The sequence below is a fragment of the Copidosoma floridanum genome, unplaced genomic scaffold (genome assembly GCF_036245765.1).
Source record: "Copidosoma floridanum isolate Cflo_tuat_1 unplaced genomic scaffold, Cflo_Japanese_pri ptg000034l, whole genome shotgun sequence".
Lineage (NCBI taxonomy): Eukaryota > Metazoa > Arthropoda > Insecta > Hymenoptera > Encyrtidae > Copidosoma > Copidosoma floridanum.
This window is the reverse complement of record NW_028321911.1, coordinates 1337725-1626082: the sequence shown is the minus strand read 5'-3', so window position 1 is coordinate 1626082 and position 288358 is coordinate 1337725. Positions and strand designations below refer to the sequence as shown.

Here is a 288358-nt window from a genome sequence, read left to right as displayed (position 1 = left end):
TACCTGGAAAGCAAAGGCGCAAGCGCAAGAAAAACGAGACACAACGAAAAGAGTCGCTTACTCGTTCACCTGAAAATTTTCTTGATGGTTTATTTGTGGCAGCTCTTTGCGTTGGATATGTTTCATCCATCAGTATTTCAACTTCTACTAAATCGGGTTGACTGTCAATTGCTTATCTGAATAGAATCAGTCTTTTATCTTCTTGGGTCTCGCTAGTCTTCGTATCAGGCAGTAAAGGTGCATAATTGACACATCCGTATTTGTCTTCTTGGTTTTTGCGATGTTTTTCTTTGGCTTTTTCGCTTTCTGTCTGTTTGTTGGAATCTGGATCGAGAACTCGTTTGGCTGATTCAGATTTATTTTGTTCATACTTAATGTAATTGTACATCGATGTCCAAAATGATGCCGATCCATCGTCCAATATGATTCCAGTAACTTTAGAGACAAAAGATTCTGGATATTTTGCACAAATAGACTCGCTGATTTTTTTCACCGATCTATAACGAGTATCTTTCACGATGTTTATCAAATAATCGGAAACAAAATGGATAAACTTAGTTTTCTTTGACGAGATCATCCATTGTCCATTTAGAAAAAACGACGAAATGTCTGTCGGAATCGTTTGCCAAAAATTGTCCAAGCAAAGATCGCCTACGAAAATTAATTGCAAGTTATATTTTTACATGTACATAATTTGTGTAAGATTTTACCTGCATTTTGATGTGTACCAGAGATCTCTTGCACTGGAGACATTGTGTTTTCTTCATAATTGTTTAGGGTTTGATTTTTTCGTATGACGTACAATAGTAAAGGTGGCTGCTTTTGTAGGAGTCTCTTATCTGCGTATGCCACAAGAACTTCATCTTCATCTATTTCAACGTTATCATCTTTTAAAAATCTAACATGAAAATTATACAAAAATCAATGATTAACTAATATAATATAAACTAATAAAATAAGTAACATTAGATATATGCAAAAATGCCAATTTACAGATAAAATGTTTTGATAAATTATATTTTTAAAAGACTTTCTACTTAAACAATTACTACAATTTTAACAGTTTCCTTACCTTATAGGCACCTTCTGCCAAATTAAATTTGGATATAGCACAATTTATTACTTCTGTTACTGGGTTACATTGGACAAGCTTCACTGTCCTATTTTTTTCTGGTAGTGTAACCTTGAACAGCGGCATCTTGGATACTACGATGTTAATTTTACATAGATAATAATGCACTTTTTCGTTTATAGTTTAATTGAATAATTTTTATACAGCTGTATGTAGAATGTGTAATATTCATTATACCGTATTTTTGTAAACGAATATTTTTTATGATAAGAAAATTTTTATAAGTCCATTAAAATGTAAAACATGCTTTATAGGACTCATATTACAATAAACTGTACATAAACGTATTCATATACTTTTGACGTGTAGATGGAATATTTACAAAATTTTGTGGAGAAACTATAATGTGGTAACGGTAAACTTATGGTGAGGTCTTACATATCTATACTGTCCTACCGTATATTCTATCATAAGCTTATAGTACAACAAACTATCCAAAGGGATACATTCATACAATTTAGATTTTTCGATTCGGTAGCTTCTCAAGTATGGAATAAAAGTACTGATGAAATTCTCGCAAATAAAATACAGCCTTTCATTTCTGTCCATAAGTATAAGTGAAATTTTGCCAACACTAATACCATATTGATATATCTCTCGAGACAAAACTATGAAACATTTTTTGGTGTACTCCCTGTACTGTTACTCTACTACATTCATATAAATCAATTGACTTTATAGTTTTTTCAATTACTTTTTAGATACCTGCAGCGTACATTGATAGAGAAAAATCGCTCAAACTTTGTACATTCAAATGACACCGTGAACCTGCTCCTAGACGCACATAACTTTAGTAAAGTTCATGCTTCGTCACCAAGGACTTCGTAACATTTACAAAATTTCTTATGAATCGTATGACGCGCTTAAAAAACGTCCCTATCAAAAACTTCAGTGCTAAATCGATGCTGAATCAACGATGATTTGAGCGTTGATTTAGCGTTGATTAAATCGTTAAAATTGAATTTTAAAAAATAATAAAGTAGTGTAATAACATTTGGAGCAGATATATTGACGTCTATGGAGGTACTATCCGTATGGTAACACGAAAACAGGGGGGTTCAGTTATTTTATGTGAAACTGTATTAAATACGCATTATATTTTTCTAATCTTAAATTAACGTTTAAATCAACACTCATTCAACGATGATTCAACGTTGAATCAGTGTTCATTTAACGTTGAATCATTGTTGAATCAACAATGTAAATTACGACTGATTTCAGTGTTCCATCATTCATAGAATCAATGTTGATTCAACGTTGGTTCAGCGTTAATTTATCGCTGAAATCAACGTTGATTCAGCATTGATTCAGCATTGAAGTTTTTGATTGGGGTATGCTTAGACTCAAACCTTTAAGTCCCCACTTTAACAACGGGTCCACATTCTAACATAAGTTCGGCGTTATGACATAAATAATGGTGTTATGGTCGTAACTCGATTTCAGGGAACAATTTTTTCCTTTTAGACAAACAATTAAGTATTTAGTGGTGCAAGTATGGAATCACGCTAACATGGATTTCAGGCGATAATATTATTTCAGTGATTTCAGACAGTAAAATTATACATTTCCATACATTATCATGAACATCTTTGATTTTATCACTTATAATCAGGGGAAATAATCTCAAAAAATTCCATAACTGCCATGCTCCTCCTGATAATTTTTTCGATGTTTTTGAAAATATACACGGTTTGTCTTGTCGGTCTTCAGACGTATAACTGAACATATCTATACGCTTGTTTAACTGCTTCTCTGAAAACCACTTCAAATCTACAAGTTTATCTATCAAAAGTTGAAGATCGTATGCTACCACCCCTTCCAGTAAATCATGAGCAATACAAGGTGGCAGGCCAGATGAGCAAACATGGTAATGTCTTAGTCGATTGAAAACTAAGTCGAATTTAATGCCCATGTGTTCATTTTTGTCCTCTTTTGCGGCCAGCGCTTTTTTATAAGAATCAGCACTTCTTCGTTCATGTACTGTACTAAATCAGTCGTCAGAGTAAAAGTTTTCTCTACTTTTAGTACAGTATCTACAAAAATACTTTGAAGAGCTAAAATTCTCTGTGAATCCTCCTAAACTATGGCTACCTAAATTGTTTCCAGTGATAAGCACTACTGATCTTTTTGTCATTACTCCAGCTATATTGATCCCTATCTCTTCTAGTACTAGCAAGTCGTCTACTATTTTTCCGTACATCTTTTTGTTTTCACTTTGTTTTTCAGAAAGAACTACCACCTGGGGTTCAATGTAATGAAAATTTTTTGTATAAAATTGTTTTCTTTTATACTTAGAACTTGAAGCACCGTTACCCTTAACAAATGGATCATTTTCAAATGAAGCTTTGAGTATCTCTTCGAGAGTTTGTTCTGAAAGATACTGGCATAAGTTGCATTTTAAATTTTGTTCTACAGTGTTTCGTTCTAATATGTACCCAATCAAAAATATCCAGGTGGATTTCCACTTGAAAATCCAGCTGGAATTTCAGGTGAATCCTGCATTTCCAGCTGGAAATCCATCCATTTCCAGGTCGATCCAGATCCATCCAGGTAAATATCCAGATCGATATCCAGGTCAATCTACGTAAATTTTCCAGCCGATTTAGTTGGATTTTCAGGTCAATCCACGTGGATCGACCTGGATATCCACCCAGATCAGCTGGAATAACCACGTCGAGTGACCTGGATATTCACCTGAATTGGCTGAAAAATCCACGCGGGTCGACCTGGAAATCCACATGGATAGGCTGAAAAATCCATGTGGATCGACCTGGATGTTTAACTGGATCGGCTGGAAAATCCACGGGCATCGACCTGGATATCCACCTGGATGGGCTGGAAAATCCACGTGGATCGACCTGGAAATGGCTGGATTTTTAAGTGAAAATCCAGGTGGATAAACTTTGTATTTAATGATGTAGTACTTTTTTGGAGTAATAACAAATTCATAAGTGTAATAAGTTATTCATTTAAATGATTATCAATTTTTGGTGAGTGGTTTTAGCAAGTGTAACTTAAATCAAGATTAAATCACAGTTTCATCATTAAATAACCTTTAAGTCGAAAAAGTGTCGCAGAAAACTTGAGTATGATTTATAATAAATCCTAAATTTTTTTAAATTATAAAGTTTTATCATGTCACATAATTGCACTCAATAAAAATATTTTTTCAATCCTGATGATGTTATAGTTCAACCGTGATTCAAATCAACGGAACAGTGATTTAAGTCACTTAAATCACGTGAACAGCCCTTCGTTAAGAATGGATGAATATGGCTTATAAATGTCCTTTTTGACGAGACAGTCACAATCCAGATTGAATTTCTTTTTTGTTGTCAGTTAACAGAAGCTGAAATAGAGTGTTTTTTTTACTATTACATTTTGTAACCAACCTATTTAAACATTATAGACCAGTTTTCTGATAATTGGAAATTTTATTTTGTGATTTATGACGGATCTAAAAGAAAGAGGCTTAGTCGGTGATCGTGCATATTAATTTTTCAATATTTTTCCACACATATTTTCGAAAAAAAAATAATTTGATTCCACAATGTAATATAGACTTTTCTACTGGTCAGTCATCGAGTTTAATTCAAACTACCAATTATATAAATCAAAACTTTTTTTTTATTTTCTCTTAGTTAAAAATCAGTTAACTAAAAATAAGCTGTTTAAAAAAAAAAAAAAAATAAGCAAGTACAAAAAAGAGTCACACGAAACATCTAACATCACATTTAATAAAATTAAATTAGTGACCGCCATGGTAAATCGTTGAATCAAATAATTTTTGCTCTCTAAAATACGTCTGGAAATAAATGTTTAAAAAATTCATACGCTCATATTATGGTCTCAAAAAAAACGTTATCTCAATTTCAGTACAGAAAATAATTAAGAAAGCAAATATATATTTTGAACGGGCATTTTTTTTAGTGAAAAAAATTTTAATTTCATAACTCCAATAAATTCGATCAGATTAAAATTTTAACTAACATTACCAAATCAAGGAGTAATGCTTGTAGTTTCTCTATTTGAGAAGTGTAAAAGGTCAAACTGTCTTGTATACATATTTAGAAAATTAATGACTTAAAATATTGTATACAAATGATTTTAAAAAACTGTCTAATTTGTAACAACGTGTATAAGTAACATAAAGAACTAAAATTTTATTTAATGTAAATTATTGCACTTGAACGTGAAATAAATAAATTTTTAATAAGTGTAGCATCAGAAAATATTATTTAATTAAAAAAAATTAATATTCATCGATTCAAAAATAAGTTCTATATGCTAGAAAGAATGACAAAAAAAAATAAATAAATGCATGTCTTATTAAATCCAACAATTTTTAATGTTCGGTTCTCTGAATACAGCCTAATTTGATACTGTTTGAAAAATTAATTTTTAAATAAAATAAAATAAACTGAAGCCAATATCCACAGGTTTAAAAGTGTAACTTACTTATGGAAACGTAAAAATGTAGGTTAGGAAGAAAGCAACCACGTCATAAATTACAGTAATGACGTGTCATAATTTAGGATACAAAAGACACAAATAACTAAAATAACACATATAAATGACGCGTATAAAATGTATTAATAACACTATGTAAAATACTTACCTATCCCTTGCTCTAACAATGGCCAATAAGCTGAGGAGGATACAGTTCTAGAACTTGTATCCTCCTCAATCCAAACTCCTTAATCTCAAGGATCTTGTCCATCTAATATTTAAATTAGTCAGTTATAAGATGTAATGATAAAAAAGCATCCGAATTCAACTTCAGTCAGCTGACAGTAAGAAAAAAATTCAATCTGGACTCTGACTGTCTCTTCGAACAAGGCATTTATAAGCCATATCAACCTATACTTGATATCACAGCTTCTGCAACATTTAGAAAGCTGACATTTTAAATATCATTTTAGTTTTATGGAACAATACACTAACCCTAAAATTTGAGCTTATTTGCCATCGTTGGAGCTGAGATACATAAGGTTGGTGAAAATCACCGACTAAGCCATTTTCATTTAGATCTGTCATATATCCTACATTTAAATTTCTAATTATCAAGAAACTGGTCTATAATGTTTAAACAGGTTAGTTATAAAATGTAATGGTATAAAAAAAAAACCCTATTTCAGCTTCTGTCAACTGACAAAAACAAAAAATTCAATCTGAACTCTGACTGTCTCTTCGAACAAACTAAAATTAAACTATACTGCTGCAGTTCCTGAGACGATGCTGTAAGTTTCTTGTTAGAACAACATCCAGTTATAGCTGAATTTTAGCTTTGAATAATTTTAATTATCAAGGTAGTAACCCTGGTTGATGCTTTAAGGTTAAAATCCTTATGCTTTCAAGAAAGCCGTCTCTAATACTTTGATTATTAGACATTTTCAACGATAATAGCCACACTACGAAGCACAAACCGAATCTGGTGAAGCATCAAAGTAACAACCAAAATCCTAGGAAGTCGGTCTACGTGGAATTTAGATATTTCGTCAAATTGGTTCGCGGCGTTTAGCTGCAGCGTTCAACAATGCTAAGTAGTTAAGTCACGCTGAGTAAAGAACACGTGTTTACGATGATTTTTTCTCACTTGTTACTAAACACTGTCAAACGCTGTGAAGCACCATAAAATGCCGTTAAACGTTTATAAGTACAGTCGCGTTTTTAATGAAAAATTCAAACGGCCCGTAACAAAATTCTGCGCAAAATCGTACAAGATATTCTACACGATATCTTATATAGTATATCGTGTAAGACTGCTTGCACGATAGTCTACATGATATCCTACACGATATTAAACAAGATTTTCGGCAAAAAAAAAATAAATAAGAAAGTATAAATTGTAACTCATGTAATTTAAAATTTTTTCTGCTCAAAAGCTGTTAGAAAAGCTAATATAAGTAGTAAAAAAAAAAAAAAAACATCGCTTTAATCTAGTTAGCCGAATAACTCGTAATCGAGTGTCTTACCCACTTGGCCAGAGTGAATTAGACACTGGATTAATAATTTACGTCCTTATGAGGTACACATCTAAAACTTATATTTATAATTTCATCATTTCGTGAATAATATTTACCACCTTGGTTACCTAATTGATAATTAACATCTTATAAATGTACATTTTATATTGATTCGTGTCTCTTAACACGTTTGTCAACAATAAATCTAGTCATTGATTTTACAACTACTTTTCGTTCACGGATTTTACTTATACTTTACATATACTTTTCATTTCACGGGAAAATTAGTCCATATTCAAAAGGGTGCTGACGGAAAAAAATAATGTAAGAAAACTTAACAATACCGTAACTTTCTGTGATGTAATGTAAGGTTTGGTTAGATTTGGATCCTGTACATTTCTCCCAAACAAAAAATCTCCCACCAATGAGGAGCCAGCGTTTAGAATATCTCCCACCAATTAGAGTGAGGTGTGAAAACCCACGAAATTTCAGGAGAGTCTAATTTGTCGGTAACGTAGGCCTTTATTGATAAAAGGATTTCTTTTAAATGTATTTATGGATAAATTTTTAATGGTAGATAACAGAATAACGTAAATCCAGTAAAAATTGAGAAACGATTGTATCAACAATGCAAAAATTATTAAAATTCATTGATTGACATTTCTAATGATAATATACATTGCCACGTTTCAAGTCAACAAACGAAAAAGTGAACAAATTTCTTTCGTTTTATGATGCATAAAAAAATTCACTCTATAATTTTATTTACATCATTCTTCCTTACCAGAAAGTATTTAATAAAATTTTACGTAAATTACCTTTAACTTGACAAACAGTACGGAAAGCACGCACAACTTTAGTTCTGCATTCACAAAAATTTTGGTGGCATCTTTAAGATTCTCTCGTAGAATATTCCCAATTTCAGTGTACTTTATATTGCCTGAATTCCAGGCTAGTCCATGATAGTTACGTTTAAGATATGAATTTTGATCTTTATATTTCTGTGATAATTTACGCCAAGCAAAGGGTGCTTTAAGAAAATACATTTGTACTTCAGCATCGTTCGGATGGAGTGGTAGAATAGCTAATTCTTTAAGCACGTAATCATTGACAGGCTTTTTAAAGCCTTGGATGTCTACGATATATTCCATTTTATCTTTTTTTCTACATAAACACCTTAAATTATTGTTTGAATCGTTCGTAATTTTCACATTTAGGAAATGATGATTTTTAAGTTGAGAACTTTTCTGTTAAATTTTTCAGCCAAGATTTTTTATTTCTGTCATCATCATTATCCTTGGTTGAAAGTTTTTGATATTTAACATCAGTACTGAATTTGCTAATAGTTGGCTTATGAGACATGTTGATCAATAAATATCTTTTTTAGCAAGTTGATTTTTTTTATTTTAAAGGATTTTACAACATTTAAGATCTTTTGATTTTTGCCTAACTTCTTTTTCTTTCCATTCCTCAGCTTGTCTCTTCTCAAATTTTTTCCACTCTTCTTGCCTTCGCCTATTCTCTTCTTTTTCTCTAGTCCAACTGCTCTGACCTTTTTCCATGGCGGTTAACAGATTAATGAAGTTTGTAGTGTCATGCATCGGGTTTTATAGCCTCACATAAGTTTTGTGACATCCCCACTCATGGGACTGTACTGAACGATATGACATGTCAAATTAAGCAGTATGTAAGCTGATGTATTATTAGGAAAATTGTCGTGAGATTCGAATTCTAATCGCACATCTACAGGAGCATTCTTTAACGACTCATTTTGTTTAGAACAGTCAAGGACAATCAAAGATACAGCATGTTGAAATTGATATTTGCTTAACAAAGGTGCACGATCTTTACCATAATATGAATTATGAAAGTTTGCATACATGTCATATAACAATGCAAAATAATTGTTTGTTATATTGATATTGAAATCCCCATAAGGATAATATTGTGAATTTCAATACAGTTTTACATCTCTTATATTACAATGATCAAACTGGCTAGCATCCATACCTCTCTGATTTTTACGATTTGTCTGAAAGGCTAGTATAACATAGCGCGGCTTTTCCAACTGATTGGACGTCTTGACCGCCCATATATGTTTCAATGTAGTAGGTAAAAGTGGATATTCATAAAGTTCCCAAGTTCGATAGCTCATAAGATACAAATTTATTTTTTTGCAAATAATTAAGTAGACGAATTTTGTGTGCATCTGACATTACAACGTAAGGCATGAGCCATTCTGGTTTTCACATTAATATCTTGAAGTCTTTCCAAATTGCCACTCCATTAGGTTCTGCAGCAGGAATTTAACTTTGTAAAACTGCATTCAAATCATTTCTAGATCTTGTGAGCATAAGTTCATGCTTTACATTAACAACTATTTTACGATAATCTTCAGCAAAACCAAAAATCATACTAAGAGGAATCAAAAGATCAAAGTAGCCATTATTATTTGTTAAATTATGTTCATTTGAAGCACCAAGCCAACCAGCATTTTCAGTTAATACGTCTTGATCAGGATTGAGCGTTAGCTAGTTTTTAATGATAGTTGTCGAACCTACATTTTTACACTTATCTATCTCTATAGCGTTAATCTCATATCTTATTTCTTCAAATAGATGAAGGATGGCATTGTTTACTAATTTAATATTTGCAGCAGTCGTAGTACCATCTGCTTTGACTACCCTTCCATGAATATGTAAGGAACTGCGGGATGGTAGCAGGCATAGGTCTTAATGTTGAATTGATATACGAATTTCATCACTATTATTATATGTTGATGATGCATATGGTTGATGAGTATGAATTTCATAGTGTGCGATAGACTTATCAAACGCAATGGGGGACCGAATGCTTAAAATGTCATCCATCTTTAAGGTAACAATTTAAACGTTAGTTTACACCTTTTGTTTTTAAGCCAAGACTTTTAAGTAACTGTATGTTTTGATTGGTCAATTTTTTAAGATTCAGTTGTCCTTTCTGACGTCTCGACGATTTAAAAGCTTGCCATTAACTGAGCGCAGAAGTACATGTCAAGCTGTTTATATACTTTTTGTGATTATAAATGATACCCATTACGATGAAGGTTTAATGTGTAATCTTATCGTGATTACTTCTTCACGAAAATTGATTAAATTACCATCTTGATCAACTACGCGTAGTTGTAATTGATCTATGACTCGTCCAATGACAGGTAAGTAGATTATTTGTGATGGAACCTCAATAACTTTATATCCTGGTGGTACCGCAGGAAAAAATTCATGAATTGTATGAACTTTTTTTCCGTTTATATAAGCTCCACTAGTGATGCTGCACTTAACTCGTAATGCGTTAATCTTGAGAATGGATACAGGTAAATCGGAGTCATGAGTTAAGTTATCTTGTAGTAATCGTTCAGTAAAACCTAGTAGTTGCCCTATAAAATCTTTTGATCTAAAATCAATAGTATGACTACACCTAACGACACTACGAAGCGTATTATTATTTGGCTTGATACTGATACTTATATCTTTCGGTTGTAACACATTAATTGAAAATGACTGAATATCTTCAATTTCATAACTGATAGTTGGAATAACTACCACTTGATCATCCACGTAAAATTTATTGTTATTTACGTCAATATTAGGAATTGAATTGAACGTTAGGAGTTCTACAAAACCAAGAACATAGTTGTGTTTTGGTGATAATTCAATAGGTGGAAAATATTGCGCCTCTAGGATAGAAGAAGTACCAGACAGAATAAGTGTTAATGTTTCTTCCATGACCGTCAATGTAAAACTGAGATTTTTTTTACTATTTTAAGTGCTTGTATGTGTTTTGACAAAAACTTTAAGCACAAATGACCGCAGTTGTAAGAGTTAAATTTTTTATATCGTTTGTGATTATACTGAACTGTATCAACACCCCAATACAACAATAAATCAATAGGTGGCTGCAAATTTCCAAAACTGTCATAATAATCAACATTCTGGCCATATTTTCGATACGCTACCCAGTGAGTTCCAGGTCCGTTCTTGTCGTCAAGATTTACCATAGCAGTTTCACGATACCATGGCCCATCGCTGGGTAAGTCATTTCGCATACATACTCCATGAAAAAAAGAAATTTTTAATCTCTTAGAGAATTTTATTAAATCTACATTTGTTAAAGCTCTTAAAGGTAATTTTACTTTTTTTTTTTTTTTTTTTTTTTTTTTTTTTTTTTTTTTTTTTCAGACCATTACCAAATGGTTTTAAATATACTCCCAATCCAGTTTTATGAGGCTTTAGATAGAGATCTTTTCCTAACGCAATAGCTTCCATAGTTTTATTATGTCTTTGATTTTCTTCTAGTTTTTTTTTTGCAGACTTAGCCGCGTTAACGCTCTTCATAATTCCTGCAATACCATTTGTCAAAGCGCCAGTTGCACTCAAGCCAGCAAATAAAGGAATCAGAGGTAGAGCTTCACCAATTCGAGCAGGAACGCGTAAAATACGAGGAATTTTAATACTTGTTTTACCACCACACATTTTGCGAGCACCTTTTAAAGCACTACTGATTACTTTACAAGCATTTTTGTTCTTAGTATTCATTTGATGCGAGGCAGCCTTAATATAGTAGTTTTTAGTTTCTTTTTTATACTGCATTTCTTTTTTGAACCTCTTTTCTTTTTCTTTTTCTGTTCCAACCCATACCTAATTTACTCTTAAGCTTCATTGCACCTGTTACCAGAACAGCAGCTGTTTTTTCACCAATACTCGAATCTGAAGCCTTAACTCTTTGCCAAGCTCGCTCAGCTAAAATTTTATCTGCTTTGTTTCTAGTCTGAAGATCGTATCGATTTTTCGGATAAGCTATATCATGCTCTTTGCATGCCGCATTCAGAGGATTTACTCCAAGATCACCTCTAGCGAGGCGTTCCGTAAGTTTAGTACCTGGACCACAGTACTGATAACCTGGTAAATGAATTTCTACAGGTAAAGAATTTATGATTTTATTTACAAGATCATATCCTCGCTTACAATGTATGATCATTTCACTTTGAAGGTTGGGTTGTGACTAAGTATTGCGAAAAAAATATGTATACTTATACTCATCAGATCAGTTGCAATGTAGCCATAGTATAATATAAAAATGTAAGAGTATAAAGGGCAGTATCATTTTATTTCACAGTTCAGTTGTAACTATTACGTTATACAGCACAGACATGAAATTTAAAGAACAGTCTGTAACATTGCAAGTTCCAAATTTTGATGCTATTGTAAAACAAGAAAAGCGTGTAAATCGACATGGGGAGCTCTTTCCAGATAGTATTCGTGCTGTATTTTGTGGTCCATCCAACTGTGGTGAAACTAATAGCTTATTAGCATTAATAGTACATCATAACGGACTGAAATTCGAAACGATATACGTATATTCAAAGTCATTGAATCAACCCAAATACAAATGTTTAAAAGAGCTATTAGAACCTATAGATGGTGTGAAGTACTTACCTTTCAGTGAACGCGAAGCAGTAGTCTCACCAGATGATGCCTTACCAAATTCTATTATTATTTTCGATGATATAGCTTGTGAAAAACAAGATAATGTGAAAGCCTTTTTCTGCATGGGAAGACATAAAAATGTAGACTGTTTCTATCTTTGTCAGTCATATGCTCAAGTACCAAAACATCTTGTGAGAGACAACGTAAATTTTTTGGCTTTATTTCGTCAGGATGAAGTTAGTTTGAGACATGTGTATGATGATCATGCTAATTCAGTTATGCCATATACTAAATTTAAAGAGTTATGTTCTAGCTGTTGGAATGATGATCGGTATGGATTTGTTGTTATAAACAAGGATGTACAGATAAAAAATGGTCGATATAGAAAAGGTTTTGACGATTTTGCTTTAAATATAAGAGATACATAGCAAAAATTTGTAGTCCAACGAAAGCCATTAAAGCATCAACATGTATGAAGGAGAAAAAGACGTACTTAATCAATTAGTAAAGGCAAGAGAGGCCGTGAAAAAAAAGTACAGACAGTTAAAGTTTGGAAAAGATGAAGTTGAAAAAGTCCTAAGCGAAACTTTTAAACCAATAACAGATCCTTTACAGGAAATTGTTACTACAACCAAGAAAAATGAAAGAAATTTATCTGTAATCTATAACTACTTAAATAACGATAAAAATGAAGATGTTACGAAAGCAAAAACTAAAGAACCACCCAATGATAATAATAGCACGGTGTTCGAGTCTGCTGCCAGTGAAAGTGATGATAATATGAATGAAGATACTGATGAAATGAATAAAACTATTCAATATATGTCTAATAATGTTGAAATCAATGAAAACTAATCGAGGAACTCAAATTTGCAAATGCTTGATAATGATCAAAAAAAGTTATTGGATTTGATGTATGGGGTACGAAAAGAAAAAAGAACATATAAACTTGGGAATTTACCAATTTATTTTGATAATAATAAAATTACAATGGACAAACTTAAATTTCCAATGACTGACGGATTAATGGAGCTACTCATAAAAAAACACCCGAATACAAATCTTACAACGGAAGTGTTGGTATGTACGACTTTTCAATAGGCAGTATATATAGTGTGTAAGACAGTGCCACAGGCAAGGTGATACTCGCGGACCCTATAGTCAGTACAGTGTAAGCCACCGTGCCTTCTACACCTCTCGTCGGCTCTAGCTTTATTATCTTTGTCCGTTTTGTCAGTAATAAGTCTGTAAACTGTATCAAGTCAGTTGTATTTTACGTCGGTCGGCAGTCAAATTAAATAAACTTTTTGTCTTAATTTAAAATACTCGTTTTTGTTTCGCACACCCCCTTTACTCACACCTCTTTAGGTTACGGGACCCAGACTCGCATCACCGTGCGTGATCTCTTCTTTATTTTTTTGTGTGGGTGAGTGTGACAAAAGGGAGGATGGCGGAAAGGGCTGAGACAGCAAAGGATGGACAAGAGAGTCCGATCGAGGAAGCGGCCGAGAGCGTGACCCCTGGTGACTAGGTCGAGCCCGTTGTCGACCAGGCGTTGTCGACTCCGGTCGAGGATAGGGGAGCAACTTTGGACGCCGGAACCGAGATCAGCGACGAGCAAACTATCGATGCTCTGTCGATAATATGTCGGGGAATTTCATCCCAAGTCAAGTCAGAGGGGCAACAACAAGCTGCCATCTTGTTGGTGGATAAAAGGGGAATAATGGCATGTGTCGGGCAAAGGAATATTCCCGCCAAAGATTACCTGATCGGTGACGATTATAAATACATCGTTGAATTTCTTTGTAAAAAGGGAGGCAAAGTGACGTTGCCAGAAAATCTATTCAGGGAAGACGGGGAAAGCGAGGAACCTGCTCGTGATAAATCCGGGTTATTTGAAAAGTCGGTCGATGTGTTTAAAATGTCAGATGAGAATAAGTCCGAAATGTCAGAAGTCCGAAACTTTGATGAGATATATGTAGACAGTGAAAATCTTTGGCAGAAATTAGGTGGAAATGAGTCTGTACACGAAGCAGCCCCCTCTTCCTCGTTGCGCACACCGGAAAATACCCAACTTAAAGTAAAGAAAGTGCAAACTATTGAAAACAAACATAAATGGATAAATGTCAGCAAAACGAAGTTGCATATAGCAGATAAACAGAAAAATTAAAATTTTTCAGAAAACGTCATGCTGGCCAGGTTTGACTCGATGATGGCCGCAATTAGTCAGATGATCGAAAGGCAGGAGAAAGCAAACGAGGAGGCAAGGAAGGCAGAGGAAAAAAGGCAGGAGGCTGAGAGAACAAGGGAGGAGATAATTTGGTCATGCGCAATTTTGACCAGAGATTGTCCCGGTTGGGCGAGCGGGTGAACAGGGTCGAGTCATCCGAGGCCCAATCGTCAACCGGGGCACCCCTGCAGTCATCAACTCCTTGCAACGACAGAACACGGGTGAGTCTGCAAGACAAATTGAAAACGTTCTTGAATGACACAAAAAATGAAAATTTGTCAACAGGCAGCGCAGAACTTCTCGTGACAACCATCAGTCAAATACATAAATTCGGCCATGATACTCAACACATACACAATTTTCATCTGTCTAAAGATATGAAGTTCGAAGTTTTCCTCGATAAATTTAAGTCTGAAGTCCGGTCTAAAGGATTACTATATGTCATTGATTCTTCCATTAAAAATACGGAATTTATTAACGAAGACATGATCAAAGAAGACAAATTAAAAGTCAAAGATATTTTATTAAGTAGAGTAACGGAAAAATATCATTTAAGAACTTTTCGTCTGCAAGATTCGGTTGTAATATTAGAAAGTCTGAAAGAACTTAAGAAGGGGGAGACGCCCCTTACAACGGCCGCGATTCGTAAAAAATTGCATGAAATTAAATTTTACAAAGGGAAAGAATCGGTTGCCGCATTCAAAGAAAAATTTGAGGAACTGGTCAGAAATTATGAGACTATAAGTACGTCTGGTCCCTTTTCTGAAGAAGAAAAGCGAGATGCCTCTAATACTGCCGTAATCGGAGCGGTACCTAGCGTGCAGGTGACAGACTTCACGCTTAAAATGCAAAGCAGAGATGGAAAGGGTATGACATATGAAAACCTCATGTCGTACATGTTAAATGTCGAGTCAGAAGGCCTAGCAGAAGCCTCTGGAGGTCGCCCCACGAGGGCAGCTTTGACTGCCTCTTGGCCCCAGGACCGCCTCCGCTGCTTTAACTGTGATGACTGGGACCATATGGCTGACAAGTGTCCAAAGGCAGGTACCGGACTCAGGAAGTGTTACACGTGTGGCACTTTCGTGCATGACATCACAGTTCACAAGAGATGCAGCCCGAGATGTGGTGAGCAAAATAAGTCTGATTCATGGGATTTTAAAAGGCAGGGCCGTGGAAGTCGAGGGAATCGAGGTGGCTGCGGCGGTGGCCATGGCAGTGGCCGAGGCCTCTCCAATTCCCGAAACTTTGGGCAGAAAAGGGACTCTAGCAACGTCAGGGACGAAAAAGATCCCAAAAGGCAGAAAGTTTCTGACCAGGGCCGGGAGACAAAGGGAAAACGAGATGCTTCAGGGTCAAATAAAGGTGAGTCTCTGACGTTAATCGAGCCCCCCAATACTCTGTTTTCAAACTTTGTAGGTTGGGTAAATAATTCAGAATCGGATGGAGAAAATAAGATTAAATTTGTCGCTGATTCGGGAGCGACTGATCACTTTGCAAAGTCAAAAAAATTATTTACAAATATTGACAGAAACAAAATTGGTAAAAGAAAATGTGGAAACTCAGACTCATCCGCAGACTTGAAAACGGAGGGAGTGGGAAATTTGCTGCTTAAAAATTGCAATAACGACGTTAAGTTGGAGGGAGTGGTGTGTGCTCGCGACTTGATCGGGAATTTATTGTCGCTGCGGAAATTTGCTGATATGGGCTTGTCGATCTATTTAGATGACAAGGAGATTAGTATTTTCGATCCTAATACTGGAAATGTATGGATATCGGGAATATATGAAAAACCCTATTGGATGGTTGAATTTGTTAAGTTGGACAACAAAGAATGAAAGTCTTGACGGCTGAGTCAAAAGCACACACTATTCCTGAAAATTCAACCGCAGATATAAAATTAAATAATAAGTCGGAAAATTCAGTGAGCTTGGTCGGTAAGTTAAATAATGACAGTTTTGAAGATGTATTTTTAATAAACGACAGAAAATTTCATGAAGTCGGAAAAGTCCTGAACGAAGAAATAAAAGACATACAAAGTCCGTTTAGCGAAAATTATAAAAAATTTAAAGATAACAACGGGGCCATGCTGTGGCATGTCAGACTGGGCCATGCTTCGTTAGGGTATCTAAGGGAACTGCAGAAAAACTATCCGGAAGTAAAAAGTCTGAAAGAAGCCGTATTTGATGATGTGATTAAGACTTGTGATGTGTGTTTAAGAACAAAATCCCAAAAACTGCCTTTCCCTTCGGTACGCGAACGAGGATCCCAACCTCTGCAAATAATTCATTCAGATACAATGGGAATTATTAGTTTACCCTCTTACCCAAAAAGATACAGATTTATTTCGGTATTTATTGATGATTATTCCAAATTTGCAATTGCTTACCCGATGAAAAACAAAAGTTATACGAGTGAATGTTTAGATAATTTTGTTAAAGGCTATAGAAATCTTCTCGGGTTTGAAGCTAAAGTGTGTTATCTAAGGTCTGATCAGGGTACCGAGTACACGAGAGGCTCCGTGCGAAAAATATTAAATGACCTTGGAGCTGAACTCCAACTGAGTTGTCCGGATACCCCTGAACATAATGGTACATCAGAAAGGCTGAACAAAACAATTCAAATGAATGTCTGAGCTCTGATATGTGATTCGGGACTCCCGGAAAACACGTAGGACTTGGCACTAAACGCACCTGTATTTACGTACAATCGTACTCCGCATCGCTCAAATAACATGGAAATCCCTTTAATGAAGCTGGCTCCAAATAAAAGGACAGACCTAAGTCAGATGAAAAGATTCGGCTGCATCTTGTATTTGAGAGTTCAGAGAAACACTGAAATTAAATTCCATGCAAAAGGGAAACGAGCAGTTATGGTAGGATACACGCCGACAGGGTATCGTCTGCTTTGTCTGGACGAAGGAAAGTTTTATGAAAGTCGGGACGTCAGATTTAACGAGCGTTTTGTGTATGAAGACGTTTTTGGTAAAAACTCAATTAAAAACTGGGAAAATGTGACTGTAGATATTAAACTAGACGAGTGGTTTTTAAAATTTGAAAAGGAAAGAGAAGAGACAGTGTCATCGGAGGAAGCGCCCCTGGTGGTACAACGGATAAGAGGAAGGCCGAAAAGACTGATAGAAACAATGGAGGCCAATTTGGTCCAAGAAAGTTGTGTAAAAGACGTCAACTTTGCGGGCTTAGCTCTCGGGGAAGAAGTAACAAAAGACCTAATTTTTAAGAATGGTGATACTGAAACGTCAGGAGATAATACCGTTTATACGGAAGATCTCGTTTACCACTCTTTGCTGGCAGAAATAAATAAAGATCCAGCTTCATATAACGAAGCAATGAAGGCTGTGGATAAAGAAGGCTGGAATCAAGCCATCCAAGAAGAGCTTGACTCAATGGCAAAGAATCAAGTCTGAAAGTTGGTAAACAGACCTGCAGGACTGGTAAATGGTATCCGTCCGAATATCATCGATTCCCGATGGGTTCTTAAGAAAAAGGTTGATGCTTAAGGATGTGAGAAACACAAAGCACGGCTGGTAATACGGGGTTTTAAAGATAAAAATGAGTATGATTGTTTGGGATTGAATGTCTTGGAGAGGTAGGCCACTAGGTACTAGTGGGCAGTGCACAAAGGAAATCTTGATGTGTGTATAAACTTATAAAACGTATTTATTTAATCAGGTCAATATTGAGCACACTACTTTACAAAGAACGTGAAGAGGGGCATTAAACACTTTAGGTATCTTCCTCATATTGAAAATCACACACACAAACACACTGTCGTCGACAAGATGCACGCGCATTTTCATTTCACGAACGTGCTAACAGCTCAACGGGTCTGCGCGAAAAGAATCAGCGAGCTCATCTCGTGCGAACAAAGCGTCAAAGTACAGACGCAGGAGAGAGAGAGAAAAAAGGACGCTATCAACCGCCGCGAGCAGACAAACAAAAACGCACGCACACATGCATAAAATGAGCATCAGCGCAGACTACTCGATCTATAGGTATACCCTTTCCTTACACCCGATCCCCAACATACCGACAGTAGTTAGAGGCGCATGCTGCCATCTGTAGGCTGGCATGAACACGTAGTACATACACACACTTTGAAACAAGCCGCCCGCCTTGAAATATTGGATTTCAACAAATGTTTTTGATCGCGAGTTAGCCTAAGTAGTGTGCTTGAAATTTTCTTAAATCTACGCTCTTTGGCAAACATTGAAACAATTTTAATTATAGTTACATTGAAATCAACGGTAGAGCAATTGGAACATTTTTACTTTGCGCTTACCTTATTCTAATGTCGTAGTTACATTTGGATCATCGAGATCGATTGGAAGCAAAGCAATTTCTGTTATCGGAGGAGTATAATCAGACGTAGCAGTTTTTAGTTTAACGACGCGCACATGGCCATCAGGGCCTGGATAGCATTCAATTACTCGCGCTAGATTCCATTTGGCCGGAGGCAAGTTAGGCTTCCTGAGCAAGACCATATGCCCTACCTTTATCTTAATTTGGGGGAGACGCCATTTGGTGCGATGTTGTAAGGACTGGAGATAGTCTTGGGACCAATGTTTCCAAAAGGTTTCGACAAACTGTTGCTGGCGTTGCCATTGAGACAGTCGATTTTGGCTTATGTCAGTTAAGGAACACTGAGGTACCGCATTTAACGGACCACCTATTAAGAAGTGTCTGGGAGTAAGAGGGTGGAGATCATCTATGTTGTCGTTCAAAGGTTCGAGAGGTCTGGAGTTAAGAATCGCTTTGATTTAACACAAGATAGTAGTTAGACCTTCGTATGTAGGGGTTTGGTCTAGAAGTATACGTTTGAGATGATTTTTTACACTTTTGACCCCGGCTTCCCACAGCCCGCCAAAATGAGGAGCAGCAGGTGGGATAAACTGCCATGTTACGTTATCATGACTGAGAAGTGATTGAAAAAAAGAGCCAGAAGTGACTTTAAGAAACTCCTCTTTCAGAATTTGATCGGCTCCTTGAAAATTTGTGCCACGATCACTGTGCATAACCCGAGGAATGCCACGCCGTACGACGAAGCGTTTGTATGCAACAATGAACGCCGCAGAGGAATAATCTGATACAACTTCTAAATAAATAGCTTTAACGAATAAGCAAATGAACACTGCTATATAGCACGGATGAGATTTGTGACCTCGACCACCCGTCATGTGAACCTGAAGAGGACCTGCATAATCGACACCGCACTGAATAAACGCACGATCAGGAGGATTTACTCGAGATTTGGGCAAGTCTGACATCAATTGTATTGAAAGTTTAGCTTTAACTTTACTGCATATCAGGCAATTGTATAGAATCGATTTAATCAGTGGACGTGGGTTCACAATCCAGACAGTTTGACGGAGGGTACTTAGAGTCAATTTCATACCTCCATGCAGACAGCGAATATGCGTGGATCGAATCAAGGCAGATACCAGAGGATGTGCCAAAAGAATGATTGGATGTTGAGAGTCATATGGCAACTGAGACTGACTCAATCGTCCCCCAACACGGAGCAATCCGGTATTATTATCACAGAACGGATTTAATGAACAGACCTTGCTTTTAGAAGACACACACTGTCCACCTTTTACGTTATGAATTTCAGAGGCTAACGTTTCTTCTTGCACATGTCTAAATAACGCCACCTTTGCATTGAATAACTCTTGTGCGGTAAGATTTAACTCGATAGAAAAATTTTGATTGATAACTGACTGATTATGAGTCAATCTAGACTTCAAGTTTTTGATGTACCGTAGTAGATAAGCAGTAACTCGAACCGCCTTTTCCCATGAAGAGAATTTTGAGGCAATTCGTTCTAATGGCAATTCTTGATGCCGAGTTGCATGATGAGTCACAGCCTTTGCTTCACTATTTGCTTCCGTCGAAAGGTCACGAAAAGTGTTGGGCCAAGCATCAGAGGTTAGGCTAAGCCAATTAGGACCAGTCCACCACAAATCACATCCCACCAAAGTTGCAGCTTCGACTCCTCGTGAAGCTAGATCGGCTGGGTTGCTGTCAGTTGGTACATGCCTTCATTTATGATTAGGGAGCAGCTCGTGAACTTCTGCTACCCGATTCGAGACGAACAGTTTCCATGTAGAAGCATGTTTACTCAGCCAAGACAACGTGATGCTTGAGTCAGTCCAACATTGAACTGGGACGTCCTGGAAGATACGGACCTCTCTTAGAGCCTTGATAAGCTGAGCAAGCAACAGTGCAGCTTGGAGTCCCAAGCGATGGATGTTAAGCTGCTTAAGAGGCGCAACTTTGGTTTTTCCCATGATCAAGGAGACAGTTGTACGACCTTTTGAATCTACAGTTCGGAGATACACCACGGCACCATAGGCGTGATTTGATGCATCACAAAATCCATGAAGTTGCGAGCTTGAATTCATGGGGTCGTAGTGATTCCATCGAGGAAGACGAACTTGGGATAGGTCATTTAAAGAATGAAAATAACCTCGCCACTCGGAGGTTAGATCAGAGGGTAAATCATCATCCCAGTGATAATCTCCGAGCCAAAGCTTTTGCATCATGATCTTCCCCTTTATTATGACTGGGGAGATCCAACCTAACGGATCGAACAATTGCGAAAGAAAAGATAACGCTACCCGTTTAGATAACGAATTAGGAGTGCCGAGATGAACATCAAACCGAAAAGTATCCTGATCCGGATCCCATTGAATCCCTAGAACCTTGACGCCCGAGTCATCGTGTGATAGAGAATCCCACACAAGGCTATGATTTGTTGGATCAATGTCACTGATTAAATTAGGCTGGTTACTCGCCCATTTCCTTAACTCAAGTTGCGCGCGACTTAAGAGCTCAATTACCTTATCCCGAATTCGAAGTGCAGAAGAATCGTCATGAGCGTCAAAGAGCATATCATCAACGAACGTGTCACGACTAAGTACTGTTGACGCATCAGGAAATTCCGAGCCTTCATCCTGAACTAACTGTTTGATTACTCTAAGAGCGAGATAGGGAGCTGAACGAGTTCCGTATGTAACTGTATTTAATTGGTAGTCTTGTACCGGCTGATCCGTGTTTGAGCGCCACAGAATATGTTGAAAATGTCTATCACGAGAATCGACGAGAATCTGACGATACATTCTTGTTGTATCTGCTGTGAAGACTATAGGATATGAACGCCATTGTGAGATGACGACATAAAGATCTGATTGAAGCTTAGGTCCCTTTAGAGTATGATCATTTAATGAAGTACCATTAGAAGTCTTACAAGAAGCATTAAAAACTACTCTTAACTTTGTCGTCTGACTCTGATCTCGGAACACTGAGTGGTGAGGAAGATATACAATGGGAGTAATTTGTAAGTCATTTTGCTTTGCCACACTCATATGGCCTAACGATTCATACTCTTGCATAAATTCAGAGTACATTTGTTTGTGGACTGAATTTTTGTTCAGCTTGGACTCACTCCTGATAAGAAGACGCTCTGCGATATAACGAGACTCCCCTATTTGAATAGGGGGTTGTGAGCGAAAAGGAATACAAACAACGTACCTACCATCTCGATGTCGTGAGTGGATTTCAACGAAATCAGACTCGCAAAGCTCGTCCTCTGGAGACATAATCGATTTCAAGGGTACACTCTCGGATTCCCAAAACTGCCGAATAGAAGTATTCAAGTTTTCGAGCACCGCTGAGTGCATCACCTGCATAGTCTGCTTATGAAAATTGTTCGAGGGATTTGTCTTACCAAAGACCACCCAACCTAAAACAGTCTCTTGAGCAACCGGCTCATTTAATTTTCCTTTTTTAATATTATTAAATAAGATAGAACCATAAAAATCGACACCTATGAGAAAATGAATGTCGCTACCATCATTGGGATCGTCAGCGAGAGGGAGGTTAGTCAAGTGAGCATAATTTGAAAGAGATATACGTTTATCCGGTACATAAGCAGAAATTTTAGGAATGATCAGCGCTTGAGTTTTGAAGGCAGCAGTGCTTGTTTGATTACAAAGAGTCAGGTTCATGGCGCTACGTGAAGACCCTGTCGAGACACCACCCAGCTCCTCCAAACTCACAGTCACCTTAAGCCGTTTTGCACTGAGAAGTGATGCAGCCTTTTCTGAGACGAAGGAACACGTTGAACCTTGCTCGAGTAAAGTGCGAACTTGAATTTTCCGACCGGTGTCAGCAGTAAGCCACACCTTTGCAGTAGCAAGAAGAGTTTTACTAAACCTTAACGGCGGAAGAGAAAGCATAGAGGTTTGAACAAAGTTAGAAAAGACCTGGGTACCTGACTCTTGCTCATTCTGCCCCTTACCATCGACCGTGGAATCACGATGAAGCATTGTGTGGTGGTTTTTATTGCACTTTCTACACAATACTTTGCTCCCACATTCCTTATTTTTATGTCCTTTCGCTAGACAATTCGAACAGAGTTGGAGGGATCGCACATAGTCATAACGTTCAGTCACAGGCACTTCTTTGAATTTTGGACATTGATAAATTTTATGATCTTGACTACAAACATGGCATTGACCATTCGGTTCTGATACAAGATAAGAATTTGCAGCTAGTGTCTTTTGCTTATTGTTTTTGAATTTGGCCTGTGACTGCACGCTGCCTGGGCTTGATTGAGAGTTCATTGATTTGTTCGATGACTCAGATTGATTGAGAGATTCTAATACCCGCATTCTTTCAACTAAAAATTCATCAAATATATCATATGTAGGGTTGTCTGAGGTAGAAGCAATTCTCACCTCCCAATCTCGCTGAGTTTTCGAATCAAGCTTTTCGGTTAATAAATGAATGAGAATGGCGCTATAATGTTCTGTGGGACAACCTAAATTTTGAAGCGCGGATAAGTTACGTTTAACAACATTTCGTAAATTAAGGAGATTTAACGCAGATTCCTTTTTTAGAGGTTCGAATTTAAAGATTTCAGAAAGATGCGCATTTGTCGTGGCACGCTTATTTGAATAGCGATTCTCAAGCAAATCCCATGCATTATTAAAATTCCCATCCAAAAGTTGAACATTACATATCATTTCATTCGCTTCCCCCTTTACGCATGCTTTAAGATAATGCAATTTTTCAATATCCCTTAAAACTGAATTAGATTTCACCAGAGCTTCAAAAGAGTCTCGAAATGCAGCCCATTCCGTGAATTTACCAGAAAAATTAGGAATGCTCAGCTGCGGTAGTCGAACGTTGACATCTGCTGAAGGTGACCCTCTGTTGGCGATCTGATGGTGGTTGGCAGGAATCATCGGCTGGGCTGATGCAGCATGCCACCAGATAGCCAGCTGGTCCTTGATGTTGAGATATTCGACTTCGATGGATTCGAACTTGCGTTCCTTGAAATAACTTCTCTGCTGTTGATCAACTCGAGAAGCTAGTGCTTAAATTTCTTTGTTGAGAGCAGTGCATTCGTCCCAGCTTTTGCTAACATGTTCTGCTCGATTATGTAGAATCGGCACAATTCAATGGTCTGGATCCAGCATACGAGCGTAAGCGATCGCACGCTGTAACGTTGCTATAGCGACGTCTTGGTCTCTATATAAAGCTTCAAGCCGCACTTGCACTTTTTGGACTTCTTGTTCAGTCATTATGAATAAGACTCAAAACTCACGAATTTGCACACAACAACTTTCGCGTTTTCGAAAAGCACTAACTGAGCCAGTGAACGGACAATTGCCGCACACGCAATTGGAAATAGTCGATGTTAACAAAGCACAATGAAAAAAACTACGCACGCACGTGTTTTAATATGTATATATGTATACTGCTTTATCGATGAAAGTTCTCGAACTATCTTGCGATTTTATACACGGCGGCTGGACAAGATGGCGACGTGAAACAAAGGAATGTTCTGGAAGCGTTCACCTACAGCAAAAACGGACATCTATGGGTGTATACACTCCCGAGAGAGAGAGTGTGAGAGAGAAACGATGAGAAAGGCGAGTTATTTTGACTAACTCCGCCCTTTGACCTTGAATGCCTCAACGTCGGCAATGCACCGACCTCTGAGAAGACGAGACGACAATGTAGCTCCCTTTAACCACTGTCTCTGGGAGGCGGCTGACACTTGCTTACTCTGATACCTACAAGTTAGTCCTTGAAGCCTTATGCACTGCAATCCTGGCAGGATCGCCACTTGTTTGGGATTGAATGTCTTGGAGAGGTAGGCCACTAGGTACTAGTGGGCAGTGCACAAAGGAAATCTTGATGTGTGTATAAACTTATAAAACGTATTTATTTAATCAGGTCAATATTGAGCACACTACTTTACAAAGAACGTGAAGAGGGGCATTAAACACTTTAGGTATCTACCTCATATTGAGAATCACACACACAAACACACTGTCGTCGACAAGATGCACGTGCGTTTTCATTTCACGAACGTGCGAACAGCTCAACAGGTCTGAGCGAAGAGAATCAGCGAGCTCATCTCGTGCGAACAAAGCGTCAAAGTACAGACGCAGGAGAGAGAGAGAAAAAAGGACGCTATCAACCGCCGCGAGCAGACAAACAAAAACGCACGCACACATGCATAAAACGAGCATCAGCGCAGACTACTCGATCTATAGGTATATCCTTTCCTTACACCCGATCCCCAACATACCGACAGTAGTTAGAGGCGCATGCTGCCATCTGTAGTACATACACACACTTTGAAACAATGATCTTACGGAGACTTACGCCCCGGTGTCAAGACTGACTTTAATAAGAACTGGTTTGGCTGTAATCAATAAATTAAATTTGGATACATGTCAGCTTGACGTTAAAACGGCATTTTTAAATGGTACTCTTGACGATGAGATATATATGGAGTTACCAGAAGGTTTGGTCTGCTCCGATCTGGAAAAACAGAGCAAGGTATGCAAGCTTCAGAGAGCCCTATACGGCCTTAAAGTCAGTACGAAAAAATGGCATGAAAGATTCTCGGAGGCAGCAACGAAAATAGGTCTAAGATCTCACATCTTGAAACCTTGCCTGTTTACTTGTCATGAGGCAGATAAAATTCTGATGTTGGTTTTCTTTGTTGATGACATGCTTATAGCAAGTAATGATACTGGCAAATTGAAGTCTGTAAAAGAAAGACTGCAAAGTGACTTTGAAATGACTGACCTAGGAGAAGTTTAATCGTTTTTAGGCATTGAAGTCAGAAGAGACAGAGAAAACCAAGTTCTAACTTTAACTCAGACCAATTACATAAATAAGATACTTAAAAAGTTTGGGTTTGATGATTCTAAGCCAGTGAAAACTCCTATGGTCACAGGTCACGTGTTAAATCAACAAAGAAAACAAAGAGAGCAATCAGAAAGGCAGATTAACTTGAATGAGTCCAGATCAACTGAAAGCGTTCCCTACCGGGAGGCTGTTGGGAGCTTATTATATGCTGCCAATACTGTACGTCTGGATATAAGCTATGCAGTTAATGTGCTGAGCAGGCATCAAATCAGTCCAACTAACGAAGACTGGAATATGGTTAAAAGAGTGTTTTGGTATCTGGCAGGGACCAAATCTTATGGCCTAAGATATTGTGGAAGGCAGTAAGGGCTGGAAGCATTCTCCGATGCCAGTTTTGGCGACTGTAAAGGGTTTCTAACCACAAGTGGTTACGTGATTAAAATCTTTGGAGACTCAGTGGCATGGAGAACTCACAAACAAACGTATGTGTCTTTGTCAACATGTCAGGCAGAGTATGTGTCACTGAGTGAAGCATATAGAGAACTGATGGCAGTTGATAATTCGATTAAAATCATACTGAATAATATTTTGTGTCCGGCAGATGTATGGTGCGACAATAAAGCAGCTGAGCAAAATGCTAAAATTATAGGCAGTGGTAAATTAAGACATATGACAGAATTTCATGAGCATTATGTTAAAGAATGTGTAAATTATGGTAGAGTAAACGTCAGATGTCTGAATACTAAAGAACAGATGGCCGATATATTCACAAAACCTCTACGGATCGAGCTTCATGAAAAATTTGCTAGCAGAATCGCGAACAGCTTCTGCGACTCTGACTGGTAACTAATAAGTTGTCTCTGTTTCAGATAGGCGATAAAGGAGTCATGGACCGACTCATGGACTACTTGGGTGCATTCTCAGAGCCGTGGAGCCGAGTCAAGAACACACATTTATTTATCTATTTAAAAAAAAAAAAAAAAAAAAACAATTGTTCTTTGTATCTATTTTAAATTATAATTTTTGTTTAATATACTTAGCTATCTTAAGTCGGGAGGAAGTGTTGGCATGTACGACTTTTTAATAGGCAGTATATATAGTGTGTAAGACAGCGCCTCAGGCAAGGTGATACTTGCGGACCCTATAGTCAGTACAGTGTAAACCACCGTGCCTTCTACACCTCTCGTCGGCTCTAGCTTTATTATCTTTGTCCATTTTGTCAGTAATAAGTCTGTAAACTGTATCAAGTCAGTTGTGTTTTACGTCGGTTGGCAGTCAAATTAAATAAACTTTTTGTCTTAATTTAAAGTACTCGTTTTTGTTTCGCACACCCCCTTTACTCACACCTCTTCAGGAAGAGGATATGCAAAATATTATATGCTTTTAAAAATTTCGAGTGTTCATAGAATACAATTTGATAAAAATGAACCTATTAGGCAACATAATAGTCATAAATTTAATTAAATTATTGCTCCTATGTTCGATGGCGTTCCAAGTAAAACTGGAGGATGATTATTACCACAATACAAAATCGCCCGAAAAACACATCATGTAGATTACGTGCACTGGGACAATCCCAACGAGCTTGTGGATCGTTTACGATTACTCACAGCTGAAAGATCGGCAGGAAATCCAAGTCATGACAATGAAATAATATCAATTATTGAAGAGCTACGTGAGGCAGGGTATATATATTAAGGTGAGCAGTAATTTTATTTCAGTATCACAATGAGTGTTGATGTATTTGGTCGTAAACTAGGTAGGAGTAAAGGCGGTATGTCATGTTTAATTAATTGTTTTCTAACTCGAGTCAAAAATCATGTGTATCTTAAGTGGAAAAAAATCTCTTTGTGTATAAAACAACCTAACCTCGATCTCTGTTTTAACAGACTTTTTTTATTTTTTGTACTAACCTTGGAGAAGACTTATGACTTAATCACTTAGGCCACGGTTAGATGGGGTGGAAATTGCCAGTAGAACGTCACAGCGAAACTATTTGAGCCCACAAAAGTGAGAGAGAGGTTTGGGACGTTTCGCTGGCTATAGACCTCTCTCTCACATTCAGGGGCTCAAATGATTCCGCTGTGACGTTCCACTGGCAATTTCCGCTCCATATAACCGTGGCTTCTAACACGCACCATGGGACTGCCCAAAAAGGACGCTCGTCACAAATTTTAAGTTGGTTGTCGGACGGTCATTTTACGGCCTGGGGACCAAAATCGGTCCGTCAGAATAACGGCTTTACAACACTAATTCAAGCAAAACAGACTGCCAGAGCTGAAGGCAATATTAAGTTTGCTTACCTGAACCAAGCCATCAGTTCAGGTTATTCGGGTCAGGGTACCTGTACATAGACGTCTGAGGGCAGTTGTAAGTACTTTCAACTTTATGTGAGCTCATTTTTAAAAATATTAAGACTCTTAGTCATAGTATCGGTGGGAGATTGATTTAAAACTAATGAAGAATAGGCCTGATCACATAATGCCTTCGCTCGCAAACGCTACGCTCTTGCATGGCGTTGTCGTAGGTCGTAGGACTACTTAACTAGTATTTTAAAGTGTATGTATCTCGGTATTCGTAACACTCCGGAAATTTGTCATTTGTGTTGTGTTAATCCAACTGGTGGAGCTGCACTGGTGTATCTTACTATCTTATCAATACTGAAACCTATGTAAAAGTATAGGTCTAAACGAGTCACTGTAGAGTAGGCACATTAATAACGTTTTCAAAATTTTGTTGAAGAAACAATGTAACAAGGGAAATGCATTTGATGGATGCACTTTCCCTTATACTACAAGAATCGTATTTTTTTATATCGTTTGAAAAATGTTGTACACACATTACGTCTACTTTACCGCGACTCGTTTAAACTAAAATTGATGTGATCTGCTCCCTTACAGCTACATATAGTAGAGTATACGAGCGCATTCCACGGTCTTCGCGTGCATGATGAGACTTAAGCAATACACCAGGATGTTCTGAGATTTATTTCCGAATAGATTATCCATGAACAGGCCGGGTGCAAAATGCATTTTCCCCCTTTCTAGTTCAAAAGTATCAAATTCTCCTTTGTATATATAATTCCATTTTTCTCAAAGGGGCCCATTTATATTCTTTCCCGTAGGTCAAAAATTTGATGTAGCGGGCTTGCATATTCGATAAATTTATTGCGCACTATGAGATTAATCATTCATGCTCATCAGCCGTATGCATCGTCAACATATGGTAACAGCGAATAAATTCGTATTTCAATTCAATATCAAGATTTGTGTCTTTTACCATCCAGAAATTCTTTACATGTTTATGGAAGACTGGTCAAAGCAGATGGAAATATATCAGTAAAAAGTTTTTATTGGTACCGTAATATATACATAAAGCCGTAATGTATACATGCATCAGTCATTAGTTACAAAGTAAGGCTCTTAGTCCTCGTAAATAAAAGATATTACGTAGATTATGTTAAATAATTAATCGTAATTATTTAACTTTATCATCCGGTAAATACTGGATGTTTGTGGATTTCGGTCTCACGCTCCCTGACAGGCTGCGGGACTAGAAGACTGTCCAACTATTGATTTATACATCGGGAAAAGAAAAAAAAAGAGTATTAGGCTTTCTAAAATATGTGTCAATGTACCCCAGCGGAAATTTGAAAACGTAACAAAATGTAAGAAAAAGTAAACATGTGTCATAATATACCGTGACACGCAAGAACACGTAAGAAAATGTAAGGAACTGTGATATTCTCATGGATTTCTGACGTTTCTTACATTTTATTATGTTATGTTAACCTTAGAAGTAGAAATTTATTGGCAATAATCTTTAATATACGTATTAGGATAATAAAAAAAAAGTATTACAATAAATTTATATGTTCATGGGTTCTTCTTCCGTTTTTTTTTTTTTGGAAATAAGATTCGTATTGGATTGATGGTTTAGACATTAAATGATGAAATGATTGTCGTACGTTTGATGATAGTTATGTGAGTTAAAGTATCTTCATACTTTCATACGAAGGAAGGTTCGATTTTTTTTTTTTTTCTACCTTTGTCATTTTTTTTTTTTCCCCTGATGTGTTCTTATTTGCGTTACTTCTCAAGGTTAATTCGCGTAAACGTTCGAGATTAGTGTTGTGCCCTATTCTACAACACAGGTTGTGGTGCCAGTCATATTCGACGAGGTGGACATTCTTATTATAAGTATTGTATTCCATTTCCATGTTAATTTGGATTGTGTTCAATATACTATGCATTGTAAATCACATTTACATACATGATTTCCGCATGGTGTATGTATTGCTGTGCTTCGTTCTTGGTTACGTGTCCGTTCACTGTTAGCATACCGAACTCTTTGATTTTGAAGTTCGTTACACACTCTGATGGCTTTGAGTTTATCCCTCATGGCTTGGAGTTTCATATAGCTAATATTATTGAGTGGGCCAAAAGTCATCAGATATTTGGTACACTCGTCAGTCGTAATTATGACCGGTACTTTCATCATCAGCCTTGGTGGTAATTTTCCAGTCGTACTGCTTGAAGTGTCTACAACTTGTGGAGTATTCGCTGTAGTTGTGGTTGTTGTTGTGTTGGCGATGGCGTTAGGCTCCTTTTGTTGGGTTGTAATTCAAGGTATAATTATTTTTTGCATTGCCTCAGCTTCATCTGCTGTATCATATTTGAAATGAACAGGTACAATACTTTTCCCGTCTTGAGGTTTGTTGGAAAAATAAATATCTTATATACCGTACGTAAATTCGAAGAACTCCGTCAGATATTTAGTAATATAATGTTTCTCAATTAGGACACGAATTTTTCTATTTGTACGTTTTACTCGTACAAGAGTATAGTGGTGTAGATTTAGGTGGCTGTCGCTTAATTGACGTTTGTTCTGTCGTAGGTACATTGCAAAGTGTTTCATTCGCAAACGTTTTAACACATACTAATATTGGCATCTCTTCTCTTGTGGTATCAATCGGTATCAATTGGGGACCCATCATCAATGATGTAGCTGCATTAGTGACCTCTGATGGTGTACAGTATACGGCCTCGTAGCTTGTGTCTGGAGCAACACAAGGCTGCTCTTGTAAAGCTTGAACTGTGCCGTATCGTTGTTGGAACTGTTTTAGTTCTAGTTTGTTTATAGGGCCCTTTATCATAAGGTTTAGGGAACGTCCACTGGCAAAGGTATCCATTATCTTGGCTATTTTATGTAATCTGTAAATGTAAGTATGATAGGTGTTATGATGATTATTGATTGATACCGTACATGTATGAGTACTGTCGTAGTTTATTTAGTGCTGTTAATAACTGTAATTCGTAGGTCATATGTGGAATGTAAATATGAAAAAGAAATATTGTTTACGAAACTGTTAAATGATGGGCAGGGAATATATCGATGAATACAATCAGTACTTATCATGCTATGTCAAAATATTTGCGGATTCATAATACAATGGAATAAGTTATTTTATTACATGCTGAGGCTTAGAATTAAAAAAATTTTACAATAGAGTAACATGCAACTGTGATAAAAGTTGAATAATAGGGTTTAATTATTGGGCTCATTTTCTGCTACTGTTGATTTTACGTCGTAAATCAACGATTTTGGCAAAGGTTGGCTTTGTTTCTTAAGTTTGTGTACATCGTTGTCTTCTGCATGTAGTGACATGGTTTTGATATGTCATTAAATCAACTTTTTGTTGACATAAAAGAAGAGTCAATTTCTTGTTCATTTTGTGTTTTGTACTCCTTTTAATTGGTTTGGGGTATCTCGTGCAATACTTGGGTTCATCGTTCTTCAACGCTAGAATAGCGCTTTCAGGATCGATGTATTTCATATATCCTTTGGATAATATAATCTTCTCCGCCAATTTCTAACGGGAGAACAATATTCTAAGGTACCAAGTTGAGAGAAATAATGAAAGAAATCTCTTTCCCTTTTCGATTCTGTCATACCCCATGGTAGAAGAAACATAAGTCTTTTTAGATCAATGTTTGGTATATTTATGAGTCTATTTCTAACTTTTACGGTATATGGAGTGGAAGTATCCAACTCCGTATCTTCATTATAGGTCTAGTTTTAGATGATTTAGGTGGTTTTTGTTTTTCGTGAATTATGACATAAAGTTCAGTTGGTTCGTGTTCTTTCGCTTCTTGTTTTATGGTTACTCGGGGTTCTGCGTTCAGTGGATTGATGGTGCGTTTTACAAATTTTTCCGAGATACTTCCTTTCATAGTGTTCTGGCAACAGCTTCTTGCTTTGCTAATGAGTATTGCTATTATAATTAAAGTAATATTAGCTTCAATGACGTTACGTATTAAAATAAAAAGAGAAGTTTTTTCTCCTCCAACTTTCGGGTTCGCATTTTCTCCATCTGATTTATTTTATTTTGTACATTTAATTCTTCACCTGTTTATGCTTGTTCATTAAAGTTTGGTTCTCGAATCGACCTTATAGTGTCATGGAAGGTATTAGTGTCCTTTAAAGGTTTGTGTTATACAGTTAAGTTCATGTTCACTTCTACTTGATAGGTATATTGTATCTGAGTGATGATCTTATGTTCACTTGTTAAGGTTAGTTTGTGTGTTTTCTCGTACACCCATCATTCATTCGTAAAAGACTTATACCTTTTACTCTTTCTTGTCAATCTATTTTATAAGGGCAGATAATGCTTAATTATTCTTCATAAAGGTGTTAAGAAAAACCATAAATTATGAGCTGATAAGTAAATTCATTGACTTTCTGTTTTTGGTGTAAATATAACTTTGCAGTATTAAAATGCTTCTGCTCCAAGTCGTAATAGCATAATAATTTCACGTTTGTTCAGAGAAAAGGGTTCTTTTAACGGTTCCATAACTGAGCATATATAACCATGTACCATTTTATCACATTGGTTGAATGCAACTTCGTTTAATCGTAAATTCGAATTATGGTCTGCTGCTGCTGCTGCTGCTAAATAAGGGTACAATGATTTTATGTAGGCAGATCCATTTTGACCAGGTTGGGGTATCATGACTGGATGTAGTCTTTAAAGATTATAAGGAGTTCGATCTACGAGTGCCAAATGTAATATTACCATGGTTCTATTTTCTTGATGCACAAAATCTAATTTGCTTAGAGTGCTTATTTTTCCAGCATAAAGAACTTTGATTGGTGCTACACATTGTAGATTTTCTGCTAGTTTCTTTACGTCCTGGACTATAGTTCTAAATATAATTGGAGAAAATAGCTTTGGATGTGCTTAATCTCTTGTAATATACCTCATGTAAATTATGCAAGATGTCAATCAGGTCTTCGTGGGAACAAATTAAATGATCTAAGGTAGCCTTAGTTCTTCTTAGGTAAGTTGATAAAGTAAAGTACAAGAGTAAAATCTTGTCCTGAAGTCAATATATTAACAACTTATTTTAAAATATACTCATGGCGTTTCATAGCACTATATATTTCTTTCAATGCAGCTGCAAAAATATGGCTATTTTGTTCATACAATTTAATATATATATGTTGATCGGTATGTATATTATTGATTTTAGTATTCATGACGTTGAAATCGTCCTCTGTGACTAAGCTGAAAAGTCCTTTAGTAATGCTTTCAATAATTCTGAAAGGCGTCAGTTTTTTTGTTCGTATGCTGGGAGGTGAAATAATGTTATTTCCCGCATAGGTTCCCACAGTATTTATTATGTTCAAGAGCTTTGCTTTAACATTTTTTAATCACATTATCTTTAAATTCAAAAGGTCCATTTCTATATAGTTAGTAAAATTACGATAACCAAACTATGCAATACAATATCGAAAGGTTTCATTTAATCCTTGAGTAGGCGTGTGCTCCAATATGAATCTATTAATATCAAACCATATCACTATTTTTCAGTCAGCTCTTTTAGTTTTTAGAATACCAATTTGTTTATAGTACATGCCAGGGTTCATTTCCAGTGGTTCTATGTTACAGTTGCCATGATTAGAATGGTTTGAATCTCCGAAACCTTTAAGCACTATTGTCATTGGGATAGCCAATATAATACGCATTGTTGTTGTTTTTTTTTCTCTAGAAGACATGTAGAATATAATTCTTATAATGATATTATTATTCGGGAACTAGTTTCAATTTATCTGTGTACTTCTGTATGATTCCACCATCGTTTTTTCCAAGTCATACATTATTTATCTCTAAAATCGTTTCTACTTTGAGGGGCTCATTATAGTAGCGAACAAATTTATGGAAACGTACATCTTTTTTTACCCAAACGTAATCTCCTGGTTTTATGTTTAGAGGCTTTAATTTTTTAATGTACTTTGTTTTTGCTTGTATTTTCGTTTTTATTTGTCGATTTCCTGCTGCAGTTTGCATTTCTTGAAGTCGTTTAATAGAATTTTGTAAGTATAATGAATAGGTTCGTAACCTTTTGCCTTAGGTATCTTCAAGGTCAACCTTGGTACTCTCCCAAATACTAGTTCATGGGGTGTAAAATTCGTGGCTGCAGGTATACTTGAGTTATACGTAAAAGCTGCAAATTTCTGTATGCGTATCACTGGCGTGTGATGTGTATCCTGCTAGTCCTAAGAACTGTCTAATATTTTTTATAGTTTTTTGTTTGGGAAATTCTCTAACAGCTTGTATCTTTTTAGGCTCTGGTTTAATTCCTCGTTGACTTACTGTATGCCTAAGAAACATTACTTCTTTTCGCAAAAATTCAACTTTATCTGGCTGGAGTACCATATGTGTTGATCTGAACCGGTCGAAAAGTAACCTAACTTTGCAATCATGGTCTACTAGATTTTTTGCATCAATAATAATATCATCTAAATACACTAACATTTTAACATTTAATAATCCTCTTAACATGAGGTCCATTAGTCTTTTGAATGTGGGAGGTGCATTTTCCAAGTCTTCGGGCACTCATCTGTATAGATAATGTCCATGGGGTATTGTAAATACTGTCTTATACTTATCATGTTCAGCCATAAGAATTTGTTGAAATTCACTTGCTGAAACAAAAACTGAAAAATATACGGATCCTACCGACTGGTCTATAATATCTGCGACGTTAGGCAACGGATATGCATCAACAGTAATTTTTTTATTAAGTTCTCGGAAATCAATTACTTCCGTTCATCGTGGATTTCCATAGCTATCAGGTTTTTTTGGAACAATCCAGAGAGATGAATTATACGGTGATGACGAGGGCTCAATTATTCCATCGTTCAGTTTTTTGCTACGTGCTCTTCTAAAATGTTTCTATGTACCGGTGGGTGACGATATTGTTTAGTGTTAATGGGGATCTTACTTCCCATCAGGATTTCATGTGCAACAAGATTAGTCAGGGTAAAGGGTCCCTTGGTAACAAAAAGATTTTTGGAAATTGGGAAAACAATCAATAAATTCAGTTTTGTTCTTCCAGGTTTAAGTGACTGGTACGCATAAGTCCTTTTAGGTATTTTATTCTATCTTGTTTGTTTAAGATAACTGATCTCTTATATTCGTTACTAGTATCAGGGTCAAACTCAGATGCAATGTATTCGAAGGGTAGAATTTCTCTTGGATCTATTTCAATTATAACATTATCCTCATTGGTATTTATCGCCATAATGTTACATTGACCGTTCTCATTTCTTACTATTCCTTCTCCTGAATACACGTCATCACGTCCTAAGTCAACTTGTAGTACGTATCCTTTAGTTAAATTGGTATTAATTAAACTAATTCTTACTATTAGATAATTCTGAAAATTTTGCCTCTGATGATTAGAATAAAAATTTTGTTGGTAACGCTTGTTGTAATTATCACGATTATTATTTCGGGGGTATCTATGATAATTATTTGTCCAGCCTTGATTACCAGATTGGTTATTTCTAGAATTGAAATTCGAATTTTGTTGTGCATAATAAGTTTTAGGATTCTCATTGGTATGTGGATCAAAATCGTTTTGCCTATAGTTTTGTTTTATATTATTATTTTGTTGATTTCTATGATATTGACTTGAGTGTTTCCATGATAGCTGCCTCGAGGTTTTCGAAGTCTTGGCCGCTTATGCTTATACGTGCGGCACTTCGCAGATTTTGCAATACTGCTTTCTTATATAAATTATTTTGATCATCTCTGATCCAACTTTCTCCGTTCCTAATATCTTGAATATTGTAAATGACGGGAGGAGGATCGACAACAAAGAAAGAGGTTGCCACAATTTATATTTTACTAAGTATTTTATTCGACTCTAATAACAAGAAAAAACTTTCGCATCAGTACTTACCTCTACCGTGTTCAAAAATGTACTAAGCTCTTATTCTACACGCACACTCGGTCTTTGCGCCACTCGCTTTCCCCTCGTGAACCCTCCCACCTATCTGATGCAATGGTGCGAAGTTTGTATTATACTACATTTTATATATTAACATATTAATATTTGCGGTTGAATGGTTGGAGACGATAAAAATGCAGATAAATACGGAATTTAGTCGTGTTGCAAAAAATTATAAAATAATATTATTAATATGGTAATAAATAAGACTGAATTTTGCGGGGAAATTCACCTGTCGTCTGACGGCAAAGACTCTCCAGGGATAGACCTACTTGTGTTTGACCCTCATCAACAAACCCGAAGGCACAGAGTCTAATGGCAACAATGGCGTGGTGGCAAACGAGGCATCTACGCGTCGTCCCAGTGTCAGTACGTCTCCTCCACATAGTGAATTAGTACGTTAGCCGGCCTTTGGCCCTTAGCTTCAACCATCCGCTTACATTCTTAGAGATTCCTTAAATACTAGTTTTCGCATCAAGGCGAGGGAATGTATTCAGGCCATGATGCTCACGCTTCTACCGTTGATTTGGTTGCCTACAAATATATTCCTTAAGCGGAATATTTTTTCCATCAAATATAGGAATGGATTTGATTGCATGTTAAAACGAGAAATTGGCGTTAAAAGACTCCATAAGCTCTTTCGTGACTGTTATATCGACATTAGCTGGATGATTGTTTTCGTTGACAATTTTCACCGTTTCACTATTATCTTTGTGCGTGTTTTTTTCTTTTTATTTATTTTTATACTGTATTTTTTCTAATTTTCTTTCTTTAGTTGGATTTGATTACGTTAGAGAGAAAAATTTATTATTATATTTTTTATTTTATTTTGCGTATTTATTTCAGAAACTTTTTTTATTAGATCCGTGCCATGCAGTATAAGAGACACAAGGAATAAAGAAATAACTAAATACATACATATATGAATAAAGTCAATACTCATGAATTTGACGTGCTACACACAATGAGTTATGGATCATAGAGAAAAAAAAATTTTTTTTTTACTTGGTGCGTATGTAAAACAAATATATATTTCAAGTGTAGATGTTTGTTTGGCGCATGCACATATAATAAAATTGCGGTTTCACATTTTTATAGGTGTAAGCCTGCCAACGGAACGATCATTATACTATGTGTAATGTCCAGAAACTAAAGTAAGAGAGTGCAATCAAGCGTGCATATATGGTATCCTTTGCTTTAAGCTAAGAAAAGAGTACACGGCGCAAGAATTTTGAACATAGCATGTGCAGCTATATACTTAATTGCTACGCGAGTATCATCCAGTGAGCGATATATAATTAGAGGCTCTTTCCGCAGCTAAGAGAGAGTATTGACATATACCTTGGCACTTTTTCCTCTTTAGAATAGGAGGGAGCACAATATTTAACGCTTGAACACTGTATTATTAATTTTTATATATTTGTGTATGTTGTGAGTGATCTTCTACTTATGCGTTTATACGTTCTGAAGAGAATTTAAGAAACTCTTTCTCCACAAAAACAGTTTATCAAATCGTGTATTTAATTAAATTTTAAAATTATTTCGTTGAACGTTGATTTCTATTTTTTCTGAAGCGTACATACTACTTGTGTTCTGAATTTGTTCTCTTCTGTTCAATAAGTGTTTAGTTTATGAGAATTGTAGTAATGTTGTTATTGGTTATTAATAAAATCTAATTTTTTTTCTAAAAAAATTTTCTCAGCTAGTAGTTTTTGTAAGTAAAGTTTTTTGCCGCGTCTTTTGTTTTTCTTTTTACCCGTCCACATTAGACAATTCATGTGCTGGTATTGTAAATATAAGGTGACATGCTTCAGATTGGCAACAAATTGTAAGTTGAGTAAACAATAATACCATAGCAGAAATATGGCATTAAAGTAATTTGAAGATGCTCTTTTCAATGGAATGAATGAAAATTATGTGAGGATCGTTATTCTGTACGAATATTAAAATAAAAGATATCACTTCTCACAATAAAATTTATTTATTTCACTATTTCTCTTACAAGACGATGTTCTCGCTCTAAAAATTCGTAGCGATCTGATAGTGCGCTTGCTAACTTTTTTGTCAATTCCCCTTTCGCTAGTAACCAAAACAAACAAAAAAACAAAAAAACAAATTACGCTCGCCCATAGTAACATATTTAGAAATAATAGAAAATCAATATTGACTATTGTTACTAAGACGATGATATTTTCTCCTCAAAAAACTGCCTCTCGGCCAGACGTCCATGGGAAAACCGCTTGCTTTCCCACCCCGTGGTCCCCCTCTTTTATCGAACGCCTGAAATGCGCTCGGTGAGAGGGAATAGGTGTCCCCGATCCGACCCTTAATCGACCGGTCGTGACACAGCCTAGCACGGCTTCTATCTTCGTAAAGAGAAGCTTTTCGAGGTAGAAATCAATACTAAAATCGACAAGACATATAGGTGAGTGCTAATAAAATGATACCGCAACATTCTCCCTCCATACAAAATTTAATTTTGTAAATTAACAAAACGAATTAACTTTCTTGTTGGTTGCTTAAAAATTCTTGTAGCAGTTTTAATCTCTGCTACTCGAACTTGTTCATGGGAGTTAGGAAAAACCTGCGTAATCAGACTTTTTTTCCACTAATTCCTTTCGATGTTTTCATCGTCAATTAAGACGACGTCTCCTTCTTTTATGGGATCATCTTTCTCATGCCACGTAGTTCTTGGTAACAAGGAAGGCAGATATTTATGAAGCCATCTTTTCCAGAAAAGATTGGTCACGAACTCGCAAATCTTCCATTGCTTTCGTGAAAAAGGTATCGGGCTACCGTTTTTACAAAATTGTATTTCTCTGGACGAGGAACCCAATAAAAAATGATTCGGCGTTAGAGCCTCTTTATCTCGTGGATCTAATGATACATGAGTTAATAGACGGGAATTCACTGTATGTTCGACTTCAGAAAAAATTGTGAGAATCGTTTCCTCGTTTGGAGATTGCTCTTTTAATGACGCGTGAATACTAATCTTTACAGCCCTAATTAATCTTTCCGATGCTCCCCCCATATGAGGAGCAAAGGGAGAATTAAATTTCCAGTAATATCCCTGACGTACTAAAAATTCTTTAAAATTTTTCTTTGACTTATGTAATTCTATAACTGAATCTTTTAACTCACTACACATGCCCTTGAAGTTCGTTCCATTATGTGAATAAATAACAATAGGAACTCCTCGACGTGCAATAAATCTTTTAAAAGCCAAAATGTCCGAGTCAGAGTTTAAACTGTGTACTAGTTCCAAATGAATGGCTCGTGTTGTCATGCAAGTGAACAGAGCCCCCCATCTTTTTTCGCGCTTTCGACCGAACTTGACAAAAAAAGTACCAAAAAAATCTAACCCACAATGAGAAAACGGTATCTCTTTGTATGCTAACCTTGCGTATGGCAACGCAGCCATTTTTGGATCCGTTGGTTTTTCACGCTGCATCTTACGTTATCATGTTACGTTTACATGTTATCTTGTCCTATCAACATTTCTGGAATCGAATTATATGGGAGTATGTAAACTCCTGACTTTTTTAAGTATATATGAGAAATTTGCTCATTAATATCTTACGAGTAGAGCGAAAGTTCTTTAACAACTAAAACATTTTTGAACAAAAATTCATTCTCATTTTTTATCAGAGTAATTTATGTTTTTTCATATGCTACAGTTAGTCCCCGTTAACTGTTTAAAGCTATATTGAAAGTTGAGCTTTGTGCTTCAATTTGTTTTATTACATCGGCTCGTATTATTGTTGATGTGGAGCCTTCGTCCAGATAAACACTAATTTTTTTGGAATTTTTTTCTCCTTTTACTATTAAAGTGACTATTCTGGCGAAAATTTTCGAATTTAATTGTGATTTTGATTTATTCATTAAATTGCTAGAACTTTGTTAAAAAACTTTTCCTGTACTTGACGACGACTGCAGATTTGAGCTTGCAAACTTTTGCAAGCTCAAATCTGCAGTTTTGGTACTTCTTTACCCGTTTTATCATGATCTCGATGAAAAAGCTCATGATGATTTTTGCTACACTTCTGACAATTTTTGTCTTTACATTCTTGACGAGTGTGGTCTCGTTTGAGACAATTGAAACATAAGTTTTTTCTTTTGACCAATTTCCATCGTTCGATTAAGGAAACTTTTTTAAATTCTCTACAATCGTCTAACGTATGGTTTGTCCTTTTACAGTATGCGCATATTTTTTTTTTGTTATCTTTCAACTTTAATTCGTCTTTAGCGTTCTCAGAAATTAAAAAAGTACTTTTTTCATGACAACTATTTTGACGTGTGCGTTCCGATGGTTTTGCGTTTGATTCGCGAGACATAAAAACTCCTGCTGATAAAACAATCTCAGCTTCTTTAAAAAGAAAGTTTGATAGTCTTTCTAGCTCAGGCTTTTCTTGGTCTTTGAAGGTGGCATACCGAATATAACCACTCATCATTGAGTCTGGCAATTTCTTTATTATTTCGTTTGATAATCCAGAGCTGTGCAAAAATCCCATCTTTCCCAAAGACTTTATCGCTGATACAGAATTTCTCATATGTGTTGCAACCTCAATCAAATTTTGCTTGCGTGAATCAGTTTTTGGTGTTTAGTTCTTTTAGATCGTTTATTGTTTTTTCTAAAATTAATCTCGAATTACCGAATCTCATTTCCAAAGTTTTTAAAATTTCTTCTGCTTTTCCTCTGGCCACAAAAAGTGATTTAGTTGCATGTCTAGCTTTACCCTTTAAAGCCTCGGAAAGCCTGAGCACATTTTGTGCATCGGAATAATCGTTTTGCACACTTGAGTGGTTATACGCTTGTTTGAATTTCACCCAATCAAGCGGATCTCCGGAGAAGACTGGTAACGGTTTTACTGTCATTCTATTAACCAAAGTAGGGTTATTTAAAAGTAAACTAGCATCTTTCATTTGTCATAAGTGTGTTTTCTATAGCTCTGGCCAATCTTTCTTTCATTTCACCGCTTGACTGAGAGGGGTTGGCTGTACTGTGTCATTGATTATTTAATTGACGCTCATTAAAACATTCGCGCGTATCAGTTTCATCATAATCCGAGATTTCTGAATATTCGTTTTCAAAATTATCCACGTCATTTTGGCTTAAGGGCAAATTAGAATTCGTTTTGAAAAAATCTTGTTCTGCTATCTCCATTGCGAGATGATGTCTTTGACGGAATCGATTGCGAGCTGCTGCTACCGCTAGGTGTTGCACTTCAATCTTGACGTCCTCTGCTACGAGGTTAGGATGACGACGTAATTTTCTATTACGAAGTGTCATTGTTGATGATTGATGTGGCAGTTGAGCGCTAGCTGCCACTAGTTCAGGAAGTGGTGGGGCTGCAAGCTTAACTGCCTTGGCTGCTGGACGACGGCACAGCGCTCGATTACGAGCTGCCACTGCTGCAGGAGGTGGAGGGGCTGCAATCTAAACTACCTCCACTGCTGGACGACGGCGCAGAGCTTGATTGCGAGCTGCCACTGGTTCAGCAGGTGGTGGAGCTGCAAGCTCAACTGCCTCCACTGCTGAACGGCGGCCTGACGCTCGATTGTGAACCGCCGCTGTTGCAGGAGATGGCGGAACCACCAGCTCGATGGCCTCCACTGCTAGACGGCGACGTGATGTTAGATTGCAAGCTATCACTGCTACTGAAGGTAGTGGGACCGCAAGCTCGGCTTCTAGATTTGCCGCTTCGAGCGCACGAAATTGGTGTGCTGCTTGGAGGTTATCTCTACCTCCGGCCTCCAAATCTTCCGACCATTGCATCTCCGGTGGTAAATTAAGACGATAAGGTACAGGGGCATTTTGTGGATCCATGAATCCCCCCCTACTGGGATGTTTTGTTGAAGAAAGTGGTCGACATTATTTTTACCTTCTAAAGATGCAAATCTCAGAAACGGTCTTGGTCCAAATCTGTTCAGGTTGATGAAAAAGCTATGCTTGGCGTCTGAGTCTGAAGAATGGTTTTCTCTCAATCCTAAACATAGACGTCTTTCCGCTGGTCCGTTTGAAGGCGATTCTAATCTTATTCCTATGGTACACACAACGCGCAGACACGCAAAAAAAAGATTCCCGGCCGATGCACCAAAAATATTCTGTACGAATATTAAAATAAAAGATATCACTTCTTAGAATAAAATATACTTATTTCACTATTTTATTTTACAAGACGATGTTCTCGATCTAAGAATTCGCACCGATCTGACAGTGCACTTGCTAACTTTTTTGTCGATTCCCCTTTCGCTAGTAACCAAAACAAACTTAAAAATAAAGTACGCTCGCCCATAGTAACATCATTGGACGAAATAGAAAGTCAATATTGACTATCATTGCTAAGACGATGATATTTTTTCCTCAAAAAACTGGCTCTCAGCCAAATGTTCGTGGAAAAACCGCTTGCTTTCCCACCCTGTGGTCCCTCTCTTTGATTCAACGCTTGAAATGCGCTTGGTGGGAGGGAATAGGTGTCCCCATTACAGCTCTTAATTAACCTGTCGTGACACGGCATAGCATGGCTTCTACCTTCGTAAAGAGAAGCTTTTCGAGGTAGAAATACGAACTAAAATTGACTAGAACTATAGGCGAGTGTTTATAAAAAGATACTGCAACAATCGTAGTAAAAAAAAAAAAAAAAATGATTTTCACGAAAACTTATCGAATATTGAATTGGTTGTGTTTTTCGTGTTTTAAGTTGAATTTAAACGTGGGATTCACTTTATTATAACTATTTAAATCAGTAGGCTTTTGCAAGTAATTAATTTCAAAAATCCATAATACACCAAACATCGAATCATAATGACAGACCAGCTGCAGTCGTACCATAACCAAATCATCGATCAACAAGGTAAGCTGTACCTACGCCGTATTTCGTCATACTTTGTTATAAGGCAATGCCGTTTTATAGGATACAGTAATTTACATTTATCAGTTTTAAAGATGATCTTAAAGCAAAAAGCCATGACAATACAAATCAATGAATAATCAAGCAAATGAGGTGATTGTCGTTTTTCGAAAGTTCATAAGGTTGGTAATCACGAATACAACGTTAGCAAGTGTCTCCAAGCTGCCTAGAAGCCTTGGTAGATAGTATCTACGTCATCTACTGGAGTTGCAAAACAATGACAGATATAGGTAATTTCTTGGGGGTTTTGGGGAATGCCGATCACAAATACCTCGTCATTGAATGTTTCCAAGTCACCTAGAACCCATACCAGGGCATACAGTATCTACGTCATCTCCTGGAGTTGCAGAACAATTCCAAATATAGATAATTTCTTCTGGGGTTTTTAGGGTAGCTTATTACAAATACCACGGCACCGAGTGTCTTCGGAGTATCTGGAGCCCAGAGTAGACAATATATATGCCATCTCCTACAGCTGCAGGACAATGCTAGATGTGCGTACTTTCGTGTATGGTTTTAAGTTTACTGATCACGAATACCACACCAGCTAGTGTCTCTAATGTCAAATTTATATATCTCTGTTATGTCACGTACGTTCGTCATGTGACCATTTGGAGTAACAGCCTGATTTTTTTTATACGCTGACAATGACGTCTAGGAGTTACTATAAAAATAAGGAAGCATTTTACGGATATAGTTTATCGCACACATTACATAGGTGTTTATTTATTACGTGTATAATCAGTAACACCTGAAACAGGTATCACTCCGAATAATTAGAAAACGCCTAAAATAATCATAGTTTAATATTTATATATCTGGTTTAAGTCTTGTGCCACTTAAAAGTATATCATACTGCAATTTTTTTGTTAACTTTGTTAAGTAGCAGAACTTTAGTAGTAGTTTGGCAGTGGTACCGTGATTGCACTTGGGCGTTAGCTTGGCAGGATTTTCTGGGCACTCGTGTGGTAGTACTTGGGAGACACTTGGACGGTATGGAGCTGTACTTGGGCGAAATGCCGCTCAAGAAATGGCGACTAAGTACCGCTTAAAAGCACCGATGTACCACTGCTTAAGTGCCGCCGAAGTACTGCCAATATGCCATCCAAGTACTGCCTGAATACTGATAAAGTACCTTCGAAGTGCAGCTGCGTAAGTGCTGCACAAGTGCCACCCAAAAGCCGCCAAAATACCGTGCTTAACTACTGCCAAAGTAACGCCCAAGTGCCGCTCAAGTACTACTGGGTAAGTGCCGTTAAGGTACCGCCTAAGTGCCACCGAAGAACCAATGCACAAATGCCACTAGAGTACTACCCAAGTGCCACTCAAGAACTGGTGGAGTATAACTCAAGTTCTGCCTTTTTAGTACTACTGAAGTGCCGCTACTGAAGTGCTGCCCAAGTGCTGCTACTTAAATGTTGCCCAAGGGCCCCCTTAGCACCACTGTTTAAGTGCAACCGAAGTTTAGTTGCTCAAGTACCATCCAAGTGCTGCCAAAGTACCACTGCTTAAGTCATACCCCAAGTACCACCCAAATGCCGCTTAAATACCGCCCAAGTGTTGCCGAAGTACCACCCAAGTGCCACTGCTTTAGTGGCGCCAAAGTACCACCCAAGTGCCCCTAAAATACCACTCAACAATTGCCACTAAAGTTCCATCCAAGTGCCACCCTAGATCCAGCGGAGGACCACTTGAGTGTTGTTACTTTAGTGCTGCCCAAGTACTACCCAAGTGCCACTGCTTAAGTGCAACTAAAGTTCCACTGCTCAAGTGCCCACCAATTACTGCCAAAGTACCACTGCTTAAGTCTTACTTAAATAAAACCTAAGTACCCCAAGAATCGCCAAAGTGCTACTGAAGTACCACTGCTTACCACTGAAGTGCCACTTAAGTGCTGCCAAAATCTTGCTAAAGTGCAGCCCAAGTGCCGTTGAAGTACCACTTCTTAAGTGCCAATGCGCTACCCAAGTACGACCCAAGTGCCGCCAAAGTACTACCCAAGTACCACTGAAGTACCACCCAAGTGCCACTGCTTAAGTGCCGCTCAATTACCGAAAAAGTACCACCACTTGAACACCGCCTAAGTCTCGTTGAAGTACCATTCAAGTGACATACAAGTACTGCATAAGTTCCGACTATCCAGCCCTAAAGTCACGCAATACAAGTTCCACTGAAATGCTGCCCAAGTGCCACCAAAGTCCTGCCACCCTAATCCCGTCTACGTAGCACTCACGCGCTGCCCAAGGATCGCCCAAGTACCTCTGAAATCCCACATCCTAAGTACCACCTTAGTACTGTTGCTTAAGTGCCGACCAGGTACCACCGAGGTACCGCTGCTCAAATTCCTACAAATTTCCACTTAAGAGCCGTTATTCAAGTACCACTAAATACCGCAAAAGTACCACCCTAATGCCGACGAACTACTGCCAACGTCGCGTGACTCGAGTACCACCCAAGTACCGTCAATAAACTGCTGCTTAAGCGCCACTCACGTGCCGCTTCTTCAGTGCCTCCAAAGTTCTGCCCAAGTGCCGCTGCTGAAGTGCCACCAAAGTACCAAGAAAGTACGACTGCTTAAGTGCCTTCCAAATACCACCAAAGTTCCACTTTCCAAGTAACGCTATAGTACTGCAATTTAAGTACCACTCAAGTACACACCGTGATTTAGCAGTATTGTAAATTTGTTTACATATTAAATAATCACTAAAAATTATTCTGCCAACGGATTTCTACTAAAAATGAGCTGCTTTACACACTGGTTCTCGCTTCTCAAGTAGTTCTCAATACCCTAAGTCCTAGGTAAATTCCAGATAAGTCCTACTTAAATTATAAGTAAGCCCCAGTATAGTCCTACTTTAATTTCAAACAAGTTTCGGTTAAGGTGCAATCAAATGTTAAATTAGTTTCATATTGCTCCTGAGCAGCACTGAAGCGGTCCTCTAGCAGGTAGTGTTGTGCTTTTATTACTTGATACTCATTATGAGAGTAAAACATAGGGATCTTACGAATAATCTTTAATATAATACCGTAAACACAAAAACAGATAGTGAACAACTAAAATAAAATAATATTTAAACACTATAAAGCTCTGAAAGTCAATATCATTAACGATTTAATTTATTCGTGTCAGTTCAGGTACGTATTCCTTTTTCGGAATCCATAAATATTAAACTATGATTATTTTAGGCGTTTTCTAATTATTCGAAGTAATACCTGTTTCAGGTGTTACTGATTATACACGGATACATTTTCAAATGTCTTGACATTTCATTGCACTAACGCAGATGTGCTGTCAATGATGGACAACAGTAATATTTGGGAATAGATGAGAAAAAAATCAACGTAATTATGTGACAAAATAAGGTTTACCAAAAAAATTGCAGTATGATATACTTTAAAGTGGCACAAGACTTGAATTAGATCGGACGATTTGGATAGGAAGGAAGGACTTCAAATTGAAGTGTCGAAAGTTACAACAAAACTACTTGAAGAAACACCATCCTGTAAAAGAAATTTGAAAAAATAATATAATACAAGAAAGTGTTTGAAACAGGTGTGTGAAACTTTTACTCTTAAACAACAAGCAGAATAAAAAATTTTAAGGTTTGCTAGCTTCTACCATAATAACATACGTCTCTTGCGGTAAATGCATCGGACTAGACAGTAATTAGGAAATTAAATTATAAGTACAGTAATGTACAACAAGCTAGACTTTAATAACAAAAAAATCTTATCACTTAATAATCACACGTAATAATTAAAAGTCCAAAACGACTAAATACCACGTGGAAATACACGTAAATATAATGTTGTGGGTAAATAAACACCTATGTAATGTGTGCGATAAACTATATCCGTAAAATGCTTCCTTATTTTTATAGTAACTCCTAGACGTCATTGTCAGCGTATAAAAAAAATCAGGCTGTTACTCCAAATGGTCACATGACGAACGTACGTGACATAACAGAGATATATAAATTTGACATTAGAGACACTAGCTGGTGTGGTATTCGTGATCAGTAAACTTAAAACCATACACGAAAGTACGCACATCTAGCATTGTCCTGCAGCTGTAGGAGATGGCATATATATTGTCTACTCTGGGCTCCAGATACTCCGAAGACACTCGGTGCCGTGGTATTTGTAATAAGCTACCCTAAAAACCCCAGAAGAAATTATCTATATTTGGAATTGTTCTGCAACTCCAGGAGATGACGTAGATACTGTATGCCCTGGTATGGGTTCTAGGTGACTTGGAAACATTCAATGACGAGGTATTTGTGATCGGCATTCCCCAAAACCCCCAAGAAATTACCTATATCTGTCATTGTTTTGCAACTCCAGTAGATGACGTAGATACTATCTACCAAGGCTTCTAGGCAGCTTGGAGACACTTGCTAACGTTGTATTCGTGATTACCAACCTTATGAACTTTCGAAAAACGACAATCACCTCATTTGCTTGATTATTCATTGATTTGTATTGTCATGGCTTTTTGCTTTAAGATCATCTTTAAAACTGATAAATGTAAATTACTGTATCCTATAAAACGGCATTGCCTTATAACAAAGTATGACGAAATACGGCGTAGGTACAGCTTACCTTGTTGATCGATGATTTGGTTATGGTACGACTGCAGCTGGTCTGTCATTATGATTCGATGTTTGGTGTATTATGGATTTTTGAAATTAATTACTTGCAAAAGCCTACTGATTTAAATAGTTATAATAAAGTGAATCCCACGTTTAAATTCAACTTAAAACACGAAAAACACAACCAATTCAATATTCGATAAGTTTTCGTGAAAATCATTTTTTTTTTTTTTTTTACTACGATTGTTGCAGTATCTTTTTATAAACACTCGCCTATAGTTCTAGTCAATTTTAGTTCGTATTTCTACCTCGAAAAGCTTCTCTTTACGAAGGTAGAAGCCATGCTATGCCGTGTCACGACAGGTTAATTAAGAGCTGTAATGGGGACACCTATTCCCTCCCACCAAGCGCATTTCAAGCGTTGAATCAAAGAGAGGGACCACAGGGTGGGAAAGCAAGCGGTTTTTCCACGAACATTTGGCTGAGAGCCAGTTTTTTGAGGAAAAAATATCATCGTCTTAGCAATGATAGTCAATATTGACTTTCTATTTCGTCCAATGATGTTACTATGGGCGAGCGTACTTTATTTTTAAGTTTGTTTTGGTTACTAGCGAAAGGGGAATCGACAAAAAAGTTAGCAAGTGCACTGTCAGATCGGTGCGAATTCTTAGATGGAGAACATCGTCTTGTAAAAGAAATAGTGAAATAAGTATATTTTATTCTGAGAAGTGATATCTTTTATTTCAATATTCGTACAGAATATTTTTGGTGCATCGGCCGGGAATCTATTTTTTTGCGTGTCTGCGCGTTGTGTGTACCATAAGAATAAGATTAGAATCGCCTTCAAACGGACCAGTGGAAAGACGTCTATGTTTAGGATTGAGAGAAAACCATTCTTCAGACTCGGACGCCAAGCATAGCTTTTTCATCAACCTGAACAGATTCGGACCAAGACCGTTTCTGAGATTTGCATCTTTAGAAGGTGAAAATAATGTCGACCACTTTCTTCAACAAAACATCCCAGTAGGGGGGGATTCATGGATCCACAAAATGCCCCTGTACCTTATCGTCTTAATTTACCACCGGAGATGCAATGGTCGGAAGATTCGGAGGCCGGAGGTAGAGATAACCTCCAAGCAGCACACCAATTTCGTGCGCTCAAAGCGGCAAATGTAGAAGCCGAGCTTGCGGTCCCACTACCTTTAGTAGCAGTGATAGCTTGCAATCTAACATAACGTCGCCGTCTAGCAGTGGAGGCCATCGAGCTGGTGGTTCCGCCATCTCCTGCAGCAGCGGCGGTTCACAATCGAGCGTCAGGCCGCCGCTCAGCTGGTCTGTCATTATGATTCGATGTTTGGTGCATTATGAATTTTTGAAATTCATTGCTTTCAAAAGCCTACTGATTTAAATAGTTATAATAAAGTGTATTCCACGTTTAAATTTAACTTAAAACACGAGAAACACAACTAATTCAATATTTGATAAATTTTCGTGAAAATTATTTTTTTAATTTTTTTTTTTACGTCGATCCTCACATTATTTTCATTAATTTCATTGAAAAGAGTTTTCTTGAATTACTTTAAAGCCACATTTTTCTATGGTATCATTGCTTACTTAACTTACAATAGGTTGTCCAACCGAAACATGTCACTTAGGGCTTATTTATATTCCATACTAATCTATTTACTGTTGTGGTGTTTTTAAAAATTGGGAAAAGATCGCTCTTATAAGCAGATCCTGGATTAAGAATGTCTGCTATCGAAAAAGGACTAAGGAAATAAATCGCAGTGACTAGCAGATTCAGGGTAGAAATAGATAGATCGCTTAATTTAACAGATCAGATGTTAAGGTGTATATCTGTGTTTGCTGTGTAAGAGATTACTATATTTAATTCTTTTTATTATTAGTTAATACACAATGTTATCTTATTTTTAACTTTTTAAATGTTATAACGGTAAACTTTTTTTTTTATGGTTTATTTATTAATGTATTATTATTTGTTCCTTTCCTTTTTTTTTTTTCTAAACGAAAAACTGCACATATTATGCTCTCCACAATGTTACAGCATATACACATCCGTGCACACTGCACTATATGTGGTGTTACATGTCATTTATTTATATTTTCTTTTGAATGGTGTTTATTATTTAAAAAAAAAAAAAAAGAATTAATAAAGAACATGTAAACTACGCTTTGCTACTATTTTTTGTTAAATAATTAATCGTAATTATTCAACTGTATTATCTGGTAAGAACTGGCTGTTTGTGGATTTCGGTCTTATGCTCCCTGACGGGCTGTGGGACTAGCAGACTGTCCAACTCTTTATTTGTACATCGGGAAAAGGAAAAAAGAGAGTGTTAGGCTTTGTAAAATTTACGTGTCAACAACCCTTTTTCTCAGGGTAAATTCTATACGATTTTTTAGTACCACTTCCTTTGATATTATTAATTTTATTTGGTTTTAACTCATGAAATATTCTGCACTATCTGGTATACTTGTTCTTTTTATTTTGTTTTACAATGAATTACACTGAATTTACCAAACAATTATAATAACTTGGATTGGAAAAATGAACTAATTAAAAAAATGGAATAATAAAAATAATAATTAAGAACCGTGCTCGATGAGTCGTGGAAAGCTTCTAACTAAAACGCTGCGTAAAGAAATGCACCTTGCACGGAGCTTAAATTAAAACTTTCATGTCTTACATGCTATGGGGCCGGTTCTGGCTGACTTAACGTGCTTAGACTTAGCGGCTTGCTTCGGTTGTCACTTTACACTTTCGAGAGCCATGAAGTACATAGTCAGCTTTGTTAGGTGACGACTTTCGTTGAGTGTGGCTCTTTTAAGAGTCTTAAAATTTTATCATTGAGGTAATAAATATAATATAATATAGAATAAAATAAGTTTTTTCATGCAAGTCGTCACTTAACAGGTTATATATACATGTAGCGTACGAAACGTGTACATAAGGTCGTAAACACGATAAGCTATACTTATAACCTATAGCGTAAGTTCTACGCTACTCATGAATTATTTAGGTGTATAAATATAATCAATACAAATTATCATCTTTTCAATGAGTTTTTATTCAATCTTTCGCAATACATTTTCTATATTCCTTCAGATTGATATTAGAATCATAGATAAATGCATTATTTATGATGGGTATTGAGGGTTTATCTAGTAAAAAATATGTACTATAAGGTCCAAACAATTTAAGCTTATATAGATTGCGGGGTATTTTTCTTATATGGGATACGGGATACGATGGAACCAGGAGTACAATGTATTAAATAATAAAAATACGAATGATTATAATTCAATTCCAAAATATATTCAAAGCTCTTGTCTTATAAAATAGTTACAAACTTTAATCTCAACGCAAAGACTAATTTATCTAATTAATGAAAAAAGAAATGAGAACACAATAAAACATAACGCAGTTATCAAACACCATTCAAACCCAATTAATCGTTGATTTAAAATAAACTAAATAATGTGCTTTTCTTGATTCGCACAACTCACTTTTTAGTGTCTTAAGATTAGATAAATTTTGAATAAACTCGCTTCGTAGCACATCAACGCTAATTCTTCTATCACAATGATTTAATATTTAACTAACGAGGAAACGCCTTTTTTTTATATGAGTCTTACACAATATTCACAATCGACGTGGCTTTAATATCAATAAATCATAATTTTAATTAGTTCAATGACGAACTTCAGACTTTCGTTTTTATTTTTGGGTTAATCACCATTGAACGCAAAATAATAGTTGTAACTAATAATCAAAATCCCTTACACTCTATACTCGATTGGACTCAATAATATCTTGGATGTAATATAATAAAAACATAAGGAGTACAATCATGGGCTCCTCGTAGAATCAACGGGATATATCGGCTAGCAACACGGTAGCACGGTATATAAAAACAACAGAAGGAATGAACTTCAAAAAGAAGGAGGTAGGCTAGTTAGTCAGCAAAGAGAGATGAGTACGTCTACGAAGCCACCGCAAGGGATTTATTGCTTCTGCGGTGAGGAATTATCGTAATGATAATTCGCGAACTCCTTTCAATTGCCTATTAAACATCCCCCTTTTACTCACGCAAACCGGGAATAGAAGACAGGCAGAGGCGAGGGGCTTGGGATGAAGAAGGCCTTGTCCCCAGAAAGGACCCAGAGAAGAAAGCCTGCGGTTGCTGAGCACCTTTCAACCGCTCGACCGATTAGGTCCGGTTCATGAGGAACTCTTCCTCTGAATGCCACTCCCGTTTTTTCTCTCTAGCCTCTCCCTGCTTTTCCCTTTCCCTGTGGCAAGCCGCCGAAACCGATGTCTGTATTCGGACATTTTCGCGTTTCCTTGCCCCCAGTCGGGGCCCCACACGTCTAGTCCCTGCAAGATCATTATACATTTTTTCTATATGTAAAGAATATAACATACATTCAAAAAATACAAGGTCAGCTGTTTCAGCCTTCTTACCACATTTACATATATCTGAATTAATAATTTCAAATCTGTAAAGAGAGCTTTTTTGAGAGTTATGATTACACCTCAGTCAATTTATACTTGTTATTATTTTTTTCGTCAATTTTAGTTTTTTAATTAAAGGCTTTGTATTATCGGAGTGATAATTATTGAAATAAAATAAATCTTCAGTTTCTTTATAAAACAAATCCTTTACTTCCTGCAAATTTTTTTTCTTACATACTTGTTATAATTTAAAAAGAGATCGGAGTAGAGGATTTCCGTTCTTGCTAAGGAACCTGAAACATCTGCATTTTTTGCTAATACGTCTACTTGTTCAGTACCTTGAATTTCAACGTGTGCTGGAATCCAGTAGATTTCAACTTTAACATGCATGTTATTTAGAATAAACAGTTTATGTCTGATTCGAACCATCAGAGGAGATTCATAGTTCATACCCTGTAACTGAGATAGAGGTTTTGTAATACTTTGGGAGTCAGTAAAGATCCTATACTCCTTATTTTCCAAGTATTCATTTTCGGCCTCATTTAAAATTTTTTTCAAAGCCACCAACACAGCATATCATTCCACCGAGAAAGCAAATGATAAGTCAGGCAGATTTTTCCCTATTTGAAAGTATTCCAATTCTGACCGAACTGCAACTCCAACTCTTACCTGACCATTACTCTTAATTTTCGACCTATCAGGAACATGTTGACTGCACTTCGGCCTTTAAATTTATCCTGTAACTCACAATTCGAGATTGGGAATTTCTGTAAAAGTACCCCGTAACTTAGATTTATCTCTGGTTTAAAGATCAGTGATTCATATGTTATGTTATATTTATAGAGTCCATCTGACTCAAATATTAATCCTTCTCTGAAACATATAGTATCATAATAACAATGTAAGGTCAAAGATTTCTTTGAATTAGCACTATAGATTGTGTTTCCAGAGGTCTCATAGTGTTGTTCAATTGTCTTAAGTACTGAGTCTAAATTTTCTGAAGTTCTATAAAATGTTTGCCACTACATTGAGATACTGAAAATCCACCATATTCTAGTTTTGATCGGACTAAAGAGTTGTATAGGATTATAAGCATGCTAGGATCCGTAACCCACCACACTCTTTTAAGACATCTAAGTATTGATACTGGAAAGTTACACTCATTCTTAATGTATTTAATGTGAGGAAGCCGAGTAAGTTTACTATCTAATGCCATTCCTAAGAATTTCACTGTTTTTGCAGGGTCAATGATCAAACTGTTCACCTTAATTGACAGGTTGTTTGTTTTAATTTTGTTCTTACTGAATAATAATATCCTACATTTATCTGGTGCTAGGATAAGATTTCTCTTATTATACGGTAGTTTGCAAGGGTTTTTGATTGCTGTTTTCAAGAATATGAATTGCTTTCTACATTCAAATGCATTGTGTATATTACAACATCGTCCGCAAACATAAGAATTTTTACTCCATTATTTTCAAGGTCAGCCATAAATCTCGTGTAAATTGAGAAGAGAGTGGGACTAAATGCAACCCATAGAGGCTTGAGGTAGTCCTACTTTAGTTAAGTGCGCTCAGGTTTTATTAGTTTTAATACTGACTGGAATCAGATTCTTATATCACTAACGAGACTTACCAAATTATCCATACAGTATTTATTTTTACGAAACCTCAACTGTTTGTCAGGTAATATTTTGTTACGTTCAATAAACTAGTTTAGTCTTAGGCATACTATTTTCTTAAGAAGTTTTAATATACATGATGCTAAGGCAATAGGTTGGGCTTTGCAACTACTCTGATTAGAAAGAAAGACAACTAAGTTATTATTCCATGAGTTGGGGAACAGCCCGGTAGTCATTAAATCATTATATATATATTTATATCTAAAGGAACCCGTTTGTAGCATTCTGACATTGCTTGTAAAATCTGACAATCAAGTTTGTTTTCACCGGTTGCAGACCCTATCGTCGATGATTCTAGAGCACATTCTAACTCACTAAACAAGAAAGGGATGTTGAAAAAGTCTTCGAATTCATTTGAATAAACATCTATTTCTTAATTATCTAACTGTTTTCCATACTAGAGAATTAGAAGTGGAAGGTCCTATAGTATCCATAAAGAATTAAAAAGCTTTTTATTTGGTTTGTTTTAATAGTAAAGTAGGTTCTACAAAAATTTTTTGCATTCAATCAGGGCTTCGATACTAACTTTGTATTTCAAGGATTTTAAGGCAGCTTTCCTTCGTCTTACATCTCTGGTGCACTCGTCATTCCACCAAGTTTTTCCTTTTTTCTTACGCTTATTACACTTACTGACATTGTTTGTTTTTATCCGTTTTTCTATAGGGCAGGATTCTAGGATGCATCTATCCATTACATTAACTAGTAACTCGTATCTTGAGATAATGTTGGAGTTGATAAATTCCAACTTCTTCAGCTCTTCCATATGCTCCATAAGACCATCTTTAAATCCATTTCAATAAATTTTATTATTTCTATACCTGTAAACTCCTTTATAAATTTTTTCAACTGAAGTGTTGATTTCTATAGTAATTGGAAAGTGGTTGCTTCCCCATGAATCCTCCCCTACAGTCCAATTTCTAACTAGTGCTATATTTATAGATGCATATGTGATATCTATATTCGAGTATTTTCTTTGCCAGATTCTTATGGTAGCCGTAATAAAAGTGAGTTGAGTCTCTATTATTTAAGATAAAAATTTGTCTGGGTCCAATCCTTCAACTAGAGATTCTCCATTTTTGCACGTTTTCTTACCATCCCAAAATGGATGATGACTATCAAAGTCTCCTTCAAATAAAAACTTATTATAGCGGCTGATCTTACCCAAGATAAGTCCAAGTTTTCTCAAGGTCATGTCATTGCCTTGTGTTGGCGGTCTATAGCATGCAACAATACATATTTTTCCTCCTACTGCTCGAGCAGACACCACTTCCGTTTCCAGACAATTTAATGACAGAATCCCATCAATAATATCAAATATTATATGAATCCTAATCAGGATGGACATTTCTCCTTCTCTCTCCTTTGCATCTCTGTAAAACTGAACAATGTTAAAACCTTTAATATTAAATTTACCTTTAGGTAAAAGCCAAGTTTCGACAGTTATAATAATACTATACTCTTCGCTATTTTTGTGTATGTCACTTCTACTTCTTAAACTGCTTACGTTCTATTGCAAGATTCTCAGATTTGACTAGTTTTATTGCAAGTTATCTATGATTTAGTAGGAAAAAGTAATTGTTATTTTTTTTTTTTTTTTTTTCATCTAATTTTTACGGATTCAAAGAATATAATATTTCATGTACTTATTTTATTATTATTTTTCTTGATTATTTTAATTCCTTATTAGTCTCATAACTTTTTACATTCTTACTTATATTGTTATCTACTTTGTTAATCATTTTGTTATAACTATTTATCTTTTTCATTTTATTGGTACCACAGCCTACTTTACTATACTCATCTGTTAATACTTCATCTGTGTTTGGTAACTCCCTGACCACCTTTGCTGCAATCATCTCTTTGATGGAAAACTGTTGTGACGAAAGGTTTTTCTTACCGACACTTGAATATTGTTTATCTATCTTCAGTTTGTTATGTTGCTGCGCTGCTTGTATTTGCTTCTGCATTTTTTTTCGTTGATTGTATTACTTGCTTCTGTTCATCCTATTTATTTCATGCATGTTACCATTAGTAAGGGGAATTTGTTCTCGTACTACTTGGCTACATTTTTTCATTAAGTTGTTTTTCCTTTTTCCTTTAAATTTGGGAGCATTTTCTTTGGTTTTTAATGGAACGTCCTTTACTTTTTCTCCAAAACTCACACTCCTTCAAATATGAGCAGTACTGTTTCGCTGGAGATGCACTTCTCTTGTTCACTTATTGGGTATCTATTTTTCATTTTGAGTCTCTGTACATTGGTTATTTGTATCTCTGATTTGACTACTTCTATGATTTATTGTTCAGAGTATCTTCACTAGTATCCTTTTAATCAATCCTTTACGTATTTGCCTGAAAACTGGGATAGCTACTTTTAGGTTGTGTTCAGCTAACGACTTGTCCTGGATGATTTTGTTGACGTCTTCGGCTATTTTGCATTTGACTTCAACAAAAAGCATGAGTTTATAGAAGTTAAAAACAAAGGCCTTTGCTTTTAAGTTCCATAAACTCACGTTTCTTGTCCAGTAAGATACCTTCAACTCTAATATAATTCATGCTACTGCCATTCGGTTTGTTGTTCGATATCAAAGCTACGTATGGGGTTTAGTGGCCTTCACTGTATGTAAATAAATTATTTATCATTTGTCTTCTTGATTTTTTATCTTCTTTTTTATCTGTTGCTGTATCATTAGAAGGGTGAAAGAGAGAATCTCAAGCAGTTCTTTATTTTGCCTCCCTCGCTCTGCCTCTTGGCGATCTAATTTTCGTGCTCTCTTCATTTCTTTTTTACATATTGTCGCACTATTACTTATGTCCTGATCTTGCAAACTATCCTTTTTCAAGAATTCTCTATTCCTTTTGCTGCTGATTCCAGCCACTTCCATTTTTTTATCTTCTAATTCCTGAGTCCTTTCCCTTAGTCCTCGTATCAGTCATTTTGTCTCTGGCAACCCGCACGCGTGTGCAGAGACTAACATATACACGTCTTTTTCCTTACAAAAAAGGTGGCTAATTTACTTACTAGTTTACGATACTCATTATCACTTTACTTCTCATGCAAAAAATACTAACTCAATTACTTATATCTTACTAGCCGCTCCCCATCACGGCTTCACCCGAGACTTACTAAATAGAACACCGTAGTATGTTGACATGTAAGGTGAAATGTTTTTAGTTAAAAATTTTACACATATTCCTGACACTTATCAGAAAAAAAATCTTCTTATTAAAAACATATTTGTTCGGAATGTATAGTTTCTTTAGTCAAATATTAAGCTGTAAAAATTAAAAAACATCTAATTATGCTGAAAAGTACCGTACGTTCCTTATGCCATAAAATTATCGTTGGCCATAAGGAGCCGTTGATTTGCAGTTTTTCCCGTATAGTTTACGAAAAGGGTGATTTTTTAAAGCCGTTAAAATTTTAAATTCCCAAAAATTATATATTAAAAAAAACCTTTTTTCCTCTTATCTCACAACTTTATTACCAGAGCAACGAAGTCCTGAAACTTAAATTCTACATTTTTTATTGCCTCAAAAACACAAATACATTTTCTACTTATTTAAAAATCTGAATTTTAATCTTTTAAGATTTGAGAGATTACTGTGAGGGTACAATGAAAAGCTGATCTCTCACGTAATGGATTCTTTATTTGTCGATTTTGACGCTGTTGTTTCAATCTCGATAAATTTTCTGCGTCACTTTCTTGACGCCTGAAATTGTATTTATTGGATACATTTGAAATTTATCTTCCAATTGACCCTATTGTGACTTTTGGCATGCTTAAGACTTTTGTGACCCTTAAAGGCTGTGTTCTGTTAATTTGTTGACAAGGTAGTTCGACGTCCGATGTCCCTAAAAAAGACCGGTGAGCTACTTAAGTAAACTCTTTCTTGACTGAAGTTAATAGCAATTGTGACTGTCTGGATACCTCAGGGTGATTTTTTCTGGCCTGCTGTTGAAGCCATAGACTAATCGGGAGAAAAATTACAAAGTCCGAAGCTTTGGAGCTAGTTGTAGAGATCTTTCCCAACGTCTCCCGGTAAGACGTTGGTGTCTTAAGCACCTTTTCTTGCAGACTCAGTTGTTTTGGTAATCTAAGGCGAGGAGATTGGTTCGTGATGCTTGCCCGATGGAGACTGTCCCGTTGGCTCAAGTTTTTTTTCCCTTCATGGCTGTTAGGTTTACCCAGTGCAGACTCTGTAGAGGATCGATGATTCCTGGTTGAATGCTTAGAGTCGAGAGGGTAATATAGGGTCGTTGGTCACTGGGGTATCCAGCCTTGCGAAGAATAGATTCGCTCGTAAATGCTCGTTGACTGCCAGTAAATAACTGACTTGGTTTAATAGTGTCCGTCTTTATTTAAACATAGTCTTTTAGTCGACGAATCGCTTCCGGAAATGGTAGTAAAAACGTGTTTGCTTGCAAGGTAGTTTAAACTTAGTCGGCCGTTAAAAATATCGATGAGATCGGTGGTTAAGTAGGGAACGTAAATACTTGTAATGGTCCTAAAAAGGGCTAGTGGTAAAACTTCCAGCTATTCCTTATTATTATTCCTGATGATAAAGAGCTGGCTGCGGGTAGCTTGACTCTAACCCTCAAAGTCTCTATGTACGGAGACTGTGATGGAGGGAGGTACGCCGCTGACCAAAGAATATTTCGTCCTCGGGTAGTTCCCTGGATAACCAACCCCTTATCATTAGTCGGGAAAATGTGGGTATACCGTTGGGGACAGGACCACTGAGAAGGTAGCCGTTGTGGCTGCCCGTACCCCTCAGGGCTATCTTCCTGGGCTTAGATTTGTAGCCAAAAATTATCTGATTGCACCAGGCGGGATGGTGGAACGGCCACAGAACTCTGAAGTGTTGGAGTAGGTTGTGCTCCAGGCTAGATACATCTTCTGGTATTCCTCTGGAGACGTTATCGGTTAGAACAATTTTTTGTTGGTGGCACTTGTCAACCTTGGAGATGCAGGGTGGATGTAGACCTAGGTCACTTTCCCATTAGAGAAGAGTGTCGTTGGTAACCGGGTAACCCAGCTTCACGACTATTATAAACATTCTTGATGCAGCTCGATGAACTGCCGGTAGACGACTGCATAAATTTTTGAGCCTCTCCAGCGTATAATAATCACACTTATTTAATTTTGTTGCAGGTAGCCTCGATTTATTATCGATGCCACCTAGCGGATTCTACTAAACTAAAGAGAAAAGCTGGCGTATTTTTGCAAAACTTTGAGCTTATTTATTGCTATTGTTATTAAATTTCTCAAGATGAAAACTATACTTAAACCATCTAGGAAGTGTCAAAAATCAGTGTGCAAAATTTCAGCAAAATCGGCTTAGTAGTTTTCACAATTAGAGATTACAACGGTTTTAGCAACTTTGCTTTATATTTAAGTAAGAAAAGGTCACTCAGGTTGTTATTTTTTTAGGATTATGCTTAAAAATCATTGTCAATCTAGCAACAATAAACTGTGCATCGATAAACAACTTCATATGCCATTTTTTTAAAGGAATAAGATATGAGACAGTTGCCATAGAGACGGACAAGTGCAAAAATGTTGGATTTACAACCCTTGTGAAAAACTGGTTATCACTTTATTCTGATCGAAAATCTATGATAAATGCAGGTTGGCTTTGTGTTGGAGCAGAAGACAACGATCTTACTTATGATAACAGATACTTTGATATCATGATTCACTGAATACGTTTTTTGCTGAAGACTATCGTAGTATAGTTGTTAATGCACAAAATGAGCTTATACTTTCAAGAGCAAGAAACGATATAAATGCCATGCTGCAAACTCCAGTTAATGACAATGCTGCTGATCCCGTGGCCATAGCAACTTGGGAAGACTTTAGAATAGTAATATTAAAGTTTGAGTAGCTTATGCCCTACGTGGTTATGTCATATTCTCATAAAATTCGTTTATTAAATTATCTGCAAAAAAATAAGTTTATATCTATGAGTTTTTGAGCTGGAGCATTATATGAGTATCCCCTCTTACCTAGCATATCCAAACATATATAGACAGTTATAACATTTTCTTAGTTGGAAAAGCCCCGTTACGTTATTTTAATCCTCCAAACAAGATGTAACAATCAGAAAGATGTAAGCGTTAGTATGTTTGATTACTGCATCAAAAGAATTCGGAAACTCTATTAATATTCATAATTTTATCCTTATGGTGATCTAAATCTTGATATAACACGTAATCAGTATGCATTGCTATATTAAATGTATGTTCATTTGCAAAATTCATACTATGGCAAAGATTGTGCACCTTTACTAAGCAAACATCACTTTTTCATTCGAACACCTTCAATCTTCCTCGATTGTTCAAAACAAAACGAGTCATTCAAAAATGCTCTAGTAGATGTGAGGATAGAATTTAAGTTGCATACAAATTTTCCTGCCAATACGTCAGCTCATTGCTTAATTTTGTATGACCGTATCGTTTAGTACAGTCCAATGAGTGGGAATGTCAAGAAACTCGTGTAAAGATGTATATAGTCGATTCAGAGCTTTGCTAGCATCAGTTCATTTCAACCAACATGCATAAAGGTCAGAGAAATAGCTGGAGTAAAGAAGAAGCAGAAAATAAATGACGGCAAGAGGAGTGGAAAAAATTTATGAAAAGAAATGAGATGAAAGACTTAAGGGTTTAAAAAACAAAATCTGAGGAGGAATCAAAAGATAAAGACTGTACAATTGTTTGAAAATTAATATGTTTAATAAGCTTTACTTTAATTAATAAGTTACATAAACCGTGTACGAATAATTTTACAACTAATTTTAAGTATCAAAAAATCTCATCTTAAGATGATGATGATAGAAATAAGAAATCTGGGAAAAAAATCTTCGTGGATAAGTATTCAACCAGTAAAGAGTCTTGTCCTAAAAATGAAGGTTATGAAAAAATAAAAAAAAACAATAAAATTAAATATTATAGTAGCGAAAGATGAAACATTTTGTGGTCTTGCAAGGTTTCAAAATACAGGGTAATAATTATGTGCTCAAAGAATTGGCTATCCTTACGCTCAATACTAACGATACAGAAGTACAAGTATTTCTTTTTTAAAGCACCCTTCACTTAGCAAAAATTACCATAAAAGTATGAACATGAATATTTATAGCTTGAACTTTGCTATCACGGACAAACCTGGGACTCAGGAACCATTGAGTACACGAATATAGGAAATATTTTACGAGAGAATCTCGACAACAATACAAAGATACTTATTATAGAAGAATCAAGGAGGTTCAATCCCTTACTGTAATCCATGGGACGCTCTCTATAGTTTGTTATGTCGTCTGTCTTTCTCGCTCTCCTGTGACAACTTAACCTTTTGTAGTTTTTACCTCTGTTATTAATTGAATTCTTCTGTCACTAGTACCCTCGAGATATTTAATAAAATAAAATACGATCATTAGAAATTTTTTTATTAATGATAAAATTTTGAACTCCGATGATCACAGTCATATTATGAAGCATCAAGAAAAAAATTCCAGTCTCAATGATAAAATTAAGAATTTTTCCTACCCAAACTTACAACCTTAATCTCAAGAATCCCAGCCCCTGCCAAAACTTAATCATTTTCCTGCAGAAATTTACAGCCCTTTCAAGATTATTATTCAACCTATCCAAAATGTCAACGATACAAAAGAAGCTAGTAAAACAGAATCCATCCTTTGATTTTAGCAAAAATCGCTACCCCCTTACTACTGGATAAATCTATTTAAGGAATCAAAGCCTCAGGTAGAAATAGAGTTTTTATTATCACTTATCTAAGAATATTTGCAAATTAGATCTTCTCCATAAGACAGTATATAAGAATGCGTTCTTAGAGGTATTCCACAAGACACAACCATAGACGAAATTAAAGATCATCTAGAACTATCATCCTTATTTTACAAATATAACGTAATACAGGACATGAGACTCAATAGAAGAATCATAGAAGCAAATGACACTGCCTCCTATCTTGGAACTAATAATATTCTCATCACTTATATTGGATAACAAACTCCCAGAGAAGTATTCCTATACAAGGCTAAACAAAGAATCGACCATTACTTCCCCAAAGTGAGACATTGAACTAAATGCATGAAACATGGACATGTTATCTCTTTATGCAGATGTTAAGCAAGCTGTATGAAATGCAGCAGCCTGGAACACAACAAAACGAGTGCCAGACCCCCGACCAAGACACTACTTGTATAAATTTCAACGAAAAAGGACACCTCCCAACTGATAAAAGTCGTTACACCAAAAGACTTGAACATAATATATAAGACTATTCAGTAAAAAAATATAACAACTCAAGAAGTCAGATAAGAATTTAATAATATCAATAAAGCCAAAAAAAAATTGAGATTCACAGACTTCCCCGAACTAAACAAAGAAGACCTTAGAGACACATATGACTATAAAAAACCAACATAGCACAAACAAAAACCGACGGTTCTCTGAAATGATGAAAGCCCTACAAAAACGCATCTACTCTTCGCAATTTGAAAACACTACAACTAAGGCAACAGGAAGTTGACACCCACCCTCAGGATACTCCCAAGAGCACGAATAGTTACTAACCTCTCCCAATGGAAATATTCATTCAAACCCTGCTATCACAAAAAGTTACGACAACGCCATCTCTGAGTCTCCTAAACTGCAGTCAAAAGTATATACCACGAAAGATAACGTCACTATAATAGCATTCTACGATGGCGTAAGAGTTAACGATATTCACATAGATATAGATGCTATCATTAAATATTTTCTTAACTTCTTGATTATTACAAAAATTAATAAAGAGAATCTGTGAATAATAATAAATACTTGTCGAAACACAACTAGTCAATGCATTCCAAACAAAAGAAATGGAGCTGAACCAGCTGAAAGTTCTATAACAGAATAGCCAAAGTAGCTGCAACAAAATCCATCTCTTAAAAATTTCATAGATGAATGTGATATGGTTTTTATATCAGAAACCTGGTGACGCAAATCTTAAACTAATACCTTTCAAAATGACAATACCATAAAAAAAGATAAAATTACTAAGGAACATGGAGATCTCGCCATAATAATAAAAAATATCTCATATAAAATAGAAAATAATGTTTACCACAAGGAATATAAGTTAGAGACCTTAGCCATTAGTATACTGCTGACTAAAGATTACTCTGACATCTCAAACTCAGTCTTTATCATCTCACTTTACAGAGTTCCTTCTTCCATGACATCGATAAACGACTGGAACTCACTCTTCGAATCTACGAACCCATTTAAATACACATGAATAGGTGGAGACTTAAACTGCCATCATCCTGGGGCTCAATGCGTATGTGTCCCACAGCCGATAAACTAGTAAACTCTCATCAATTACAATTTTTTTATATTAAATGATGGTACACACATGCATAGAGTACAATCTCTAAATCCGTCAATAAAGAATAAAAATGTCAACAACACCAACACTCCCACTCAAACTCAAACATCTGCTATGGATCTAGCCATTCTACCAACCAGCCTAATATATGATTACAATTGGACGGTCCTTGATGACAACTTGTTTAGCCATCATTTTCCTATTAAACTTAACATAGGTATAAACATTCCAAACATTCCATACTCCAGTACTCATGAATTAACAATAAATACGTAGACTGGAAAATTTACCACAAAATCATTGATGATTTCATTCAAAAACATAAAGCCTACATTTTGAATCTAAATAACGATGGAAAATATGTACTCTTTATCAATCTCTTAAACATTTCTATAAATCACTTAAATAAAACCTTAAAACCAGAAAAACACAATGACACAAAAATTTCCAAATCAGTTCCCTCTTCATAAGAAGATATTCAAAACATAAAATCTAAACAAATCAACACACAAGTACAACAAAACTTCAAATCTCGCCCATCCAAAGCATCCTGGTGGAATAACGAATGCTCCAAAATCTGATGAGACAAAAATAAAGCAGCCAAAAACCTACTAAGCAACCCTTCTAACAATGATCTTACAATTCTTGAACAAAAAGAAACATACACAGAAAACAGATTGAGAAATATTAAAAAAGGCAAATTTAAAAATATGTAGAAGAAAAACTTTCACCTGAATCCGATGTCTCCGAGATCGGAAACACCATAAAATGCTTCAAAAATATTGTGAAAAAAATGCATTCCAAATAAACGATATTGAAATCATATAAAACTCTCAAGTTCATTACTGAGTTTTGTCCAATCCAGTAAGATTCAAACTCAAATCCAGCCCAATCAAGTTTACGCCCATGGGGCTTCAACAGCAAGCCAGAGAAAATCACCCTGAGGTATCCAGACAGTCACAATTGCTGTTAACTTCAGTCAAGAAAGAGTTAGTTAAGTAGCTCACCGATCTTTTTTAGGGACATCGGACGTCCAACTACCTTGCCAACAAATATATTAGAACTTAAAAAAGTTGACAGAACACAGCCTTTAGGGGTCTTAAGCATGCCAATAGTTGCAAGAGGGCGAATTGGAAAGAAAACTTCAAATGTATCTAATGAATACAATTTCAGGCGTCAAGAAACTGACGCAGACAATTTATCGAGATTGGAACAGCAGCGTTAAAATCGACAAATAAAGAATCCATTACGTGAGGGATCAGCTTCCCATTGTACCCTTACAGTAATCTCTTAAATCTTTCAGATTTTTTCGATAAATGAAAAATGTATTTGTATTTTCGTGGGTACAAAAAATGTAGAGATTAAGCTCTAGAACTTTGTTGCTCTGGTAATAAAGTTGTGAGATAAGAGAAAAAAAATTTGTTTTAAGTATGTATTTTTTGGGAGTTTTAAATCCTAACAGCTTTAAAAAATAGCCCTTTTCGTAAATGATACGGGAGGAACTGCAAATTAATGGTCCCAATGAAGCCTAAAGCTGGTAGTCGTGCAGCTGGATATCCTGGCTACGGACAACACTGTTTTCTAATGGACAAGTGACTTACGTTGAACTATATCCTGAGCCACCGTGTTTGACGAGTAGCCACCAATACTATAACGTCATGAACGCTAACGTCTCTGGCGGAATACATCGAAACGTCTAGCTAGAGCATACTCTGCTCTAGCAATTTGGGGTTTTATAGCCATGTTAATTTTAAAAATACACAATATAAAATGTTTACTAATCCATACAAATTTTAAAAAACGTACCATTTGACAGTTAAATCTAGGTATACTTATTTTTACTAACAAAATACTTTAATTACTAATTTAAAACATAACAAGTTAACTAGCTTCATTAAACGTCCCTGACACTCGCAGCATTTTTTTTCACAATTTTTCTTGTCACAATTCACGTCTTGTACAAAACCATTCCAAAGGCGGATGTAACGACTCATTTTCTTTAAACAAAGCTCCCATGTTTGATGTCCTACGTCACACTGTGTTATACTGTACTCACAATCATATTGCTTTTGCAGCAACAGCTTAAAAAATGCTACCATAGCCATGTGTTCCGCAGGTACTCCAGTTTCTTCAGCTTTTCCTATGCGGTGGTATGCTGCACATGAAGACTTTCTCATCTCTTTATGTTTGAACACATACCCACGCGTTCATATGTCAAGTTGGTGCTATGTTGTCCTTGATGTAGAGATATCATATTAACTTTGCACATATATAACTTCTGGAGCTGGAGTTTGCTTGAAACAAAATTATTTCGATCCCTTTTCTTCTTGAATTTTTCATCTGACATACTCAGACGTAAGCCGTAGTCGTTTACGTCATTATACATCAAATACTTATCTAATTTTTCATTACAATACGTCATTACTTTTATTAGAAACAATTTAAATTCATAACGTAGGGGATAGGTATCAAAACCCAATTTTTCGTAACAATATCTCACGATATTTGTCAAAAATTGTTTAAAATCATGGTTTATGAAGTAGGTATCGAAACCTTTTATTTCATAAAAATATATCATTATCTTTGCCAAAAAATTATTCAAGTAAGAACGTACGATATTGAAAAATGTTTTGACCGCTTGACCGACCACTGGCTGATAGTTTTGAAAATACACTAAAACTAAATGTAGAGCAAGCAGGGTTAGAGAAACCAAAAAGCGATAGAATAACTATACATTTCAAGCAAAGACATATTACTCATAAGTCTTCAGGGATTGGAAAAATGTATCAGCTTAAAGTCGAACGTCGGTTAAAGTTAAGGAGGTGTACCTTATGCTTACGTTTCACATTAACATTTTGTTAAATTTGAGGTAGTGTGAAAATTTTGAAAACTAAAAATATATTTTTAAGTTATTCTTTTTCATTTATGTACATCGTAAAAAAATTAGTAGGAATGGATGGTGTACGAGATTTTAAATAAAAAAATTCAAAATTTATTTAATACATATATTGTATAAAAACACACACTATAAGTTAACATGTGAGTGCATATAAATTTAAAAATGTGCTATTCTACGGTTACACTTAGGCTAACTAGTTTGAGTACATATAATACTTACAATACAATTATTTCTAGAATTCTTACGCTTAGTGATACGATTAAAAAAGGTTTCAGCGATGTTATTATTGCTGAGAGTATCTGATAAAAAAAACGAACAGAACATGTCTAAAGAATAGTTGTTGCACATGAAGAATAGAAAATTATTACAATAGTTGCCGCAAATGCTAGACTTAGTATTTTGAAGCTATTACACATTCCAATGGTAAGTAACACAATTTCTTTTGAGTCTATCGATATGATGTGATACCACGGGGGCAGACCATAGCTGTCAGAGTACACTCCATGACCTTCAATATCAACGTATATAGCTATACAATACGAACCTAGCTTTGAACTTTCATCCGTATCAACTATGAGAGTGCACGGTCCCGCCCAAATAAAAGGTAACTGGATTCATGGAGAATACGCCGGTCGTATCTGCAGGCATATTGCAAGGAGCTCTACGCAGTTGCAGTGAGTCCATAATAACAATTGTGCAAATTTTTATGAATAGAAACCTACAACTACTTGTCGATTTGAGTCTGTTTCCAATGTGTTTTCAAATCCAGCATACAAAACGCAATTTATAGTTTTAGTGAGAGCTGTCTCTAAGCATATTTCTATTTGTACTGTACCATTCTTTAATAAATTCCAATGACCTGCAAAATGCGACAAAAAATCGGACGTAAGATCAAATGCAAACAGACAATACCAATTGGGATAGTCTTTTCTGTGAATACTATTTGCCTCATTCATGTAGTAGATCCCGGTGCCCAAAAATAACGTATGATATGCTTCCACGTACATAGGTGTGCTTCCTGTAAAAATCGGTTGTAGTGGTTTACTAGGAACTTGTACACCGTCAACGTATATCGACAAAAAATGTATAGAATAATTTTGAAAGTCGAAAGGACTCATCTTTCGATCCCCATTGAAGGCTTTATTGTCAACAAAACCTAAAATAATTATTTTCGGAAGTTGTCCAAGGATAACATTATCTAAGAAGTCACCGCTTATACCGCTATGTAGGGTAAAAGATTTGACTTCGACGTACGTAATTAGATATTTTGCCATAGTATTTACCAGAGTTTTTGCGTGAGCGATCAAAACTATAGGGCTAACTTTTACTTGCCGAACGAGAAGCGTAGCCTCGGTAATGGTGACAGAATAATTTTTCGCTGAAGCATCCATGAGACAAAAAGTATCTTTTGAGCGTACTAGACGTAAACGAACTTCGACGCAATTTAATAATAATTCATCCTGATTGAAAACGTCTCAGTGTAAATGGCTGATATCGAGTTCAGTCCCATAACGCATAAAAGTATCGAATTGGGTCCTGGTCTTTAAATATCATACTCGAATTCAGTCCCGGTCAAGAAGTATAATACTTAAGTTGAGTCCCATACATATATAGTAATTTCGACGTATCAGTGGCTTTTGTTGTAGCTACGTGGTTGTTGATTTTATTGCTCATTTTCATTCTAAGCTGCGTATTGTGTTATCGTCGTCGTCATTTCGCCAGGTACATCCTTATCGTCTATCGTTCAAGGTATTTGGTAATTTTTAATTTATTACGTGACAGCCTCCTGACGACGCGATCTTTTTTTTAGCATAATCGTAGTCAACAATGGAATTTTGTACCAGTGAAAAGGGGAAAACGCTGATTTTTTCAAACGGGTACTTTTTTAGATTCCATAAGTCTCTTAGCAACAGCTTAGGGTATGCACGATTGGAACTTGCAAAAGATATTTGAAAATAGATTCAAAAAACGAAATTTTTAAACATCCAAAACAACATAATCATGTTCAACTTGATGACAGTATAAGCTATAGGCGAATGCTTAGTAATAAACTCAAACGTAAGGCAGTCGATGACATTTCTATTCATCCATCGAAACTTTTGTGTGATGAGTTAAGACAACGCGATATCCCAACGTTAAATATGCAGGATGCAGATCAGATTTAACAAAATGTTGGTGCAGCCAGACGTAGAAAATTCTCGGATTTACTGAAAACTATCGATAAAATACAAGAAGTCGGTTTCACCCAGGAGTACAAAGATGTTAATTTAGAAATCGGCAACTTTCTTAAGTATTTTTTCGGCTTACCTTTTTTGAAGCCCAATGATGTAGAAGACTGTTTTGTTAACGAATTAATCTCTATAATGCATCAAGATAAAAGGGTTGAAGTCTTTTGTGATTATGTCTTAGAAAATTACATTGTAGTTGATACTCTTTTTTCTCCCACGATAATACAATTTCAACAGACAATACAAGAATTTCTAAGTGGCGCAATATCTCAATTCCAGTACGGAAAGAAAGTATCCAAGAAATTTTTACCTAATATTAAGTAAATACTTTATTGTATGATGACTAATGTTAAATATATATTTTAAACATTATAAAAAAACAAATGTTTGAGCTCGCCAGTACGTGTTTGTGGTGCCATTCCAAAGCCTGGATAAAGAGTGATGGAATAATTTGTTCAATTAAAGGGAAAGTTTATTATCTATGTGTATGGGACTCAACTCAAGTACTAGATTTAATGACCAGGACTGAACTCGAGTATACTACTGATAAGATAAATCGTCCGAGACTCAACTTGAGTTTTCCGGTGTAAATGACCCATTAAGTCTATGGTCTTTTAAATATTCTTGACGCTTAGTAAGAGCTAAATTTTCACCTGAGCCGGGTTATTCATCTATTTTACCAGCGACATCTGTTTTCCAAAGATTTGTTGACAAATGCGATGATTTTGCTGCAGGACTGTAATTTAAAAGTGTTTTAATGTATGCTTGGTAAGGGTAAGCATTATTTAGGGGAGTCAAGAGTTTTTTATTAAAATATACGTCAACCTGGTTGAATATCGAGTGCAAAAATTTGTTCACTGGAGCTACAAGCGCATCCCCATCCTTGTCATAAGGTGTCAAGGTTTGACATTCACTCTGGGCATCGTATGGGCCAAGTCGATGTAATCCTCGTTTTGAGAACTGATAACGAATTCTATAGGACTCTCGTCGCTTAACGACAAAATAGCTTTGTAATGCACCCATCGGTTAGTTTCTAATGCTGTCTGCGTGAGAGGAACGGAAAATATATCCAACTTGCTCTTCAGGCAAAGGTTCGTGTGACTACGTAGGAAAGACATGATTATCCAAAAATATCTACAGGTCTTGATTTTTTATTTTTTGCCACCTTTTTATTTGTTTGATGATCAACGTTTTTAAAGTGAAACTCCTTATGTTGGGCCATGAACAGCCACGTGAGAGGAAATGTGTTACCAAACAACGTAGACACCCACCTTAGGGCCCAAGCCCTCTCCTCAATCTCCTCTCTTATACACTCCCTCCCACTCCGTCTCTCTCTTTCGCAGCGTGCACCACTCTACTGTATACCGTTTCGTCTCTCTTTCTCTCACATGTATGCCACTTGCTCTCTTCCCCTCACACTGGTACTATACCCATTCATGTCTACATATATTATAGATTTGTTAGTACGTATTTTTCTAAGTTGACACTAAGCCGATGCGCTTGCTCAAGCTAAAGTATAGGAATGGAGAAAAAAGAAAAGAAGAAAAAAAAAAAAACTGTACCTATACTAGAGGCAAAGTATGCGTATGTATTTCGTATACCCATATTATACGTGTTGCACGTCCCGGTCATTACGTTCATGTTTATACGTATACATGTATGTAAAAAAACGTCGATAAAGTATTAAATATGTACAATACAACAATCTTACCTTTAAGAACAATCAGATAGTGTAGATTATATTACTTTTATGGTAACCAAAATAAAAATAAAACTTTTGTTTGTCGGATACAATGATTTATACAAGAATCAACTGTACATATATGGTGTCATATCGAATGCACGAATAGTGATTTTAGATAAAATGAATTTTTGTCCCTCGTAACTGAACAAAAGTACTTTTTTTCGGGGCGTTATAGAAAAAATTTTTGTTTCGTTCTGCATTACATGACCAACAATTCGTACATACACTAATACATAAACCATGGAGTGCACAGTGGCTCAGTCGGCTGGTTTGTGGGACGGCACGGGAAAGACTGCGGGTTCGATTTCCAGCCTGTGCGACTCTCCCGAGCAAGTACCTCTGTGAATTTCCACATGTGCTTTCTCACTACGTGATGCTCCTCGTAAAGGGGTGACCTTCTCGCAGTAAAATGGCCTACCACATAGATCCTTTGCTCTTGAGATGGTATATGTGGCATAATCACCGTACCAATAAACTACAAAGTGTATCCAATAATGTATAATGTGTAACCAATAATGTAACATGAAATCAATACTGTAATATTGTGACTAATATAATGTAAAATGTGCCTTACTGTACCCAGGCTATAATATGTACTCGATTGCAATAAAGCCTAAAGAATAAATATACTACGATAGTAGGTATTTATTTGAAAAAAAAAATATCTGTACGGAACGATCCACGTCAACCGGACACCCCCCCCGTGTCCATAATTGGTTAAAGAATTTTGAAAACTGGAAATTCAAAGTGATCAGTGATCCGTTGGGGGCGAAATGTAAGAAAATAAATAAATACAAGTAAAGTGTATTTAAATTTTCCTGCGTTGATTTATTGATGCGCAACGTTTCGCTGACAATATGCGTCAGCCTCATCAGGCGCAGGTACGCGAAAATTCGTAAGTTTGGTTGACTTACTCGTCACCTGTCGTGCTGTCGACTGACGACAGGTGACGAGTAAGTCAACCAAACTTACGAATTTTCGCGTACCTGCGCCTGATGAGGCTGACGCATATTGTCAGCGAAACGTTGCGCATCAATAAATCAACGCAGGAAAATTTAAATACACTTTACTTGTATTTATTTATTTTCTTACATTTCGCCCCCAACGGATCACTGATCACTTTGAATTTCCAAATTCACCGGAGGGCACTGATATATACTAACAAATCAATTTTGAAAACTGTTTTGACGTAAAATAAAACTTATACTTGTTAGTTTCAAATAGAGTGTGGCCTTTTTCATTTATTTAAAATGGCAGACCAATATAGTGGCTAAAAGTGATCTATCTGCCCCAAAATCAACAATTTTTTGTTTTGTTATATGAGGTTTGCTTATGGCTATGTAGTAGAATTTGTGTACTTTTCAATATCTTTGATTTCTAGATACTATATGAGTGCTGTACTTGTATTTAAGGCTATACGTGATTTATAACCTAGAAAAATTGTACAAAATCAGTTTTTTATGGTTTCGGACCACTTTAGTTGTAATTCAATGTAATAATTATGAGAGATAACTGTATTTTCGACATGCAATTGTCAATCTATGATTCTAGATACATTAAACTACAAAACTGAGCCCCTAACCTCCAAATATTTGTCAAAAAGCAGAAGTGCATGGTTTTTAATCTCAAATATTCTTTAATATGGCATTTAATCATCGTAGTATTTTTTTTCAATTGATAATTGTACATTCTTGCTGTTTATCAAGTTATGTAGTGGCATAACGTCCCTAACCTTAAAAAAAAGTATTACAATATTTTTTCCAATCTAACTGTCATTTTAATCAGTCTTTTCATCCATTATTCAAGAACATAAGGAATATAATAATAGGAGATACTGAATTTTTTGATATAAAGAACGAGTTACTGCAGTTAAAACTAAAATATACTCTAAAAGTATGTTTGGTGATCTGAATAACAGAAAAATCAGCTTTTTTACACTAAATGAGATTATGAGTATTTGGGAAACATGAGAAAATATTGTAATACTTTTTTGTATGGTTAGGGACGTTATGCTACTACATAACTTCATAAACAGCATAAATGTACAATTATCAATTAAAAAAAATACTATGATAATTAAATGCCATATTAAAAAATATTCGCGATTAAAAACCATGCACTTCTGCTTTTTGACGAATATTTGGAGGTCAGGGGCTCAGTTTTGGAGTTTGATGTATCTAGAATTATAGGTTGACAGTTGCATATCAAAAATACAGTTATCTCTCATAATTATCACATTGAATTACAACTAAAGTGGTCCGAAACCATAAGAAACTGATTTTGTACAATTTTTTTAGGTTATAAATCACATATAGCCTTAAATACAAGTACAGCACTCATATAGTATCTAGAAATCAAAGATATCGGAAAGTACACAAATTCTACTACATAGCCATAAGCAAACCTCATACAACAAAAAAAATGGGTCGTGGGACCCACAATAGAAGTGAAACTTAAAGTATCAAATATTGAACTCATTTTATCCAGAAAATTATATGAGAAGCAATCATATGTGTTATTGCTACAAGTTAAGATAGACCTACAATTTCATAAAGATAGACCGCAAATACGAATTTGAGGTTATGTAATCATAACAAATGACACCTCAATTTGTGCGTCTCAATATTTTATTTCTCTTTTAGAATACCCGTAAGAAATCGGTATTTTTAGCCTATTTTGCTTTTTCATCGAGATATGACGATTTTTCTTATTTTATGAGGTTATGTTGTCATGAAAACACTTTAAATTTTTTTGCGCACAAAAGTATTATTAATGTTTAAAGTATACTGTAATTTATTTGCAATTTATAACTCCAATTTCATAAAGATAGAGCGAAAATACAAATTTGAGGTTATGTAATCACAACAAACAACACCTCTATTTATGCGTCTCCATATTTTATTTTCCTTTTAGGATACCCGTAACAAATCGGTATTTTTAGCCTATTTTGCTTCTCCGTCGAGATATGACGATTTTTCTTATTTTATGAGGTAATGTTGTCATAAAAACACTTTAAATTTTTTCGCGCACATCTGTATTATTAATGTTTAAAGTATACTGTAATTTATTCGCAATTTATAACTCCAGTTTTATAAAGATGGAGCGAAAATACAAATTTGAGGTTATGTAATCACAACAAATAACACCTCTATTTGTGCGTCTCGATATTTTATTTCCCCTTTAGGATACCCGTAAAAAATCGGTATTTTTGGCCTCTTTTGCTTCTCCGTCGAGATATGACGATTTTTCTTATTTTATGAGTTTATATTGTTATAAAAATACATTAGATTAATTTGTGAACATTTCTATTCATTTTCAAGGTATACTATAATTTTTTCGCAGTTTATAACTCATATGTCAGAAAAGTACAACTAAAATACTAATTTGAGGTTATTTAATAACAAATAATACCTCATTGCACACACACACACACACACATATATATATATATATATATTTATTTATTTATATACATACGTAAAAATTTGAGCATGTAGTAGCAAGGGGAGCGAGGCAGAGAGAAAGGCCGTCCCACGTCCCATTCTACGCATATATGCACTGCTCTGGTGGCAAGGGGGACAAGGCAGAGAGAGAGAGAGAGAGAGAGCGGCTGGAGTTGGAGTAGTAGGGATGCCTTTTAGTACAGCATGTGGCGGCAAGGGGGACGCGGCAGAGAGAGAGAGCGGCTGGAGTGGTAGGGATGCACTGGTAGTATAGCATGTGTTGGCAAGGGGGACGCAGAGAGAGAGAGAGAGAGAGCGGCTGGAGTGGTGGGGGGCTCAGAAATTTCGTGTCACTCGAAAAAATTGACAACGTGCCATAAGAAGTTTCACTTCGAAAAATTGTTAATTTTGGGGCAGATAGACTACTTTTAGCCACCATATTGGTCCGCCATTTTAAATAAATGAAAAAGGCCACACGCTATTTGAAACTAACAAATAAGTTACATTTTACGCCAAAACAGTTTTCAAAATTCTTTAACCAATTATGGACACGGGGGGGGGGTGTCCGGTTGACGTGGATCGTCCCGTATAGATAAATTTTTTTTCAAATAAATACCTACTATCGTAGTATATTTATTCTTTAGGCTTTATTGCAATCGAGTACATATTGTAGCCTTGGTACAGTAAGGCACATTTTACATTATATTAGTCACAGTATTACAGTATTGATTTCATGTTACATTATTGGTTACACACTATACATTATTGGAGACACTTTGTAGTTTGTTGGTACGGTGATTATGCCACATATACCATCTCAAGAGCAAAGGATCTATGTGGTAGGCCATTTTACTGCGAGAAGGTTACCCAATCCCTTTACGAGGAGCATTACGTAGTGAAAAAGCACATGTGGTAATTCACAGAGGTACTTGCTCGGGAGAGTCGCACAGGCTGGGAATCGAACCCACAGTCTTCCCCGTGCCGTCCCACAAACCAGCGGACTGAGCCACCGCGTGCTCTATGATATATGTATTAATATATGTACGAATTGTTGTTCATGTAATGCAGAACAGAACAAAAATTTTTCCCATAATGCCCCGAAAAAAGGTACTTTTGGCCAGTTACGTGGGACAAAAATTCTGTGCGCGGGACAGACGCTTATGATTTGTCTTAATAGTTTAGACCAATAATAAAGTTTTGCTCAGAAGCTCTTATTTATAGCTGTACGCAAGAAAAGAGCTTCAACTACTAAAAGAAAAAAATCACTTTCGATCTATAAGATCTGTTTTTTATTACTGTTCAGATTTTTGTTGATTAATTTTTAAAGGTATTAAATTTTGATATCTACGTACGCTAATTAAGACTTTGGTCTACAATCAACATTATGTAATGAAAATTGAAATTATGTATTATTCAATACAATGAGTATAGTTGCTATACCTACAAATTTTTTATAACAAAAGACGGAAAATAAATGTTTAGGGAGTTTTGTGTAAGTTTTCTTGTACCTTCGGTTCTTTTCTCTTACGTTGAATGTTAATAATTCCTTGAGGGTTTTTAAATGTCAGAATTGTATTTATATGCTAAGAAATTATTTTATTATTATGAAATTATGAAATGACCTTGCTAATGGATAAGTATCAGCTTACCAAATTACTTAATAGAATTAGTATTAAAAATATACTTTTTCCGACGAATTGGAAAAAAAGGGTTTGTAATATTATATATGTATAAATTTAAATAAAACATATAAATAAAAAGAAAATAAACCAGAATGATGAATCGCATTAAAAAAAAAAAACCAGTGGACAGTGGCTGCTTGGGTATCTAAGTAAGAAGTCCTACTTATATAAAATTATATGGTAGATAATATAATTATAAAAATAAATATACATTCCATGACAAGAAATTTTATGAAACATTATAAAGAATATGTTATGGCACAATACAATATAAACAATGTCTCTTTAGGAGGTTTATCACACATAGGTTTTTTTGACACATTATTCAAGCATCAAAAGTATAGTAAAAATACCATAAGAAATATCCAAAAAAAGTTGCAGGTTATTTAACTGTACCCTCTTTCACGTGTTTAATTTTGAATATTTGCAATTTAACATGTGACCTTATGGAAAAATCCATTAAAATTACATTTATAAAATCTGTATAAACTTCCAATTTTTTTTTATATACAAGATTACTTTTAGATAAACCTGTTTTATTTTCAAATAGATCTATATTTTTTTTTGTCTAGTAACACAAGAAAGAAGGGATCAAGTTTGCGTAAAAGCGTGTATGTAAGCTGATCCATACAAAAAAAATAATTTCCAGGGTTGTTGCATACATTTGCGCTCCTCCAACCTCTTTGAATTTTGTTCTCAATCATAAAGGAAATTTTGTAAAACAAGAAAACGCAATAAAAATAAATTATTGTATTTATACAGTACTGTAACGTACGATATGCAAGGCATATCATACTGACTCTCCCTGGTAACAACAAGGCTATTTTAGCATATCGTACGTTACAGTACCGAAATTTTTTTTTTTTTCAATATGAAAATCATGAAAAAATGTGAAAAATTGTATAAACAATTATTTACTTATTTTAAAAGAAATAAATTAACGATAAGTGAATAAAAGTTTATTAATGCATATGAAAGCTGCACTGCTAATATATACTGATTTCTAAGTTTTTGAAAAAACGTGTACCAAAATATATATTTTATTAAATAAATTATTTATTAATGTAGTGTATAATTAAACCAAAAGTAAAAAAAAATTCATATTAGAAATATGTTACGAACTGTAAGATTAAGTGACGTAATCGGTTTTTCATTGTCAGGCTTGCTCATAGCAGAGTGAGTAAGGAGCTTGCTCAGTGACCAAGAGGACGGGGATTTGAATCTCTTTTAAAACTGTTTGGTCTGGTGTGGTGGGATAATGTTATGTGGTGTGGTGATATGACGTTGTGTGGTGTAGTACTGGGGACTGGAAGTATATCAAGAGGGGCGGGGTGAAGGGGGAGAATCAAAGCAAAACTCACTTCCGTTACACTTTTTCTCAAGGTTACCAATCTGAAATTGTTGATTTACTCCGTAGGGCAGAAAGTGCCTCTAGAAGTATAACTTCAAAAATCTGCCGATAGTTGGAATCGATCCTCAGATAGCAAAAAAAAAGAGCAGTGGCATAAGCCCTAACCATGTTAGCTACCGGTAGTTTGGGTGAGAGAGATCTTGAAGTTGCATATATTCATTGACAATCTCTGGAGCTTGTCCGACAGTTTATAACAATTGTGACGAGGAAAAATAATAAATTAGTGGTTATAGCTGAACTGCCATCCTTTAAAGATTGCTGAATATTTTTTCAAAATAATACTGGATTTAAAAATAAGTATTAACGTATGGGAAAAATAAAAAAAAAGTGTTTTGAAATCAAATTTTGTGAATATATTTATGAGCATTTAGTTCCACGATTTAATTGAATCAGACTGATAAGACAACATTGATGCAAAAACGGGATAACAAGAGTCAGTTAAATATATGTAGCATATACTCGGTTGCAGTCAAAAGAGAAAAACTCGTGTCGTCGCTTGCTTTGACTGTGCGCTCAGTTATATATAAGCTATAGTTGACGTTTTCGCTCCTCTACTCGTAGGCACACATTCGGTATACCTTTTCCACGTGTCTCCAAAATGTGTGTTTATATACTCAATTCCACGCGAATCCACTCCTCTTTTCGTAGGCACACGCTGTTCAATACGAGTCTCGCACTTTCGTAAAATTCGCGCCTGGTTCGACAGCTGGCAACGGTGGGTCGCCCCGATCAGTGCCAAAAAGTCATCTCACCTCGTAGCATAGTTTTTGTGTCCTTTTAAATATTTTACAAGCAACGTAGATTTTTGTTGGTACACTTTAGGTACAGTACCGACAATCGTCACATCATTCATTCCATAATCATCTGTAGTAGTTATATTTTCAACCTCGTTTTTTGCAATACGTATTGGCTCACGCTTTGCATCGATAAAATATAAATATCTGTGGGAAACTCCAAATATTCCTTTAATTTATCGTATTTATTACTGTAGGAATTTGGAGCTAGAATTTTTTTTCATCGAATCATCTAATCGACGCAACGTATCTCCAACCGTCTGCGAGGTTTGTTAAACAGGTTGTGTAAAGAAATTATTTGCTGCTGTAGGGGTAGAAGGACCGTCGTTTGCACTCATACTTGTGCTTTCTTTTTTTATTCTTTTGAGATGGTCTTTAGAGAGTAAAAACTTTGCTTCCTCTTTCCATTTTATTATTTTTTACAATATTCTTGATAATGTTTTACTTAAAATAGGTTGCAATATTAACGGTAAAAAACCGTTGCCTTTTTGAACTATATCTTTCCTCTTTTTCTCCACAAATGTTTACCTCTTCTTTTGGCAATCAATTGTGTTAAAGTACTTTTAAACAATGCAGCTCTCTGTTGTCTTGGGTAAATGGAATGAGCATACAGCGGAAAAATATTATCTGACTTGTATCTATAACAAAAATAATTTTTTTTTTTTTTATAACCAAAAGGATACAATAAAGTTCCTGTGATAAGTCGCTGCTTTTTTAAAACTATCGCACACGTTTTTTTCTCATTATGCGTTACCACTTCATGTGTGACAGACTTTCTAATCATCGTATTTTTAATTTTAATTGTCTTATTTTATTCTACATTATTTTCATTCCATCGTTTGACCACCGTTGCAATACTATTGAAATATATTTTTAATGAATTTTCGTAATTTAATTTAATATCCTTAACTTTATATACATCATGAACCCCCCCCCCCTGAAGATTTGCGCACGTGATATGCATAAAATTTAGGACATCCTGAAACAAAAGTCTCTATACACGATCCTTCACCATACACCTCTAACGCATCTGTTGACTGTCCTAATAAAGTACTGGTAGGTGGTTGATATTCACTGACATTTCTATTATTACTTGTAAATATTATTGAGTCTGTATCATACTACAAAACTTTTCTATCGAGTATTTTCAAGTATGAGTATAGTTTTAAACGTGATTGAGCTATCGTATATATGCAGCTACAGCAACGTTTGAACACGGGGAAAAAAGCGAAACTTCTCCTTTATATCACCACGTAACATACGTAACGCTATTATTCGGTGGTAAACAATTTTCTACATACTTTTTGCCATCGCGTAATACCTTCAGAAATTCTTTATAATCATTGACTATACTAATTTGAGGTAAATTTCCCCCTTGACCAAATTTTCCCCAAAACGAATTTAAACATAATTTTGCTCCAGAACACAGACCTGGATTTTTTTAAATGTTGCTGATATCTAACTTAATACCTTTTTTATGATCGTAATTATTAATGTATATCATTTATCTTCTTATGTCTTAACCATAATGGACCACCCACTCACTTCTTGTTTAATATTCAAAAAAGTGTCTATGTACTCTGTAAATAAATCACCACTTTAAGAAATATGATCGTATTGAGCAACTTTATATTTCCAAATGATATCAATTTTGAATAATTTATACCCTAGTTCTAGAGCTTTCATCATTTCGACGGATATTCATGTACCTGATAAGACCCTATCTGACAGTAATTCGTGAATACATTCTTCTTGAGAGAATGTTACTATACACATGGTGCACAATCCAAAAAGTAAACGACTATTTATTTTTGTTCGAAGTATATGGTGAAATAAATTTCGTGGTGGTAAAATTGTGCATTTTACTAAACCCTCGACTTTTTTTTTTAATTTTCAAAGTTTTTCCCTAATAATTCTAAACAGTCATTACCGGTATAAGTTTTTGGATGTCTAATGCCCCTATTTGATGAAAATCTAGACTGGGCCAAAAAGAATTTTTGGACAGATCTCAAGCCCGATAGCAAACGTAACCACTTTTGGATGAAAAAAAATGTCAGCAACAAGTAAAAAAAAATGGTAAAATAACCAAATCAGGTTTTTCGCTTCTATAGGAAAAGCTATAAGTCGGCCAAAAAAACGTTCTATATAAAAAAGATGCTAAACTTTAAGACAAACAAAATGAGCCCTGGTGACCCTAAATCGGCCTTACCATTTTTCTGTGAATTGCCAAAAAGTGCCTATTTTACCCTGTTTTTCCGTATTTCATAACTGGCGTCCTAATTAATATTTTGACTTTAAATTTTAACAGATCATGGGTCTTGTAATTCTTAAGAAACTAACTAACGCTGAATTGAGCGCACCGCCGATTTAGGCCACGCCCACTTCTTCGCAGCGCCATGCCAATCCAGCGCCTACGCTGGTACTTTGCGAAAAAACACTGTTTTCTGATATGTTTTTGGGACACTTACGAAGAAGATAGAGGTACGAAAATTTAACCAATGTTAGATTAACATCTTATAAAGAGAAAACATTTTGAAAAATGTCTCTGTGTGGTCTAATAATTTTTTTGGAGCCATTTTTTAAAAGGACCTTTTTTTAGTTTATTTTACGGTTTGCAAAAAGTTTGCATCCGATCGTCTTAAGATTTCATAGATTTTTTAAGAATCACAAAACCCATGTTGTGTTAAAATTTTAAGTCGAAATATTAATTAAAACGCTAGTTATGAAATACCGAAAAACGGGGTGAAATTGGCACTTTTAAGCAATTTGCGGATAAACGATAGGGCCCATTTGGGTTCATCGGGGCTTATTTTTTTCGTCTCGAAATTATGCATCTTTTTCATACAGAAAGTTTTGTAGGCCGAATTACAGCTTTTCCGATAGAAGCGAAAAATTTGACTTGGACATTTTTACCATTTTTTTTGGACCTTTTGCTGACATTTTTTCTTGTCCAAAAGTGATTACGTTTGTTATCGGGCTTAAGATCTATACAAAAAAATTTTTTTTGGCCCAAACGATATTCTTGCGATCTACCTGCATGGATGATCTCTACATTCCTTATTTTTCCTTTCCACAAAAGTCAGTAGATGCAATTTTTTTAAATTCTCCGTGTGTGTATACTTGGTAGCAGGATTAATCCAGATTGTATCTTTTTTTTAAATTTTTTTCGAAGTAGTACGGAACATGCACTTGCTATTGTCATGCTTTCAACAAACGGATCTACTTTTCTAACTTGCATGAAAATTTTTCGAAAAGCCGTGCAAGCTTTAATTATTATTTTAACATCTTGCACACAATATTCAACAAGCTCTTTTTTAAAGTCAAACTGTGCGTTTTCGTCTGAAGTTACTTTATCGTATCATTTCAAAATCTCTGCACGATCGCAGGTGTTCATAGAATCTGGCTCGTAGAAACGAGAATCTGGATGTGGACCTTTATAATTTTTATCACTCGTAACAAATAAATGTGTAAAATATTTTTTTTTTAATTATCCTGCAAGGCTAAACGTTTTGGGTAAATCAGACAATTTTATAGGTAAGTAGTTTAAACTATCTATGAATTTAATTTTTCCTAACGACATAATATTGCGCCCATGAAAAATAACCTCGGAGATACCCTTTTTGTCATCTACAATATATTTTAATATAAATAAATATCAAACGCCTTAGAGTTTTGTGCTATACATATAAATAAAGTGTAAGTCTTATTTTCAAATTTCACTGCAAAATCAAGAAAATTTTTCAGGCACACTTCACCCTCAAAAATAAGCTGTTTAACACCACAGAATAGACAAATCTTTCTTCAATCTCGTCTATGCATGCATTGGATCGTATTTGCACCACGCAAAGGATCGGTAATCTTTGCAATATTTTTTTCCGCAATCATGCTTATCTTGAGCTAACTTTAAAAGCTTGTCATACAAATTACAAATTTTAACTACATCGCATATGCTTCTTGTCCTTTTTTTGTGATTCTTTATACGCGCAAATAACCTTGTTATCTTATAATTATTATAATATAGATCTCCTTGAAATTCTCGTCAACAATCAGTACAAGATTATTTTAACGTATCGTTGGTGTTATTGCAATTTGGCGACCCGTGGCATATAGGGCAAACCGATTTACGAACTTGCTCACCTACGCGTTTGTAATTTTTATTGCACATTGCACGAAAATACATTGGTCTTACGGTTAATAAATTTTTAATTAAATTATAGTGCCTGGCGTCATCATAATACATGATGTTTATAAATGATGTGCAATATACTGCTCCGTCATTAGCACCATCGTATATAAGAGCTGTATCATCACCAAAAGACTCATATTCAAATATCCGAGTACATATGTTCTGTTATTTGAAATATCGCTGAAATTTAGAAAATTCTACGTACAAATACCCTTATTTATTATTTATTTCAATGTCACACTCTTGCATTAATTTAATAGCCTCTTACTTTTGTTCATTTTCGGGTTTTATTTTTTTCCATTGTTGGGACCAATCAGTCGTACAATTTTTCGTGGTCAAAACTTTACCACATACAAGAGCTCTAGCTAAACATAAATTATCTCTATTATCTATCACCAAAATGCCTTTTTACTTAAATTATTTAATACATCTCAGAATCTTCAAAACATATTTTGGTAACTAAAAAAGTATTTCGCTTGATTTATTCCCATCATGCAAAATTTTGTAAGTATAAAAATTTTTGTAAAACTAACATATTACTTACCAATTTTGTCGTATGCTTCGTACATATCTTTCAGCATCTTGTTATTCCTAGCATTAGGCGGTAGACACTCTACCACCGCTTGGGTAGCTATGGGACTACGCGTTAAGTATAGGGGGTACAGCGCGACCGCGTGCAATTCCGTCAGGTTAATGATGAAAAGCTCTTACAATTCTCCTATCAGCTCAGTAATAGAGTACACAGGTAACACGTCATTGAACAACTTTTTGGAGTAAACTTTTCGCACTTCTTCCGACACTATGGGTGCGTATCACGCACACGAACGTACGACCTCAAACAAAGCGGTTATCATTGATGCTTCAATTTTTCACTTTTTTTTTTTTTATTCATGTGTAGAAAATTAAGAAAAACGATGAAGCTATCAAAAACTAATGCAACGCAACAGTAAAATCACACTGCTACAGAATTTAACCAAGTTTAAGTAAAATGTAAAAAAATACACAAACCAAGAAAAAACGGTGTAGCGAGCAAAAAAACTTATGTAACGCAACAGTTGAAACACACTGTTACAGACTTTAAACAAGTTTAAGAAAATGTAAAAACTCACTGTATTAAACTTTTAAGTAAATTGAAAATGGAGAAGATTTTGAACGAGATATAACACGTAAAGTTATTGCAGCGTATCAGCAAGAAAATATGATTTGGCTGAGAGTGTCAGATAAACACTGATTTTCTTTTAAGTTTTCCTCTTTTCCTTACCTGTTTCTGTACTTCCATCCTTTCGTCTAAAATTTTGGCCAATGTATGATGAAAGTAAACGGTATATACAGGCAAATTACTCTACTCTTGTCACTGCATGGAAAATTCTTTAGGAAGAGTATGCCGTGAAATATTACTACTGAGGAACATCACGCATTTCAACTGCTATTTTTTATAGTTCTTCATGTTTTGAAAAAGATCAAAAAAATTGTAGCTGAGGGACAATAAAGAAATTGCAGCTAAGGAGCGATTGCATTTTTCCCAACTGTCGTCACTTACTCTTCTTCATATTTTGAAAAAAATGTAGGAAAAACCCTACATTTGATCAAGAATACTTCTTGGATAACTAAAAGAAATACAACTATAGGTATCACCTCGCATTTAAGCATGTTTTAGCAAGTTTTGTCGTAGCATTGTACGTGATAAAAATAAATGGTAAACTATCTATAGGACATCTATATGATTCATGTACCGACAAAAATTTGAGAGGGGGGTGTAGCAAATTTGAAAATTGTACCATTAGGATATCATTTCTTCATGAGACTGCCAGTCACCCTCACAGCATGGATAACGACAAACGTACAGATAACGTTTACCTTGCTTGCAAGGGCTTTTTTCTTTAAATTTTTAAATGAAGTATTGTTTGATTTAAATTTACAGCGACACATCGATTTGCAAAATGGATCCATTCATACAGAAACAAAAAAATTTTTTTACGCGTGAAAGTGATAAACTAGGATCTGATTTTGTTGAAAATACAACAGGCAGTGAAAGCGCTTTCATATCAACTACAAAAGTATTGTTCTATACGTATCCACTCAACAAGACGGCTACGAAAAAAATCGTTGTGGGGCTTCAATACAATACGCATCTTCAGTGTTTTAACCTTTCCTTGAAGTTTTCCAAGTGTCAGTTTACAGGAGGTGTAATTATAAATGCGCATGTATGGAGTGAACTTCATCGATCATTTTGCTTCTATAAATGATTACTTTAATGATAAAAACATCAGTTAAATGGAAAGCATCCAAGTGGGTAATATTGACTTGATATTTGCATTATCTTACGGAATGAAATCAGTAATCTTTGATAAAAACTAAATAAGTGACGGAGAAGAAGGTGGTAGGTAAAAAAAGAAAACGTGCGGTTTAACAATTGTCATGCAACACCGCACCTTTTTGGGACTCACTCAAGCTGTCATACGCGTGGATGAAAAACTTTGACACATCAAACGCACAGCTACGTTAGTCAATAAATGTAAGACTTTTTAGTGGATGAGTTAACTGTTCTATGTAAAAGTATGGCTCTAGTAAATAAAATCAATGTGTCGTCTTTGGAAAAGCTGATAGAGAAACACTTCTCATATCTGCGTAAAAATATCATAGGAAATCTTTACTCTACAATCGATAATTTCTTCTTAGAAAATAATTTTTGTATAGGTTTTTTAGAATTAACTACGTTCTGCTTAGAGACTTTTTGAATGATAAAAATTTTAAATTAAATAGAATTAATAATGCGGTATAAGATTGAAATATTTTGTATGCAGGCTTAAAACTTTATATTCATTGTTATGTTGTGAGTTTGTTATACAATATCTGTATGAAATATAATTAAAATTGTTTTTATTTTTAAAAAATCCCACCCACCACCTGCTTTTGCTACATTCATAACACTTTTACATTATTACTGATGGAGCAGAGTCAGTACTTGGACCATCCTCCTAAATTTTCTTCATCCAAAAAAAAAAAAAATTTTGTTTTTACTGACTTGGCAGTGTCGGTAATCGAATTAAAATTTTGCGTGAAATCTGTCGACATTATTAAAAAATTTTTGGGGTTATTGATTTGAATTCTCTGCCACTTTGGTCACTTGACGTCTGTCCAAAATAAGACCTCTGCTGGTCATGCCTCTAGGGCCAGCCGTATGTCATATATCTATGAAACTGTCTGGCAAAATAGTACCCTTGCTACTTTGGATATAAGCTGCTTAGAACTAAAAAACAGGTTATAGTTCCACCGCTGCTTATTATCCAAAAAAAATTGAAAATAATTTTCGGTGCAAATATGACATGATGTTACCACTCATCAGTCACTACAACAAACTCATTTAGAAGCTTTTACTTTATGGAGGAAAGTTTTAACAGTTAATTTTTTTTTTTTTTTTACCGGGTTACCACGACAGCCTACTGGCCTAGTCACCGGAGCCACCCACTCACCACCTACGTGTGAGGGTGTATTGCCAACACTCATTTCCAACCATTTTTTACTAATATCATACCTAAATCCATGGGCACAGTGTGAGTATCTCTGGTGGAACACCTTGCCAGTTAAGCTGACACTGCACCAATGGTGCATCGGGTCCACTCGCCACTGTGTGTAGCCTTTCCGTGGAGAGGACTCCATATTCCAGAACGTCCACTCCTCGCCGGTTAAGCCGGCACTCTCTGCCAAAGCATCGGATCCAGGCTAATTAGTATCCCCGAAGAAGCCCCATGTTTCAGGGACCACTCCTCGCTGGTAAGGCCGGTGATCCCTGCTCAACGCCTGGCCTCGGATCCACTAATCCCTACCTATAGCCCTAACACTGTTTCGTTTTCATTCAGGCCCGAAAACCTGTAGAGTAAGGAAAAAACCCTGGAATTACTCTGAAGAAAAATTCCACGGAAGAACCCGCCCCGAAACAGCCGGGGTTACATAGGAACTTTTATCGATGAAAACAGTTTTTGAAAAAAATCCGCATTCACCGGAAATCGAACCCACGACCCCTAGAACCGCGTTTTATCAGTAACAAGCACGCTTATCACTGAGCCAACGCCGCTCCTATTTTAACAGTTAATTTAGTTGTATAATAATTTATTTGGTTTCGCAGCATTTGATGCAAATGTATTGCAAAAAATTTATGATTAAAAATAACAAGTTAAAGTTTGTCTCATTAATTTGGGTCCAAATAATTGTCATGAAATTTTCATTGCGTAACAAACAACTTATCATTGGAATCATATGAATATACAGTTTCTGTTAGAGACTTTGAGAAAAGTTTATTTTCAATGGTAAATATTAATGGTTGTTTTCATCTTGTTAAAACGCTTCTCTGCCTATAAAAAAACCTGTCTCTTATTTTTCTACATTCTTCAAGATATTACAGTTTCATGAAAATTGCAGGCGGGCATCACTTTTTGAGGGTTTCTTGTCAGACCATCAATTTTTTTCTTCATGTCACGTTAGCAATTTTATTTCAAGGATTACACATGTATGAGTAGATATTACACTTTTATCGGATTTCAAAGTTAATTATTGGACTTTTTCTCATTTTAATAATGTAAAAGAAAAAATTTATGATCCAGAGTGGTTTTTCTAGATCTGTAAAAGTCTCAAAAATGACTCGATGATCTTGATTTTATTGCTGCTTTTACAGTAAAATCTCGAGAAAATATCTGTTGTTCCATGTATGTTCTGAAAAGCCACACACTTTAAAGTAAGCATTACATAAAGCTAGCTTTAAATGTCTTGCCGTATGGTAATAAAAAAAAACAATAAATAAATGAAATGCCAACGATTGTATTTTCATGCAAAAGTATTATTTCATATTAACTTTTCGAAAATCCATGTAAAAACTATTTCCTTAAAAAAAGATGATTAAATCTTTACGTAAGCTAGAAATCCAAATTTTTGTGAATTATAAAAATGACAGTTCGAAGTTAATTTCATCGAAATGATTGACGCGATTAATGCAAGCCAATGACATTTAGTTATTTTACTAAAAAAGCTTTATTGGGTGGTCTATTAATTTTCATAATGTATTTATGTTACTACAAATTTTTTATATCGGTATTGATATTTAATTACATATGTTTCATAAGGACATATTTATTATTTAAATATTAATATTGTTAGCAATAACACGCACGTTTGTTGAAATTTTATTGATAGTTTACAATATCCATCATAAAATGGCATTTATTAAGATTCTAAAAACTAAAATAAAACTTTTTTAATTGTTCTCAACATCTTTCATGACGTTCCATTATTTTATAAGGATGTAGTTCTTGTTATTCTACAGTTGCTACTCTGCACCCAATAAGGAAAAAAGGATTCCGAATTGAACTAAGAAAAACAATATTTTACAGCTTCCTGAGAAAATTAATATAATTTAGAGTTTTCTACAAAAAATATGATTCAAACATTAACAAAAAAAAGTACGCAATTAAGTTCTACGAAAGAGTGAATCTTTTTTTTTCTAGAAATAATTTGTAACAAAAATTGAACAACTATTAAACTGAATACTTTAAAAATATTCTTCTTTACTTTAACGTTGGTTAAAGGGTTTTTTTTACTGAACACTTACGAATCGTTTTCTTATTTGTAAGGGGCAAATCAAATGTTTTTCTTTTTTTTTAGAGAGATGGTTCCAATTTGTTTAAAATTTCAACGTTTTCTTGGACAAATAGTTGTACAGTATGTACATAAATGTTTGCATTAACAACTACACTTCAGAGTTGAATTAGTTGTAAAGCTTGAGTTACTTTTTAAATTCTGTTTAAGGAATGATTTTACTTGTATCAAATGACATTTTTTAAATAGGCACATCAAAAGGAACATTAATAATTTTAGTGAATTAAATAACATCGAAGCAAAATCTTTTTTTATGTTATCGTCAACTATGTTGAATCACCAGAAAAGTGTTGGAGTCATGAAAGGTATGTTTGAGTATTTCATCCAAATCCAAATCTGTTAAATTGATATTTTCCGTCATGTCTACCTGTAAAAATAAAAAAAAGTTAGAAGCTAAGTACAACTTGAAACTCATAATATCTCTAAACAGTAATTCCTTGAACATTTGCTTACCTCTCTGTTACTTGTCAGCATCAATACTTCTTCATTGTTTGTTGATGCTGTAATAAACTCACAAATGTCAGGGATGTTATTAGCAAAATGAGAAATACTTTTAGAATCTTCATAAGTGTCGGAAACATCATTTAACGATTGACAAATACTTGATAAATCACAGGATGTTTCGGAAATATTTGATTCATCGTTAGTCAATATAGAGTTATTTGAAGTAAAATTGTGAAATTGCGATAATTTGTACCATATATTGAAAAGTGCTTCATATTTGGTTTCTCCTTTCCAAATTGGATCGTCATTTGCTCTAAATAATTGTATTTGATGTTGAGATAAGAACTTCTCAAAATCAGACAGTAAACAATTTTGTGTCAATTCGGCTTTTCTGTTTGATATTTCAAGATCATAAATTAATCGGGGTTTTGATGGATTTTGTTTCTTTTTCTTGTTTTTCAGAAAGTCCACAGCATTGATATCAAAAGGATTTAATCCACATTTTCTGAATCCCTCTTGTAATATATCAGAAATGCATATCGAATTTAGAATTCTTTTCACTAGAGAAGCAACTTGATATTGGTGCATTCCAATGAAAAATTCTTCACACATTTCTATCCATTGGGATTTAAATGCTTCAAAGAAAGCTACATCCAAGGGTTGTATTATATGCAAAGCATTATTATAAAGGGGTACAAGTACTATTCCATTTGCAGAGCAGAAATCAGTTAAATAAAAGTTTAAAAATGGTGAATGGCCGTCAATGTATATAATTACTGGAAGTTGAGTGTTATTTTTTTTTAGCCATGGTTCGAAAATTTTTGTTATAAATTCATAAAAATTTGGAGCTAGTACAGTGCCATTTTCCGAAAATCCAATCACATAGTCTTTTGAGTCAGCTGCAGCTACTTTAATTGGCAGAGCTTCTCCAGCCAACAAAATTAATGTTGGAGCAAGTTTGCCTGTAGCGTTACAAGTAAACAGAACGCTGACACTTTCCTTGTCATCACTACTACTTGGTTTTTTGTTTCTTGTTTGATCTTTCACTGAATGTGGATGCAGCGGAAGCTCTACAAATTAAATGTATAGAGTTATTTATTTTATTACGCATGATAGCCATCAAATTATTTGTAATTTAATATTTAACAGAATAATATTTAACAGAAAAATGAAAATACTAAGCACAATCTTAGAGTAAGAATATTATAATTACTATGAAATAAATAACTGTAAAGCAAACTAAACAGTATTTTTATATTTATGGGGTCATTTGCTATGAAATAATTAATTTATTAAAATATTACACGTTACACATTAAAAAAATAATAAAAATGGAACAACTGTATGCAGAATTCAGCATATGATAAACTACTTTTTTATTTACCTATACTGTAGAGTTGAGCAGAGTTTTTCATATGAACTGTTAAAAAAATGTTGGAAAATTAAGAGTCTTATATTTTATTGATTGAGAGTTGTTTCAGATCAATTGAGCATATGTTTCAATGTGAAATATGTGAAAGTTTTCTGTCTTGTTTGTATAGTAAAATAAAAAAAATGCGCTCAAATGTAAACGAAGAACGTTGTCATGTTGAAAAGATGTTGATTTTGATTTCTACAGACGTTTAGTTGAAATGAACTTCGATAACTAAGAGTCATATTTTGTTTGTTGAAAATAAATTTTTGCTTGATTCGATAATTTTCTGAAAATTTTTCTTGCTCTGCTCAAAGCTGATTTTGTCAGTTACATTTTGGTGCCAAAACCCGAGACTTAATATTGTATCCAAAATTCGATCAAGAGAAAACATAGGGAAGAAAAGCAAATGGCTCTACAGAACTCTCCAACGAAACAACAGCAAAAAGCCTAGCCATATCAACAGCAGCAACGGTAGTGTCTGCAACAAGACGAGCTAGTGTGCTGTGGCCAGAAAAGATGACTCAGACATTGTCGATGACCCTAACTTCGTGGACAGCGCTGATGACAATCGCGCAGTTGATGCAGACGACAAGCTGCCATCACCGCAGCCCCTGGGCCCAGCTCCAATACGACCTCGTGCGCCAAGTGGTGTTTCCATTTCTCGGAGCCTCGTTGACTCGAATGACGAGCCGCAACTGCCAGTTACTTCTGGTCCTAATCCGTACACGATCTTGAGCGTCCCGCTGCGTTGCTGTCTCATCGTCTTCCTAGTTCTGCTAAGCGGCAGAGCATTGTCATGTCGAAAAAATATTGTTGATTTTGGTTTCTTAAGACGTTTAGTTTATGACGAACTATGATGGCTAAGAGTCACATTTTGTTTGTCAACAATAAACTTTTGCTTAATTCGATAATTTTCTGAAAGTGCTTCTTTCTCTACGTGAAGCTTATTTTGTCAGCTACAAGAGTAGTACATTTTATGAATGAAAGGGCTAATTAATTCAAGAATTTGGAGTCATTTGTAAGAAGTAATGATTGGGTTCGTTAAAGACAATATGTCAGATTCAAAAAAGTGAATGAAATTTTCAAAAATCAATGGATTTGTGCAAAACATTTTTTCAGGGAGTTTTTGTGGTCAATGATTTGTGGATCTTATGTTAGATCTAAAAAATTTAGTATGGTATAGATGTGGGTAAAAGCCACTTTAAATAAACCAATTAACATCAAATTTTGTATACAGCAATTTTTAGCTTTACAAGTTACAAATATAACCTCTAGTTATTGACTAGCGTTCTCCAAAATCCCTTAGATGATTGTCTTTATCGATCTTAATACATTTCAATGAATTGACGACTTTTGACGTTCATCTTGTATGTGCTGTCTTATAAATTTGAAAATTTAATAGAGTATGTATAATAAAAGACTACCAAAAATTTGTTTTATTTAAGTACGTAATGTTTTAATAACTTTTTATTACAATTCAATTGATTACTGGCTCACCCATCGCGCATTATTACAATGTCAGAAGAATACGAAAAAAGATATACCTTTTAGATACAGGTTTTAGTATTAAGTCACTTAAATCTTGAGTATGAGTTAAACTACCACTAAAAAGTAATAAAAATGATTGACAAATACATCTACAAAAACACTTGAATTAGCAATGCATGTTGATAACGATAGGAAGTCGCGTTTCGGAATTACAGTTGGTTGTGCATACTCCGAAAAATTCGATGAATATATATATATATATATATATATATACGCTACATTTGTGTTACGAGTCGGTGTCTATACTCGTATGACGCATTCTGTTGAAATTTATATTGAAAATCACAATGTAGGGATAAACTAAGAAACTAAATGCTTGTCAAAATTTACTTATGTTTTGCATACACACATATATATATATATACGTATACATATTTATTATAGTGCTTTACGTCTGGCTCTCTTGTAGAGGCACTACTTAGAGCACTTGATGAATTGGGGAGGAATTGGGGTGGGACTGGAAGGGGGAGGGCCCTTTCAACTGCTTTACATTCGCCCATAACGTTTGTCATGTCGATCAGGAAATCTTCCGTAGGAAAAACCTGATCCGGAACAGCCCGGTGTGTCTGCTTTATTTCTGACTCGGTGTCTAAGCTGCAGACTTAGATAACGGGGCATAAATTTGGCACACCTTCTGCTCACGATGTCAAAGGGACAGAGAAACAGTCAATCAATCCACGAAGCAAACAGCAGAGGCAAAATGGCAAGACTTGAACGGTCATCCATCCAAGTACTAACCGCCAAATGCTGCTTAACATCGGTGATGGACGGGACTGCAACTCTACCGCTTAACCATCGTGTCGGTGGATGAGTGTATGAGTGATTCTGCCGTAAGTGGCCAACTTCGTGCCCAGAGCTCATGCTACTGCAAGAAACTAAATTTGAATGTTAAAATTGCGTGAAATTATCCTAAAAGAGTTAAATTTTTTTGGAAAAAACTTTCAAGCTGATATATTTATTCCTTAATAAGATAATTAGGAAAATGTAATCAAAATGTCACTTTCGTGCCCTGTCCCAATCTCGATCTTGCACCTAAAAGCTTTTACTAGGAAAAAAAGCTTTTCTGCCATATTCTCGCATATACATGGTCAGGTATAGACATCGTATGTTACATTTGCGCCGTAATAACATTAATTTTCAATTTATAAGCAAGGGTTTTAATCAAATACTAAATGTCCCAAGATTTAAACGAAATTTTGGTGACAGTGGAAATCGCTTTGAAACCACACTATTGTATTTCATGACAGTTTTTAGAGGTCATTTTTTAAATCTCACATCGTGACAAAATAAACGGTTAAGTCAAGCTATCAAAATTTTTTATCGCTTTAATTGATACGTACTTTAATTTTTAATTTTCGTGTTTACAAAAATTTTGATTACTTTCGTCTCTCCCTCGACCCACCCCTCTGTTTTTCATACAGGTAACGAACATTTTTTCTGTTCTAATTATTGACGACAGATGTTTTGTCTGCGGAAAATTGTTTATATTAAGTCTACGAACCGCAATAGTACTCCAAAGCTCAAAATTTCGCTTTCGTACCTGTCACTTCCGTACCCCTCAATGATAAAAGTGTCTTTTTTTTCTAGCATTCGTGCACCGCAGTTTTACGAAACTTTTTTTTCAGTATTGGTGGGATAAAACATGAGACACATGTTTTGGCGTTTGATCCAACTTTTTTCGTGAGATACATCGATGAATATCGATTCCACTTCAAACACAAGTAGCGATGGAGTGCACTATTTAAGGTGGTCCAAAACAGGCTCAAATAATTACTGAAACGAGGCTTTATTGATTGCAAAAAAAAAATAATTTGTTGAATTTGGTGCCACCAATCAAAAGATGTAGGGATTTTTTTTTAAATTACGAATTTTCGGCAACAATTAACGAAATCTCATTTTTAGCAATTTTTATCGCTTCTCGTTAAACAGCTATAACTTTTGAACAGAGGCACTAAACGGAAACAAATTTTTTTTAACCGATATGGTTTAGTCCTAGCTTTTATTTTATTTGGGTTAGAATACTTTTACTACATAAGCAGCTTAGCTATAAGCATCAGAAGCGAAAGTATGGTTTTGTAAGTGAAAAATTTAATAAAATCGATGACCTTTAAGTAAATAAAAAAAATAAAAAAAAAAAAAAAAGAAAAATAAAAAAAACAAGCTTTGAACTACCCTCAAATAATTCATCATTTCAATTTGTTTCAAACAAACTTCATCTATTTTTAAAATTAAAAAAGATCAAGTCCTTTTAAAGAGTAACTTTGAAATATTTAACTGTACTAGAATCATAAGAGTTAATGCAATTATAGGTTGAATAATTTCATTTAGTCAACGCTCAACTTATTAAGGGAGGATCCCCTTTATTGACTATATTCGCTGTAGAAAACTATAGTACTGTCATAGTTTTCAATGCGGTTTATACATGTATATATGAGTTTTAACCTAGTTTTTTTGCTTGTTTTTTTATTTATTAGTAATTTTACATTACTAATACGAATAAACATTACAAACACTAATGTAATCCTTATATATATTCTTCTTCTTATAAAACAATATGATCCTTATCTTGACGTTATTTATTGAGATATCAACAAATGAAGAGGCAAAAAATGTGTTCACCCATTAGATGCCTTGTTAAATTGAAAGATACATTTTCATTAATAACTGGCTTCCAAAGCTTGAACAGTCTTGAAATTTTAACTGGAGCTTTGTCTTGCCATTATTTACCTACATTTCAAATATCATCAAAATCTTGACGTTATTAAAAATAAGGGGGATACTTCCTTAAATAGTATGGCTTAAGTCTCTTTCATGAACATCAAATATTGTGGTTTATATTTTACTGACCTTATTTTGACATAACTTCTTTATACAAAGTGTTTGTAACAATTTTGGTTTGGTGTTTAAATATTACACATGTAAATGTATAGTTATGTAAATGTGGTATTCCATTGTATGTGTACTATGGTTCAAAGAATAAAACAAACAATTATGAGCAGTTTTTAATAAAAACAGTTGAGTAAGCTTTGTTGAAATTATGCTCATTAATGACATAAACCATGCACCTAAGAATTTATGTAAACAGAAAAACGCTTCTTTAATACAAGAACTATTCTAAAAATTGCGCTAATTGCAAAAAAAAAAAAATAAGGAAAAAAAATAATGAACGGGAATCAAAAGCCAGACAGTTTGGCTTGAGCAAAAGAATTAGTTTACGTAGCTATCGTTAATAAAAGCTATAGTTTAAAAGATCATATATTTAGACCTCGCGAACTTAGCGAAAAGTGCCTGTAAATAAATTCTGAAAATGCAAAAATTTGCGGAGTGGTTAGCAACGTTTGCATTTTTAGAATTGATTTACAGGCACCTTTTCAGTTAGTTCGTAAGGCTTTATATTTGAATTGAAAAAGTAGTCGGGACTTAGGTTAAAGATCTAAGTAGAGAGACTCTTTCACTTCAGCGTGTTCTGTGGGGATGCCTTGCTGAGTGTACCAGCCAACCGTGTAAGTCGCATAGAGATATTATAGATAGAGATAATATCTCTTTGTGGTCGCTACTGATTGCCTATGCCTACATATACGTAAAACATCTGTAGCCAATCAGCAGCGAGCACAGAGAGAGATAGAAAGGTAGCTCGATGTTGCATCTTTTTTTATCGTGTTAACGCTTCCACTTACAGAAGAATCGGTGGCTTGCCTACTGTATCTATAATATTTCTATGGTAAATCGTCAAGACAGGATAGACCATTGAGATAAAGAATAGAGTACGCTAAACCCCTACAACCCTGTACTAAGCTGTGCCCCACAGTGCGAGAAAGAACACTGCAAAAATTTTTTGCGTGTTTCTATCTAACCCCTGTGATTGGAAAGAGACATACAGAGAATCTTTGCACCGGTCTCCATCGCACTAATAAAAACATCGATGGATAGGGTTATGTGGACTTAGCGCTCTCTATTCTTATACCTCTACTAGCAGCCCCCCGTTTTGGCTTCGCCCGAGACTCGCTGAATGAAACACATGTGTGTTGACAAATAATATAGGACGTTTACAGTTAAAAAACTTATTATCTATTTTTAACACTTTTTGAAACAAATAACTTTTTATTGAAAATATCGAAAAAAGGAAAAAAATGATGGTAAAAAGTATCGTGCATTCTTTACGTCATAAAATAGGTATTGGCTCTGAAAAGGGCCGTTGATTTTTACATGTTAACGTTATGATATAACAAAGGGTTATTTGTTAAAGCTGTAAAGATAAAAATATATAATTTAAAATTATTTTTTCATTCACAAAATTTCAGTATACGTAACATTTTTAGTTTTATTTCCAGAAGGAATTAAAACAATCTGATAATGTGGATCACCAGTTCTTGAAAGCCCGACATACAATTATCCATGTGAAAAGCAGTTTGAACGTAAATCTACCTCCACAAAATTAAAAGTTTGTCCTTGCGACTTGTTAATTGTCATCGCAAAAGAAACTTTGACAGGAAACTGTAATCGCTTGAACTGAAAAGGTAAATCAGTTGGTATCATCCGAATTCTTGGAATAAAAGCTATTTGTCCTGATGCTGGACCTGTCAAAATAGTAGCTTCTATAAAATTATTTCGCAGAGTTTTAATTTGCAGTCTGGTTCCATTACACAGGTTTGGGGGTTGAAGATAACGTAGTAGCATAATCGGAGCTCCAACTTTCAAACTCAACTTATGGGGTGGAAATCCTGATGGAGTTAGGGAGTTTAAAAACTCCTAAGAATAATTAACAACATCTTCAGATGCGATGAATGAAACAATAGAGAGGTACTCTCGAGAATCAGCTACAAACTTTTGAAAAATAATGTTGTTAATTTCCTTTGCTGTAGAATTTCTCGGTGAAATTATCGCTCTCTCACATAATCATTGGTATGATTTGTTTGATAAATTTTCAATGTCTGGGTAAACTTCAGAAATAAGATCATCGACAGTTGTAACCAGTTTTTCAATGGATTGATCTAGGGTGATAAAACCGTTTTTATTTTCCATCGTGCCATCGCCAATTTTTAATAGTTGTGTTGGAAATTCCGTGTTTCTTCCGCAGAGATGTGCTCTCATATTAGTATGTAAATGAAGAGACTCTACATAATGCCAGAAAAATGATGATTTTAAACAGGCATGAATAATATCAGCTCTAGTTCCTCTTGGAATTACTTGTAACGTCTGCCTAAAATCACCAGCAAAAACAAATGTAATGCCACCCATTAAATTCTGGTTTGATCTTAAATCTTGCAATGTTCTATTAATTGCTTCAATGTGAGCTCTGTGACTCATTGTGCACTTATCCCATACAAAAAATGTTGTATCTTGAAGAATTTTTGCAAGTGGACCATTTTTGCGTATCGGGCACGTGTAATGTTCTCCGGAAAAAACACATAATGGAAGTTTAAAAGTGGAGTGAGCTGTTCTACCTCCACTCAAGAGAGTGGCAGCAATGCCAGAAGATGCAACAGCAAGGGACAGTTTTCCAGCCGATCTTGCTTGGGCCAACATAAGATAAATTAGGAATATTTTTCCAGTGCCTCCAGGAGCATCTAGGAAAAAGACTTTTCCACTACTATTTAAGACACTATCAATTATACGATCAAAAGCTTGTCGTTGGTCTGGAACCAACTTAGGAAGATTTTGCTCAACGTAGTTATATAAATAGTTATGATCATAACCATGTCTGATGGAATGTTCCAAAGGATCATTAGTACAGAGTTCATCTCGAACCGGTGAGTTTAGCCCAAATGCAGTCAAATTTTTTTCTGAAAGAGAGATGATCTTGTCTTCTACTTCAATTTCACCTCTGTTGAACACTTCTGCAGAAAATTCAACTCTAAAATCGTTGAGTTAAATTAGACAAGAGTGAAGAATATCTTCACATAAATGTTGTTTAAACATATCCCACAAAATTTGAGGTTGCGATGGCTCACAAAGAACTAAAATAATAGCAAATAAGTCACGTAATTTAGATGGATTATCAGACAAAGCCGCATCTGCGAGTGTGTTTTTCCATTGATCATCATTTTCCAATAAACCAAGTGCGTAACAGGCAGCTTTGAAAGTTGCGTAAGTAACACCATCAACGGTTTTTAAGTACTCAAATGAAGTTGGGCCTCAAACATATTGAAGTAACATTCGAAGATGGAAGCATTCCGACTGGGTGGGATGAATCGTATAAACTCTACCTATAGCTGAATCTTTTTTTACTCCTGGTCAGCCTGGAAGTCTTTACCCCGTTTTCTTTTTACAAACTTATTACTGTCCCATCGATAATAGGCGGCATCTTCGGAATACAAAAGAGTTTTAGCAAAATCATCTATTACAAAAAGTTCAAAAAACGCCATCAACGTTGTTTTTCTCGGATTTTCGAGAATCTGTTGAATGTTTTGCTGATTTACGTAAACTCTTTGATAATTTTCAAGGTGAACATCTAAATGTAAGATTGGAGGATACCGTGCGTGAATCTCAAAGTCAAAAAAACGCCAAAATCCCTCAGAAGAACAAATATAGCGTCCATTGGCATAGTTTGCAATTTCGTCAATATTTCTAACTGAAAAAGTGGCACGGTCCGATCCTTTGTTGATATATTTGCAAATGTATTTAATTGCTTGCACTGAATGACAAAATTCAACGTTAATGTGTGCATTGAAACATCGTGATAAGAAGGGTGAGTACGGTACAACCCAACGGTTATCAATCTGTACTTCTTTGCCACGAATTGTAAGTACAGAACTATCACCTCCATCTACAGGGGCTCTCCTACGATAGGTTGGGTAGCCATCATCTGCAGTTAGGGTTTCTTTAAAAAAATTTCAATGAAACTTTTTTGTACATTTTCCATTATCCATACATGGTGAAGCCATGTTAAATTCGCCGCAAGGTCCATGAATCATACTTTTCGAAATTATACTGAATAGCAAGGGATCTTGTTAAGGATCTAGTAATTCAGCTGAAATGATCTTATCTATTTCATCCGGCTGAATTTTTGTTTTAAGCCATAAAAGTATGTGCACATGAGGTAGCCCTCGTTTTTGCCATTCGACACTATAGATCCAAGCATCAACTTCGCCGTATATTGCTTTCTTAGTGAGGACATCTATAAGATTCCTTAATTTCAAGTGAAGAACCTTTGAAACAATGTCATGCCTGTCTGAAGGTTTTTGATTTTTGTGTAATTCATTTTTTATTTCCGACCACTCAGGGTTACACGTGAAAGTGATAAATAAACATGGACGCCCAAACCCACGTACGTAAGCCATTGCATCTTGAGTTTTTTAATGCATATATCGCGGTGAGCCAGTGAATGAGGATGGTAATATTACAGGCTGTCCGATACTGGAGGGTTCAATGTTACGATCATTATTTATTGCATCTCGTAGATGAATGTAACTTTCAGCACGCAGTTGTTTTTGATGTGTTCGCAAGTAAAGTAAACGTTCTGTGATCATTTTTGCCATCATATCAACAACAAATTGATTAAGTTCTTATAATATAGTAGGTAATTTATACGATCATTTTTTAACATAAACCTATAACAGCAGAACTGCATGCAAGAAACAGTTTTGTTTGGAACACCGTAAAGTGGTACATCAATAGAATATCCATTTTCTCCAAAACCAAACATAAGAGGATATTGCAAGGAGTCATAGAATCGGTGGAGCTCAGAAACTCGCTCCAACCGCCCATGTCAACCTTGTAAAATAATGTCTCTAGGGCCTTTTTCCTCGTTAACTATTAATGCAGCAACTTCATTCACTCTAGTCGCATTGTATCGTCCTCGATGCTCCCCAACAGGAGTTCGATCAGCATGAATAATCAATTTTAAGTTTTCAAGTTCATCTACTGTTCGAGAGTCATAATTGGATTTAAAAGTTCTTATAAGAGGATTGCAATCATGCATCACCTTTTGTAATAATTCAATCAAAGTTTTTTTTAGGGCATTATCTGACCGAATAGAAATTTGTTCAGCTTCAGACATGAAATAGATTTGTAAGCACTGCGGACTCTTGTTCTGTTGAGGAAGTAAGCTACCTATTAAGTAGTATACTTGACCTTGGATTTTGAAAGTTGGCATAAAGTTTCCTTCTCTAATTTCTTTCCCTCCAAATGATGTCATTTGGAATTGCGTATTGTAACGTCTGACGTTATCAAGGAAATGTTTTTATAGGGGGTGTTCGTCCATTAACAGACATCTTACCAATTCAGGAGGATTTTCCAGTGGATCAAGGGCAACTTTACCACCAGAACAACAGAGCCCTGGAGCTTCATATCTCCATTTTTTAGCGCCACAATGAGTGCAAATGGAAACCATTCCGCCAATTTGAATTGATGGAAGATTTAAGTAATCAATGTCAGGATTGTAACAGAAAGTGGATCTGTCACTTAAATAGTTGATTAATCGTCGATTTTGCCGTTGCTGTTCCACTCTCTATGAATGTTCTGCATCAGTTTCTGGACTCCTAAAGTTGTAAACATTTAAAGCATTAGAAGTTCTCCTCCCGATTTGCCCTCTTACGATTCGAGGCATTGTTAAAAATTTTTGCCCTAAAAAGTGCTGTGTTTGTTATATTTTGTCAATTACAATATATACTTTGGCAGGTGTTCAACGTTTAATGGCCCTGAAAAGGGCCAATGAGATTGACCAAGTTAGCTGAACGCTAATCTTGGAGAAAAAGTAATTTCTGGCCTATGTAATTCGAGTGTAGAAAGTCGTCGGTGGCCGGGGTTCCCAGACTCACGACAAACAGCTCTGCTCTCGATGTCTCCCAGCAAAGGGCAAATCTATTTTTGGAAAAGTAGTTCAATGTTTAATGGCTCTTAAAAAGACCGATGAGATTGAAAGTTACTTTACGGTAAAATTTATTGATGGCCCTAAAAAGGGCCGATTTTTATCTTCATTTTTTTTTTTTTTTTCCTAACGATGGAGAGCTGGTGAGGGTCAATTATTTGAAACGCTTTATCAGGCGTTCGATAAACGGCAAATATTTGCCGCTTAACTCTGCTCAGTCAACGGGGATCGCGGAGCTCGGGTATCTGGACCCGAGGTTGCTTCGTCCTTGCCCTTGGGAGTCTCTGCAAAAGGTGAACGCGCCAGAGGAAGGTATGTAGATGGCCGAACAAAATCTCATTTCCGGGTCGTTCCCTGGATCACGATCTGCTGACTGTTAGTCAGGGTAGTGGGCCTGAAGAATATCTTCTTCGTAGAGTTCCTGTCGCGATCAACTTTTGAGGAGAAGGTTGGATGGAAGAAGGGCTTCCAAACCTGGTAGTGTTGGTGAAGCAGGTTGAGCTTTGGCCGGACGTCTCCTGGTATTTCGCCTGAGACGTTGATGTTTCGAACGCCTATTTTTCCGTGGCACTCGGTTATTTTGGCGATTCGGGGTAACAGCCGATGTATTTTGCTTGTCCATGAACGAAAAGTGTTAACGGTAGCCGGGATGCCCAGCTTCATGACAAACACCTTTGTTCTTAGAGGACTGCCGAAAAACGACTACGAAAATCGGCGACTTGGCGGGGCAACTTATAACCACTCTTCACTATCATTGATTGCGGGTGGCTTAAATTTTACCTCGACGCCACCTAGCGGATCCTACTGAACTAAAGTGAAAAGCAGGCGTATTTTTGCAAAACTTTGAGCTTGTTTACTGCTATTGTTATTAAATTTTTCAAGATAAAAACCATACTAAAACCATCTAGGAAGTGTCAAGAATCGGTATGCAAAATTTCAGCAAAATCGGTTCAGTAGTTTTCGTGGTCAGTGATTACAACGGTTTTAGCGCTTCTGCTTTATATATTAGTAAGATGGAATGTATTGGACCCACATGCAACGATCTCTCTACTATGATCACGCTGCCACTTATACGCCAGTATAGAACTCGAACACTTTGTTCTCATATCTCTATAGCTATAACGATCAAACGAGCTACTTTAGACGTACCTGAACTTTTGCGGGCTAAAGCTGCAATGGCAAGCCAAGCTATCTGTTCTATACAACACACATGCACATACACACACCTGGGAGTGTGCTTTTTATTAATGTGCAAAAATGTGTGCTTTTATTGTTAAAAAGTATTACTATTGTACGGGTGGGGTACGTGAAATATATAGATTCTTGACTTACATCTCCGTTCAGTTTAGATATGCATGCGTTCCTCCTATCATTTAATGTGTAATATTTGACGTCTATATATATACTACAGTAAAATTATCCCTTCACGAGGAGCATTGCGTGATGAAAGAGCACTTGTGAAAATTCACAGAGGTACTTGTTCAGGAGAGTCACACTGGCCGGGAATCAAACCCGCAGTCTTCCGCATGCCGACCCACAAACTAGCTGACCGAGCCACCATGCTATATGTATACTAGTGGGGCTTCGCCCCCCTGCACGCACTGCGCGCCAACCCCTCATTAACAAAGTCATAATATAGTATCAGCAGTGAATTGCTGTGTTAGAGGTGCTTGTGTTACCACTTTTTATTTAAAGGTTGATAAATCTATTTTAATAAGGTTAAACTAAACTGGTAAAAAAAGAAAAACTGACTTAGGGTGAGGTTAGCAGATTTAAAATCATACAACTATACTTTTTTCACCCTCCTGCACGCTTTGTGCGCTTACTCTCCATTACCAGGACATAGTTTAGTTCAAAGACATTGTATTTTATCCGCTCACCTTTCATTCACTGAAATTTCACAGTGATACGCGAATCTTAAGAGCTGAATATATTTACTTCCTTATTAAAATAATTATTTGAGATTTATAATAACTATTATCTTCGGGAAAAGAATAACCTACGATTATACTGTAGAATTTAAAAAACGTGGTTCACTATATGTACATTTTCTTGTAACACTACAACCTAACAATAAAATAGTTTTACCTGAACGTATTAATAAAATTATATCAGCTAAAATACTCTCAAATAATAAGAAACTTGTTAAATTAGTCATCAAACACATGTTTTGCGGTCCTTACACTAAAAAAAACCCATGTTCAAATACATCCAATAATAAATGTATCAAAAATCTATGTCAACTGTTTGCTAACATAACATCGTCAAACCAATGGTTATTCTGAGCATATCAGAAAAAATTAAGTTTTGAATAATTACATTTGTAAAACTTAAAATGAACATAAAATTACAGTTGACAACAGTAGTACCGTGTAAAAAAATTTTGTTAATAGAATATAGATGCCACATAAACGTTGAATATTGTGCATCTATTCAAAGCATATAATATATATATATACGACTACATTCATAAAGGTAATGATAGAGCTTTTATTAAATTTAAGATTAAGTAATTCTTATGATGAAATTCTAAATAAAATAAAAAAAACTATGTTTATGGTAGATATTTCAGTCCCATAGAAGCAGCATGAAGATTAAAGCATATCCAAATTGACAAGATATTAAAGAAATGGCAAACGCATCTAACAGCTTGGTTTGCGTTAAATAAAAGTAATAATTTTGTGAAACCTTTGAGGTATCTTAGAAAACTATATTTTTAATAATTAACTAAAAATTTGGGTGAAAGGAAAAAGAAAAAGAAAGAATACTGCAATAGGTAGATTAAATATGGTATCATCAAAAGATCATGAACTACTCTTATTTAAATCAATGTTAAATAAAAAAAATACAGCAACTTCATTTTAAGATTTTAAACCATATAAAGAAATAGAATATAAAACATTTAAAGATACTACGATTGCCATGGGTTTAATCGAGTATGATTCACAGATTGACTACATTTTCCAAGAAGCTAGTACTTGCATGCTTCCTCTTTGATAAAGAAAAGTTTTTGCATGATTTTTAATTTCAGAGAATATACCAGATGATAAAATTTGGAAAAGGTACAAAAACTTTTTTTGTGAAGATTTTATTCAAAACAAATAAAATTATATTCTTCTGCACATCAATGAAGTTTTGGAACTTGAAGATGAATCACGTATATTATTTAATTTACCCTCACCGTTTAAAATTGACCTACAAAACAATGATAACGCAGAAGAAGTTGCTTCCGGGAAACATACGTTTGATTCAATGTTTGCTCAGCTGAACAATGAACAAAAAAACATTTTTAAAATTGTATGTAAAAACGTTAAGAAGATTTATTCTATACATTGGCCTGAAGGATCAGGAAAAACTTTTTTATACAAAACATAAATTTATTAAATCATATTACAAAGAAAAAAAATTTGTCAATGGCATGAACTGGCATTGCGTCAGTACAACTACCAAAAGGTATGACCAGTCGTAGAAATTTTTGCTTAATTTTGGATATAAATAATATTGAGCCTGCATTTTTTAAATCAAATTTGAAAAAAAAAAATTACGTAAAATGAATTTGATAATTCGGGATGAGGTTTCTATGAGTCTGAAAAAAGCTTTAGAGATAGTAGATAGAACTTTGCGTGATGTATTCAATACACACATACATTTTGGAAATACATTAATAATTTGGGAGGAGATTTCCGTCAAATACTTCCCGTTATAAAAATGGTAATAGAAGTATGGTTTTATCAGAAACTATAAGTCATCATTTCTTTAAAGCTCTTTTGATATTCTAAAATAAAATACAAACATTCGTTCGGTTGATGAAAACTTTTTTAAATTGCTTTAAGAAATTGGAGAGTGAGAATTAAACTCACTGATCATTACTGAAAAATGGAAAGTCAACGATGTATATTTGAATATTTACTAAAAATTGCCAATCTTCATCAAGTTGTGTTATTCTTACTTCTCATAATGAATACACTATTTTTTCAAATCACAAAATTTTAAATCCAACGAAAGAAAATACATTTTATAGCATGGATCATGCTACGTACAAAGGTGCCAATACATGGGATGATAAAATTTTTATAAATTTCCCTTTTGAAATATTAAACATTATTCTTAAAGGTTTGCCACCGCACAAACTAAATTAAAAAGTTAGAGAAATAGTGTTAGGAGTTGGCATCACTCTGAAAAGCAGAAAAGGGGTGGGGGGCTCCCAGTAGTTAGATAAGGAGAGAAATATAGAAGGTAAAAGAAAACGTGGAGGAAGTAAGGCAGGGGAGAGAGACCCGTGGGATTTGCGTGTAAATGAGGCAGAACGCGATTAACCTCTGAAGGCGAAACTACGGTCCCTATTCGGGCGAACACAGCCATTTTGTAATGCGTGCCGAGATCCTGAAAATTTTATAAAAGGTTGCGAGTGACGCCACGTCAAGATGTAAGGGTTGAACCCAGAATATCCTCACAAGGAGCTGTTCTTCTAGGATGCTTCGCCATTTTGTGCGACTGGAGCTGTTTTCCTTCCTGCTATCTGGGAGCTGTTCTCCAACTAGCGATCTCGGCGAGTCTTGAGAACTAGGTACCTGGGATCATTCTTATTAATTCGGTACGTTTGCTGGCAGCATAATTCTTTGTATTCTCGTGTTGGAAGTCCAGTCGTTGGTTGTCGTAACCATACCTTTAAGACGTCGGCTGTTTTATCTCATGTATGCGTATTTGCGACTTCTCGTCAATCAGAGCCTCTTTCTATAAAATACTTATCGCGCAGACATTATTCAGTACGTAACTGGATACCAGTGTAACGAGCGTACCTTGTATTAAGCATATAGCGTGGTCTGGTGACGGCCAGTCAACTTATTGCGTGCCTGTTATTCACCTTATAAATTCTCGCGTATTTCTTTAACTTTATATTTAAGGTCTTGTACCTGTTGTTCACCTAGTATGTCTTGTTTAGGAATCTAATGTAACTATACAATAATAATACTGTAATTCTCTCAATAAATATTGTACTGTACGATTTATTCGCCTAACCTCCTTGACAAACCATACCTCATTCAATCCACGAAAAAAAAAAATCTTTGGACAGTATCATCGAGGAAGAAGAAATAAAAGTCATTTCAGAAGGTTATTGGAAACAGAAATCAAGATCTGAAGGTTCAAATTCTCAAAGCAAATGCTAAAGGACAGAGAATGGCGTTAGTAACCCTTAAGAAAATTGTTGCCAAGGAAGTTGAACACGCAGGCTGGTTCAAAGTTGGATTCGTTTTCTGCCGTGTTAAGAGAAGGTTTGTTGTTTCAAGAGGCTTCAAAGTAGTATGGACATGTATCCCACGACTGCAAAGACGAAGATAGATCGAAGCTGTGCATCCGATGTGAAAGCTCAAACCAACGCAAAAAAGACTGCAGTAGTACAGTACAGTGTTTCTTTTTCAAGGCAGGGGACACAAAACACGAACCCGGCAGTGGGAACTGCCCAATATTTAGACAAGTATTAGAATAGAAGAAGAGGTAAGGAAGAAGGCCCAAGCAGTGCAAAATTAAAGAGGCCAGACTTTGAGAAGAAGTGTGAGCTAATGTCGACCCACGCTGCGCTAAGTACACTTGTCAGCTAGGGAAAGCATCAAGCATACAGCGGTGCTTGCAAGGAATTTAGCCTACGAAGGAGCGCTAGACACGGATACCGATTCTCAGAAACCTCGAGTCGTTTTCAGAACTCAAGAGAATTGGGACCTCTAGCAACTAGTGGCGAGCTTGCTCGCTAATGCTATGAGATACGATGATCTTCCTGGTTACTCCACCCTGAAGTAATGTGAACTCGGTTCCGGGATATACAGTAAGGTATTTTAAGTCCCTTAACAAAAAAAAAAAAGTAGTAGTACAATTAAGATTTAACGGAAACTGATTGCAAGATTTTTCCGTATCTTATGTCCCTAATATCTACCTTTCTTGTTCTATTTTCTCGTAACTACCCACCTTTTCCTAAAGTATGCAAGTCTCTCGTGCGTGCCCCTTGCAAAGTTTCCCTCAGATGACTCGGTCTTCTATACTACTGAGTTTCATTTACAGGGCGAAGATATGGTCTTAAGTACACGCTACCTATTATCATCAAGTTTAATGGAAAGGTATTTTCCAATAAATCATCCAACTCGCTGTACTATCCTATTTAAAATCAATAGTAACTTCACTTGATAGAGCTGGCCAGGTTCAGACATCACCGGAAAAAAATCCACTTTTCGTTTTTAAAAATTGGATAAGTGGTTTCTTGGCATCCAGGTTATTCATTCCATTGATAAAGCCCGAAAAGAAATCTCGGTAATTTTTGATGGGATTTGAACTCACAATCCTTCGAGTTTCTCTGGCTAGGAGGCTAGCACCCTAATAGCTAAGCCATTTAAGCTCAGGTTTATTTTTATATATTCAGCTATTAAATACGTTGTACCTAAAAAACTGAAAAACTTGATGCTTCATTAAAATTAATCATCCATTATTATATTTGCAACGAATATAATTCTATTACAGTTTACTTAACTTACAAAATGAATAAACAACTTTTGGAGTATTACATGGTAAAATTAATATTAGTTTAATTTATTAGAAATTTGAGTGTTTTTTCAACAACGTGGGATTAGTACACTTCAGACAAATAAACTATTGTTATCATTGGTTATAGGTAAAAGACATTGTCGTTACTTCTCAGTCTTAGCAATACTCTCTATTACTCAAGCCACATATTTTAGAGACTATCATAGTAAAGCAGTAGATAATGGTAAATCAGTAAGCTCGAGTTTATTTACCTTCATACCGACAATTTTGATAATCAGCCACAGACATAATCTGCTGGTAACAAGACAGAGTTTTGGATGAACTGGCGATTGCATGAACTTTATGTAACGGCAATGACCTATAGCTTATACAGTCATACAATGGACCAATTACACGTACACACAATATTAGTTGAATATGAAGGCCCTCTTGAACCATACTATAAACGTCTGTGCGTACACTAACCATCAACAATTTAGCATGGAACAAAAAAATGGAGAACAGGGTATAAATACGCAACCGTTTTGATGAAATGCTTAACCTTATCTGAATCTCACCGAGTAGATAGGTTGCTACTAGGTACAGTAAGTACAATGTGACGATATTCAAACGCCCTTGATTTGATTTACGTACACTTATGTGCAAATATGGTCATTTTGCGAAATAATATTGGAAAAAAAGAATTACTACATATAAAATTGAAATGTGCAAGTACACAACAATTGAGGTAAACACAATATCTGCGATACTTTCATTGCTAACATTAATATTTTACATTTTTTTCTAGCGACAAATGGTATGTACTTTTAGAGTAGGGAATAAAACATTTTTTAATACGACGTAAATAACAAATACTCATGATTCTTACTTTAAATGTATAATAATGTATCCTTTTGATCTCGAGATTCAATTGATTTTGCAGCTTTATCAATCATTTTCATTCGCGTACAGCTTGTTTTTGCATTATCATATTAACACACCTTCCGAATCGATGCTTTGGTAGACATTGATAATACCATCAGATTCAGGAGAAAAAGATACATAAGAATATATTCTCTTAGAATCGTAGTTTGAATGACTTTCATGGTTTTTATGATGACTATATTTGGTAAGTCAAGCATCATCGCACTTTTTCGTAAGTTTTTATTCTCAGCCCTTTTCAGTCTATGATACGATGAAAACTGATAATGCCACATCGGATTCAGAAGAAAAAAAACAAGAACACATATCCTTAAGAACCACAGTGTTAATTATTTTCATGGTTTTTATGATGAATACTATAGATACATTAGGCATTACCGCATTTTTTGTGAGTTTTTACACACAGACCTTTCCAAATAATACAACGGTTAAAATTAATGACAACATTAGATTCAGGATATGTATTTTAGGATAGCAGTGTTAGTGCTTTTCATGGTCGTTAGAGTGCATAAATAAAATTGGTACCACTTTTGACACGCAAATATTGTAAGAAAAACTGTTATCTTTAAAGCACGCGAAAATTGGCTCAACATTTTTTTTTCGAATTTCCGCTCATGTTTTGGTGTCAAACAAAGCAATACTTTGCTGTAAAGCACAATCGGACGCAAAAAAAATGTTAACGTCCACCCTATTGTGCATGTATACAAGCAGCTGAGCTGGCTGTGTCATTGTTTAATTAATATCTTAATTATTCAGTAAATATTTTTCTAGTTCATTTGCCCATTTTAACATGGTAGTGAAGTGCAGGGTTGCGCCATACTTTTGTTTCTGGAAGTTAAGCGTTGTTCTTTAAGAGTGCCGTTTATAATTTTAAAATTCAAAAGATGAAATGCAAGTAATCACAGATAATAAAAGTGTGAATACAACACTGATAAGTTTGATAAAAGTTCTAAAAAAGGTGATCAAAGATACACAAGTCTTAAAAGAGTGTATTTACAAAGAAAAAAAGAATTAAGAAGTCTAGAAGAATCGTTTAGAAAAACAAATGGCTTTAACGTGGAGGAAAATTCTATGCCGATTTTTGATGGCCAGTACTATGCTCGCTAAAAGAAACAGTAACAGTATTTTTAAATTAAAAAAATGTTCTACTTATACAGAGCAAAAGAAAATATCGACGCACAAGGAAGACGATTAATATATGGATTTGAAAGCCATGAATTACATACATAGTGCTATTTCGTATGATAAGTTAGAATTGGTCGGTACATGGTACACAGAATTTAAGATTATAAAAAAAGTTTAATGAAATATATCTAAAGGAGTCGGTCACACTGCAGATAATGTGACGTAAAAAATGTAGCAGAATCAGATTGAAAGATTACTAGAAATCATTAGTATTTGTTAGTTAATTTGAAAAATCAGTAAGCGCGTTAAAAGATGCAGGTGCTGGATTGAGTGAAAAAAAAGTTATATTAAAAAGTTTTATTGTAAGTTAAATTATTTATTAAGAAAATTACCTGGATTGTACAATTATATTGATAATTTGATAGACACATTAAAAGAAGATGAAACAGTCAGATCAATAAAATAATAACGATGGAAATTAAAAACAAAAGTAAAACTGCTAGTGTAACATCAAATGCCTTAGTATCGAAATCGGAAGATCACAAAAAACAACAAGAAAAAACCTGTTACGGCTGTAGTGAAATCAGACATTTCAAGTAAGACTGCTCAAATTCAAACAATGCTGGCTATGGAAATCAAATGCAGAAAGGCCCACACTATCAGTGCCGCAGCAAGAAACGTGGCAACATAGCAACGGTTTTTATCCCTATTGATCGTGCCCAATAAAAACCAATTAAACTTTTCCAAGTTATATTTGGATTCAAGTAAGCCAAATAGAAGTTTTCATGTGTTTTTACACGTAATGTATTTGAGCAGAGAATTTTATTCGATTTTATTCCGTCAGACCAATAAAAATTTGTTAGAAATAGATTTACTGAAAACTATAAGTCTAACTTAATACACATTTTATATAGTTTTATTGGAAAAACTGTACGTATAATTTTATATGAGCATACCAATACAACTCTAATTAGTATATATACGAATTTCCTACGTACATAAATCTGACGTCTTTATGCGAGAAATTACGTAAATTTTTATTGGAACGTATTGTATTAAACATTATTACATTTTACAAGGTTATCCTCATGATAAGGGTATTCACTTTTGTCTGGAAAACCGAGTGATTGATTGTCTTTTTTAACAATGCATGTTTGTACGCTTGTGTTTGAAAATACGGGTGCAGATACCGATACAATTCCAATTCAACTCACATTTAATGGTAAAGTATGCGAAACGCCACAAAGAATAAGCAAATAGAACTCGATAGCACTAATGCACTATGGACACTAAGTACTTTGGGTGGGGGGGGGGGGGTAGTAGGACAAGGGGATGCCACAACAGGTGTTCTGTGGGTGGGGAAACCACTCGGGAAAAACCTGTCCCGGAACGGCCCGGAGCATCACCCGAGTTCCGACCGGGTGTCTATGCCTAAATGCCTATATGAGCATTCTGGCGATCTCAGTGAGGGACAACTTCTCTCACTCGGCAGCGCTACCTGTAATAAGCGCATAGCGAATACTATACTTTTTACTGCTTTTGCATCACCATTCCACAGACATGTGCGACCACGGCCTAAAAGTCAGATTGACTTCGAGTGATTGATCGTGTTCGTGCTTCCTTGCTTCATCGTTATACAGAAACGAAATCCACATTTACAGTATTTCTTAATAAGCATCCATATGAAATAATACAGTTGTTGTTTCAATCATAAGTTTCCAAATAACCTACTCAGTATATTGTACTTATAAAATTATTTGATTTTTTTTCTGTGATTTCGTGTTTTAACCTGCATATTGGAATTTCGCAAACAAGCAACTGGCTCCACGATCTTTGTGGTTCTACATAGCGACGATAATGTTGATGAACAGAGTGAAGCAAATGGAGTCGAAGACGAACAAAATAATACAAACGAAGATGAGATAAATGAAGCATTAGATCATGAAGATATATCAGACGGAGATGCGTAAATAAAATAAATATAATTTAGTGAAACATGATAAAGAGCAAAGTAATATATAAGAGAAGTAAGTTCATACTAAAGTATATTATATTCGTTTGATAATCTGTGCAAACCCAAAAATTAAAGATTGACGTATGTTGTCACATATTAAGAAAATGGCGACTTTATTTATTACTTGATGCCAAAGTTAATTCTTCTTAGATGTTTGTAAGTTATTCTACGGTTGATGAGTTACCTCCTATTATTACAACGTGTTTACTTAAACCAGTGATGGTTAAATGGTTTTTTGTAGAAAATAAGCTATAAGTACAAATTTGATACATAAAGTTATTTACTAGCGATTGAGATGTTTGATGAATAGTATAACAAATAAAAAGGATAATCTGAGCAAACTAATTTCAGTAAAAATCATACTTCTAAACAAGTAGTAGAAAATTCATGTACAATAATTATTAACAAAGCATCAAATGAAAATTTTACTCATGTATTTCTGATGAATGATAAAATTTACCACCAAAATCGATACAACAATTTTCTGTTGGAGAAAGTTTTTTTAAAAGCACTAATATGTCTTATTGCATAAAATCTGTGCATATTAACAGCAATAATTTTTTACGAAAAATATTACAAAAATCAAATTAGTTACATTTTTTTTTACCCATCATAATTTCAATTTTCAAAGTTACATACTTACTATAATAAATAACAAAAATGAGAAATAGGAAAACTAAAAATACACAGAAAAAATGCAATGCAATAAAGTATATGCAGTTTGACAGTTACTTGTTTGAGTCTGAACTAAAGTTCATTGTTGTAAGTTATTGATAAGTTATTCTTAAGATGTTTTCTCAATGTGTTCAATTAAACTAGAGCTGATTAAATAGTATTTTGCGGTAAATAAGCTTTATTATGCATTCGAGACTTGAAATTACTCATTAGTATTTGATATTAGTTTTTAAAATGTTATAGTTAAATATTATAAGATATAAAAAAAATATAGAAATCATAATTTCAGTTCAAGTCATACTTTTGGATCTTAGAGTGATAAGTAGATGAATTAATTATAAAAAATATGTACTAAGTATCGAAAAATAATTTGCATATTTGTTTCTAACATGTGAAAAAATTTATTATATAAACAAATTTTATATAAGTGAAGTGTTTTTATATGCAGAAATAAATAAGCTTTGATATGTATTTGAGACTTGAAATTACTTATTAATGTTTATTATAAGTAGTCCGACTTGTTTGATTATGAACGTGAGTTCAAATACAATGTGTAAAGTAATAAAATTACGGTAAACGTATATAATTGCAGTCGCTGACAAATAAGTGTTTTTTTGTGGTTCTCGTTGTATCGGACCGCACGTATAAAAACTAATAAATTTACAGTTCAACAAAATATTGTAGTGTCTCTTCATTTCTTTACCATGAGGCCGTATAATGTAGTTTGTATTGGATATTACAGCCATGAACAGAATAATTTGAATTTAATATGGGTCGTTCTGTATTTCTCCACATCAATTAGAACAGCAATTCCGAACCGAAATAAATGTATTAATAACAATTGCTTTTTCTCAGATTTCGACATGTAGAAGGGCAGCTATCTCAAAAAAAAAAACATTTTAAATCTTGTACTGCTACAAAATATTTATAAATACACATTCCTAATTAATGTTCCATGCATTTATAAATAAAATTAGAAAGTATATGTGATAAATCAAGTACGTTCCAATAAAAAAAAAAATAATACAAACACGCATTTGGGCCGTACCTCTAAATACTTTAGTCTTTTACACTTTTCGCTTAATCGGTCTGAACATATAAGAACCAATGAGTTTATGATTGAAGTCTGAAATCTTAGTCTATTTAAATATATTCATAAAATACATCCGTGTGACTTTAATATAAATATATATATATATATGTACATATTTATATGTCAATGCTACAAAAACATTTCAGATAAAAATAGCTACTTCTTGGTTTTTCCACATAAAGAATGACAGCGATTTTTAATGCAGGCTTATTTAAATTCGCGATTCCAAAAAAAAATCCAATAAAAAATCTATTTCTCACAAGTTACTACCGACAATATCATTAAGTAGTTTTACTTGAGAAATCCATTACTTGCAGATAAAAACCTCTCGCTAAAATTTATTTTTATCGTACCTTATAAAATACCATAGAATCTTCTTCTTGTATTCATCATTTTGGATTAAGCATATAAAAACGAATACTTCTAAGATTTTATTCGGATATATCAGTACATTTTTTTTTTCTTCGCGCAAAACCGCATTAAAAACTAACTAGTTTATATTTGACATTCCTTATACGTACATATAAAAACTAAATTTGTATTATTCTTTATTGGATATTACGGGTGCAGATACCGACTACAAGTGAATGGAAATTTTTTTTTATCGTTCTTTATTGGTCACGATCAATAGGGATGGTACTTTTACAGCAATTATTGTCGAGTCTACTGCAATGTATAGTGAACACACAAGATAAAAGTATAGATTGGCTTTTAGATATCAGTTGTTCTGATCATGTCGTAAACTGTGATGATATTTTTGTAAAATGCATTGGATTAAAAAATCCTGTAAATTTAGATGATGTAGGACATGGTAAAAGTTAAGGTGTGACAATAGAAAAGAATATATGAGTAGAAAAATGTATGATTCAGTAAAAGAAAAGGGAATTATTTTAGATTTATCTCTACCTTACATACATAAGTTAAATGGTACTACTGAGAGATGTTACATAGAAATATAATGAAAAGTAATAAATGATTATTAAGGTGGTTCTTTCATGACTCCCGAGTCAAAGGTGTGACTGTCAAGTTGATATTTATTAATGCTGCTTGAATTTTAAATGATTATTTGTTAATATTATTTATTGAGGATAATTAAGTACTGATTCAAAATTTTAGATCTTACTATACCATACAAAAGTTCGTAGGAATGATCATCTAAAATTCATGGTTAACCTTAAAATACCAGCAGTGGATGCTTGCCTATGCTTTCAACATAGGAAACGAAAATGTATGCCTGTGTTTCTTTTAATATCTTATGATTAAGTCCGTGAACACGTATATTTCTAGATATCAGTATGTTTGGAATTGCACAAGCTTTATTGTGTCAGTTTTTTACTTAATTATGTTCAGTAAATAAATAACTAGGCTACAACTTTCAGTAAAAAATTCTTAGTTACCGTAAGAGTACATGTTTTGAATTGAATTTTCATTAATCATTTTCTTGCGTTTATATTCGTCAGCCCAGGGTGTATTCTAAGGAAATTTGACAACTGCGCAATGTATATATATATATATATATATATATATATATATATATACTGTATTTTAAACAATCGCGTATGCACACACACACACACACATATATGTATATATATATAGACTATTTGAAACGAATTTCATTTTAGTGAGAAAATTTTAAAATGAGAAATATGTGATTAATATCCATTTTTGAAGCTTGAGTTTTTATCGAAATTTGAAGTATACGATTCGATATTAAATTAATGATAGTACAACTACCTAATCTATAACTATACTTCTTATACTTTAAATCACAATATTCACTGCAAATAAACTAAACTCTACTTAGAAATATTAGCAATTAGTGCAAATAAGTATGCGAATTTATACCTTGAAAAAGAAAATCAAAACGCTAAAAAATCAACTTATGATGAAAATATTGTCTTATATTACGACATTTTATCAAAATTATTTTTCTTCTATTGGAAAGTAACTACTGTTGACTAGTCAGTAAGTTTAAATGATTATCAAATAATCATAATAAAAATACCACTATCAGTTGTTTACAATACAAAAAAATAGCCTAGCTTACACAGCATTCAGTTTTTAGGAACGTACAGTTGGCCTACATCTTTGGAATTAAAATACTCATGAAAATAATTTATTTTAAAAAATTGAATCGTTTAAAACTTTTTAATTTTTGTGGGGGGAACGTATTCGTCATCATCTTCCTCGCAAAGGTCACCGTTATTTTTCTTGGATGCTTCGGGAAAGATCCCGTGATACCAATCCTGCTGTCTAGCTTTAGTAGTGTCTTTAGTGCGCCGGTTAACAGATTTAATCCAGTGCAAAACTGCTGGCCACAGTTCCCATTGCTCTAAAACTGGCATATTATAATAAACATGCAGGTACAGATTTTCCTCATACTCATGAAAATAATTTTATTTAAAAAAATTGAATCGTTCAAAACTTTTTAATTTTTGTGGGGGGAACGTATTCGTCATCATCTTCCTCGCAAAGGTCACCGTTATTTTTCTTGGATGCTTTGGAAAAGATCCCGTGATACCAATCCTGCTGTCTAGCTTTAGTAATGTCTTTAGTGCGCCGGTTAACAGATTTAATCCAGTGCAAAACTGCTGGCCGCAGATCCCATTGCTCTAAAACTGGCATCTTATAATAAACATGCAGGTACAGATTTTCCGTTTCAACAAACATAGAGGACCGGCCAACTGATTTAACACACACACTTGAACTTATTAGTCGCTCTACATCTGCACTGTGTAGTTTAGCAGCCAGTACACGAGCTAACAAAGTAGCTGTGTTTTTGAAATGTTCACTTGAAGCAAAATGCGAAACTAGTTCAGACAGTTGTTTTGATCGCAAATATACAATTTGATCACAGGTTGAAATATCTTGATATTCCAAGTCGAGTTGTTCTAAGTCTAGATCCTTTCCCCAGAACTCCCAGATAACTTTTAAATATGCATCTTTTGCAAGCGTTGTATACGGCTTCAGTGCATTTCAAACGTGAAGATCAATGCTAAATCTAATGTCAAGGAAATTGTTTGAACTTTGAACTATCTCGTTGCATACAGCCTTCACATCTCTTCTTTCGTTAACATACAAGTGGTGCTCTTTGTGGCGGGAGGGCTGTGATCTTGCTTCTCGTAAAGAAATTTATCCTATCTGGAGTGTGTTGTTGTCACCTCTCGTAAGCGATTCTTTCAGAGTAGCGCTCCACCTACCACATAGTGGATTTTCCAGAAGTGCAGTTATTTTTAACTTGACTGAGGAAGTATGTTTATCCATATCCAATATTGTCACGTTATTAGATTGCAATATTTTCTGGTACCTGCTGAACACCGTAAGAACATCTGCCATAAATGACAAAAGCTCCAAATTTTCAAGAGTAGTAAGGTATATATAAAATCCTTTGCTCTGCTTTTCTTTAGAATTCTGGAAATAATAAGCCACGGCCTGCCATGATCTTAAAATAGCAGTCAATATAAGACTCAGTCAACCTTACTTCAAAGTACTTAGGAAAAGAAAGCACCTCACAACCATGAGTAGCCGCTGTCGTTCTCAATTCTCGTGAACGTGGTCCTGACGAATTAAAAAATGTGCCAATTGAGGTGACTGTCAAAATAACTTTATCAACCTCTGACACTGTTTCTCGTACACTTTTCCAAGCAAGGTTCGATCGGTGTGCTACACACGAAAACTTGATGGGTGGAGGGCGAGAATTTTCAAACTGTTTTTCTGGGTTATTTTCCAGCAGAGTCCACAATCCTGAATGTTCTTCAGTGTTTACTGATGCTCCGTCAGTTACAATTGAAGAAACGGATTTGAATAATAAAGCACTTCCTTCCTTTCCTGGAATGTTCTGGCAAGCATCCTGAAGAGCGTTGAATTCTCCGAGGGCCCCACGATCTTGGGGTTCTTGTGCGCCTAAGAAGTATTCTTTTTCCTCCCCCAAGCTTGTAACAACTTTAGCCATAATATACAGTTTATCAATTCTAGTTCGATCAACGGATCTGTCGCACCGCAAAGAAATCGCTAGTACGTTCTTGAAGGCTTGCTTGTAAAAAATCTTTTTGTGAGTATCGACAATGCATTTCAGCATATCTCTATGACCAGAGAGTGTAGTATACTGAAAATCTAATTTAGAACAACTTTTTTGTAGCTCAAAATCATTATAAGAAAATTAAGACGCTAATTGGCTTGCTACTACACGCCCTGGAAATGATCTTGCAGAAAGAGTTAATTTTTTAGCGTTATCGTAAACATAAAACATAAGGCTTCCGATTTTGTTAGCTAAAACTTAATTTGCCTTAGATATTGCCTGACCCATTGGAGTACTTGTCATAACCTCATTACGAGGCAAAGAATAAATACGATCTACTTTGACGGCCTCCTTGTGCTGGGGAGAATTGAAGTGTGCTAATATGACGCATTGGCGGTACGTTGTACCACTTTCTGATTCTATCGCAGTAATTTGATTACGATGACATAATGATCTAATGATTTCTCGATGACTAAAACATGGTATGCAACCTAGTCTAGCTTTCTTTTATCCATTTTTAAATTTAAGCTATACGAAAAGAAAGAGATACTTAGTTTGTCTACGTAATATTATGAATAACAATCAAACGTACCGTCTTAAGTAGTCGAGGTCAACCTATAAAAACTTGTACACACTGTACGGCCGAAAGGTTACCCTTACGTTAGCAAAAAATTAAACTAGTACAAATAATTACGTCAAACAAAAGACTAAAAAACTGAATGCTCTATTCATCACACTACACTGACTGTAAAGATATAATGCACGATCTTATACTTACTACTTATACGCGTGCTCGTGAGCGATTACTCGAGCAGCACCGCTGCTGCGCCAGCTGAGCCTCGCTCTCTCCCTTTCCCGCCTCCCCCTTCCCTTCCCCTCTTTTTCTCATTCACCTGTTTGTTGTCTGCTGGCGCCGTTTAGCGAAAATATGAGTATACATATTCACACACATATAACTCTTATGCTGCGTTTACACGAAATAGAAAATTTCGTAGCCGAATGTAGTTTGAATTCGACCATTGAGCTCTCCCTAAAGTTCTAGCCAAAATTTGCTTCCCCTAAAAAATTTTCTACTTCCGTGTATACGCCGCCTAACATATATACATTCGCTGATTCTGATAAGACTTATGAATAAAATCATAATTTGTGGATTTCTCACGAAGATTATTACAGTTCATATTCTTACGAAAATTTATGCAACTTCTAACTATTACTAGGTTTAAAATGTCCTACTGATACTAAATAAAGCCTTTTTTATTTAACACACAGTTAAATGAATAACTTCTGACTCGGAGCACTGATTATTAAAAAAAAGTTTATTGTTTCACAGAAAGTTATTTACGTTAATACAGTAATTTTCTCCAAATGTTTCTTAATGTCTTTTCACAGTACATAAACTATGTATGGAAAAAAATAGGTTCTGAAAATCATTAGAATTTTTTTTTAATATGAATTTCTTATATGGTATGTCAGAATATTAGAGTTTACTTTAATTTATCGATAGGTAAGTATTAAATGCGAGTAATTGAATGTATCGACATTTCCCATCCAATACGATATTGCCAAGGCCACTTGACTTTTCTGGTTAAAACTACCGTTTGTAGAAAATTGTTATACGTAGCATTAAAAAAAAAATTCCACCTCGACCAGGACTTGAACCTGGAACTATTTTCTTACCGGGAAAGTGCGTTACCAATTTCGCTATCGAGATCTCAGCAACTCCTCTTCTCAATCGCTACATTTTATACTTTTTTTCGGCGATTTTTCAGTCCAACGCCTTGCTCATATGGTATGTAAGAATATTAGAATTTACTCTAATTTAACGACGGGTAAGTATTACTTTTTTTTTCAATTGCTACGTATGACAATTTTCTACAAACGGTAGTTTTAACTGAAAAAGTTAAGTTGCCTTGGCAATATCGTATTGGATGGGAAATGTCGATAAATTCAATTACTCGAATTAAATACTTACTCGTCAATAAATTAATATCGTTCTGGATGGGAAATGCCGATAAATTCAATTACTTGCATGAATTTATAATATTAAAGGCCACTGTTAACTAAAAAGTATGTACATAATTGATCAATATTTTGCGATTGTATTAGTGACCCCTTCAGGATATCTACATCTGGATATCAAACAAAAGAAAACTTTTATCTCAAATATAGTTATTGTAAATGATTTAACTTTAATTAAAATTTTTTTTAAAACACTACAAAAACAATACTTATAAAATTACCTTGCAGGTGCTAAGGCTGTACGTCGACTAAACAGGCAGAGCGCTTTTACAAATTGCACATTGCCACAAAGAAAATATATATAATTAAAAACTGTATATGTCGATACATATAAAATCAAACTAATTAAAACAACGACTCTTTAGAATCATGATGTAGTTAAGAAATACAGGTGTTTTCAACTGCAAAATTTATTTTGTTTCTACTACGTACGTTCCATTTTTTTCCATACTGTGAAACCATCTAATCACTGTTTATGTTTTAAAGAATTTTAAGAAAAATTCCTGCTTGCATTGTTAAATGATGCAAAAATTATAATGAAAAAACTAAAAATATTAAATACTACCGCTTTCTGAAGGAACCCACTATTGGAGCTAAGTGGGTGGTGGCTTGCAGCAATGGAAAAATTATTTCGAACATGGGTAACTATACAATATTAAGTGAAAACCTTATCTTATTTGAATAATAATAAAACCATACACGTAAACTTCCAATTATTGTTCATTAGGCCTATTTTTAATCTTACGTTGTTTTTATTCCAGATGACATGTGACCTGGGTATTAAAAGGACGTTTATCTGATTAGCCAGATAATCAATATGGAGGAAAGTGGTAAGGCCTCTGATTAGTTGATCGAAATAGCTGCTTAGTAGCACACCTGTATTTCTCACATCATGCTTAACAATGACAAAGTATGTATGTAGACAAAGAAAGGGTGGTGTGCACAAGTCCCTGTCTTAAACTAAAAATCTGTTTGAAGGAGAGGCGGCTCGCAGAAAAGAGACCACGTATGAGAGGATGCAAAAAATACTTAAGATTTCGATGGAAAGATGTGATATACATGATGAGTCAAGGCTAGAATTAAATAACATTTAAACACGCCCGCCACGCTCTTACAGTCAGAACCTTGTGTACAGTTTTAAGATCGTCAAATAACCCTGACTTTTCATCCTCATTCTGTATGCATTATTAATAGTCATTAAAGCGTACACACAAATGTCTTTTACTCTTTCCGATATATACCGCTTACCACATTAACATGAGATTATACAGACAATGCCACTTTCTTCAGTTTATCCGTTTTGTTCTTTCCCAATCTAATAATGTCACTTAATTCACCTGAATAGGAAAAAATCAACTCTTATATTATATTTACCCAGCATTCAATACATAGTAACCTTAAAAGGTTGGAAATAGGGAACTACTATGAACTAAAGCATATCCCTCTGGGTGGTTACATGTCCAAAAGACAAGGGTGACACGAAGAACTTTCATCATGGCAACTCAAACTACGTGAGCCCAGGAGTTTTTTCATTTATTTGTCAAGAAAACTTATCTTTGTTTTTGTATACAAAATTTATTAACGAATGAAACAGAATATACATTTGCAGAAGAACTTCACGAACATCCATGATGTTCTTAGATTTAAAAGACGGTTCTGATAATTTATTAACAAATGAGAAGACGATAGCAATTTGTTGGCAAATTGAATTGTGTAAAAAAAGGTTAGTAATCTACTTGACGCTGAAGGTTTCTTATAAATCTATTGTACTTAAGAAATTAAGTACACATACGATAAAAATATCTAGGAACAGGATGGAATATCAAACTTTTCTTTTAGCTGAAAATTGTACATAGAAATTATAACTATTTAAAAATTTTAAAATAATATGAATTCGTTATGTTCTTAACAACAAAAGATAATAATCATCAACTTATTTATTGAATGAAGTAAGACATTATCGATACAGTTATACAATGGAGATTCTAAAATGCCACGTGACTCTCGTGATTAGTATAGCCATCTGTAGGAAAAATTAGACAGGCCTTATAAGTGAAATTCTGTTTTTATTTTTTTGACATGTTTAACGATTGTAATACGGTAAAAGCCTTTGAATAATATGTTTATCAGGGAGATGACGATATCTTAGATATTTTTTCCAACTCAATGAGTCTTTTGCAGCTTAAAACTTTCCTTTGAAAGCACGAAAACGCACATTTAACTTTACCAAAACCCTGCTTGTTTTTCTATATACAATCGGAAATGGGAGAACTTTGTACAGGTTAAATATGTATATATATCGTGAGAGGCACGTGACGTTTTGGAATCCCAATATCGAGGTCTTTAAAGGCTTCGAAATAACCTTTGCAAACCATGGAAAACCACAACTTTCCATGAAAGTATTGTAAGTTTATATATGTGACCATCAAAAAAAGAACAGTTGGAACTGATTAAAAAATCAATGTCATCTAAAAATTTTTTTTTGTCTTTACCCAAAAAATTAATAACATTGTTAATTTTTTTAGAAATGCAACTCTTCATCAGAGTAGTATTAAGATTAGTGGACAAAATGACAACATCAAAAGACATGAATGAGAAACCGTCTGAGACTACCAAACCCTTCACCTTTTCTCTAACATCAAAAGAATTTGATACAGTAAATTTAGATTTATTTATATACTTGATAAAGAATGCAGAAAACCACTTGTGTAAATGATAGGTGGGGTAACCTACAGAAGAAACTATAAATCTGGTCGAGAAGTCATCTTTATGAGCCTTAATAAAGCCAGTCGCTTTGCATAATTAACTACTGTTTCAGTTAGAGATGGCAGGTTCTGCAACTTCAGTAGCTAAGAAAACGTCTCGATCCTTCCAGCTATCAAATAACATTTTCACCAATTTTACTAGTTGGGAAAAGACTTTCTTGCTTTTAATGCTATTTTAATTTGGTGTAAAAAGAATCATTCATCAAAATGGCATTAACTTTACATAAGTATTCAAATTTATACATAGGACTACGGTAGCACCATCTTTATATGCCCTTGTGACCCATAAGTCCCTATGGCTATGTAGATTGATTATATTCATTTAGAATGAGTTAGTTTTTTTCAACAAGAAATCGTAACAACAACCTTAATAAGGTTTAACAGATAACTTCTTACCCTCAGTCAAAAGTTTATAGCTATATAACTACACCTATAAATAATGTATATGACTATAGCTATAATTACCTATAGAATAGCTTTAATGACCTGTAAAATATACCTCTAAATCACAGCTGTAAATTTTTCTCTAGTTTTGAATAATTATTTATAATTGAATTATTATTTATTATAAATTTTTCTCCAGTTTATTTAAAATCTCATTCTTCTAAAGGTGTATGAATCATTACTGACGTTTTCATCCGTTTGAAAACATTAAAACTGAGGGCCTAAAGTATAACCAAACAATTTTGAATGAGTTTCTACTTGTTTATAATTTTTGGTTTTTGAAGTTATACTTCTATAGGCACGCTCTGCCCTAGTAAAGCAACGAATTCAGGTTGGTGACCTCGAGAAAAAGTGTAACGGAAGTAAATTTTGCTTGATTCTCCCCCCTTTGCCCCACACCTCATGACGTATTTCCGGTCCCCTGTACACCACACAACGTCATAGCATCACACTTACTACAGCACATATTTTAAATTCATTTCTTTTTTCTTTTAACCAATTTCCAAAAATAAAAAAAGAATAAAAAATTAAAAAAACAGTTTCCAATAAGATTTGAGCCTCCGACCTCTTGCACGCTGGCAGAGACCCTTACCCACTCTGCTATGGGCGTGCCCCATGTGAAAAATACGATTACTTCATATTATCGTACAATTCGTTGCTTATTTTTAATGTACATTTTTATTTACTGTGTATTAGCTCATTTGGTTTGATTATACATTAAATAAATGTATAATTTATTTAATGAAATATATTGTTTAGGTACATGTTTCGAAAATTTCGAAATTAGTATATAATAGTGTTAGTATTAGTTAAAATAGTGACTGCTCTTAAAATAGTACAGTACTTTAACTATTTTCTAACAACTGTAAAATATTGTGATTTAGTCTTCTTTTAGTCTTCGAAAAAACTGAACAAAATAGTAGCTTACGTCGATTTAGGACACTTGAATAACAATAACAATTATGGATTTTTAATGTGTATGTTTAATAATTAATATTTGTGTGTATTATTATTTGATGGTCAATATTTTTAATTACAAACAGTCCGATAAATTCATATAAGACATTATGCCTTGAATATAGAGCTCAACCAATCAACCGAGTGCCAGAACCAAAAGTGCAATTTAAATCGTAAGATTTCAATATTTTTCGTCGAAACATACTTACAAGATCAAAATTTTTAACAACTAAAAAAGGAAAATTAATACTCAGTTAGTTCTGTGCTGTTTATTGAGAGCTGCGCTGTTTGATAATAAGTACTTTAAATGTTTTATTAGAACGTAGTTTTACATGTAGCTGAAGATTTGAAAATGATATTTAAACTTCGACGAAACTTTTTCCTGTTTTGTTATTAATTTTTTTTTACTGATAAAGTTTCCACATTCAGTAATTTGCGATAGACCGACGCTAATAATTGGATTATAATTCAGACTGAAAGTGTTAATCATCTCTGAAGTGTGGCTGAGTATCTGAAAGCGGTTTGGGTAATTTTTATCGGCTTGATCAAAACCTCTGAAATTCTGGAATTATGTAAATAAAGTATGCCAAACTCATTTATGATGAAAAAGTACTGGGGTGAACGACTTTATTTTTTCGCCAATCGCTACTGAAAATTCACCAATTTAACACCTACTCTTATGGACAGTAGTCACAAAATTGACTGTATCTTCAGAAATCTTTGATTAACCTCAAAAATTAAAAATAGTACTTGTGTATTTTTTTTACAAAGAATCAATCAAATTCTCAAAAATATAGGGTTAACGAATTAACTAAAGAGAAAATCAGAAGAAAAGTATGAAATATTAATCTGGCTTGCCTCGCAACATCTTCCAATTTTTACAATTATAATTTCACGGTACTTTTCTGGCAATTTTTTGATCGTGTACTTTGGTTTTATCAAAATAACTTTATTGATTGAAAAATTTACCGTTGAAAAGCGTTAATTTTTTAGGGGCACTTATGGCATCCTACCCTAGGTACGGTACCAACTGCCCAAGCCACCTTAATACTAGTACATAAAAAGCAAGCGTCCGTAATAAAAGGGCATAACTTTGACTGAGAATCAGACAATCAATCTCGATCCATTTTTTTCATTATACTGTTCAGATTCGCAAGTAAAAGTATTGTATACAGTTTGTATATAAAGAAGATCAAGTTTTCCCCAAAAATGATTCTATATTGTTTGTATATTAATTGTACATTAATACTATACCCATTGTATACTACTTATAAACATTTCTTAAAAAATACTGAATACATGAGCAAAGACTGAAAATTTGTACATAATTTTTTTCTTATAGTTCTCAGGACTATAAGCAACTTATTAGTTATGCGTCATATTTTACAGCTAATAATCCATTATTTTTTGAATGAAACCAATTCAAAACTAAGTTGCCGTTACTTAGAAAATGAATTCATTGAATTTTTTTTCCTTTGTAATTATTTCTTTTCTTTTATTGTTTGTAAAATATACATAAGTAGTCCTTAACATTTGTTATTTTTTTTACAATTTCTACGTATATGACGTAAAATAAGATTATTACAGTAAGTCGCAGTTACAGGCACAATATTGTTTCCTTCGGAAAGAAATCAATTACTTATTTTTTATTGTAGTAACTACAACTAACATATTGGCGGGTAATTACTCAGATTCAATTGTTGATAAATGAAAATCATAATATTTTACCGAATATGCTTCATTTCGTCCAGTAAAATAGTTGTTCAACATTTTTTTTTTTTTTTTTTTTTTTTTGACACCCACGTATTTTTGAGGCTAAAATTTTTTTTTTTCAATTATTATTGTACCAAAAATTAGAATACCTCTCATTTTAATATTATGAGAGGCACAGAAACGTTTTACTATTTCTGTTTTTTTTTTTTTTTTCTTTCAGTAAACATTTCAATCACTGAATTTGCAAAAATTATACTAGGTTTTCAATTTTAAAATCTTATTCGTTTTTAATGTAACAAAATTAAACACACTTTAGCAAAGTATTATTATTTTCATTCACAAACAATAAAATGTATGAAAAAAAAAGAAAATAAATTTAAGGAAAAAAAGGTTTCAACAAATTCATTATCCAAATGACGCCAACATGTGTTCAAGTTTTTTGTATCTGAAAAATAATGGACTATCATCTGTACAACATGATGCATAACTAATAAGTTATGTATTATCCTGAGGACTTTAAAAAAATAAATTGTCTATAAATTTTTAGTATTTCCTGATGTTTTCAGTACTGTTTAAGAAATGTGTATAAGTAATATACAATTAATATACAAACAATATAGATCATTTTTGGGGAAAAACTTGATTCAGTTATTATTGTTTGTATATAAGGTGTAGATAACCTTTATAAATTTTCAGAAAAATACACAGCTTTTAAACTACGCATCATGGTTTATATCTGATAATACATTCTTTTTAAAATTAAAAGAATATGGACGAAGGTTGCCATTATTTGGGTGAGAAATTTATTGAATTTTTTTTTTTTTTTTTTTCCTTAAAAAGGTTTTTTTTTCTTTTTCAATAGTTAAAAAACATGGGCATTTCCTTACACAAATTATTTTTTTCAGTGTGTTACTCTTACAGGAATAACATATTTTGGCAAATCAGTGTCTCACTGTGTATTTACTAATATCTATTAGTGTAGTAATTACAACTTACATATTGAGAAACAAGTGCAAACATTTTATTATTCATAAATAAAAAGCACAAAATTTTACCGAAATACGTTTAATTTTGTCAAATAAAAATGTTGTTCTTTTCTTTTTGACGATGATATATTTCTGATGTAAGTAGTTGTTGCAACACTTTGGCCCGTTACAACAAACCCCCACCACCTACGTAGGAACTTTCCATGATGAGCAAAGACGAGGCATGCGGGGTAGGGGACAAGACCCCACCACGGTTAGGTCCCCTCCTAACTTCAAGCGTGGAGGGAGGGCTCCCCCACTTTTGAGTTACTAGAGGGGTTAAAAATTCTCCCTCTCATTCAGTATGAGTATTCTTTTTACAATATTAATAGGTTTCTCCAATATAAAGGGTCCAAAATATTTTTTAATTTTTTTCGTGACATCAAAATAAAATGTGATTTATAAGAATGTGGTGTGAATTTTAGGTAATTAACAACAAAGGTACATACGTTTATTCATTTATTTTAGAATTCAAAGTCTCTACAAGTGCAATTGTATAAAATGACGCAATATTGTATATAAAATCGCATACACATTCTTTTGTTAAATATTCGCATTTCGTCGTATTTGTAGACACGACTTTTTCATACACACATTCTAAATCTGAATCATTTATATCTCTTACAATTTTCTCTACAATATCGGTTCTATAATAATCGATTTGCGCTTCATACATGTAACTACCCTTTTCTGAAATATAATCTACAAATTTCTGCACAACAGTAGGCATCAAATCCGACAAATAACTCAATACACGTAAATTATAATCAATGCATTTGACAATAAATTCGCTTAAATGATCAAAGGTCACCTTTTTTAGAACTAAACTACGACGATATGGCTTCGCGACACTACCACTTACACCTTGTTTTCGTCCTTCTTCAAGCTCAATAGCCTTGTCGTTATAACTTACAGTAAACTTTAGAGACCAGTTAGAGCCATAAATTTTGATGTCCTGCAAATTGCTGTCGTCCGTGGTAGAATACTTTTCAATGTCTGTAAACGCCAATTTAAATTCATTCCAATCCATAATTTTGAAAGAGATCCCTTCGAAATCTGTGCCTAATAGACGAACTACAGGTTCCCAATCGTTGTCAAGTAATTTCTTATATTCCAGATCAACTACGACTTTTTTGCCAACTGATTTATTCAACCCATAAAGCTTGCAAAAAATCTGCGGAGGTGACTGTTGATACTGTTTTGCGCTTGAGAGATCGATTGCTACCGACGCCCCAATCTTCTTTTTCGGGAACTCAATTTTTCTGATTAATTGTATTGACGATATGACGAACAGGCAGAGACTAACGACTAATCCAACTTTTTTATATTAGTTGTAGTTCGAAAGAGACAGCGTGAAAAACGTTTGGAGGTGGTAAGTCACGTTTCAGCATGAAAAATTGCGTCAACAGCACATTCAGAATAACGTTAAGTAAAACAAGTATGATCGTGTATCGCGTGCGGATAAAAAAACGCTGCGTCTGAAATTTTTTACAAACTATAAACATTAGGATCGCAAAACGCTGACATCGTTTATTTCTTAAATTCATAATAATGTAACATTAGTATATGTCATTAGATGTTCAAGAATGCGAAAAGTACAAGTATATTTATGGATAAACTTATATCAAAGACATTTTACTGCAACTTTTTTGTAAACATTTTACCAGACAACCGCTGCCGCCTAACACCGAGCTTCTCAAATTTTTTTGCTACATCTCAATGACATAAAACGTCTGGCAATTTCGTCATTCTTTTTTGAATTAGCGGAAAAATTGTCGAGAAATTTTTGAAAACCTAAACCGTTGCTCATGTAAAACAAAAACATCAAACAAAACTGACCACATACGTTCGAAGATATGCTTTGTAACTGTTTAACATTCCAACACAGTTTCTTACAATTTTTACGAAATCGATTAATGTGCTGCGGTACATAAGGTTGAATACCATAGCTATCGAAATATAAATCATTGGAATGTGCATCAACGTATATAGCAACCCAATGCATACCTGGTTTTGTCTGATCGTCAGTGTTAATGACGAGTGCTGTCGGTTTCGTCCACACCCGTGGGATCTGATCGGCTAGGAACACACTGGTGGTATGCGTTGTGATTTGCGAGAGGATCTGCAGTAACTGTAGGCGGTCCATTACGTTCGCAGAGCCAAGATTTCAATTTATGAGCATTATTTAAGGCACACCGATATTTTTGATGATTTGGTTTTAATGCGTGATGCATACAATACACTACCGATGATGCATCTTTTAAAAGTGGGCAGTCAATATCGTTTTCTAAATTTTTTACTTGACAAAGAGCTATTTTATGTAAATCGTACCAATTTTCGCAACCTCTGACGTGAATTTTTTTCGCACTTCTTCCAACATCATTCAAAATTTAAAAAATTCCTTTTAAAGGTACTTCATCCTCAAAGAAATCAAGTCCATGATGATGTCGGGACAACCAAATATTTTGTCATTGCGCCTTCTTACTCAATTTTTGCAAACGACAAGGAGGTGTCACTACCCAATGTGCGGAAAAGACATTGTTCAAAGCAACGATAGCAACTTCTTTCGGCACCGTTACGTCTTTTTACACCTTAAAATACTGAACGTGGACTACGAGCTCCATTGCAATTTATGGATGATTGAGCGTACCAGCAGCAATTAACCCGAGAGACGATTGGCGTGTCCGAGTAGTGAATAAAAGTATAATATATGTAGTTAGTGGCGCCATCTAACCTCTAAAGTCGACCATAATTTGACGTGGCGCATCGATTTCGAGAATATTCTCGTACTCGGTATACACTCTACAATTAACAGTCGAAGTTAGAGCGTCGGCAAATCAAACGTCCAATCTAACACTGCCGTATTTAATTAGGTTTTAATGAGAACATTCGTTGGCCGATAAATCCGGTGTTAAATCGGAAGCAAAGAGACGGTAACCGTTGGGATAAGATTCGCGATCTATGTGGCTTCTTTCATTGAAAAAGTCAACGCCTGTGCCTGAAAACAAAGTATGATAAGCATCTACATATAAATTATTCGTTTTAAAGTCTGGCTGTAATGGTTTGGAAGGAACTTGAACAGCGTCAATGTACAAACAAAGGAAATTTATATTGAAACGATAAAAATTGAAAGGATTCATAGTACGATTGCCATTATAAGCTTGATTTTTAACGAAACCGATGATTATCCGCTTAGGTAACTGGCCCAAACTAATATTATCTAAAGTTTCGCCATGAATACCACTATGCATCGTCACAGCTTTTACTTCGACACTCGTAAGCGAATATTTTTCTGTACTCTTTGACAGAGCTTTGGTATGGGCTACTAAAACAGATGGGCTTATTTTAACGCGTCTTACTAGAAGATTTGCTTTTTCTATACGAACGGAAACCAAGTTTGAAGTGTCTATGAGACAAAATGCATGGCGAGATCTTACTAATCGCATTCTCACCTCGACGCCATTGATGAGTAATTTTTCCTGATTGCATACATCGCAATAAAGATGACCAATCAGATCAATCGATTTTTTTGCTGGTAGTAGTGTACGTCGCTTGACGAGGCCCGTGTTGGCATCCAACACATCGTCCATCTTTGTCGCCGTGTCGTTGCACCATAATGCACTCGTTAAATGGGATGATTTTGTCGCAGGACTGTAATTCAATTAAGTTTTCAAATACGCTCTGTAAGCGTACGCGTTGTTAGAAGGTAATACAGGTTTCTGATTGAAAAACACATCGACTTGATTGAACAATGAATGCATAAAATTATTGATTGGTCCCGTCTTTGGGATTTTAGATGCTACGTCAGTATTTAATTCTTCGTCTTCATTGACGGCCAACTCGACACGAAGACTGAGCATCGTGTGTGCGAGATCGATGTATTCGTCATTATTACCTGGTACGACAAATTCGATCGGTAAATCATCTGTGAGCGATGATATCGGCTTGTATTGAATCCAGTGCGATCCCTCGATAGTTGTTTGAGTGGGTGGAGTATCAAACAAAAGAAGCTCAGACTTTAAATACTCGCATGAGTGACTGTGTAGAAAAGCCATTTTAAAAAAATTTAACTTTAAAAGATATCTCTTGCAGTTCTTTGTCCCTTATTCTTTTTTCTTTTTATTGTTCTCTTTTTTTTCTTTTTATCTTGTTTACGCGTTTTCTTAGTTTTTTTCTTTTTACTCTTACGCCGACCATGCCTTGACTGCACAGTTCTACGAAGCAAATGCAACTGAAATGGTTCGTCGAATCGTCCAAGTTTGTATCCCGAATCTTTCATAAGCTTGTTCAATTTTTCCTCGGCTTTTCTCTTTAGCGCATTACCAGACTCCATCACACGAGTGCGGAATGTCTCTTTAAAAGGTATATTTTTAGTGGTGACGTCATACATAATGTTCATACCTGCACGAACAGCTTCTTTGCCAACAGCTTTAGCACTTCGTGTAATGAGTGGTAAAGTTCGTCGAAATACTCCAGCAAGAAAGGATTGGATATCTCCGTGCCCTCGATGATAGGGGGTCCTAACGTAAATGCGCCCAACACCTCCTCCACTGTTTCCATAAATTGTGGTAAATTCATTTAAAGTGAAGCGTTACCATCAGTGTCCCAAAGTTGAATGGTATGGGGGTTCCAATGGGGTCCCTTATATCGATTACGATGTTGTGAAAGGAGTTAAACAATAATGGTATATACATAGGTGGTGAGAAAATTTTATTTTTGACACAACCATACGCGTAACCTTGATGGTCCAACGACACCGCCCGCAACAAATGCGATTGCACGTCTCCTACAATGTATGGTTCACAGATATTGCTGTAAATCATGAGCAGTGACGGTAAGGCATTAGCGAAATTCTCTGGATGAATGGATCGAATTTCATTATTCTCCAAGAAAAGACTCGTTGCACTTTCAAAGCCCAAGATCTTACGTAATTTTCCGGACAATAGTAAATGGCGATATATGTATTCACTGCGCACTGTCTTGGAGCAGACTAACTTAGCCACTACGAGACCACCTCTTCCCAAACTGAATACCACGTGATCTCGTGTGGTATCGAAACTGTTGATTCCTTGTATCATTTCTTCGATATTTGTGTATAGACCGGGTCGTATGTAATTATCTGCATGAATCACAGGACGTTCTGTGTGTACATTATTGTGAAGTCGTAGTATACATTTTACGGTAATTTTTCTTCCGTTATCTTTTATCGCATGTTGAAATGTCAATGGTAATTGAATCTCTGTTATACCAACACTCCATTGACCTTGCCACCTAATTTGCTGAGGTAATCTTGTTACGTAGTGCGCAGTAGTATTATCAGGATAATACTGTATGCTACTGTTGCTAGGCAACACAACGTGAAATTAGTCCTCTATTTTATATTTTTTAAATAATTACCCTTCATCCAGGAATTAGATTTTTCAGGATATCCCTTCAAGCTGACTAACTATTCTTTAGAGCGTCTTTTACCTCGACTTTTCAATATATTTTCAACCTTGAAGAAGCTCTCATAAAATTCCTTTCGCACTCTGCTTAACTCATCCTCGTAAAAGAAACTGTCGATGTTTTCGTCAGCCAAATCTCTGAGAAAATAAATTGGAGGTTGTCACGTGCAAGCGATACGTACATTTCTAAACATTTCTAAAGTCCAACTGCTTTCGTAACCTTTAGCAAAGACATTTCTCGTCTTACTGACACGAACTAAATCTCCAACGTTGGATTTTCATAAATATGCCTGTCACAACGTTGCTTTATGTTTTCTCATGCCCACGCAACATTGTGCAAAGTTACGTCAGCTGGCACCATCTTTGTTGACGAATGCTTCGTGCGATTGTATGACTCTATTATACTTAAAAGAATTTCTACGAAGCGTCGATTGTTTGTGTGCGTAAGGTATCGCCACATTCTTTCTTTATTAGTTCTTATAAAACGTTCGGGTGTTGCAGCCTTCGTCTGTGGGCTACGTGCTACTCTTTATTTAATTTCATTTTCTCGTAAAATGGATTGCATTTCACAACCTACAAATTCTTTACCTTTATCCGTTTGGCGACACATTGGTGTACGGTCGTCACTTCTTAATAAAATATGTTGAAATGCTTTGGCAACGTTTTTCGATGTTCTATCCTTGATAGGTACCGCCCAAGCGTATTTTCTGACGACATCGATAACAACGAGAAGATAAGCGTAGCCATCATTGTAAGTTTTTAAGGTTCTCAAATCCATTAAAACAGCTTCCCACACGTCGTCAAAGTGACAAATGTTATAGCTTTTTCTGGGAAAGCGATTTCTTATAGGCCTATGTAAATTATAAGTTTCTTAACTCTCTAGCCAACTAATAACGTTTGATCGCAAGAACTTATTTTTCACAGCACTTGCAAGTTTGTTACCACTAGCGTATGCAGTTGATCGTGCCACTTCGTAGTAAAGTTTTTGCAAAGTCTTGTGCATTATATTTTTTTCTCCTTTTTTTTCAAGACTAAGTTCCAATGGCTCTTTTGATGCGTGAAAAAAAACTTCTTCAAATGTAATCTTGCTATACATGCAGCATGCTGTCAATAAAGCGACTGTTTGCTCATCCGGCGGTGTTTCTCTGGCAAGCATATGCGAAAAAGCAAATTCAGCCAACGCCCGATCGGCTTTTAGACGTTTACTCTTCATCTCCATAACATAGGCAAAATGGTGCTGATGACATGCTTCGTCCAAGGGATTTATACTCACATCGCCGTGCTTAATACGCTTCGATAGCTTTGTTCCGGGACCGCAAAATTTGCATCCAGGTACATGCATCTCAAATGGTAGCAAGTCGATTAAAGCATCGAGAGCACTATTTTTTTCCTTTTTCTCGAGTTTTACTTCTGTTTCTTTGCCTTGGTCACTTTTTCGCTCAATCGACGCCATATTTGTACTTGATTCGACGAAAACACAACATTTTAAAATTTTTTCTATTTTGCGGTAACGTCGTAGATTCAGTACCACTTTCATCAAGAAAACTTTCATTATTCGACGTAGATCTTGGACTCTTGTTAAGCGATTTTGATTTATCGTCGTTGTCGTCGTCGTCGTTGTCGTCGTCGATCAGTAATCTTAATACTTAAGCGTTTCCGATACACTCTTGCGGAATGTTTGCCTTACGAAGTGCCACTGCAAACTGATCACGGCCCACTGGTGTGCATTTTTTCCTGTTTCTCAAGGCATCGTTTACCAGATCGACAATGTTCGACTGTGGTATGCGAACACCACCTATGATGACGGTATGTTCATTGCTCCACTCAAAGTTACCAGTAGCGCGCAATCGTCGTATGATAAGTGCAACTTTTTGACGGAACTTTTTCGATACGCTTTCGATAACCTCGGTATCCTGCTTTTCCTCCTCTTAACGCTTCTCTTCGTCCTCGTCAACGTCGTCGTCAGAGGGATCGTTATCTTAAGATACCTTGGTGTTCTTCATGATCGTGTCAGCATGTCGTTTTCTTTTGCTATCCTATTCCCTAAGGTCTAAATATCGTTGTAAAATTTTTTGGTATTTCTTCCATTTTTCTCGCTCATCGGTACTCGGTAAATTCAAGATGTCGTTCATTTCTGCGTCGAGCCGACTCATTGTTGTGCCCAGCGTTGGCACAGACTTCAGACCATCGTTGAGGAATTCGCTTTGCAATCGATACACGCTTTCTTGAGGCAGAATAATCATTTTTTTTGCGTGCTACATGATTGTTACAGCATCGACAACACCGTTCCAAGGAGCGGACCCAACAAAGCAGATAAGAAACTTTCTTCCTGTTGTACGATGATTTTTTTCTTTGATGACAGATGAATTATTGCGTTCGCGAGCTTTCTAAGAACTCTGGCGTGTCTGTGCAAACGTTTTGTGTGCGCCACAGTCAGTGAAACGTTTCCTTCGAGAATGTTCAATGCACACTCGCAAATGTGCTTGATTAGCGTCTTATCTGCTTTGCGCAACAGAGCTCTCTGTTGTTCGGTGTCGAGATGATAAAGAGCTCTCCAAATGGTGACGTGTTTTTGACCAAACAGGGAACGTGACTTTGGTGCCATTACAACGATACGATTTGAACTAAGATCGCCGTGTCGCTTCCTTTTATCTGTTTCTTAGCGTATACATAGAGATACTCGTCATCCGGAAAAATACAAGTTCGAAATCGAGAATTGCACGAAAAATAATTTTGAGCCTAAGGAGATCAAGTACGTGTGATTATAAAGTTCAAATCATTTTGAATTCCTACAACACAAGTATTTGGACTACCTATGATCAAAGATTGTGTCACACTAGTTCAAATGTGCATTGAACTTGTAAAGCACAAGCATGAGAGCCACGCTGCCTATAGTTTGTGTGCGCACAGCACTGCGCAGCATTGAACTGTAGAAGCTTGCAGAGGGGCGCCCCTGGAGCTCAGCGATCGTGCTCTCACAGCATAAAGTCTGGGCTCATCTTATGTGGATAGTATAGGTATATACTAACGTGTGTATATTAATGTTCTTGTGTCTTGTAACTATGTGTCTGGTGCATTTTGCTTGAGATCCAAGAAAAGGTAACCAAATGATCGGAAAGTAGTGTCCCAATACGCTTCTTGCAAGAACCGAGGATTTTCCGGACACACTGGTCTCGAAAGATGTTGTATTTGTTCGTGATCTCGTAAATTTTTAAAGATGACAATGTTTTGCGAGTTAAGTGATGTATCGCGTTGACCCTTACCTTGATGAAATATATTTTGCGTGATAAAAATTAGGCTCAAATTGTTATGATGACTACCTTTAGTAAATAAGTCGCCGATACCGCTACTACCGGATGATTCGCGCATCAAATCTTCAATCATAACCAGTTTTGATCTATGATCGCCCACCCAATCGCTATTTTGTGGTAATCCCTCGTGAAACTCAATATTACTACTGAGATCGCGGTAACCAGACTGCCACTTACCGTAACAAAAAATGACCCGCTCGAATTGAGTATCACTCATACGGTCAATGTGTCGTAAAAACCGTCTGACAAACACGATTTTGCCGCAACCTGTGGGTCTACTCAGTGTACACGTCCATGGATGTTGCCATCGCGTATCCATACTGCCCAACTAAACTGTGTCGAAAAGCTGATTGACCGCGGCGTAGGCCTCCGCGAACCGCTCACATAACCGCAAGCGCTTTTGGAAGGCTAGCGCAAAGGTGGCTCGCGCGATTAATCAGCTCGTTTCGTCAGGTTAACTGCCAATCGAGCTCTTTTCGCCGCCGCCGCCACCACCACACCCCACCATCGCTGATGGATGGCGACCAATTGGCTTGTAACGTCGTGGCGGTTGGAGCACCTCTTGCGCATGATCAAGATTATCTTATTAATGAGTCTCCTTTTTATTCGTGTCAATTTTGAGGTTGAAGTTACACGAGTAACTGACATCAAGATGATCTTTTTTTTCAAGGTTAAAGATTCGTGGTAAAGAATGTGCTGATGTCACAGTTTTCGAATTATGTATTAAGTTTTATCAAACATTCGTTGCAACGGTTTCAAAAATGCGATGACACTAGTATAAAGTGATCAAATACATTTTTTGGTACGTAAAGATGATTTTTGTATTCATGGTTTAAGTTTCGTGGTGAAGAATGTGCTGATGTCATCTTTTTTGGAGTATGTATCGTCTTTCATTAAACATCCAACGCAACATCGACACGAGTATCAGTTAATCAATCACATTTTTACCTATTATAAATGAACAATGTGTTGGTCCTGAAAAGGACTAATTGTTGCAATTGGATTAACTATACTCTGTATCCATTTTTTTTCGGATTCAGAAATATATTTTGGGAAACGTATTTTTTATTTTTTTTTTCATACGATTTTTCTGTAAGCGGTTTTTGACAATCATCATCATCGTTCCTAGAGCTCATCAATGTAGCGTTTGCTTTGCTATGTATCGAACCCATCTTTTCGTTTACTTGTTGATGCATCGGCTGTGAAAAGGGAAATGAACCAACCAATAGCTTTGTCGTACCTTGGCCGAGTGAGTGTTTTCCCCTACTCTGATGTATTATATCCCTTCTCCTGCGACATTACGTTGGTAACCATACGGATAACTTGTAGTTATGCTGTCAAAATATCTTTTACTACAGACTGGTTGACATGTTTTTATTTCCGGTTGAGTCACTACATCGTGAAAAATTGTGCGACGAATGGAAAAATTCGACAATTTTGTTTCCGTAATATTAATCATAACAAGCTTACGAATCGTATCAAAATTTATCTTTTGACTATTGCTGTAATTTAATTTAATACCTTTCACTTTGTAAACATAATCTTTACTACTATCGGGCTTCTTAATCTTGTATGCGTAAAACTTTGGTCCGCCGGATGAAAATGAAGAAATGTATGCACCAACTCCTTTATCGGCCAATTCATCAGTGAGACTGCCTAGTGTCGTGCCAATGAGTAAATCGTCCAGTTCTTCTTGGGAAACATAAAAAACGGAATCTGTGTCGTAATAGAGAGCACGTTATCCTAGAAAATGTTGATACTCGAAAACCTTTAAGCGTACTTGTGCTGTCACAAAAGCGGCAACCACAGCATTACTTGATAGTAAATACGTCAAGGCCTCAGTCTTATAATTCCAATTAATGTGCAATATACCATTGTTGATGGGTGAAACACCATTTACATCGATTTCTGCACTCGAAAGTAATTCCATTAATCTTTTTGGGACCGTCACCACCTCAGTCTTTGTTCAAATTTTCACGTTGACTAAATTTACCCCACAAAGAATTGAGTAATAATTTTGCGACGGATGTTAAGCCAGCATCAAGGTTTATCTCATTTTTTTCGAGATTTATTCCTTCAGTTCTACGAACTTCGTCGGTATAGAACTTATTTTGCTCATTAGATATACAGGTAGGTGGGTAACCCGAAGCTAGTGTTTTTTGTTTAAAAATTTCGTTAATATAATGTTCAAATAATCCTCCTTTGTTCGTTTCTTGATTGTACTGTGTTACCTGATATTGATATATTTTATCAACATTTTTAACAATATAACCTATGTGAACAGCCACCTTGACTTCTTTGGATACCCACGTACCTCTTAAAATGTGGTCTCTTTCATCGTCGTGGATACAGTGCTCTTGAAGCATATTCTCGCAACACGTACGGCACAAAGGAAAAATAAGCTTATCGTGCATTTTCACCGGTAATACAGGATGATATTAATTTTTATGTGGTAGCACATTACATATAATTAAACCGTTCACTCAGGAAATATCATTATTGTCACCTATTATTTTTTTACACTCGCCTTCGCTAGAGTATAACGTTGAATGACCAACGGGGAATATACCTCGTTTGCAAATATATGGATACAAATAACATACGTCAACGTATTTAATTTTTTCTCCATCCTGACAATCGTACATTTTTACAGTATTTTCTGTTCGACCACTGACAAATGCATCACGTGGATTCAATGGTTTTCTACTCCAATAATTTTCATTTCTCGAATAAAATTTGAAAGTTCTTCGTTTTAACGTATTTCTCGGTTAAAGTCACATTCCCATTTTTCTATCAACTCATAATTTGATATTATTATCTTTTCGTTAATCATGCAAGTTTTCTCATATCTATCATCCATTGTATGTCCGGTCGTCAAAATGGTATCTCGGTTTATTCGTTAACACCGTGGGCAGCCATGCCACAAGCAACCTTGGAATTGTAATACGATTTCACGATGATCATGCACACCATCTAGAGGAGTACAGTATCCATCGACGAGGATACCTTCTGGTAAGCGTCTCTCTTGGTAGTGTCCTACGTGTTCGATAAATCGCTGGAGAACGTGTTTTTCCATCCAATAAAGCCATGTTAAAGCTATTTCAGATTGGTCGTTAGCCATTCTGTAACTTTTGTGTGGTATTATACAAATTTTATTTTTTTTCAGAAACTTTTTTCTATACACACGCATGCTGGTCGAAGCAATCGTTGTACATTCCCCAAAAGGGTTCACCTCGAATTTTTCAAAGGTTTTTTGAAAAGCTAAGCAAGCTAATCTTAACATTTTTACGTCATGCCTTCAGTATTTCATAACTTCATTGTTAAAGTCAAATATATAATTATTTTCTACTTGTCCATTGTACCATTTTAAAAACTGATCTCGATCTTTCGTGTGCATGGTATAGGGTGAATATACGTCGAGCGGCGGTAGAGGACCTATGTACGATTGATTTTTGGGCTTGTTAAAAAAATGTGCAAAAATACCTTCTTCAATTTCGGACAGACCGCAAGACTTGGGTAAGCCACTTAAAGGCATATGAAAGTAATTAAGACTATCGATAAATTTTATTTTCATCAATTCCATCGATGTTATTTTTGATGTCGTTCATGATAACGGATGCTACTACGCGATCGCCGTGTTTTTCCACTATGAACTTAAAAATAAATTGAGCATCGAATCCTTGTGCATTGTGAGCTATGCAAATGATCTTGTCAAAATATTTTTGATGATCTGAAGCAAGATCTATCAAATGTTTGATTGGATTAGTTTGAAAAATATATTCTCGAATGCCGCAATGATCGCAGCTTATCAAAATATCTTTTACGTTGCTACAAGCATTACAAACTTGTTGAACAATACACAGATTGACTGCGTGGATTTTTTTTTCTTCACCACCCACGATGGGTGTCGTCTGTTGCGTTTCAAAATTGTAGAATAATATTAAAAAATTGGGTTTTTTTCTGTTCAATTTTAACGGTTGAATGTGACATTGATGATTTACGGGTAAATACTCTTTACAATTGCAACAAAAAGAAATACCGCATTGATGTTTATATTTGTTGTTTGATATTCACACAGTTTTGCAACTTAAAAGGGCAAATTTTTATTTTTTGGAAAACGGTAAAAGATTTCTTATACAAACCTTTTTTTAAATGATTTTCAAAACACGTGAAATTAAAACAATAATCTGTGGCACGAATCACAAATTTTCGATGGACCCGTCACATCGCAAAGAGGAGATTTCATACACTTATAGCATTTGTTGGAGCATCAGTGATCCTCGATATGCCAAAAACTCTTATTGCACGGTAAACAGTATCCGCAACTACCGCTTGCACCGATCAAATTCAGTGTAGATTTGTCCTTAAGTCTCTAAAACTAAACGAGTACCATCGTACAGGGGACGATGACCACGCCCAAAATTTCGAAACGAATAAACGACAATTTGTGTCTTATGAGTAGAAAAAAAATTTTGAAACTCGTGAACTTATTTGAGGCCAAACCCTGTATCAGACACACAAATTTTTGTCAATCGCAAAATCTCTTCGGCATCTCTCTTTTGAGTGGGCCCGTAATCGCGTCTTATAAGGTTCCAATAATTGTGTAGCCGACCTGTGCCTATTTATCTCCGGACGACGTAAGCGTAAGCTGCTGCTGGAGCTCGTGGTAAACAAAAATTATTATTGTTATTGATGGTTAATATTGATTTTTACGTATTTTTGACGTGTTCTCAGTCAAGGCTACACGTCCTCTTCCACTGATACTACTTATAATGGCACAATCAATTAAAAAACTGTTGACGATTTTAAAGTCACTCGAACTCTGGACGGCATTCAACATAACATCCCATAAATCTTCAACCAACAATAAAATTTCGAGTAGGCCTAAAAGATATCCACAATGGCCCATGATGAAACATTTGAGAATTTGTAGTAACACCTATAAAGGTCTCAGGATTACTTTTTTTGACTAAATGATTATGTAAATCATTCATACAATCCTCAAACCATGCGTATATATTAACATTTGGGGGTGGTCTCGCTAATCTACCTTGAATTCCTCGTTCTTAATAATTAAATCGACGATATTGTCTAGTTATTATGTTTTCGATGATAAAACGGTAATTCTTAAAAAACATTTTGAATATGTGAAAGTAACTAGAAAAAAAGATGTATCTCATAATATTTACCATCATCCTCGATACTGTTGCTACTACTACTGCTACTACTGTTACTATCACTACTACTACTACTACTGCTACAGTCTTCTTTTCCGCTTGCTTCTTCCGTATCTGAATGTTTTTCGTCATCGCCACTAATTTTTTCATATTTCGGTAAATTTAAATCGCTAGTCGATGGTTGAGGATTTTTCTCTGTAAGTAAAAATGTAAAAATTATACCTGATCAATTAATATAGTAATACAGTCTACTTACCACTCATAGTGGTCGGTGTACATTCCGTAATTGTATCAACATTCAAAAGTAATTCGTCCCTAAGTATATCATCATGCATTTGCCTTATCACTAGGTATAACTAAATTTTTAATGACTGAAAGTAAACAAAAGCAACAATTTTAAGGTATACTTACGGTAAAAGTGCACGATATTTTTTTCCAATGGGTGATTACGATCGACAAATTTTTGAACAGCTTTTACAACAGTTTTGTAAACGACTGTATTATTAAAAAGATCACGTTTAAACATGTCACTCACGGTTTTTATTTGACAATGTAAAACAAGAAAATACAATTTTTTGAGTAATATATTGATCGATAATGATTGAAAATTACTACTCCAGGCGCTACCACACATAGTACGAATGTGTGGTTTACGAACGAGTGCAACGCGTAGCAAACATCTAAGCACGCTTGTCAAATGAGCTTTCGTAATAGGTTCCATTGTTAATGTTGACACGATACTGAGGGCTGAACGTCTTTCTTGTGCTATGAATATAATATTTTTGCAAGAAATTGTGATTGGTCGACTCTTTCCCCCATGAGTCAGAAGGCGTTTTATTTATTAATCATCAAAAGAATCGTTGCTTTACTTTAAGAAATGTGCTGACTCTTGTATATAATAAACCAAACATTTCGTTTTTAAAATTATAAAACAAAAGTTATCCTATATCACATGATAATCAGTCGCCTCCTTATTTTTTTAGGAATGCTCTAATTATTTTGTGTAGAGTATCCATTACTTTGATTTCTCAAGAATTTGAGGAAAACAGTTATAAAACAATCATTACCTTGTATTGCATAGTGGGTATTCGACGTCTTACTGCCTAGGGCAGTAGAGGCAATCGTGAGACAGGTTAGTTTTACCCTACTGATGACTTTGTCGTTGCGATAGTAATCCTGCTCAGTACGAGAGGAACCGCAGGTTCGGACATTTGGTTCACGCACTCGGTCGAGCGGCCGGTGGTGCGAAGCTACCATCCGTGGGATTATGCCTGAACGCCTCTAAGGCCGTATCCTTTCTAGTCAAAGGTGGCAACGATATATTTAGGAGTCTCGTGAGTCGAAAGGCTCAAAACAATGTGACACTTATTATTACTAGGTAATCTGGTTTTCTTCGGGAGGCCAGATTATCGCACGGGCCCAAATTGCCGTACGACGTTTATAAAAATTGCCGCCGGCCTCGGGATCTCACCGAGCGAGTCAGGGGTTAACGTCTGACGGTCGACCATGGGTTTTTTAAACCAAGTTCGATGTCGAGACTCGGAATCGTCTGTAGACGACTTAGGTACCAATCTCTTAGGATTGCCTATACAATAAACTTCCTCTGCATTATTAATTTTCTATCTCGCAATGTTTTACGAAAATCAAAGTACTTAGAGCTGAGCTTAAGACGCTGAGCAAGACTCTGATTTAAGGTTTGCGTTAATTTCATCATCTATTTGCTTTGGCTTGTCTATCTTTGATTCACTTGATTTGGTTTCTATTATAACTTCTAATTCTCCTTTTTCTCATCTTCTACTTTGTATACAAGACTGCCATACAAGAAATAACTTTACTCGATTTAATAGTCTTATCAAATCTTTCAGTATCTAACTTGACAATCTAATATGGGGCTTCATATATGCCTGACAAAAAAACTTTATTGAGAATGTAATACATTTATACTAGAGACTATGTATACATTGTACTGATGTAGTTGAAATTGACTAGCGGCGCCATCTCTAGACAAATGCAAGCAAACAGCTTTGCGGATGCCTGGTATTCTGACAAAGCATGCAGGCTGATAGATCTGGTCTGTCCGTCGAAGCATGTGGTTCAGTTCATGTAAGAGTGGCCGGCTTGACACTCTTTGTATAAGTTATTTCTGCTATAAAATACGTATTTTCTATTTATCAGAGTGTGCTTATTTCTCGATCCATGGGATAAGTCCCTCAAGATATTAACATGGTAGCAGAGCGTGGTTACATGTAATAGAAGTGCAAATCCAACACTGGAAGATCAAAACGAAGTTTTTGTAGAAGTGTGCCATCATTATTCACGTGTCTCATTGAAGATTGAAAATTCGAGAGAATACATGCAGGTGATCACAGATAAAAAAAGGATCAATCCAACACTGAGAAGTTTACGAAAATTTTTTGTAAATGTGATCAAAGACATACAGGTGTTAAAAGAGTATTTTTAAGGAGAGAGAAGAATTGAATAATCTAGAAAATTTGAAAAAAGTAATGAGCAATTTCAAAAAAGTGGAAATATCGATATCTGTGTTTGATGGCCAAGATTATGCACTCTGGAAAAAAAACAATCACGATCTTTTTTAAGTTAAAGAAATGTGCAAAGGTGATAGAAAGAGAAAAAGTATCGGCAAATAAAGAAGACGAGTGGGCTGAAATGGATTTGAAAGCTATGAATTACGTATACAGTGTTACTTAAAATAAACATCTGGAATTTGTCAGTAATTTGGACATGGCATTTTAGATAATTTAAAAGTTTTATTAAATATACTTAAAATAATCGACAGTGCTGCAGATAATATGTCAAAACAAATCGGAAAGCATCAGATAAAAAGATTACCAGGAGTCATCAGCCTTTATAAGTGAATTTGAAAATGCAGTAAACTAGTTGAGAACTGCAGGCGCTACAGTTTCAGATAAAGAAAAAATGAATTATTTATTGAGGACATTACCAGAATCACACAGTTATATTGGTGATTTGATAGACACTTTAAAAGAAGAAGATCAGACTGTTAGTTATATCATCGATAAAGTAAAAATGTTGGAAATTAAAAATAAAAGTGAAAGTGCTAGTGCAAGCGTACAGTTAAATGCTTTCTAAAAAGTCACGTGAAACAAGAAAGATCCTGGTACGGCTGTGAAATTAGACATTTCAAAAAAAGATTGCCTGAATGTAAACAATGCTGGCTATGGTGGTCGAGCACAAAGGGGCGGACGCCAACAATTTCTTAGAGACGGCGCACATCGAGAAACTTTGAGAAGCAGAGGCAGAGGCTTGAGTGGAGAACGATGTGGAGGCCACACATTACAATAGGATACTTGGCAACAATGCAACGGCTCACTTGAAGCGTTTTTAGTGAAGGTAGTCGAGTCTGCTGCAATGTACAGTGAAACGAAACGTAAACGTATAGACTGGCTTTTAGATAGTGGTTGTACGGATTATGTAGTAAATCGTGATGATATTTTTGTTATATTCATCAATTTTAGAAATTCAGTAAATGTAAATGTAGGTGATCGTAGAAGTTTAAAAGCGACAAAAATATGACAAGTTTCAAGTTATTTTAAAGTTTATAATAGATTTGTTAGAATTAATGTGTTAAATGTATTTTATGTGACATATGACAGCAAGTCTCATTAGTTTTGCTTAAGTTACGGATGAAAATAAAGTTGTTGCGCAAAGTAACATGGCGAAAATTTATAATAATGAACGTGTGCTTCTAGCTACAGCATATAAAAATATAAATTATATAAAATGAGAAGTAAAATTCGAAATGATGACAAGATTACCGTTAATTCTATGAGTACTGGAAAGAATGATAAATTAACTTCAAAAGAAAAATGGCATCGTAGTTTAGGAAATGTAAATTTTAAATATTTGAATATGTTATGTAAAAATGAATTGGCTGAAGGATTGCCTAAAGAAATTAAAAATGATTATATGAAACATGCTGTTTGTATTAAAATTAAGATGCATGACTTACAATTTGAGAATAATAGACACAGGGCAAAAAATATTTTGGAAATAGTTCACACTTATTTAAATGGCTCTCACAATACAAGTTGATTTAATGAGGAAAAATATTTTTTTAACGTTCATAGATGATTATTGTAAAATAACTAGAGTATATCCGATTAAATCAAAAGATGAGTTTTCTAATTTTTTTGATCTGTATATTAATGAAGTTGAAAATTTAACGGGAAAAAGAACTAAAAAGTTGAGATGTGACAATGGAAAAGAGTATACGAATAAAAGAATTTTTGATTTAGTATAAGTGTTAGATGTATTGTTGGCGCTTGTAACTGAATTATCACGCATGCGTAACAGCAAGAATACGAGACGCCGTGACGCTGCACTTCAGCGTCAAGTAACTACGTTTTTGTTCACTCTCGCGCAGTCAGTCAGTCTGTTCGTACACGCATTCTCTGTCTTTGCATTTCCTTTACAGTTTATCCTACCTTTTCTGTTCGTTTTAGCTACTGTACTCAAGATAGTAAAGTGTTAAGACTAAAGATTGTGAAAATAAACGTGTCTGAGTTTGATTCTGAATTACGAGTGTTGTACTTTTATTGGCCAAGTCACCTGCTCATAAACCCATACTGCTAACAATAAGAAAAAGGAATAAGTCTAGATGCATGTTCACCGTATGTGCACGAATTAAATGGTACCGCTGAAAGGAATAATAGAAGTATAATATAAATTGCTAGATGTTTATTAAGTGAAGCTTAGATGGATAAAGGTTTTGTCCAGAAGTCATATATGCGGCAGCCTATTTAAATAACAGATTACTTGCAAATACTGCTGAATTAAAAACACCTTTTGAAATTTTCTTTGGTCCTAAGCCTAATGTGAGGCATTTGAAAATGTATGTAAGCAGGGTATTTTTACGTGTACCAAAACACAGACGAAGGTTTAAATGGGATAGGAAAGCAGATTTAGGAATTTTTGTAGGTTATGAAAATGAAGGATATCGAATTTTGATTAATAATAGAGTTATCGTAACAAGACATGTAGATGTCATTGAAAAAGATGAATATTGTATTAGTTTAAAAGATGATGAACTGAAAAATGAAGGACAGATTTTTTATGATAATAAGTCTGATTCAAATGAAGAGTTTGAAGCTGCTGAGTATAAAAATGACCATGATATCACCGAGAGAAACAATAAATGTCAAAATCAAAAAGAGAACAATGTTAACAGTAGACCCAAAAAAATGTTAAGCGTCCAAAAAGATATGATGATAATTATATGTATAATACTATTTGTGTTAATTTTTGTAGTGCAGAAAATCCTAAAAGTTTTGTTGAAGCGATAAAAAGTTTTGAATCTGATAATTGGAAAAATGCGATGAAAAAAAAGTTGATTATTTGAATAAAAATAAGACTTGGAAATTTGTAGATAAGTCAAAAGATAAGAAAGTTTTAGATGTAAAATCGGTTCATTCAAAAAATGATGCAAACAAATCTAAAGCTAGGTTGGTAGTTAGAGGGTCACAAGAAAAAAAAATTATTGAAGATATTTTGTAACTAAGATGCAAACTTTGAAAATTCTGTTATCGTATTGTTGCTAAGAAGGCTTAATTGTTGATCAGATGGATGTTGAAACTTTGTTTTTAAATGGGAAAGTAAAATCAGTGGTATATGTCAAACAACCGCAAGGTTTTGAGAATAATTCTAATAAATTATATAAATTGTCAAGAAGCATTGTACGGTTTAAGAGAAAGCCCTAGAGTTTGGTTTGAATGATTTGGTGAATGTATAAAAAAATTAGGATTTGAAAATAGTATAGTAGACAATTGTTTATTCTCTTTAAGCAATGACAAATATAAAGTGTACATTATTTTATTTGTTGGTGATATATTAATTTGTTGTAAAAGTCAAAAGTCTATTAATGTAGTGAAGGAAAAATTATCAAAAAGATTTTGCGTAAAGGATTAGGGAAAAATAAAGAATTATTTGGTAATAAATAATAATTATAAAGTAAAGAAAAATGTAACGTTTTTGAGTCAGACAAGTTATATTGAATCTTTGGAAAATAAGTATGAACTATAAAATGCTAAATCATATGATAAGCCAATGGAAATTAATTTAAAGTTGGAACAAGAAAAAGAAGTTAAAAATGATTTGAAATGCAGAAATCTGATTGGTGAACTTTTGTATATTAGTTCATGAACGAGACTTGATATGAGTTGCAGCGTAAGTAATTTAAGCAGATATCAAAAGTGGTACAATGAAACACATTTTAAGTATGCAATGAGAGTCTTAAAGTATGTACAACTTACTAGGGATTTGAACCTAATGTACAAGAAAAATGATAATGCAGACATGGTAGATTTTTTTGTCGATTCAGACTGGGCAGGTGACAATCTTTATAGAAAATCCATATCAGGCTATGTAATAAGATTTTAAGGTAGTGTGGTTTATTGGAAAACGCGAAAACAAAATAGTGTAACACTTTAGCTGAGTATGTTGCTTTGTCAAAGGCTGTAAGTGAATTAAATTTAATAAAAGATCTGATAGACATTTCCTATTTAAAGTTAAAGAAACTGATTGAAATTTATGATGACAATTCAGAAGCTGTAAGCATAGCAAAGTTTGGTAATTTCACGAAAAATTAAAAGTATATAGAAGCACATTATCTTTTTATACATGAAAGTTGTTTAAATAGAACAATTGATGTTATTAAGGTTGAATCAGAAAATAATATTGCAGATATTTTTACAAAATCTCTTGAAAGGATAAAGTTTAAAAAGTTAAGAAACATGTTAAGCTTAAAAAACTGAATAAAGAAAACCAGTATTAATGTAAGAAGGCGTATTAAGAATGTAATACATTTATACTAGAGACTATATATATATATTTTACTGATGTAGGAGAGATGGACTAGTGGCACCATCTCTAGAAAAATGCAAGCAAACAGCTTTGCGGAAGCCTGGTATTCTGACAAAGCACTCAAGCTGATAGATCTCGTCTGTCCGTTAAAGCATGCGGTCATGCATGCAAGCAGCCGTTTGTCGTTAGCTGTATCGTGTATCGTTCTTATAATAATATTTTCTCTTTATTAAATCTTATTAACTATTACAAGGTGTATTTACTCATTTCTTGATTCATGGAATAAGTTTCTCATTATATTACCAAACTTCATTGGGCACAGGATTAAATATGTTAATTTTATAATTATCTTAACGAATATTTAAACCGTTTTCAACAAATTTTCTTAAAAATGATCAATTTTGTGCTAGTGATTTAACGCATATTACATTGCTTAATTGAAGCTGTTTATCATTTTTTGTAAATCCACTTATTTCTCTTACTCCCTCCAATCTTAATATCGATCTTTGCGCAGTTTTTGTTCAAGGTTGTAGTCTCATCTAGCATTTTAAGAATCTATTGTGTTGATCATGTGCTCTGTAGCATCTAGGTCGACTATGAATTTTATTAAGTCACTATCTCCATTATAAGTAGATAGTTTCAGCTTGTTATTTGTGTCGAAAATTATTAACTCACCTCTATTGTCTGGCTTATTATTCTACTTTTCTTCAGTTAGTTTTCCTTTATTATGGTAGTGAGGATTTCTACGGCAATCCCGACCCCATTTGCGACCTCTATTTATTTCTCTTGAATTTTCTTTATCTCTATCACTATCTAGCTTTGGTCTGTTTGTTTCTAATAAGTTCTAGGAGTTTTGATTAGATCTTTTTATATCTCCTTTATAGTTATCACTCTCAAGATTATTATTAAATGTATGTTTAGCTGCCTTCAACTTTTCCAATTCTCATTATTTTCTTATCTAACGTCATCTTTGGTGGCGCATTTTTCCATCACTTCTTCTAGTTAAATTATTCCATTTTCTAATTCTGTAGTTGAATTAAATTTAAAAAATTGATTACCATGTAGACCTTTATTATTCGTTTTAATTTTTCTCAAATCTCGTTTTACTCTTTGATTCTTTTAAATCCTACATATACTGTTACCTTTCATTCTAGCTAGATTCTAATCTAGTTTTTCTTTTAGATTTATCTCTTGAACTTGGGACTCATCAGAACTTAGAGAAAATGGGTCTTGGGACGACATATGATCCGTTACCTTCTCTTCTTCTAAAATATCTTCTTCCTTTTTTCTTCTAGCTGTTTATTTTCTTCATTGTTTTTTTCTGCAGCCTCTCAAACTACTCTAGCTATTTCTTTACTTAATGGTTCCATATTTAAAAAATGTCTTAGGTCAATTAAGTTTATAGTTCAGGATGCAATTTTTGGTAAATAAAAACCAAAACGTTGATATTTTTGAATATTGTTAGGTAGCCCCTCTTTTTCGTGGACAAAAACTGATAGAGTAACATTTTATAAATTTAGCTGCTATTTACAATGAAAAACTACTGAAACACAGTTTTTTCAAAAAGAAAGTCGATGTATATTTAAGAATTAAAATAATCAAGAACGTAAAAAAATATGCTTAGTCTAATTTTGGACGTATTTCATATTTTGAGCCACCAGTCACAACTGAAAATAATTCTTCTCCTTCAGACTCCAGATCAATAAATACTCCCGTCTGTTTTTCAGATACTTCAAACACTTCGTTCTATGTAAGTAGGAAAATCTGCAGCATTCGTTGATCTACCAATGAAAGTTTTTTACCATTGATATCTAATAATAATTACTAGTTCGTTATACAAAACATTAAAAAAACCAATACATGGTCAAAATAAAGACAGAGAGCCTCAAAAGATAGCTAATATCACCATGCATCTAACTGTCAAGCTTACGTAGGCACATAGATATAAGTGAGACATAAGTAAACCAATAGTCTTTCAAGATGGCTGACTTCACCACATCATTGAACTATCTGTCTTACGTAGGCACGTGACACGTGACTTGCAGCATGAAAGCAACTTTTAACAGACACCACTGCCCTTACTATACACATGCCGCTGCATCCACACTTATATACACATATGAGTTGCTCGTGCTAACTTTAAAAAGCATGCAATGGCTCCACAGCACCTAGCCCACTATCCTCTAGCACAGTAAAAACATGCTGGGCTCATAACCAGTTGAACTTTTTAAGTCATACAAATTTAACTCATCCGTTGCTGTAAAGGATATGAGCTTACTTCTTAGGAATACAAACCTGACATATTTATATAATTAATTTTTTAATAAACTATTCACTTTATTAATTTTTTAAAACTTACTGTTTAATACATGCTGATCATTTAACTTTATTCGTCTACCTTTATACTCTAGCTTATTTAATTGAAAGTTGAATTGAATTCTATCTATACTATTTTGGATTTGTCATATTGTTTATCATTTTGGTGTCTTTATAAGAACTTGAGCACATATAAGCATCTTGTTTCACGATTTTGTGTATGAAAAATCTTGTGCCTAGCCTTTCTTCAGTTTGCACGTATTATAGAAAGTTTTCAAAAAAAAAAAATTTGATTTGTTTCGTAAAAATTTGCCAATTATTTTTGCTATTGTCCCTTAATCTTTAAAATATTGAATTATTACGTTCAGCAAATCAGTTGAATAGCATATATTTATAGTTGAAGTATAACGAGAAAGACTCGGTGCAGTCGTCACTAGCTTTCGTTGTCTACTTAATTATAGGTACTGCCAACATTTTCTTTTTCTTTTCGTAGGTGCAAATTTAGTATACCTTCCCTTCGTATCTCCAAAGTGTGAGCCTATAAGCAATTTTCCGCGCAAATCAACTTTTCTCCTCGATGGTGCCAATTGGCATACTCTTACTCCAGTTATATGGAGATAGAAAATATTATTCTGATAAAGAAACACGATTCAGAATATTTATATTTGGTTAAACATGATGGTGCCTGCCTCAGTTTTTTCTACATAAATGCTTGTCTATCTTAAATAACTTTATTCTTTTGCTCTTTAATTGATCTCCAAAAGAAAATACTTATCCATTTTGTCATAATCAGCTTGTAATTTTTTCTCATCGGCTCTTGAATGAGGTACTCAGGTGGACAATATTATTCGCATTATTAACCAAATCCGTACTCTTGAATCTTATATTGAACACTTACTTGCTCTTACATAGTCAATAACATTGCCACACATTATTTCCTTTTCTTCAAATAAAAGTTGTCGTCATCATCGTCGTTATCATTATTATTACTATCACTTTTAGTCATTTTACAACTACTTCTTTTAATCGTTTTGTTTCTGTGCTGCGTTTTTCATTATTTTTCTGAGTAGTATTAAATACTTTTACATTGAATAATAATTTTAACGCATCAACTCGATGTTGATAGCATGAATTACTTTCCTTAAACCACTCAAGAAATTCATCACTAGTAACTTTTTCTACAGCATCTATTAGACACTCAATTGGTTTCCTTTGAGGCCAAAGACTTGTATGATGTTATTCATAAGCATCTAATTGACAAAAAATAATTTTAGAAAAAATATCCATGGGTCTTGTTAAATATGCAACTTTTGCGGACATTTAATATTTTTAAAACATTTTTAGCAGTGTAACCACTTAAGTTAGTTACTGAATTTTTCTCATACATGCCTTTGGTTTCAAAATCCACTTTTTTCGATGAGTCCATCAGTGAAAATGTTTCCATCATTTAGCTGCTTGCAAAACTTCTTGTACTTTGGAAAACTCCAAATTAGGTAAACTGTCCGTAATAGCTGCTAACGATTCCACATTTTCATCACTACATTCAGTTTTTTTCGTATCCATTGATGAATTCGATTCTGTTGTTTGAAAATTTCCATGTTCATGAGAGGCAATAAAGTTAGTTGACACGATTTGTCTGAAAGTAAGACGCTACGTATGGCATTTAACGATAATCCAATGAAACACAACGGTCTACCTCAAATTTTCCACGTTTACCGGAGCGTACCAGATGTATCGTCTAATTTTTAGACCATAGCACAAACTCTTCAAGGCGCTTTTAAATTTTTTTAATTGAGATGATAATGCGGGTGCTTTTGTATGTAACGTAATCTGTAAGAATTACATGCATCAATTACTGAATCCAATTGTTTAAAAAACTCAAGCGACTGCTCCCATGTGTCCGATAACAACCAAAAATGCTAGTAAGTTAGTGCGAGTAATTAAAGAGTTCATTTTGTCTACCTTATAAATGTCTAATATATCTTTACAAGACATAATAACTTTGTCGTGTACGAAAATATATCTATGCATCCTCAACTGATAAAAAGTTGTAAGAATTTTCTTGCCTTCATGCTCAAAGTATGGTTGTTCTAAATCCACTGTTAAAAGTTTGTTAAACAAGGACTGGTTATTTCGACCTTAAATTCATACAATAACTTTAACAAGCACCGAAAGTTTGAACAGTGCTGATAGCATTTGATGTAAAAAAGTATGCAGCTATTCAGAAGATGCATTATTTTCATTAAAACCGAAAGAAAGAAAAAAATCTGATGCCAAGGATTGTTAGCATTAATGCTATCCAAACAAAGAAAAAAGGCATATCGAGAAGCTTTTGCGTTCCTCATAGTATACTTTAAATAGATTTACTTATAAAGAATTAACTTATAATACCAATGAACTATATGACGTGATCCGCGAAAAAAAAATTTTTATAGTCGAAAAGAAGGCAAAAAGATAGGCTTATTTTCGATCAACAGTAACATTAAACAGTATGGCATGGTAATCGTTGTGTCAGAATAGCAATAAAAGTTTAATTATTATAAACAAGCACCAAGAAACTGAAAAATTCTAACATTTCCTGCAGTATAAAGGCTACATCTTAGCATTACGTTATAATTGAATGGTCAAACTAGGCTTATTATCTTTGGTTTTACCTCTTAATATTATCTTCTAAAAACTGTTGTGTCAGAACAACGATAAATATCTAATTATTGTGAAAAAAAAAACACAAAAAAACTAAAAAATTCTGACATATTCTGCAGTATAAAGGCTATATCTCAGCCCCACGTTATGATTGAAAGGTCGAACTGTGCTTATTTTCTATGTTTATAACCTGGTTATATAATTTCCTAAGAATCGTTGTGTCGGAAAAGCCATCAGGAATAAATTGTTATACATAAACAACGAGAATCGGAAAAATTTTTAAGTTTCTGCAGCAAAAAGTCAATTTGTCAGCCCCAGATTATGATTGTAGGTTTAAATAAGAAAATTTTTTTTTTTACTTATGAATTAGTTTTACTGTAAGTTGTTGTGTCATAAACGCCATAAGAAAGAAGTTATTCTAAACTAACACTGGAAAATTGGAGATTTCCAAGATTTTCTGCAGTAAAAGGGCTATATCTTAGTCTCACGTTATGATTGGTTAGTCCTACTAGGCTTATTTTCTCCATCTTATCTGGTTTAATATTATAAATTACTTTTTGTTGTGTTGAAACTGCAATAAATATTAATTATTAAGAAGAAAAAACAAGAAATCCGAGAGTTCAGTGGTCTTCTGATTCCTGACCTTATAATTTGTAGGTCCTAATAAGCTTTTCCACTATGATTTCTATTACATAATATCAATTTCTACTCGTTGCTACGTTAGTTTTCTACGCGTGGAAAATACGTAAAATACTGTAGAGAATTGCAAGGTTTTTTAACATAGCATTCAACATGGAGTTTTCGACATTTCCATAACCTTAGTTTCAAGTAGATGCACGTAAATTCAGTAAGTGGCTATCATACTTGCAGAAAATTCAAATTGCCTATATAAAGCAAGACGCAAAACCCCAAATAACTAGACAAAATTTCATACACCATAACCTAATAAATTAGTCTCAAGCTATTTAACTCAATCACCCAACCTACCCATCAGCAGTCTTACGAGCTTTAATAATTAGTGAAATACGTTCAATAACGCAAGTGCCAATCACCACATAACCCGGGGCGCTTACTGGTCACTGTGATAATCAATAAATTACAATAAACAATAACGCAAGCGCCAATCACAGCACAACCCGGGGTTCTTACTGGTTGCTTGATTGATTAATAAAGTAACGCAAGCGCTAATCACCATACAACTCGGGGTGTTTACTGGTCGCTTCGTTAATTAATAAAATAATGCAAGCGCCAATTACCACAAAACTCAAGGGCGCTTTCTGGTTACTTTGTTAATTAATAAAATAAATAAAATAACGGAAACGCCAATCACTGCACAACCTGGGGCGCTTACTGATCATTTTTAAAATTAATGAAATTTATTAGGTAATAACGCGAGTGCTAATCACCAGACCATCCAAGGCACTCACTGGTCACTACTGGTTGCGTTTAATTGGCGCTTGCTCCATTATTTGATACTTTTTAATAATAAATAATATGACCAGTTAGTACCCCGGGTGGTCTGGTGATAAGCGTTTGCGTTAATTTATTTACTTTATTAATAAATTAAGAGATCAGTAAGAGCTTCATGTTGTGCGGTGATTGGCACTTGCGTTTTTTTTTTTTTTTATTAATCAACAAAGCAACCAGTAAGTGCCCCGGGTTTTGTGTTGATTGGCGCTTGCGTTGTTTAATGTAATTTATTAATTTTTAAAGCTCGTGAGACAACAGATAGGCGGGTTGGGTCATTGAGTTAAATAGCTTGGGATTGATTTATTCAGTTATGGTGTATGAAATTGTGTCAAGTTATCTGGGGTTTTTCGTCTTGCTCCATATAGCTAATTTGTGTTTCCCGCAAGTTTGATAGCTATCTTTGGGAGCGCTACAGTGTAAGAGATGTATTAGGTGTTGAATTAAATCTTGTGAATTCAAAAATTTATTTTGATGTTTGATCGTTCTAATTATGGCAGCAACGTTTTTCGTGTTAGCCACAGAGTTTTTCTAACCATCCAGAAGAAATTTACCTTTTTCAGTTTTTTCCTTTCTAAGAGGTTCATGGAATTCACAATAATTTTTATCTAAAATTGACCCAGACTAAGTTTTCCTAGATGAAGGGTCGTAATTAGAATTAATACTTCCCACGAAATCTGTAAAATATACTGAATCTACAGCGATTAAAGGTATATTGTAACTAAAGAAAAATACCGCTAGTTTACTAGTTTCAGTTAACTAATTGGTTTCGATTTTCCTAAAAATTAATAAAATCATTTAAGTGTACAAATTTTTTTCTAGTCATGTCTTTATTACCTGTATTTAGTTTACCTTTCTTGATTTATTTTTTTCTGTATCTTAACAATGCACAGTTGATAAGCTTATAAGTATTGACACAGTTTAGAAGAGAGGCTTTATATTTATTTCTATATCGTTTTGAGGTTTACATAAAGTTCAGTTCATGTTTCTACGTTTTCTACGTTTTCTTCAGTTTCTAAGTTTTTAGCAGTTTTTAAAAAATCTAAAGTAGAATACTGAAAATCTTGTAGATAATCCATCACTGCACTGACTGCAATAAAAAATTGGGTATTTATATCAAACAACAGGAAATCCAATATTTCGAAGCTTTTCTACAGCGAAAAAAGCATAGCTCTTTTCCATCTTTTAATTGGTTTGTCCTATTAGTCTTACTTCCTTTCTTTTTTATTGTATAATATTATTTGCTACTTGTTGTCGTATCAGAATAGCAGAAAATAAAAAATTAAAGAGCGATTAACTGATACAGTTTCTATTGAATATGTCACGATTTTCTTTCAAATTTTATGAGTTTATCGTATGATATCTTCTATGTAAAATACCTCTTAACACTTAGTTTTTACTGCATTTCTAGAACAGCTGTAAATGATCGCAAGTCTTCTGGGCTGCTTAAAGTTGTAAAGGACACCTTTTTTACGCTAGAGGGCACATTTCAAATAAAATTTTTTATCAAGTTTTTTAAATACTTAACGATAATATTACTAATAAGTTATAAACATATAGTGTAGTAAAATCAAGAAAAAATTTTGTTTGAACAAATCGCTCAGTCATTTATCAGAATATAGCTATTCAAAAAAAATCTACTTAACGCTTGTTAACTTATATAATTGATTTCCAATTTCAATCCAAAACCTCTCATTCTCTTGAGAAATTAACTATATACAATCGTAACTTTTTTTGGTTGTAAAATATTGATTGTTTATGATAAAAAAATAATTTTTTATGATAATTTTTCTACAAAGTAATTTTTTGACATAAATGATCGATATTTTACAATCAAAACAAGTTACGATTGTATATAGTTAATTTCTCAAGAGAATGAGAGGTTTTAGATCGAAATCGAAAATCAACTATATAAGTTAACAATCGTTAAAAAGATTTTTTTACATGGCTATATCCTTATAAATAACTGAGCAATTTGTTCAAACAAAATTTTTCTTGATTTAGCCATACTATATGTTTATAATTTATTAGTATTGTTATCGTTAAGTATTTAGAAGACTGGGTGAAAAATTTTGTTTGAAACGGGCACTCTAGCGTAAAAGGAGTATCCTATACAACCTTAACAACCCTGGTGGCAGTAGTCTTTGGTTTCGTTACAAAAACTGTTTTGCAACGTGTATAATTTTAGGCATATATATTGCACCCTTGGGCTGGCTCTTACGTTTATCTATTTTATAACACTGCCATGATAGTACAAAATAATTAAGTAATAATTAAGTAATACTGAGTTTGGGAAAGCGATTTGCTAACAAAAACTTTGTCCGTAGCTTAAAAGCTGCACTTTTGCACTCTTAGTAAAATAAATATTGCTTGCATTTGGGGCATAAGAGTATACTCATTGCGTCCTTTTGGAGCGTTATGCGTTTTTTTGGCCCAAGGTAGGAAGTGTACTCTTCTGGTGTTAAAGTTGAAGTTGTGAAGAGTATAAAAGGTTCAATTACATAATTTTGCTTAAGTGAAGTTTTTTTTGGCACCATTCGTAAAATACAAATTAAACTTTTTCTAACGATCGACGTGATGGTTTCTAATCAACTAAATCATTGAATCATATATTTTTCTTGATATTTTTAGTGTGAGTAGAATTGAGAAATATTATTTCTTTATAAAAGTGCACAGTTAAATTGACGCATTTTCCCTTTGTGCTCTTGTAATCACTTTGCACTTATGGGCATTCTCTGCGGGACCATTTTTTAGACCGTAGGACAACCTAAAACCCATGTTGATTTCAATGCATTTTTAAGAAATTGAAAAAGATCATCATTGCATTATTGTAACAACAGTAATTTTTTTGCGGTTGTGAAGCACCAAAATAATATTTTTTAACGAAATGTCGTTTGTAACATCTGCACTCTATACCCTTTCGTACACTATAGTCATCTAATCGATGATTTCAAGTCCCACAAAGATTAGGGGTGTTGTGGTAATGACCGCGTATTTTACCGGGAAAAACGCTCTTTATTCGTGACGATATTACAAATACCCAAATGAAAATTTGGGGCTGCAAAAAAATTGACACTGTTCGTGTACAATCCAGAATACAAAACATTCAGTTCCAAGTGTCTGAAAATTAATCACTCAGCCAAAATAAATTATTTGTGATGCACAGTGCAAAAGTGTCAAAAGTAAGCTTCCCAAATGAAACGTCCTTGCTTGAAAATATAATTTTTTTTGTTTTTAAACTATGAAGTCAGGTGATCAAGATCTTAAATTTTTTGATAGTACATTGTAAAAAAATTTAAAAAATTAACGTCTAGGCACCAGAAGCCACAACATATAAAATTTCTTAATGCTTTGAGTTACGGTAGTGCCATTTTAGCCTGTTTTTTTAACCTTGCGGCCACGCAAAAAATTTTTTCGACACGATCTCAAAAATGAATTTAGGAAAAATTGGCTTACACCGTTTAAAAAAAAGTTCCGACTCGAAATAATTCGATCTATTGTTTTCAAATATAGGCTTCATGGAATATAGCTTTTTTTATGAAAATACCCATATGTAGATATTTTAACACATTAATTATTAGTAACTACAAAATTTTATCAAAAAAAAAAAAAAGCTCAGTTGAACCTACCAATGTAAGGTACGTCAGTGATACGTCTTATTTACTAAATAAAAGCATTCAATCACTCAATTAGTCGTAATTTATTTGTAACTATTTATAGCATTCCACTGTTCAAACACAGTGACTAGTAGTTAGTATATAAATTAATATGAAAGAAAACTAAAAAGCCGAGTAAGACTTACCAAATGTAACGTACGGCAGAGAAATGCATGTTTTACCGTAGAAGAGTATTCAGTAATTAAAATCCACCGTGTTTATAAACAATTATTTATTTTTTATGGCTAACTCGACAAGTAAATAAAAGGTCACTATTATAAATAAATCAAAATGAGCAAATTAGATCACTCATCTTATAAACGCTTATACTTACCCAATTTTTGATAGTTATTTATAATGATTTTCTCTCCTAAATATTCTGATATAATAACTAGTTATCAGTGTAACTAATTATTTAAGAAAAATCAGTAAGACCTATCAGTCATAACGTTAGGGAGAGCTGTGGCGTACAAAAATCTTGCGCTACAAAAAACCTTTCAGTTATCCGATCAGCCTAATAAGGCATATCAATCATAACGTGGAAAAGAGCTATGAATTTCTTACATCAAAAAAGCTTTGAATTCTCGAGTTTCTTGTGGGTTATTGATCATAACTAATTTTTTATGGCTGTTGTAAAACAATCAAAAATTGTAAAAAATATTATACAATAATAAACGAAGAAAATAAACTAAGAAGAACCTAACAATCATAACGTGGGGAATAGCTATGGCTTTTTCACATCAGAAAAGCTTCAAATTCTCCAATTTTTCGTCGTTTATTGATTATAATTCATTTTTTACTGCTGTTCTGACAGAATAAAAAGTAGTGAACAATATAATATGAAAAAATCCAGAAAATAAGCTTAGTATTACCTACCAATCATAAGGTGGGAAAGATCTATGCCTTTTTCACTTTGGAAAAGCTCCAAAATACAGGATTTCTCGTTGTTTATTATTAATAATAAATTTTGCATTGCTGTTTTGACACAAAAAGTAGTAATTAATAATATTATATGATGAAAAAAAAAATTGAGCTGACTTGGACATACTAGTGATAACATGGAGAAGAGCTATGGCTTTTGAACTGCAGAAAAGCTTTTAATTTTCAAATTTCTCGTAGCTTATTGTTAATAATTAATTTTTTATTGCTGTGCTGCCTGAGTAACGAGTATAAATTAATATTATCTAATGAAAATTAAAATAAAGAAGCTTATTAGGATCGACCGAATATAAGGTGAGAGAAAGCTAGGCCTCCTTTTGTAATTCAGTAAAGAACTGAAATATCAAATTTCTTGTTGTTTATTATTAATAATTAGTATTTATTGCAGTTTTGACACGACAAAAAGTAATTTAAAATATTGAACCAGATAAGACAGAGAAAATAAGCCTATTAAGACTAACCACTCATAACGTACTATGACATAGCCCTTTTACTGCAGAAAATTTTAGAAATCTCCAATTTTCCAGTGTTGGTTTAAATTAATTTCTTTCTTATGGAGTGTCACGTACAGTGTAGAACATACTACGTGGGATGGGCCTCAGCTATTAGTTTTAGGAAGGAGCACAAGTGGGGGAGGAAAAAGCATAAAAAGGCCCGCAGCAGTGGCCACAGGGCTCTAGAACGTCGGGACTAGATAGAGGATAGTCGCAATAAGTAACTCGGGACCGCAAAGCGCCTTCCCTCAAGGAATATAGCAATAAAGTGATTGATTGAGTTTAACTGTCGCGTTGTTATTAAGCACCCCGAACCTTTAGAATCCTGTGTAACAGTTTTGGTGCTAAGTGTGAGGTAGGTTTTGTCGCGAAATAAAAATTTTTTTTTTACACGGGATATTTCGGAATTTTCGGGCGACAATCGGAAAGCACACATAGTGCAGTGCAACAACAGGCGCAGAAAATTCAAGGCAGTCACCTGCAGCTGCTATCGAGTAAGGAAAGACAAGAGTCAACATCCAGTTTCGAAAGGACCCATCGTAAAGAGGATGACTTGGAGTATATTGGCTATCATCGTTTCGTGCCTTCTGTCAGAGTAAGTAATAATTCTTTTTATCCTCCCAAATATATATACTTATTGTCCCTCAGGGTTGTTTAGCTAAGGAAACGACGTACAAAAAAAATAATACTTAACCCGAATACGGCTAGTACCGCTCGTTCCGCTAGTTTAGCCAGTAAAATAGAAATACAGAATCGGAAATAAAATAGGAATCCTTTTTTCTCTATTATTTCTTCGTGCGTGGACTGAAATCAACTAATATAATTAAGCTCACATCACTCTAATATAAAAAATAAAAAGAGAAAGAAATAATGATGTCCGACCACGGGAAAGAGATTGATAACGGTAGGGATGGTTTAAACGAAACTTTTTCCATGACACAGGAAGATTCAGATACAATAACGGTTATGCTTGAACACGACCCCGAATTGTATGCACTCTATGAGAAGATGGATGAGAAAAATCAAGTTCTTATGTTAAAGATATTTAAAAATATAAAACCAAAAATTTCAGTTAAGAAAAATCCTGATTCAAAATTAGCAAAGCCAACGAATGAAACAGCAGAAATAGAGATGTTGGAAATTGCACCAGAAAAATCAGAATTGAAAGAAAATGCGATAAAGGAGAACATAGGGGTAGACAGGAAACGTGATCAATTAGGCGTGGAAGGGCTAGGCAAAACAAGTTGGCAGGAAAAGTATACCAAACGGCGAGGACAAGAAAATACAAACAGTGAACAACCTGTCATACCATTCTGTGATTGGCCACCTCTGCATTCAAATGACAAAAATCATAACTACTATACATCAAACAATAGGACAGATAGGTTGAGGTTTGGATACGAAGAAAATCATAATGACGTGTATACAAATACAGAATACCTTTTCCCTGCATTTGACCAACCAACCGAGCTGCCAATAAATAATCAGTCAGAATTTTTTCAAAGGACACAAAGTAACATACGCGATAACCCTCAGCATCAAACCACGCAATTTTTTCCTAGTAATAGGCAACAAACAGGGGTACCGTTAGCCTTAGGCTTAAATCTTAATATATTAGGCTACCTAAACAACGCAGTAAATGGTATACCACTGTATAATGGAGATCCCGTGTAGTTTCCCTTATTTGAGCAAATGGTTAGGATGATAGAGAGAACAATACCTGCCCAGTATGAAAAATTTTTCATAGGACTTTTGGGAAATAAATTGCGGGGCATAGTGGACAATTAGTTCTGCACGCGATTATCGTTATTTAATTCAATTGACGAGTTTTTGTCGGCTCTATCACGAAGATTCAATAAAATAGGAGGAATAGAGACACTTGCAGCGGAGCTTAAAACTGTCACGCAATGGAATAACGAATTAATTATGGAATATTGCGGGCGAGTCCAGCGATTACACAATGGGATCATGATGGCACGTGAGGTAAACCCATACTTGACGCGGGCCGAGAAAGACGTGTCGAAAAAGAGATCAGATGGTGAAGCAGTGAGGCAGTTTCTGTACGGATTAAAGGCACCGTATAACTGGAACGTCGCAGGGTTCCAACCAAAAACGCTAGAGGAGGCTATTGAGAAGCTGCCATTACTGTAGATAATGAATTAAGTCTCTGCCGCTTAATGATAGTGCAAAAGGGCATATTTAGAGCAAATAACGCCGAGAGACGGTATGACGCCATGGTGGGTCCTATCGGTAGCGACGCACCCGTGGGGAAGTCAGATACGGACGAGTGGGACGGTGTGGCTGAAGTAAAGTACTGTTCGTATTGTCGAGAGCACGGCGCTCATTCTACTAGTGGATGTGAAAAATTGTGGCAAGATGCAAAAAAAGGAATAATAAAAAATCCTAACGTTGATTTAGAACCAAAAAAAGAAATAATAGAAGAAGAAGGATGGTATGATAGGAAAGTAGCGTATAATGATTATCACCGTCGGTATGGAAACGATAGGATTTTTGACCGACAACAAGGGAATAATGGTAAAAGGCCTTACAACCAAGGGAATCGCTACCAGGCAAAAAAATATAACTACGATAGTAAGAATTATTATAGCAATAATAATAACAGTAATAATTATGGTGGAAATAGTTACAATGACAGGAAAGTAGGTCATAATTATAATAGATATGACCACAGGAAGGACGATTATCGGGACAGGTGAAATAACCAATACTCCAATCAGGATAATCGCAGGGATGATTATAGGAAAGATAATCCTGATAGACAAAGTGCGATGGTAAACAGCTCGAAAACCGGGCATTTTATCTTGCAGGATGTTCGACGCGATCCCCAATCGTCTGGCATAACAAAGCAATAAATGAAGAAATTTATAAGAAGAAGTTAGGAGTGTTAGAGGAGGGTATGGATAATGACAAGCATAAGGTATCGGAGACTTATGCCACGACGCGTACAAATTCTAAGGCTGAAGAAAAAAGATGAGCAGCAGCTATTTCGTACAGTGAAAATAAATTTATTGAAAATAGGATACACACCAGCCACAGTAATTCTAAAAAGCCCTTATATAAACGAAGGTGTGACATTTTATGCCGATACGGGCGCGGAAATTTCAATAATTAAAGAGAATTGTCTCAATATTGGAGTAGCAGTAAATGGTAGGAAAAAATTAAAAATAAAAGGCGTAACGCACGGAGCTCGCCAAACTTTGGGATCTATAAGATTACCCCTAAAAAACTTTATGTGTACCCTTCACGTAGTCCCCTATGACTTTCCCATAGAGGTGGAAGAAATCATAGGATGGGATATTTTTAAGTTGTATAACGGTCAGATAAATGCCGAAGACAACACACTTAAGTTAAATGGAAGGAGAATTCCACTACGAGAATCAGAAAGTTTTGAAATTGCGCCGAAAACGAGGCAAGTTATATATGCGTATATAAAAGAGTCGCACAGGAAAATTAAAGTGGGCTGGGTCCCACTACAAAAGCTTACAGAGGGTATTTTGTTACAGAGGGTAATTTTATCGCAACGAACAATAATGGTAGGGTGTATGCCGAATGTCTAAATATATCAAATAAAATAGTAAATGTACCAGTCCCAGTGGTGGACTTTTTAGAGTGTGAGACGACGAAGAAAGCTGACTCATCGGACGTCAATGGGGATGAGGTAGAAGCATTAAAAAGAGCATTTGTACGGATGTTTAGAGAAACTGAAAACCCTGAAGAGAATGAAAAACTAGGCAATGAGATAAGAAGCGACGCCAGCTGCACATGTACGAAGAAAAATATCGTGGGAAACGAGGGTTGTGACAAGGACGGCCGTGACAACGAGAATACTCAAATACTTGAAGAAAACATTAAAACAGGCGTCCTTAGTTGCAGGAAAACGCGAGTTGACAAAATAATGGAGTTAGTCGACATATCGGGATGCAACGAAGAAGAGAAAAAACATGTGCAAGTGCTTATAGAGGTTGACTTGTACGTTTTTGAACTCGACGAGGAACAATTGAAAGCGACAAATCTTTTTAAACATAATATAAACACGACTACGTATAGACCGATAGTAATGAAGCGGTATAGATATCTGCTAGCTGTGAGAGAGCAAATGAAAGTTGAAATTAAGAAATTACTCAAACAAGGCATAATAGATCCTTCAGAGTCGCCGTACAGCTCAAACATGTGGATCGTACCAAAAAATGCAGGACCAGACGGCGAAAAGCGCTGGCGGGTAGTAATAGATTTCCGGTAAGTCAACAAGATAACAGTGGGCAGTTGTCACCCACTTCTCTTCCAGAGTGATATACTGGAACATCTGGCGATGGCACGCTATATTACAGTGGTAGACTTGAAGCAGGGATTTTTCCTAGTCAGAAATACATGAAGACGATGCTTATAAAACAGCGTTTTCGGGACCAGATGGGCATAACCAGTACAAAAGAATGCCAATGAGTTTCACAGACTCTCCGAACACGTTTTTAAGAGCAATAACGCTTGCACTGGCAAGGCTGCAGGGCCATGGACGATATAATAGTGTTCACGTTGAATCTTAAAGAACATCGCAAACGCTTTATAAGATTGTTAGAGCGATTGTTGAGGGCAAATCTTACAATTGAGCCAAAGAAGTGCCAATTCCTAAAACGTGATGCAAAAGTGTTAGGCCATATTGTAGGGAAATGGTGAACTACAAACGAATCCAAAGAAAATCGAGGCTGCAAGAAAATATCCAAGGCCTAAAAATGTAAAGAAAATCAATAATTCTTTGGATTTGTTGGATATTATAGGAGATTTATTAAAGGATACGCTAAAATTGCTAAACCGCTGTCGAAGCTTCTAAAGAAAGGTACAGAGTTTAAATGGGAAGGGCAGCATGAACAAGCATTCAAAACGCTCGTAGATGCACTTTGCAGCGAGCCTGTACTTAAAGCACCCGATCTGGAAAAACCATTTGTGGTAACTACGGATGCATCTGACTATGCTATTGGAGCAATATTGAGTCAGGGAGAAATAGGAAAAGACAATCCGTGCGAGTATGCCTCTAGATGCCTAAAGGGCAGTCGATACCCTACGTACGATAAAGAATTGCTCGCAATAGTATATACAAAAAAGCAGTTTCGACCCTATCTATTTGGCAGAAAGTTTACAGTGGTTACGGACCATGAGCCTCTTAAACATTTTTACTCATCAAAGGAGCCTGATATAAGATTCAATAGGCTTAAAGCTGAATTAAGGGGCTATGAATCTGACGTTGTTTATAGACCAGGAATAGCCAATAAGGCACCGGACGCACTGTCCCGAAATCTGATTATAGAGGATGGAGAGAAAAATCCTGAACTACCGCGACGAGAGTTATATGAACTTGCTGAAGAGCAGGAGAGGGATGGTCATGGTGACATAAATGCGCTACCCGCACGAATATTTAAAATGCGGACAAGAAGAAAAAAAAACATAATAAGAAAGGATAAGAAATAGCAGATAGAAATATCCAATTTAGACGAGTCGAACAAAAAGGAATAAAGGAAAAAGCCTCGCAAGATGAATAACTCAGATAAGTTGACGGTCAATGAACACAGCAACACAGATTCAGAATCAGAGTGGCCGGTGGTGAGTGAAAATATAGAGAGTAAAAGAGCAGAACCACGTAAGAAACAAAGGAAAAGAGGCAGGCCGCGTAAACAGATAGTACAGATTGCAGAAGAAAATAAGGGAAAAATATTCAAATAGGATCCTGAAACAATGGTGAAGAACAAATGCTATCACAGGGTCCGACTGAGGATAAATTAGCTTACATGTGCAAAGAAGAAAATTTGAAAAAAGAAGTGGGAATAACAAGCACACCGTATTTAGAACTAGAAATACAACCGAAGATGCAACGAAAAAATCACAAAAGACAACTGGATACGCTGCATAGACACCCACCCAATTTTTTAGTAACACCGCAAATAGAAACTGTGTCGAAGGAGATTATCATAGTGAACTGTGACTCACCGGTGGCTTCAAGTGGAAAATCCGAGCCGGTAAAACATTGGGGATTTCAACTAGCCGCAGCTAGCCTAGCGAATGAGGAAGGTAAAGTGGAAGAAAAAACTGTAGGTACAGAGAGCATAGACATAAATGCGAATAATGATAAGTACGGAAGACACCAGCAGGCACTGGCAGGCCTGGTTACAGAGTTGATCGGAAAGAGAGAAAGAATGCTTGACCCTATCGATACCATAGAGATGATGAGTTCGGACGCAGGTATGTCAAGCAGAAATGCGAATAAAGGAGAGAAGAAGAATTAACGATGGGCCCAAGCTCACGCGCAAAGTGTGCTCCAAGAGAGTAACAAGCAGCAACAGAAAATACCGAATACGGTCAAAGGGGACCGACCGACGCTGAAGGAAGGGGCACAAAACAGACCGTCTAGTTAGAGTGTAAGCGAAAAGCAAATAAATAAATCACGACGGGGTACACAGACACAAGAAAATTCAGAAAAAGGGACGAAAGTAAACAAAAAGATCGGAGCGTTACTTAATGACTCAATAGATAACTTCCAAGTGAAAGTTAGACTAGATGTTAAGCGCCAAGACTTTAAAGGCAAGCTGGGAATCAGAATAGATGCTTGGGAATCCGATACTATCACCGATCGACTTCTGAGCGATCCGACGGTAAGTACAGATAATGATACAAACATATCTCAACAGCCCTCGAAGGGGCTCAGGGGATAGAGAGAAATTATTTAGCGAGGAAAATACCCCGCGTGGATCACCACAGATAATCAAAAACCCATCGGGGAATGAAAGAATAAGAGGGGTAACGGACGATTATACCGATGAAGGTAATAAGCTTAAAAGTAAAACAGGAGGCGGAAATGTAGCCAAACGGAATTTAGAACAAAACTGCATGGAGTCGAATAAAATTTAAAAATTATCGAAGAACTTCTGGTAGAAATACTAGGTGACTGCTTATTCGACTCTCTTATTTTTTCCTGTGACTTGAAATTGATGGCGCGAGAACTCCGCGATGTACTACAATGTTCGAAGTGGGAAAATATATGTGTTGACCCAAAGGAGGTAGGAAAAATCCTGCAGTCCAATACAGAATATAGTAATGATGATTGCATATTTTTGTTCGCACAAGAGTTCAGGAAGAATATTTGTATACATCTACAGAGCACTGAGAGGGAAAAAAAGTGTGAAATTTTCGAAAGTTTCACGAATAATGCCAATGAGGAATATGAACACTTGCATCTACTCAACAACCACTTCAGGTTACTCGTTGCCACAACCAGACGTAGCAAGGAGGACCAAAGCCCGGTGAAAAGGGAATCGCAGGTTAGTGACGAATCTGGCGCCAATATAAATTGGAAAAGTGAAGTAAACGAATCATGGAAAGAAAAAGAGGAAGGAGTTAAAGAAATAGAGCGTTATAAAAGTGACTCCATTAATGAAGACGCTTATGAAGATAGGGACACGCCCTCATCTGATCCACCACCACCCCCCGACTCTTCAAGTAGCTCAGACTTACTCAACAATGTGAGTGAAGAGGAGGCTGGTTTAAACAAGGCTAGACTGGAGTCGGAAAGCGAACCAGAGGAAGCAGACCTTAAAAAAAATGTATTATCAAACCTCCCTCAGCTAAAAAAGTACAAAGTATGCTGGACACGGTTACCACATGAAAAACCACCGTGGCTACCGGGAAAAGAAACAGACATACAGCCATCCCAAAGAATGCATCGGGCAAAGGATCACCCATTTCATTATCTAGATAACCTAGTATTCGCGACGATAACAGAAAGCGTGCCTGATATGGAAACAATAGACGCCCTATATGAGTGTGGATACATAGATCCAATGGCCCTAAATAAAGAAAAAAAGATGGTTGGTGACGTCATGAGAGCAAATGTGAGAAAGGTCGCGGTAATGCGAATGTATATTAAATCGCATTTTGAAGATACGGCGCTAAAATCGGACATTAAGTAATGCATTACGTCACTCCAGGCACTAGTAATGATAAATAAAATAAAGTCTATAGGCGTGATACGTGACTTGGCAATACTCAACATCAGCCAATGGATCTACTTCGTGGAACAATTTGAGAAAACTTTCAAGAACCTCAAGGTCACAGCAACCTTTTACATGAACATCTTAGTTATACCACCAGTGGATCAAAGATGTAAGGTTATTAAGGAGTATCACGAATCAACAATCGGGGGTCATAAAGGAATGAATAAAACCTACAATAAGATAGTAAGGGACTATTATGGGAGGAACATGAGGGCCGATGTAAGGCAATTTATACTTGGATGCAGATCATGTCAGACTAAGAAACTAGTGCGCGTAAAAACAAAACAAGCTATGCCGTTACAGATACGCCTAGCAGACCGTTTGAAAAATTCTCGATTGATTATTGCGGACCAATAAATAAGCCTTCAACAAACGGCTATACACATATCCTGTCAATACAGGATTGGCTAACCAAGTTTATTGTATTATTACTGGTACAAAGAGCAACAGCTGAAGAGACGGTAAGAGCCTTAACGAATAAATTTTTAGCTTACTTTGGAGCGCCAGAAAAATTATTATCAGACCGAGAAACGCATTTTATGAACAAAACGATGGACGAGTTTACGCGATTATTCAAAATTGAAGAACTTGGGAGCACGGCATTTCTTCTTTAGAGCAACGGGGCAATTGAACGCATGCATTACGTTCTTACAGAATACTTAAAAGCCTACATAAGCGAGACCAAAAAATGGGACGAACTATTGCTGTTGTATATGCTTGCTTACAATACGTTGGAACACGAGAGTACAGGCTACACATCCTACGAGCTTATATTTGGTCAACAGGCAAAACTCCCGTCAAGCTTTAAGAGACCAGAGGTGGGTCAGACATATACAGAGTGACAGCTGCAAATAACGGGGACACTCGCGCAATTACGATCATTGGCAGCAATGACCCAAACACAGAACAAATACAGATCAAAGTACTATTATGATAGGGCGCTGAACACGAATTTTTTTATGGAAGGTGAGATGGTGTATGTACTTAAAGAGCCATCTAAAGGGAAATTTGATGACCAATACAAGGGACCTTACGAAATAGTCGGCATAGATTACAGGAACCATAATGTGAAGTTACAGAGAAATGAAGAAATACGGGTCTCACATGTGGACAAAATAAAAAAAGCTTGTGTATTGAAATCTCCGTGTCCAAGGGATGAGATTATAAGAAGAGGAGAAGAAGAAAAGTGAAAGGGACCAAGAGGCAACTTGCTCCCCACCCCAATAGTTACTTACGAATAATAGCATTATAGACGAATAGGGGGTAGAAATAGATGTGAAAATAAATACCACTTCTCTCGGGAACTCTTTTTCTTTCGTGGCCTCCGGACGCGCCGCGAAGATTCATTAAATACAGGCATACGGGAGGAGACATGTAACGAAAGAAAATATATAACGTTCAAAATTAGCACAGACTGAGGAACTAAGGAGAAGAGAGAAACATGCAATATAAAAATAATAATAACAATCATAATAATAAGAGGGAATAATTATATAACGTGTATAATAAAGTGATATTTTATTTTTATTTCCTTTGTTCTCTTTACATGAACGATGTATGAGAGGTTGGTAAAAAGTGCGTGTGGCTCTATTTATCTAGCGTTAAAACCATGTCAATACAATTATCACATAAGTGTACATTTAGAAGACATACGTCGAACATAGGCATATATATGTATATGTAATGAAAAAAAAAAAAAAAAAACCTTTTTTAGTTACATATTTGTACGGCCGAGAGGAGCATGGAGGAACGGTGAATAGAAATAATAAGGGGTAACCGCAAGAAAAATTTTTTATCACACTTTTATCGTGGGCCACGAGTTCGCGAACTAGGACAGATCTCCCTCTTCCCTCTTCCTCCTTCCTTCTTCCGCCCGCCGTCAGGGACTATCCTGCCCCCGCCATGGTCACTTTTGGATAATAACAGCGCCCGTAAACGGTGCACGCAGTCGTCATGAGACAACACTGGATCAGCGGTCACGTTCTTTGCGACGAACAGACAGTCCACTGGACCGTCCACCTAAGGTAACTTTTCTTTACAAAAGCATATAACAGGCAACTATGACGAGAAGTAAATCAACTGATAGCGCACCTGGATTATCGGTCGGCTGTCGAGAAGATAGGAAGCAGCGTCGAACTGCACGTCGACTACTACCACCATGAAGGCCCGGTGGCGAGTACACCCGATAACAATAGTATAAGTCGCCCCTGACTTAAGACTTCGACAGTATTTCTTCAGCACGCGGCCGTCGAATGACGTGCACGTCACCGCTTCCTCGATCGTGGTCCTGGAAAACAAGGAGAAACGGTACCCCTAAGGGGCACCGAACCTCACAGGTTCCAACACCTCCACAATATGGGTACCGCCGCAAGGGCAAAGGGGCCACGTTGTGAGACCACCCTTGCTTACACAGAGGCCTCAGTACGCCGAAATAAGCGTACGGATCAACAACGAGCCGTGTACCCAACTGAAACAAATTTCTTTTTAAACTTTTGGACCACGATATCCAATGATCTAATAGCCTTACCAAATCGTGTAAGGGACAGTAGACGGCCGCGAGGGCTGTAGGATCCTCGACCACAATAACGGTGACGGAAGAAGGTCGCCCGGTGTTGAGCACCTGCCGACACACGTAGAGGTGTGTAACCTGCAACGGAATAAAATAATAAATAAAAAAATAAAAATAAAAAATAAAATAAATAAAAGAAATAAAAAAAAAAAAAAGAAACGAAGAATGCCTTTACGACAAGCCAATAGAGAGTAAAACCTGCTGGTAATTACGTAAAGCGCTACTTACGTGACGACATTGGGACACGTTGCACATGAGATCCTCCTGTAGGATGGAGTTTGAGAGAATTGCACAAGGCGATCCTCCAGGTGAAAGAAAATTTACCGGCTCACTAAGATGGGTAAAGCCCAACGTCAGAAACTCGGGCAACCATACGGAAATATCAAAAATCGCACTTGCACCAGTCATAGTAAAAATTTTTCTGCGTTGTGAGGGAACAACAAGGAAGAGTACCGGACAAAATCAGCGAGTACACTGACGGAAGAGCAGCAATGAGAAAAGGAAAATCCAATAGAATCCCTTTGACATTCCCTCCCTGAATCCTGTCTCATGAGAAAAGGAAAAGATAAGATATATATATATATATATATATATATATATATATATATATATATATATATATACAGTAATAAAAAAAGGGATAAAAGGAGATAATGTATAAGTAAGGAAAAATGAGTGAAGTAGTGGTCCCGACGTGACATACTGCTCACTACGGAAAGGTGCGATCATAGAATCATCTACTCCTCCAAGCTCATCCCAGCCAAAATAGGGACACACTGTAATACAACGCAGTACCTTCTAAAGGTACAATAAACGAATACATACACAAATGTCGCAAGAATTGGCGAAAACGACGCTGTAAACACACAGACACGCATGTACCTAACACGCGACGTGGGAAAGAAAACAGAATTTTGAGCCAAAAAAGGAACTCCTAAGGAATAAGACTATTATGTACCTTATGTTTATAGCATACACATACATGATGTAACAAATATAGATGTACATAAGTATAACATTAATATTATATGCAACTATGTACCCTGAATGTAAAGACGGAGCCACACTCGCTACTTACCGTAATAACCTGTCAAGCCCTAATACTAGATTGCATTTAATGATTATTAGGAAAATATGTATAATAAATTGTATGGCATGGGCATTTGTATTTATACAGAACGTTAGAACAAAATAAAAATAAAGAAATAAAAATAAAATAAGAAGGAAGGTAGAATTTTTTCTCTCTCTCTCGTAGTTGTTCTGTCTTTCTTTAATCAAGGGTAACCTAGGGACCTAGGAGCTCATGATAAATTGGAGTGAGAACGGGAAAAAAGGATAACTATTTTATTTTTTAGGGGTGAAATCACGCTGGTAGGAGAACAGCTGGGGGAGATAGAGCAAATCCTAAGAAATCCGGGGATACTAGTAGAGAATCTGGGTCCAATTCAATCAGTCGCGTCGACATGGAAGATAATATGGTATGTAGATTGGAATCAAATGGCCCAACAGACAGAGGCATTTCTACAAGCAAGCCGACAAACGAAATGGAAATGTAGGGTAACTATAAGGAAGAGGGATGAATGTGAAGAGCAGGTAGAACGGGCTACTAAAAGAGTCACAGGAGCCCTACACAGAATGGAAACGGGTACAGGGCAGTTGTAGGCCAAAAAGTCGATGATAACCAGATCGAAACGGTACAGAGATTCCAGGGACAAGTAGCTGAGGCAGATAAGGAGAAAATACAGGAGCTAGTGTTATTATTGTGAAACGAGGCCATCTAAACACGAACAAAAACAAGGTAGTATTCCAAAGTAGCTGTTTTGTTAGAAAACGTTTTGAAAAATTGGTTGTAAAAAATCTATTTATACAAACTGACGCATTTGTCACCAAACAAAAAAAAACCTAAAATTTAGATTTTAAAAAACAAAACAAAGTTGCATCAAAGAAAAGCATTTAAATGGCTGGATAGTTAAAAAATGAAAAAAATTTGAGCCAGCAGATATTTAAACTCTTCTGGTCTGCGAAATAATTCTGTCATCGCGCGCTATATCTGACTTTGCTAGCGATGCGTTAAATACTGGGAAGTGTAAAGTTGCATATGTTCGAATTAAAACTTTGTTCTAGAATAAATGTTTTAAAATTAACAGTAAAATTAAACATTAAATCAATACAATAAGTATAGCTAATGTATTTAAAAATTTTTTACAACTAAAGTCAGAAAATATATGGTTCGGGAGTTTTGTGCTAACTCATTTACAGTGATGTTTTTTGTTAATAAGTATTTTAAACGATTTTCATGGATAACTTAAGAGTATGTTTTTAAATCTTAAGATAATGATTATTTTGTAGTTAAATAAAAATATTCTTGTTTGGAATAGCTTAACCATTTTGTTTGATTAAAAAAAAATACTTTATAATCTTATGAAAATTATATATGAGCTAAGAAATAGATTGTTAAACCTTCGTTTTTCTATAAATAATTACTGTTAAAGGATTTTGGTAACCATCTGTATAAAATTTTATTCTTGGGAAAAACGTTTATTGTTTATGTATAATGAAACTTTTATTTTTTTTTAATTCATACTGTTAGTTATGAGTGGCTGTAACCATAAGGTATAAATCAGGAATGTAAATACAAGCCAAAAATGTAAAATATGTATGCAGATAAATATTTATGTATAATTGGATGCATGTTATACTTTGCTAGTGACAATCATATTTGATATTATTGAAAAATAAAGACAAGTTTTCTTGTGCTTTCCATTTTTTTCTCTCTCATATGAGATTTTTAAAATTTTTTGAGAGTTTCAAAATATATGAATTTCATTCATTTCCTTGATAATTATTTTATTACTCTAAAATTACAGAATAACATTGCCAACAAGAATTGTCAACTTGGTTAGTTATTAAATATAATTAATGTTAAAAATATATTAATTTTGACGAATTAACAAGAATGTGCTTACAACAAGAAACATGAATAAAAGAAATCAAAAAATAATCATAAGTTGCTTTGAAAAAAAAAAAAAAAAATCTGCCGATAGTTGGAATTGAACCCATGGTTGTAAAACGATCCAAGAAGCAATATAAGCCTTTTTCCACTTTAGCTATTCAAACTTCAAAAATGAAATATTGTAAAGTCACATATGTTCATTGATAACCTCTGGAGCTTATCTTACAGTTTATAGTAATAATGATGACAAAAAATAATAAACCGGCCGTTACAGCTGAACTGACATTCTTAAAAAAAAATATAAACTGAACTTTTTATTAAAAGACTACTGGATTTCAAAGTAAGTATTAAAAATACGGAAAAAATGAAAAATTAATGTCTTGAAATTAGAAGTCTGTGCATATGGTTATGAGAATTTAGTACCACGATTTAATTAAATAATATTAAAAGACAACATTAAAGCAAGAGTAAGTAAAATAGCATATACTTTATTACAGTTAAAATATATAGAGAGAAAGACTCATGTTGACTAAAAGCTGTTCTTCACGTACTTCCGGTGAACAACAGTAGAATGTGACATACTGTTCTGGATTATTATAACTAGACTCGCTGTCTTTCATTGCTAGTGGCTTTAATTTTATTTCGACACCACTTAGCAGATTCTACTAAACTATAACGTAAAGACAGTGCTTTTTTTAAAAAATTTTAAACTTATTTACTATTGCTATTATTATTAGTTTTTCGAGAAACAAATCATGTAAAAACCATTTTGGAAGTGTTAAGAATCAGTATACAAAATTTTATAACAATCAGTTGAGTAGTTTTCCTGGTTAGCGATTATAATGGCCTTCGGGACTTTGTTTTATATATTAGTGATATATACATACATACATAGATATATACGTGTGTGTGTGGGTGTGTTATGACCGGACTTGTTTAAAATATGGTCTTAACCGTTTTATTTTAAAGTTATTCGTGGGTCTCTTAGGATTCAGCTCGTGAGCTTTATTTGTTCTTGTTAGTCAAGTAAAGATAATTATTTAATTAATATGGATGATTTAAGCAATGTTTAATTTTTAATTCTTTTATTAAAACAATTCAAAACAGGTATTCTCTTAGATACAGTCCATTCAGATTACTTTACAGATTTTTATATTAATTATATTACTGATGAAAAACTTACATCTATTACTGACTGTTGTTATTGCTGCTTCCGAGTTTCCTAATGCTTTGTGCAGTAATTTCCAGTGATTACTTATACTACACAAATGAGTTTGTGGCCTATAAGGGGTTGCGGTTTCTGCCTTCTCTGCTATCGCCAGAACACTTTCGGAGGGCCTCTTTCGTTGTACCTCGCTCCTTAGCGTAGTCTGATATTATTGATACTCTCGAACTGCACCCGAGTTGTCTCAGCCAACACGTTATGCCTTACGTGCATAAGGTACTCGCGAGTCGCGGGAGTCAAAAGTAGACTAAAACCTTAGAGGACAGGTGACAGATGTAAAAAAAGCGATTTTTTCTCTTGATGGTGAGTTTTTATAGTATCAGAGTGAGTAAAAGAGGCCTCTGGTTGAATAAGGTCAACCAATGAGCGATGTTCTTTCAGATTGCGTTGACAGAAAAACAGTAGGCTTGCACGATGATGTAACATGTTATGATTTCATATACTAGGAAATCCCTTCTGGGGTTTTTTCAATCAATTTTGAATATAATAAAATAGTGTGTTAGTTGCAAATTTTTAAAATCGGTGTTACTAGAAGCGGACTATCAATGCACAAGTAAATTATTCATTCATACATACAATACGATTTATTTATTCATACATATAATACGATTTCAATACATACGTGTATTTTTCAAAGAGGCTGGTTGTACTATATGTCAGCATATTATTAAACATTCACCTGAAAGCTATAACACACATGCATATAAATGACGTATGAGCTCCTCTTGTCATATGAGCTTTATATTCACAGTAGATAAGCTATGGCGATTCCGGCCCAGGTGGGCTCGAGTCGCCAGGCGATTTCGGCTCACTCCCTCTCCGCGGCGAGCGGCCCCTCTTTTCGGGTGGAGTGGTCCCTGCTGCAGCTAATGGGCGAGCAGGAGCTGTGGCTTCCTCGCATTCCTTGTGCGTGCGCTGCTTGAGGTTGCGTGCGCCAGCTGCAGTGCTGCTTGAGTTTGCGCGCGCTGTTTGAGTTTATGCGCAATGTGCATTAGCGCCTGTAGCGCCGCGTGCGCCAGCTGGTGACGTGCAACGCAGTTTGAGTTTGCGCGCGATGCAATGTGCGTAAGTCGTCTGCAGCGTTGATTTGCGCGCGCTGTTTGAATGTGCGAAACCGTGTGCAGCTTGTGCACGTGGTAGTTATATGCATGCAAAACTTTTTTTGTGTTAGCGAGCGCGTTGCATGATAATATAGGCGAGGATGTAGGATGTAGGATGTGGAGTGGTAGGGAAATAATTGTTTAACATTTTTTGTTTTATTTTTAAAATCAGTTTATATTAAATGAAAAATGTACATGATTTACAAAACGATTTTGTTAAACATGTTGTTCTTAAAATACATAAAAATTTGGCGGAAAAAATTTATCAGTATTATTTATATTATGTGCTTCGCTTAACCAATTACGTCGTAGCCGGTCATCCATGTAGGCTGTTGCTTTTGTCGTTTAAGGCGTTGAGATGCTGCATAATATAAATCGCTGTCTTGCTTTGATGACTTAATTGATATGCTAGTCAGAAACGATTGTTTTAATAAATGTGCTTTATGTAGGGCACAAAATAGTTTTTTTTTTTCAAAATGGTTTTGTCCGTGTGTAAGGCATACTGGAAAAGAGACTTTGTCTCCAAAGTCTTTGAAAGTACGATGCATTTGGGATAAATCGTGAACTTCACGTGTCAGGATTGAACTTATGCACTTAGCTTCATCACTTCCGTAAGTATAAATTCTTTTCAGGTTCTTGGCAATAGTTATTAGATGATACTTTAAGTCATTTAAAGTAACATCACCCTCAAACCATTCGATTCCGTGGACTTCTACCGTCTGGTGATTATTATGCTTTATTATATCAGACGGTAAATCATTAAAATTGCAAGGTGGCTTGATTATTCAATGGCCAACAACAATTCCTTGCAAGAAAACCACTGAAAATTCTTTCGGTAGGAAGTATCTGTCATCATTATAAAAGCCGTGGATACTAATGATGAAATCCATGATGTGTTTTGAAATTGTGAATATTTAAATTAAAAATGATTTTTTCTAATAAATTTTTTTATTCGACAAAGCTCTTGTTTTCACCGTTGCTGTTACTACTTGTGTCACATGAGTAAAACTGAGTGAATAATAATATACAACCTGTATTTATAACTTTTCTTTATCAGAGCAAGTGACATCTGCCCACCCAACAGCGCTGCGTAAAATTGCACAATCTCTTTCCATGAGCAAGTATGAGATGTAGCTTTCCTTCTCTCCGAGTGCCTGAGCCGCTCTGGTGATTACAATCGGTCAGTTAAATAGCTTAGAAGCACAACTTTACTTTTAAAAATTATTTTTACAACTTATTCTTGAATTATAATTTACATATTCTAACAGTTCTTTATTATTGGCAAAAAAAATTTTAATGAGGAAAAACTACTTTATACATCGAACTAAGCACATTTTTTTGATTTAATTTAAAATATATCCAATCCCTTATTGCAGAAACATTTCTGATAGCACATGAAGAGTTAATGTTAAAGGCATGGTATTTGCGTGGAAAATAGGCTTCGTTAAGTTTTGCAAGCGCTGGGCATCCATACTCCTCAATATTAACGACTCTAAAAGTGTAGAAAACATGAATGACTTGCACCTTTATTATATTCTATCATGTGTGCATATACATACTTGCATGTTAGTATTTCTTCCAGGTATTTTTTTTTTTTCAAGGCTTTTGACGAAAACCGTTTCTGCGTCAACAAGTTCAGTTTTAAATATATTAAGCGCTCTTTCATAGGAAATGTTTCCGACATTCCAGCTTATACCATGGAAATTGGTTATCAACCAACGATTTTGTTTCTTGTCCGCATAAGATAAATTTTTCCACGCGAAAGGTGTCTTAAGCACTGTAACAACTGCCATGGAATCCCTATTTTTCCCAAGTTCGACATATGAAATTTGTTTAAAAAGAAATTTATTATTTGTAGTCTTAAAACCCTGGATATCTACAATATACTCCATCACTCAAAGAGAAATATACCTTCTTCGGTCAAGGGTATACAAATAAATGAATATAGCGATGAAGTACATTACACTCAATACCCAATAAAGCATCCCGATCCTTTTATGTAAATTGAGCATACCTTTTACCTCAAAACATCTAAAATAGATTTTCACTGTATACATTTTATTGACGTGCGTATTATATACTTGGAAAACTTATGGCTATGTGCACTTGGTCATAAAATGCAGGTAGCAAGTTTTTCGGACTTGGGATATAGTGTGTAATAAATTTTTATAATATTTCTTTATTTAAATACGATATATATTTCACAATTTATTTTCAATGTATTTTACAATTTATTTACAATATATTTTACAATTTATTTACAATATATTTTACAATTTATTTACAATATTAAAATTTTAACTTGCGACTAATTTTTTTTTTTTTTTTTATTTCATTTTCAACTTCTTCCTCAACCCTTTTTCTTTTTAATAAATTTTTAACTTCAACAATTTCCGGAGATGATTCGATTTTCAGCTGCGGAGAAATGGATATGACCGCAACTTCTGGCAAAGTGGTCAAATCGATAATTTGTGACCCCTGTGCTGACTGGAGTGATGTGCTTAAGTCTAGAGGTACTCTTTGTGGTGAAATACTCCCAATTTCTGTTTCGAGAGAGTAAAAACTCTCAGTGTATGAAAGAGTTGGGGAGCCCGGTGATTCATCACCTGAGGAACATGAATCCTCATAATCTGTTGAACAAAATAAAAAAAATTATGTTAAAAAGAAAGAAAAGAAAAAATAAGAAGAAGAAACGTTTAAGAAGATTAGAGAAAAAAAATTAAAAGTATTCAAACTCACTTTCTGTCGGCTGTAAAACTACCGATAGATCAAGTGAAGCTGTTTGCTCCGTAATATGCTCTGCTGCTATTGCTGCTTGAAGAGAATAACAAGTCTCCGTGTACGATGGTGTTGGAGAGATCGGTGATTCTCGAACTATATCGGTTTCACCATCTGAGGGACATGAATCCTCTTAATCTGTTAAACAAAATAAAAAATAATGTTAAAAAGAACAAAAAAAAAAAAAAGTGAGAGGAAGAAACGTTTAGGAAGACTAGAGAGAAAATAATTAAAAGTAATGAAACTCACCTTCAAATACAAAATTTTCAATGTTGTCGATATTGATTGTAGTTTCAGCCCACTGTAATACAACCAACAGATCCATAGGAACTATTTGCCCCGCAACGCATTCTGCTCGAAGAGCGTTGAAATTCTCCGTGAATGGAGAGATCGATGATTCCTAAACTTCAATGAATTTTAAAATTATGAATTTTGGATAATAATGAAAAAAAAAAAAAAAAAAAAAAAAATAAATAAATAAATAAATAAATAAATAAATAAATAAAAAAGAAAATAAATTAAAAAAAAAAAAAAAAAAACTTACCGATAACTGCAGAGTTTTCATCATAAGTTGATGAAAGTATTTAGTCTGCCCAAAAATTGTCGTCTATCAGTTGTTCAGGAAATATTTCGTCCAAGATATTAATAACACTAGACGGCATCTCGTTTCAGAAATTCCGGAACTCCAAATCTCCTTCAAGTTCACTTTCACTTGTCAGATAAACTGGTCGCGTTCTAGCCATTGCAATGATAATATTCAACTGAAAATGGTTCAAAGTGCTATTTTGAAATGATTGAAATCAAGTGCTACTCTGCTTTTCTTAATTTTAGAGCAACTACTCCGATCCAATAAAATAACAGCTGCGTTAGAAAAGGATGTAAGTGCAATACCAAAACAGCAGTTAGAAAAAGATACTAGAGCAACACCCGCCTCCGCAGTCCCCTCCATTCAAAAATGTGCAAAGCATGCGAAACTATGATTTGTACCTATGGTATGCCCAAAAACCCTCTCCCTTGGTCTCATGCATACAGGTAATTTTTTGCATGTATGAATTTTTCCTTCTACGATAGGTTTTTCAAATTTTAAAATAGCCAATCAGAAATAACTTACGCCCTTCTTCACCCTTCTACACACATTTTCATGCTTTTTCCGGAGGATTTAAGAACTGCTCTTGACCTTAATTTCAAATCACACCTAGTGAATCACACAGGGAGTCAGCAACTTGGGAAGTATTCACACGACTAGGAATCATCATCCTTTAACAAAATAAGGTACTTTTATTTCATAATTCATCAAGTGTTACTCTTTCTCACCCTCATCAGTTTTTCTCATTTTTTTTATTTTTTATTTTTATTTTATTTCATTTTTTTTATTTTTATTTTTTTTTACATCTTATTGATGGCTTTAGCCGCAGAAATGATTGGCAAAAGTTCTATTTTAACTCTCTCTGCAGCAATGATGTTGAGAGTTCTTTAAATTTTTTAAAATCTTTTTCATTAAAACAACACTTTTACCGCAGAAATGATGGTAAAGATCTGTTCTAACTCTCTCTGCAGAAATGATGTTGAGAGTTTTTAATCTCCTTCCTTCCTCTTGATTTAAATTTAAAAATCTTTTTATTAAAATAGTATAGGTCTTATGAACGTAATATTTTCTTACAGCACAAAAATGGTGAAAAAAACATCAACTGGTGATATCAGAAGGTACAACGAACGACTTTTTCGTCGTGCGATAAATACTTTTGCAAGGGAGTATGAAGAAGAAGAAGAAGAGCAGGCGATTGTACACCATGTGGACCCTGCGAGTCATGAGATATCCACGGAGGAGGATCCCTTAGCAGATGCTGTTTATCATGATCAAGATGCTGCTGCTGCTATGAATCCGCTTGGAGACGTTGCCCAAGAAGCACTTCCCACATTCGATTTTTTTTTTGAAGAAGAAAAAAGTAAGAAAAAAATTATTATTTTATATTGAATCTTTATATTTTGTAATATTTTCTTAAGAAATATTTTGCTTCTTTTTTTTAGAAGAAAACACCCTTACAGCGTCTGAAGCTGCATGGGTAGAGGAAGTGTTAGCTGTTGATACGCCCTTAACAGCTTTATCATTGTTGGTTTTGTGGTGGATGGAGCAAAACTGGAGTTTTGAAACGAGACCACAACCAATAAAAGAAGAAAGAGAAGAAGGAAGAGAAAAAGAAAACATCTCGCATACACTGAATCAAACAGTGCCGACAGTAGCAGCAGTAGCAGCCGATTATGAAAACATTCCAACAGATATACCAAGTATGACGATGAATATGGTAAAAGAAGAAAAAGATATGCTATGGTACGTTGAAAGTTTGAATATTATAATTATAGGAAAAAAAAAAAAAAAAAAAAAAAAAAAAAAAAAAAAAAAATTTTCTATTTTTCAGTGAACAACCACCGCTTACACCACTGCATAAAGATTCCTTACTTGTTGCAGCACGGGTAGTACCGTTAGACAACGAGCTTCGCCAAACGATCTACAGGAATGGACTAATGAAGATCGGAATATTTTAACCTTGAGGGTGGAGACAGCTCTTCAAAACCAAAGGCCGAGGGTAATCCAACGAGAAATGAAGAAGATGATAAGCGAATGCATGAAAGAACGTAAAAGAATTTTAAAACAGGAAACCCGGCTTAAAAAAAGAATTGAAAAAGCTGAAGAAAAAAAAAAGAGAGGCTATAGAAAAGCTCAAGCAACGGAGTTTAGCTTTAGCCGCGAAAAATAGAGCAAGTCGAAAGCGACCTATTGAAGAGAATTATGTACATGATTTTTGTGAGAAAAAAAAAATGATTCAATACCAAATTCTCCAATTGGCGAAAAAAAAAGAAAAAGTATTAGTAGTAGTAGCAGTAGTAGTAGTAGTGGTAGTAGTAGTAGTAGTAGTAGTAGTAGTAGTAGTAGTAGTAGTAGTAGTAGTAGTAGTAGTAGTAGTAGTAGTAGTAGCAGCAGCAGCTGCATCAGTAGTAGTAGTAGCAGTAGTTGTAGTTGTAGTAGTTGTAGTAGTAGTGACAGTAGTGATAGTATGAATTCTTAAAATTAATTAAATTTGAATGTACATTAAAAAAATAAAAAATAAAATAAAATCAAATGAATTTATTCTAAAATGTTGCGATGAATTTTGTATGAACAACTGTGTACCCCCCCCCCCCTTCCCCCTCCATATGCCTACTATTTTCTAAAATTTATTTTCTATTAAGATTGGAGCTGCTTCAACAGCTCATTGTCATGTAATCTGTGAGCAAGTAAACTTGCCGTTTTTAGCTATGGCAACAGTTCAATATTTTAAAGATGTGGCTCACCAGCTATGGAAAACATATCAGCAAACTATAAATAGATATGATGCTGTTCATATCCAAATTCAGTTAGATGGCAGTCTTACAGTTCTAAAGGATAGTGATTTTTTTTTTAGTAAAAAAAAAATGACTTATCAACTTCCGAATTGCAAAAATTTCAATCAGCGATAGCTTTACTAAAAACTTTAATACAACTACTTTATGATCGCTTAGAAATAGTAGAAGCAGCAAAAATATTTATCAATGAGTCTGAAGTTTTTGTATCAGACAGTGATCGTGAAGTTGAGGCAGCAGTTACAGCATTTGAAAATGAACCCGAAGTTTTTGAACCAGAAAATAATATAGAATTCGCGTCAACTAGCAAGCTTGAAAATAACTTCATAAAATACGTTAGAGGTGAAGGTATAGCTGCAGGGGCATCTACATCAGCAGTAATACCGTCAACAACAACACTTTCAGTTGCTGAGAACAATAAAACAGTAAGTCTCGAAGGTGTTAATAGTTTTTTCGAAAAACGAATCATGACAGCATTGATTGTTAATTTAAAACATTTAGATTGAGAAATTTTTTTAAAGATGCAAAGAAGCAGTTTTTATTAAAACTGTAAAACTGTAAGTATTGTATAAAAATCCTATCCAGATGATTGATTTGACAACAGCAGAAAAGTTCATGTATGATCAAGCTTCTTTATGTCATATATGTAATTAGCCCTTTAGTTTAGTTGATAAAAAAGTACGAGATCATTGTCATCTGACTGAAAAGTACGCATGTTTTTTATTTTTTTATTTTTACTGTGACAGTTATTATTATTTCATACACCAAACAAAAAAATATTTTTTCTATTGCAGGTTTCGAAGTCCTGCGCATAGCAAGTGTAATATTAATTATCATGATTCACGAATGATACCGATAATTTTCATAACTTAAGCGGTTATGATTCTCATTTGTTTATAAAAGAACTCGCAATGAACTTCCCAGGAAGAGTTCAACTTTTACCTCAGACAAAAGAAAAGTTTATTTCTTTTACAAAATATGTTGAAGGAACTGATATTAATCTACGATTCATAGATACCTTTAAATTTGTGCCGTAATCTCTCGACAAACTGTCTTCATATTTAGATGAAATGAAAATTATCGAAAGTATATTCTCAAATGATAACTACGATATGAATCAAATAAATTTATTAAAAAGAAAAGGCATATTCCCGTATGATTATATATCCTCGTTTGAAAAACTAAAGGAAAAAAAGATACCAATAAAACAAGATTTTTATAGTAGCTTATACGAAGCTCATATTACTGATGGAGAGTATGAGCATGCTAAAAGTATCTGAAATACTTTTAACATTCAAACACTCGGGCAGTATTCAGATTTATACTTGAAGACTGATGTGCTACTACTTGCCGAAGTTTTCGAAAATTTTCAAAACAATTGTCTCGAAGCATATGAATTAGATCCGGCTCATTATTATACAACACCTGGTTTAACTTGGGATGCCATAATGAAGTATACAAAGGTTAAAAATATTTTTTAAATTATAATTCATTACGAAATAATAATAATATTAATGATGATAATTGATTCAAAGTCAAACTTGAATTATTAACTGATATTGACATGCTTATGTTTATTGAGCGCGGCATACGAGGTGGCATCAGTCGATGTTGTAATCGCTATGCTAAAGCAAATAATGCATACATGGAAGAAGGCAAACGCGATGATATGGATGAAAAATATCTAATGTATTATGATGTCAATAATTTGTATGGTTGGGCCATGACACAACCATTGCCTTACGCTGGTTTCAAATGGATTGAAAATATTAACCCAACAGGTATTTTGAATGTAGAAGATGATGCTGAAATCGGGTATATACTAGGAGTAGATCTGACTTACCCCAAAACTCTCCATAACGCACACAAGGATTTGCCATTCTGTGCTGAGCACATGACACCTCCAGGATCCAAACAAAAAAAACTATTGACTACTCTGTACGACAAAAAACAATACGTAATACACTATCGGGCACTCAAGCAAGCTGTGAGTCATGGTCTCCGTATAACAAAAATCAACAGAGCCATACAGTTTCATCAAAGTTCCTGGTTAAAAACATACATTGGCTTAAACAGTCAAAAACGTCAAAATGCAAAAAATGACTTTGAGAAGATGTTGTACAAATTATTTAATAATGATGTACATGGAAAAACAATGGAAAATGAGCGCAAGCGAATTGATGTTAAGCTTATCAACAAGTGGGCAGGAAGATTTGGGGCAGAAGCATATATTTCACGTCTTAATTTTCATAGTTGTGACATATTTGACGAGCAGCTTGTTGCTATACAATCAATGCGCACTGATATTTTTATTAAAAAACCAATATACATAGGATTAAGTGTCTTGGACCTGTCCAAAACACTTGTGTATCAATTTCATTATGATTTTATGAGAAATAAAATTGGGGATCAGTGCAAACTGTTGTATACCGACACTGACAGTCTTATATATGAAATAACGAATAAAAATATCTATAATATGATGCACGAGAATATCAGAGAATGTGACACGTGGAACTATCCTATCAACAATGACTTTATATTTAATATACCTCGTGAAAACAAAAAAATTGTTGGTCTTATGAAAGATGAATGCAATGGTAACATTATGTTGGAATTTGTAGGATGGCAAAGTAAAATGTATAGCGTGAAAATTCAAAATTGAAAACCATTTAAAAAAGCTTAAGGTGTAAAAAGCTCCATTGTAGAAGCTGCGATAACCTTTGAAGATTACATCAAGTGTCTGACTGAAAATACTAGCATCACTCGAGAGCAGAAAATTATTAGATCGCGTCATCATAAACTATTTACTGAAAAAAAACGAAAATTGCTTAAAGTGCACACGACGACAAATGATTTTTGCAACCTGGTTGTACCGATACTCTACCATGGGGTCATTATAGCATAGTGGGAGATGAATTATCCAATAAGAGGGAAGGATCAATAGAAAGGGTAGCCAATCAGGTAGGAGAAACTGCAAGGACTGTTCCTGTATTGGATCCCTCAAAAATAGACAGAACACTAGCAGATGAGCCTACAATGGGGGGATCGGTACCATATAAGGAGTCGTCTCGACCAGGCAAGCTCATTTTACGCCACAGCAGAGGTCCAAGTAAGGTTGAACTCAATGAACAGAAGCTGACATCACCTTTAAGTAAACGATCTCGTAAAAAACCTAAATACAGTCAAGGTAACATATTTTTTTTTTTCATTTTTATTTTTATTTTTTTTTTTTCTTATAGTAAATATTTGTGCATATTCACACAGCATATGTAATGTTTGAATAAATTATGTTAACTTTCATATTTTTTTTGTTTGTTAAAGATGGATCTAGCAACACTCAACAAAATCGCTGACAGTGATTTTCTCCCAACGAAAAAACTTTCCGAATTGATTCCTGACCAAAACTACATGGTGTCAAAACTAAGAAAAGCTTATACTAAATTCGGACCCAAGATATTTGCAGAACTTGACAATGAATTTAAAATTTTTCTGAAGACTAGAATAAGTGCAGCTTTGTTTAAAAACGAAGGATTCTATAATAAATTATTAGATGCTGTAAATTAATTTAAATTATTTATTGTATACAATGGAAAACACATTATATTTTTCTATGTGTGATGTAAAAAAGTGAAAAAAATAAATTAAAATTTTCTCTAAAATTTAAGTATTTATTTAAAACATTCTTCCTATGTAAGATTTTCATTATTACTTGATACATATTACAATCTTATAATTTTTTAACTTAAAGTGATTTAAATATCTTAGTTATTTATTCGTCCAACTATTGTGAGTACTGTCAAAATCCAACCATTTAATAAGAACTCGATTACCACGCCTTTGAAGGATCTTCTCTATGAGGTATACATCAGTATGTTTTGTTTTCTGAAGTTCTTGCTCGTAGAAACCTCCAGAAATAGGTTGATCTTGATAATCTTTCAGATGATATGTCGTTGGATTTGTTGCTGCTACTCGCGTGATTGTAAATATTTCTGTCGATCAATTTGGTGTATAACCTTTTTCGAATGCTTGTTTTGTCTTGCTCACACGTACTTTATCGCTAATTTTAAATTTTGGCTTACTGCTATTTTCACATTTTTTAAAAAATTTTTTCAAGACTTAAACTTCATTTTCAGCAGTAACGTCTTTCGGTTTCACACCAATTGTTCGATGCTTCCTATTGTTATATAATTCAACTAACGTTTGTATTAAATTCAACCACTTATAATTGCCTTGCAAACTAAATTTTTTCCACATCAAATCTTTTAAAGTACGATTGAATCGCTCGCATATTGAAGCTTTAAGATTGCCGTAAGTTGAGTATAAATTTATTTTATATTTTTGCATGAGATTTTGGAAGTTTGCATTATAGATTTCTTTGCCGCGATCAGTTGGCATGTTTACTGGTACCCGTCCTTTTTTTAATATCGAATGCATTGCTGCAGTTACTTCTTCACCAGTTTTTTTCTTGATGGGTACAGAATATGCGTACTTGGAGAAAATATCTATTACAGTGAGCATATAACGATATCCTTTGTTTTCGGAAGCGTAAGGCTGCATCTCTACAAGGTCTGCTTGCCAAGTCTCATCTAAACCACGTATGTTGAATTTTCGGCGAGGATAGTTACGCCTTGCTGCCTTATGTAGTTCCTCAACGATTTGCTCCATGTATTAATTGTCTAGGTTTAAGTTTTCTGAATCAGCTTGAATAAATGGGAATTTTTTTTTGTAAGTTGAATACAAAAATTCGAAAGCTATTTACTTCTTTTTCAAGCTTTTTAATTACTTCAATCAAGTGAGAATAATTTACTGCATCTTGAGGCTGTTTCGGTGTTCCAACATTGCACATTTTTTTGTTATTTAAGTCATACTGCCCATCTGTTGTAAGTTTATATCCAATACCAGGAGGACCTCGGCTACCACCTTCAGTTTTACCTAGTTTTCGACCGAATACATCAACACTTATTTTGATACTAAAGCAAAAATTGTGCACATCAAGATATATATCCTCCTTCACGAAGCTCTTCGATGATAGATAAAATTTCATTGTCAAGACTTGTATTTCCTGCCGACTTTTCAGCTATTAATAAGCATAAGCGATCTACTAACTCATTAGGATCATCCCAGTGTGTATAATCTACTTGTTGTATTATTCGAGCAGTTTTATAATGAGGTAGCAGCAATCCACCTTTTTTACGAACCGTGAGATCAAACATTGGAGCAATCATTTCAATAAACTTATTACTATTATGGGTTCGTATAGCTCCGTTTTTTTAAACCCTTTTCTGTGAACATCTAACATTTTAAATAATATGTAGTATTTTTCAAAATTCTCCTGTGTCAACAGAGATTCATTAGAATGCTTTTTGATGAGTAGCTCCATTCATCCCGGAGTCATGGGATACTTTAAATCATATATTTTGATATGATTATTTTCAAATTCTATTCGCGAATCGCCAAGTTTGTACAAGTCATTCTCTATTTGCACTCCATACTTTAAACTTAATAAATTTTTCTGATTTTCATCAAGTATTTGTAAATAAAAATTATTTAATGAATTCTTACTAATTTGCGCTGAATCAACTGATTGATTTTAAATAGTATTATTTAAATCAGTATCATCATCACTTTCACTAATGGCAGACTCGAATGTTATATCACTTTCACTAAACTTTTCTCTGTCTTTTGGATGCTTTTCTTTATCAACTTTATTATTTTCTTCATCGTTTTTATTATAAAAATAATTATGAGTAACAGAATTATTACTATTATTTTTTCGTTTTTTTGTTTCGGCAACAATTTCCATTAGAGGGTCTGTAATTGGTTTAAAAGTTTCACTAAGCACTTTTTCAGCCTCATTTTTCCCAAACTTCAATAGTCTGTACTTTTTTCTAACAGCCTCACGTGCCTTCAGTAACTGATGTAGAACGTCTTTCTCTTGTTCATACATAATGATAATGATGCTGACGATGATAATAATGCTTCAATGTCTTGCGACTGACTGTAATGATTGCACTAGGTATGTCCTAAATGTACAGCAAAATTATCAAAAACTTTTCTGTAGCGACCATTATTCATTTGTTTATCTTTATTTACAACAACAAATCCATGTTTATCATCATTCCAGCAATTAGAGCATAAATTTTTAAATTGAATGTATGGCATGTCAGAGTTTACATGATCATTATACACATGCTTCAAATTAACATTATCTTGACGGAATAAAACTAAAAAATTAACTGTATCCCTTACAAGATGCTTTGGGACTTGAGCATATGACTGACAAAGATAGAAGCAGTCAACATTTTTGTGTCTACCCATACAGAAAAAGGCCTTTACATTGTGTTGTTTTTTACAAGCTATATCATCAAAAATCATTATAAAATTTGGTAAAGCATCATCGGGTTAAACTACAGTCTCATGTTCACTGAAAGATAAGTATTTCACAACCTTGATAGGCTCTAATAAATCTTTTAAAAACTTGTATTTTGGCTGATGCAGCGATTTAGAATACACATACACATTTCCAAACTTAACACCATTGGGATGCACGATTAAAGCCAATAAGCTATTAGTTTTACCACAAGTAGATGGACCGCAAAATACTGCGCGAATACTATCGGGGAGTAGTTCACCATGTCGATTTGAACGCTTTTCTTGTTTTACAATAGCGTCAAAATTCGGAACTTGTAATTTTATGAATTGTTCTTTGAATTCCATGTCTACTCGGTATAAAGGATGAGTGATAACTAATTTTTTAATTAAATAGTATATCGCTTTTATATTTTGAGCTCTTTATTGTAACGAATTCGTCTACTATAAATACATTATTTGTTTTCTCGAACGCTTAGTCATAATTCAACCTCTGAAGACTAATCATTATCATGTATCATCATGATCATGCATCGTAAGAGAGGACAAGGTCTTGTAAATAAAATCATAAATTCTTTACCAGAAGAGCTTTATTTGCCTGGATATCAGTATTGTGGGCCTGGTACTAAGCTTGCTAAGCGTCTTGCTAGAGGAGATTCAGGAGTTAATCCGCTTGACGCCGCGTGTAAAGAGCATGATATAGCATACTCAAAAAATCGACAAGATTTAAAAGCCAGACGCAAAGCAGATAAAATTTTAGCTGATAAGGCTTGGCAAAGAGTTAAAGCTTCAGATTCAAGTATTGGTGAAAAAGCAGCAGCTACCTTTGTGACTGGCGCTATGAAGCTTAGAAGTCAATTCGGTATGGGGCTAAAGAATGAGAAGAAGAAGAAGAAACATTGTATTAACAAAAGGAAAAGAAAAAAGAGTAGCTTAAAAAAACAAGGGAGTGCTTTGAGTGCAATTATTAAAGCTGCTTCACAAGACATGAATATCAATAGCAAAAAAGCTCAAGATGTTATTAGTAGTGCTTTGAAAGGTGCTCGTACTGCTGTTAAAAAATCTGATGGTAAAAAGCATGTTAAAATTCCCCGCATCTTACGCCTTCCTACTCAAATTGGTGGAGCTCTACCTCTGATACCCTTGTGTGCTAGTTTGAGTGCTACAGGTGCTATAGCCAATGGAATAGCAGGAATTATTAAAAGCATCAATGCTACTAAGTCAGCCAAAAAGAAGCTAGCTGAGAGTCAGAGACATAATCAAACCATGGAAGCTATTGCCCTCGGGAAAGGTCTTTATCTCAGACCTCATAAAACTGGATTAGGAGTCTATTCAAAGCCTTACGTTGGAAAAGGTTTAAAGAAAAAAAAAAAAAAAAAAAAAAAAAAAAAAAAAAAAAAAAAAAAAAAAAGTTTAAAGCAGTAAAATTACTTGATCGAGCTCTGACTAACATAGTTTTGATAAAATATTCTAAAATCTTAAAAATCTCACGTTTTTGTGGAGTATTCATGAAAAACAACATACCTGCTGATGGCCCGCGGTTTTCTGAAACAGCTATAGTAAATCTTGATGATAAGAATGAACCTGGAACTTACTGGGTAGCTTATCGAAAATGTGGTAATAATGTTGTATATTTTGACAGTTTTGGAGATCTTCAGCCACCTATCGACTTAATGTTATATCTAAAAGTTAATAATGTGAAATATAATCATAAGCGTTATCAAAAATTTAACTCTTACAACTGCGGTCATTTGTGCTTAAAGTTTCTTTCAAAACAAATATCACTTTCTTACATCAAGAGAAACCTCTTAGTTGTACTTTGACAATGATAGGAGAAACATTAACATTAAGCCTTTCTGGTACTTCTTCTGTTTTAGAAGCACAGTATTTTCCACCTATTGAATTATCGCCAAAACACAGCTACGTTCTTGGCTTAGTAGAACTTTTGTCATTCAACTCAATTCTAAATATTGATGAAAATTGTAATAAATTTTACGTTGACTATCAAGTTATTGTATTACCAATCGGTGGTTATGAGATCGGAGATATTAAGTCATTTTTAATTGAAGTATTATAACCTCGCAACATAACTCTTGATATTACGCCAAACAATAAAACGCTTCGAAGTCTTAACAAGTGCAGCCATACCATTGACTTTAGACCTAAGGATTCTATAGGTCGTCTATTAGGTTTTACTCAGCGAGTTCATAACAATAACACCACTCATATTTTAGACTTACCTGTAGCTATTCTAAGGATAAACGCATTAAGAGTTGAATGTAACATTACGAGAGGAGCTTACATAAATAGCAACAAAGTGCACACGATTCATAAATTTTTTCCAGCAGTACCACCAAGATATAAAATTATTGAAGTTCCTTTACAAATAATTTATTTACCGATTATTGAACGTATTATTGATCATATTCAAGTACGTATAGTAGATCAGGACGATAATTTAGTTAATTTTCGTGGTGAAGTCATAACTATAAGATTACATAGAAAACCCTCTTTATAATGGGTATCAATTATAATCAAACAAATTATATAGGTAGCTTAATATGCACTTCAGCACTTAGTCAACGACGAGCTCTTAAACCGTTGAGACGTCAGAAAAAACAGTCCATAAAAGCATCGAGACATCTAAGAATACAGCCAACACGTCGAAAACTAACTCATCAAAACATACAGTTTATAAAAAGTCTCGGTCTAAAAATAAAAAGCCCTGGTGGAAACTAAATTGGATACTTTTTTGTTGTATACAAAATGGACGAGATTCTAAGTATTCAGTCTCCAGTCGCATTTGACAAATCAATTGCGCACTATGAGATTCATGCTCATCAGCCGTATGCATCTTCAACATATGGTAACAGCGATGAAATTCGAATTTCAATTCAACATCAAGATTTGTGTCTTCTACCATCCAGAAGTTCTTTACATGTTTATGGAAGATTTGTCAAAGCAGATTGAAATACAGCAGTAACAAATACTGCATTGATAAACAACGCAATCTGCCACTTATTTGAAGAAATAAGATATGAGATAAATGCCATAGAGGTCGACAAGTGCAAAAATGTTGGATTAACAACCCTTATGAAAAATTGGTTATCACTTCGTCCTGATCAAAAATTTATGATAAATGCCGGCTGGCTTGGTGTTGGAGAAGAAGCTGATGATCTTACAAATGATAACGGCTACTTTGATTTCATGCTTCCACTGAATATGATTTTGGGTTTTGCTGAAGACTTTCGTTAAATAGTTGTTAATGTAAAACATGAGCTTATACTTACAAGAGCAAGAAACGATATAAATGACGTGTTGCAAACTCCAGTTAATGCTAATGCTGCTGATCCCGCGGCCGTAGAAACTTGGGAAGACTTTAAAATCGTAATATTGAAGCTCGAGTGGCTTATGCAATATGAGGTAATGTCAGATTCTTATAAAATTCGTTTATTAAATTATCTGCAAAAAGACAAATTTATACCTATGAGTTTTCGAACTTGGGAATTATATGAGTATCCCCTGTTACCTAGCACATCCAAGCATATATGGACATTTAAAACATCAAATCAGTTGGAAAAGCCACGTTACGTTATTTTAGCCTTTCAAACTAACCGTAAAAATCAGAAAAATATAAGTGCCAGTATGTTTGATCACTGCAACATAAGAAATGTGAAACTCTACTTAAATTCACAATATTATCCTTATGGTGATTTGAATCTTGATATAACGCGTAACCAGTATGCGTTGCTATATCATATGTATGCTAATTTTCAAAATTCATACTATGGCAAAGATTGTACATCTTCACTGAGAAAACAGCACTTTCTCAATCGAATACCTTTAAATGTTCTCGATTGTTTAAATTAAAAGGAGTCATTGAAAAATGCTCCAGTAGATGTGAGGCTAGAATTTAAGTCGCATACAATTTTTTCTGCCAATACGTCAGCTTATTGCTTAATTTTGCACGACCGTATAGTTCAATACAGTCCAATGAGAGAGGATGTCAAGAAACTTGTGTAGATATAAAGTTGATTCAGGGCTTTGCTAGCATCAGTTTATTTTCAACCACAATGGATAAAGGTCGGAGCATTAGCTGGAGTAAAGAAGAAGCAGAAAACAATCGACGACAAGAAGAGTGGGAAAAATTTATGAGAAGAAACGAGAAGAAAGACATAAGAGTTGATGAAACAAAATCTGCGGAAAAATCGAAAGATAAAGACTGTAAAATTGTCTGAAAATTAATATGTTTAATAAGCTTTAGTTTAATTAATATGTCACATAAACCGTGTACGAGTAATTTTACAACTAATGTTAAGTATCAAAAATTCCCAACTAAGGATGATGATGATAGAAATAAGAAATCTGGGCTGAAAAACTTCATCGATAAATATTCAACCAACAAAGGATCTTGTCCTAAAAATCAAGGTTACGAAAAAATAAAAAAGCAATAAAATTAAATACTATAATTGCGAAAGATGGAGTATTTTGTGGACATGCAAGGTTTCAAGAAACCGGGTAATGATTATGTACTCAAAGAATTGGCTGTCCTCCCGCTCAATACTAACGATGCAGAAGCCTAAGTATTTTTTTTAAAGCACCCTTTAGCTAGCAAAAATTACCTCAAAAGTATAAACATGAAAATTTATACCTTGAACTTTGCTATCATGGACTAACCTGGAACTCGGGAAAAATTGAGTATACAGAGATAGGAAATATTTTACGGGAGAATCTTGAAAATGCTACAAAGATACATGTTATTGGAGATTTAAAAAAAAAGTGGCTTGAAAGATTTGGCTTTAAGGTCACTGATATGACAGACTATCCACCGTTCGAACTCCCAAGATTAGTTACTACTTGCGTACATCACAACGGAGTTTACAAATCCATGTGTGCTCTTCATATTGTGAAGCGAATGAAAAAATTTTACTTTAATATTGAATGGGTTAATGATGATGATGACAATGATAATAATAATATAGAGCTATAAGAATGCATTGAATTTTAAGAACAACATGTTTAACAAAATCGTTTTGTAAATCATGTACATTTTTCATTTGATATAAACTGATTTTAAAAATAAAATAAAAAATGTTTAACAATGATTTCCCTACCACTCCACATTTTACATCATCATGCAACGCGCTCGCTAACACAAAAAAAGTTTCGTCTGCATATAACTACCACGTGCACAAGCTGTACACGGTTTCGCACATTCAAACAGCACACGCAAATCAACGCTGCAGACAACTTACGCACATTGCATAGCGCGCAAACTCAAACTGCGTTGCACGTCACCAGCTGGCGCACGCGGCGCTACAGGCGCTAATGCACATTGCGCATAAACTCAAATATCGCGCGCAAACTCAAGCAGCACTGCAGCTGGCGCACGCAACCTCAAGCAGCGCACGCACAAGGAATGCGAGGAAGCCACAGCTCCTGCTCGCCCATTGGCTGCAGCAGGGACCACTCCACCCGATAAGAGGGGCCGCTCGCCGCGGAGAGGGAGTTGGCCGAAATTGCCTGGCGACTCGAGCCCACCTGGGCTGGAATCGCCATAGCTTATCTACTATTCACAATACGTCTTATCTGAATTCGACGGAAACATAGCTTTTAGTTATAATATAATTCGTATCAACTCGGGATGTAACATGTGTGTGTGTATGTGTGTGTGTGTGTACTGTTGGCCCTTCCGTCTCGCCTTCCCCCCAGACTTTCTGAATGAAGCACCGTTGTGTGTTGACACGTAGATTTAAACGTTTTCAGTAAAAAATCTTACATCTATTCTTGACACTTCTCAGAACAAAAAATTACTTATTAAAAACGTTTTTTTTTAGAATTCATGCAGCTTATTTGGTCAAATAATAAACTGTTAAAAATGAAAAAAAAAAAAAAAATTTTGCTAAAAATTACCGTGCTTTTCTTAGGCTATAAAATGGTTATTGACCCTAAAGGGTAGTTCATATGCACTTTTGTAAGATTTCATAAATAAGAAAGGGCTTTATGTTAAAACTGTGAAGATTCAAAAACTGACAGAAATATATAACTAAAAAATTGTTTTTTTCAGTCTTACAACTTTGTTACCAGAGCAACAAAGTCCTGCAGATTCATCTCCTTATTTTTTATTGCCACAATGGTACTTATTATTTTAATGCAAACACATATCAAACTACGTTTTTTTCAATCTAAAAGATTTGAGTGATTACTGTAAGAGTTAACATGAAAAGCTGATCTCTCACGTAATGGATTCTTTATTTGTCAATTTTATTGCTGTTGTTCGAATCTCAATAAATGTCCTGCGTCAGTTTCTTTATGCCTAAAATTGTACACATTTGAAGCATAAGAAGTTTTTCCTCTTGATATTACAGGCATGGTTAAAACTTTTGTGGTCCCTAAAGGCTATTTTTTGCTAACTTTGTTGAGTTGTGACATATTTTTTGGTAAGGTAGTTTGATGTCTCATAGCCCTAAAAAGGACTGGAAAGCTTTTTAAGTAAACTCTTTTTTGGCTGAAGTTTCCAGCAAACGTAACTGCCTAGATACATCAGGGTGATCTTCTCTGACCTGCTGTCGTAGCACCCGGCTAATTGGGAAGAAAACTACGACGTCTAAAACGTTAGAGCTTGTTATAGAGCTCTTTCCCAATGTGTCCTGGTATTATGCTAGAGACGTTGGTGTCTAAGGCCCCTTTTTTTTGTAGAGCTCAGTTGTTTTGGTGGTTTAAGTTAAGGAGATTGGTTCGTGATGCTTGCCAGTTAGAGACTGTCCCGTTTGCTCAAGTTTTTTTTCCTTCATAGCTGTTAGGTTCGCCCAGTGCAGACCTAGGAGAGGACCGGTGATTCCTGGTTTAATGCTTAGAGTCTAGAGGGTAATACAGGGTCATCGGTGGCCGAGGTTCCCAGCCTTACGACTAACAACACCGTTCACAATGTCTGCCAGTGAATGACTGACGTAATTAAAGAGTGGCCGGCCTTATACAGTCTTTCAGTGGACGAATCATTGCCTGAAACGGTAGTAAAGATGTATTTTTTGGCAAGGTAGTTTAACGTCAATTGTCCCTGAAAAGAACCGATGAGATTGATTGTTAATTAGGTAACGTTAATACTTATAATGGCCCTGACAAGGGCTAGTGTTGATACTTCTAGCCTTTTTTAAATATTATTCTTGATGATGGAGCGTAGACTTCAGGTAGCTTGACTCTTACCCGCAGAGTCTCTGCGTACGCAGATCGTGCTGGAGGAAGATACGCTACTGGCCAAAGAATCTCTCGTCTTCGGGCCATTTCCCAGATAACTAACCGCTCATCGTTAGTCGGGAAAGTGGCCTAAAGAATGTTTCCTCTATGGGTATGCTATTGGTACGAACCACTGAAAACTTTACGATGAGGCCGTTGTGGCTGCCTGAGTTCCTAAAAGGCCTTCCCTGGATTGCTGATATACCTCAATCTACTCTGGTGGCACCAGGTCAACTGGAAGAATGGCCTTGAAATCTCAAACTGTTAGAGCAGATTGTGCTCTGGCTAGACACGTTTTCTAGTATTTTGCTGAGGACAATAGCGTTTAGAATACCTTTTTATTCGTGGCACTCTTCAATCTTGGTTGTTCGGGATGGAGTTTGACGTAGTAGACCGGGAGCTGGTGACAGGTGACATTCTACGATTTTGTCATGCATGCCTTTTTTAGGCTTGATAATTAACCCTAAAATATCAATGATAATTGAGGTTTTAGCCCCCGTGCGTCCTCTCTATAAGGAAAAGCGCTTTTCTTTGCATAGCAAATTTTTGTGTTTTTCCGTGATAGTTTACTGCATACCATTGTAATATACGGAAGTTTAAACAAATTAATGCTGTAGTAATTGATGGCACGCACTCCACAGCGGCCCAAAATGATCATAGGATTTTAAGAACCTGAACAAAATTGAAGGGCAATTCCGTGTTGTGAAATTGCATGCCGATATAAAGAATGGAAGTTATTGTAACAAACACACTCTGAAAAATTGGCTCGCACCCCTCCTACGATCAACGGTGGTAAATTTCCAGATAACTCTGTAAAATTGGAGCGCAGATATTTCGTGATTCCAAACTGCATGCCATTTAAAGGATACTTAATTTGTATCCTTAATTAGTAGAAGGAAAATTGGTATGCACACGAGGACGTTGCAAAATAGAGGCATGCATGATGAAAGTTGCAAAAAACACTGTGTAAATTTAGGTGACTTGGTTTTACATGCCGTTTTGTATTTCGTGAATTTACATTATTTTAAGTCATGAATGTAAATGGCATGCATGTAGCTACAGCCAAACATACAAAAATTGTGAAAAAATTGAATAAACATCAATTTCTCAGTTGAAAAAAAAATCTGAAAAATGCCGTGACTTCTTCCTGCATGCCGCTTTGTATTTTGTTAGTAAATACTATTTTAAGCTGAAATGCGAAATGGCATCTATGTTGCTTCATGAAAATTGTTTAAATAAACAAAAAAAGAAGGTCTGATTTTATAATTTGATTTTTCTTTTAAATTTTTTTATGAAAAATGAAAGTACAAAATTATTAGCAGCATCATTATTTTAAACATTAAGTATTATTAATTATCGTTATCATCAATCACTTCATCATCATCATCGACATTATCATTACCATCATCGCAGCTATGTACAGACTCTTTTTCCGTAGTGTAGCCAATATCGGATTGGCAATCACTGTCATCGTCATCATTTGATTCTTCATCCTTTTCATCATCAAAGTTTGCACACATCGATACGACTTTCTCGTCATTAGCGTCGCTTTCTTTTGGGGCTACGAAAATGACAGAAAAACATGTTTTTCAGTTTTCATTCTGATTTTACGTATGTGTTAAATATAAGGAGAAAAGAACTAACTGTAAAGTAATGAAATTTCCAGTAGAAGAAAATTACAAAAACTTTCATTCTTTATATCAGCATGCAATTTCAAAACACGGAATTGCCGAGTTGCCTTTTAATTTTGTTCAGGTTTTTAGAATCCTATGATCATCTTGGGCCGCTGCGATATTCGGCAATTCGCTTAGGCACATTACAACCAGACTTGCTTACTTCTATTTCAGGTAGCTTCGATTTTACTTTTACGTCACCTAGTGGATCCTACTAAACTAAAGTAAAAAGCTAGCGTAGTTTTGCAAAACTTTAGCTTATTTATTGCTATTGTTATTAATTTTTTTAAGATAAAAACCATACCAAAACTATCTATGATGGGATCATGTTTAATTTTGAGCCGAAAAACACCAAAACTCGACTCTATGTAAAACTTTATGTTTTAAACTCGTTTTAATGCCCTACGTACGTGTGTTTATTTTTTGTTGAGTTTTATTGTTCATCTATTGTAAATGAAATAAAGAGTAGTCTAAAGGTGAACTTCTTGTTAGTGTCTTTATTTGTATGAGTGTGTAACATTTGTATCCTGGTCATTTCCCTCGGGAATGGTCCGCCTCCTGACGGACAGTCCACGGTGGGGCCTCCTCTAGGTGGAAAGTTACATCAAAAGAGCGGAGCTGAGCCAAGCCAATGCGGTGTATGGTTATGCAAGTGTGAGTAAAGTGGATCACTTATAAAAGTGTGTGAAGTTAAGTGAAAATGTGTAGCGTAGCATCAAAAACGGGCTCAGGAATATATCAGTAATGCTGCTAAACATTTTTTTTTTAAACCACCAAACATTTACCGGTTTTTAGGAGTTTTTGGGTCAGGTGACACTAGATAAGAACGTGAGGAGTGGGAGACAGGAACGAGAAGTAAGCAGTAGTGCGCCAAGCTATGATCGTAGGAAAGGAGGTAGAGGAGCAGTGAATAGTATACGTGGTCATGAGAACTGAGCAGCATTTTCGCAACTTTGTTGCCGTTGCTGATGATGCTGGAGAACAGTGATGGTAGCAGCTGCTCTCATTTTTTTTACCAGCATCAAAGTGACGTGACTTTTTTTTTCATGCGTAGTGCCGTGGTTAAAAGTGCGTTATCTTTTGTGGGGATTAGTTTGTCTACGTATAGTTAAAATGGGAGGGTTGTTGCGAGATACGTAAGGCGGGTAGGAAATGTGCGAGGTGGGGTAATGTGAATGTGTTTTGCGAAATAAAACGTATGAACGAAGAGCTACTGCATGTAGAATATTGCGTCATGTGGGTCATGATATTTGTGCGTGAAATTTTTATTCTTTCACTTTTGTTTGTTTTTGGTTGCGCTAGTGTGATTCGGTTCTGGTGGCGATTTGGTTTGTTGTGTCAAGAAGTAAGCGTGGGTGAGGAAGGTACCAGCTAGGGGAAGTTGTATCGCAAAGTATGGCAGTTAAGTAACTGAGCCAGTGGAGGTTAGGTTAAGTTGTCCACAGAGACATCGGTAGAATATTCGAGTTTTTGCCTCGTGTGTGAATATGAAAGAAGGTTTTGTACAGTAGTTGTGCGCTTAAGAATATTGTCGTGTAGTTGAGATTACATCAAGTTAGTTAATTTTTTTTTTTTTTGGGTACACAACCGTCAGAGGTTTAGAAGAGGTTGTACTGTTTTTTTGGTGTTGTAATTTGCGGAAAGAATGAAAGGGCAGTTAGAGTTAATATCGGTGCGTGAATGAAGGAGACCAGATGAAGTGTGCGACAAGGTCCTGCTTTCTTTTTTTTTTTTGTGTGTTCCCTAGTAGTCTCCTACGTGAGAGCCACCATTGATCACGTCAGGTTGGATCATCAAGAGTTATCACAGCAGAGCAGATAGGCGATGAAGAAGTCGGAAGTATTAAGAATCAGTATAACAAAATTTCAGCAAGATCTGTGAAGTTGTTTTCGTGGTTAGCGATTATAACGGTTTTTAGCGACTTTGCTATATATATTACTAATATACATTAGTGCTACACGTCCATTTTTTAATAAGGGCACTACTTAAGGCATGGAGCACTTGGCAGAAGAAGAGGTATAGGGGAGGGAGGCCATCTATTACTGGAAGGGGGAAAGGTAGGTTGGAAATAAGTAATTTTGCTGCAAGAACGTCATCCAGTCCCTTCACAATGAGCATTGCGTGGTGAAAAAGCATACGTGAAAATTCACAGAGTTACTTGTTTAAAAAAGTCACATTGACTGTGATTCTCGCATGCCAACTCAGGATCTAGCCGACTAAGGTACACCGCATGTTCGATGTGTGGATACATTTATTCACATATAAATGACTTACTTATACATTGTGTTATTGAAGGTTTCTTTACGTTATAAAAATCCGACAGCAGTTCTTACTAAAGAGATGGTAAATAAAGATCTGCGCAGGAAATTGGGTAACCGTTCTCCAAAAGTGCACTTAGTAAGGTTATGAGATTATATCCGGCTATAAATCGATGGCTTAGGCACTAGAGATAAGTATTTATAACTTCCTGAAGTATTACTTATTTGACACTGTCCTTTTGTCATTGAGATGTACATAATGTCATATGTGGGTCATTCTACGAAAATCAGCATATTTTAAGGGCCGGAATGGACAAACCCTTAAAATAAATTTTTAATTATGCATTGTTTTTGTATTGTTCATGACCAAAATAAGTTTAAATATTTTGAGCCCTATTGGATTTGCACGAAAAACTCTTTTTCGATGACTCTCATTTTATTTAAGAAAATTATGAGCATTACGGGATCTTGCAAAATCTTATACAAACGAAATATAGCGCTTTTTACAAGAATTTAACATTATTTTCATATAAATGTTACGTACTTACCATTAAAATTTTTAAAAATCAGTATCTAAGTCGACAATACAACATTATATGAAGATACAAGGTATAACGGGATGACGTTACAGGCTCTTAGAAAAAAAAGGAGCGTTACGGCAGCGGCTATTGGAAAATCGTTGGAAAACCGATATTGTAACGCACTAAACAAATATTAAACTTTGCCACTGCTCTTCTATCGCATTTAAAATATCTATGTTATGATTCAACACCTTCTGAGTCAACAGTGAAAGCTACAACAAATATCTCGTGAAAGCTACGGCTTTTAGCTAAAAAGAAGCAAACCTAAGTCATGACCGAAGTAAATACGTATAAAATCCATGGTTTATTTAATCACGCCTATGATTACGTTGAAAAAGCGTAGGAGAAACAGTTAACTGACCCTCGAAAATCAACAACACAGGCAAAATGGCAACACTTGATCGGTCACCTATCCAAGTACTAACCGCGCCAAATGCTGCATAAGTTCAGAGTTTGACTGAACTAAAACTCTGCCACTGCACTACCGTGACCACTAAGAAAAAAAAATTATAAAATTTCTGGCGTGACGCAGACGATTGTTACTATGGTGCAGACGATGCAGCTTTCTGCATACATATACATCGTGTATACTCGCCTATGTTAGTGACCAATTTGTATGCAACTATATTTAAATATAATTGATAATAAAACTACTGTCTTCTTGCTCCTTTGCCATAATTAAGGAAATTTAGATGAAAAAACTTGGAATCTTGGAGCATGGCTATTTATTTCATATATTAGCTGGACAATGTGATCCAATATTTCGGAGTCATCCTGACTCCCTCTTCAGGGAACTGTACAATTTACAATATTTATAATATAAAAAGCATTATGACAAATTACATTAAATGAAAATATAAGTCACCTATGCAGATGCGAACATGAAAATGCCAAACGCAGCATGACTGATAAAGACTAGTCAGTCATAACCATGGCAATGGAGTACTAATAATTAAATAAACTTAATATTATAAACTTTACCAGTCAAAATGTATATACAGTTAAGTCATCTACAATATAAGTCACATCCTGACTCAGCACATGTAACTGAAAGATATTAAATGTAGTAATATGGTGTTAAGGTCTTGTCACCACACAAGGGTGTACCCACGGTCAATGTATGTACAAGGAAACAAGGACCAACAGAAACGTGGCCTTCAAGTGGCACACCTATCAGGCAACACTCGTCAAGAGCAACGCCACCCATGCATCCTGTCTCTAAGTTCATATAAAAAGGACTTGTAATGATCATGTAGTTTATTGGTAACTAGAAAACAACATAACATTGTTGGTTTATAAAAATAATTGTACTGTTGCGTTGACACAATCACAATTCATGTTTTTATTTTTTTCTGATCTCGTTGGACATGTGCCAACACTAAACAAAATTTGAATACTGTACTCGAACCTAATATATAACTAAATCACTAATTCATATAGTTGATTTACTCTTAATAATGTGTAGTTTTTTTTTTTTTTTTTTAAATGTTCTGTAAAAGCTATCGTAAGTTTTTTTTGTGCATTATAAATATATTTTATCATGAATTTTTTTTATTTTATTGACTTGATATTTCATCCTATGCATCATGACTGTATACAGCCATATCTCTACAAAAAAGCGAATGGAACTTCGTTCTAGCTGGGGGCCCGTGGACCTCTCCCAGCTGTTTTTTTTATTTTTAGAGCAAATTTAAAGTATTTCAAGAAGGTCAATAAATTGAAAGAAACTTGAATAGAAAACTTACGTGAACAAAACCAATCTATGGAAAAAATAATCATTTATGAATTCTATAAGCTTTCCTGTTTAATTTTTATTGTAGCAGATTGAAATTTTAGTCTAAAGCTTAAAGTTATTCAAGTTTAATGTGTTTGGTATCCATAAAAAAAATTATGAACACAAAAATAATAACCCAATACAATGGTATGCATTACAGTAGTTATTTTCGTAGCAGCAACTGTTAAGGTTACACGTTAAGCAACAATAAAACACACAAGGAATAAGCAAAAGAAATTAAATTATTATTTTAAGTTGTTGCACAATATGTTAAAGGAGGAGACGAGTCTTACCTATCTCTATCGCTCGTAAAAGACGGCTAACTGACTTTTCCTTTTTGTTTTTACATTATTTTTCAAGCTCGGTGTCATTTTTTTTTTTTATCGCCTTTGAGCTTATGTACATACACATATGAACCTTTTCTCCCACCGCTACCAATCGTCTTTTTTTTAAGAGAGGAGAAGCGAAGAAAGCTCATTAGCCTTGTTTCAGCTGTTTTTCTCGAGATTCTTCAACTTTACTCTCTCAACGCGCTCCGTCTTACAGATGGTAAAAGGGGCATGATAAAGATATTTTTGTCTTTATAACCCATACTGAACCTATATGATAGAGCTAAACTCACGAGGTCCTGAAAACTAACCAGCTATATGGCCACAAGCTCGAATTATCTTGTGCCATGAACACGAGCTACGCGTTCTTCGAGAAGTTTTTCTCCACCTCTTCTCTTTACACTTAAAGCGCACATGTTAACATTTAAGATCTGTTTATATCCTTTACAAACTCTTCCCCTCATATGAATTCGAAACAAATTTTTAATTATTTACTATTCCATAATTTAATCACTTTGTGCGCTGATCGTACAAATTCACCGTGTCGGGTACATATTTTTACCGTTCGAACTACTCCGTCTGCTCCTGGATATACCTCCATTATTCGTTTTTACACTATTTTTCAAGTTCAGCATCATTTGTTTTTTAGCGCCTTCGAGCTGATACACTATGAAGGTCGTGATTATATATAAATATATTCATTATACAATAAGGTATACTACTATAATAGAGTTCTTTTATGTGACGTTATATATTTATGTTTGTTAGTATTTATGGATTCACCTTTAAGAGGGATAAGAGGCAAGGAGGATTCATAGGTTGTAACAGCCGAAAAAATATGGTAATAGTGGCCTCAAATGATTTTTCGCGTCTAGAAAAAAATGGGAGAGTCAGAAAAAAGTTACACTGGTAAAAAAGATGTGCAGTTTTAAGACGAAGAAAATAAGCTCCGATGGGATAAAATCGGTCCATTCGTTTTTTCGCAATTTGCAAGAAAGTGCCACGTAGGACCCTTTTTTTAAAAATCCATAACTCGCGTTCCTTTAAATATTAAGACTTGAAAACTAAATACAAGGTTAACCTTGGGTCCCTCAATATTCACACCAAATTTCAAGACGATCGGTTATAAGCTTTTTGCAAACTGCTGCAAGAAGCAAAAAATGGTCCTTCCACAAAAAAGTTGGACTTGGCTCATTTTTCAACATATTGCCATTTTACAAACGGCATTGTACTCATAGAGAGTTACTCTATAACCTACCCAAACGTCAATCCATTTGACATTTCGGAAGTACGCAAAAATTGATGTCAAAAACCGGCTTTTTTCCGTGGATGCGGTGGCGAGGCGGCCGCTTGCAAACTTCGAAGCTATAATGTGGAGAGGGAGCATGGCTCACGGCGGCGGCTCGCCGTGCTGCCAAGCCGCCGCATCCACGGAAAATAGCCGGTTTTTGACATCAATTTTTCGCGTACTTCCAAAATGTCAAATGGATCGACGTTTTGGTTGGTTGTAGAGTAACTCTCTACGAGTACAATGCCGTTTGAAAAATGGTAATATGTTGAAAAACCAGCCACGTCCAACTTTTTTGCGGAGGGATCATTTCTGGCTTCTTGCAGCGGTTTACAACAAGCTTACAACTGATCTTCTTGAAATTTAGTGTGGATGTTAAGGGGTACGAGATCCATCTTGTATTCAATTTTCAAGTCTTAATATTTAAAGGAACGCAAGTTATAGATTTTTTAAAAAAAGTCCCACGTAGCACTTTTTTGCAAATTGCGAAAATACGGTTGGACCAATTTTATCCCATCAGAGCTCATTTTCTTCGTCTTAAAATTGCGCATCTTTTTTACTAGTACAACTTTTTTTCCGACTTTCCAAACTTTTTCTAGACGCAAAAAACCATTTTTGGCCACTATTACCATTTTTTTGGGCCGTTAGCTGACACAAATTGGGGTCTAAAACTATTTAGATTCATTCTAAAACCATTTAACTACTACCTAAATTTTTTTCGCGTTAATAGCAATTTTTCAAATCAAAAAGCTAATTTTATCATACTACAATGTCCCTGACTCGTGCTACACAACGTTCCGAGGTCTTATGATATTACTAAGTATGGATTCATTGACTCTCTCGTACTCTCATCGGGCACGGTAAGTCGCTAATGTCCCAGGATGGCTCCTCAGAGTGACGTAACAATTAAAAATAGTTCCTTCGTGTAAAGCTGCTATTTGTAAAATATTGACACATTTTTCAAGAACTGCCGTTTGCACGTCGAAATAAACAAGCGCGTTATTCGATAAAAGTTTTGTGGCATTAATGTATAAAAGATCATTACTTTTGTTTGGTACTTTTTTTCCTGTCCTCATTTTGCAGTTAGGTTTATATCGTACGCCCTCAGATTTTTCCTTATTTTTTCGGAGTAACTCTCGTTTTTGAGACAAGATTTTTGGGCGCAATTTTTTAAAATTCAATCGTGCAAGAACGGGTCTTTTAAACTGAAGAGTGTCCTTTTTAAAAGCATACTTGGAGGTGTGGTTGCCAGGGGACAAGGTCATTTTTCTTAAATTTTAAGTAGCGAAGCCTTACTATAATTTTTTGTGCATACAGCACTGGCAACTCGATAATCGCACGACGCACTTGTACTTAGACATACCTTTTTGGGTGCTTTGGGCACGATCATATTATTCACGCTCTCATTTGCTTGGCTGGAAGCTGCCACCGAAAACTTGGTGCATTTACAGCATATTTATGAAACATATTGCAAAGTGGTGGCAATAATGATTTATTTGAAAAGGTTACAGTTTGATATTCTATTATTGATGTACGGCAACACCAACTTCCACACTAGTCATGTTGATTAAAGAAATGTTAGGGTAAAACCCTTAAAATCTTTATAAGATCTTCAGTCCGTCCTGTATTTTGCGATGTAACGTAAGTGAAGCACTTTTTAATGTGACCTTTTACACCATTTCTCATAACTTCCTTAAACGTTTTTGCCAGTTCATATAAATCGTTAACAAAGTGCTTAACCAAATGGTTTTTGTCCACTAACTTATAAATTTCCAAGGGATCGTCTTTACGTATTGCAGCAATCATGGAGCTGTCTTCAAATTCAACATTAACTATCACTTAAAGATTATTATCTTTTAAAATGCATGAATGGTTTACCAGAGCAACGCCGACGTTTACTTTCATACCTTTAGCACTTCCTTCGTAGTTACGGTGTCAGTCATGATAAATTTTAGTATGTCCCACATCGCATAGTTTACATTTTCTATTTCTGGTTGTGTAGTCTAGAATTTTGCCCAATAAAAAATCTATTATCGTTCTGTAGCCATTAAGACTCTTGTTACTCCGACCATTCCTTCGCTTACTCCATCTCATATGATAAGTCACTATAATTTTTCACAATATTACCAAGGGCTGCACCAAAGTTTTCTGTTGGAACATTATTAGTTATTATGGAATAGTCAAGGATTTGACTGTGTGGGTGGATTTTTTGGACTATGTCTGTAGGCCGACAAAATACACCAATAAATTCTAAAAATAAGAAAGTCATGTAAAATTTTGCTATTATTGACAAAAAAATTTTACATTCATCAATATTTAATATTTGGTTTTTTTCGTTTATATAGTAATTATAAAACTCTTAAAATACAAATGTTGATATGCTTAATTTCTTTATTGCTTATGTTGAAATAAAAGCTTACTGCTAGGGAGCCTTCGTGTACATGGATGACATAGTTATGTATGCAAAAACCCTGAAAGAGTGCGAGAAATTATTTAATTAAGTAGTGGATAGACTGAGGGCAGCTAATTGAAGACTAGAACCAACTAAACGTAGCTTAATGCAGAAAGAAGTCACGGATTTAGGACACATTATAAACGAAAAAGGACTAAGCCCGAATCCCAAAGAAATGGAAGCGGTAAAGCTGTATCCAGAACCAAAAAACATAAAAAGTGTAAGACACAAGTGTTTCTCGGATTCGCAGGACACTATAAAAGATTTGTTCCTAACTACGCTAAAATAGCTAAGCCACTGAGAAAACTTCTCCGGAATAATGAAACTTTTCACTGGGAAGAAAGCAAAATTCAAGCGTTTCAGGAACTGAAGCAAATCCTTTACACTGTACCCAAATTTAAGTTTCTAAAATAAATGATCTATTTATTATAACAATAGGTGCTTCTGGTTATGCTATAGGCGGTATCTTAGTGGCTGCCAGAATTCGCCAAGAGTATTACAAGGAATGTTTAAGGAATGACACCCAGCGTCGAATTGAGCAGTCTCTAAAATGCCAATTAAAAAAATTCTTTAGGCTAAAAACTAAACAACCCATGGTAATAACATATACCCCTGAAACTATTTTTGATAAGATCCCGTTAGATATCGTCCGACACCTACCTAAGACAAAGAATGGTAACGAATGTATCTTAACTATGCAGGACCAAGTGTCAAAATTCTGCATGATGGTACCACTAAAAGACGCAACATCTGCAACGATTTCCAATGCTTTAAAAAGGCATTTCATTTGTGTTTTTGGAGCTCCTAAAGTGATACTGACTAATCAAGGAAGGAACTTCTTAAACAATTTGATGAAAGGAGTCGTAAAACGTTTCAATAGGTCAAGAAGGTAAAAACAACAGCCTTTCACCCCCAATCAAACGGATCATTAGAAAGATCTCATCATGCATTATTTGAAGTGATACAACAGTAATGAAAAGGACTGGGACGAATGGGTAGAGCTAGCAACTCTAAATTACAACACTTGCGTTCAGGAGAGTACCAAACACACGCCATACGAAGTTGTATTCAGAAGATTAGTAAGACTACCGTCGTTAACCCCTCTGAATGAAAGAGGTAGATTACCAACGTATCAAGATTATATTATTAACTTAGTTTGTAAGCTAAATGACATTAGGAAATTCGTGTATAAGAACCAATAACCTTGTCTTATCAAAAACAGAATCAAAAAAATATTACGACTGAAAAATAGATGAGAAGTTTTTTAGGGTAGGCGATGATTATGTATATTTTTTTAAGAGAGTTAAAAAGGGTAAGTTTGGAGACTACTTCTCCGCACCCTACAAGCTTCTATAAGTATTGAATAACCATAATGTTAAAATTCAAGTCAGTAAGGAGCATAACATTGTTCATGCAAATAGGTTAAGAATTTCCCGTATGTTACCTAAGGGTAAAAAACTCCCTCGTAGCCATAGTGAGTCAAGCGAAAATTAATTATCCTTAATTTTAATTTCAGAACCCTGAAAATGTTAGTTGACGTCCTCACTCTCTTTACTTTGATCCATATCCACAACGGATTAATAGGTTACGATATCCTATTATTTTAACCCTGAATTTCGTGTGCTTCAAACGTAAACATTTAATTTTAGTATCTGAATAGAGAATTGTAATACATAAATAAGTTATTATCAATAAATTTTATAATTTTTCAATAACAGTGGTAAGTTAATACTCGTACCATTTTTACGGTTTTCGTAAGTGAGTTGAATGTAGAAACAGTTTGATTTTTATGATAAATATAAACTATGGATAATAAATAATGGATAATCAAAACGAAATTAAAATTTCATACCTTATGATTAAAATACTTCGAAGTAACTAGTTAATTAACAAAATTTACTAAAAAAACTACTATTATATTTTAAAAAATCATTGCTGCTTAACTCTGCCGTTCCTCATAATTAATCAAGCCCACATTTGGTGACATAATTTGGAGCTCTAGGAGAACAATTAGATGACAGATGACTGAAACATAGCCTTATTTTTCATTTCTTTAACCATGTGTTATGAGTCAAAGATGTAATCGAGAAATCAACTGATTCACGTATAGTTTCATAAAACAGCTACTTACAATCATTCTTGCAACACAGCTGTAGTAGTACCATAATAATCTGATCGATAGTAAATAACACTTAATTATTTTTAAAGGGACTAAATAAAAAAGCTGTAAGCCGAAGCCTTATTTGATTTAGCCATGTAGATAGTTAATAATTATACACTGTTAATATATTTTTTATGTAGAAGTAAAATAAGACATTGTTTAATGAAAGCAATTGTTCAAGTAATTCGTACACGTTTTACGGTTTTGCAACGAATTTTCGTGATGAATAACCATTTATTGTGAGAATCACTTAATTATTGTATAACTGTAATTTAAAAAGTGTAGATTCTATCAATACATAAAAAAGATAATGATAAAAGCTGTTTGAATAAATGTCAAATTTAAGATTTTTGATGTGTTTAATTACTATGTATTTTATCTAAAAATTTTGTTGGAAAGAATAATTTAATTTATGTAATTAACTAAAAGAAAAGATTTCCAAGAATATTATGCCTAAGTAGCTCAACAAAAGAAAGAAAAAGAAATAAGCATTATAATTAAAAATCCTAAGCCTGTATTTAAAACAAAATTTTATTTTGTTATTAATATAAATAAACTTCTGCACACGCTTACATATTCAAAACATCTTCACATCAACAACTTCAAATGAAAATTTCATGAAATCATTGTAGACTACCGTAGTTTTGCTGCACAGACTTTGTTTCTATTTAGTACTCAGTAATGTTAGCGATATTTAATGTAATTAAGTTTTTCGAAATAAATATTTAAAAAATGATATTTTTCCAAAAAGTCATGATATTCCCATCAAAATACGTTTTAACAAAACTCAAAGAATAGGTAAGTTTGATGTGGTGAGTTAATGTATTGTAAGAAATTTTTGAATCCTTTATCACTGACAATGAATAGTATTCTTTTAAATGAATCTTTACCTAGAAAAGTTCTAAAATAAAAACAAAAAGGCATTATTGTATTTAATGTGAGGTTTGCATGAATGTACCATTTAAAAGTTAATATTACTTAGTTTGATTTTGTTAAAGTACGAGTACTAGACAGTATTATACTATGAGTGTGATATAAAGTGTATGTTGCCAAAATGAACTTGACCGTTTTTTTGTTTTGATTTTAGATATTTTTAAGATACAGATTCATTTAAAAGAATACTATTTATTGTTAGTGTATGAAGGCTTCAGAAATTTTTTTACAATATATTATTAACTCAACAGTCAAACTTACCTAACCTTTTCGTTTTGTTAACAGGTATTTTTATGGGGATATTCTATACAAACAAGTTTACCATACAATACAAGAGCAGTGTGTTTTCAGATACGCTAAGCACAGATGTGAGTGCCTCTCATCTTATTTCTTTGAGAGCCAACTGGCCTTCAAAATTCTCCGATATTTTCTGTTATTTGCTTCTCACTCTCCAGTCCCTTTTGTATTCTGGGGGAAGTAGTCCGAATGTACTAACCTCATATGGGGTGGATAGTTTTATTTAGTAGGCACCCCAGTGAATCCAACACTCTCTCTGGTTTTCTAGTCGAGTGTATCTTCTTAAGTACGTATGTGGCGCCTTCGACCATCGTCAAGGCACACACAGGCGGTCGACGCAAGCAGCAGCTGAAGCCACGCGAGGTCTTCGCGCTGTCCACGCCGAGCGGCGCTGCCGCCGCCTTCTCTAGCCACCAAGCAGCTACCTTGTGTGGCGCGAGCCCAGTCCGAGCTCGACCCTCGCATGAGCCGCATTCGCGCACGCTCACGCTCGCAGCCTCCGCTGCCGTCACAGCTCTCGACACTTCGCCGAACCATTTCACCTGTTATTATTTGTATGCTAATAAAGCTCCATTTATACCATACACGTGAGTGAGCATCATTAAGTGCCTTCCCTCGCCTTCAACTTCCTCGAGCGCCGGGACACGCTCTGCAGATCCCAACAGTGGTGACCCCGCCTGAAAAAGTTTCGAGGTGAGCTAAACAATCGCGTTTTTTTTCTTCGCCATCTTTTCTTTTTTCGGCGAGCAAGGCGACTCATCTCGCTTACGCCTTGCAGTGTGCGTGCTTTGTCCGGCCTGCCGCCATTTTTTTTAGCAAAAGCCCGCGCGCTCGCTTGCGTTCGTGGAACACGGCCATCGTCAACTCGGGTGACGCTACGAGCCACGCGCTAACGTGCCCGCACTCTCTCTCTCGCTCTCGTGGACCGTTTAAAAAAAAAAAAAAAAAAAAGACAAGGACAAAGACAGAGTAAGAGGTTGTGTGACAGTGCTGTGCAGTGCAGTTTCTTTTTCCACTCGTCTTGCCGTCGGCACTTGCCATGGTCAACAACGACAATGGTGTAAGTCCCCCCGGCGACAATCCTACTGGAGGCGCGAGCCCCACGGGTGATGACACTAACCCCGTGATGTCGGTCGCACCTCTTCGCCTTCCGCCTTTCTGGAAGGCCAACCCGACCGTGTGGTTTATCCGGATCGAGGCGGCCTTCAACAACCACAGGATCCGCGCGGACTCAAGCAAATTCGACTACGTCGTCGCTGCCTTGGATGACGCCAAGGTGCAGGAAATCGCCAACGTCCTCATGGCACCCCCAGCTGAGGGCAAGTACGATTTCCTTAAGGCCGAAATTCTGAAGCGCATGACAGACACGGCCGATCAGCGTCTCCGCAAGCTGCTCACGCAGCTCGAGCTAGGCGACCAGAAGCCGTCACAGCTCCTGCGTCGCATGAAAGCTCTCGCGGGCACCGCGGTCACCGACGATGCCATCAGAATCCGGTGGTTCGACCTCCTGCCGCCGTCCGTGGTACGCTCCCTCCGGGTCGTCAAATCAACCCCGCTGGAGGAGCTGGCGTCTCTGGCCGACGAGCTGATCCAGGACTACCCGCACGTCGCCGCGGTTCACCCTCAAGCGACCAAGCTTCAGACGGCTGGTCAGTCTTCTGCGCCGACCGTGGAGTCCCTGGCCAAGGAGATGGCGTCGCTGCGTCAGTCCATCGCGCAGCTCCTCAACATCGCTAAGCGACAACCGGAAGGCCAGCAACGTGGCCGTTCAACCACGCAGTCGCAAGGCGGCCCCCGAAGCAGGTCAAACACGCCAAACCGAGACCCCAACGACCCGTGGTGCTGGTACCATCGCACCCTGGGGAACAACGCTCGCAACTGCAGGCCACCCTGCAACTTCACCCCGTCGAACCAGGGAAACGAATAGTGCCACCTTCGTATCAGGCGGCGGAAGTCGGCGCTACTCCCCCTGCAGAAAATCGCCTCCATGTGTCCGACAAAACTTCAACAATAAGGTTTCTCGTCGACTCCGGATCAGTCGTTTCTCTGCTCCCAGCTTCCCTGTTCAAGAAGCCACCAGCTCGCGACTCTCTTACGCTCACCGCTGCTAACGCCTTGGCAATCTCCACGTATGGCACACACCGTGCCGAGGTCAACCTAGGCCTGCGCCGAGCCTTCGTCTGGTCCTTCATCGTCGCCGACGTCCAGACGGCCATTCTGGGAGCGGACTTCCTCACGCACTTCAGCCTGCTGATCGACCTCAAAGGAAAGCAGCTCCCAAGGACGAGTTCAGCCGTCTCATGGCCCAGGGCATCATCCGGCCCTCTTCCAGCCAGTGGGCAAGCCCGATCCACCTGGTTCCGAAGCCCGACGGTTCCTGGCGCGTCACCGGCGATTACAGGCGACTGAACAGCTGCACGACGCCCGACCGCTACCCACTCCCGATCGTCGAGGACCTTCTCCAGGAGCTGCAGGGATCGGTATTCTCGGTAATTGACTTAAAAAAAGCCTTTTACCAGATCCCCATCGCCGAAGAAGACATCCCGAAGACCGCAGTGACGACACCCTTTGGACTCTTCGAGTTCACTCGTTCTTCTCTTGGTCAACGCAACGCCGCCCAGTCTCTCCAAAGGACGATGGACCATCTTCTCCGGGACCTGCCCTTTGCTAGGGCCTACCTAGACGATATCATCGTCGCCTCCGAGGACAACGAGTCACACCTGGTGCACCTCCGTCGCCTCTTCGAGTCCCTGCGCTCCGCTGGGCTCCGCATCAACCCAGACAAGTGTGTCTTGGGGCAGACCGAGGTCACCTATCTCGGCTGGACGGTATCCAGCCATGGCTTCAAACCTCCGCCGCTCAAGGTCGAGGCCATCAAAGAGTTTCCGCGCCCGCAGACCTCCACCGAGCTGCGTCGGTACATGGGACTCTTCAACTATTACCGCCGCTGTGTCCCTGGGGCAGCCAACATCTTAGCGCCACTCAACGACCTTCTCCAGGGCCTGCCGCCCAGGAAAAAGAAGGTTAAGTTGACCTGGACGCTGGATGCAGAAGCTGCGTTTGCTCACAGTAAGCAAGCCATCGCTGATGCCACGACAACGACGTTCCTGCGACCCGACGCTCCGCTGGCCCTTCGCACTGACGCTTCCGACACGGCAATCGGAGCAGTCCTCGAGCAGCAGGACTCCAAGGGCACATGGGCTCCCCTTGCTTTCTTTTCTAGAAAGCTCGACAACACCGAGAAACGCTACAGCACCTACGATCGAGAGCTTCTAGCCATCTACGCAGCCCTGAAAAACCTGCAGCGAATCCTCGAAGGCAGGTCCTCCACGATCTTCACCGACCATAAGCCCTTGGTCTTCGCAGCGGCGCAGCGCTCGGACAAGGCCTCGCCCAGGCAAGCCCGTCAGCTAGATTTCATACTCCAGTTCAACACGAGTCTAGTCCACGTGAAGGGCGACGATAACGTGGTGGCCGACGCTCTCTCACGCGTCGCCACCATCTCCATGCCTGCCCAACTCAGCGCGAAGATCATCGCCGAAGCTCAGGCCGAGGACCAGGAAGCCGAACATGTCTCTACTCCCTCGAGTCTCAACCTGCAGACCCTCTCGATCGACGACTGCCCCGTCCTCTGCGACACGTCCATGGGAGTCGTCCGGCCTTATCTCCCACGGGCTCTTCGACGCACAGCATTCGAGCTTCTCCATGGTCTAGCTCACCCGAGCGTAAAGGCCACGACTTGTCGCTTCCAAGTATGTCTGGCCAGGCATGCGTAAGGAAGTTAGCCGTTGGGCGCACACATGCGAGCCCTGCCAGCGGTCCAAGATCCACCGGCACAACAGGTCCGCCCTAGGCTCCTTTGAGGTTCCCGAGGAGCGCTTCCAGCATCTCCACATCGACATCATCAAGCTGCCTCCGTGTCAGGGTTATACCTACTGCCTGACCATCATCGACCGGTTCACCCGATGGCCAGAAGCCATCCCCCTGCCCGACCAACAGGCATCAACCATCGCCAAGGCTCTCGTCGACAGGTGGGTTAGCCTCTACGGTACGCCACTCACGATAACAACGGACCAGGGCGCCCAGTTCGAGTCCGCCCTGTTCTCGGAGCTCACAAAGCTCTTCGGCGCCAAAAGGGTGCACACCACGCCATACCACCCGCAGTCCAACGGCATGGTGGAACGGACCCACCGCATCATCAAGGCCGCCCTCATGTGCGACCCCGGGACCCCATGGCCTGACCGACTACCGTTGGTCCTTCTGGGGCTCCGAACCGCCTACAAGGAGGACCTGTAAGCCTCTCCGGCCGAGATGCTCTACGGCACTACGCTCAGAGTGCCCGGGGACTTCTTCGCTACGGAGAGCCAGCCCGTCGCAAGCCCTGCCACCTTCGTAGAAGGTCTCCGCCGACTCGCCCAGTCCATCAAGGCTGCGCCGGCTTCGAGACACGCAGCTGAGAACACCCCGTTCTTCTTCAAGGACTTGCGGACGTGCTCCTACGTTTTTAAGAGGGTTGACGCCATCCGCAAGCCCCTCCAGCCTCCGTACACGGGCCCTTACCGGGTCATTCGCCGGGTCGATGACAAGACCTACGTCATTAATGTCAACGGCTCTCATCGCACGGTCTCCACGGACGCCCTAAAGCCGGCCTACGTCGAGGCCACTGACTCTTCCTCCTTAGGGAGCCAGCCGACCAACCCTCCCAACGCGCCTCCTGCGGACTCCTCGCCGGCACCAAAGCCCCCCGCGGCGACTCCTGAAACAGCTCCCAAAGACGCCCCCCCTAAGAAGCAGGTATCATTCGGCCCGTTACCCACGGACCTCTCTGGGGAGGGAGTGGTTGTGGCGCCTTCGACCATCGTCAAGGCACACACAGGTGGTAGACGCAAGCAGCAGCTGAAGCCACGCGAGGTCTTCGCGCTGTCCACGCCGAGCGGCGCTGCCACCGCCTTCTCTAGCCACCAAGCAGCTACCTAGTATGGCGCGAGCCCAGTCCGAGCTCGACCCTCGCATGAGCCGCATTCGCGCACGCTCACGCTCGCAGCCTCCGCTGCCGTCACAGCTCTCGACACTTTGCCGTACCATTTCACCTGTTATTATTTGTATGCTAATAAAGCTCCATTTATACCATACACGTGAGTGAGCATCATTAAGTGCCTTCCCACGCCTTCAACTTCCTCGAGCGCCGGGACACGCTCTGCAGATCCCAACACGTATTACGTTTAAAAAAGCATGTGTAAGAAGGACGTTGCTCAAAGATCAGTTAATCGTAAAATTTATTCTTTCTTTTTAGAAAAAGTAATAATTTGATTTAAAAAAAATTAGAGTTATGTATTTTGTGGTCAGTCAAAACCAAATAATTTTATTGTATCATCGATAATTTTCTATTAATTGGAGCTAATTAAAGTTTAAATTAAGCCAAAAACTTGTTATTTTGTTTTTAAAATTTATGAGGTAAGCATTACTTCAATGAAAAACGGGTGCTTGGGCTAAGTCGGTAGAGCTAAACAAGTTGCTTAGTAGGTATCTGCTTTGCACTCCCGTAAAAAAATTTGTGCACCATATCGTGCAAGATATCCTACACAATATCTTACGTGCACGTTATGCGAATAAATTGATGACTGAGTCAGACTATATAAGGGACAGAAACAAATATTTACTTGAGGTACCGTTCCCTCTATTATTCTAGTACGTCATGCCATCTATGAGTGAGCGCATCTCGTACGTCAGCTTTCAGGAGAAAACATATTTCCATGTACACGAAATGTTATAGGATATCGTGTAAGACTTGTTGCACGATAGTCTACATGATATCCTACACGATATTAAGCAAGATTTTTGACAACTAAGAAATAATAAAGTGTAACTTGTAACCCATGTAATTTTCATTTTTTTCTGCTTAAAAGCTGTTGAAAAAGCTCATATAAATAGTGAAAAAAAAAGCATCTCTTTGCTGCAGTTAGGGAATTTGAACCTGCTCCGGAAGGCTCGTAGTCAAGTGTCTTACCCACTTTGCCATAGTGGATTAGACACTCGGAGGTAACCAAGGTTGTAAATATCATTTACGAAATGATAAAATAATAACCATAAGTTTCAGATGTACCTCATAAGGACGTGAATTCTTTTCCAAGTGACTAATCCACTGTAGCTAAGTGGATAAGGCACTCGGCTACGAGTCCTGTGGACCAGGTTAAAATTCCCTAACTGGAGCAAAGAGATGCTTTTTTTTTTTACTATTTATATAAGCTTTTCTAACAGATTTCACGCAGAAAAAATTTTAAATTACATGGGTTACAATTTACACTTTTTTATTTTTTAGTTGCCGAAAATCTTGCTAAATATCGTGTAGGATATCATGTAGACTATCGTGCAACAAGTCTTACACGATATCCTATAACATTTCGTGTACATGGAAATATGTTTTCTTCTGAAAGCTGACGTACGAGATGCGCTCACTCATAGATGGCATGACGTACTAGAATAATAGAGGGAACGGTACTTCAAGTAAATATTTGTTTCTGTCCCTTATATAGTCTGACTCAGTCATCAATTTATTCGCATAACGTGCACGTAAGATATTGTGTAGGATATCTTGCACGATATGGCGCACAAATTTTTTTACGGGAGTGCAAAGCAGATACCTGCTAAGCAACTCGTTTAGCTCTACCGACTTAGCCCAAGCACCCGTTATTCATCGAAGTAATGCTTACCTCATAAATTTTAAAAACAAAATAACAAGTTTTTGGCTTAATTTAAACTTTAATTAGCTCAAATTAATAGAAAATTATCGATGATACAATAAAATTATTTGGTTTTGACTGACCACAAAATACATAACTCTAATTTTTTTTAAATCAAATTATTACTTTTTCTAAAAAGAAAGAATAAATTTTACGATTAACTGATCTTTGAGCAACGTCCTTCTTACACATGCTTTTTTAAACGTAATACGTACTTAAGAAGATACACTCGACTAGAAAACCAGAGAGAGTGTTGGATTCACTGGGGTGCCTACTAAATAAAACTATCCACCCCATATGAGGTTAGTACATTCGGACTACTTCCCCCAGAATACAAAAGGGACTGGAGAGTGAGAAGCAAATAACAGAAAATATCGGAGAATTTTGAAGGCCAGTTGGCTCTCAAAGAAATAAGATGAGAGGCACTCACATCTGTGCTTAGCGTATCTGAAAACACACTGCTCTTGTATTGTATGGTAAACTTGTTTGTATAGAATATCCCCATAAAAATACCTGTTAACAAAACGAAAAGGTTAGGTAAGTTTGACTGTTGAGTTAATAATATATTGTAAAAAAATTTCTGAAGCCTTCATACACTAACAATAAATAGTATTCTTTTAAATGAATCTGTATCTTAAAAATATCTAAAATCAAAACAAAAAAACGGTCAAGTTCATTTTGGCAACATAAACTTTATATCACACTCATAGTATAATACTGTCTAGTACTCGTACTTTAACAAAATCAAACTAAGTAATATTAACTTTTAAATGGTACATTCATGCAAACCTCACATTAAATACAATAATGCCTTTTTGTTTTTATTTTAGAACTTTTCTAGGTAAAGATTCATTTAAAAGAATACTATTCATTGTCAGTGATAAAGGCTTCAAAAATTTCTTACAATACATTAACTCACCACATCAAACTTACCTATTCTTTGAGTTTTGTTAAAACGTATTTTGATGGGAATATCATGACTTTTTAGAAAAATATCATTTTTTAAATATTTATTTCGAAAAACTTAATTACATTAAATATCGCTAACATTACTGAGTACTAAATAGAAACAAAGTCTGTACAGCAAAACTACGGTAGTCTACAATGATTTCATGAAATTTTCATTTGAAGTTGTTGATGTGAAGATGTTTTGAATATGTAAGCGTGTGCAGAAGTTTATTTATATTAATAACAAAATAAAATTTTGTTTTAAATACAGGCTTAGGATTTTTAATTATAATGCTTATTTCTTTTTCTTTCTTTTGTTGAGCTACTTAGGCATAATATTCTTGGAAATCTTTTCTTTTAGTTAATTACATAAATTAAATTATTCTTTCCAACAAAATTTTTAGATAAAATACGTAGTAATTAAACACATCAAAAATCTTAAATTTGACATTTATTCAAACAGCTTTTATCATTATCTTTTTTATGTATTGATAGAATCTACACTTTTTAAATTACAGTTATACAATAATTAAGTGATTCTCACAATAAATGGTTATTCATCACGAAAATTCGTTGCAAAACCGTAAAACGTGTACGAATTACTTGAACAATTGCTTTCATCAAACAATGTCTTATTTTACTTCTACATAAAAAATATATTAACAGTGTATAATTATTAACTATCTACATGGCTAAATCAAATAAGGCTTAGGTTTACAGCTTTTTTATTTAGTCCCTTTAAAAATAATTAAGTGTTATTTACTATCGATCAGATTATTATGGTACTACTACAGCTGTGTTGCAAGAATGATTGTAAGTAGCTGTTTTATGAAACTATACGTGAATCAGTTGATTTCTCGATTACATCTTAGACTCATAACACATGGTTAAAGAAATGAAAAATAAGGCTATGTTTCAATCATCTGTCATCTTATTGTTCTCCTAGAGCTCCAAATTATGTCACCAAATGTGGGCTTGATTAATTATGAGGAACGGCAGAGTTAAGCAGCAATGATTTTTTAAAATATAATAGTAGTTTTTTTAGTAAATTTTGTTAATTAACTAGTTACTTAGAAGTATTTTAATCATAAGGTATGAAATTTTAATTTCGTTTTGATTATCCATTATTTATTATCCATAGTTTATATTTATCATAAAAATCAAACTATTTCTACATTTAACTCACCTACGAAAACCGTAAAAATGGTACGAGTATTAACTTACCACTGTTATTGAAAAATTATAAAATTTATTGATAATAACTTATTTATGTATTACAATTCTCTATTCAGATACTAAAATTAAATGTTTACGTTTGAAGCACACGAAATTCAGGGTTAAAATAATAGGATATCGTGACCTATTAATCCGTTTCGGATATGGATCAAAGTAAAGAGAGTGAGGACGTCAACTAACATTTTCAGGGTTCTGAAATTAAAATTAAGGATGAATAATTTTCTCTTAATTAATATCCTATAAGATTTCGTGTAGGATATCTCATAAGATATTGTGTAGAACATTTTGCACGATATCGCGCAGAAATTATGTTACGGGACTGATATCATCAGTAACTTATTTTAAAAATTTTTTTTTCGATGTAGAGTAAATATGAGAGGAAAACAGAGTGATTTAAATCACAAATAAAAAGTTTGCTTCAATATTTTTTAAAATATTTTTCACTAATTCCAAGTTTTTAAGTTACCGATTCAGTAGTCATTCAGATGTAAGTACAGCTATATGTTTATACATAAGTCTCTTAAGCTGTTGAATACTCATTGAATCATACTACAGTTATTACTTTAATAACCAACCAAAGTTTATTTCCCTTTGTTGTAGTACTTACCTGCTTTGCCCGAATGGATGACTCACTGTGGCCCTCACTTCCTTAAGGCAAAGTAGTTTTTTGAAGTGTTTTTTTATTTTGAATGATAAATCAGAAATTAGTAGATGATGACAAAATATTGCTTATTTCAAAGTTCGATGAATCCTCTTAAAAAAAAAAAATAATTGTTATCAAATACTTAATTTTCTGGGCCCTAAACATTAACACACCTGCTTTAAGCCTCCTTTCTCTATGCTAACAAACGTGATCTAACAAACCTGAGGTTACAAATTTTATAAGAATAAACTAATTAATTTTAAATTTTTTAGGAAGTTTGATGATTTGTACATACATAATATGATTAATGTTGAGTATACCTGTAGGCAGCGTGTAACTTCGAGTTTTTATGCAAACTTTTAAGACTTTGGATACTTGTGATTGCAGAGAGTTATGAAATTAAATGAAATATTATTGTATTTTATTTTATTATTCTCTGTAACAATGTTATTGGCACAAACTTAAGAGTTTACTCGATTGGTAATCAGAAAAAAAAACATCGAACTAATTGGTATTCTAAATGATAAGATGATCTACAATTTTTCTCAAAAAATTTTGACTTGTTGAAGTTATACTTCAATAGGCGCGTTCTGCCCTACAGAGTAAACCACCGATTTCAGATTTGTTACCTTAAGAGAAAGTGTAACGGAAGTAGATTTTGCTTCATTCTCATCCTTCGTCCCGCCTCTCTTGACGTACACTGAAGGCAGTTTAATTCGTTCAGCGGGAAGTATAAAATTTACCTGTAAGAAAGGTTATGTGTGATCGAATGAGCCAATGGAAATCAAACATTAGAATTTCCCGTTCAAAAATTGAACTACCTTCAGTGTACTTCTGGTCCCCCTACACCACACAACATCAACCCACCTCACTACAGTACACAATTTTAATTTTACATCTTTTTGGTGTGAAACATCTAATGGCGGGCAGTGAACCAGCCGCGTGAGGGGAAATATGCAACAAAAAGTCTGGTCCACTCTTCTGTTTCTGTTCACCCCACCACTGAGCACTTCTCTCTCTCTCTCTCTCTTTTTAAATATATACGTGTGGTAGAACGTGTAAATCTAAACATACATACATACGGTAACTATATAACTATTGACGTATATATATATATATATATAGCCTTTTTCATATTAAAATTTATTATTGTGTACTATCTGTATACTACGTAAATATATATATATATATATATATATATATATATATATATATCTTCCTATATTATATAGTTATCTCGGTGGGGCATTCCACTCAACCCCCCCACAGCCCCCCATTCACCCCCCACAAAATAAGGTAAAAACCTGTCATTATTTTCCTTATTTTGACATATCGCAGTTTTTTCCGAAACCCCCGCGCATTTTTTCGTGACCTCCTACCGCCCCCCACCCCCCCCCACTGTCTGCCACACTTCTTTTGGAGACCGTGGATCACATCGTATTTATCGTATTTCTTGGACCTTGATGTGTATACAGACGTGTACGTGTTGTATATGGATTAATCTATTATTTTTAATTTGCTTCAATGTTAAATTACTTTAAGACAAAACTGTCTTATCGCCACGATTTATCTCATCGTCAATAATTGAGTTATAGGGGGCCATTGCGCAAAGCATCATTATTATTATTTATTGAATTATAAAGTTATTTGTTATATTATATAGTTAACTGTGTGGGGCATTCCAAGCAACGTACTACCATATTAAACCATTTATATTGGGAGTTTTAAGATTATTTAGTCATTCATGTTTTACTCAGAGTCGTTAAAAAAAATGTAATTTAGTATATCATGAAAATAATATGTCATGTATACTTTTGTAGTGTAAAAATGTTTATTTGTGAAGAATGTTAACTAATAAGAACATGTTTTGTTTCTTACAATATATTCTGTTTTCATCTATTTTTCCTCACGACCCAGGAGGTAGATAGATGGACTTTATACATACGAATAATTCATAACTATTTCATTTATAAAACTCAATACGACCAAAAATCAATTTATATCAATTGTATTTCCATTTATTTGTAAGTATAAAGTTCTTGGTGCGTTTAGCTTTTTTTTTGTTAGCATTTATGATAAACTATGTGTAAAATTTTTATGTGTATGTATTATATTATTTTATGTACGAATGAATAATACCAATACATACAAAAATTTAAATTAAATTTAGTTTGTCATTAATACAATCCGTGGAAGTTTCGCATTAGATGACTTATTTTATGTGTCAACTTATAAAGCCCTATGAAACCACGAAGACTTAAGTCTATTCCTATTCTGTTTTAAATCAATGTTGAAATTGAACAATTGGTACCATTGGTTCAACATAATATAGATTTATGGGATGTATTATTAAGTAATAAATTTTGTCCATACATATAGGAATATCAAAATCATGTTGTTATTATTAGATACATTATTACTGATAATCAAAAACTTCTTTCCAAACTATATTTTCAATATCTAAAATGTTTTCTCTATCAATTTTAATAAAAATTCCATTTTTTTTTTTGCATCTCGATAAAGCCACGTATAATTGACCATGAGAAAATAGAGGTTTTTTCAAGTATAATCCTACATTATCAAAACTTTGACCTTGAGACTTGTTTATAGTCATAGCAAATGCTACAACTAATGACAACATCTGACACTACATTCAATTTTGTGTACGCTCATTATTCTGCTAATTTCTAAAAATTATTGTACATAAAATAATTTTAGTACATCTTTGAGAACAATCAAGATTATAAATTTAAATATTAAAATGGATAAGTAAGTATGTATAAATTATTATATAAGAAGGTCAATACTTATCAATCTCAATTTAGAATATAATAGTTTTAAAGTAAAAAAGTTTTAATTTTGTTCAATATAAGATATATATAAAAAATATATCATTATTTTTTTTCAGAATAATCAACTTCAATGTGAACATTGCTCCTATGTTTTTGGTGATAAGAAAAATTAATGGATCATAAAAAAAAGCATAAGAAATCATTTTTTGAATGTACAATATGTAACATCATCATAAAATCAAAAAATCATTGTTTGCGTTATGCATTGGAACATGAAAATGGTAAAATTATACCGTGTATTGTCTGTGGAAAAAAATTTAAGAGACAAACGCATTTACGACAACATAAAATGATTCATCAGTCTGATGATAATATAGTATGTTCAGAATGTGGCAAAAAGTTTTCGAGAAAAGATTCATTATTAAGACATTGCAGAAACATTCACTAAACTGTAAGTAAAAAGATGTTTAATATCATTAATTAACATGAATAGAATATTGGATTTTAGTAAAAGGTTTACGTGTTTTTTTATTTCAGACAATAGATTAAATTTTTCAAGATAATTTGACGTATCTTTGATGTATTTCTATACAGGAATCACAAATTGAGGCTAAAACAAAATTTGACGTGGTGATGTAATTTTCCAACAATTACTTTACTGTATAACGGAAAAAGTTGAAAATAAATAACAATCAAATTATAAATACAAAAATTACAATACATATAGTTCGTTTAAGCTTTGTATCATAAAACAACTATGTTTTTAAACTATAATCGTGCAATACAAGAATAACATTAAATTATCATCGCTTACATTATAAACTTTACTATTGTAATATCACAACATCTCACTATAATAGTAATTATATTTTATTAGTGATGTTCACTCTACAAAGAAACTAATTTTATAAGACCAAGACTGATGTATTGAATACAGTAATACTTCCATCTATGGCTTCAAAACGTTTTGATAATCGTGTTCCAAGACAAAGCTGTTAGTGGAAAATTCTTTTTTTCCAAACCTTAAATCGCAGCTTGATGATATAAAAATATTTACATTATAATAATGTTTATAAGAGTACTCTGTAAACTGCAAATTTCAGGCTACGGTTATATACATCGGAAGTAGCCAGAACCACAGGAGAAAAAGAAAAAAATCTCTTCACCTCCATTTTAATAAAATACAAGTTCATGCTGACGACCGTTACCAAGCGGAAAAGTAGTGTTGAGTAGTGTTGAGGTGTAATCTACAACACTGGTTGTGTAAGTGATAGATGTCACAATTAAATCTGACGAGGTTTTTTACTATGCCAATGACAATAGCATATAACTGCATAGTAACTCAGCAATGCACAGCCGTTATACGTGCCGTTCGTCAGAAAGGTTGTAAGATAAAAAAAAATCTCTTTATTTTCATTTTGTTTTTGCCAAGTTGATTAGCTTTAGCCATTCTTAGCCACTTTCCACTATTCCTAAGCTCCACGATATGATTTATTTATAAAAGGAAAGTATTTAACCGATTTAAAAGTTAGGGGGGTCAGCGCACGGAGCGTGCAAGGGGGCGTTAGCCCCACTAGTATATATATATATAGGGCATTCTTCGTGGACGTGAGACCCCCATCTCGCCAAAAATTGGTGAGTTGTCTGGAAACGTATGATGGGTCAACATTTAGCTTGTGACCTCTAGTTTCAAATGCAGAGTGGCGATCCCGAAAAATCCAAAATGGCTAACCAATATGGCAACCAGAAGCAGGAGAAAGGACTAAAAAAATCAAGTTTTTTTAATTATTTAGCCCCGAAAAGCTGTTAAAAGGCAGGTTTAGAAGTTTTATTTATAGAGACAGTATTAGTTTACATAGTCATGGCATGTGCTATGATTAAAAACACATTTAACCATCCCTAACCTAAAAAAAAAGATCAATAAGTGAAAAAAACGTGTTTTTGGCAACTGGAATCACTTCCGAGTTACGGTAATGAGTTAATTTCGTGCTAATATCATATATTAACTTTAAAACTATTTAATGTACGACTACAAATGCCATTGAGAAACCCTAACCTCGAATACGTGACAAACAAAGCTGCTCTACACTGCAAAACGGTTCCTAGCACGTTTTGGAGATCGGGAAGAGAGTTTTTATTGTGCGTTTGTTATTTCTAATCACTACGTATACAGTGGCTTGGGTTGAAAACTAAAGGCATTGTCCTTAACTTCAAAACACTGACTACCAAAGTTGTTTTCCGCTGTTAAGTATCTTCTCGTACGTGTTGGAGGCAATGAAACATACTAATCTCGCTTATTTGGTGTGGATGAACGTGAACATATTTAAACACGGTTTCGAACATGATAAACGAACCCTAACGTCAACAAAGTGTTTAAATTTAATAGTAAAAGAGCATAGTAGTTTATGCTAAATTTTGAAGAAAAAAGTAAAAATAAGAAGTAAACCAACATCAAGCACGCCTTTATATTAAAAAATACTACATATAATACGTTTTTTATTATTATTATTATTTCTATTATAATTATTATTATTATTATTACAGTTCAAACATTCTAGAAATAATGTAACAATGTCAAATTTATTTACCTCTATAACTATCATCCCGAAAATCTATGCAGATAACTGATGACTTTTATTCTCCCTATTTAATTAGTAAGCAAAAATGAGATACACGCTTTAGAGCTTACGGAACAACCATTTTTTGTGTACTGCCTTCAAACATCATAAAACAACGGTATAAAGCGAAAAATTAAATTTTTAAAAAAATGAGGTTCTTGTACACTCTAAAGTTAAATCATTAAAAACGTTATTGATAGAAATAAAATTTTTTTATTTGGGATGGTAATTTAAATAAAACAAAATTTTTAAATGAAAATCTCTTTAGGAAACCCTAAGATATGATTCATTATACAGCGTTTATTTCATGTCATATTGAAGCGTTGTTGCTATTATTGCGTTAGAATATCGTTTAATTTGCAGACAATTAGTCTTTTGGACTATGAAACAATGACTTATTTGTATGTCGGGGAAGCTAGGTGCTTTTTCCAACTTTCGTTTTAATTTTCTTGTCATTTTTTCGTGTTCAACCTTGGTGTAGAAAAATGTTTCGATCGATTTAAAATGATTCTTACCCCAATTAAAAAGTTTTTCTGGCATTAGAATGGCATCAGATGGATGGCAAAATAAGCTGGTATGGGCTGCTTCTCTCTTGAATAGGGCACCGATGCCATCAGATGCTCCTTTGCCGTGGGCTGTGGCATGGCAATGCCACTCGGCTGTTACACCAAAGTCTGTTCTGTGGAACATGAGATTGTTCATCTGGTATTTATTTTTAAAATGCTGTTTAGCACCATCGCTGAAATATATAATATTCTTTACTCAGACATTTTTTTTAATGTGTGGAATGAGTTGTGTTTTAACTGTAAATACAGCAGATGTGTCATGTCGTGTACTATCCGATAAAAATATTAAGCTCTTGTGCAATAATTCTGAATTTTTTTTATAATAGTATACAATTGGGAATACGGTACATTGAGAATTATTGAAATGGAATGCCTGGGAAGCATCCTGAACAAAGTATTTATAATTCTCAGAAAAGTCTAAAACAACAAGTTCTTCATGTTCCGCAAGATTTTTTTTTTTTTTCTTCAAAAAATTCTGATTGTGCTTTGGCAATATAGCTGTGTGGTTTTAAAAAAAGCAGTTTATGTCCTAATTCTTCGAGATAATCTTGCACATTTATGATTTGGGTTAGCAATGAAGATCTGTCTGTTCCTGTCCAATTGCTGTACTTGATTTCTGTAATATGGTTATCTTCTAACAAGTTGCATAATAATTTTAATAATATATTTATGGAGGGACACTTTTCACATTCATTCAAACTGCATGCTTTAGTGAGATGCTTGCAAGTTATTATTTGTAAACAATCCTTATAATTAGTAATTACTGTTTAAGAATTTGATGTTAGTTATAGAGGTAAATAAATTTGACATTGTTACATTATTTCTAGAATGTTTGAACTGTACTAATAATAATAATAATAAAAAAAACGTATTATATGTAGTGTTTTTTTATATAAAGGCGTGCTTGATGTTGGTTTGTTTCTTATTTTTACCTTTTTCTTCAAAATTTAGCATAAACTACTATGCTCTTTAACTATTAAATTTAAACACTTTGTTGACATTAGGGTTCGTTTATCATGTTCGAAACCGTGTTTAAATATGTTTACGTTCATCCACACCAAATAAGCGAGATTAGTATGTTTCATTACCTCCAACACGTACGAGAAGATACTTAACAGCGGAAAACAACTTTGGTAGTCAGTGTTTTGAAGTTAAGGACGATGCCTTTAGTTTTTAACCCAAGCCGCTGTATACGTAGTGATCAGAAATAACAAACGCACAATAAAAACTCTCTTCCCGATCTCCAAAACGTGCTAGGAACCGTTTTGCAGTGTAGAGCAGCTTTGTTTGTCACGTATTCGAGGTTAGGGTTTCTCAATGGCATTTGTAGTCGTACATTAAATAGTTATGAAGTTAATATATGATATTAGCACGAAATTAACTCATTGCCGTAACTCAGAAGTGATTCCAGTTGCCAAGAACACGTTTTTTTCACTTATTGATCTTATTTTTAGGTTAGGGATGGTTAAATGATTTTTTAATCATAGCACATGCCATGACTATGTGAACTAATACTGTCTCCATAAATAAAACTTCTAAACCCACCTTTTAACAGCTTTTCGGGGCTAAATAATTAAAAAAATTTGATTTTTTGGGTCCTCTCTCCTGCTTCTGGTTGCCATATTGGTCAGCCATTTTAGATTTTTAGGGATCGCCACTCTGAATTTGAAACTAGAGGTCACAAGCTAAATTTTGACCCATCATACGTTTCCAGACAACTCACCAATTTTTGGCGAGATAGGGGTCTCACGTCCACTAAGAATGCCCCATATATATATATATATCATATATATCATGTATAAAACGTATACATATTTTTATTTTTTATATATAAGAATACGAGTGAGCATATGTTACACAAATATGTTTGTGTTAAAAAATATTTTCAAATTTTTCTGACTCTGAGAATCGAACCCCCAAACTTTGGATTTATAATCAGGGACTTTATCCAGTATGCTACGCATCATGCACGTCTGATTTCTGTGCTTATTACATATGGATACCAACCGAGAAACTTCTGAATTAGAAAATGGATCGATAATTCGGCGTTTTTCATATAACATGTAATTCAGCCCACTAATGGCGAATAAAATAATTATAATTGTTTTAAGTGGTCAAATGAAGTTGAAATCGTAATTAAAAAATTGTTTTGCTTATGTCTAATGACAGTTTGGGACGAAAAATAAATAAAAATACCAGCGATTAGGGCAATAAGTACTTTTTTTTTTGTTTCAACAAGCACAACATGTTGAGAAAAAAAATGGAAAATGCATTTTGGCAGTATCTGTAAGAGTAAGATAGAAAGAGCCATTTATCGTCTCCTGTCACGGGTTCTCTCTCTCTCTCTCTCTCTCTCTCTATCATCACCATCTCTATTGTACTCATACAGGTATACCTATAGGCCTTTTTGATTAGTTTTGTCAATATTTTGCATTTGTAGGAAACGATAAATTAATTTTAAAATTAGTATTATTTTTTTATCATTTTTTAAATATTGCTTCTTGGTGAACATGGTTATTTAAAAATATAAGAATTTCACCATAATTCAAAGTTATTCCATGATCTTCCAATTCCGTTCACATAATTTCTGCATGTGAACCCGGTTTCAGTAAAGAGCCAACGAAGCTCACGCACGTGCACAGTTACGTACAGGTATCCGAAAAGAGAAAGAGAACGTAATACCGTACTAAGCCATACAATTGCTCTGTCGATAGCTTGTCTGCCGACAGATCTTGATGGCCGGAGTTCAAATCCCACTCTGGACCACAATTTTTATTAATAAATGAGGTTTTTATCTGGATGGGAATAGAGCTTTAATTAACCTACCGCTCTTACGTACCGTTTCTCACCTACTGTTAATTAAACAACGTATGGCTAAATACACTTAATAGTGGCAAAATAGTCATTTCTAAACTCCTTAGGGGGCGATGATGAATTTAGAAAAACCAGTGGACAGTAGGTGCTTGAGTATCCAAATAAAAGGTTATACTTCTATAAAATTATATGGCAGATAATATAATTATAAATATATATGTACTTTCCATACAGATAAGGATTTTAATTTTTAATAACTGAACAATCATAAACAATGTATTATAGTACTAGCGGCCCCCGTCTCGGCTCCGCTCGAGACTTACTAAATGAAACACCGTAGTGTGTTAACATGTAATTTAGAACGTTTTCAGTTAAAGGTTTTATATCTAGTACTGATACTTCTCAGAACAAAATCTTCTTATTGAAAACATATTTGTTCGAAATCCATACAGTTAATTTGGTCAAATAATAAGCTTTAAAGATTAAAAGATAAATATAATTATGCTGAAAAGTACCATGCGTTCCTTGTGCCATACAATAATCGTTGGCCATAAGGGGCCGTTGAGTTGCAGTTTCTCCCGTATAATTTACAAAAAGGGCTATTTTTTGAAGCTGTTAAAATTTAAAACTCCCAAAAAATATACATTAAAAATAAATTTTTTTTTCCCTCATCTCACAAACTAATGACCAGAGCAACAGAATCTTGGAGCTTAATCCCTACATTTTTTATCGCCACAAAAATACAATTACATTTTTTACTTTTTAAAAATCTGAATTATTTAAGAGGTTACTGTGAGGGTACACTAAAAAGCTGATCTCTCATGTATTAGATTCTTAATTTGTCGATTTAGACGCTGCTGTTCCTACCTCGATCAATTTTTTGCGCCAGTTTCTTGACGCCTAAAATTGAATTCATAAGATACATTTAAAGTTTTCCTTCCAATTCACCCTCTTAAGACTTTTGGCTTGCTTCAGACTTTTGTGACCCCTGAAAGTTGTTTTCTGTCAACTTTGTTAAGTCCTTACATATTTGTTGGCAAGGTAGTTTGACGTCCGATTGAGCTTCTTAAGTAAACGCTTTCTTGGCTGAAGTTTACAGCAATTTCGACTGCCTGGATACCTTAGGGTGATCTTCTCTGGCCTGCTGTTAAAGCCCAGACTGATCGGGAGAAAAATTACAAAGTCCGAAGCTTTGGAGCTAGTTGAAGAGACCGCTCCCAACGTCTCCTGGTATAACGTCGAAGACTTTGGTGTCTAAGGCACCTTTTTTTTGCAGACTCAGTTGTTTTGGTGATCTAAGATAGGGAGATTAGTTCGTGATGCTTGCCCGTTGAAGACTGTCTCGTTGGCTAAGTTTTTTTTTTCCTTCATAGCTGTTAGGTTTACCCAGCGCAGACCTTGGAGAGGATCGGTGATTCCTGGTTGAATGCTTATATGAAGAGTCATGTAATGTAGGGTCGTCGGTCACGGGGATTCCCAGCCTTGCAAAGAACAACTGCACTAGTAACGACTCCCAGTGGGTGACTGACTTGGTTTAACAGTGGCCGTCTTAAGTTAACATAGTCTTTTAGTCGACGAATCGCTTCCGGAAATGATAGTAAAAATGTATTTGTTGGCAAGGTAGTCGAAACTTCGGTGGCCCTTGAAAGAACCGATGAGATTGATGGTTAAGTAGGGAACGTAAATACTTATATTGGCCCTGAAAGGGGCCAGTGGTGAAAGTTCCAACTATTCCTTATTATTATTAATTGGCAATGAAGAGCTGGCTGCGGGAAGCTTGACTCTTACCCTTGAAGTCTCTGTGTACGGAGACCGTGATGAAAGACGATACGCCACTGACCCAAGAATATCTTGTCTTCGGGTCGTTCCTCAGATAACCAACCACTTATCGTTAGTCGGGAAAGTGGGCCCAGAGAATATCTTCTGTGTGGGTATGCCCTTGGGACGACCACTGAGAAGGAATCTAATATGGCTACCCGTGCTCCACAGGGCTGTCTTCTCTGGCTTACAGTTGTAGTAAAAAATTCTCTGACGATACCAGGTGGGATGGTGACGGTCACATAATTCTGATGTGTTATGGTCTGGCTAGACACGTCTCTTGGTATTCCGCCAGAGACGTTATCGGTTTGAATAATTATTTATTGATTGCACTTGTCAATCCTGGAGGTTCAGAGTGAAAGTCGACCAAGATCACTTGTTCAATGGAGAAGAGTGTCGATGGTAACCGGGATGTCCAGCTGCACGACTATCATCTACATTCTCGATGCAGCTGGATGAACTGTCGGTAGACGACTGCAGAAGTTTCTGAGACACTCCAGCCTATTATAACTACACTTATTTAATTTCGTTGCAGTCGACGCCACCTAGTGGATCCTACTAAACTAAAGTAAAAAGCTGGCGTATTTTTGCAAAACCTTGAGCTTATTTATTGCTATTGTTATTAAATTTTTCAAGATAAAAACTATACTATAACCATGTAGGAAGTGTCAAGAATCGGTACGCAAAATTTCAGCAAAATCGGTTCAGTAGTTTTCGTGGTTAGCGATTACAACGGTTTTAGCGACTTTGCTTCATTAGTAAGACAATACAACAAAAATAATATACATGCTGGCCAGTACAAGACTTTGCTCTTCCATTGAATCTTCCGGTGATTTCAGAACAACTTCCTACTGCCTATGCTGATTACATCCATAACGTCACGCTCACATCTATCACATACGATCCCACACTTATTTTTCATCCATATTTAGTACTCAAAACATATTTCTGTATAGAAAATAAAGAAAAACTATCCTGTAGTACAGATCCCTTCGCTACGGTAGTATTGCAAGCCAGTGGATGTCCCGTCAGAACGTTTATCACACATAAAATTTTTTGACAGATATTATTCAAACGGCAAACGTATATTGAAATAGCATACAAACTACTGACAAAATTGCAGCTCGTTTGACTGTGCCATTACTTTCTATATGTAACATTTTAAAAAATTGATATTTAACACGTAACCTTATAAAAAAATAACAATAAATGGCATCCATACGATTTGTAAGAATCTCCCAATTTTTTGGATACAAAAGATTACTTCTAAATAAACCTATCGAAATAGACGCACAAGTTAGTTTTCAAATAAATGTAGAAAGAGAGGATGAAGTGTGCTTAAAAGCATGTACGTGAGTACATCCACATAAAAAAAACAATTGCTAGCTTTACTGCACATATAAGCGTTCCTTTCCCTTCTCTGAACTTTTCCCCCGGTAACTATGTGAAAAACGTCCTTAAGTAAAAAAATTACTTTAATTACGAATGAAAAAATTGTAAGGGAATCAAACACAATAAAAATTAATTATTGTAGTTGTACAGTTCAAAAAAAATTTTTTTTTAATATTTTAAAATTTTGAAAAAATATGAAAAATTGTGTAAATAATTATTTATTTGTTTTAAAAGAAGCACATTATTTACAATTAAATAAATGTTTATTATTACATAGTATGGAAGCTGCTCTGCTAATAGATACTAATTTAGAAATTTTCGAAACATTTACCTAAAAATTATATTTCATTAAATAAATTATCTGTTTATTTAATGTATAATCAAACCCAACGAATTAGTATATAGTAAATAAAAATTTACATTAAAAAATAAGCTACGATCTGTACGACAAAGTAAAGTAAACGCGTTTCTCATGTCGGGCACGCTCATAGAGAAGTGGGTAAGGTCCTCGACGAGAGTGCAGAAGGTCCGGGGATCCAATCTCTTTGGAAACTTTTTTTTTTTTTTCGCGAAGGGGGAGGATGAAGCAAAATCCACTTCTGTCACAATTTTTCTCTCAATCTGAAATCTTTGATTTACCTTTACGCATAACGTGCCTATAAAAGTATAACTTCAAAAAAAAATATGAACATACTGTTCAACATATGTATGTACCTGTAAGTCGATAGGTAGTTCAGATACTCTTTGCCGTGTATTGTTGTTTTTTTCCCTTTTTTTTGTGTATGTGTTCATGAATAAAAAAAAATTTAACATAATTTTTTATTTGCTTTTTCCTGACCTATAATATTTACTGATAAAAATGCATATTTCGTAAATAAACTGTCTTTTTGATATGAAATCAAAATTATTAATTTAGAATAAAAAAATTAGTACTTTTTTTTATCATAGATAACTAAATATTATAGATATCCATCACGTATTCTTTGATGTTTCACATCTATCGGGGGTCCCAATACCCACACCTGCTTTCTTTTAACCAATTTCTAAAAAAAAAAAGAAAAAAAAAACAGTTCTTTAAGAGATTAGAACCCCCGACCTCTTGCACATTGGCCAAGGCCCTTACTCACTCTGATATTTGGCTTGTTATATGGCGATCAAGTGATGCCATAATTAGAGAGAAAAGATTGTTTGATGTTTCGTCCCAGGAGCCCGCCAGGACTCATCAGTAAGGCTGATGACGTGCTCCCTGCTTTAGACACCTATATCGGTGGGGATACACTAGCTCATCTTAAACGCCCTTATATATTAACCAATATGAGATCTGGACACTGGCGAGAATGTTACCTTGAATGGTTAGACACCTAGCAGATGGTTGGGGAAGGATGGAGAGCAGTAGTGTACATGTGTGTGTGAAGATCCCCACACACTCCCCCCCCAGTTAGAACGCTGGATGAAGGAGGAAACGACGATATGTGTGAACATGTGTAGGTAGAATGTAGTGGTTTGTAACTAGAAGGCAAGATAGAGAGAGATGAGACGATAAGAAGCCGATGGTTGGAGACAGAGAGCCTCCAAGATGGCCACCATCTGCCAGCAAAAATCTCACCTCTCGAACGTCGGGGTCACTAATATGGCGATCAAGTGATGCCATGATCAGAGAGAAAAAATTATTTGATGTTTCGTCCCAGGAGCACGCCAGGACTCATCAGTAAGGCTGATGACGTGCTCCCTGCCTTAGACACCTATATCGTTGGGGATACACGAGCTCATCTTAAACGCCCTTATATATTAACCAACATGAAATCCGGACACTTGGAGAAGGTTAACTTGAATGGTTAGACACCTAGTGGATGGTTAGGGAAGGATGGAGAGCAGTAGTGTACATGTGTGTTAAGGTCCCCAAAGGTTACGTGTATCCAGCGCCACGTCGCGACGTGGTTACGCTCAGTACTGAGACAAACAGGTGGAAAAAGAATGTTAAGTGGAAAAATGCAAATGGTTCATTATTTACTCGATTTTTGCGGTATTTTGAGCTATTTCAAAAGGAAAACGGCCGTATAAAGAGGGGAAGAGAGTCTTTAGAGCAAACCATGTGATGTTTTGTGGCAGACTAACAACAAATTCGAAAAATATTAAAATTTTTGCACTGTGTCTAAAAATGTCAGTGCTAAGTGACAACCCGAGCAAGGTACAAGTCAAAATAAACTAAGATCGAAGTTGCAAGAGCATTGAATCTTCATGTTTCTGCATTGCAGGCCAGTCTGGAAAGTGCCAACACTTAGTTGCTGTGCTAATGTACATAAATGAGTAAGTATAAATTCAGTTAAATTGAATAAAATTACTAACTTACGTATCAAGTTGTGTGAGTATTTTTGAAAAACCTTAAGACCCCATCAGCTTTAATCGAAGAAGCAACATGCACAGATCGGAAACAGTACTGGGTCAAACTTGAGAATGTAGTGAAGGATATGTATGCTGTTGTCCCTATGGATCAATTTTGTCATGCAAAAAAAAATCTTGTTAAAAAGCTGATACGTTATGATTTGACTTTCATGCAAATTGATTTCATTGAAACCTTGACGAAAGGTAAAGATTGTCGTTTACAATAATTCTAAAAATCATAACTCCCTAAAATGTTACATTTTTTTATCATGCAGATCTAGATAATTGCGAGTTAGTTGAGGTCATCAACTCATTAAGAACCCGTCTCGCAGATTTTGAAGACTGAAACCAAAAACCATGGCGATTAGTTATTATCTCTAGTACAAGATACTCTTCAACGTGATTTATCAATAAACTCATTAGTCACACTTGATCTGTTAAGCGACGAACTGGTTTTTTATAAAACAAGGATCAAAATACACTTGCAGAGTGCTGTCGAGTTATGTATTATTACAAAGTTTCAAAATGACACTCTGTGAAAACGGGAAATAACTATAAGAATAACCACAAGTAACGCATACAGTTTGTATACTTATACCAAAAACAAATCAGCTGATTGGGACAGCAAACTCAGTAAATACATAAATAATGATTTTCAAGGTAATGATAATACTCGACATGGTATATTAAAGGAAAAAAAGCACTCGAGTAATACAAAAAGATCTTAGATATGCAAACTGTATGTATTGATCTTGAGTTCAACCCAACACTTCCTTGGCTGGGCTATAGTCCAAAATCTATTTTACAAGATCTATATTTTCTTGAGATTAAATGTCCCAAAATTGATAAAAACAAGATAGCGAGTCAGGCAGTTCTAAAATTACCTTAAGTAGGTAGGCTAGGCCGGTTCTGGACTCAACCCCCCAAGGGTGGTAGGGGAAAGGAGAAGCTCGTGCTGTTGAACGAGTGCTTTTCACCGTAGTGGTACTGGTGCGGAAAGAGGGATAGTGCGTCAGCTCGCTGACAGCTCGCGCTGTTTTACGAGGGTTCCAGGGTCCGGTAGAGGAGGAAACCACGTGAGCAAGTTCTTTTTTCTCTGTTGCTCTGATGTAAGATTTGTGGATGGGGACACTGCATGCATGAGCTCTCTCTTCTCGCTCTTACATAGGGCAGCGTGTATATATTTATGTTGCTCAACAGAGTGCTCCCTCTTTTTTCCTCCTGCTGTAAAACGAAGATTCAAGCACTGTATGTATGTATATGAATGTAAATATGTTCGTCCTCTCATGCACACGCTAGCGTGAACACTTGCACAGTTTCACACTCCTACGGTAAACCGTACATGCTTATACGTTACTCTTATACAAGCACACGCGTACAAGCGCAAGCGTACGGATACATGCGATGGTACGCGTGCACCACGCGCGAGTGTACGCATACATCATGCGCGATCGTACGCGTGTCCCTGTGAGCTTAAACGAGCTTACGCGATCACACATGTGCATCACGCGCGATCATATGCGTGCGATACAAGCAAGCGTACGCTTGCTCGTGCGATTGTACGCGTACACCACGCGCGAACGTACGTATGCTCACGTGTTCTTGGGCGTGCTCGCACGAGCGTATGCGTGCTTATGCGATCGTACGCGTGCATAACGAGCGAGTTTACACGCAAGCACCACGTGCGAGCGTACGCATGCACGCACAAGCATACAAGCTCTCTTACGAGGATAGATAAGTATATTTATGATCTTGTATTATTATACAAAAAGCAACATAGCTTTGCGTTCAGAAAATTTTCATACGTGCATGCCGTTGTTGTAGTCGGGCACCAGAACAGTGGACCATGGTGGTTCTTTCCATTATTTCAAATCTAGTCTTAAAATTACAAGAAAAATGTACAGAACAACATCCTTAAGTCTTGTCAATGGTCAAGGTCGGGAACATTGTTTATTATTGCAAAATAAGATTTCTTTCAGCTATTTTTTCGGTTATTGTCGATTATCTCCGAAATAGTAGCTTGTGGAGAAGAATGTTGAATACAAAAGTTGTTCAGGAGATGATTCTGCATAAGGATTAAGCATTTAAAAAAATTAAAAAAATTAATTCTCAGTTTACCCAGGCGGAAAAGTCAAAAAATGCAAAAAAATTAAATTATTTAAAAACAGTACTAAAAATTCTTCAAATTCAATGAAAATCGAGTATGTTGTAGTCTTTGATATACTTTACAATATGCGCCCGGTCCGATTGCAAAATTTCAAAATGGCGGCCTATTGCAAAATTGTATCTATTCCACTTTTTTACTCGTAGCGCCTGTCTTAATTAATGTTTCTGCTCCGGACCCAGCCTCACCTCTTCTTGAATGTTTACTTAATAGTAAAACAATTTTTCCGGGTCAATTTGATCAACCCTGTCTGCATAAACAAAATATCAAGTTGCTAAAAAGTTGCGCAGAAATTCCCGCCGAGACAGCCCGCCGCCCGCCACGAGCCCAGCGCGCCGCCCGAAGCGGCCCGAAGAGCGCTCGACGGCCCGTGCATGCATGCAGCTGCCCGAGATTCTTAGTTACATAATTATTTACTCGTATAAAAAAGTACCTACGAAAACGAGCTAAGATCTATTCTTATGTCATTTTTTGTCAGCTACAGGATGGTGCCATTTATTGAGTTGTATCTATTCCGTAAGGTGCCAAAAAATGCATGTTTTCGTATGCACTCGATGAAAAAGCCGTTTTTTAGCGATTTTATTGATCAATACTTGTACTTACCACCTACACTCGAGTGTCTACGAATACATGTAGTCTTAAACCGACATATAAATAGTGTAATGAACAGCTTCTATGCCATATCTTTGGTGAATCACGTATTTACTCACTCATTATGTCTAATTGTTTAATAAAACATCCATTACAAGGACAAACAGTTTAGCTAGAAGTCGATAACGAAAACAGAAATATATAGAAAGAAATGCAAAAGACGCACTGGAAGCGGCTAATAGGTGAGTAAATACGTGATTCACCAAAGATACGGCATAGAAGCTGTTCATTACGCTATTTATAATATGACGGTTTAAGACTACAAGTATTCGTAGACACTCGAGTGTAGGTGGTAAGTACAAGTATTGATCAATAAAATCGCTAAAAAACGGCTTTTTCATCGAGTGCATACGAAAACATGCATTTTTCGGCACCTTACGGAATAGATACAACTCAATAAATGGCACCATCGTGTAGCTGACAAAAATTGATATATGAATAGATCTTAGCTCGTTTTCGTAGGTACTTTTTTATGCGAGTAAATAATTATGTAACTAAGAATCTCGGGCGGCTGCATGCATGGGCCGTCAAGCGCTCTTCGGACCACTTCGGGCGGCGCGCTCGGCTCGCGGCGGGCGGCGGGCTGTCTCGGCGGGAATTTCTGCGCAACTTTTTAGCAACTTGATATTTTGTTTATGCAGACAGGGTTGATCAAATTGACCCGGAAAAATTGTTTTACTATTAAGTAAACATTCAAGAAGAGGTTAGGCCGGGTCCGGAGCAGAAATATTAATTAGGACAGGCGCTACGAGTAAAAAAGTGGAAGAACCGTAACTCGGCTTTTGTTGGTCGTAGAAAAAAAACTTTTTTTTTAAGTTCATGAAAAAATCAGTGCAATTGAATGCATTTTATTGCAAAACTGTAGGTTGTAAATTGGCGAAATTAAGGTCCTTAACAACGGGTTTTTGTTAAATAACTTTTTTGTTTATTAATTTAAAAATCTGAATTTTTAGTATATCAAAGGCATCATTAGTACCTACCTATTCCAGCAGAGCAGATTTTGATTCGTCTTGAAGGACACGCTGTACAGACAATTCAAATTTTAACTTAACAATTTTGCAATAGGCCGCCATTTTGAAATTTTGCAATCGGACCGGGCGCATATTGTAAAGTATATCAAAGACTACAACATATTCGATTTTCTTTGAATTTGAAGAATTTTTAGTACAGTTTTTAAATAATTTAATTTTTTTGCATTTTTGGACTTTTCCGCCTGGGTAAACTGAGAATTAATTTTTTTAAATTTTTTTAAATGCTTTATCCTTATGCAGAATCATCTCCTGAACAACTTTTGTATTCAACATTCTTCTCCACAAGCTACTATTTCGGAGATAATCGACAATAACCGAAAAAATAGCTGAAAAAAAATTTATTTTGCAATAATAAACAATGTTCCCGACCTTGACCATTGACAAGACTTAAGGATGTTGTTCTGTACATTTTTCTTGTAATTTTAAGACCAGATTTGAAATAATGGAAAGGACCACGACTTTTTGCTTTTTTTTAGTCTCTGGTGCCCCGACTATTGTGAAATATAGATCTCAGCCATGCTCTATAATATGAAGGTCCTCAATAGCTCAGTTGGTTAACCATCTTATTGGTATGAAATGGTCAAACATACTGATCTGTTGAAGACAAGAACTTTTCATTTTTGTTCAATTTTAATTTATAAATGAATGTTTTTTTTTTCTATAACTTTAAATTTTTGTAAGCAAAAAATAAGAAAAGGTTGTGTAAAGGTGATTGAAATAAAAACATAATGTGTTAGTTTATAAAATTAATAAATTGTAACTTTACTTTAACATTTGAAGGGTAAAAATTTTATACATTATTTTTAACATTTTGCTGCACAGTCAACGACATTTTCAACGATGAACCACTCTGAAATTTTTTTTTTTTTAATTTATTATATTTGTATACACTATAACACTCATCACTATGATACGTCCAGGTTTTTAAAGATAAAGTCTGGATAAACCATTCTTTTAGTAAGTATGGTCTATATAATGCACAAAATTGCTGTTTATTTTCGAAATGTTGATGTGTATATGTAAGACATACGGGTCAAGAGTTATCTTCAGTTTCTTACAAGTAAGAACAAATTGTTTACGGATCATAAACTTCACGTGCTAAGCGTGAACTAGCATACTTGGCTTCACCATTATCACAAGATGAGGATCGGTTACATATTCCTATGGTTTTAGCGACCCTTCATAAAATTTAATTTGCCATCCCCTTTTTACAAAATTTTACTTTTATAACCATGCTGCGACTCCGCATGATACAATACGCTTAAGGGGGCTCCTACGACTTCTGCTGAGGTCAAAGACGAACAAAAAATAAATTTTTGTTTTTCAATAAACAAATGTGTCTGAAAATCATTATGATATTTTCAATAACGTATGAAGTGGGAAAAATGATATTTATGTGTGTAGTTTAACTTTGTACGAAAAATTAATTATTGTTTTGACCAGTCTAGTGCATACGAGGGTACACCACCAGACCAGACCACCTGTGTTGGTGTCGTATAGCGATGTAATATATAGGTATATGGTATATACATGTCGTGAACAAGTACGTCTGCTACCCACGTGATCTCCTGACCTCCCAGACACTATTTATTTATTTCCTTTACAAATATCTCGCTAAAATGGCCCTTTATCCACAATTTTTAATACAGCATATTACAGAGGAAGACTTCATCTACAAAACGTATATATTCAGTCTGCTGGGACATTTAATTTAGGTTTATTATAAACGAAAACAAATTGTTTTTCACGCTGCCCCATAGGAACACGTGCTAATAGTTACAACTTTGAGCTCGGATTTCTTAAAATTTTGACCCATTCGAAATATAATTTAGACCACCATTAAATTCAGTAGACTTTTATTTACAAGAAATAATATATCTCTGTTTGAGGACTTTTGTGTAGGAGCCCCCTTAAACGTAAAATTCGTCATTTGTTATAGATTATTTAAAAATTTTTTAACAAAAACTATTTTCCCATAGGCAGTTGTACCGCACATCATACTTGTCCACGGGTGTTGCCAGCGGGTATCCATTATGACAATATTTTTATACTTGTTATCCTTTGAAAAGCTTGTACCTTAAATACTAGGTGATGGTGTTTGCAATGGTACGGTGAAGTAGCGAATACATTCACGTAAACATGCATACTCACATGTATAGATATATATTCACGCATGGCTTGGTTCAATGTGTGTAGGCCAGTTAATTTATCTTTACGCTCACGTCAAACGCCACTCTCTCCTTTTCACAACTACTCTCTTGGGTAAAAGGAACGAGCATGCAGCAGAAAAACATTACCTGACTTACAATCCAACAACAAAAATGATCAATTCGTATACTTTTATTATTTTTATTACTTACAAAGTTGTCGTCGGATTTGATCGGATTCGGTCGTCGGAGTCGTACCTTATTCGGATTTCGGAAGATGCAAGTCCTGAATAGCTCAGTTGGTTAATGGTTTTATTGGCGTAAAACGTTGATTTAGCTCGAGCTCTGCGGGACTTACATATTATTTTGTATTTATATATTTTGTATTTCTAATATTTATAAGTATGGAATTTTTAAAAATAAAATTTCGGATTAGAAACCTTTTCAAAAGACACATAAATAATAATTACAACGTTTATTTTTAATATCTTTTTAAAAAAGAACAGTCGAAATTTGTTGATTATTTCTTTTATTATCACTGATACTATCTACTACGACTTGACAATTGGAAAATGATGGTTGTGAACTTTCATTTTTAAAATTCTGGAAGGCGTTATAGTATGCATCACTATTCTGCGATAAGGCTTTGAGAGATGAAGTCTTGATGATCCATTCTTTTAACAAACACGTTCAATGCAGTGCACAAAATAACCGTTTGTCTTCGAAATGTCTTTGCACATGCATAAGACATATTGGTAAAATATTTTTTTTTTTATTTTCATGAATTGTGAATGAGGTATGAATTTGCGATAAGTCATAAACCTCGCGTTTTAATAACGAACTTATGTATTCGGCTCTATCATTACCATACGTGTGAATTCTCTCGATTTCCAGTGAGTGTAATAAGGCAATGTTTTAAATCATTTATTATGATCAATATGAGTAGAGAGTGACCAAGGTTTTTAATAAAAACTATTCAAAATTTATTTAGTACATACATTGTACAAAAAAACACACACTATAATCTGGCATATAAGCGTATATAAATTTTTGAAATGAGCAAAAAAATGCCTTAGAATAGTTATTTTTGCACGTGAAAAATGAAAAATTTTACCGGCACATGTAAATTTTAATAATGTGCTATTCTATATATACTTCTTAGCTTACTTATTTTATTTAAAAAAAAGTCACATATTTAACAGATTTCTTAGTGTTTGGTAAAACACTTTATTTGATATTGTACAAGAGGGTTGATTACAGCGTGAGAGGCGTCGTGAGTGTGAGCGGGACAAGCGTCTGGTCGTCTCGGAGAGCAGTGCTCAAGTGCCCGAACGCCGAGGCGGCTCCCGGCAAGGCGAAAGCCCGTGAGCATGGCGGAAGTGCACGCAGCGCCTTGCTTGGCTGTCGCTCTCAGGCGCGAAACCAAACACTTAGAAACATAACAAGTTAACCATCTGCGGTGAAATACTCTTGAGTTATATTTGTTTCAGAATTCACTTCCAGTACATTTCCGTTATGGAGACGAAAGTGGTGGCTATGAAACTTCAAAGTAGCCTTCCAAACTTCATGTCAAACATCGGTTGATAATCTTAATACATGTTAAAACTGTTTCCGTCACAGAAGTTCAAAAAAGGCTAGAATACCTTTAGGTCTTGTCGTAAATCCTTCTGTATTCTCGACAGTATCACAAAGGTGGTACTCTGCACACATTTTTCCTTTTAATTATTGTCTATGTTTGAGACGTAGTTTGTAGAACGTAGCAAGGTTGTTACACTGTTGGTCGGGATTTCATCACGGAAATTCCACAAAAACACTTTTCTAAACTTAATTTTATCATTTATAAAATTATTACACTTCTTTTTTTAATCCTTTTTTTTGCAGGCATGCGTTTATGTAAAATGACATTTGTTACATTTTTATGTATAAAATATTTGTCTAATTGACGATCACAAAATTTTTTATTCCGATTAAAAAACTTGTAAAATATAAATGCGTAAAATAAGTATCGAAATACATTTTTTGTATAACTGAACACTGATAGGGTCAAAATTAGACTGAACCCTAGTCTCAAGGAAGCAGTGTTAAAAAAAATTAAATTTGATTTTTAAATGTGTCCACGTTTTGAAAAACAGTTTACTACTCATGAGGCTTTAGGATTATAAAAGTGGATCAACCATGAAGCTAAAAACGTAGGTGAAAATTAAGGAGTCGTATAACTCATACTACCAAACAATATTTGTAAGTCTTACAGAAGATGTAAGAATTTTGAAAGTAGTTTGCAAAACTATATCGTAAAACAAACAATATTATAAAATGAAACGTCAAACATAATGTTTTAATATCCTACAATATTATTCAGTCTATTCAATTTAAACTGTAAGTCATTTGAAAGTATTTCTGTGTAGTACGTAGTTAACTCTAAAAATATCATGTCAAAATTTTGCTCTAAAAAAAAATTATCAATTGAAGCATGAAGATTTCCTTTCACATTTTTTCGTAAAATGAAGTAATGTTCTTCAATCAACTCATCCAAATTCAGTAAACTGGTTTTTTTAACTAAAGTTATACTTTCCAATAAAACAGTTAATTCATTCAATATATATTCCTTGCACTTATTAACTAGCGTTGCTGCACACTCGATATGACGTAGTCTTTCATCCTCACATATGTCAGCTTGAGTGAGTCCTAAAAAGGTTCCGTGTTGCATGAACCGTACGTTATTTTTTTTCTCATTTCCATCTTGTCCGTCTCTAACTTCATTTTCACCGAAAATCATTGATTTAATTCCGTAAGATAATTTGAATATCAACTCAATATTACCCACTTGTATGCGTTCCATTTGACTAATGTTTTTATTGTTAAAGTAATGATTTATAGAAGCAAAATGATTCTTAAGCTCACTCCATACACGAGCACTTATAATTACACCTCCTGTAAACTGACATTTGGAAAGCTGCAATAAAGGATCAAAACATTGACGATTTACATTATAATGAAGCCCTACAACGAGATTTTTTTGTAGCCGTCTTGTTGAGTGGATACGAATGCAGTAATAACTTTGCAGCAGATTTTATACTGCTTTCATTGTCTTTTTGATTTTCGGTAAGAGTAATAAAATCTGCTGGATGTTTACCACTATCACGCGATAGAAAATTCATTCTTGTTGATTCCATACAAGTCATTTTTACAGATTCATACGACATGTTTAATTTAGATTAAAAATCACTTTACCAACAAAATTTTGCAGGCACTGTGAAAATTATCTATGTCATCTGTCATCTAGAGTTGTAACAAAGACTAACGGGTCCATACAAAGTATAACCCTCGCATTTGACAAACTTGTATAGCTATTGCATTACCCCCCTCAAAATTTTCATACCTAATGCAATCTCCCACTCAAATTTTTTAGCAATGTGTGATTCATAAGGAGAGATGATATGTCCTTTCTTTTATTATACAAAATACTGCGGAAAAACTCCTCAAACATGCTCAGAACCTGAAAGAGATCTCTCACTTACTCACCCGAAAAATATCTGCAAACGGTTGTAGAGAAAAGTAAGTGACGACAGCGGGAGTTCAATATGAAGAAGAGTAAGTAACCACGGTGGAAGTGAGCGATTGCTCCTTAAGTGCATTATTTCACCACCAAACTTTAACTCTATAATATTCCAGACTATGACTAGAGTGGACCATCTGACTTTGTATACCTATAACGTTAATCGTACATTGGCAAACATTTTGGCCAAAAAAGAGAAAGTGTAAAAGTTAGTAAGGAAAAAAGAAAATTTAAAAGAAAATCAGTCCTTATCTGACACTCTCAGTCGAATCATATTTTTTTGCTGATACGCTGCAATAACCTTACGTGTTACATCTCGTTCGAAATCTTTTTTAGTCTCAATTTACTTAAGGTAGTAGTTCAGTGAGGTATATCGTGTGGCATACTGCACTATATAGTATGCATAGGTTATGCAGTCTTTACTGTACAGCTGTCATTATCCCTCTCACGTAACTACACGATAGTTTTCAACTTTGGAAAGCTAAAATACAGAAACTGTACGGCTAGGCTTCTTGAGACTTGGTATTTAGTTTATTTATAATATCAATTATAACATATCGTTTTTTAAAAAGGATTGATCGTTTTGTTTAGGAGTTATGAATGATTTCGTTTTGAATCCTACCCCAAACCAGACGCTTTTTTATCTTTCACGTGTTAAAAGATCAACAGTAAAACTTTAATATCTCTGAAACTACATGGCAAGGCATCTCCAAATTTAGACTCGTATTGAACTATAGCAACTTAAGCCACACGCAAAATCTTAGAAAAATTTATCGTCTAGTCAATTAACTGAACTACTACCTTAAAATCTCATACAGTATATTTTTTTTATTTTCTTAAACTTATAAAAATTCTGTAACTGTTTGTTTCTACTGTTGCGTTGTATTAGTTTTTTTTAGCTACACCGTTTTTTCTTAGTTCGTGTATTTTTGCGTTTTACTTGAACTTGTTTGAGTTCTGTAACAGCGTGTTTCTATAGTTGCGTTGCAATAGCTCTTGGTAGCTACGCCGTTTTTCTTAGTTTCCAACACGTGAAGAAAGAAAATGAAAATGAATGCATCCATAATCACTTCTTTGTTCGGGATCGTACGTTCTTGTGCAGAATACGCGACCATAGTGTCAGAAGATGCACGTAAAGTGTACTGTGTAAAGTGGTTCAAGAACGTTCTTCCTGCATACTCTATTAACAAATTAATAGGAGTATTGCAGGAGTTCTTTATCATTTACCTGGTAGGGGTACACAAGATCGCATTGTACTTTCTATATTTAACTCTTAGTACTATAGCCATTACAGTGGTAGTAGAGTGTCTACTGCCTAACGATAGAAACAATAGGATGACAAAGTAAATGTACAAGGCGTATGATAAAATTGGTAAGTTCTATATTATAGTTTTACAAAAATTATTTTGCCTACAAAATTTTGTATAATTGAGGAAAAAAATTAAACGGAATACTTTTTGGGTTGCCAAAATATGTTTCAAAGATTCTAAGATTATGAGACTCAAAAGAAAGCAGGAGGACTCTTTGGACGATGGTATAACTGGGCCGTCAGGGGTGGATTTTTCTTACAAGAAGAAAAAAATATCTCCAGGTAATTTAAAATATTTATAGACAAATCTATTTCTATCATAAATTTTAACTCTCAAATGATATTTATTTTAAAATATTTCGTATAAAACCAACCTGACTGCCCGCTAGAGGAGGTATCGATCCGACACCTGGTCCGTCAGGAGTAAATAATAAATTTTATATTTAAATCTGTCAAAACTTTTGAATTCAATTCTAATTACAACCATTTTGTATTTTACAGATAGAGTTGGTAGAAATGAGAGTGCTCCTGTCAAACAACCCCAGGAGCATCCCCATGACATTACGAGCGTCAAGATGGAAGAGGCGTTGCAAGCGTTGCCATGCAGATCAAGAATGAACCGGACACACTTAGAGTTACAAAATATATCATTTTAGGGACCAATAAAAAAATTTTATAAAATCATTAAAAAAAAACTTGTAACGCCATAAAATTTAAAATTATCAAGCCCATGGACACAGCGAATACTTCGGAATATCTTAAGAATGCTTTTCGGAAACTTATTACAGTTATTACAAATATTACACTACGAGTCATTATCTTGTGGAGATTGACTTGCACTAAGAAGCGTTAACTGAAGGATAGGCAGGTATCTACTTCAAATTTCCAAGATATCTCAGACCCATGCAGAAAATCGACTAAAGTAAACAAATCATCGACATCGCAAAAACTTTAGAAGTTAAGGTTACGTACATCAAACTACCTCAAGGGGGGGGTGCGCCAGAAGAAGTATTTAATAATTTAAGTAAAACAGGTTGTGAATAAAAGTGATTAATAATAGAGATATTCTATGATTAGCTAGGGCACATGTATGTGGTTTTTTATTGATAATTATTATGTATTACGACAATCTAGGTCACTACATTCTAACTAAAGATTAGCTCTATATTAGCTGTAAAGTTAAATTATTTTTGCATTACATGTAATAAATCATTTAATTATGTAGAAAGTTATAATTGTGTGTCTATGTTTTCTGTCTAAAATAGAAATCCTAATAGCAGTAACATAAATAACTCAAAAAAAAAGGAAAAAAAAATACTATGTACTATAAATTTTAAATTAAAATTTTATGGTCAAAAATATTTTGATTATCATTAAGCCAAAAATTCTCTTCCGAGAAATAAATCTCCTAAATAGGCAATAGAAACAATTTGCGAGACAATAAATATTCATAATATCTGTAACAAATTTATAAATTTGTTAAAAGGTAAGCATGATTGTAAAAAAATATTGCAAAAAGTGTAAAAGTGTTCATAAGCTTAACACGCTAAGGTAAATTTCCCTATTATGACCACAAATTTCATCATACTTGCTTTTTTAATTTTTTTCTTCACTGTGAGCTTTAACAGTAAAAATTTTGGTATTAGCTGGTGCGCTATAAATTTACCATTTAAATTATAATTTTTAATTATGGTTCTTAATTGTTAAAATACTTTGTTTTATAAAAAGATTATAAGACTAAAATGTATATAGTTATAAAACGTTGTACCAATTGTTTCAAATTATGTCCCTGTTCATAAAATTTATTAAAAAACCGTTAAACTAGAACAATATTTAAGGATAATTACAGTTTTTTGACTTGCATAACACTATTTTTTTTAATAAAAATAATTATATCGTTTATTTGTTAATTATAAGTATATAAATAACTCGTTGAAGTTAGGTACCATACTACGTACAGTTCAAAATATAGGTTATGTACGACTTTGTCGCTATTTGTAAAATTATCTTTCAAATTGATCATTTATTGTATGTGAAATAAAATTTTTCTCGTGAATTCATATAGAGACATAATATATACAACCATCACAATTTTTTTATCAACTAATTTGCATAACAAATACATGAATTTTTATATTCCATGAATAGGGACATATTCCATGAATAGGGAAATTTACCTTATGTAGTATGCAACCTATTACATCAAAGTACAATTTAAACACTTAGAAGAATTATTTTATTTTTATGACTTTGTGACGCGTCAAGATATATAATTACATGATACCACACTAACACGTGTGTACGTACACCCGTCCTTATCGTGATGCAAGTACGATGCAATGCATGTATAAACGAGATAGAAAAAAATTCCAACCCTATTAGTGACTTCTATAGTGTTAAACAGCTTATTTTGAAGGGTGAGAAGTGCCTAAAAATTTCGTTGATTTTGCAGTGGAATTTGAAAGTAAAACTTTCATTTCGTTTATCTGTATAGCATATAACTCTCACGCTTTTGATAGTCAATTTATAATAATATATCGACGCCTCGTACGAAGTCTATCCTTATTCAGATTTTCCAATGTTAATTTTAATGAGAAAATGTGAATAAGGCTAGACTTCGTACGAGACGTCAAAATATTGTAGGTGATAAATATGGTACCCCCCGAGGTTACTCTCAATGGACTTGCAGACTCAGTAATATGTACAAGAAATAACGAAAATGTCAGTGAATATTAACTATGTACCGCTTCTTTATTTGTATAGTTCACAGATGAATTACAGGTGTATGGTAAAAGATCGTGTATAGAGACATTTATTTCAGGATGTCCTAAATTTTATGCGTACCGCGTGCGTACAGCTAGTGGGGGATTTCATGATGTATGCAAAGTTAAGAGTATCAAATTACAAAAATTTATTGAAATCAAATTTTGATACTACTGTTTCTATTGTAAGTCTGGTCGCAAAATGAAATAAAAATAATGTAGAATCAGATAACACAATAAAAATTAAAAATACGCTAATTGGGAAGTCTGACATACAGGAATACAGGAAATAATAAGGCGTAATGAAGATAAAACATGTGCGATAATTTTAAAAAAGCGGCAGTTTATCTCGGAAACCTTATCGTATTCTTTTAGTTATAAAATAATAAATGTAAATAAATAAATTATTTTTGTTATAGATACCGTACGCAAAATCAAAAAACTGTCTGTGCAGACGGGAATTGTGATTTCCATCGTTACTGTTATTGTGTGCCAACGTGCAAGTTTTATCCATGCCATAAATCCTCTATAAAAAGATTAGCATAGTACTCACTTTTATATACGCTTGTTAAACTAAAGCAGATGAAGAAGCTAAAGCGTATTGTGAAATGTATGAAAATCTACCCAAGCTTCATTTTATCGAGATGTCCTTCTAATATGTAAGAGTGTTGGAGTATTTTAATGAGTCGAGCGTCATATGTAGGCTTCAAAAATCCGTTAAAAGTTTAAAACTGGACGATCAGTTAAACACTGTACCGTATAATAATCTATTAGATATATTTTTTTAAATATAAGAACATCAGAACTCTTGCATTTAATTGATACAAATCGAAGTATAAAAATTCATTTTTATAAAGTTCGACGTTTAGATGAAGAGCAGCGTAATGACGGCGAATTTATAAATGTCGCAACGGTCATTTGATAAAAAAACATATTACAAACGATGGATTGACGTCGCTAAAGATAGACGTAGTCTGACGTTATTGAAAAATGAATTTCAAAAAATAATTTGTTTTTATGTGTATGAAAATTACTTGATTAAACTAATTCGATACCTTAATTTGTCTGTTATAGATCTCTTTCACACTATTCAAATATACTGCTCTCTATCAAAATGTTCATGTTTTGAAAAAGTTTGTAGATTTTCCAAATGTGTACGCTTTCCATCTTTTTCCAACGTTGCAAAGCTTATCGTGGCACTTATTATTTCATACCTGGATAGAATTAAAAAAATGAACAGCAGATATTCACCAACAGACAATTGTATAAAAAAATGTACACCATGAAAAGACTTTCAGATATCATGTTTCAAATAAAATTTATAGGCTATTTTTAAAGTTGAAGTATCATAAATTATCATGGCTCTGCGAAGTATAACGATTATTTGAAAACATTACAATTGCTGAAATCTTATTCATAATAAATACAAATAGATATGTTTATAGAAAGTGACTTCTGCAGTCTTTACGTGCTTCTTACTTGTATATCAACTAGCGGCCCCCCGTCCCGGCTTCGCCCGAGACTTACTAACTGGAACACCATAGTGTGTTGACATGTAATGTAAAACGTTTTCAGTTAGAAATTTTACATCTATTACCGGCATTTCACAGAACAATAATCTTCGTATTGAAAACATATTTATTCGGAATCCATACAGTTTATTTGGTGAATTAATAAGCTGTAAAAATTAGAAAAAAATATTATTATGCTAAAAAGTATCGTGCGTTTCTTATGCCATAAAATAATCGTTGGCCATAAGGGGCCGTTGATTTCCAGTTTCTCCCGTATAATTTACGGAAAGGGCGATTTTTAAGGCTGTTAAAATTCAAAGCTCCTAAAAAATGGAGCTTGATCTTTACATTTTTTATTGCTACGAAAATACAAATACATTTTCTACTCATTTAAAAATCTGAAAGATTAAATAGATTACTGTTAGGATACAATAAAAAGTTGATCTCTCACGTAATAGATTCTTTATTTGTCGATTTAGGCACTGCTGTTCCTATCTCAGTAAATTTTCTGCGTCAGTTTCTGGACGCCTAAAATTGTATTCATTAGATACATTTAAAGTTTTTTTTTCACCTTCCAATTCATCCTTTTGCGACATTTGGCGTGCTTAAGGAGGTTTGGGAGAAAAGTTCGAAATGGAGAAACGTGCCAAAAAAATTTACGTTATATTTGAGCATTTTAGAAGTGCACATGAATTAATCCAGATTTTTCACCAAAGGAAATTTTTGAGAAAAAAATTATGAAATATTGACAGTTTAACACGGTCTCTCATAAGAGAGCAAGGTTAGGTTCCCCTTTTAATTGAAATTAAGGTTAATAATAAATGTGTTGAAATAAAAAAAAAAGTTATCATGCATAACTTGGTACAAAAGGAAGATGCTTGATAAAAAAATCAAGCCTTGCCAGGCATTTTTTAAAAATGTAAGCAGTTACAGTCGTACAGTTTCAAGTTTGTAGAGTGCAAGAGGAGGTGTGCGGTAAAGGGGGCCCAGGTGCGCAGGCAGGAGGGACTCCCCGTTTCTCGCCTCTGTGAATGATCCTCCCAAACCTCCTTAAAACTTTTGTGACCCCTAAAGGCTGTTTTCTGTCAACTTTGTTAAGTTTTATTGTATTTGTTGGCAAGGCAGTTCAACGTCCGATGGCCTTAAAAAAGACCGGTAAGCTTCTATAGTAAATTCTTTCTTAACTAAAGTTAACACCAATTGTAACTGCCTGCCTGTCCAAACCTTTCGAGCTAGTTGTAGAGATATTTTCCAACGTCTCCTACTATAACGTCGAAGACGTTGGTGTCTTAGGCACCTTTTTTTTCAGTCTCAGTTGTTTTGGTAATCTCACATGGGGAGATTGGTTCGTAATTCTTGCCCGTTGGAGACTGTCACGATGGCTCAATTTTTTTTCCTTCATACCTGTTAAGTTTGCCAGCGCAGACCTTGGAGAGGATCAGCGATTCCTGGTTACATGCTTAAAGTCGAGAGGGTTATATAGTGTCGTTGGTCACTGGAGTTCCCAGCCTTGCGAAGCACAACTCCGCTTATGACGACTGCCAGTGAATGACTGACTTGGTTTAATAGTGGCCGTCTTTAGTTAACATAGTCTTTTAGTCAACGAATCGCTTCCGGAAATCGTGTAGTAAAAATGTATTTGTTGGCAAGGTAGTTTAAATTTAGGTGGCCCTTAAAAGAGCCAATGAGATTGATGGTTAAGTAGGGAACGTAAATACTTATGTTGGCCCTGAAAAGGGCCAGTGGTGAAACTTCCAGCTATTCCTTATTATTATTCTTGATGATGAAGAGCTGGCTGCGGGTAGCTTGACTCTTATCCTTGAAGTCTCTGTGTACGGAGACCGTGATGGAGGGAGGTACGCCGCTGACCAAAAAATAGCTCGTCTTCGGGTTATTCCCCGGATATCCAACCGCTCATCATTAGTCGGGAGGGTGGGCCCAGAGAATATCTTCTGTGTGGGTATGCCCTTGGGACGACCACTGAGAAGGAAGCTGTTGTGGCTGCCCGTGCTCCTCAGGGATGTCTTCCCTGGCTTACATTAGTACTGAAAAACTCTCTAACGGCACCAGGCCGGATGGTGCAATAGTAATATTACTCTGCAGTGTTGGAGCAGGTTGTGCTCTGGCCAGACACGTCTTCGGAAATTCCACCGGAGATATTATCGGTAGCCTAAATTTTTATTTGTGATCCTCGTCAATCCTGGAGGATCACGGTGTAAGTAGACGTAGGTTGTTTGCCCATTGGAGAAGAGTATTGTCAGTAACCAGGATACGCAGCTGCATGACTATCATCTACAGTCTCGATGCAGCTCAATGAACTGCTGATAGATAACTGCAGACTTTTTTTAGACGCTTGGGCGTATTATAACCACACTTATTTAATTCTGTTGCAGGTAGCTTCGATTTTAAGTCAACGCCACCTAGCGGATCCTACTGAACTAAAGGGAATAGCTGTCTTATTTTTACTAAGTTTTAAGCTTAGTTATTGCTATTGTTATTTATCTTTTTAAGATAAAAACTGTATCAAAACTATCTAGGAAGTGTCAACAGTCGGTATGCAAAATATCAGCGAAATCGGTTCAGTAGTTTTCGCGGTTAGCGACTACAACGGTTTGAGCGACTTTGCTTTATATATTAGTCAGATAACATGGTGAAATTATGTGGACGTCCGCATAATTTCTTTTTAATCCTCATGATTACACTTCCGTACATGTACTTGTCCGCATAAGTCACCTTTTCATAAACACATAATAACAGATATTTATGCGATAGCAACACAGGATGACGATTGTCAAAATAACTGGTGTGCGTCTGTTGGTATGTACTTGCAAAAGATGAAGACAAAATGTATCGTAATCATAATTAAAAAAAATTTTTTTAATAAACAGAGTCTTTTCCCAACATAAACGTGAAACCTTTTTTTTCCATAATTTTTAATTTTTTATGAAATTTTAATACTAAACGTGTACTGTATACCAACGTTTTGAAAAAAGAAACGACAATGGTTATAGTTTTAAAAGGTAAGTCACTTGCTTCTTTCATCTCTTTTATTCATAAGACAATTATTTTTATGATATTTTTTGAAAGAGCTCATTGAGATGAAAGCAAGAAAAAGAGAGAAGAGAGGACGGGAGTCAAGAAAAAAAACTGTTGTGAAAAAATAGAAAAAAAAATTTGGCATGGGCGTCATTCTAACACATTTAATCTTATAACTGTATTTTTAATATTCAACTCGAATTTGTAAAGAAGATGTTGTGACACCTTAAGTCATATACTTAAAATTCATTATTTTTAAATACACAGCTCCGTTTAAAACTTATAAAAAGCAAATGCTCAGCGATTGTTCAACATTGAGCTGTATAGCTGCTTCTGCAATCTCGTCACACCTCGTAACTTACTTGCTTTGAAAAGAGCTGCCGTCACAAAACTCTAACTACGCGTGCAATCTCCAAATAATCTTATATAGCGCTCATCTTACAAAATCAATTTGCACTAAATGTCCGCAAGAATGAAAACAACCAACAGTTTCAACAGTTATTACTGAGAATGATCCACAGCGAATGTCGTGCACAGTTTCAACATAAACTGTACCAAATGCAAAATCCAAGAAATCAGCGATTCTTACCACTGTTCGCGGTATAGTTGTTGCACCACGTTTATGCTTGTGTAAATTGACAGTAATTGGGTTAAGCTCTAATTGGTCGTTCGGATCCCTAACTTGACTTGTCCTCTTTAAATGCAAGAGTGTAAAAACTCCTTGCACATACCGATAATTGCCTTTTCTCTTTCATCAAGTGCTTCAAAGTAACTATAAAGGTTGGAGAGTGAGTTCTGCTGCATCTTTTAAGCGGATGTAAGACTTAGTTCAGTGATAAAGCTATGTGTTAAAAGAGTACATTTCAAGTGGATGTAAGACTTAGTTTGGTAATTAAGCTACGTGTTAAAAGCGTGCATTTCAAGCAAATGTAAGACTTAGTTCGTTGACTAAGCTGTGTGAGAAAAGCTCGAGCAAACTAGGCCACTGTAAACTCGCCTAAAAAGTGAATCAAGGAGAAACAAGAAGGAAAGGACCGTCAACTTGGGTTTCGATGTTAAAAGCAGCAGCCTAATTATTTCCATCCCCACGAGTACTCTCGTGTAGGATTAAGATCATCGTTGCGGTCAACCTCGTAAGATCTTGCGACTGCGTGCGCGCAAGCAGCGATTAACCAACGATCATAGAAGTAAGTTAAGTTAAGAAAAATAAAAACTTCTTAAAACATTGTAAACGCGAATCTGAACCTTCATAATTTATATTATTTGTAAAATTAATTATTTTCGGCATCACTGAATTATCAAATCATCATATAAGGCATAACTTTGTTGTTGATTATATTTCTTTTCTTAATTGAAATACCCCAATTACTAAATTATATAATGTATTCTAAATATTAAAAATTTCAATTGATAGAAATATAAATTTTACTTTGATAAATAAATTATACACCAAGGAAAAATTAAATACATAGCGGATTACAAAGACCTTACAAGGACGTAAGATAAGGAGACAAACAAATTACGCTACGACCGTATTACATCAGATAAATTCAAACAGTAGGTCAACGCCAGCTCGGCATACGATATACCAACACTTCTCTACACATACCATTCGTTGAAACCTAACACAACAACGCCAAGTCAACGATTTAAAAGAAAAGCATACTGTAAGTAAGAGCAAATAAGGCCTTTGGGCCGACGGCTGGTTCCTGACGAACAAAAGTTAAATTTATTTGTTTTAGAACGAATCTACGAGTTCCACTCTTCACTTAGAAGTTCGGACGTAACAATGTTACTACATTTTGTAGAAAGATATTATAAATGCATATTGCGACCTATTAAGTATGTCACAATGTCTACAAGTAGCCAGATCTAAAAGGGTATTATACAAGAAAGGACCCCACTTCTTATCAGTGAGGACAAAGAAAAAAAAAATCGCTATTTTCGTCGGTAAAAATTAAAGACTGATGGATTCTTCACTAACCCAAAATCTTATCCATAGAAAAAATATTACAAGAGGTGTAATGGTTCATCATCATGGGTTTTGTTATAGACATCCAAAGTTTCTACGACTTTGACAGACATTTTACATTAAAAAAAGTTACAGTGGTATCGGTACACGCAAATGTCATCGGTCATTGGTTTATCAAACTACTCCGTCCATTTAAAGATTAACCTTAAAATATAAAGAAACTTAACAATATCCGCACGCCAGAAGTTTACGGGATGGAGTGGTTTGAAGGTGATATCACTATAAGTGATTCAAAACATTGCCTTATTACACTCACTAAAAATCGAGAGAATTTACATGTATGGTAATGAAAGAGCCGAATACATAAGTTCGTTATTAAAACGCGAGGTTTATGACTTATCGCAAATTCATACATCATTCACAATGCATGAAAAAAAAAAAATATATTTTACCAATATGTCTAATGCATATGCAAAAACATTTCGAAGACAAACGGTAATTTTGTGCACTGCATCCATCCAACGTGTTTGTTAAAAAAATGGATCATCAAGACTTCACCTCTCAAAGCCTTATCGCAGGATAGTGATGCATACTGTAACGCCCTCCAGAATTTAAGAGTGAAAGTTCACAACCATTTTCCAGTTGTCAAGTCGTAGTAGATCGTATCAGTGCACTGGAAAAAAGTTGGTCGCCCTGCGCCACCGAATACAGTCACGCCGTGTACTCACTTTCTTGGTCGCGCCGCATGCCTGTTTTGGGCGCGCGGCGCACCCAAAGTACCTGGCGCGTGGGACAACTAAAATTTAGATGTGCAGCAGCACAAGCTACACGTTCGGCAGTACGCCCAATGTTTAGAACTGCTGTCTGCCTCTTTTATGAATATATAATGCTATTAGCTTGTGTAGTTCAGCATTGTGAAAAATCACTTGCGTAATGAGTAATAATGTTAATAAAATTAATTTTTAGCATTAAGCACTTTTTTAATTCGTACAGTAAATTATTAAAAAATTTTTTTTTTATCAGCAAGACGTATTTTTAGTTATGTAATACGGTTTTGTATTACAATAATCATATAATTATTGCAGTTTTCTCGCTATTTGAAATGTGTTTTTAATGTTTTATTAATTACAAATGACATAACGTATAGTTAGTTAAGTAAAATGTTTTTTCTGGAGTAGGTATGCTTCGATAAAATGAGAAATTTACTTTAAATAATAAGTGTAAAGTAAGTAGAGTATTAGTAATATTCTTTAGTTATGTACATTACAATCATATAAATTTAATTATAATCTAACGTAATTACAAATAATATGGAGCGACAACTAACAAGTCTCCGTTAGATCTACTATTTCAAGTACAAGGCAATATGTAAGGTATCTCTGACTGTTTAATTAATCGGTATTTATTTTTTTTGTAAATTAAAAAAGCGCGTATACGTGAGGTACACTGGGTACACTGGTATGTTACCTGGGAAATATACATATACACTTACAACAAAAACACTGCCACTAATTTTTACAACTACATTAAATTGTAAACAAAAGTTAACTGCACAGCGTTTAAGTCACATCACCTTTTTTAAAACAAAACAGGCAGACAGCAGTCTTAAACGTTGGGCGTACTGCCGAACGTGTAGCTGGTGCTGCCGCGCATCTAAATTTTATAGACCGATAGAAAATCCCCTGAAATAAAAAGTTGATGCTCGAAGGGTCGTTTTTGATATTATACGTAATTCAATGCGTAGATTACGATAAAAATACTTAGAACATTGAAAACTCTCTTGGGAGTCGTAAAAACAGCGTTTAAAACTTATTTTGCTAATATCTCGTAAGCGGTAGAAGATCGAACGAAAATAAGAATACCAGCGTGTAGAGTGGAAAATTTCCTACCGATTTGGTATTTTACTTTTGTTCGGTCTCGCTGAAAATTTCGAGGTAAAAATTATTGAAGGTATTTTTTCCTCGATGCTATAGGAGAAAGTGAGACAGAGAGCGCGGGAATAAGTAGCTGTGCGCTCCAACGATCGTCGGCTGCTCCTCGCATGTATATAGATGTATACACTGATGAATATAGTCGGAGTCGTTATATACTTTTAATCTCGTTAGACGGTAACGTTTGAATAAAATAAAGTAACATTGCTTACGCCGAAAACTACTCAAAAGTTATTGCAGTGAAGAACAGGTGTATATCAAATTCCGTGTATATAAAAAAATTTATATAAATTCAGGAAAGAATGCACACCAATATTAAATGATTTGTTAAAGTTTTAATCTCTGGAGTGACCTTACTTATACTTATCTGTCTATTATTATTGTAACCATCTATGGATTGAGCACTGTGTACACCATGAATGTTTACTTATCAGTCCTCAATTTAATCCTCACTCTGTAATACTTATTGATGTATGTATAGGTGCTATGAACATTTTATTTAAATAATAATAATTATACTTCTCGGTTTAAATATAGTTAAAATTATAGTTTTAAACTATTTATGCTGTTAATGTGTCATGTTTTTCATTTCATCTCAAATAGTTTCGTTTTTGAATGATAAAATACATGGTCTTTCTGTAACTTTGATCCCAGAAGCATGGATTCCACGATGGATGCAGAAATGTGTCTGTTATGCGATAAGCCTCTCTTACCTGCTGATAAAACAACCGTGATTAAAGAAAAGCAAGTCAACAATTTCATCAAGAAAAGCAAAGCCAGACAAGAGAACGACTGGCAGAAGTGGGAAGGTAAAATGAAAAATAATTATCTAGTGTACCAGTGATAAGGCCGTTGACATGACAAAAGCCTTTTTTATATTTATTAATAATTTTACAGGAAATACATGTATGACTGTGCACGAAAACTGCAGACTGGTTTGGGCAAGATAACGAGATGTCCCACCATCTAAAAAGAGGAAAACGATCAGCAATGAAACAGTGATTGAAGCATCAAACTGCGATAGCTCAGGTACGTCACAAATGTCAATGGAGGATGCGATAGACCATGATGACTTTATGGTGTAAGAAGACGGCCTCGACTTCGTAAACAACTGCTTCATTTGTGCACAACCTGCATATGGGAAGCAAGACTGTGTACAGATAGTCACGGATGACTGCTTGTCATATTACTCACGTTTAAGAGCCCAAAGTGATGTTGCAGAGGACAGGAGGATCCTGACACGATTACTCAGTCGTGATCCCAATCAAGAGTGTCGATATCACAAAAAATGTAAGAACAAGTTTTTGTCTTCGAAAATAGGAAGTGGTCCGTCGCAACTTCGCAATGATTCGAAAAAAATTGATAAAATAGTGGACAAGGTTTGTCACTATATGGAAACTAGCGGTCGCTTTCGATTCGATATGGATGAAATTGATTGTGTTATTGGCAGAGAAACGGTCAGTTGCTCTTTTTTTTTCGATCAACTGAAGAAACGGTTGGGTACGGAAATTGATATCGTGAAAGGAAAAGGCAGAAAAACTGTACTCTTTTATAAATTGTCTTGTGACACCAATATATTCCACAAGTGTATTTTGAATGAAGGTGAAATCGAGGAATTTGAAAAAAAAAAAAAAAATACTTACCACTGCAGCTCAAATTCTAGTAAGAGATATTACTCCGACAGAAAAAGCAAGTGACAAATATCCACCTCCTGCCAACTTTTTGGATGACATTAATTTTGATGTTCTTCAATCAATGAGAGAGTTCATGGAATGCATGCTTACAAGGGAAAAAGTGGCAAATATGAAGACTACCCCCAGAGTCGACATGCTCTGTCACTCTTTATTGACATTAATCAAACCCTCTTTTTCATCAAAACTCCAGTTAGCTTTGGGAATATATATTTTACGCAAAACGGGAAAAAGACAAATCATTGACTTATTGTACAAATTAGGTGTGTGTGCCTCGTACGATGCAGTGCAGCTGTTTGAGTCCTCTGCTGTGATGGACCCCCCTATTGAACAGATATCTGAGGGCGCCTTCGTGCAGTTTGTTTTTGACAATACCGATCATAATGTCAGTACTCTGGATGAAAAGGAGACGTTTCATTGCCTCGGAGGGATAGCCGTGTATACTCCAGAGCACGCGTTGAGTTTTGAGGGCAGATCGAAAAAATTGAAAACAATGCCCAAAGCTGCAGACATACCATCACAACACCAAATTCCAATCGTACCCTTTGGAGGTTTTGGCTCAGATGTTTTGAAGAATGTCGTTTTTCGCTCGACGCGATCTATGAAATTCGAGAAACCACTTGTATTATCATCGAGTTACGGTGCGTATTTGTGGAGTCGCTCTTTGAGAGTCCCAGGTGTGCCAAGTTGGAAAGGCTTCATGGAGTTTTTGTGCAGCGATATCGAGTATGAGAAATCGGTTGTACTCTGCCAGCCTTTCATCAACCTGCCGCCATCAGACTACACAACAATAAATACGGCTTTACATTTCGTGGCGGAAGAGTGTCGTAAATTAAATGTCCACACGTGCTTCGTAACTTTTGATCAGCCCCTGTATTACAAAGCTCACTGTATAGTTGACGAGGGTAATAACAAAAAACTCAAAAATGTTCAAGTTCGTCTTGGAGGATTTCATTTGTTAATGTCGTACTTCGGTTCGATTGGTGTAACCATGGACGGTTCGGGTTTGGAGAAATTATGGTCTGAAATATATGCTGAGAATTCAGTCAAACAGATGATGTCAGGTCATGCATTTGCACGTGCCTTAAGAGCGCACGTTCTAACTTTTACTGCGATCGGTATACACGTATGTCGAATGATTGATGTGACGCTAGCTGAAAAGGATCATTTTTTAAATCTATTTAAAGGTTTATGGAATGCTTCGGTGATAAAAGATTCATCTGCGCCTCCTGACATTAATCGTTCTTTGGTAGAAGATGCTAGAGCGACACTGACAACGTGTGATACCGATGAGACCGTGAAGAGGTTGACGATATCGCTAATTACCAAAATGTCAGATTTGGAGGTAAGAGGCCCAAAGGCAAAGTTATGATCGCAGTACTTCAAATGCGTCACTACTGCGCTACAGTTTGTTGAAGCGGAGCGTTTAGGCAACTTTAAGCTGCATCTTCAAAGCCTTCGGGAAATGTTGCCGCTGTTTCATGCTACAGGTCATTTTGCATACGTAAAATGTGGTCAAATCTACCTGCAGGATTCAGAGGAGCTAGAGGTAAAAATGTCCGACGTCGAATTTCAGGCATACGCAAGCCGCGGTTATTTTACCATCCGTAGGTCTGACAAACCATGGTCTGGAGTGTGGTCTGATATGAGCATCGAAACTACACTAAACCGATTTTTCGGGACCGACTTGACCCACGACCGAGGGATAACACCTAGTGTAGTGACACGCTATTTGGCCACAATGCCTTCGGCTTTTTCAATTATGGAGAATCTGGAGGAATATTGTGGAGTGCGGACGTCAACGAGCGAGCAGCACACAGACCTCAACAAAAGTAGACGCGAAAGAGATTTTTTCGACGTTAATAAACTTTTGTCATGGATCGATGCTCACGAGCCCTTTGCTGCATGTACAGACTTAAAATCCCTGGGTAGTGGTCTTATAGCAGATAAGACAATAAACTGTCACTTGGCGATCGAAAAGGGTGAGCAAAGCATGGAAAAGATGGTTGGAAAGACAATTACACAGGTAGCTCTAGCAAGAACGTGTAACGTGAAACCGTTATCGGCAATGAAAAATTCTATGCATTTGAATGACCTTCAACTATTTGCCGTTGATACGAATTTGCTCTTTCAAAGACTCCTAGTCTCCACGGATTTCAATGACGTCGACAAAACTCGGGAAGCTTTCTCTTACGAACTGTCTCCTTTTCCACTTAGTTTATTCGACGACGAAGGACTGATGCGGAAGAGTACCAAATCAGATTTATATAAAATCATGACACCAGCTACTGATACTCCGTCATCTGCAGAATTTCAATACGTCGTTGATGGTGGATTTCTCCTTCGAAAAGTAGTCTGGCCGCATAGTGCTAATTATTTAACGCTTTTTTCAACATACTTGGATTACATCGTAAAATACTACGGTAACGACTGCGTGGTCGTATTCGACGGTTACTGTCCGCAAGTTATTGGTACCAAGTCCTACGAAAGGTTGTGCTACTTTCTTTTCTGGTACATATCATGTGATTGTTATGAAACAAAAGTATTATATTATATTTTTTTCAGATATCGGCGCAAAGAAAAAATAGCAGCTGCAGTTGAGATCATGGAGACAAGTTTAGTAGCTATGAGTCAGCAGAAATTTTTATCGAACAAATGAATAAATATAATTTTGTAGCTCTTTTATCTGAATTTTTGGAGAAGAGTCATGTAAAAACGAAGATTGCGGTCGAGGATGCCGATGTTTTGATAGTACAGACAGCACGTAATTTGGCAATCTCCGGAACAAAACCTGTGGCAGTCATTGGCAATGACATTGATTTATTGGTGCTCATGGTAGCTTTAATCCCTTCGACAACAAACGCATATTTCCACAAAGTTGTCTCAGATTCAAAGGGTGACGTATTGTATTCTATCAGTGACAATGCTCATCTACGACAGTACGTGTTTTTTGCTCATGCCTTCAGTGGTTCGGATACCACAAATGCGTTTTTTCACAAAGGTAAAAAGAAGTTGTTTGCAGTGTTTGCAAAAAATACTTCATTAATACAAACCAGTGACATTTTTCTGTAAATCATTTGAAGATTTTCTCGAGGAAGAGATGAATACAGATTTTGGAATAAGTGAAGACGGATTGAGAGAGAAGTTTATTCAAGTTCTATTAGAGGAGGCAGAAAAAATAAATTTTTATCTGTATGAATCTCCATATAAACATGGTAGCAATGTAAATGAATTAAGATACAGACTCTTTTGCAAATCGGCTGACACTTCCAAGAAACACGTATCATTAGCAATGCTGCCACCAACGAGGGATGCTCTTAAACAGCATGTAAAACGTGTTTATTTACAAGTGCAAGCTTGGCTAGGAAAGTCAATGGAGCCCACGCAATGGGGGTGGAAAAACGCAAAAAATATATTATTCCCCGTAATGACCACGCAAACGCCTGCTCCCGATGAACTCTTGCGTCAGGTAAGCATTGCAATGGTATATTACTTCTTTATTCATTATATGTGTCTAGATAAACAATATACTTTTTTTCCTCAACAGATTTTCTGCGCTTGTTCAAATTGTCGGTCGAAACAATGCACGTGTAAAAAAGCAGGTTTGCTCTGTACACGAGTATGCAAAATGTGTAACGGAGATAGTTGCGAAAATGCCTCTACCATTAGACAACAAATCCATGAATACGACTTGTTTGATGATACGATTGAGGCAGTTGTCAATTATCAAGATTACGATACCGATTCCCCTCACGATAATAACATTCCTCATACAGTAGATGATAGCGTCTATAATTTTGAAAGTGATTGACTCCCATTAATATAGTGTATTTATGTTACATATATTTTAGGAACAAATTAATTTGTTAATAAATAAAACAGTTTTACATACTATTTCTTTTATTACAGTTTTGTAAGCTATAGTACACGTGCACGCAACAATTTCAGGGTAATTTTTTTAATGATTAATTCATAGTGATAAGAAAATATAATTAAAAAAAAAAAAAAAAAAAAAAAAAAAATTGATTATGTTCATTTGATACAGAATTGTTGAAAACGTAAAAAAAAAAAATTTGGGGGGAACAATTTTTTTTCCGTTATCAATGCAATCAAAGGACTTGGAAATTTTCTGACTGAAAAGCTAAAAATCAAATTTCGGCCGTCAGTCGATCTAAAAACGCCTCAAGCATACATATACAGCTATAGCTATATAGCTCTGATCCTCTCCCCCTTCTCCACGACTCTCCGCTCTCCGGCTGATCGGCTTCGACACACAGTGTATCTCCTGTCTCACTTTCTCCTATAGCATTGAGGAAAAAATACCTTCAATAATTTTTACCTCGAAATTTTCAGCGAGACCGAACAAGAGTAAAATACCAAATCGGTAGAAAATTTTCCGCTCTACACGCTGGTATATTTATTTTCGTTCGATCTTCTACCGTTTACGAGATATTAGCAAAATAAGTTTTAAACGCTGTTTTTACGACTCCCAAGAGAGTTTTCAATGTTCTAAGTATTTTTATCGTAATCTACGCATTGAATTACGTATAATATCAAAAACGGACCTTCGAGCATCAACTTTTTATTTCAGGGGATTTTCTATCGGTCTATTTAGTTGTCCCGCGCGCCAGGTACTTTAGGTGCGCCGCGCGCCCAAAACAGGCATGCGGCGCGACCAAGAAAGTGAGTACACGGCGTGACTGTATTCGGTGGCGCAGGGCGACTAACTTTTTCCCAGTGTGATAATGAAAGAAATAATCAATAAATTTTTACTGTTCTTTTTTAAAAAGATATTAAATATAAACGTTGTAATTATTATTTATGTGTCTTTTGAAAAGGTTTCCAATCTGAAATTTCATTTTAAAAAATTCCATTCTTATAAATATTAGAAATACAAAATGTATAAATACAAAAATAATATGCAAGTCCCGCAGAGCTCGAGCTAAATCAACGTTTCACGCCAATAAAACCATTAACCAACTGAGCTATTCAGGACTTGCATCTTCCGAAATCTGAATAAGGTACGACAACAACTTTGTAAGTAATAAAAATAATAAAAGTATACGAATTGATCATTTTTGTTGTTGGATTGTAAGTCAGGTAATTTTTTTTTGCTGCATGCTCGTTCCTTTTACCCAAGAGAGTAATTGTGAAAAGGAGAGAGTGGTGTTTGACGTGAGTGTAGAGATAAATTAACTGGCCTACACACATTGAACCAATGCATACGCAATAAGCACGCATACGCTCGCGCGTGGCACACGCGTATAATCGCACGAGCAAGCGTACGCTTGCTTGTATCGCACGCATACGATCGCGTGTGATGCACATGTGTTAAAATAGTATCATGTGGTTTTTAAGTATATTTCGTTGTCCAAAAAAAAAAAAAAAAATTAAAGTTTGTTTTATTTTAACGCTTCAGTCTTCAGGCATCCTTAAATTAACTATTACCTATAGTGTACCTTGTATACTAACTACTACTAGCATTTATAAAAGCAAACAGTTATGATACAAATCTGCGTACATTTTATACCTTGTGGTAAATACATTATTCATTAGATATTGTCATAACTATTTTTATTGAATTTAATTTATAAAGCTTAAAAAACATGAAATAATGTACGTAATCACGTTTAAGCTCTCACGGGCACGCGTACGATCGCGCATGATGTATGCGTGCACTTACGCGTGGTGCACACGTACCATTGCATGTGTACGTACGCTTGCGCTCGCACGCGTGTGCTTTTACAAGAGTAACGTATGAGCATGTACGGTATACCGTAGGAGTGTGAAACTGTGCAGGTGTTCACGCTAGCTTGTGCATGAGAGGTTAACCATACATACATTTTTTTAAATTTAAATAAACACCTACTTACGTAGTGTGTTTATTTTTTAGGCTTTATAGTAAACGAGTACATGTAGCCTGGGTACAGTAAGCCTTAATGTTACATTATATTTGTAAAATATTACAAGTAATGGTTATATGTTACTTCATTGGTAACATTTTTACATTGATATAGTTGTAGTTCGTCGTTACATTGATGATGTCACATAGACTACCTCGAGAGCGAAGGATATATATGTGGTAGGCCATTTTACTGCGAGACGGTCATTTATCCCTTCACGAGGAGCATTGCATGGTGAAAAAACACGTGTGAAAATTCACAGAGGACATATATACATACATACATATACATACAGCGCTTGAACCCTCGTCTTGCAGCAGGAGGAGAAAAGAGAGAGAGCACTCTGCGGAGCAACATGAATATATCTATGCTGCCTAATGTAAGAGCGAGAAAAGAGAGCTCATGCACGCAGTGTCACCATCCGCAAATCTTACGTCGGAGCGAGAGAGAAAAAAGAACTTGCTCACGCGGTTTCCCCCTCCATTGTACCCTGGAGCCTTCGTACAACAGCGCAAGCTGTCGGCGAGCTGACGCACTATTTCTCTTGTACCCCTCCGCCACGACCACAGTCAAAAGCACTCGTATAACAGCACGAGCTTCCCCTTTCCCCTTCACCCTACCCCGATCAGAAAAAATTGGTCGGCAAATATTCGGGCCGTCGATGGTTGCCACACAGCCATCTACGGGCCAAGTGTGGTAGCCAATTCGGTTCCGATTCGGCTTGTGCGCAAAGTTGATATGTGGCCCGACAGTAGGCAGCCAAACATTCGGTAGCCGAAGTAGGCCCGAAGACTGCCCGAACGCAGCGTGCCGAGAGAAGTGGTAGATGAAAACATGCTACAGCTAGACCAATAGAATATCTTCTAAATCTCAAAATTGATTTCCGAAGAAATATTTTAGATATTATATGTAATATATAATCTCAAAATTGATTTTCAAAGGGATATTTTAGACATTATATATAATATATAATATATATAATATCTAAAATATCCCTTCGGAAATCATTTTTGAGACTTAGAGGATATTCTATTACGTAATCAAACTCGTAGATTACAGAAAAAATAGTCAGACTCGTCAAAACTCTGTTTAACACACGGAAAAAACTTTTGAACGTACAGAGCCCAGTTACACAGGCTAGAGAAGTTCAAATTGCTTTAAACTCCTACTGCACAAGTGTACAGGCCCGCCTTGACTCGAAGATCCAGTCACACGAGTTCAAAACAGCGTTCAACTGAGACTGCACAACCATGCGCGCCGCGTAGCCTGTAGTTTGGGCTTGTACAGTACGGCATAGCATTGAACTGCAGAAGCTCAAGGGGGGGCTACGTGAGCCCGACGGTTGTGCTCTCACAGTACAATGTCCAGGCTCAGCGAGCTCAGTGCTTCTCCGAGCTCTCTCTCTCTCTCACCGAATTTTGAGCTATCAGCAGACAACTTTTGGGCTTCAATGAATACAGCCGTTCATTATACAGAACGCGAACAGGTAAATGAGTTAAAACTTATATTTTATATACATACATGCCTGTGAATAATTTCATAAAACTTATTTAACCTTTACGTAACTCATTTATTTAGTATAAAATGTTAAGGGTTAATTATAACATTTTGACCGTACAAACTAAGAATAGTCATTTTAAAAATGAGTATACTGGAAAAAATTGTGTTACTCAATTTTGAGTAACAATCAAAAATGAGTAACACAATTTTTTCCAGTATACTCATTTTTAAAATGGCTATTCTTAGTTTGTACGGTCAAAATGTTATAATTAACCCTTAACATTTTATACTAAATTAATGAGTTACGTAAAGGTTAAATGAGTTTTATGAAATTATTCACAGGCATGTATGTATATAGAATATTAGTTTTAACTCATTTACCTGTTCGCGTTCTGTATAATGAACGGCTGTATTCATTGAAGCCCAAAAGTTGTCTGCTGATAGCTCAAAATTCGGTGAGAGAGAGAGAGCTCGGAGAAGCACTGAGCTCGCTGAGCCTGGACATTGTACTGTGAGAGCACAACCGTCGGGCTCACGTAGCCCCCCCTCGAGCTTCTGCAGTTCAATGCTATGCCGTACTGTACAAGCCCAAACTACAGGCTACGCAGCGCGCATGGTTGTGCAGTCTCAGTTGAACGCTGTTTTGAACTCGTGTGACTCGATCTTCGAGTCAAGGCGGCCTGTACACTTGTGCAGTAGGAGTTCAAAGCGATTTGAACTTCTCTAGCCTGCGTAACTGGGCTCTGTACGTTCAAAAGTTTTTTTCGTGCACCCTTAAAATAGTGTTTTAAGTTTATTTCCGTAAATATCTCGTAAACTGTACAAAATAGGATAAAAATAAAAGTACTAGCGTGTAGAGTGAAAAATTTCCTATCGATTCGGTCTTTTTTTTTTTGTTTAGACCAGCACAAAATTTTGAGATGAAATTAAACAATGGTATTTTTGCCTGATACCATGAGAGTGAAAGAGACAGAGAGCGCGTGGACAAACAGTTGCTGTGTGCACTGCGTGATCGTCGTCTGCTGGCAAATATATATGTGTATAGATTTACATGACGATATATGCATCTACTTAGTGGCAAACGACGTTGGGCAGAGTTAGGGCCACCTTCGGCTGCCGAATGTTTGGCTGCCTATTGTCGGGCCACATGTCGAATTTGCGCACGCCCCTGCTTTGGACCGACAGCAATATTATTCGGCTGCACCCAGCAGTCGGGCCGAATGATTCTGTACGGTTGCCAACCAACTTTTTCTGATCGGGACCACCCTGGTTGAGTCCAGAATTGGCCTAGCCTATCTACTACCTTATATGTACACTAATTCCATTGAGAACATTAGATTGAAAAAAAAAAACACAAATAAGGGAGGGTAGGGCACAATCGTTACCTTAACTTCAAGAGGATCTTGTGATAAATGTAAGTAAAAGTTACTAATGAAAAAAATAATTTTGAGAGAAAAAACACTTATAAAACAAACACACAACTTTTTAATAAGCTTAAAACTAGTAAAATTTCTTAAAAAAAAAAAAAAAGGTTAAAGTGTCTGAAAGCCAAGTTGTGCCCCACCCGAGGGACGCAGTTTGGCAACGGGTTAGGTACGTTTGACGTGGGGATCTCACATGATACTGAAATATTTTTGCAGACGCGAGTGTGAATGTGATTATTGACGTAGTTACTAAAAAAATATTGAGACGAAAATATGGAGAGTGTTGTTTGGAAAAGGTTTTTATTAGTGAATATTAATTTGTTTTATTAAAAATTTTATTATACGATGCAGTAATGAATTCTAACACTAAATTACGTTTTTTATGTACATCAAAGTACTTTGACTATTTATCACATATTTAAATAAACAACATTATCCATGAATGAATTAAGCTTAATAATTCTTTATACATCATTTAAAAAAATTTAATTATGACTAATAAACCAATTTTTCTTAAATAGAAATAAATTTTTTTTTTTTCAATCAATAACACTCAGTTAAATCACTTTTTTCTTATATTTAAACGTATAAAAAAATATAATAATGACCAATTATGATTAATGTAACATTTGTACTGGAACAGCAGTGCTAGAATGAATATTATGATTCAACTCTAAATGTTCTGTGGGCAATTCAGCGGCTTTAGTAATAGGACAGTTATCGTTTAAAAAATTATCTGCACTTGGCGCAAAATAACTTGGAAATATGATTTGAGTATGAGTATTTAATTCTATATCAGTAAAAGGTGCTCATGGCTTTTTATCTTTGTTTCTCTTCACTAAAATATTCTTACCACCAACTTTTTGTACTTTAATTTTTGAATTTCCATCAATCTTATTGTTACTTAATACTTTTGGCTTTACTTTTTTTGCCTTTGGTTCTCTTTTTATACTCTTTATTTTTTGAGCTGTTAACTCTTCTTTGTAGAAACTTGATGTTACAATAGCTGTTTTGCCTCTTTTGTTATTTTTTTTCTTTAATTCAATATTATTACTAACTTTATCCATTAAACAATCAGATGCAGGTATGTTGACAGGCTCGTTGAAATTACTAGCAACGAGACTATTTTTTTGTGTCATAGTAGAATACTGAGCTGGTGAAGATTGGACGTTTGTTTCTGCTTGGGTAACATGTGGCAGTGAACCACTCTGCAATTAATAGTAAAAGCAAAACAACGATAAGAATAACAGAACCTTGAATAAATATATATAAAATACAAATTCTTACCAAAAAGCGCAAGAGAGGTTCCAGGCAGGAAACAGGAATAGCTATTGTACCGTCTTTTGAGTAAGCTTAATCAACATAAAGTGAAGAATGTTGCCTCTTTGAGGTTGTTGGTTGAGAAGTACTCGTTGAACCGTGGAGCATCCACTCGATACGCATGCTCATAACTCAGAGTGGCCGCTCCTCGGCTATCGAGGAGCTGACACTCGACAGCGAGTGTCTGATGCCTCACAAAGAGGAGCTGCCATCTAATGAATGATAAGTGACAGATCCTCGCTGCTTTGAGTGGCCGTTCCTCGCGTACTGTTCCGCAGCATATAGTCCACATAAAAATCAAGGTTAGGAAACCCAAGTGACAAGTGTAATTTTATTTGTTTAACATGGACAATTTTTTTGATAAACTCTCAAGATGAACAAAATGTAGAGTCTTTAGTATGTTTAAGGTCAGGCTTGTGAAATAAATTATATAATAAAAATAAAAGAAAAATGTTTTTCCATACATCTCAGTAACCCATGTAATATTCCTTTTTTGATAATTTTTGCAAGTTTCTTTAAATTTAACAAATATTTGTAATTTCATAGAGATGAGTAAAAATCAACTGCGTGCGTCTTCTTCTAATGCGTCAATCTCGATGTCATATTCCTCGATTTGTAAAGGAACTGACACTCGATGAGAAAGTGTACCTGCTATTCGGTTTCATCGAGTGTCAGCTACTCGAATTTCGAGTAGCGGCTGCTCAACAGTGATGGGGGCACTGTTCCTCAACTTCAGAGAGGCAGATCCTCGAAGTTTTTTTCAGTGCCATGCTTCTGAAAAAGTGGGACTCATAGTTACAAAATATTAATAACAAAAATTTTCTATAAACAGTTGCACATACCTGTGCTGGTTAGAGGATCAGATAAAGTATGAGGAGAAGATACCTCTTCTGAAAGCTAGACAAAATCTGATGGTTAAAAAACTGAGGTGTTCAAGAGATAGATCCCTGGTTTTTTTAATGCATTTACTGCAGTTTCCATTTTTTCTGCTTTGATAAAAGCCTTTTCAAAGAGGGAAAAGACTTTTCTCAGTACAACAAGCAGCCCTTCTCGTTGGAGTAAGTTGATTTCCTCGGTATAATATGCATTGACAGGCTTCATAAATCCTACATCAAGTGGTTGCAATCGGTGCGTACAGTGCGGTGGAAAGCACAAGATTATGACACCATTTTTAATTGCCAAATCTATTACCTCTAAATTCTTGACTTGCGTAGAGTGCCCGTCCAACAATAGTAAAACTGGGTTGGATTTGGAAGCATGTGAAAAATCAAAAAAATTTTGAAACCACTTGGTGAAAATGTCGGTTTGCATGTAACCACTTTTATGAAACACGCCCCATACTCCTGGTGGTTTTTCTTCAAGCCGTTCAGGATTATGCTTGACCCGGGGGAAAATCAGCATGGGAGGCATAAAGTTCCCTGCAGCAGACATGCAGAGAGTTGCTGTCACTGTTTCACCTCTTTCTACTGCTTGTAAGAATCCAACTTGTCTTCTTCCTTTCACAGCAATGACCTTTGAACTCCCTTTGGGGACGATTGAGATCCCTGACTCATCAACATTATAAGTGTTTTGGGGTTCCAAATTAAACTCTTTATAAGCTACTTCCAACAAGGTACAAAATTCATTAACAGCATTTGCGTTAAATCCGTTGGCTCCAGCAACAGAGGTGTATTGACTTTTTCTGAAAGACAGATATATTATTTATTTGTATGAAATTTCTCACTCAGTCCTTACCAGCCAATTCTCAAATATAAGTAATTTCAATCAAAATTAAACTTAGTCAAAGTATATTTTGTCGTTGTATGCACTTAGACTTTAGTCATTTTATTTATGTACCTTTCTTTACATTAAAGTGATGAGGCACCTGCAACTTTATTGCGAAATCAAATGCTAGTTTTTGCAAATCCTTAGTTATTAACCCCATTATTTTTTTTTTCCATGGTCTCAACATCAGAACAAAGAGCTTTTTCTTGTTCTTGGTTAAAAGTACGTTGAAATCCACTGCCTAAACATAACCCGAGTGGAAACTGTCATACTGTCAAACCTTGCCAATCTTTGGCAAACTTGGCCAAACTCTGCCAAACATTGCCAAACTCCGATGATTCGGTCTTTTAGCAGAGTTAGGCAGAGTTTGGCAGATTTTAGCAAAGTTTGGCAAAGTTATGCAAAGTTTAACAAACATCTGTTAGTTAAGGCTTGGCAAAGTTACGCAAGATTCGGAAAATTTAGGCAAGATTTGGCAATTTTTGATATAGTTTGGTAAAGTTAAGCAGAATTAAACAAAATTATGACTGTTCTAGACTAAAGCTTAATAGTTTAATTTATAATTCATGCACACGTGCAGGAGTGAACGCACTATATCTTCTATCAATGTATTAAACCTATAGTAAAACATACACTCAACTATTTAACATTTTTATATAGCATGTAAGGTTGCATACATAAAAATAAATATTTGACTTTTATAGGGTTCTTGGTACATTGGTTCTTGGTATAGTAAATATGTAATGAATACTTTACAATCATATCATCCTTAAACTTTAATATATCGGTTACAGTATATGCTTAGCGCACCTTAATTTAATGTTAGCAATACATATCTTCTACTATCTTATCAAATTGCGGTAGTATATACAAGATCTCAATGACATAGATGGTTCTATGACATGTAAATGCATTTTCTGATGTTTATCGACATAATTTTAATGAGAAACATGCGTGTGTCCTGTATTTAAAAAAAATTATTAGATTTTGTAAGCTTTTAAATGAAAACAAGAACTTTTTAAAAATTTTCATCATCAATTTTGCGTACGTTCGTTATAATACCGCAATCGTTAGTTGTAGTTTTAACAATAAAATAATTTATTTTCTGTTATTTTAAATATTTATTGGTTGTATATCTTTAGTCATGATAAATAATTCTAGAATATTTTGTACATTGATGAATACTATTAACGTTTATTATTTTTTTTAAGCAATTTTTTTCTATCTCACAAATAGTATAAGAAATATCTAATAACTATCATAAAGATTCTATTTCTAGTGCTAAAAAAAAGTTGGTGAGTAATCACCTCAAATACATGAGAAGAAGATTAATTTTTTTATTAACTTATAAAAATATGTGCTAGTCCCATTTGGTGCGATACTGTTCTGTGTGAAAGTGTGTGAACGTAGATATTTATTTATGCATGGAGTACATGTATGATATTTTGGATTGTTTTATATGTACACTTACAGAACCACCATCTAACACATTTATTGGCTCCATGCAAACATTGTGCTGCCCTTATTTCAGACCCCTAATCCATGTTAAATCTTGTAGAAGCAAATAGTACCCGTGGCAGGCACCAGCGACACTATACCCTAGTTTCCATAAAATTGCATGTTAAAGTGACAGCCAGCGCCAGCCCTCCCTTCCAACTCCATGCAGGGAGTCAATACGAGGTAATAAATAAATAAGTAAAAATTGAAAAAATATAGTAGATTTGTTCGGTTAACAGGTTCCAAGCGCTTGGAGCAATCGGAGTGCTCCGAACTCTAGCCCAGAAACGCGTTCTTGCTCCGAGCGCTCCAACTGCTCCACACGTGCTTTCGGCCCAAGTGACCCAAAAAATCCGTAGTAGTGCTCGGTTTACTTTTCATCTAGTGTAAGTAAATTATCTACAGACAAGAGGTTAAAACAATTCATGGCTAGCTCTCTTACGGCTTTTTTGGGTTGCCTGATTATGAGCACGTGTGGAGCAGTTGGAGCGCTCGGAACGATCGGAGCAAAAACGCGTGTTTGGACTAGAGTTCAGAGCACTCTGAGCGCTCCGAGCGCTCTAAACCTCTTAATCAAACAAATGTAGTGATTATATTTTTATTTCTAATATTATTAATTTTCATTTTTTTTAACTCAACCTGACTTACCTTGCAACTTAATCTGACTGACCTTGCGTAACTTTGCATAAAGTTGCTTAGCTTTGCCAAAATGTGCCTTAAATTTCTAATTACTGCCTAAATCTGCCAAATCTTGAATAACTCTGCCATTCCTTGCCTAACTCTGCCTAACCCTGCATAACTCTGTCTAACTCTGCCAAACGCTGCAAAACTTTGCTAAAGGTCCGAATTGCTGGAATTTGGCAGAGTTTTGCAGAGTTAGGCAGAGTTTGGCAAAGTTAGGCTAAGTTTAGCAAGGTTTGACAGTTTTACAGTTTCCACTCGGGAAGATATAAAAATAATTATAAAAATGTTATATACTTACCATGAAATATGTGATTAAAAAATACGTACTTTGACTTCAAAACAGTTGTGCATCATTCAACTGCAACTTATATTGAAGAGTGCATCTTGGTATACACTCTTTTGCAGAACTTAAAATAGTATTGCCACTCTTAACCTCATTTATTGCTGATTGCAACCGCCCATCAGTCCATTTGTCATTATTACTTTTTTTTATAGTTACGCACCATTTTTTTTATACTCAAAGCAACAATCTTAAAAATAGGTTAATAACTTAAGTTATTAACCTAAAACTACGAGCTTTCATGTCAGCTGTACCAGCTGTCTGACTAACACACTCACGTCTTACACGCCACCACGCTAAGCGTCCCCACCTTGGTGCCGATTTGGGCCCCACATTTAGCTATCGTGAAATTTTATTATAACTTTAGTGACACTTGTCATAAAACAAACTTAAAAAAAGCAAAATAAAGGTTAATAAATAGGCTCTCGAATGCAACTGGTTTCAACTTTTAAACTTATATATGAGGCCTGCATCCAGTGATTAAAAAGTAACGTCCAGTCATTTTTTTTTTAACCAATATTTATAACTGTCAGTATTGAAAGTCAAATAAGTTTATCAATATAAGGCCTAAAGAATAATAAACTATGAGATTTTTACATGTACTTGCAATAATTTTTAAAGTAAGATATTTATTGATTACGTCAAAAAGTGGAATGCCAAGTGTACCCACCTACCAACTCATAGCCTATTCTCCCTTACTGTTGTCAGGTACAGATCGGAATGTTTCTGACTAATTTAAAATTGCCACGTAGTAATCTACAGCTTGTTTGATGATACTTGTTTCCTTGTTGAGGTCTGCTACGATAAAAAAGTAGTCCTCAAAGAGTACGTACCTGTGTTGAATACCGTATTTTCAAAATTTTTTATACATGTTTTTGTTCAAAATGAATCCAAAGAAAATATTAACAACGTTCCTGTGATAGACGTTCCTTAAAAGAAAAACAAAAAAGTCAACTGTTATATACAAAAAAATAGTGTTGAACTAGAGAATTATTAAAGAAAAGTTGATTTTAAAAGACTGATTGTGATTAAAAAAGTGAGTACAATTAAGAAAAGTTAAGTCATTGTAAGCGCTTAACGTTTAAGTAACATGAAGTTCAATACATGTTGACTGGCGATAACAATGAGAGTTGTAAACATAGTAAATATTACAGTGTATGCTCTATTTATGTAAAAAATGAATACAATAAAAAAAATTATTTAAAAAATGTTTAATATATTTTTTCAAAAAAATGATCACATTGAATTACTTGCATGTTTCAAAACCAGCATTTAGTTTGTGATGTAAGGTAACTTAAAACCGTTCATCACTTAATATTGAATTTTTGAGATTGGAAATTCGACACACTTCTTATGCAACTTCATGCATATATGGCAACATTTTTAATGAAATTTTACTTTTTACTATATTAAAAAGTTTTATTCTTCAAATGACTCGTTCAATGTGTACTCGTGCTCGAGCAATTGCTATGGTATTAAGTGCATCAGCACAGTTTAGCTGGTTCTTTTTATTCAACTTACGTGGCACGTAAAGATCGATATGGGCAAACGCACATTTTTCCTCGATGAAAAAACCTTTGTCCACCATTATGGCGTCCCTAGTAGGTTTCAATTTTTGCAAAATTCCAGACTGATTAAATATTGCCTTGTCAGGAGCACGTCCATCATAAATATTGCTTAGGTAAATGTCCCTACCACGGAACGAATTTTGGTATCGGTTTACATTTATTACAGATAAAAAAACTTTTTTAACGTTTAATCATTAAATTTTTATCAATAATGGTGGGTTATCTATTTTTGAACGTAGGTTGTTGTTTTATACCGAAATTTAAGCAGAATTAAAAAATTTATGTGATAAATTAGAAGGTGATCAAAATGTACATTAAACAGAACGTCTGCAGTAGTTAGGCAGCACTAATCCGCAGTCATTGTCCCTATCGCGGAACATGACTTGAAATCAATATACATAGAACTTTCAAATTATTTATGTGTAATTTAAAGGTAATAATCAATGAGAGGGGGTAAGCCAAGGTAAAATATATATAATTTCCTTTTTATTTTACAAATTTCGTATTTATTTCTTTTTATTACTTATGTTGCGTATGCGGCGGTTTCAAACTCTGAAGTTTTTTTAAAAAGAAAGTAAGGCATTAAAAAATGATAATATTAAATGGTTAAGTATGTTTACGTCGCAAAGATATTAAGACCCCAGGGGTCAGGCGTCGCTCTGTTAATTGGCACTTACATAGTTGAAGTTCAAAAAGACGCTTACGGCTATAAAGTCAATGAAACACAGCATGAACAGGAAAAAGCCTTTTGGCAAAAAACCTGGTTTATTTGAGTGAAAGAAATTACATTTTGATTATAAATAATAATAGAAAAAACTTTAATAGTATGTGATGAAAGAGAATGAGTAAATGATGCGTAAGTTATTTAAGAATACCTTTTGGTTAGGTTGTAGACCAACTCTTTCCCAAGGGGGAAAGTCGATCGAGGCAAACCGTTGCTCAAAAGTTAAGGGATTGCTGGCCAGGCAGATCCGCGTTTTCGTCGACACGAAATGTTACGTCTAGGAATAGACGTTTTGAGGTACCGTGTGCAACCAGAAAATCGACAAAATGTAAAGGTTACAAAAGTCGAACTTTTTTGTGGGTCAGCAGAGACAGATACGTCAACTTGAACGTCTCAAACAAAAGAGAGCGAGAGAGCACACACAAATTTTTAACTAACTTTTTTCACAGTCTGAATATAGCTTAATAACAAAATATCAAGGTGTCTGACAAACTCAACTGTTTCTACTGATCCACAAAACAACTTAAAATTATTTTTTATTCTTATTACCTCTTTACAATAGTAAAAAAATTTTTTATTATAGTTTTTGGTGAATATAAAACATTTTCAGTTTGAGTACATTTAAATAAAAATTTTTAGATTCAAATTAATTATAATAAACTGTCTACGGTTTTTTTTGTTTGATATTTAATTAAATAGCTTTAATTTCTAAGTCTAACTTTTTCTTTTTATCATTCAAAGACTTCTTTTCTTCTTGCTTTTTTCCCATCACCTGTTTCTTGTTATGTTTTGATTTCGATCTCCTTGATTTCTATATCTATTTTTTTTGAGCAACTAAATCTTTCATCTTTTCTGGCATCTTTTTTTTCAGCTTCCTAATCTTCCTTTTGTTTATGGATGTTATACCACAGATCAGATTTGCATGCAGCGATAAATTTTCCTTTTCCTTTAATTTTTTTCTTTTTTTAGGCAAGTACTCTTCAAGTAGTTTAAAAATGTTGTCAAACATTTCCAAAGGTTTACTGCTTTCGCGTATGTTGCATTAATTTGAAGTGTTTGAAACAAAGTAAGAGAAGCAGGAAGAAAGATATTTTTTGAAATTCTTGTGCAATTATTCAAAATAATTTGTAGGGGTATACAATACCAAGTTAAGGTGCAATATTTTCCTCGTTATGAGACACTTTTTGTGTCAAAGGAATACTTTTTGCAGGTGTTTCTTGGGTAAGATCTATGAGGTAAAAAAACCCACATTTTTTATTAAAAAAAGATAAAAAAATTTTCAAATTATATATTTCTATAAAAAGCAACATGCATTAAACTGTATCTCAGGAAAATTTAAATTTAAAGGCACTGCTTGTTCTTTATTTTTGTTTTTTTGGTGGACATCTTTGCCATTTTTGTATACTTAAATCTAAAATAAATAAGTGATACTTTTTGTTGAATAGAGTCTTAAGTTTAAGTTTTCTGTTTTTAAGTTAGTGTGATTTAATATTTCTTACCAGTCAATTTAAGATGGACAATGACAAATCTGATCTTATTAAACAAATAAATAGTACTTTGAACACTACGGAATTGTTTAATACGTTTTAATAACGACTAGTAAAGTGTGCTTCACGATGGGGACAAGATGTCTTGTTTACGCAGGTAATGAGGAATGCGTTATTTTGTCTGTTCCTTTTAATGTACATTTTGACCGACAGTGAACATGGTACGGAACGCGAGAAAATTAATAAAAATATTCAGTTTTTCTGTAAAGTATAGCTTCAATACATGCAAAAAAATTTGACTCCAGGTTCATATAATGCTTTATAATTAATACAGCATGGGTAAAGAAATCCTCTCTCTTCATAGTAAGTGACACTTATTCTCATAAATTTTAGATGCAGAAAGTGCAAGTTCTGAAATTATTTTTTATTTACTTCTCATATCGGTGTATTCAGGTAAAATTTTTAAAAAAGTTTTAAGGATATTTTAAGCTATTTATTGCAATTTTTGTAAACTTATACGTGAGCAACAAAAATTTTGGTACAAAAAATAAAAAACCGTTCCGCCATGGGGACAATTGTCCTTCTTAAGACCTAAAGGAGAAATTCTTACCATCAGTTTCATGGTCTCGCATCCTGAGTAATGAGAATACGTGCGAAGTCTACATCGCAAACACTTTAGATTTTCGATTGGGATTTTAGTGCAGTCCAAAATTATGTAGGTCTTTTTGAAATTATTAAAGCATTTTGGCATACTCTACATTATCTCAGTTTTTGATGGCCAGTAGATTGCATGACTAAGAATGTATGCCAATGAATAAAGAGTAGTAAGAAAATTATGGCTGCAGGCTTGTCGTTTCAGACAAAATATAATAGATGAGCACTTAAGGACGTTCGGTAGTGTTAGCGGGGGGAAACATTTGCGCGGTGAGGGGAAACCAGCGATGAATGAAGATTTGGCAACGTCGTACGGGTCTTAAATGTGTGAGTGTTCATGTACACGCATCAGGTGTCTCTGCACACTCTACACTGTCTGCTCGTCTGCTGCGTGCTGCGTCGGTTACGACATAAATGGGCAAAGCCCTTTAATCAAAAGAGCTACCAGTGTAAATAAAATACTTGAATTTTTAAATGACTTGACAAGTCTCATACAGCATGGGATGTCAGATAAGTAGGATGATTTCTAAGATGAGTGATTCAAACTATGAGCATGTGATTTTGTAATGTGCAAAAAAATTGTATCTTAAGAAGAAATAATAAATTTGAAATTAAAAAGAAAAATAAATAGCGTGTTATTAACATTTACTGTTTTTTATGGGAAGGGGTGGGCGTTCTGTACATACACTCACGCACACACGTAAGCTTGTATTTTATGCGTGAATGCATAAATATCTACAATAATATTGAGATATTTACTGATCAACATCCTGGAACATTTTGAATTTCCCGCCACTTGCGACGTTGCCGTTGCGTTTCGGTCGAGCTTTTATTTAATTTTTTATTTATAAACGAATCAGACGATCGTCGCAAAACTTGGTATACATCAAATTAATAACATTATCTATAACATATAAAAAAATTGGCCAAATTCACTGGCCCAATTTGCTTAAAACTGTGATTTAGTCAGTTCTCCCATAAGCGACAGTGTTAAAATGACTTAACTTTGAAATTCAATATCTCGAAAACGAAACAGAGGAACCTCTTTAAATTTTGACTGGTTTATTGTAACAACAATAAAAACGTCTGGTCAAAATTTCAGAAAAATTCGTTGGAAAATTCAATCACTACCGAACGTCCTTAAAGGTCAAGTGTAGTTTTAATTTGCTTCAGCCCAGTGCGATTCTTGACTCAATTGAATACTTAAATTGTTTATGGTTTTTCTCACATTGCATAACAGCCTCACTCAAATTGTTCAACAACTTGAAAGTTATTCCTGAAAAACTATTCAATTGATCATCTGTCTTCACAAGATGCATAATAGACACATTGTCAGCATCAACACATTTATCTATTCCCTCAGTTTTGGCAGGATTTACTACAACTCTTGGCAAAGATGAAGGCTGACAACAAGACTTTCTTAGATCAAGCAGTATTACTGTTGCTTGCTGATCACTTAACAGTCGCTGTTTTCTTCAATTTTAGTTGATTGATTAAAATCATCGTTGTTACAACCGACATGATCACAAGAAAAAAGTATAGACTCATTCAAAGGAAAATCATTAACTTAATTCAACTCATCATGATTTAATAATGCTTTATCTTCAGCTATTAGTTTGGGTGCCAGGTCGGGTCCCATGGCCTTTTGCTTTATAACGGACCCACCAAAGTTTTTTTCATGTACTTTAACCTGCTGAACACGATTATCCATAATGGGTCACGATCTGGAAGGACAATTTTTTTTCTATTAACAAATTTTATAAACAAATATAAATTTTCGATTTATTGCGTGAAAAAGAACTTTTTCTAACTCTTCAGCTTATGTTGAACAAAAAAGTTTATACACAGTACATACCTAAACCCAATACTGTTCTCGTAAAAAATTCGAGAACTTCAAAAAAATGCGTTTTTTGCTATTTTTAATGGCTTGCTACGGAAAGCCCAATTAATATTTTTCCACTCAACGCCCCTCAAATCGTGTGCACAACATAGTATAAAAGTAATACCTAAAGATCAATTGATTTTGGTTTGTTGGTTTTACCCAGCGAGCTCGACGGTCCGTGCCTTTTTAATGTAACCGACATTTTTTTTTATGTTACACCTGCTTGATACTATTATAGATTGTGGGTCGTCATACCGAAGGTGTTCAATGTTTTGTTATTAACAAATTTTATAAACAAATTGCAAAAATAGGAATTTTTCAAAAAAATTCTTTTTGCTTCTCGAACTTAATTTAAACAAAAAGTTTTGTATAATGTGTATTTGTTAATCCTACATTTTTTCTGCGAAAAAACCGTGAATCCTAAAAAATGCGTTGTATCCGTTTCTTACACAGCTGCAACGTAGGACTATTATTATTATGATTTCTTACGAAAGAGTTTTTAATTCTTTATTTTAGGCTGAGGATGAAGATCAAATCGTTTATTCGTTAAAATCGTTTACTGTTTTTATTCTAATCAAATTAAACCAAATACTCAGTTATAGATATACCACCGTAAGCTGGAGAATTAAAAACTTTTTTATAAGAATCATAATAATAGCATTACGTTGCAGCTGTGTGAGAAACGGGTAGAATGCATTTTTTAAGATTCACGATTTTTTCGCAGAAAAAATATAGGATTAACAGATACACATTATACAAAACTTTTTGTTTAAATAAAGTTCGAGAAGCAAAAAGAATTTTTTTGAAAAACTCCCATTTTTGCAATTTGTTTATAAAATTTGTTAATAACAAAACATTGAACACCTTCGGTATCACGAACCACAATCTATAATAGTATCAAGCAGGTGTAACATAAAAAAAAATGTCAGTTACATTAAAAAGGCACGGACCGTCGAGCTCGCTGGGTAAAACCAACAAAATAAAATCAATTGATCTTCAGGTATTACTTTTTTACCATGTTGGGCACACAATTTGAGGGGCGTTGAGTGGAAAAATATTAATTGGGCTTACCATAGCAAGCCATTAAAAATAGCAAAAAACGCATTTTTTTGAAGTTCTCGAATTTTTTACGAGAACAGTATTGGGTTTAGGTATGTACTGTGTATAAACTTTTTTGTTCAACATAAGCTGAAGAGTTAGAAAAAGTTCTTTTTTACGCAATAAATCAAAATTCATACTTGTTTATACAATTTGTTAATAGAAAAAAAATTGTCCTTCCGGATCGCGACCCATTATGGATAATCGTGTTCAGCAGGCTAAAATACACGGAAAAAACTTTGGTGGGTCCGTTCTAAAGCAAAAAGCCATGGGACCCGACCTGGCACCTAAACTGTAACTAATCTGCACTGATCGAGAACTGTTTTTGCATGTTTCTTCTTTCTACTCTATTTTTTCTGTGGAAAATAGCATTTTTTTGTTTACTGTTGAGTATATTATCCGAAGGTCTTACTGATCAATTGAGTGTTGGAATAACATTAATTTTAAGAATTCGTCGTTTAGGGTTTCTATTTATAATTAATACATATTTGTAATGTAAAATTTTTGCGTTTGGAGGAATTTGACGTTAAATCATACGGTCCATACGTTTTTTTTCTCATTTTGCAAATTGCAAGGTCCGTCACAGCGAAAAAAGGTCAATTTCGTAAGATATGAGGTATTGATTGAAAAATAATACATGAAATTAAGCTATCTGTTGAAAAAAATGAGCTAATTTGTCAATTGATAAATTAACTGATTTGTGATGCCAAATTGTCAGTAAATTTTTTGTACAAAAAATTTTTTCTTTTTTAATTTTCTTTACTAACAATCATTATTTATTTGTATCAAACTATTTGAAGCAAATGATTGTGTTAATAACAATACTATAAAGTTAATATTTGAAAAAAAAATCATACTACGTAAATACAAAAAAAATAGAAGTCCTAATTGAAAAAATCAAAACTTTGCATAATAAAAACATTGTGTTTTCAGTTATTTTGAGTTACTTATGAAAAATTAAAAAGTACAATTTTAAAAAGTTATACATGGTGAAAATTAAAAGTTCTCTGATTACGAAAAAATACAAGTCCCAGAAAGTGCGGAAAAATACAGACCGTGATAAAAAAGTAAAAATTTTCAGGAAACAATATGCATTTTTGGACATTTAATATAGATGACAAATACTCAAAAAAGTTATTTTTTTGGTTTTATTTCTGAGAAATTTACAAGTTCCTTGATCACAAAAAATAGAAATTAGTGCATAAAACTACTAGTCTTTGTAAGTAAAAAAATTAGTAGAATTAATAAAAAAAGTTTAAATTTTTGTGACACACAAGGTGCGTTTTCAGTAATTAGGAGTAGATTATGAATGATAAAAAATATGATTGTTTTTGTTTTGATTGTGAAAAATGCATAAGTTTCGTAATCACATGAAATACAAGTTCCATGAGTTCAAAAAATTACAAGTGCCACAGATGGAAAGTTTTCTAAGACTCGACAAAAAGGTTAGAATTTTTATAACACAAAGTACGTATTTTTCGTGGTTTAAGACGATTAAAAGTCCTAAAGCGGGTATTTTTTGGGGATTTCATTCTGAAAAATAATAGTATGTTACGCAACTAGTGAACGAGGCGAAGAATGTCTTAGATTTCACGTGAATAAACGCCCGAGGTAAAGCCGAGAGCGGATAACGTGAAATCTAGGACATTTCTTAACCTCCAAACGTGGTGCGTATTCTGTTTTTCATCAATCCTGCGCCAAAAGAAGGGATTTACGTCCCACGATTGATGAAAAACAGAATACGCACCACGTTCAGAGGTTAAGAAATGTCCTAGATTTCACGTTATGGGCCCTTGGCTTCGCCTCAGGCGTTTATTCACATGAAATCTAAGACATTCTTGACCTCGCTCACTATGTGCGTAACATTGGGATGTAATATGGGCCACTGGAGGGGATAAGAAATTCAACATGACGCGGAAAAGTCAACGCATACACACGCGCAGCATAGGACTTGAAGGCAATTTTTCCTCCGTGTTTAAATTTTTGATGACAATGAGGCCCGTGCGTTTTTCTAAACTACATTTACATTAGGAAGCAGCTCCCAGTGCACTTCTTTTATGCTCTAGAGCTATGTAACTCACGAAAATCCAAATTAAAACACGCAGCTGATGATAGCTTTCCCGCGTATACATATATCTACAGCAGTGCTTGTATACATGTAGGTACAGCACTCAATCAGTAGCTGCGTATTTTAATTTGGATTTTCGTCAGTTACACTTAGCTCTAGAGTATAAAAAAAGTGCACTGGGAGCTGCTTCCCGATGTAAATATAGTTTAGAAAAATGCACGGGCCTCATTGTCATGAAAAATTTAAACACGGAGGAAAAATTGCCTTTAAGTCCTATGCTGCGCGTGTGTATGCGTTGACTCTTCCGCGTCATGTTGAATTTCTTATCCCCTCCAGTGGCCCATATTATATCCCAATACTATTCACGACCACGAAAAAATACACGTCCCACGAGTATAGTCCTCACAAAAATTATGATTTTAATATTATACAGAATAAACGTTTTAAGGCATTTAAAATCTACTATAAAAACTATAAAAGGTTAATTTTTTAGATTTTGATAGTTAAAATTTGACAAGTTTCGCAATCAAGAAAAAAAACAAATTCCACGAGTGCAAGGAATCACAAGTCCTAATAAAAAAAATTAAAATGTTATTCGTACAAAACATGCATTCTAACGGAAGTTGTAATTTTCAAAGTGCCAAAAAAATACTCTTTTCGACTGTTTAATTTAACTTAGAACTTTACAGAACAAATACTTTTCACAGTAAAAATTTTGGATTTTTTTTAGTCAGGACTTATGTTCCGTCAAGCTGCTGGGAATTGTATTTTATCACTCGACTGGAACTTAAAAAAAATTTTTAAGGGGCGGAAAGAACTACTTTTCTGAACGGTTTCAATTAATTTAAAACTCTCTGGAAGGCACATATTTAACTATAAAAATTTAGATATTTTGCAGTGGGTACTTGTGTAATATACATTAAATGCCTTCAAAAATATGTTATGTTTCCTAAAAACTTTTACGTTTTTATCACGGCTTGTAATTTTTTGCACTCTTTGGGATTTGTATTTTTTCGTAATTACAGAACTTTTAATTTTCACCATGTATAACCTTTTTTAAATTATACTTTTTAAGTATTCATAAGTAACTCAAAATAACTGAAAACACAATGTTTTTGTAATGTAAAGCTTTGATTTTTTCAATTAGGACTTGTGTTTTTCTCGTAGTTAGGTACTATGATTTTTTTTTTAAATATTAATTTTATAGTATTGTTGTAAGCTTACTGATTTGCTTCAAATTGTTTGATACAAATAAATAATGATTGTTAGTAAAGACAATTTAAAAAAAATAAACCAGTGGACAGTGGGTACTTGGGTACCCAAGAAAAAAGTTACACTTTTATAAAATTATGTGACAGATAATATATATATATACACTAGGAGGGAAGATATATATATATATATATATATATATATATATATATATATATATATATATATATATTTCCCCGAGAGGATGTATATATACTACTTCTCAAAATGAAGAAATCATGTCACCGGTATGGACTGGCATAGCATCAATTTTGCTTTCAAAGGAGATGACCAGTCATAGAACTTTTAGAATTCCTTTAGATCTTAATGGTATAGAGAATGCATTTTTAGAATTCGAGTCAGATAATAAAAAATTAATAGAAGTTGATTTAAATATTTGGGATGAGGCTTTAATAATTAAAAAAAAAGCATTGGAAATTGTAGACAGAACGTTAAGAGATTTATGTAGTACTGAAAAATATTTTGGAAATAAATTAATTATTTTAGGAGGTAATTTTTGTCAGATTCTCTCAGTGATAAAAAACGGTAATAGAAAAATTATACTTGAACAAACTATTAAATCTTCACTTTTATGAAACTCATTCAAAATTTTAGAATTAGAAATCAATATTTGTTCTAACGATAAAGAATTTTCAAAATTATTATTAAAAACTGGGGAAGGATGAAATAAAAACTTTTAACATTCCTAAAAATTGCATCTCAAATGATGTATGTTCTCGAATATTTTCTAATATCTACAATTGTTCGATGAATAGTGTTATACTTACATCGCATTACGAGAACACCTCTTATTTGAATAATAAAATTTATAAAGAATTATCTGAAGGAATCAAAACTTACTATAGTATAGATAATGCAACTTATAAAGGGGTTGAGAAATCAGACGATAATTTTTATTTAAATTTTCCGGTGGTAATGTTGAACAATATTCGTGAAGGATTACCACCTCATGAACTAAATCTAAAAATTTATACAATAGTGATGTTACTAAGAAATTTAAGTATATCAGATAAACTTTGTAATGGAAAACGTTTACAAATCACAAAATTATTACAGTATAATATAGAAGGAGAAATAATAACTGGAGAAAAAATTGGATATAGAGTCTTCATTCCAAGAATAACTTTAGACACAGGAAACTCCTCAACATTGCCGTTTATTTTGTATCGTAAACAGTTTCCAATCGTTGTGGCATTTGCTATGACAATAAACAAATCCCAAGGTCAAAATTTCGATAATGTATGTTTGTATTTAAAAAAAACCCTTATTTTCTCATGGTCAATTATATGTGGCTTTATCAAGATGCAAAAATAAAAATAATTTATTTATTTAAGTAGAAAGGCAAAAAAATATAGAAATAGGAAATATTGTTTGGAAAGAGATTTTTACATAATTTATTGACTTTACTTGATGATTTTTATAGATGAATCAGCAATATTTATGGTAATAAATTGAAAGTCACTTATTAATATTTCATCATTCAACAAGTATACATTACATGATGTAAGAAAAATGGTATGGGAGGCCCGTGGGGGGTCTGTGGAGGGACAGGCAAAATCGTGTAGGGGGGCTGGATGGGGGCCGTGGGGGGGTCTAAGGAAAAAGCTAGAAAATGTCAAATTAGCGATGAAAACGGTCGAATTTCAGCTTATTTTTGGGGGGCTGTGGGGGGTCTGTGGTGGGGCTATGTGGAATGCCCCATACAAATAACTATATAATTTAGGGAGATATATATATATATATTTATATCCCTTCCATGAAACGATACTGTGTACAAAAGGTGGTGCAATTTTCTTTGAAATGAGTATTCCTACGTTATTCGGGTGTGGTTTCAATAAATATTTTAATATTTATCAACTGAACAATTATAAACAATATATTAAGGCAAAATACAATATAAACAATATGAAGGCTGGTCAATACAAGACTGTACACTTTCATCGAATGTTTCGATGGTTTCGAAACAACTTTCTATTGGCTTGGTGCAGCTGAAAGGAGGGGATAGGTGAAACAAGACCAGCGTGAGTATAACGACTACCGCAATGTAACTACAAGCATCATGGCAGAGTATAGCTGTATCCAAAACATAACTCAAATATGAGTAATTTTGACTTTTATTGAAAAGTTATAATTAACTTCTTTCTGTTTTTTTTTTTTATTCGGAATTTATTCATGCACACTATGGTGCAAAAATGTGCCTTGGACGTGCTTCATCTTATTGTGATCTTTGAAATTTTTATTACATCCCACACAATGTGGGGGTCCGAGTTCACCAATTCGGTCCTACAGGGGTCGCATTTTAGATGTCACCACCAGTTCTGCACCAGGCCAATACTCCCTATCCAAAATATCAGTGATGAATCAATGCTGAAATAAGTCGTAAATTACATCGTTGATTCTGCGTTTATTCCATGTTGAATCAATGCTGATTCAGCGTTGAATCAACGTTGACTTATTATCAACTGGGGAACATGTTGTTGTAACAGGTTGTAAGCTTCAAAATAATCTATTTTAAGGTAGTTTATCCCCACCAGTGGAGCTCATCCATAACTACTTTTGCTATACGAACGAGTATACATAGATAGTAAAGAATAAGTTGGTCACCACTGGCATACACACATTGAATTCTACATATCTATGTACACTCACACACTCATACACTCGTGGTTAGAAAAGTCTGGCTACGTCGCAGCAATACTTTACATAGCAGTAGTACCACCAGTACCTACACCTAAGTCGATCGTTCCAACTGTTCTGCTGGTTGATTAGGTTAGAAATTCCTTGGTAAACATGAGCAACCAGTATCGCGAGAAAAACGGGAAATACAAAAAACAATTTCTACAAGTACACATAAATCAATCACGTGTATAAATTTCTAAAAATTATTTCGTTAATTCAATTAATATTTTGTTAATTTGCATCAATTCAAACAGCTGTTCTGCTACATCGATACAGTACGTATATCTATATATATATTTCCAGCGACTCATCTCCATGCGACTGCAGTACGCTTTGTTGCCACATATCAGATAACCCACAATTTATTGTCTGCTTCATTTGGAAAATTACTAACTTTCAATTTGATTTATTAAAAAACTGTACGGATGGCATCTCTGTGTGAAATATAGTAGATTCGTCATATATTTTACTTCATGCTCATAATTTTTCATAAGAATTGTAAATATACTTTTTATTTAATTAATCAAAACCTTCGTTTTTCGCGTATCTCGCCTATGCTTACCGTGTTAAAGAGTCCAAATTTGCAGCTTCATATCACGAAAACGGTACGGACAGTCATAATAAAATTTTGAACATTTATGCATTACACTCTAATGAAGTGATATGCAAAGTTTGAAGAAGATTGTAAATAAAGTGATTTTGGGATAAACTACCTTAATTGCAAACTGCAATGCTACCATGAAAAAGGCACTGTTTTTAAGTTAATTACTATTATTGTTTTCAACAAACGCTGATTCAATGCTGAATCAGCATTGATTCAACATGGAATAAACGCTGAATCAACGATGTAGTTTACGACTAATTTCAGCGCTGATATTTTTTATACGCAGCTGCGTACGCTAATAACATCTGTAACGTCACGCTCATATTCATCACATATTCATAACATTTTTTATAGCACAGTAGTACATGCCAGTAAATGTCCCTTCAGGACGTTCATCAAGCATAAGGTTTTTTTGGTAGATATTATTCAAGCATCAATAGTACACTAAAAATACCATAAAAAATACCACAAAAATTAAATATCATTCAACTGGACCCTCTTTCACATGTTCAATTTTAAAAATTTGCAATTTAACATAAATCACTTAAAATTGCACCTATTAGATCTATATGAAACCCGTAATTTTTGTTTGTATATAAAAGATTACTTTTTGATAAACCTGCTTCATTTTCAAATAAATTTATAATTTCTTTTTTCCTTTAACAACACAAGAAAAAAGGGGTCAAGTAAGTGTAAAAGCATGTACGTAGGCTCGTTCATATGAGAAAAATAATTTCCAGCATTCCTGTATACATTTATGCTCCTCCCACCTCTCTGAATTTCGTAAAAGACAAAAACAAAATAAAAAACAAATATTGTATTTATACATTACCAAAAATCTTTTTTTTTTAAGTATGAAAATTGGAGAAACAATATGGAAAATCGTATCAACAATTATTTATTTGTTTCAAAAGAAACAAATTAATGATAAGTGAATTAAAAAATTAATGTTCATTAATATATATGAAAGCCGCTCTGCTAATATACACTAATTTTATTGCTAAGTTTTTGAAAGAAACGTGTACCAAAAATATACATTTCAATAAATAAATTATTTATTGAATGTATAATCGAACCAAAAGTAAATAAAAATTTACATTAAAAATATGTTACGAACTGTACGGTAAGATGTAGTAATCACAAATCATAAATTGGGCCTGCTCATAGCAGAGTGGGTAACGGCCTCGGCTTGTGTGCAAGGGATCGCAGGTTCAAATCAGCTGACTTTTTTTAGCAGTGTAACCTTTACTAAACATGTTTAACTCCCTACACGATCCATATTCTTATCAAAGGATATCTTGAACTTAAGTCAACCGATTAGTGTGAAACAATTTTTTATAGGATCAATTCTTTATGTTTTTTATCTTTTAGTAAGTAATCAGTATAAAGAAAAAAAATTCAAATTTCAGTCGTAAGAGCAATTATATTAAGTTTGAGGAAGGTAACGATAGTTATAGCATGTGGAGTAACGTATTATTTTGGGATCCCCATTGTAAAAGGAAAAGATAAAATTTGCAAAGGTTCCAAACAAATGGATTTTCAAGTAGAAGTTACGACTTAGTAATAAGTTACTGTTTCTAAGGTGCGTTCATAACAAGAATCTGGTTATTGCGGTAAGTACGTTCAGTCTATACGAGGCAAAAATGTATTGATAACAATTATTTCTATACACATTATTATCAATCATTAAAATGTAATCATTTTCGGAAATCCAAGAAAAATACTAGACTTCTTATTTCATCAGTAAATTCTGTGCTTCTACAACTTTCACATTATAGCCATTTTCAATTTTTAAATCAAACAATAAACGTTGTATCAATATACTTCAAAATAAAATAAGACAATAAGGAAAACTTGTAGATATCTGTAAAAAAAGGCTTTTTATTGCTCAATTTTCTCTTTTACTCAATTTTTGCCAACTACGTTAAATTTGCTATTCTGATTTTGGCATGTTAAATTCCAAACTAGTCTTCTAAGAGCCTGAAACCTCAAAAAAATCAATCATCTTTTTTTGGGTAAAATTTGACATTTGAGTACATTTTAGTCGGCTATTTTTTATGCACAATTTTTAATTTTTTATATCCATCATTCAATATGTAATGTGTTTTTGAGAACTCGGAAAATTAAATAACGGCTTTTTAGTGGAAAATTGTTTATTCTTTTCGAATGGACATCTCGTATGTGCCTTTTTGAGACTTGCAAATTCAACATTAAATTTTGATGATTGATAAGAATGTACATAGAAATTATTGTTATTAAAATATTTTTTTGGTACTAACTTTACATTTATCTATTGATTATTTATTTGAGAATTTATCTACTATGATATTTTATGTCCAAAATTTCAACTTAACAAAAGTCCAATTCAAATAACAATTTTCATGCATTTATAAATTTTTCCCAAACTATGTCTCCTTTAACCTACTCTTATTGACTGTAGTCAGAAGTGGTGAATGAATAAATGGATAACGAAACGATAATATATTTGAATCTTAATCAAATTTTTTTTTATTGTATTCATAAAAAAAATCACACGAAAGTCACATCTTTTTCAGGTGAGTATTATTCGGTCGAAATCATCACATACAAATTTGTGATTTTCACATCATCTTTACGAGGTACGTAATCATTAGTTTTTTTTCGTGATTTTTACATGACCTGTCAAGGCCTGGAACGAAAACAACTAAGTCGTTATTTTGTATTTTTGTAATTTTTTACTAATGTTTTTTTGATAAAAAGAAAAAAACATTTTAGTTAAAAAAGAACCAAACACTTTCAAAGACATTTTTATTACCTTCAAATTTTTCAAAAAGCATAAATTTTATAAGCAAGATTTAGATTTTTTAAATATTTATTTAATTTTTTTTAATTTCGACCGAGTAGAAAGTCACGTTTGAGATCGCTGGCATGACCACACCACACATATCTCGATTTTCAGACTTTAAGTTTTAGACTGTATTATTTAGTTGGATGATTCCTTTCAAAGATGAGTATGCCTCTAATTGCTTTTTTCTAATTTCAAATGTTAGCCCTGAAATTGGGTTACGTGGTGTGCACAAATTAACTTACAAATGTGTGGAATATGTACTTATTAATGTATGTTTACATGTATGTATGTATGCATGTATGTGTGTGTGTATGTATGTATGTATATATACGTTATAGCCACGGAGTGCAAATGCATGACACTGTAGACGCAGAGCATTGATCTTTCGTGCAACAATCAATTGTATGCTTAAATATACCTATATATTTTACTATAACATACGGTTACAGTTAAAATAATTCTTGCTTTTGCGATCACTATGCTGCAGACTTTCAGAGCTCCCTTATGTATTTTGTTGAGAATATTAAATTTGTACTAAAACATTAGTCTCAAGACAGATACTTAGTGTGCATTGAAAATGATAACTGATTGTTGGCATACAAATTGAATTATGCTCTCGGTTTAAAGCTTTTATTACTGTCATTATCGAAAGTTAAAATAAAAAAATTAATGCCTCAGTAGATCTAATAAAGAATTTTTTTAACAGTTAGACAAGCAAAGAGTGCACTTGCACACATACATTTTGCATAAATCTTACCTATATCAGCACAATTGAAAATTCTTTCCGGCCCAAGGTCAGCGACACCCTTCTTGCAAAGGTAACTAGAAACATTTCGAAACCATTGGCTAAGCTTATCCTTGGAAAATGTAAGTCTGCTGGCTGCAAAATTTTCGGCAATCTTTACTGCGAGCTTGGGAAATCGTTTCAGATAATTCTCATACCAGGAGCGTCCTGGTACGTTGTTAGGAAACGGATTCTTTCTCTGCGTTTTGATGCAGAGCATCCGCACGCATTCGAGTAAATGAGTTTTGGTAATATTGAAGCCCTCGGCGCTCTGATGAAAAATCCAATCAGCTATGCGCTTCTCCTCAGCAGCGGTGAATATAGAAGTAGGTCCAGGTTTGTCCGAATGAAGGCCCGAGCTCTTGGCCCGTATCGTCGATGCTGGAATCCCGTACTTGCGCACAAGCTGACATATTCTTTCGCCCTTACGTAGGTCCTTTAAAGCGAGAGCTACATTCTCTTGGGGGTAACATAGCCGCTTTTTCTTTGAAGCTTTTCTGTCAAATCTGCTTGGCTTACGAGGCATCTTGCAAATTATGTGATTACGTTGTCAAAATCGGACGATAATAATGGTGTAGACAATAATTTTACTTTCTGATGATCCTCTGCTCTTTTTCCTCATTTCGTCACATACAATACTCTTTTCTCGCCAGACGGCGAACAACTAACGGCCATGGCGATGACTTCTTTCTTTCTAAAGCGAAGAAGAAATAGAGACAGCAAATGAAAGAGAGGGTATGGGCGATGGATTTGTTTAAATCTCTCCCGTGTAGTCAAAAATAGCTCAACTGTCGCACATGTGTGGATCCCTTTTCTACATATGCCTGTACGTTTAGGCTAGTATCATCAGCAAAAGCAGTACATTTAATTTTTTACAGGTAATCACGCAGTACCCTCTATATATTTATCGATAAGAAATAAGTCAGTTAACAATAATTCTTATTTATGCTGTAAGATCTGCAGGTAATATTAGGACATGCAATTTGACCTCAGAGTTATGAAAATTGGTTAACACTTATATTCAACAATACAAATTACTAATGATAATGAAGAAACAATATTACAATTTTTTGATGAAATGAATTTATTCATCGAAGTGATCTTTAATCTTATATTAATTCTGACCCAGTTTGCATCCATTGCATACTTTCTTGTAGAGAGAGCTTTGTTGTAAACAAAGAATGACAGATAAAAAATATGCTAGAAACATGTTTCCGGAAGTCTAGAATCGAAACACGCTACTCTGGTAAAAATATCGATCTCTGTGTGTGTGTATAAGTAAAACTGTGTAATCAGTTATATCTTACAATTTTCTCACTTAAATTCAATCCATATATTTTTTTTACGATCTTCCGAACCAACAAAAAAAATTAGAGTTTTGTTTTTTTTTTCTTTCTATTATTTTAATTGTGTTGATCATTGCGAATCATTTTAACTTTTATGTCAAATTTTCAGCTGTTTATGGTCATCTTAGTATAATTTATATTAAATTATCATTTAAGTCAAAATATCTGGAAGATCAGCCATCTTTCTACAAAAATAATGCATTAAGATAAAAATAAAAAAAGAATTGTGTGGGTGTGTGTTTCTATATGCAAATAGTTATATTCCTTGATTCTTTGGACGGATTTTGATTTATGGCAGTTCGAAGAAAATTGAAGTTACCTACCTCATCGACGAGGTTGATTTGATTTTCCAGCTTAATAATATTAATTATTAAATAACTAGCCATTTCAACAAAAAAAAAGGGATTGTAGCACTTTCTTGACATTCTTAAGAATTATTCTAGCCAAGACTCAGTAAGATTGATTGAGAACAAGACGAGAAAGACGTAATATCAGATGTCAAACGAATGACGCATTATCTGATTTTTTGTCTTTCGTTTCCAAATCACAGTTAATGTAACTTAAATCAGGATTTCTATATTGTTTCAAAAATGTAATAACTTTTCATTTGTCAATACATTAAATTAAAAGAGTTTATT

The 288358-nt window shown here is 35.0% G+C and overlaps 2 protein-coding genes and 1 pseudogene across 2 annotated transcripts; all 3 read right to left on the bottom strand.

Annotated features, from left to right (window-relative positions):
* Positions 1-19093: 19093 nt before the first annotated feature.
* On the bottom strand, positions 19094-24400 carry LOC149373237 (uncharacterized). Its single transcript, XM_089597629.1, has 4 exons — positions 24298-24400; positions 20907-24186; positions 19627-20849; positions 19094-19563 (listed from the first exon to the last, which is right to left on the bottom strand). The coding sequence occupies exons 1-4, from the start codon at positions 24398-24400 to the stop codon at positions 19094-19096; spliced, it is 5076 nt and encodes a 1691-aa protein (XP_089453755.1).
* Positions 24401-86983: 62583 nt separating this feature from the next.
* On the bottom strand, positions 86984-287014 carry LOC106643282 (uncharacterized). The gene is made up of 3 exons (XM_014358361.2): positions 286348-287014; positions 87823-88883; positions 86984-87736 (listed from the first exon to the last, which is right to left on the bottom strand). Exons 1-3 carry the CDS (start codon positions 286898-286900, stop codon positions 87632-87634), a joined length of 1719 nt encoding a protein of 572 aa, XP_014213847.2. The 5' UTR covers positions 286901-287014; the 3' UTR covers positions 86984-87631.
* LOC149373236 (uncharacterized) lies at positions 265340-270315 on the bottom strand (annotated as a pseudogene).
* Positions 287015-288358: the final 1344 nt, after the last annotated feature.

Coding starts and splice junctions, on each gene's coding strand:
- LOC149373237 (XM_089597629.1), bottom strand. CDS start 24,400: ATGACTGAACAAGAAGTCCAAAAAGTGCAAGTGCGGCTTGAAGCTTTA. Junction 24,187..24,297: donor GCGTGCGATCGCTTACGCTC/GTATGCTGGATC, acceptor TTTAAGCACTAG/CTTCTCGAGTTGATCAACAG. Junction 20,850..20,906: donor CATGCTTCTACATGGAAACT/GTTCGTCTCGAA, acceptor TCATAAATGAAG/GCATGTACCAACTGACAGCA.
- LOC106643282 (XM_014358361.2), bottom strand. CDS start 286,900: ATGCCTCGTAAGCCAAGCAGATTTGACAGAAAAGCTTCAAAGAAAAAG. Junction 88,884..286,347: donor TTTCAATTGTGCTGATATAG/GTAAGATTTATG, acceptor TTTAATTTGTAG/AGCTTCCGCTGCATCCACAT. Junction 87,737..87,822: donor TGCTGACAAGTAACAGAGAG/GTAAGCAAATGT, acceptor TTATTTTTACAG/GTAGACATGACGGAAAATAT.